This window comes from Lepisma saccharinum, chromosome 13 (assembly GCF_977018435.1).
Source record: "Lepisma saccharinum chromosome 13, izLepSacc3.1, whole genome shotgun sequence".
Lineage (NCBI taxonomy): Eukaryota > Metazoa > Arthropoda > Insecta > Zygentoma > Lepismatidae > Lepisma > Lepisma saccharinum.
In genome coordinates this window covers 35,608,538-35,896,895 of record NC_139241.1, presented here as the reverse complement: position 1 = coordinate 35,896,895, position 288,358 = coordinate 35,608,538, and the positions used below count along the sequence as shown (strand labels likewise).

Genomic DNA, 288,358 nt, shown 5'->3' with positions numbered 1-288,358 from the left:
TGACCTCAAGACTGCAAAGACAAGGTTGGCTTCAGAGAAAAGCATATTACCTGTCTCGTTCTCGACGAGAAGATCGGAAGAGGCTCCAAGTTAAACTCTCACTCACTCGCTGACGTTAGTCTCTTAAATTGTCTCTTAACATCTCAGCACTTCACTCCCAAACAACTTTGAAACTGACGTTCACTTTCCATAACAAAGATTGACTCTCTTTCAAAATCAAACTCCCTGACGTCTCCCGAATCCAAACTTAACTCTCGTCTCTTCTCTCCCCAAAACTCAAACTCCTCGCTTTAATATTCCCGACCACTGTCTAGACTCTCCCTTTTCCATGCCAAACTTCGACTGACTGTTCAAGATTCAACTTGCATCCTTCCATCTAAGCTCCGCCTCCTTTTCTTCTCTCTTTCTCCCCCACTTTGCCTCTGCAATAACTACAAAATGTTTTGTCTTGAAGCTGTGCTGAAGTTAACACATTCCTTACAGTTTCCTGCCTGTTACCCAGCTAAGCTTAACTCGAACTTCAAAACAAGGGATACATTACGGTAGCATACATCGTTTGAAAGGTTTTCAATCAAGGATTACAGAAATGTATGATTTAAGGTGAGGAAGCAATGGAAAGTGTATAAAAACGTATTATTAAGTTTCGGAAACCTCCATTATAAATTAAACATAATGAGCGTAATTTACGTGATGATGTAGCCTAAGTTAAATGCTTAATTTGTGATGTTAGGCTTAATGGGTTTAGTTATTTTAGCGTAAATAATACATTTACAGTGTATTTATGCAAAGGGAACCAAACCTAACGGACCCAACCTAACCTACGTTGCAACGTAGGCATTCCTCGAGTAATGTGCCATAAGGAAGTCAGGAGAAGTAAGTGTCTTCCTTATCGCACAACGCTAGGACAACCTTGAACAACAAAGTAACAAAGAACATATGGGTCCCTCGATTTCGGTAGGGATTTTTTTTTAGGAAGATTGTGTGTTTCAAATTGTGAAAAACAAAATTCTGGAGCGCGGAAACAAATATTTACGAGTGTACAGCCGTTTAAAGTGGAGATAAAGCCGTTTAAGTTGCGAGGTTGAAGTCTACTTGCGGCCATGTCAGTTTCGTAGCACCCGTACCGATGGATATATAACAGTCGTAAACCCGATTCCGGGCTCCGCCCCTGGGGTAATTGACCTACCGCAACCTACCGCTACCGCGGCCCCGCCTTTTTCTATAGAGTTCCCTTAAAGGCATGTTAGAACCTGCCCAACACTATTTTTACGAATGAAAACATGATTTAAAAAAGTTGAATCCTAGTGAAAATTCGTATATATATCCACGTTGAAAACCAAAGTTTGACCTGGCAATACTGTGCGTTTACAACATGGATTAGGTAAAATGAAACCAGATATGGTAAGTAATGTAGTAGTATTTTTTATTGTTATTTCATAGAAATGTAACTTCAACTTGAGAAATGCACAGTGACAATTCGAAGTGTTAAATATGTACTATTAGCGAACAATATTTTTTTTACTTTCAAACGGTAAAACTCAAGGGTTGATTGTGCAGTCTAGCCGAAACAATCACAAACCTTATGTAGGTCATATTGGGTTCAGGTACCTTACGAACAGTGAAACAGGACATGGCAAATATAAATTTTACACTAATGGCTTAACACCAAATACAGACGACATAATTAGATATAGCAATTTTCATCTCTTGAGCGCAACAATATTCAAAAGTTCAACAATAAGCGACAGTATCTATGGAACTACAATATATTCACGACTGAACGCGATGAAGTTGAAAGAGTTCCATTCTGTTTTCAGGTAAAGTATCTACAATTGATTTAATTTTTATTCCAGGCCAGTGAGTGACATTTCTTGAAGAAAAGCGAACGTGTGATATTACCAAACTTCGACCGGTGTATAGGATAATTTGAATTTTGAATTTGAATTTAAAATTTTGGGTGCGTCAGCACTAAGGCTATTTTGCACCCGTCACATTATACGGGGTCCAGCCCCTTATCGCTACACAGAACAACTCTAACGTTGCAAAACTAAAATGATAAAATATTAAAATCTTCTGACTTTCGTTAAAAGCTGATGCTGTAAAGGAGCACTCAGCACAAATAAGGACAAAACACAGGACAACACAAACAAAATTATACTGGCTATGGGGCCAGTCGCCAGAGCCTCGTTAGTCTGCAGTCCAGGGTGTACTACGTGGAAGTGAGGTTGACTATTGGGTGCACTACGTGGAAGGAGCACCCCTTACACCCCGTGTATAGGATAAGTTTATGATTGTATTGTTTATTGTAGTTGATATTTGTGTCCATTCAATTTGCAGCAGAAGAAGCGGAGAGGCCTACGAAAATTAGAGTTTTGAGGTAAAGTTTCCGTGCTACCTGATTACGATGAAATTTTTTCATAGTGTAGAACCCAAACTCCACCACAGCTATTTTTTTTTCAGTTGTATTTTACGTCGATTTCTGTTTTAAGCTAACCGTGAAGGTCAGAATGCCATGATAATTACATGATATTGATAAAGTTACACAAAGAAACACCAGGACTCGAACCTGGGACTAAAGATATTGAGTAAAATACTAAACGCACCCGGCCACCGAGACACATACAACTTTATTTTTCTTTTAGAAGAATGAAGATATTAACAAGATAGCATGAAATTTTATTCTAATTCTTATCTCATAATTCTGTAAGGGAGAATCGTTCAAAATGGGAACACTAACATATTTTGGGCTACCAAAAGTAAATTTGTGAATGAAAAAAATATTTCAAACCTTTTCTTTTCACAGGAGGTCCTAGACTATCAGGAAACAAGGTTGTTTGAGTAAAAATAACATTAGGGAAGGTGGAAGAAACATTTTTCTGGAAAATATCCAATGACCTCGTTTTGGACAACCGGTTGGGTAAAATCGGGTACTCATAAATATGAAACAATGTAAATTGGAGGTGTAATGCAAAATTTTGTTACGAAAACTTTTTTGAAAGAACAAAAGACAAGTAAAGCAGGATAAATACAATAAAATTATAAAGCAGGCAGTATTATTGTAATTTTTTTTAACATCTACACTAACAAATAATCTCATACTAAATTTAAACACTTAATAAACAACATCAGAGATTTGTATGAGAATTAAAGCACAGGCCTAGTAGTAAAACATAGTTTAATATTGGTCAGTGGCATTCAAAACGGGGACCCCGTTTTAGCAGTCAGGAACAGACGTTAGAAAACATGGCGTCTCTTCACACAGATGAAAGATAACTTTATCAAGCATTATGTCGAAATCTAACTTAAAACTGAAAGAATCAATGCTGTACTTATCAAAATTGAATGTTCAAATATGGTTTGATAAGATCAAACACAGTATAGAGGCAAAATCGAAAACTTTTTTCACGTAAGCTTGAAAGCTTTGGAGACAAAAGAAAGTCGGGCTTCAACGTCCACGACTTGTTCCAAATTGACATATGGACTTACAGGAATAGCAGTACCGCGTTGGGTCCCAGGTAGCAGTATTAATCAGTGAGAAACCGAACGTCCCCGTTTTGAACGACTCTCCCCCATTTATTTTAATGTATAATTTGGGTTTGATGTTTTTGATTAATTGAGTGATAACAGGTTTAGTCTCTTAGTTGAGGACTAGGCGTAAACTTGGCTCTCGCGGCTGTGGCCTTGTAGATTGCAGTTCGTGAGTTCGATACCCGATTGCGAGGTGATTCGAAGAACAAAGGTAACATTGTAGAAACACTTTCGAAAAGCATGTGTGCCTAAAAGTAAACAAAAAAGGCCATTCATTTGTAGGGCATGTAACATCTACTTCCTGAATCCACGAGCTCTCTAATTCCCAGTCCAAATGGAGAAGGGAAAGGGTGCTGTTCGAGTAGCCACCCCTTTCTCGTTTGCGCGGGGCCCTCGTGGGAAGTTCCACCACCCTCCCCTCCGCGGTGTGATAGTACCCGAGCGGCTGTCCTAAGGCTGGTACAATTAGTGGGCTCTTCAATACGACCCTCCGCGAACTTAATTTAACTGTGCAGTGCCATATTGCATTGCATTTTTTAAAACTTTGTAGTTCGAAGTTTCTTGTTTTTTTTCATTTATGCACACTTATGCTGATCAGAAGTGGACCTGTAGTTCTAAGTGAGATCAGAAGCAGTAGTTTTATTAGAAGCCCGAAGGAAGTTTTTTTTAATTAATAAATAAATAATAATAAAATGACACTTTCTTTGTTTAAGAAATGTTCTTCTTCGTTCCCCATGTCTTCCATTGCCTACTTCTACACATCCATGCAAGTGTTGCTACTAGGAAGTGAACCCTGAGCATTTAATTTTAATGATTGCAAATTAGATATACTTGGTGCTAAGAATAAGCTAACGTTGCGAAGTAATTTATATCTTTTGGTTCCAAATTTGTACTGAATCGGTATCCCAAAGTTCGTGGCGTGCCCAGGATATTTAAAAGGGGTCTTACATATACCTTTTTAGTAGTCAGTCCTCATATTACCATCTTTTTCTGCCTTTGACATCCTATTTTTTTAGAAATACTGGACCGAAAGGGGATTATGACCCCCCGCCTTTGGGCACGCCACTGGTTCCTAGGTTCAATCTCCGCAGCTAACCGTCGTTGTGGCTAAGGTTACCCCTATTTTTTACACTTTAGGTGGCTGTAGAGATGATACATTTAACAAAGACTATTGTTCCGTGGAATTCAACAACAATTACTATCTTCATTCATTACCAGTCTGTCGGTAGACAATAATGTAAGTTATTAACGTTAACTCTATGCATACTGTTACTACAGTCTTGATCATAGGCTTGCGCAGACCCTCTGATTAGGTGGGAGGGGGCAAGAGCCTTGATGAAAGTTCAGTCGGGAAAGAAAAACCTCATTTTATATCACTGCTTTAATTGCATTGCATTGATGGGTATATGTAGCCTATATACATACATATACTACCGTCGCCTCCTAGTTACGGCTCTAAACTTGGCAAGCTGGATGAAAAGCTGATAAAGCGAGAAAGAAAATTTTACCAAATGTATTTTTATTTGTATAAAATTTTATATCCCCTTTGTGCCCCCTGCAGGTGCTCTTGGCTGTCTGGAAGAAATAATGCAAGACGAAAACTAATTCCATCTTGAGTATCCTTTTGTCCTGCTTCTCTTTGATTCTACTAGTCTTGCTTGCTCTTACCTCAATGTTTGCCCCCCATGCTCCTCTGGAATTGATTTCCGTCCAAGGTTTGGAAGGGGCAATGCCCATTGCCCCTTGTCGTTGCTCCACTGCACCCCGTTGCCCCGTAGTTGATTTGAACTTTAATCGGCTTGAAAATACTTGATTTTCTTTAAGAGTATAATATCGTTTAATAACGATATTATACTCTTACATTGACGTCTGGAAGGGAGGGGGCAAGGATGGCCACACCTCCCCCTTAGAAATCGAATGTCAACCTAAAGGTATATATTTCACACGTATAATTTGATTTCACTCATGGTAATTTACATTAATGCAATAATTTCAAATTCAAGTGGTGTTTTTGGTAACAGTTCCGTATATCGGAAACAAATTTCTTAATTTTTACAGAAGAAATACTTACGGAAATGAGTTTCTGCAAGCTTTCCAACGTTCGTGGAAGTATTGTCTGTCATCGTGGAATCTATTTGACCGGCAAATCATGTATTTTTCAAGAGAAATATCTCACCGACGCACAAGTGCCATTGCTTTCGCTAGGTGAACCAGATGCTACATACGTTTGATGACGCAATGCCCTGTCAGTGTTTCCAACCCCTTTTTTTTACTATGCTTGCCTAACCTAATCTTATCGGAAATGGTTCGTGGGGCTATCTGTGAATGGTTCGTGGGGCTATCCGTCAGCTACCCGTGCATAATGTACAATTTCCACCGGTGACGAACACGATAGTAGGTATTTTCCGGTGAAGAAGGTTGGAAACACTGCACACCTATAATGTGAGTCAAGATGTGGCCGCCATATTGTGTGTTAAGGAAGCGAAGAAAGAAATCAAAAAATCACTCTCTATGTGAAAAATTGTGTTTGTTTTCGTGTAAAAAGCATAATGGCACCTTGAACTATGTTCCGCAATACACAATTGGTAAGTATGAACCATGCGAAACAAAAAATATCCGATTTTAATGTGTTTCCGATATACGGAACTGGTACTGTGTTTTTGCCCCCCCCCCCCCCCCCCCACCGTGCGTACGCCTATGGTCTTGATGTATGAGATGGTTTGGATGCGTTTAAATCTAAGATAAAACTTAGGTTGTTTTATAGTTACTTCTCTTTACAGTTACGATTATTCTTACCGTATTGAGCCATTCTTTGTTGTTATCCTCCATTTCGAAGTAACCTGTACCCTTTCGGCCTTTGTATTCTTTTCTCTTTAAGTTTGTTTTTGTCGTATCGAAATTCTATTGTACATACCTTCCACACCAAACGCTTATCGATACACTTTCAATGCAATGAGATAACAGTGCATATGTGAAGGTAACTGAAAGTTGCTTTTTGTTTCTTTCATACTAGCAAATATGCTATCAGGATCATCTCTCCCTACATAGAATGTAGATATATGCACGGGTGAGCCGCCCCCCCCCCTAAAAATAAAAGTTTGATTCGCACGCTGTTGCATTGTTGAAGAGCAACAGTATTGACATGTTTAACAATACGTCACAGTATCTATGGAACTACAATGAATTCACTGTAATCGCGCTAGGATGAAAGAATATGCTCCCAGGTAAATTAACCATATATATATATATATTTTTGGCATATAGACTCTAAGCTTTTGTTTTTTTATTATTCATGAGCACGACAGTTGACATTTTTGTCTATTCCACTTTGCAAGAAATGTAACAAATCTCGTGTTTTGAGATAAATAGCCGAAAAGTTTCCATGTTATTAGATTGGGATGTCATCGGGACTATGGGAATGTGATGATGATGATGATGAAGTGGCACTCAAAGGAACAACTAAGCTTAACCAGGACTCGAACCTGGAACAGTCGGTGGTGAAATAGTGAGTCCAAAACACTCGGCCATCGGGTTACGTACCATGACAACTAACAGAAGATATAGATATGATAACATGATACTTTTTTTTCAATTCTTGTCTCATAACCCTACATTTGTTATTTGTCAGGTTAAATTTCAGTTTGGACTTTCGTTTACTGCTATTTGAGTGATATAATTTATGAGGTTTATTTTCTACGTTGCTATGTTGAGGAGTAGGCGTTATGGTCTTGTATGTACAATCATGAACACTTCTGGGTTGTAGCATCACCATTGACTTTCAATGGGAACTTTAGAAATTCTGGTGGTTCGAACAGCAAGCAAAAACTGTAGGATCAGTCACGAGCAGCATGTGTACGTAAAAATAGACAAATTTGGTCAATCATTTCTGGGCCACAAAAATTCCACTCCCTGCATCCACGAGCTCTCTAATTCCCAGTCCAAATGGGGAAGGGAAAGGGTGCTGTTCGAGTAGGCACCCCCTTCTCGTTTGCGTGGGGCCCTCGTGGGAAGTTCCACCACCCTCCTCTCCGCGGTGTGATAGTACCCGAGCGGCTGTCCTAAGGCTGGTACAATTAGTGAGCTCTCTAATACTACCCTTCGCGAATGTTCTATTTTTACTAATCAAGATATACTTGTTTAAATTTGTACTTCGTAATTGAAAGTTGTACCCTTGCTAGTTTTTGTGCACAAGTATGCTAATCTGAATTAGACCTAAAGTTTAAAATAAGATCCGAACCTCTTGTGCCCCCACAAGGAATTGAGCTTCGAACCTTAATTTCAATGTTAATCATACATCATTGTGGACGAACTGTACAGGGTGGTCCGAATGTCCTGCTACCACCAGGTTATCATCACAGTGGAACAAATTAAAGTTGTTCTCTTGCCTTCAGATGGCTGGCGTAAGTAACTATAGTGTGGATGAGTGGTGAGCAGCATGTGTATGGACACATGAACGTCCACAGACCAGTAAAACAATAAGGGAAGTGCAATATGACTTCACTGCAAGATGTAATAAAGAGGCCCAACCGAGACGGACAGTAATCTCACACAGAACATGCAGACAAATAATTGTGTAGGGCAAATGAAGGACGTCATACTGACCTTGTGGATCTGTCTGTAAATTGTTCTGCAGGATAGAAGACATTCGGACCACACGCACTGTTGTAAATTACATGCTTGGTCTTTATTCGAGATGTCATTGGTTCAAATTCCACAGTCCATCATCCTAATTGAAACCAGACCTTTGTTTCCATACAGCATTTGAGGCGAATGTATGGATTGGGCCACCATTTTTCTATTCGTTGTTCGTTTAATATTCACATTTAGTCGTGACGAGTGTAGATTTGTCACCGTAAACACATACCTAAAGCTGTTCGGTTTGCCGTGATATAGTCCATAAGTATAGGCTACTATTGTATTGTCTGTCATTGCATTATCCAACACAATTAGCTTAAATGTTGGATTTTTCATATGTGGGACATTCTATGAAAAATGGTCCTACTCCATGTAAATAACAAATTGGAAAAAAAACTAAAAAATATTAATGTTATTAATTGCATTAAGCTTGAAATATTTGTGAATGCATATACAAAGTGTAATTTTCATATTTAAACAACAAAAAATATTAACATCTATAGCCTATATGCTTCACAGACAAGTGAACTAACGATGTTGCTACATTTTTAAAGCGTCAGATAAGTAACACATTTCGTTAATGTTTTTTATTCATTCAGGCTATGTCATCACAATCAAGTTTGTATTTAATTAGTTAAGAGACACCACAAAATACTTAATAATTCTATGAAATCAGTTCATTATGAATATTTTAATCCAATCTCATGTCTAGGCAAACCTTACCTTTTGTGTGTGAAATGTCAGACAGGCAACGCTGGAATTCCCCATATTCATATTCGAGAGGTAATTTACGAGAGTATGGTAAATTTTTAGTTTCAGCAACTTCTGTGAAGCGGTTTGATACAAAGGTTCTCGAGTTCCATACCCACGGATGTGAGAAAATTGGTGTGATTAGAATAGAAAGAAAAACTGTAGAGTAGGAGTACTTCCGAAAAACATATGTGCATAAAAGTGGACAAATTTGGCCAATCATTTGTGGCCATGTAACTTCTACTTCCTGAACCACGAGCTCTCTAATTCCCAGTCCAAATGGGGAGAGGAAAGGGTGCTGATAGAGTACCCAAGCCCTTCTCGTTTGCGCGGGGTCCTCGTGGGAAGTTCCACCACCCTCCCTTCAGCGGTGTGATAGTACCCGAGCGGCTGTCCTAAGGCTGGTAGAATTAGTGGGCTCTCCGATAATACCCTTCGCGAACCGAGCTATGTCACTGGATGGCAAGAGGTTTTTTTTGTTTGTTTTTTTATCATTTTGTACTCCGTAATTGCAAGTGGGATTTTTGTTTCTTTTATGCACGAACATGTTAATCGAAATTAGACCTACGGTTTAAAGTGTGATCTGAAGCGGTAGTTTCCATACATACTTTTCTCATAGAAGGGAAACGTCTCTTTTTATTTAACAGAAAACTTCTTCCACGTTCCCCACAGTAGTAATGCACCCCTTTTGAAGTCGATAAATCAATTGATTGGAAAAGATCGATCAAAGATCAATTGATGATGTAGTTGTGTGGGCAAGCAAGGGTTATTGTTGTTCGCGATGACGTCATAAAATGGGCGTGGCTTAATTTTGCGAGGAGCGTTTTGATTGGTTGGAAAAGTATTCGGGTTTTTCCCGTTTTGCCGGCGTCTGAAAACAGATGGCGTTGATGATTCTGAAATTCTGGGAATTAGGGTTGGGGAGATTCTCGGAATTTCCGGTGTCTGAAAACAGATGGCGTTGATGAGGCTTTTTAAGTGGTGCGGTGAATGTTAAGTGCCTTTTCTTGGAAAATGGGGTTTGTTGAGTGTTGTTTCGAGGAAATTTTGTGAGAATTCATGGATGTGGTTTGGGTAATGGGTTTGGAATGGTAATTGCTTTTGCATTCCTGAAATTCTGAGAATTTGGGTACGTGTTTTTGTTGTCTGAAGACAGATGGCGTTGATGATTCTGAAATTCTGGGAAATGGGGTACGTGTTTTTGTTGTTTGAAGAGAGATGGTGCTGATGAGTCATTCCGGGGAAGGTGGTGTTTTTCTCGGGCGACCGTTGATGAGTTTGAAATTCCAGGAATTGGGTGTGGTCTGAAAAACATGTTCTGTCATGTTTTAGGTTTAACCTTCCAGGGTGACTGTTTGAAGTATGTTTAACTGAAATCGTGACGTAGAAAAAAGAAGGTATAAATAGAAGGGATACAGGATAATAGTATCATGTGAGGATGGATGTGTGCGGTACAAGACTGTCTGATAATGGTGTGAATTTTACGAGGTTAGCTACGAGGAGTTCTGGGAACTTGTTCGATCTTGCGGCGACCTGGACAACGATCCAACGGCCCTGCATCGGGTGTTGAGTTATTTCCCGTTTATGTATGTAGCGATACCTGAATCTCCCTGGTGTGGATGTTACCTTTTCGACGGATTAGGAAAAGGAGTCCATCATCACTGCGAGACGTTCAAGGAGATAGAAGAGAGGAAAAGAAGAGCGGACGAGAGAACAGGATTTCCAGGTCACAGGTGTATGTGCGAACTACGTCGCAGGAAGGAAGAGGACAAGATCGGTGAAGCTTTGAAGCAGAGAGTGAAAGAGTGGCTTTCATTGCTGGCAGACAGAAATTCCTTGTGGTGTTCTGGCTGTGATCGTCCTTTGTTACGTAAATTAGAAGGACATCCCTGTTTCCCTGTGGTTCCTGCAGAAGGTTTCGGCGTCCGCACACGTCTGTTCCCCGACGATCTTCAGGTTGTTCCTTTATCACCGATACCTGGGACGCCGTCACCTACAGTATCCGATTACTTTACCTTTTATGACGTATGAGAGTGTTTACTCACCACGTCTGCTGGACTCACGCCGAGCCGTATGTTATCAATTACGTATCAGTGAATTCGAGATACAGAACATACAGAAAGTGGTCTATAGGATTACGTCAGACTCCGGAAGAATTAGTGACTGCAGGATTTTACTATTCAGGCTTTAGCGACAGAGTATTATGTTTTCATTGTTCGTACGGACTTTGCGATTGGACATCCAAAGATTGTCCGATTCTAGGACATTACATGTTGGTACCCCAGTGTCCTTTTATACAGAGTGTTGCGGCGTTACATCGTAACTCCAAGAGCTGCAAGTATTGCGACAGTATAGAGACTCCTGAGAAAACGTCCGATAAACCTAGTGGGGATTCTGTGTGCAAAATATGTTTTCAGAATCCTAGCAGTGTTGTAATTCTCCCGTGTCGACATTTTGTTTCCTGCGGATCCTGTGCTTCCCAATTGGACAAGTGCGCCGTATGCCGGGGTAGCATTGAAGATACGTTGACAGTTTTCACCTGAAGCCCAAAATGGATGTCTGTTTTTTGGACGTTCAAGGTCTTCGAGGAGCAGGAGGAGAATTTGTGTGGAAATAAGTCGGAATTTTAAAATTTCCTTTTGACAATGCATTTGACTGTTTAGTGAAATCTCCATATGGTTTACGCTTTTTGAGTGAAAAGTATCACCGAGTGAATTACTGGCTCCGTGCCAACAAACACGGTCTCAACTGGGGAGATGGATGGCTGCCGTATGAGAAATTAGGAGATCTGTTATACGTCGTGCTTGTGAATCAAACAGTGTACGTCAAAGGTACGGAGAAAGTGAAATGGTTTGAAAAATTACTTGGAGAAAAAGGTATGGGTAAAATATCCGTACGTAACATCGAAGAACTTGAATGTCCAAAATTGAATAGTGTGAAAAACACTTCAGGAAGATGCAAAGAACATAGCAAATGTAAAAATGTAAAAAAAACCTGTGCAGTTGAAAATGTCTGGAAGATGTACAGTTTCTATTGTAATAAGTACAAGAAATAAAAGAGTTTTTTAAAATATACAAATGTTTTATTTACAATCGATAATATGGATATAGGTTTACAATACATAGAATAACACAAATGTTGTATTTACAATTGAATATGAAAGGTTTACAATACCTGAAGGGTTATATTACAATACATAAATAACAATACACAGAAAGAACAATGGTTCATTTACAACATCAGATACATGAAAGTAACAGAACTTATTTACAATGTCAATGTCTGTCCATGATTGTTCTCAAGATATATTTCAATCATCAGTTCGTTGTACCAAAGAATATAAAAATAGTTCATTAAATTGGGCACTTCTTTTTTTTCTGAAACCATATTGTTCTTGATACAATATACAAAAGCCTCCATTTCGGGTTGCAATTTATGATAACGTTCGTTCTTTAATTTCTGCAGAGGCCAAAAAAGGTTACACAAAAATAAGTGTAGTTCAGAGGCTGTGAAAATAAAAGCATCGGATGAATGATGCTGATACATCGAGATACAACGTTTCCCGAAAAAATTTACACCACTGACTGTGATATTTCCCGTAACCAAGTAATTGAATCGACGACCTGTTTCGACGTAATTCAGTAAGTCAGATTTCAAAGCCCACAGTTCTCTAATCTGCTTAGAATCGATGCGTACGGGTGATCTCCCCTGTTGCGAAAACTCCCACACCAAATTGAAAGGGGATCGCTTTTCGAATCCTATTGCTACGAACTTGTTTTTTTCCTTGCTCAGAAAATATGTGTTAGCAAGATAGAGATCTAAACATGCCTCTACGTTGTGTAGTCCAGGACATTCGATTGTATCTGGAGAAAAGCCGATCTCCCTACGCCGTTTTATGAAATCACAGTCTGTAGTCAAATCTATTCCCTCGTCCATTGGTTCGTTCTTGATAGGGACAGTTTCGATTTTGAGGGGTTGCACACGTTTGCGAGTTTTACGTTTGGAAGCATCATCCTGACGAGTCATGCGTTTCACTAGTTTGTCGTGTTTTTCCATTGTAGAATCCCTAACAGCCTCCATGATGTTTTCACTGGAGCTGTCTCGACGGCACTGAGAGAAAGATGCAGCAGCACACATTTATATAGCTTTTTGCATAACACGACACCGGATCGCGTGGATAGAGCAACACGATTGATCCCCTCTCGGGCACTTGCAATGGGGTAAACATTTGAAGATCTGACGAAAACGGTGTAGGATATATCCATCTTTACTGACACCGGGCGGAAATGCTTGAATGAAATCCTTGGTCGTAACATGGCATGCTTTGTAATAAGCATACACGCAACAGTAATGTCCGCACGTCGTGGCCAACACCCCCTGTAAGGGAATGTTGTTGTAAGTCCAGACCGAGGAATGACGGTTCAGGAAAGTTACGAATTCTGGATAGAATGGATGAAATCCGTATGAATCGAAATATTCAGCCATATTGTTTTTGCCAAAATAGAAGGCCACCCAATGTGTACCCTGGAAGTTGGAAGTGTCGGTGTTTGCGATTATCAAGGCAGGGGTAGGAAACGTCCGAGGTAAAAGATCTCTCGAGTAAACACCGTAGAAAATGTTCTTGGTGGAACAGTTTCGAGATAGAATCTCCTTGATCTGCGACGTGTTCATGCTGCCTATGTTTTCGAAAACGGAAAATGAGAGTACAGCGTTCTGTTATCTCTATACTCTCAAGATGATATTCTTCTAATATTTGGGGGGACGGTTGCGTGTCAACAGGTTTGGCAGACAGTACTTCCAAAGAATCACTATTATAAATATCATCACAGGTTATCAGTTCGATAAGTTTTCCCATCTCACGTTACATATGTTTTCATATGTTTATAATAATATTTCTGTCTTCGGTCATTTCTATGCTCCCAGGGCTGCTGTCAAGTAGTTCGGGAAACGATTGTATGTTCACAGGTTTTGAAGTTGTCACTTTCGAAGAAACACTACTATGCTTAATAGTACGAGTTATTACTTTGGTAGGTTTTTCCATCACAGGTAGTATAATGTCTACATCAGAACTCTCTCGATAACACTGCGAGCCAGAAACACGAGCACACATATTTATAGACTAGTCGGTCTCACTGATGGAGGATAACACTTCTGTCTTTTGTTATATCTACTGCACATTCGAATTCAGCATACAGAAGGCATGTTATATTTTCCGACAGCTGGGGAGAAAACTGCATCTCGGCTCCGATGATACCTTGTTCCTGGAGACTGGTGTGCGTGTCGTTTCCTGAAGAGTCAGGCGTTATGTCGAAAATCAGGAAAAAGGATCCGTTCTCGAACATTTTCCTTGTGATCTGGTGTCCGTAATTGGCGTGGTGAATGCCTGTACCGGAAAATAGAGTTTGATAGGCACGTGTTATCAATCCGCCGTTCCCTCCTGTGGTGACCCGCAAGGGTTCGTAAGGTACGAGTTCTCCATTTTTCACAAGATGGAAAGAAGATAGATTGAAACTTCTAAAGTCGAACGGATTTTTCTTAGAGTCTCCGAGAAAGCTGGCGGTGGATACCATAGCAAAAAGAACAACATTCGGAAAAGGACCTTGAAAAGCATTATCGATCGAAATCTGCTGCGTTCCGGCAACGTAAGAATAAGCTTTGATGACGCTTCTGGTGAACGGATAATGGGCTGGAGCGTAAGAGAGTGCTCTGTCTATGGCCAAACTGGTGGTAGGAGTAGGAATGATGTGATTTATTTCGAGAACAGCCTTTAAAATTTTTATTCTGGTGGTTGGTGAAGTCTGATCTCCCCAGATGTAAAAAGCATCACGTGACCTGGCTAGATCGATACGTACTTCAACGCCGTTGACCAGGTATTTAGGCTGGTGGAAAAATCTATGTGCAGTTTTCCCATAAGTTCGACTACGGCAGACACTTCCGTAGGATTTCCGGTTGTCGGAACGTGCTGGAAAAAGTCTTTTCTGGCGGTATAACCTTTGTTGTCGGCGGTGATTTCATGTTGATGTCCAGGTGTGTCCAAGTACCACAAGGCATTTGTGAGATGCGTGTTCGCAGCATCGCTGCCGTAATTGATTTCTGCTTCGAAGATTGATTTATATGCGTAATTGTTATCGGCAACTGTTACAGCGATACCGTTGAGAGCCACTGTAACTTGTGAAAAAAGTGAATGGAGAGGATAATTTACGACCCCGCAGTTTTTTGTGAGGGCGTTGGAAGGTTCGGAAGCACTCATGGGAGACCCATCTTGATTGACCATCTGCGTTAGCAGACGAAGATAGGCAGATGAAAGATCTAGAAAATCTGTTCCTGCCGGCGGAACGGCAAACTGAAGTATGTTCTGATTATCGATGGAAGCAATAGGCTTGTAGGCGACCGTGTAAGTTTTTTCGACATTTTGCTGAATAGGTTTTTTACTGAAAAGATCGAACTGCGAGATCATGCAAGTGTTATTCTCCATTATTATCCAAAAATATCTTTTCCTGCAGCCTTCTGTTTAATTTTCCTTTTGCGTGTCGTCCTAGATTTTGTGGATGTTTTTCTCCGCTTTTTGGATGCGCTTTTTTTACGGATCGTAGATGTTCTAATACGGGTGGCTGAACGTTTTAACATCGACTGAGCAATTTTTGTTGCAGGTTTTGTTCTTATACCGGAACCTACCAGAGAGTCGATTTTGCGTTGTGCGTTACTCTGAAGATTTTGACCCGCTTCACGTACACGTTGACGAACGATAGTTCTCGGAGTTTGCTGACTTGTTGCAATGTCGGTGATAATGTTAGCGCCTGTTTTCAAAGCTTCTTTTCCGATCGCTTTTGCACCACTCCAGAGTAGAGGTTTCACCATTCTAAAGAGTCCTGCAAAGAGAGACCCCAATCCTCTCCCTTTTTGAATTCTAGTTGAACGATAGATGGGTCCAATTCCCCCACGGATCTGATTACTGTAATATTCGGTCTGCGAATTCATGGTGATTCATCAGCTTTTCGACATAGACTGAGCAAAATGATTCCTTACTGTTTTTTAAAAGGACTTTGCTTTCCTACGAAAATGTAAAACAGCTATTGTAGGTACGGAGCCGTTTCTCAAAGGCAGGAAATATCCTTGTCTATCATATATCGCAATTTCTATTGTTTCGAAATAACCTTTATCCAGAGAAACGTAATGAATCGGATTAAATGTATGATGGGCTACGGGTACTGTGCAAGATGATTCTGTTTCCGAATACTGTTTTCGGGCAAGACGTAAAAGACGTAGCATTTCTCCTCCGACCAATTGCTGTTTCACGAGATCGGAATAAATGAATATGTAAGGGTTTTTATCCACGACGTTATTGGACACTGCGTGCGTAGAATAAATAGATTTCAATATGTCATATCGAAATTTAGCGTAGTCATCAGTTTCGTCTATGGGTGTAACAGTATTTGTTGGAACACCTTCCGATTCAGGTTCGGGAACCCCTATCACGGACAGATGTTTGTTCACAGCCTCTTTAAAGAAAAATCTGAGATGAGTAGGAACAACGGCGTTAGCAGGGTTTGTTTTCAGGAACTGAATGAACTCCTCTATTGTATATGTTGCTGCAGGAAAATAAAATGGCTGCTCGTTAATATAGAGTGTATTATCCGTAGAAACAGAAGATCCCGACGCGTCCCATTGCGCTTCCAACAGAAAATGCCAGAATTGCTTAAGAACGTTTATCCGTATTTCCAGGTCGTTGGGGAGGGATTCGTCGATGGTAGAGATCAGGTCCTCAGCATTTGCATACGTCCGAACAGGAAAGGTCACCGTTCCGTAATCTGTTTCCAAAACATTGTCGTATAGAGTTGAATAATGCAGTTCTCCTAATGCGACTTCCCACAATTCTGGAGACAGATCGATCCGTTTTGCAAGTTTTACGTTGAAATGGGTCAACGTGTTGTTCGGAAAATATTTCTCCGATGCAGATGACGGAAGGTAAACATAGAAATTATCGTCCATTCTCGCCGAACACAAAGAATTCACTGGATCGTGGTGACGATATATTTTGATATAAATATGTTTTGGAAATTATTTTTCTGATAACTGTTTTACGGAAAATGCCTTGATCCACGAATCGAAACTAGGTGGATATCCGAGCCAGCGAACCAGGTATTCCAAATTTTTACCTTTTCCCCGGCTGTTCAAAATCTTATCAATTTTATACTCTTCGTCAGGATCCGAATAAACTTTTTGCAGTTCATGTTTGTAAAATGTGCCTTTTACAGGTTCTTCGTTTAAATCGTCTAATATGTATACAGGTACAGGTGATCGCTGAACAAGGGAGTGGATTTTGAAAAGTTCTCGTGACCACGATTGTTCGTATCCCTTCTCAAAATGTCCTTTGACGACAGAGATTCGTACGAAATCACCAACATTCAGATCTGAAGACGGTTGTGAAATATGTTTGTCAGGTTTGTTGAGACGTTTCCACACGATGTAAACGTTAGACTCGTTCACATCTCGAGGTGCCATTCCTATGGAACTGTGGATAGTTGTATTGTAACCTTCGAGACGTTGCGGTAAAATGTCTACGTAACGTCTTGTTTGTTTCGATGTGAAATATTTCCACATTCGTTCTTTCAATGTTCTGTTGAAACGTTCCACTACACTTGCTTTCACAGGATAATTTGAAGCGATCGAAAAATTTACATTTTCATTTTTTAAAAACTTCTGGAATGTAGAATTTGTGAACTCCGTTCCTTGGTCGGTCTGTAGTGTGACAGGTTTTCGTCTGCTTTGTCCGAAAATATTTTTGAAAGCTTCGGTTACCGAATTGCTTGTTTTATTTCTTAGTGGTAATGCAAAGGCATATTTTGAGAATACATCGATCACTGTCAGAAGATATCTGTATCCATCGTTATGTTTTTGTATCGATGTCATGTCGTTGAGATCGGCTTCCCAAAGCATGTCTATGTTCCACACATTGTAATGATTTCGGGGGAACCTTTTCCTTGCAGGTTTGTGGAGTGTGTACGTTTCCTGGTGCATCAATCATTTTTTCACCGTATTGCGGGATATATTTTTATCCCGCACCGCGTTCCATAAACGATCTACAGATGAGAATGAAGCACGGTGTCGGGGATCGTAATATATTTTGGTGAGGATTTTATCGTGTTTTAACTTAGGGACTCCCATGACTGATCTCTCTGTCTACGGCTTTTTCTCAGAGGAACCAGCTTGTATGCGTCAGGTGTTCTCAGAAACGGTGTAGTTTTTCTGGAAACACGGACAGCCGCTTTCTTCTTCTTTTTCTGTTTCTGTCGATGAGACGGTCCAGGGCTTTCCGTTGACGACGCTGAGAAGTTCAACGTCTTCGGATCAGGAAGTGTTTTTTCCTGACGTTCGTCTATCAAATGTTGAGCCGTAGATTGGTACTCGTCGATGATATTTTGTAACTGATGACGTGTATTACGGGGTAACGTCTCTGCTAGGTTCGGAGGAAAATACGTTGATCCTGGCGAAATAGTAGAAGAACCGCCGTTATCTTGAACAATAGGAATTTGTAATGGTTCTTTGGATTTTCGACTCAGCCATAAATACTCGTCCAGTTCCTTTCTGTAAAGACGCCATTTCTGATCGTCTGATATATTTTTCATTTTCAGAATATCATTCATTTTTTTATCCAGAACGGATAATTTCTGAGTTACAGACGAGTCGGACCCACGAATACGTGCTAGCTGTTTCGGTGAAAGGACGATCATCTTTTTGTAGGAAGATGTCATTTCTCAATGAGGAATGAGAGTACCTAGAAGACCCGATAACAAAGAACCTAGAAGTAAGGGTAGAAATCCACCTTTTTGCACAAGTAGTTTTCTTCGTTTTTCGATGTTCACTTTCGGTTTCACGAGATTGCGTAAGACCGACTTGTAAGGTGTCAGACGACGTTTTGTGGACGGTTTAATTTTCACGTTTCCTTTTAAAACGTTCAGGCAGCATTCGCTGATGAAACGAATTGTCTTTTTCGGAGCACTTTTCAATAATGATTTACGGATTTTGGTCGGCGAATTTTTCAACACGTGCAAGAAAGGTGAATGTTTCTTGAAAGAAGACGAATGTCTATTCCTGTTAGAACGTGATTTGGTACGTGTCTTCCTCGTTCTCCTCATCTCGATGTTTTAAACATTCCTGAGGAAGATATGCAGTTGAGTAATTCTGGTTAAAAATGTCTGTCTGATAACGTAAAGGATCCGGTGTTGACTGTGAAAGATCAATATACAAATAACTGAAAGGTTGAGTGGTAGCATCTATATATACTTTTTCGAGTTCCTTCATGCGGTGAGGATGAAGTTGTCGTGCAAACACAGTGAATTGGTTCATATCTCGAGGATTTTTAAAAATAACGAAATGCTTCACGTTCAACGAAATGTCTCTGCAATTTTTCCCTTGATGAAAAAGATTCTGTGTTATGAACACCACCGAAATGTTTTTGTGATGACTGCCTTTTGTGAAAAGGTCGGCGACTTTTTCTCCTTGAGCAACCATCATAAGATCATCCAGGATTATGAGAGTAGGGGTTTTTCCGTTCCACGACTGCCAATGACGATCCCTTTATGATATTGCACATCTCGAAGATTTTGCGGAATACTGTTTTCCTGATCGTAACACCATACAATTTTCTTGACGGGTCCTTCGACAAGATGAACGATGGAGTCAACCATATTTGTCACAAAAGTAGTTTTTCCACTTCCTGATGCTCCGCAGACCATCATGGTGAAAGGATGGGAAAGTTTAGGAAACATGTTTTATACTGGAGATTTGAAGAAAAATGAAGATCTGGCACATTGTAAACACATTTTATACACTGACTGGCCGAAGAAGGGTTCAAACTCTGGACCGCTACAGACATATTTTAGTCAGCACAGTATCCGAAGGGATACGATAAATGTTCATCGTCGAAACGTCGTTTCAACAGTACCGGCTGAAACAGCTTTTTTCATATGTACTGATTACTTGGAACTGTTTTGTTCTTCTGATCCTGAAAATATTTTCGACCATAACTTCAGGTTGCTCACTGTTTATCATGTCGCACATGGTGTCAAAATTGACCAATTCCGATGTGGAGGTATTCAATGTGATTCCTTTCACTTTACAGATATACTGCGGTTCGGAGAACGGTTTTGTTATTTTCATGCTGTAACTTTTCGGTCCCGTTGAAACAAACTGTTCACAAACTGCACCGGGTCCGAAATCTGCCAATTCATCGGTGAGTTCTCCTAGTGCGTCACCTGTCTGGGGATGATATTCCATTTCAGGACTATCTACGTAAATTACAGAATCTGTATCACAATAACATATCCTGTCCCCCAATTTTTCGAGAAGTTCGTACAGTTTCAGACGAGCATGGCATGTTGTGAAGGCTCCGATAGGAACATTTACTTTCCTGTTCAGACTGACAGCCTCTTCAACATATTTCCAGTTCACTAAAACGGTGTCCTGATTGATGAATACGACTCCTCCAATCATTATATTTGGATCAGTCATTTTATCGAGAAAATCTTTCGATTCCTTGATGATGGACGTCTGGGAAAGGTTGTCCCGTTGACAGAACTTGCCCCATAAAGAATTAAGGCAAAGTTTAGCCAGAGTACGTTTACCAGGATTGACTTCGATACTGTTTTCTTCCAATAGAATACCCTCCTTATCGAAATATTTCTGTATGTACTTCTTCTTATCCTCGTCGTTCTGACACCATGAAGGCCAACCGCTCGCTTCCTGTTTTATTTTCAAGAAGGTGTTGACATAACCAGCAAAAAGTCCTCCAGTTTTTGTGACAGGGTCGTACATCGATGTTTCATACTTCCACACTTCCGATACCGACTACACTTTGTAGCCTAAACTACAAGCTTTACGCACTTCGGCGATGACCCAAGTCCCCGAAAGTGCGCGTTGTTCATCGGAATGACTGCATGTACCTTCACATTTTAATCTGATAGCACATTCGTTACACAAGACAAACATCAGTTTTCCATGCATTTTTGTAGGTAAAACAGGATGTAAAAGGGCTTTTGGTGGCAGAACAGTACATTTTATGAGCCCCTCCATGTTCAAAACCTCATTTACCGAAGGAATAGAAGTTCCTAGAAATATGGTAGGATGTCCGACAGGATAGGCACAGTATTTGTTCACATAAGGGTACAAACTTGTAAAATCATAGTACTGTAATTTTTCATTTTCCTTGATTTTGTAATACGTCCTGACTGTTTCAACTCTTCCTCCATATAAGGCGTCTCGTGGATTTAAAGGAATGCAGCAAACGATAGGATGTGTCGATAGATGTCTATCGAGTTCAGGATCTGCTTGCAATATTTTTTTCAAATCGCATTCCCACATTGTGACGACACGGTATCCTTCAGAACGCAATGCCTCAAGTTTACGGCATGTTGTCTTTTATCTAAAGGCTGCTGTGTTCAACATGTCGTTATATCTCTGACTGTTACTATCCTGATCTGTTTTTTCTTCTTCTTCGTCGTCTTTCGGATACATATCTCTGTTAATTGATATGCAGCGTTGACAACCATGCCAGTAGCATCCAAGCGCCTCGTACACTGTCTGCGTCTCCTCGTGATAGCCGTCCACTTTGTAACGTCCTCCTATGACATATTTTTCACGAGTACGTCCACCGTGAAGAAGTATTACATGATTCTGTTCTTCAACGTAGGTTAACCATTTCAATGCGAACTTGGACATCTGATCTGCATGATGGTAACCTCCTTTAGGGATTATTCCAATAGTGTTAGACGGCATAAATTTCTGTCTGTAAATTAATGAACAGGCAGATGCTATTGTGATGCAGTCCCTGAAAATGTCTATTTTGCATATGTCTAGAAAATTCTGTCTCAACTTTAGACATCCTTGTCTCAACAGGGTCACATCCTTGATGCAATATTGGAGAAGATCGTTTTTGTTGTTAAAAGGTATATTTCTTTCACATTCATTGTTGTACCAGAACATGAAACGGTGTTGATCTGCAACCGTTTTCATATATTCATATCCGTATGCAGAAGGAGGAGGTGGCGGTCCTATGTAATTTCTATTCTTGTAAGTGTTCCACAAATGCGGATAATATCCTTTCTGCACAGGTAAACCAAACAGTTTTGAAAATCCTGCAAGATTTGACTGAACATAGTTGAGACTGTCCACAAAATGGAGATTTTGGTATGTCATGCAGACAATTTTGGTTCCATCTAAGATAACACGAGGTTTCATTTCTCTTTCCAGCATTCTCCGTAATAAAAATGTACAATCGTAACCTCGTGCATTGTGTGCACAGATGGTTATATTGCTAAACTTATGTTGCAATTCGAGATACGACAGAAATGTATCTACAGGGTCATCCCAGAATATAAACTGCCTTGTTCCACAAACAGAACACGAAGCTGTTAAATCCTCTCTTTTGTGACATGCGTGACAGGCTGTCTGCACCACGATAAGATTCGGAACATGAAGAAAAGTTTTTTCTTTGTCAGAATAAGGAATATCAGTGTAGCATTCGAAATCGTAAAACACAAATAGAAATTTTGAGTTCTGTTTAGATTTCGGTATAGGCATGTAGCAGAAATGATTTATAGGTTTCACACAATTACACACAGTACAATATTTCATGTTGCATCTATGTACTTTCTCATATCTATTGTTTGTGAGAATAATTCTGAAACATCGGGAACACTGTTGGATTTCGCTACATACAGTACCGTTCCGGAATGGTGTAGAAACATGATTTGTGAAACACTGTTCATTTCTGAAATTTCTGTGACATGTCTGACATGTTCTACGGACACCCGGTTCAGGTACACACGGTGGAGTTGCACGGCACATACAACATAATTGCTTACACATGTGACTATGAGGTTTACCAAATATGAGCTGGTTACACCCATGACATTCTTGTTTTGCTGCAAATGCTCCAACACGGTTCACTATCACATCATAATGTTGTCTGGTATTATCATACAGAAGGTATATAAATTTTGAAACATGTTCAACCTGTCCTTCAAACAGAACATCTTTAGCATCACGAAGATTGTTGTATACAATAATTTTATGATCTGTGAGAACTTGCTGAAATTTTCTCAGTTCAGGAATTCCACTTCCGGCACACGCATTGTCTGTCAGATCTACATCTGCTTTCCGCATAAGTTCGAAAACAGGTTTAAGAAGATTTCTATTTCTTCGATACTGTGAATAGGACGGATCATTATCAGCATGGGCTTTTCCTATTACCAAAGCTTCAGCTAAACAGAGTGGTTTTTTCCTATTCGGCACACCGAAGATACTCCTTTTTTGCGTGCTTAACATGTAATTAGGTAAACAATATGTTCGCTTACCCCCACCTCCGACAGGTATGTTGACATGATCAGCACGCAAAATTAAGCGATCTGTAGCAGTGAAGGTTTTCGCACTTTGCAATATTTTGTACATGATATTCCACACCATATCACTTTGTAACTGGTCACACCTATGCCACCCGATATAAATATCTTTCACGGTGGGGTCAGATATGTTAGATAGAGTTAAACCTATCTTGTCTTCATCCTTGGTGTCTTTCTTAACGTAGGTGAGAAGATTTTCGACACCTTCACGGATCCATGTGTGAGGATCGACATTTTCTGGAGAGTGCGAGAAACTGAATTCCACACGACGTCCTTTGGAACGGAATTTGGGATATTCGCGTTCTTGAATGTTATGTAATATTATGTTTCCTATTTGTTCACGAGGCACTGTATCACGTTTTCTTTTCTTACCTCTTCTATCTGATACAGAAGCACTTTGGGATGACAGTTCTGCTGAGGGTAAGGGATCCGGTCTCCATGACGGTCCTGGTAAAGGTTCCGGGTTTGATCCGGATGCGGTGTTTCTGGAAGTTCCTGGTGATGTGACGGCTATCTGCTTCTCCTCGGCAACTCTGGATACAGGATCGGGTGTCGGTGACGGGCCTGGCGACTCTTCGGAAATATCTCTCCATCCTTCTCCGGTAAGGTTGGGTACGAATGATGTCACGGTCTGTAGTAGATGGTCATACTCCTCTACTAGGGAGATACTTTCTCCCGCGATGATTTTTTGCGCGATGATAGTCAACACTTCCCGCAACTGTCTATGTGTTGTGAAATATCCATCACGATAACGTGCTAACAGATCGTCAGCGGATAACTGTACATCCATGATCGTACAATGACTGTTTCACGAACACTGTGTTGTGGAGAGAACGCTTTTCTTTATATGCTTTATATATATATACAAAGCAGTTATTACCGTTCCTAACGGTTCAGCTGTCTGATCTGTCAACTCTCCGGAAATCTGTAACAGTCCTCTGGTAACCGTCTACGCCTTTTCTGGCTGTTATGAATGCTCATGTTAAATTCTCGGAAAAAGCTAACTGTCTTCACCTGATGTTTTCCTGGCTGATATCAAACTCATGTAAAATTCTCGGAAATAGCTAACTGTCCTCACCAGATGTTTTCCTGACTGCTATGAAACCATCTAAAATTCTCGGAACTACTTAACACTCCTTTTCTGGCTGATATGAATGCTCATGTTAAATTCTCGGAAAAAGCTAACTGTCTTCACCTGATGTTTTCCTGGCTGATATCAAACTCATGTAAAATTCTCGGAAATAGCTAACTGTCCTCACCAGATGTTTTAATGACTGCTATGAAACCATCTAAAATTCTCGAAACTACTTAACACTCTTTTCCTACCGAGCCTAATTGGACTAGAGTGAAGGCAATTGTAGATTCGGAATCTGTACGTCAACACCTTTAAATAGAGTATATGGACGGAGGTCTACGGTCAAAATAACAAAAACCAAGATGGCGGCCCCCATTGTCATGACGAGCTGAGATGACAATTAATTGTATAATATTACGTAGTAACCGTCGGCGATGTTTACCGGCACCTATCTGTTGTAGGTAAATTGAAAAACTCGAAAAACATGTCCGGAAAGTTTCGAAGGACCGTCCAGCCGTCCCTAATTGGACTAGAGTGAAGGCAATTGTAGATTCGGAATCTGTACGTCAACACCTTTAAATAGAGTATATGGACGGAGGTCTACGGTCAAAATAACAAAAACCAAGATGGCGGCCCCCATTGTCATGACGAGGTGAGATGACAATTAATTGTATAATATTACGTAGTAACCGTCGGTAATGTTTACTGGCACCTACCTGTTGTAGGTAAATTGAAAAACTCGAAAAACATGTCCGGAAAATTTCGAAGGGCCGTCCAGCCGACCCTAATTGGACTAGAGTGAAGGCATTTGTAGATTCGGAATCTGTACGTCTACACCTTTAAATAGAGTATATGGACGGAGGTCTACGGTCAAAATAACAAAAACCAAGATGGCGGCCCCCATTGTCATGACGAGGTGAGATGACAATTAATAGTATAATATTACGTAGTAACCGTCGGTAATGTTTACTGGCACCTACCTGAGTAGTGTAATTGGGCCGGTTCAAAATAGTACTTGGTACGAGTGCTTTTCTAGCCTCTTTTTTTATCGACTGAAAATCAGTTTTTGACATATTTTGACAATTTATTGTCGATGTTTTAGCGTTTAGCGATGTTTTAGTAAAATTTCCCTTTTTTCCCACTCGTACTTGGTACGAATGCCACGATCTTACGTGATATAACTTAACCTATTCATTTTTTTTCGTGCTAAACTACACGAGAGCCTCTACGTGCTTTGACCTACTTTAGAGTAGGACCATAAAGACAGTTCTGCAACCGAAAGTGAGGCTCGGTGAGGCTCGACTTAATGGTTTGCTCTTGTAAGACATAAGCCTCATTTTCTCGCAGTGTTGCCAACACCTTACTCGAAATAAAATCACCAAGGTTTTTTCTTGGTCTAACCTATGTTATTGAACTGCGTCGTCACGTCCAAACCCGCATGAATTCCGGACACTATTGGTTCTATTCATATTTTTTCTTACGTATAGGTGTACATGATGAATCCCCAAACAGATTTTTCCTAAGTCTTACAGTTTCCAAGATAATCCCACTTCCGGTTGCCATTTTGGATTTCCAAGCATAGGTTCTATTCATACTTTTTCTCACGTATAGATGTACATGATGAATCTGCAAACAGATTTTTTCTAAGTCTTACAGTTTCCAAGATAACCCCACTTCCGGTCGCCATTTTGGATTTCCGAGCATAGGTTCTATCCATACTTTTTCTCACGTATAGGTGTACATGGCGAATCCGCAAACAGATTCCTCCTAAGTCTTACCGTTTCCAAGATAACCCCACCTCCGGTCGCCATTTTGGATTTGCGAGCATATGTTCTATTCATATTTTACTTACATATAGGTGTACATGATGAATCACCAAACAGATTTTTTCTAAGTCTTACCGTTTCCAAGATAACCCCACTTCCGGTCGCCATTTTGGATTTCCGAGCATAGGTTCTATTGATATTTTACTTACATATAGGCGTACGTGATGAATCCGCAAACAGATTTTTCCTAAGTCTTACCGTTTCCAAGATAATCCCACTTCCGGTCGCCATTTTGGATTTCCGAGCATAGGTTCTATTCATATTTTACTTACATATAGGCGTACGTGATGAATTCGCAAACAGATTTCTCCTAAGTCTTACCGTTTCCAAGATAAACCCACTTCCGGTCGCCATTTTGGATTTCCGAACATAAGTTCTATTCATACTTTTTCTCACGTATAGGTGTACATGACGAATCCGCAAACAGATTTTTTCTAAGTCTTACCGTTTCCAAGATAACCCCACTTCCGGTCGCTATTTTCGATTTCCGAACATAGGTTAGTAGTGTCACAAATATGCCTTTGACAACAATTCTGATTTCTTGACCAAACGACCACAAAAACCTCAAAAACTCACTTTCTCTCCCCGTTCCGCGCCTCATTTATTGCGCTGACGATGTTTCACGGCGCAGAAAAGCAGTGATGAGTAAATGCACTTTCTCATCCTTGAAGGATGAGTGCACCTTATCGTAATTTTCCAAGTCCGGGACTAATGTTTATATATCGTGACCTTTGTAAATCTCTCTCGGGGGAACGATGTGCCACACACGCGCGCGCGTGCCTCTCATTATTTCCGTATTGTGACGCAAGCAAACAAATAATAATTGTTTTTTTTTAGGATCCCTGGCCCCTATAACCCCGCCAGGAGTACGTGGTGCCCAACCCCCCCCAAAAAAAGGTTCTAACGGCTGCGGTTAGATAACCACACCTCTGTAGAGTTTCACGTGTTTTATTTTCTCAAAGGTCCTATGGGACACCTCTGTTTGTCAAAAATTCGAGATATTTGCAATTTAACGCAGGACTTAGAAAATTTTCGATTGATGAAAAAAAATTGGTTCTATGACGACCTATGTTTATTTTGGTATGGGTGGACAGAGGACACCGAGACTCGACCGACGCACTAAACCCGACCTCTCTACGACTATTCGTTCAAAAGTTACGAGTGAACAAAATTTTTGGGAGGGGGTGGGCTAACTTCTTAACCCTTGACCCCAGGACCACCAAAACTTGGTACACGTATCCTACACCTCCAAAATCGACAGGGGGCATCTAACGATGCCGTATGGGGGTGTTTTCCGATATATTTTTTCGATAACTCTTACCATTTTCGAGATATTTGCAATTTAAGATTTTTTTTTAACGCTGGACTTAGAAAATTTTCGGTACATTTTTTTTTGTTCCATGACGACCTATGTTTATTTTGGTATGGGAGGACAGAGGACACCGAGACTCGACCGACACACTAAACCCGACCTCTCTACGCGTACTCTACGTCACCAAAAAAGGTTAAAGGTTCCAAATAACAATAGTTAGTGTTTCTCCAATCTAGTAAAGTGGATTGGTTGAAATCTCCAAGGCGTATTTTGCATTTTATTTTTCGAATATGAACACGTTAAAACTGAACTGTCTCGGATTTTTTAGTTTTGTATTCGCCCTGAGAAAATTCTATATAAAATAACATACCTGAAAATTATATTCGCAGTAGATTGATTTTTTTGAGTTTTGTAATCACCTCAAGAAATTCTATATAAAATAACATACCTGAAAATTGTATTCACAGTAGATTGAATTTTTGAGTTTTTGTATTCGCACACAAGAAATTCTATATAAATAACATACCTGAAATTCTATTTACAGTAGATTGAATTTTTGAGTTTTGTAATCACTCCAAGAAATTCTATATAAAATAACATACCTGAAAATTGTATCGCTATATACTAGATTTTTTTGATTTCTGTGATTTTGGAGAAAGCAATGGCATCCACCACCAGTTTCAATCATAAAAATGATAAAACTGAATGTGTTACTTGCGAAAAATTAATATCTAAAACTAATATTAGCAAACACAGGGCAAGATGTAGCGGAACAGGTTCGAGAATTAATCGTTCCTTACCTTCTAAGTCTTGTGCTCGATGTGGAAAGATGATTAGCATTACAAATTTAAGTAAACACCTCAAAATTTGCAAACCATCGACCGGACAAGCATCGAAAAGGAAAATCGATAATGCAGATACGGAAGCTTCCACTTTCAAGCAAATTAAATTATCCAATGAACGCAAACCAATTAGATCTGCATTCAACGACCAACTCCAGGATTTTTCAATTAAGTCAGAAGCAGGCCGTGACATCCTTAGTTTCTTGCATGAAACGAAAACATCTGTACTAAATATTTTGAAAGATAAACTTGAAAACAACTCTATAAAAGTATACGTTGTTCTGTTTTCCGTATACGAGAAAGTTGATGGCACAACGAGTATTTTTTATCATCGTACAAAAAACCAGACTCTTTATTTTGCTGACGTCGAAAATTTGGACAACTTCTATTATAAAGTTTCCAACGAGCTGGTTAAGAAACATGACGGTTTCGAGGCTAAAGGGTCGGGATGGTCTCTGTGTGGAAGTCCTCACACGTTAACCGTTTACGTGAACCGATTCTCGCCTCTTCGCGCTTCCAGCTACGTTCCTCTTCCACCGAACATTCAACACAAGAGGGCTGTGTTAAATATACAGAACAGCGATAACAAGTGTTTCCTTTGGTGTATATTGGCTGCACTGCATCCTGTTTATTGCAAAAATAATCCACAGTGGGTTGGACATTACAAACAATACGAGTCCGAGTTTGAAAGTGTAATGTCTGACATTGAATACCCGGTGACATTGTCGGATATAACAAAGTTCGAAAATCGTGCAGGAAAACGCATCGCTATTAATGTATATTCCTTCACGTCAGATAAATATCTCGTGCATCCCGTCAGGATAAGCGATATCGACGATGACGATGCTTGTGTAATAAATCTTCTTCTCATTTCCAACGAGGATGTCTATCATTACACGCTAATTCGTTCAATGTCTCGATTACTAGGAAGCCAAACAACCAAGCATGAACATTGCATCGAAGTTTGTCCGAGATGTCTAACCACGTTCGACGATCGTGACCGACGTGATCATCAAAATCTTCATAGTCGTCAAATTGCTATCGATAAACTTGCCGAACATAAAATTTATTGCGGTGACAACAGACCGGCTAGAATGTTGATGCCCGAAACGAACGAAGTCGAAGAATTCAAAATGCACAAGGCATTGTTTGAACATCCCGCAATCATCGTCGCAGATTTCGAGTCTTTCCTGAAACCACTCTCCTACTGCGAACCGAATCCTGATATTTCCTCCACAACGCCGTACCAGCTTCATCAACCTAATAGTTTCGGCTATGTTGTTGTGCGACGTGATAAAATAAATGAAGCATATATATACCGCGGGCCAAATGTAATCGAACACTTCCTGGAAAAAATGGTGGAGGAGGTTGAGGTAATTGGTAGCGTACTGCTTACATCAAAACCGATGGCACCTTTAACTGAAAATGAACTTCAAAATTACAATTCCACTGAGGTGTGTCCGGTATGTGATCAAAGTTTCACTGATGAGAACAAAAAAATATTCCACCACGATCATTTCAGCGGAAACTACATAGGTGGAATTTGCAACACGTTCAATCTTAAAATCCAGAAACCTAAATTCATCCCCATATTCTTTCACAACGGAAGCGGATATGATTTTCACCACCTGGTGAGACATCTTGGCTACGATCCGAAACGTATAGGTGTCTTGGCCGAGAATGAAGAACGCTACATTAGTCTCAGCAAGCAAGTGTCGATTCCGGGAACGAAAAATACAATCGAGATGCGCTTCCTGGATTCGTATAGATTTCTCTCTGCAAGTCTGGATGCTTTAGCGAACAAACTCACCAACGATCAATTTAAAATAACTAGAGCTAGTTTTCCCAACGTAGACATAGAACTCGTTAGACGTAAAGGGATTTATCCTTACGAATATGTTAGTGATGGTTCTAAATTTAACGACGACGCTCTTCCACTTCCAAGACAATTTTACAGCAGACTCAGAGAGAAAGGAATCACGGACGAAGAATACCAACACGCGCAACTCATGTGGGAGAAATTAGAATGTAGGACAATCGGAGACTACCACGACGCATACTTAAAATTAGACGTGACGATACTCGCGGATGTTTTTCAAGCGTTCAGGAAAACGGCAACGAATATTTATAAATTAGATCCAGCGTATTTCTACAGTCTACCGGGATTAGCGTGGTCGGCAATGTTATTCCAGACAAAGGTCAAGCTGGAACTGATATCGGACGTTGACATGTTGCTATTTATCGAAAGAGGGATACGAGGTGGAATGGTGCAATGCGTACAGAGACATGCAAAAGCTAATAACGTACACATGAAAGAAGATTACGACTCAAATCGAGCATCGAATTACATCTTCTACGCCGACGTTAATAATCTCTACGGACATGCCATGGTTCAGAAACTTCCTTACGGGGGATTCGAATGGTTAGATCCCACTTCGATAGACATTATTCATTTCGACGATAGCGAGTGTGGTTTCTTCGCAGAGGTAGATCTCCAATTCTCCGACCACCTGCACGACACGTTTTTGGATTTGCCTCCGACTCCCGAAATCAAATGTCCACCCGACTCGGTTCAAGACAAGCTTTTGTTAACATTGGACCCTAAACAGAGATACGTCGTCCACTACAAGAATCTCCGGTTTTTGATTGGGAAGGGTGTTCAGATAGTAAATGTTAGAAGAATACTAAAGTTTAAACATTCCACGTGGTTAAGACCTTACATAGAAACTAACACACAACATAGAACAGCTGCCACTTCCGATTTAGACAAGGACTTCTTTAAATTAATGAACAATGCGGTGTACGGAAAGACCATGGAGAATGTTAGAAAGCACGTAGACGTGAAATTAATTTCCGATAAGAATAAATGTCGGAAGTGGATAGCCGATCCTAGATTCAAGTCGAGAAAAATTTACAACGAGAATTTGGCACTTTTCAATCTAGATATAAAATTGATGAAATTCAGAAAACCAATTTACGTTGGCGCAACGGTTCTCGACTTGTCCAAACTTTACATGTTCGAATTTCATTATGACGTGATGAAACCCTTCTACAATGACAAAATATCACTTTTGTACACGGACACCGACAGCTTTATTTACAGCATACAAACACCTAACCTATACGAAGACATAAAAAATCCTTCCATGCTTGAGTATTTCGATACTTCTGCGTATCCTCAACCCAACAGATTTGGAATTCCATCTCGTAACAAAAAAGTCCTAGGTAAACTGAAAGATGAATGTAACGGTGATATTATTGTCGAGTTCGCGGGTTTGCGTTCGAAGATGTATGCCATGAGAACAGAGAGTAGCGTCACGAAGAAAGCAAAAGGTGTGGGCAAAAATACGGTGGAGAACAAACTCACCTTCCACGATTACATCGATTGCCTTTACTCACAATCAACGATACTAAGTATAGAACAAAGAATCCAAAGTGTAGACCACGTGATTACAACAAACAAAGTTAGGAAAGTAGCATTAGATCCGCATGACGATAAAAGATGTATTTTGTCTTGTGGAATCCACACGTTGCCTTGGGGACACTATCGTTTGGGGACAGAAACGTTTCTCACAACGTTGCAACGTTTAGAAAGTCGTTGATTTTGTTTCTGTATTTTCCGTCGTTGGGTTTCCTCGTCATGTCGATCGTCGCGAATCCGAAATCGTCACTGTTCCAGCAAGAAGAGCAGCGTTCCGAAAATTGATTGATCAACAGGCCGTTGAGTTTAGATAACATGGAAGGTAGAAATTCATGATCTGCCGTGCGGTGTACAGTCTCCATTGTTTGCTCTCGGAAACCAAAGAGATTCATTGTTCTTGCTAGTTATTTATTGTGTATGTGATAATTTGAGACAGTTAAAGTTTTTTTATTTTAGTTATAGTTATTTAAGTTTATTTTTTTTTCATTTTGCATTGCCTACAATTTTTACTAATTTCTAAACGATAGTGTCCCCAAGGCAACGTGTGGATTCCACAAGACAAAATACATCTTTTATCGTCATGCGGATCTAATGCTACTTTCCTAACTTTGTTTGTTGTAATCACGTGGTCTACACTTTGGATTCTTTGTTCTATACTTAGTATCGTCGATTGTGAGTAAAGGCAATCGATGTAATCGTGGAAGGTGAGTTTGTTCTCCACCGTATTTTTGCCCACACCTTTTGCTTTCTTCGTGACGCTACTCTCTGTTCTCATGGCATACATCTTCGAACGCAAACCCGCGAACTCGACAATAATATCACCGTTACATTCATCTTTCAGTTTACCTAGGACTTTTTTGTTACGAGATGGAATTCCAAATCTGTTGGGTTGAGGATACGCAGAAGTATCGAAATACTCAAGCATGGAAGGATTTTTTATGTCTTCGTATAGGTTAGGTGTTTGTATGCTGTAAATAAAGCTGTCGGTGTCCGTGTACAAAAGTGATATTTTGTCATTGTAGAAGGGTTTCATCACGTCATAATGAAATTCGAACATGTAAAGTTTGGACAAGTCGAGAACCGTTGCGCCAACGTAAATTGGTTTTCTGAATTTCATCAATTTTATATCTAGATTGAAAAGTGCCAAATTCTCGTTGTAAATTTTTCTCGACTTGAATCTAGGATCGGCTATCCACTTCCGACATTTATTCTTATCGGAAATTAATTTCACGTCTACGTGCTTTCTAACATTCTCCATGGTCTTTCCGTACACCGCATTGTTCATTAATTTAAAGAAGTCCTTGTCTAAATCGGAAGTGGCAGCTGTTCTATGTTGTGTGTTAGTTTCTATGTAAGGTCTTAACCACGTGGAATGTTTAAACTTTAGTATTCTTCTAACATTTACTATCTGAACACCCTTCCCAATCAAAAACCGGAGATTCTTGTAGTGGACGACGTATCTCTGTTTAGGGTCCAATGTTAACAAAAGCTTGTCTTGAACCGAGTCGGGTGGACATTTGATTTCGGGAGTCGGAGGCAAATCCAAAAACGTGTCGTGCAGGTGGTCGGAGAATTGGAGATCTACCTCTGCGAAGAAACCACACTCGCTATCGTCGAAATGAATAATGTCTATCGAAGTGGGATCTAACCATTCGAATCCCCCGTAAGGAAGTTTCTGAACCATGGCATGTCCGTAGAGATTATTAACGTCGGCGTAGAAGATGTAATTCGATGCTCGATTTGAGTCGTAATCTTCTTTCATGTGTACGTTATTAGCTTTTGCATGTCTCTGTACGCATTGCACCATTCCACCTCGTATCCCTCTTTCGATAAATAGCAACATGTCAACGTCCGATATCAGTTCCAGCTTGACCTTTGTCTGGAATAACATTGCCGACCACGCTAATCCCGGTAGACTGTAGAAATACGCTGGATCTAATTTATAAATATTCGTTGCCGTTTTCCTGAACGCTTGAAAAACATCCGCGAGTATCGTCACGTCTAATTTTAAGTATGCGTCGTGGTAGTCTCCGATTGTCCTACATTCTAATTTCTCCCACATGAGTTGCGCGTGTTGGTATTCTTCGTCCGTGATTCCTTTCTCTCTGAGTCTGCTGTAAAATTGTCTTGGAAGTGGAAGAGCGTCGTCGTTAAATTTTGAACCTTCACTAACATATTCGTAAGGATAAATCCCTTTACGTCTAACGAGTTCTATGTCTACGTTGGGAAAACTAGCTCTAGTTATTTTAAATTGATCGTTGGTGAGTTTGTTCGCTAAAGCATCCAGACTTGCAGAGAGAAATCTATACGAATCCAGGAAGCGCATCTCGATTGTATTTTTCGTTCCCGGAATCGACACTTGCTTGCTGAGACTAATGTAGCGTTCTTCATTCTCGGCCAAGACACCTATACGTTTCGAATCGTAGCCAAGATGTCTCACCAGGTGGTGAAAATCATATCCGCTTCCGTTGTGAAAGAATATGGGGATGAATTTAGGTTTCTGGATTTTAAGATTGAACGTGTTGCAAATTCCACCTATGTAGTTTCCGCTGAAATGATCGTGGTGGAATATTTTTTTGTTCTCATCAGTGAAACTTTGATCACATACCGGACACACCTCAGTGGAATTGTAATTTTGAAGTTCATTTTCAGTTAAAGGTGCCATCGGTTTTGATGTAAGCAGTACGCTACCAATTACCTCAACCTCCTCCACCATTTTTTCCAGGAAGTGTTCGATTACATTTGGCCCGCGGTATATATATGCTTCATTTATTTTATCACGTCGCACAACAACATAGCCGAAACTATTAGGTTGATGAAGCTGGTACGGCGTTGTGGAGGAAATATCAGGATTCGGTTCGCAGTAGGAGAGTGGTTTCAGGAAAGACTCGAAATCTGCGACGATGATTGCGGGATGTTCAAACAATGCCTTGTGCATTTTGAATTCTTCGACTTCGTTCGTTTCGGGCATCAACATTCTAGCCGGTCTGTTGTCACCGCAATAAATTTTATGTTCGGCAAGTTTATCGATAGCAATTTGACGACTATGAAGATTTTGATGATCACGTCGGTCACGATCGTCGAACGTGGTTAGACATCTCGGACAAACTTCGATGCAATGTTCATGCTTGGTTGTTTGGCTTCCTAGTAATCGAGACATTGAACGAATTAGCGTGTAATGATAGACATCCTCGTTGGAAATGAGAAGAAGATTTATTACACAAGCATCGTCATCGTCGATATCGCTTATCCTGACGGGATGCACGAGATATTTATCTGACGTGAAGGAATATACATTAATAGCGATGCGTTTTCCTGCACGATTTTCGAACTTTGTTATATCCGACAATGTCACCGGGTATTCAATGTCAGACATTACACTTTCAAACTCGGACTCGTATTGTTTGTAATGTCCAACCCACTGTGGATTATTTTTGCAATAAACAGGATGCAGTGCAGCCAATATACACCAAAGGAAACACTTGTTATCACTGTTCTGTATATTTAACACAGCCCTCTTGTGTTGAATGTTCGGTGGAAGAGGAACGTAGCTGGAAGCGCGAAGAGGCGAGAATCGGTTCACGTAAACGGTTAACGTGTGAGGACTTCCACACAGAGACCACCCCGACCCTTTAGCCTCGAAACCGTCATGTTTCTTAACCAGCTCGTTGGAAACTTTATAATAGAAGTTGTCCAAATTTTCGACGTCAGCAAAATAAAGAGTCTGGTTTTTTGTACGATGATAAAAAATACTCGTTGTGCCATCAACTCTCTCGTATTCGGAAAACAGAACAACGTATACTTTTATAGAGTTGTTTTCAAGTTTATCTTTCAAAATATTTAGTACAGATGTTTTCGTTTCATGCAAGAAACTAAGGATGTCACGGCCTGCTTCTGACTTAATTGAAAAATCCTGGAGTTGGTCGTTGAATGCAGATCTAATTGGTTTGCGTTCATTGGATAATTTAATTTGCTTGAAAGTGGAAGCTTCCGTATCTGCATTATCGATTTTCCTTTTCGATGCTTGTCCGGTCGATGGTTTGCAAATTTTGAGGTGTTTACTTAAATTTGTAATGCTAATCATCTTTCCACATCGAGCACAAGACTTAGAAGGTAAGGAACGATTAATTCTCGAACCTGTTCCGCTACATCTTGCCCTGTGTTTGCTAATATTAGTTTTAGATATTAATTTTTCGCAAGTAACACATTCAGTTTTATCATTATTATGATTGAAACTGGTGGTGGATGCCATTGCTTTCTCCAAAATCACAGAAATCAAAAAAATCTAGTATATAGCGATACAATTTTCAGGTATGTTATTTTATATAGAATTTCTTGGAGTGATTACAAAACTCAAAAATTCAATCTACTGTAAATAGAATTTCAGGTATGTTATTTATATAGAATTTCTTGTGTGCGAATACAAAAACTCAAAAATTCAATCTACTGTGAATACAATTTTCAGGTATGTTATTTTATATAGAATTTCTTGAGGTGATTACAAAACTCAAAAAAATCAATCTACTGCGAATATAATTTTCAGGTATGTTATTTTATATAGAATTTTCTCAGGGCGAATACAAAACTAAAAAATCCGAGACAGTTCAGTTTTAACGTGTTCATATTCGAAAAATAAAATGCAAAATACGCCTTGGAGATTTCAACCAATCCACTTTACTAGATTGGAGAAACACTAACTATTGTTATTTGGAACCTTTAACCTTTTTTGGTGACGTAGAGTACGCGTAGAGAGGTCGGGTTTAGTGTGTCGGTCGAGTCTCGGTGTCCTCTGTCCTCCCATACCAAAATAAACATAGGTCGTCATGGAACAAAAAAAAATGTACCGAAAATTTTCTAAGTCCAGCGTTAAAAAAAAATCTTAAATTGCAAATATCTCGAAAATGGTAAGAGTTATCGAAAAAATATATCGAAAAACACCCCCATACGGCATCGTTAGATGCCCCCTGTCGATTTTGGAGGTGTAGGATACGTGTACCAAGTTTTGGTGGTCCTGGGGTCAAGGGTTAAGAAGTTAGCCCACCCCCTCCCAAAAATTTTGTTCACTCGTAACTTTTGAACGAATAGTCGTAGAGAGGTCGGGTTTAGTGCGTCGGTCGAGTCTCGGTGTCCTCTGTCCACCCATACCAAAATAAACATAGGTCGTCATAGAACCAATTTTTTTAATCAATCGAAAATTTTCTAAGTCCTGCGTTAAATTGCAAATATCTCGAATTTTTGACAAACAGAGGTGTCCCATAGGACCTTTGAGAAAATAAAACACGTGAAACTCTACAGAGGTGTGGTTATCTAACCGCAGCCGTTAGAACCTTTTTTTGGGGGGGTTGGGCACCACGCACTCCTGGCGGGGTTATAGGGGCCAGGGATCCTAAAAAAAACAATTATTATTTGTTTGCTTGCGTCACAATACGGAAATAATGAGAGGCACGCGCGCGCGTGTGTGGCACATCGTTCCCCCGAGAGAGATTTACAAAGGTCACGATATATAAACATTAGTCCCGGACTTGGAAAATTACGATAAGGTGCACTCATCCTTCAAGGATGAGAAAGTGCATTTACTCATCACTGCTTTTCTGCGCCGTGAAACATCGTCAGCGCAATAAATGAGGCGCGGAACGGGGAGAGAAAGTGAGTTTTTGAGGTTTTTGTGGTCGTTTGGTCAAGAAATCAGAATTGTTGTCAAAGGCATATTTGTGACACTACTAACCTATGTTCGGAAATCGAAAATAGCGACCGGAAGTGGGATTATCTTGGAAACGGTAAGAATTAGAAAAAATCTGTTTGCGGATTCGTCATGTACACCTATACGTGAGAAAAAGTATGAATAGAACTTATGTTCGGAAATCCAAAATGGCGACCGGAAGTGGGTTTATCTTGGAAACGGTAAGACTTAGGAGAAATCTGTTTGCGAATTCATCACGTACGCCTATATGTAAGTAAAATATGAATAGAACCTATGCTCGGAAATCCAAAATGGCGACCGGAAGTGGGATTATCTTGGAAACGGTAAGACTTAGGAAAAATCTGTTTGCGGATTCATCACGTACGCCTATATGTAAGTAAAATATCAATAGAACCTATGCTCGGAAATCCAAAATGGCGACCGGAAGTGGGGTTATCTTGGAAACGGTAAGACTTAGAAAAAATCTGTTTGGTGATTCATCATGTACACCTATATGTAAGTAAAATATGAATAGAACATATGCTCGGAAATCCAAAATGGCAGATTCATCATGTACATCTATGCGTTAAATTGCAAATATCTCGAATTTTTGACAAACAGAGGTGTCCCATAGGACCTTTGAGAAAATAAAACACGTGAAACTCTACAGAGGTGTGGTTATCTAACCGCAGCCGTTAGAACCTTTTTTTGGGGGGTTGGGCACCACGCACTCCTGGCGGGGTTATAGGGGCCAGGGATCCTAAAAAAAACAATTATTATTTGTTTGCTTGCGTCACAATACGGAAATAATGAGAGGCACGCGCGCACGTGTGTGGCACATCGTTCCCCCGAGAGAGATTTACAAAGGTCACGATATATAAACATTAGTCCCGGACTTGGAAAATTACGATAAGGTGCACTCATCCTTCAAGGATGAGAAAGTGAATTTACTCATCACTGCTTTTCTGCGCCGTGAAACATCGTCAGCGCAATAAATGAGGCGCGGAACGTCGAGAGAAAGTGAGTTTTTGAGGTTTCGATGCGATTTTCTGAGGGGTCGAAAAATCAGGGTAGTGCTCAAACATACAATTACTATCTACTAACCTATGTTCGGAAATCGAAAATAGCGACCGGAAGTGGGGTTATCTTGGAAACGGTAAGACTTAGAAAAAATCTGTTTGTGGATTCGTCATGTACACCTATACGTGAGAAAAAGTATGAATAGAACTTATGTTCGGAAATCCAAAATGGCGACCGGAAGTGGGTTTATCTTGGAAACGGTAAGACTTAGGAAAAATCTGTTTGCGAATTCGTCACGTACGCCTATATGTAAGTAAAATATCAATAGAACCTATGATCGGAAATCCAAAATGGCGACCGGAAGTGGGGTTATCTTGGAAACGGTAAGACTTAGCAAGAATCTGTTTGCGGATTCATCATGTACACCTATACGTGAGAAAAAGTATGAATAGAACCTATGATCGGAAATCCAAAATGGCGACCGATAGTGGGTTTATCTTGGAAACAGTAAGACTTAGGAGAAATCTGTTTGCGGATTCATCACGTACACCTATACGTGAGAAAAAGTATGAATAGAACCTATGTTCGGAAATCCAAAATGGCGACCGGAAGTGGGGTTATCTTGGAAACGGTAAGACTTAGGAGAAATCTGTTTGCGGATTCATCACGTACGTCTATATGTAAGTAAAATATGAATAGAACCTATGTTCGGAAATCCAAAATGGCGACCGGAAACGGAGTTATCTTATCACTTTCGCGTTTGCCTTTACGATATTTTAAGTTAAGGTTGCAAAAAACGCATCATTTTCTGGCGTAGAACTGTCTTTTTACCCCTATCAACGATCGAACCAACATCAAGATCGTTTGCGAGTTCCACGACGCGCTGCCCGATGATACCGTGTGCAGCGTCATCCTGATTGCAGAGAAGTCCTTCGCGTACGACGTGAAGAACGAGAGGGTGACGGAACAGTTTTAAAATTTCGTAAAAAAAAAAATTGCCACATACTAAAAAAATCTACAGATTTTTAGGGTATATAAAAAATATGTGAAAAAACTTTAAAATACTGAAATAAATAAAACAAACGGAGTCCCTTGTAGGTTAGTTCGGTGCGTAAATAAAAAAAAATAATAGGTTAAGTTATATCACTTAGGATCGTAAAAAATTTAAAAATCGTAAGAAAAAAAAGATAGGTTAAGTTGTATCACGTAAGATCGTGATATATCTACCAAGTACGAGTGGGAAAAAAGTTTTGCAGTGAAAATTTGTACTAAAACATCGCTGAACGCTAAAACATCAACAAAAAATTGTCAAAATATGTCAAAAACTGATATTCAATTGATAAAAAAAAGAGATACCTACAAAGTACTATTTTGAACCGGCCCAATTACACTACTTACCTGTTGTAGGTAAATTGAAAAACTCGAAAAACATGTCCGGAGAATTTCGAAGGACCGTCCAGCCGACCCTAATTGGACTAGAGTGAAGGCATTTGTAGATTCGGAATCTGTACGTCTACACCTTTAAATAGAGTATATGGACGAAGGTCTACGGTCAAAATAACAAAAACCAAGATGGCGGCCCTATTGTCCGGCCCTGTGTGATCTAACATAAAATTGATTTGCCATATCTGTGCATTTTAAAGGGGCGACTCCGACTTTGTTTGGCCCCGGGAAGAAATAATAGAAATAACTTTGCATTTTCAAAGGGGTTCGACTCCCCCCTGTGTGTCCTAAAAACAGAAAAAACAAAAAAAACTGATTGCTTAAATTTTGTATTTTGCAACGAGTCCACTCAAACCCTGTAAAAACGGATTTGCCATATGTGTAGGTCGACTCTGATTCTGTTTATTTAAGAAACAGACGCAATTACAATAACGCTACATTTTTAACATCATCTATTTCACAATGTTCTTTCTCAGACGTTCTGTGAGGACTTAACAAGGAAGTTGGTTTTGCAATTATATCTCCATACGTTTATTATCTATCTGGATGGAACAAGGAAGTACTATGTACATAACGTTATCAGAGTCGACCAGATGCAACAAGGAAGTGCTGTGAAACTCATCTCAGAACTGCAGGCCTCAGTCCCGCAATTTCCTCCTTGTAAATCTGTCATGATGTAATAAAGAACTCCAGTCACCGCACTTTAATCTCTTCTACAGATTTCCGTGTAACACGCTTGCTAATGACTTAAGCGTGTAAGGAAGTCTGCAGACCTTCTAAAACAGATTTTCCTCCACTCATTCTGTTCCTTCGTGTTGGATCAAGCAGAACGTGCGATGGCTGATGGAAATTTGGTAAGTACCTATTTCATATTCATATTAGAAATAACATATTTTCTGTATACACCATATATTTTTATTACAAGAAACTATTATACATATTTTATTACACCCATTAAAAGCAATACCTCTCAATGTAGACGTTATATGTACAATCTCGGGTTCGATTCCCGATGGAAATCTATGGTTCACTGCATAAAGTAAATTTAAAATCAGCTAGAGTGTTTAATTATCCCACAACTGAACGAAACGTGTTAGTTTATTAGTAATATTAGTAATGTTTATTCGTTCAGTTTTCTTTTTTTTAACATCTCCACCATCCGTTCCTCTAGCTCTTTCCCCGTCCCCCCTGTTTTTTTATTTTCTGCTGTTTCCTTCCTCACACTTTTAAATAGTTCCATTAACTCGAAACATATTCTTAACGATAAATGCGAGGGTACGTATTGGGCTCTCTGTATGTTTTCTACAAAATCACCAAACACTGCCGCGTTTCTTTTTTTTTCAATAATGAAGCTGAATATTTTCACCAATGTGTCCACCTTCACTTCAAAATCTTTACACGTTTCTTCTAGTCGGCGCAATAAATCTTCGGCCAACCCGTTTTCTTCGCAGAAATTGACGTAGCTGCCTACATGCTTTTCTATTTGCCGTGCGTGAACTTTGCTCCACAAATTTCTTCTCTCTTCTGTTGTAGTCCCCGTCTCCTCTTTTACGTCTCCATACAGCAGACTGAACCCTAGCGGAAGTGTAGTCATCTGAAAATAGACAGAAAATATATTAGTTCTATATATATATATATATATATATATATATATATATATATATATTTCGGCCTCCCCGATGGCGCAGTGGTAGCGTCGTCGCCTTGTAATCAAGGGGTCCCGGGTTCGATAACCGGTGGAGGCACAAGTGGTTCGGATCCCACTTTAAACTGTAGGTCCAGTCCCAATTAGCCTTACTGTGCATAAAGTGGACTTAAAACAACTAATCAATCAATCAATATATATATATTTTTACACAAACTGTAATCACTGTTATATATTAATTCACACATATTTTCAGGAACGTAACATGCAGCAGGGGGAGGCTCTGCGAAATGCTTTTCACGAATACGAGATAGGGGCAGAAGAAGAAGAGCACTTCGCAGAGCTCACCAGGGATGCTAGGAGGTGTCTGGAGGAGCAGGTTGAAATCAATCGGCAATACGAAGAGACGTTGGCCGTATTCGCTGTTAGGCGTCGCCTCAATCGGCAGAGAATGGAAGACACTTTCCGTTATTATCGCCAAAGGTAATTATTTTAATTTACTTCTTATAACATTGTATATTTTGAGTCCGACAACCTATCGACTATCCTTGTAGCTCAATTAGGGACAGATATATCGATTTGAAATCGAACATTAAAATCGGAAAAATAAAATCGAAAATATAAAATCGCAAAAATAAATTCGAAAATATAAAATCGAAAAAATGAAATGAAAAAATCGAAAAAAGTTTAAAATGTTTTAAACACGTTTAAAACGTTTTTGAACAAAATTGAAATAAAAGAAAGAACGCCCTGTTGCGGCCCTGTTAGGTCTCAGTAAAACTTACTGCAAATAAGCCCCGGTTAGTTAAACCGGTTTCACATGCATGTTCACCATTTTTCCGATTATATATGTCACATACCACTTTTTCTTTTATAGCCAATATCTACATGGAACCGAATATATTTTTTAATTATTATATATTGTTTTTCAGAATGGCTAGACGGAATGTTCGTAGGGCCGACAACCTGCTCCTACTGCTACCTTCTGCGGTCCTCAGAGGCTATGTTCGTCCTCCTTCTCCTGCTCTGGAAGGGGAGGAAGATCCGCCGCTCATTAATTTGGTGCAGCGGGAGGAGGAGGAGGAGGGACATCTTACGCCTCCATTACCTCCACCAGAGGACCGGTAACAGCCAACCCCCCACCATAGGCTGTATATTTCCAAAATAAACCTCTGCTGCCACAGGTAATGTATTTTATTTTCTCACCTTTCAAGTTGTATCGTTTCTGCTTCCGACGTGTCGGCCTCCTCTATGATATCCGGGAATTCACGCTGCTCCAGGTGAAAGGCGACTCTGCTGATACTACAATGGAGATGGTGATTCTGGTAACAACACAATCCGATAGCCCCTTATATACCTTCCTTCCGATCTATGTTATCAATACATTCCGTGCGTATTCGTTCGCGCAGAGCGTCCAACGCCCACGTGCCTCTCCTATCTTCTTTCTGTCCTGGTACACTGTACACACTCAACTCTTCCGAGAATCGTACTTTTTTTACTCTGTATAATTTATCTACATCCGTCTTCTCCGGCACTTTTTTCTCCTTATGCTCTTTCTCCATCACGTGCTATCCCACATGCTTTGCAGAGAATCCTCCTTCCAGCACAGCATTCAACCATTCCGCACATCATTCATCCAGTCCATGCATATCACTCTCAACCGTCCACACAAACATCGCTCACCAATTCCTGGAACCACTTAACGATAATCTTTCTCGCAACACCAAACCAATTAACACCAGACATCAAACATTACTCATTCCCCGAAACCCTACTCTCATCCCACACAATTCCTAGAACTCGAACACTCAACACTTCAACGTCATCTGCTCGAACATTCACCAGACCCTGAAATAATCTCCCGACAAAATTCCTTGTAAAACAGACCTTAAAACACTTGACTCAAACACGCAAAAGCAATTACCATTCCAGACCCATTACCCAAACCACATCCATTAATTCTCACAACATTTCCTCGAAACAACACTCGACAAACCCCATTTTCCAAGAAAAGGCACTTAACATTCACCGCACGCCTTAAAAGCCTCATCAACGCCATCTGCTTTCAGACGCCGGAAATTCCGAGAAAACCAACCGTCACCGGAAAATCGTCGATACTTTTCCTCCTCCCCAACCCACATTCCCAGAATTTCAGAATCATCAACGCCATCTGTTTTCAGACGTCGGCAAAACGGGAAAAACCCGAATACTTTTCCTCCTCCCCAACAACCAATCAAAACGCTTCTCACAAAATTAAGCCCCGCCCATTTTAAAACAGCCCACCAATCAGAATCATCCTCACAATTAAGCCACGCCCATTTTATGACGTCATCGCGAACAACAATAACCCTTGCTTGCCCACACAACTACATCATCAATTGATCTTTGATCGATCTTTTCCAATCAATTGATTTATCGACTTCAAAAGGGGTGCATTACTACTCCCACTTGCCTTTCTCTGCCTCTCTCTTCTAGATATATACATTTACATTTAACTTTTGTAAAATTAGTTAAAATTGATGTTAAGAATAAGGTGAACATTGCGAACTAATTTACATTTTCTAATTCCTAATTTGTAGTGGGGCGATGTTCGAAAGTTCGTAGGTTGTCTCGCAGCTTTTTCTCTCCCAGTTGTGATAATCTTCACAGTCTTGAATGTCAATGTTCATTTGAAAATATCTTGCCATTTCTTCACTGGCATTTGTTCCCCTCCCAGGTTCGCTTCTGCCGTATCGAAATTCCATTTGCCTTCCACACCAAATGCTGTTTAAAACAATATGAATGCACGTGCGAAGGTGAACCGACGTAGCCTACCCCTAATAATCCCAAGAATACTTTAACCTACTAACAAGCACCATGAATCGCATTCACGACAGAACAAGAGCTGATTGGTCGAATCAGGTTTTCTGTATTCCCACATCATCCGCCTGTATGCACTGTTTCTTGTAAGTGGACAATTCTTCATTTTGGATTAGTCAAGTAAATTGGTTTATAGGGTAGGTTAAGTGCTATTACAGTTGTATTATTAGTTTAGAATTACATATTGAAGACTCAAAATAATGATGCAATCGGCATTTATATCGAATGCCTCTGCAATCGATATAATAAGTCGATTGCAGTTGGTTCTCCGGCGCAAGGCTGTAAGGTACTAACGGCCTTGCGTCCCTCTTCCAACTGAAAAAAAAAGGCCCTCACAGATGGTAGAGACTTTGACGCAGTTGTGAGGCTTTAAACTGGCATCTACCTGTACCGAGTAACTATTTTTATCTGCAGGCGAAATTCTCTTTTCTGTCTTAAAGTCTATTTCAATGGGACCTTTGGGTGCAAGGACAAACCTCATGACTTTCTTTGATGCGAAGCAGAAGTGGATATCAACCGTATTACCTGCTAACTATGACTACCTCAACGTGCTGGTTTTCGACTTTTGGTAAGTGCAAAATTTCTGCATATGTACGATTTGCACCAAGAAGAACAAATCAAACTGCAGGATTGAATTAAAGAGCACATTTTATTTGAGCATTACTGTGTTTCCATTATAGACTTTAAAATCCCTCTGATTATTTTCACATTGAAACAAAAATATAATCTTGTATGAAAATCCATCACAGGTTTTAAGAAAATTCGCATTCAAAGTCAAAGTAGCTTTCTAGGAAATGGGGAGAAAACAGGGAAGACATGTCCACATTACGAAAGCGACGAAGCAATACCGTTCTAACTTCCAAAGGTAAGAATTTGGAAACAATATGGAAAGCTCATTGTATGACCATTGAGACCAGGATCTAAATATTTGAATGGTAATGACACTGGTTCTACATTAGTATGCATTAGATCCACTGCCTAGTGCTTTTATAACTTTTCCCTATTCTAACACTACATTTCGAGAGAACACTTCTCTGGTCTTCACATAGGCGTAACTCTCATGGGGACAATTCTAAATTTTAGGTTTTTAAAATTTGCAAGTTAAGGGTAATTTTTTTGACCTCCAGGGACCTGAGAAAGCAATAAAGAGTTATGATTTTGCAAATGAATGGAATGGACAACTTTTCGATTCTGCCCCCCTCCCTCCCCAAGTTAGGCCCCAATTAGATTATGCACTCCGTGGTCGCTTTGACATCAAGGGGTCCCGGGTTCGATACAAAGTGGAGGCACGTAGTTGTTCGGTTCCCCATTTAAACCGTAGGTCCAGTCCGATTAACCTCCCTGTGCATAAAGTGGACTTAATTCAAAGAAAGTAAACGTGAAGTGGACTTAAAACAATTTTTTGCCTGTACCAATATAAGCATTAGTTGCTGAAAGCGAAAATCTTTTGCCTTCTTAAAAGCATATCGCGATGGAATGTTTTGATGCAAGGGCAAAGTTTCTGAATCTCTTTATAAAAAATTACGTACTGATCGTACTAATCAAGTTTGTAATTCTATTGCATTGTATTACATGAATTATTACGAATTCTATATAAATGCATTTACTGTAACATATGTTTAAGTTTGCTTACATGATCCATAATATTGAAGTTCCCTAAACTGTAACAGGATGTCAGTAGTTAACATTTTGGTTTTAGTAATTTAATTATCATGATTTATTATTTCCCCTCATTATGTTATTGAAAGTTTTAATAAATATTGTCAGAAGGTTTTCAATGAACTGACAATATGCTGCGAGATAGTATAATATCACAATATAATCAATATAATACGTTTTAGATCCATGAATATGTTATACGCACAATGATGGATGTAGGAAATATAACTTGAGGCTACTGAAGTTTGGCAGCCAACTTCGGAGAGGATACGCCGCTAAAGACAAGGCAATCTACTCCGCATCAAACCTTGAGATATTAGAACATCTATGTTGTCTGCGAATCGCCTTGTTTTAACCGCCAGGATTTTACCCACACATAATCGAAGAAAATAAAAAGCTACAGCCATTCTTAATTCTTATTCCGCCCTGGTTCCCTTTGTTACAAAAGAATAACTGCTTGGAATGAAGAAGCACTGGCCTTCCCTACACATTCCGGTTCAATATCAGCGAATACCGCCATCGAAGTATGGTGAGTGATCTCTGGAAGGAGGCACCAATCACAAACAAACACCAAGAGTCCAAAGCTATTTAGACATATTTTAGTGCAACTTCTTTATTTTAAAAATATTCATTTAACTGTGCGGTATTTGAAAAGTTGTGAAAATATAGAAATAAAAATATAGTATCCAATTTTCGTTACAATTGTCTTCATTGTAATATTTTATAGCCGTAAAGTGTGATTGTTTGTGTTTTGTTTTATCCACTGTTTATGCACAGACAGACTAATTGGGACTGGTCCTTCAATTTGATGTGAGATTGAAACCACTATGTGCCTTCACCAAGTAGTGTTTGATTGTTCAAGCCTTGCTATTGGATACTTTCTTTTTAATAATAAAAATCAGCCTATGTAGTGTTTACCTCCAACACCATACAAGGAAACATAGAGGTTAAGTCCGGAACATCTATTAACTTTAAATACTGACTTCCTTGTGTGTACAGTTGTTCTCTTTAATGGGATTTCTGTTACTTGTATCCTGTACTAGCAGAAAAAGTAATAGCATGTGGATTTTCCCTTGCAGGATAAAATATAAATGTTGTAATGTTATTCCACTGGTCAGGGCCGTCGTGGCCTCGCGTGCCACCGCAAAAGGCCTCGCGCTTCCGAAATTATTATATAGCATTATTATTGTTGCATCTTTTATTCACATTCATTTGCTGTGCAACTGATAACATTAGAATTTAAAAGAAATAAAAGGAAATCTACGAGAGCAGAGCGTGCTGAAAAGTAATGCCTCCTAGCAGTGGCGGCGATTGGGTTCCGAAACCGCGTGGGCAAGGTGTCAAAACTGGGGGGGGGGGCAAAGACAGTATATTTCCCTTTGTAGATAAGGTTTATATGAGTGCGGGGGCAAAAGTGGCGAAAAATGAAAGGGAGGAAACAACAAAATTCAGGGTATGTCGCTTCCGGCTCTCAGCCCGGGTTCGATACCCGGTGGAGGCACACAGTGGTTCGGATCCCACTTTAAACTGTAGGGCCAGTCCTGATTAGCTTTACTATGCATAAAGTGAACTTAAAACACAAAATTAATCAATCAATCAAAGCTTCCGGCTCTCAGGGAAAGACTTAGAAAGAGGATAGGCCATGGCAGGGTAAGTGTCTCGGTAGGCATATTCCAGTTTGTCTGCAGCTGAAATATAAATAAAAAACTGGTGACTTACTTTTTCTTCTTCCTGACCCTTCCCATAGAAGGTACGTTTAAGGATTTTGCCAAAAGTTTCAAGTCAATCCTTCATCGATTGAAACAGTATTCCGACTTTCATCCAAGTGTAAGCTATATATGCAGTGCAAGTAAAAATCTGCTAAGAAGCGCCGATTACAACCGAGAGTGATGAAAGGAGCTTGTCTTGTGTAAAATGAATCAAGACGTGTTTGATTGATTTGATTTTGAGTCTTAAGTCAACTTTATGCACAGAAGGCTAATCGGGACTGCACCTACAGTTTAAAGTGGAATCCGAACCACTTTGCCGCCACAGGGTTTAAAGATGGAATTGAGGATTGCAGCCGCTATGGTCCACTTGGTGTAACGTCTGAGGCCAGACTTACACGCGGACGACGATGATTCACTTCCTGGGATAGGGCACGGCATTTCTAGGGTCGAAATGCTTTCGACCTTTTCCCTGCATAAATCAGCTCTGGAGTTCGCCCAGCTTCAAAGAAATGATTACTTGGGTTAACCCTGAAGGGTAATGATGGCCGGGCATGGTGTTGATCACATCACTTGCAAAAATGACTGCGATCAAGATTGTATTTAGCCCTACCTCACATCCCCCCCCCCCCCCCATGTACACATGGAACGCCAAAACGTACAGAGGGAACTTTGCCTTCAACTATTTGAGAACTAAGTGCCTTTCTAAAAGAAAATACACGTACCTTACTCAATACATTATGGAAAGAAAGTGCTGTGGTGTCAAAATTCGACTTCGATGACGTGATTGAAGACTTGGCTACAATAAAGGTGATAGATAAACATTATAAGAAATGATTAGTTTTTTCTATATTGCATTTATCTTATGTGCTCCCGAGAGAGAATTACTACCATCCACACCATCTGAAATGTTCAAGCTTTCATTATACAAGTGTGCAAATTTTTTTATACGTACATGGACATATTAGACACATTTAAGGGTCGATGTAAACCACAGACAAACATTCACAGGGTATAGAGAACATCAATGTGAACGACTTTTCTTCAGAACAGTTTGTTCATTGAGGTCTCATCTCGATATTGTGAGCCCTCAGAAAACAACATTCTTGTTCCGTATGCTTGCAGCCATTTATCACATCCATGTTTGTCACCAACATTCGCTTCTGTTGCTAAACGGCATGCATTCTTTAGTACGCCACAGACAGACAAGAAAGAGTCCCTACATAATATGAATATCGCTGAACAAAACTTAACGAGTCTTTACTGAAAAGGTATTAAATACGATAAGCTACACGAATTGAGCGAAAGCGTTAATCGCAGGGGTGTCATCCTGTCGGCTTCTCTGCTAACTTGACTCAATTCTCATAGAGCCCTATTATCCCCGATGACGTAGTGGTAATGTAGTTTCCTTGTAATCAAGGTGTATCAGGTTCGATACCCGGTGGAGGCACGTAGTGGCTCGGATAAAGTGGACATAAAACAAGAAATCAAAACGTAAACTAAAGTCAACATCAACGATGAATCTGTAGTGCACAGAGAGGCTAATCGGGACTGAACCTATAGTTTAAAGTGGGGTCTGAACACTGTGAGTAGTGTGTTTGACTGTATTACCAGGACGAGAAAGTATGAACCCCCCTCTGGCAGATTTGGCTACACTTAAAACAAGCTCAACATGCCCATATGAGCTTTTTGCTCAAGTGTGGAACCCCGTCTAATCCAAGATTTTTGTAAAAATGCCCTCGGGAATTTCCTGAGAAAGTATGAGCCCCCTCAGATTGATTTGCCTACACTTATAAAAGGCACTTCTGTGAGATTGTTGTCCATAATCCTGTCAAAAATATGCCCCTCTTGATATTTTTTTTGGCCACACCTAAAACTACGCCAAACGTATTAACACACACACACACACACACACACACACACACACACACACACACACACACACACACACATATATTTACTTCCGGTTTAAGTTCAATTGGGCACCAGCCTCAACTTGCATATCTAGTATTAAGATAATATATTTCTTCTAGAATTGTTCCGTGACTCTCTCATTTCTTACATCATAAAGATAAGATTTTTCCCCTATGAGAATAACACTACATATGGTGTCATCAGGTAATGCCTCATGGAATTCACAGATAATTTTAATGTTTGTCCTGTCATTAACCACAACTTGTTTCCTTTTTGAAGTGTTGATTACAAACATGGGTCTCTGTGCTTTGAATTCATCTGGTGTGTAATACATGTCAGTATTGCCAGTAGTGACCCTTTTGTATGCTGTAAATGCCTCATATAATTTGAGGAAATCATCCTTGGACATGTCTAAATTATAATTTTCTCTAGGAAATACCTCATTTCTGCCATTTTTAAGATATATGTTCTTGATGTTGCAGTTATCAAATTTACTTGAATTTTTTTCCTGATTATTGTGTCTTCCAGTCTGAAACAATACCACCACAAAATCCGGCATGTCATATTGTATACTGGAGAATGAATTTGTAGCATCAAACTCATAATAAGTACCAGTTGCGGGCTTCTGTACACATTGATATGTATAAAATTGTAAAGGAACCTGTGGATTTTTTATTATATCAGCTTTGTATTTAAGAGCATAACTGGCCTCATATTCAACAACTGGGATTCTTAACTCCATAGTCTGAATAATGCATTTGCCCTCATCAGGTAGGGTATTGGGCAGAGCTTCCCCTGTAGAGTTTAATGTGCTGTACCTCATCAAAGCATTATTATCATTGGCAGCTCTTCTAAATGTGATTCTTAAACCACCCTTCCACATAATATCTTTGTAATCTGAGAAGAATCCTGGCAACAGGCGCATAGGGAACAGCACTGTGTGGCTTTTAGATAATATTTTATCACCAGCCTCAAATCCACCTATTTTGTAGTAAGAAGCCTCGGTTTTGGATAATTTTAGTGTGGCCAAAGCTGTGGAGGTAATGCCGGGATAATCCACTCTGTTTATAACAACACCATGCTTTCTGATCTCAATTTCAGAGAACAGATGCAGCACAAAATTGTTGACCAATCTTATATTTGAATTTGCCGGATAATCTGTTCCATCGAGCTTTACATCAAATTTGATGTATAGATCTGCTCTGTGGGGGTGTATAAAGCCATCCCCTACATCAAGATCAACCTCAATCTCTGTGTTGGGTTGATTTAAATTTGCAAATGTCCTCCTGTTTGGAGGGAATGATTGTAGCTCATAACTCTCAATATTTTCCATTTTTTTTGTATGTATTTTTATTTAAATATTAATCTCTATGATTGCAGTTGTTGTGGCTCCAGCAAAATCAACTAATTCTTCTTTTTCATTAGTGACCATCAATTCAATATTATCTATTCTGTTATGACACACAGGAAAATATAATGTTGGGGATGGAGTGTAGATGATTGGCTCCATAAATTCAGAATTAGGTTTGAATGTTGCAATGATGCCAGTTTGTTTGTGAGTGCCTATGCCATTTGATTTGGTGATCTTACCCTCAGCCACATTACAGTGAATATTCAGAGTCTCTATGGCTAAGAATTTAGGTATATTAATAGCAGTGTGTTTGATGGCTGGTTCAAGTTTTGTGTTGTTCTCAAAGCCTAACAGCTCTCCTATAGTACCCAGATCCACTGTTTCTGTAGCAGATACAATCTCTACTCTGTGAGTGACAGAATTTTGACTTAACACTATACCTCTGGGTAATTGAGCATTTAGAGTGGACAGATTATACTGCCCTGGAGTGATGACAATTTTTTGATCCCCTACTGCAATTTTGTTGTTGTGGTGAGTAATATTAGGGATCAAGTACATGCCGTAAAATGCTCTGAGAGCTATTGTTTTGGGATACACTATGTCATCATGTAATTTGAGTTTCAATATTGAATTTTGGCTGGTGAGATGGAATACCCCCATGATGTTTTAGATACCACAAGGCTTTTTGAAAATTTTCAATTGATGGTTTATTTATTTGAGACATATATCTAAGAACAGATAAACACAAATGTCCACAATTAACATCTTTGAAGTTTTGAAAACGGGCATTATTGTAATAAAGATTAGCTGATTTTAGATATTTTATTAAATTTTCAGGTGGAACACCTCCAAATGAATCAAACACAAATGCCTCATTGTTTAAATATTTAAGATAACAGATCCAGTGAGTGCCCTGATTTTTGTACTTATCCAAATTAACAATGCCACACTCTTTGTTGAGTGGTTGTTCTGGTAAAGAATCAGACATGTACACACCTCTAAAATTTTTGATGCCCAGTGGCTTGATTAAAGCTTCAATATCTTGGTTTGTAAGCGGCTCTTGTTTTTTTTAAACTTATTCATGGCTCTCTTAACACCTTTGCCTTGTTTCTCCATGGCCAGGTTATGGCGCTTCAATTCATCTAATTCTGCCCTATTTTTCTTGGCATCTATTACTGTTTTTGCTATGGCAGCTGATCCCCCAGCCAAGCTCCCAACAGCCCCAAGTGCTGCTAAGATGGCCGGGATAGTAAATATGAAACCCCCCACATGTGATTTTTTTCTAGATTGTTGTAATTTTTTTAATTGGGGGGTACTAAGCAACAATTTCATACCATGACCCTTGGCAATACAAGAATTTTTTTTCTTGCGCTGCTTTTTGGTTAAAAGACTATCAATAGGCCCAAGAGATTTAAGACCTGCATAAGGTATTTGATACATAACACCCTTGGCCTTCATTGTAGGTTTATTATATACATATTTACAGCCCCCACCCCAGTTTTTGTTTGGTGTTCATAGCTATGGTGGTCCCCAATGCTGCTATTTTTTCACTTAAAGAAGCATCTTTGCTTACAAATCTACCAAATGCAGCCTCTTCTAATTTCTTGTCTGCAACATGTCTCTTGTCAAGATCAGAATGTGTGTTGTATGCTATGTCATGGTCTCTACAAGCAGCATCTAGGGGATTAACACCAGGATCCCCTCTGTTTAATCTATGGTCCAATTTTGTGCCTGGACCACAATACTGATAGCCTGGAATGTGTAGTTCAAATGGCAGCTTGTTTATAATGTCATTAACCAACCCCCGGCCCTCAGAAATATTCCAAAATTTAGGTGGTAGAGTATTAATAATTTTTATAAGATATCCAATCCCCTTAGTGTCATTCACTATAAAATTAGACAATTTTGTGCTTGTCATGTCCATAATTCCAACATTTTCATTGTAAAAATTGTGGTTGCCAGCATTTTCCTCCCCAGCTATCACCAATAACCTATCTACAAGTTTCCTGACATCATCAACCCACACAAATTCTTTGGGCAGGGTGTTGTATTGTTTGATTCCACTGCCTGTCTTAATTTGTGACCATATGGGCTTGATTAAATTGTTGTATTTTGCTCCACTGCTAGACTTGACCCTTTTTTGTGTGGGATCATTGTTCTGGTATAGAGCATCTGATTTTATTAATATTTCTTTGTAATGTTCATAGTCTTGATCTGTATAGCTGCCAGGCCTTTTCCGAGTCATCAGTTCCCACAATCCAGGTGTGCCGGGATATTTAACAAAACCACCTCTTTGTCCAAGATGAGATTCTGAATATACAATTATATCATCTCCCATAAATGTTACTCTGAAATTGCCAATTCTATGTATGATGCTACCATCACGCTCTGTGTCAGCATATAAGCCAAAAACCTCATCTTTGTTGTCTTTAGGTGTGCTTAAATATTTTTGAGCAAGAAGACCCAATTCAATAGGATCCAGAGTAGCTTCAATTCTTCGAGGAGCAATAGGACTAGGTGTATGAATACTGGAAAGTGGGGTGATTGGATAATCTAATATGTTCCTAGCAGCTACAGGTACAAGCTCTGTGATCAAATTTTGATTTTGCTCTGTAACAGTTTTGATATTTTTACCTAATTCACTAATAGCATCAATAATAGGCTGTTCTGTTTGTTTGTGTTGTTCATAAATTCCTCGGTTCTGTGATTTCCATCCCTTAAATCTTTTTACAAGATAATCTCTTAATTTAAGATCATCAATGATTGTCCTTTTCATGGTTATTTATATATGTTTCAATGTCTAGAAAATTGTTGATTTTATTTCTGTATTTGCCACTATTGGGTTTTCTTGTCATATCAATTGTGACAAACCCATAACTGTCCTGGTTCCAGCACCTACTGCAAAACTTGGAAAAATCATTGTAGCTCAAGTCCCCACCTACATATTCATCATGTATGTGTTTGAGGTTGGTATGATCTTGATGAAACACACATATAAAATTGCTGTTGTCTCGGATCAGGTGCTTCGGTATTTTTGAAAAAGTCTGTGCCAGGTAGAAGCAATCAATGTTTTTGTGTCGGCCCTGTGTAAATAAATTTCTAACCTTGTTTTGATTATCCAGTATAATGTCATCAAACACAACAACAGAATTATCGAGACATTCATGAAGTGGCTTAACATCTGGTTCAAAAGTGGCAATATCCAATCCATCATATAGTTTCATCAGCTGTTGATATTTTAATTGTTCCAAGCTCTTAGAGAAAACATACAAGTGCCTGTTTTTCCAGTCTAACCAGTTGGGTGCCAATAAAAAATTATCAATGATTAGTGTAGTTTTACCACAAGCCGATGGCCCAACAATAAGACATCTAATATTTTCAGGCAGCAACTTGCCATTTCTCTTAATCTGCTGTTCAGGTTCTGGCAGCCTCTTTATAACATCCCAGGTGCTCATATTATCACTTTGTCTGCATCGATCCAGCTGTGTTCTGGAAGTCCTAGCCATTTGACAAATAACTTGTTGCCTTTTCTGCGGATGATTTTTTCTATGAGATATGTGTCAGGCTGTTTAGTTTTGCTGAGTTCTTCTTCATAGAATCTGCCTTTGAGAATTTCTCCTCGGTGGTCTTTTATTATATATGTGTTAAGGGTCCCAGGTTTAATTTGAACCACTGTAAATAATTCAGAGCTCCAGTTTCTTGTAAAGCCTCTTTTGAATAAGTGCTTATATTTGCTGATTCTTACTTGATCACCCACAATGTATTTGGCCTTTCTTGTTGTTGGCTGGTATCTAGGATAATAAACAGTCCTGATCAATTTTTGCTCATCAGATGGAGTTACTTCAGAGGGTTTCATGTTGATTGTAGAATGGACCGAGTTGTTATATTTATGTAGAAGTTCTGGAAGAATATTAATCCATTTATAATTACCTTGAAGTGTAAATTGTTTATACATAAGATTTTTTAGGGTTTTGTTGAATCTCTCTACAATTGAGGCTTTGAGATCACTGTAACTCGAGTAATGTTTTATTGACTGGCTTTTAATAAATTGTTGGAACACAGAATTATAAAATTCTTTGCCATTATCTGTTTGCAAATTGCGCGGTGATCTTCCACTCTGATTGATGATTGTCCTGATGGCTTCTGTAACACATTTTCCAGTCTTGGATTTGAGTGGCACAGCCCAGGCAAATTTTGAAAATGTGTCTATTACAGTGAGTAGATACTTGTAGCCCTTGTTGACTTTGTCTAAGTTTTTCTGCTGTCCACTTGCCATTTCAATCAAGTCGCTCTGCCATAAATCATTTATGCCTTTTGTGACTACTGGGAGTCTCTTAAAATTATGTCTAGCTTGTCTGTGTAATTCATCAACAATAATTTCTCTAGACATAATATGAAAACAAGAATATTGCAACTATGGGGTGTTCAGCAGCTGATACTACAGGATTTTCTAAATATAATTTGTCCCCTTTTTGTATTTTAAATTCCAGAGAGCCATCATCTTCAGCATAGGCTGTTTCTAATGTATTGGGGTCTGTAAAATCCTCTAACTCTACACTGGTGATTTTTGCTTTGTTATCAGCATTTGTTATTGATAAGGTGGGGTAGTGGTGTGCCTGTGGTTGAAGCCAATATTTGATCTTGATTGGTCTCAATGTGCCCCCAACAAAAAACTGGTAATAAAATTGTGCAGGGGACAGCATATATATTTTGCCACCTGGTGTAAATGGAGAATCATATTCTTTGTTGGGGATGCTGTACAATTCAAGAATTACTGTATGTTTTGGATTCTCGATTATGCCTGTTATTTCCTTTTCTGCTGTAAGCAATCTGCTTGTTACAGATTCAAGGTGCTCATTGATGGTCCTAACAACATCATCATGGCCTGGCTTGATTTTTATGTCCACAACAAGTTTCTTGTATTGTTGCACAATTTCTTGTAGCTGGGTGGCAAAAACAGACAGAGCATTTGCTTGATTGGATTCCATGGTCCCTAGCTGTTGCTTGATATTAGCTACAATTTGTTGCAAATTTTCAATAACTGCCAATTTTGAATTTTGAGCAGTAAGATCATGGACCTGTCTTCTGATATCCTCAAACAAGGCATGCAGTTCATTAATATGTTGATTCGTTGGTAGAGTGGCCACTGTCTGAGTAAGTTGTTTGATCCCTGCTTGGATATTCTTGATATCTTCTGATTTCAATATGCGATTCACTGCTCTCTTAATATTTTTAAGTTCCTGTGATGTAGGCAGATTTGTTACAGTATTTTGCAAAGATTCAACTGCCAATTTTACATTGTTTAATTCAGAAGCATCAGCCACATTTTGCATAGCATTTTGGAGCAGGGCTATATCTGCCTGAGTGGGTGTTGATTGTTGTAAAATTTCAAGTTTTGTTTGGATATCATCTATCAAGTGATGAAAATGAGATAGCTCAGATTCAGTGTTGAGGTTTTCAAGCTTTGTGATCTGTTCTTGGACACTGACAAGTGTGTCTACAATACCGGGCAGGCGGGATTCTAGAGATTCTTGTATATTTGTCAAATCACTTTGCACTGCTGCTATTGTACCCTCAAGATGGGTTATGGTACTTTGAATTTTTCCAAAATCTTCATATGTTTCAAGTTGCAGCTTAATATTGGCAACACTCCGAGTTATTGCACTCAAAGCATCAGAAGATGGCAAGTTGTTCATAAAATTTTCAAGTGTCTCAATTTTTTCTTTAACCTCGGCTATGGCATTGTTCAGAGTGTCCAGATTAGGTATCTGGAGTGACTGAATCTGTTCCTTTAGAGTGGAAATCACTAGATCAAAATCTTCTTGTGATTTTATGCTTTTAACAATTGTTTGGAGCTGTGTCTGGACATTATTTATCTGTTCCTCTAATTGTTGTTTCAATTGCTCAGAGTTGGTGGCCTGGCTGTTAAATTTGGCTTGAAGAGCTGCTACAGCTTCTTCTAAACTTTGAAAATTATCCAATGTGGCCAGATCAGTATATTTCTGAAGCAGCACTTTGAGTTCTGAGTCAATTTTAAGAAGAGGGTCCATGCATTGTGATTGCAAATTTGTAATTTCTAATTGAAGACTGGCATTGAGTGTGGTTTGTAAAGCTTGTAAATCACTTCTTAATTTCTTGACTCTGACATCAAGCATCAGAATCTCATCACTGTGATCTTCATGCCTTGTATGGCCAAATATATCATTAGGCATTTTTGTTTTAATGGTTATTTATTATTGAATATCTGATTCTTAATTCTATAAAAAAGGGTATAAGCTTGTCATAGGATCCAGGGACCTCAATATATAAGCAGTCACCAGCAGAAACAGTATATACAGTGCCAGAAATCATGTTTGAGTGCTTAATTCTATAAATATTTCTCCCTACTGAAATTTTAACATCACCCTCAGGAGTTGTAATAAATTGCAATTGCCCACCTACAGGTAATTGGTAATGATTTAAATTATTATTAAATATGTACAATGTTTTGCCTGTTTCATCATCAACATCTGTAAGTATGCTGTTCAGATGAATAATTAACAAAGCACTTAGTTTAGATATTATATCAGAAGAGGCTTGTGGTGTTGGCAGGTCCATAATAGCCCGTTTTTTGAACCCAAATAAGTTCATAGGCATGTTTATTTATTTCAAATCATGCTCTGTAATTGGGCATTGATTGCCATTTTTCAAATCACAATGACCCCATGGTAGAGTATGTATGCCACATGATAAAATGCATCTCTTATCATCATGTGGGTCCAGAGCCACTTTTCTTACAATATTGCTAGTCAATAAGTGATCCACACTCTGAATTCTGGATTCTGATGTTCTGATTGTGCCACATGATTTGAGACAATTTTTGTAATCTTCAAATTCAAGCTCTTTTTCAACAGTTACTCTGCCAATGCCCTTGGCCTTTTTGGCAACAACACCACTACATGTTTCAAAACTATACATCTTGGCCCTTAACCCAGCAAATGCCACAATAACATCACCAAGTGTCTCATCTTTTAACTTGCCAGGCACCTTTTTGTTGTGGGGTTTAATTTTTGAATGTTCAGTAGTATCAAAATATTTAAACAATTCAGGCTGTGCAATATCTTGATAAACATCTTCTGTTTGAATATCAAGAACAAAACTATCTGTAACCATGTACATCAATTTTACACGATCCTGATAAAAAGGTTTCAACACATCATAATACAATTTTAACATGTGTAATTTGGCCAATTCCAATATCACAGCCCCTACATAAATAGGCTTATCAAACTTAATTTTTGTTCTTTTCATGTTGAAAAGTGCCATATTTTCATCATAAATTCTTCTGTAATTGAAGTTGGGCTTTGCAACCAATTTTTTGCTCAGGCTGGGGTCAGTAATTATTTTAACATCGGTATGTTTTCTGACATTTTCAATAGTTTTGCCATACACAGAATTGACCATCAATTTAAACAAGGTCTTATCAAATTGGCTCATTGCAGATGTTCGAAGCTCCGTGTTTGTATCAATATATGGTTTCAACCATCTTGAGTGCCTGAACCTCAAAACTTTGCCAACTTTGCTCACTTGGACACCATGATGCATCAGGAACTGGAGGTTTTTGTAATATATGACATACCCCTGTTTTGGCTCCAGAGTCATCATCAATTTCTTCTGTTTAGAGCCAGGTGAACACTTAACCTCGGGAATTGGGGGCAGATCAGAAAATGTGTTGTGTAAATTATCAGGAATTGTCAGATCAACCTCTAAGAAGAGGCCATAGTCACTGTCATCAAAGTCCTTAAGATCTTCAATATTGAAATTTTCAACCCACTCAAGCCCTGAATATGGCAATTTATCCATCATGGAATAACCATACAGGCTGTTTGCATCTACATACAGTATATAATTTGATGGCAGTGCTGGATCATAATCGGGCATATATTTGTTATTTGCTCTGGCATATCTCTGAGAGCATTGCACCATCCCCCCTCTTATACATTGTTCCATAAACAAGTACATATCTTGATCTTGGATCAGATCCAATTGCATTTTAGTATTTAAAAACATTGCAGACCATGCTAGGCCCGGAGCACTGTAAAAATACATTGGATCCAGTCTATAATTTTGCATAGAAGATTTTCTGAATGCCTGCAATATATCAGCTAAGAGGGTCACATCAAGTTTTAAATATGCCATGTGATAATCACCAAATGTCTGGCATTTTAAATTGTTCCACATCAACTGGGCATGGTGATAATCTTCATCAGTGATTCCAGATCTTCTGATTTTGCTGTAAAACTGTTGTTTTGGTGGCAGAGAACACTCATCAAATTTAGAAAAATCTGTAACATAATCATATGGATATACACCCTTCCGCCTAATTAATTTCAGGTCCTGATTTGGAAACAAGGCACATGTGATTTTGAATTGATCATCAGATAATTGAGTGGCCAGTGTAGCCAGGCTAGCCGATAAAATTCTGTATGAATCAAGAAATCTTAAGTGAATAGAAACACCATTAACTTCAATTTTCTTGCTAATAGCAATATATTTCTCATCATTTTCAGCTAAAATAATTAAATTCTGCTTGTCAAACCCCTCGTACCTGATCAGATGATGAAAATCATAATTGGATGCTCCATGGCAAAATATGGGGACAAATTTTGGTCTCTGGATCTGAAATTTGCAGCTATTACACAGGGCCATTAAGAATTTACCATCTGTATGAGAATGGTGATGAACCTTGATATTTGTATCTGAAAATTCAGAATCACATACCGGGCATTTTCTGCATTGTTGAAATCTTCAATCTGTTTCTCTGTTAAAGGCAACATGGGTTTTGATTTTAATAAGACATTAGATGCTATGTCACGGCACTCATTTTCTATTCTATGTGCAAATTTTTTGATGGCATCTGCTCCCATGTATGAATCTTTTTTACTAACTACACCATCCTGTACAATCACATAATAAAAGCTGGAAGGTTCATGTAGCTGGTATGGTGTAATTGAAGATTCTTCAGGATCTGGGCTACAGAATGCAAAAGGTTTGAGATTTGATTCAAAATCACAGACTATATATGCTGGGTGTTCCAACAAGGCTTCAAACTTATTGAATTTTGCATTTTTACTTGGCATTGGCATCACCATATGAACAGGTTTATGATTTTTACAGTATTTTAAATGTTCAATTAACTTGTTTTTAGCAATTTCTGCACTCTCTTCACGAACCCCATTCACCATTTTTTGACCATAAAATACAGTTAAACATCTTCTGCACAACTTGAATATTGTATTGGATTTGTTTATTTGCTTTCTTACTAAAGCTTCAAGATTATGTATCAGAGTGTAATGATATGTACCATCCCCTTCAATTAAGAGCAAATCAATCGGAACAGCAGAATCATCATCAATTGTACTGATTCTGAGAGGTTCTATCAAGCAATTATCACGACCAGTGGAACAAATAAATACATTAATAGATAATTGTTTGCCATTGATGTGCCTGGCCTTTTTTTTTCAAATTTATCAATATTCTGAACAAGCATTGGATATTCTAAACCCTCCATTGCCTCATCAAAATCATTTTCATGTTGTTTATAATAAGTTATTCTCTCAGGATGCCTTGAAACTGGATACAAAGCAGCTAAAATACACCACAAAAAGCATTTCTCGTCATTATTTTTTATATTAACCACAGCTGTTCTGTTTTTAATATTGGCAGGTAATGGCACATAAGTGGAACCTTGTAATGGGCTGAATTCAGAAATATTAACATATAACTTGTGTGGAGAACCGCATAGGCTCCATCCAGACTCTTTTGCAGCAAATTCAGAGTGTTTAATATTCAATTGATCTATCAAACTGCTTATTATTTTGTCTGAATTTGCATTTGAATATACCGGTACAGTTTCTGTTATATGGGGCTGTGTAAATTTTGTGCCATTTGGCTTCTTATATTGTGTAAACAATTTGAGGGACAGCTTATAAGACCCATTTTGTGCATTTAGAATTGCCTGCACATCTGGATTTATACTCTTCAAAAAATTCTTAATGTCACATCTTGGCTCTGATACAAACCGGTGATCCCTTAATTGGCCGTTAAAACTGCTATGGATAGGCTCATAGCGTGGCTGCTTTGCAGGTCCAGCATTAACAGGTGCTTCATGCTTTCTTTTCAGACCAGATGTAGATGGTTGTGGGGGCAATGTTGATGACTGTGCGGAGCAAGTACCTTTATGTTTATATGTGAAATATTCCATGCTATATTTTCTATGGCATTTAGGGCATATTTTAGTGGGGGTTCTGCATTTGTCTGGATTACAAATCCTTTGATGCTTAGCCCAATTGGGGCTGGATATATTTTTTTTGCATTGATTACAATGTTTTTGATTTGGCATTTTTATTATTAGTTTATTATATAAAATTTCTTGGGTTTCAAATCAAAATTCTATGCTTAATAAAAAATATCAGTTGGGTTCAGCAGTGTGATTTGTATGTGTGTGTGTATATATATGTGTGTGTATGTGTGTTAATATTTTTGGCTTTGGTATTTATATAAAATTTCTTGGGGTTCAAATCAAAACTCTATACTTAATAAACCTATGACAGGTTGTCAAAATTCTGTATATTAAATCAAATAGATTTGTAATTCAATTTATACAAATCTGCAATATTTTTGTGTTTAAAAAATATGAGCAGCACTGCAACAACACAACCTTTCTCTTCAACAGCTCTCACAATACTGGCTGATATGCAATGCAAAATCTCTTTATATACCCTAAGCACGGACCGCATTGAAAATATCTGAAACAATAAGCCAATCAGAATATAACACATCATCACATTATGTCATAAGCAACCAATCAGAAAACAACACGTGTCTAATAATTTGTTGCAAAACATGATGCAATATAAATAAACCAGAAATAGGCCACAAGTGGACCGGAAGTAAATATGTGTGGGTGTGTGTGGGTGTGTGTGGGTGTGTATGAGGGTGGGTGTGGGTGGGTGTAGGTGTGTATGTGGGTGGGTGTGGGTGTGTATGTGGGTGGGTGTGGATGGGTGTAGGTGTGTATGTGGGTGGGTGTGGGTGGGTGTAGGTGTGTATGTGGGTGGGTGTGGTCAACGTCAACGTCAACGTCAGCATCAAGGTCAAGGTCAGGGTCAAGGTCAAGGTCGGGGTCAAGGTCAAGGTCAAGGTCGGTGTCAAGGTCGATACGGGTATGTGTGTGTGTGTGTGTGTGTGTTAATACGTTTGGCGTAGTTTTAGGTGTGGCCAAAAAAAATATCAAGAGGGGCATATTTTTGACAGGTTTATGGACAACAATCTCACAGAAGTGCCTTTTATAAGTGTAGGCAAATCAATCTGAGGGGGCTCATACTTTCTCAGGAAATTCCCGAGGGCATTTTTACAAAAATCTTGGATTAGACGGGGTTCCACACTTGAGCAAAAAGCTCATATGGGCATGTTGAGCTTGTTTTAAGTGTAGCCAAATCTGCCAGAGGGGGGTTCATACTTTCTCGTCCTGGTAATACAGTCAAACACACTACTACTGTGCATTGTGCAATGTGTCTTCACCGGGTATTGACCCCTTGACTACAACGCGACGACGTTACCACTACACCATCGAGGAGGCCCGCAGTATTTGTTCAAACGTAATTGCAATATGTTTTCAATTATTTAAATTACTGTTCTTACTTGGTCCTCTTCTTGTTTTCATTAACTATACTTAACCCTATATTTTCTTATCTGCTTTCGAAATACACAGTGATCCATTTGATATGATCCATATTTTTAAGTGATGTCACAACTTTAAAATATGTTACTTATATATTATACTTTTATGAAAGGACACGTAAATGTTGTGTTTATATGTAATATTGCACCTTGTTTGTAATGTATATCTTTTGTTTAATGTTTATTGTATTTTATGCTCTATTATGAGTAGTTTGATGTATCTTCATGTTTGCGAGAGTGCACTATATGAATTTGTATTCCTAAACATGTGTAGATGTCAGTTTTGTTGACAGTATCCTTTTGTAGATAGTGAGTGATTCATCTGTACTTGAATCTGTGTTCTCGAAAATAGTATAAAAGCTAGGATATCGAGTAAGAAATAACACACTTTCGACACGGATCGACGAAGCTTCTAAATTTAAAAAGAACTCCTCGGGTGTTGTGCATACATCTTGGTATGGTAGTTCGGGGCGCAAGCTAGGCCTATGTGACCATAGGTACGCCGATAGCCATGCATTGATGTTATGCACGATACTGAAACCATTCTCCGTTAAATAATAAAGCTAGCCTAAGGATTAATTTGGAAATAAAAGGCTAAAGAGCAAATATTGGCTCAGTTATCATTGCATATCTCTTGGTGTGGTAGTTCGGGGCGCAAGCTGGGCCTATGTGATCATAGGCTTGCCGATAGCCACGCATTGAGTTTGTGCGTTTTAGTTGATTCAATTCATCGACAAAGCGAAATCCTCGCCTTCGTCTCAAGTATATTCGCATTATAATTGCCATAAATAAAGAATAAAACCTTTTAGTTTATCTACTGCAGCAATGTGGTTTTATTTCTCTGTGTTGTGAATATTGTCTTTGCCTAACACTATCCCTGTACCTGAGAGGAGTCTGTGTACTTCACCGAATCTCATCGTTCACCGCTGATTATTATTAAGTTATTATTAATAAATATAATAATACGTTTAATAGTATAATGATACAGGTTTGAACGTATCACATTGAAGTGTAGACCGCCGCGTCGGGGTTTGCGCTATCAGCAAGTGAGGCTCTCGCACTCGTATTTCGAAACTGTAGACTGGCCCTGAATCAAGGACGCAAGTTTCCGAAACTAGTTTAGAGTGTGACAATACCAGTTTATGAAAGAAGGTGTTGATACTGGCCGCCTTCCATGTCTACACAATTTTGACACCTCTTGATGAAGTTACCCATAACTCGCTGCAGTTCTCGTTGATTAATGTTGGTAATTACTTCCCGTCTCCTGAAATTAGTATACAGAGAGTGGATTGTTTGACGACATGGAGCTTTTACACCCGGGAATCTTGTTTCAAATCGGCTTTGAACTTTCAAATTGAACTTCACGTGCCGATCATAAATAAATTTACGTTCTGCAGCAGAAAAAACTGTGAAGTGATAGGGTGCTTGTTACATATTTTCTCTTTTTCTAGTGTATTGAACCGCAAAGTGTGTTGTGGCAAGTGATTTGCGTCTACGCGTAAACAACGATAGTCTACATTCTACACGTAGACTATTTTATACAAGTAGATGACGTAATCTATGTAAACAACATGGCGAAAGGTGATAACTTAGCCTAGGGCGCCGTGGAAGTAAAACAAAATTATACTGTGTATCAGTTGCTGATGTGTGAGGAGAACTTTTCATACGCTTCCTTCCAAATTCGAACAATTTCTCACCTAAGAAAAACCTAACATAGGAAATATTCTAGTGTTTTATGGGAAAAAGACCAGTGATCAGAACGCTACATTTTAAAAGTAGCTTCGCTACAGCTACCGCTACTTGTCCAAAAATGTAGCTTCGCTACAGCTACAACATTTACCAAAAGTAGCTCGCTACGCTACTCATGTGCGCTACTCGCTACTTCGCTACTTTTGCGCTACTTCTGCATAAGAAAAAAAACTTGAAACAAGCACATGGATATTCAAAAGAAGCCCCTAGTATGATAGTTGTACTTACTGGAAAATACGATCGTAGATCGTTATACGAGCGTAATTCGTTAGATGTTTGCTCTAACTTTGCGGATAGCTGGAGGGTGCTTCTTTGGTATAGTTAAATGAGCGACAGGTGGAGATATGCTTTATGTAAGTTTCCTGTTGGGAATGTTTCCCTGAAGGCACAGTGGAAACTTTGTCACCTTGTAATCAAAGGGCCCCAGGTTAGATACCTGGCGGAGGCACCAGTCTGGATTAGCTTGTCTCTGTGCATAAAGTGGACTCAAAGCAAAAACTACGAAAGACACCTAGTTGGGAGGATAGATCCTCCTGCTCCTCCATTCCCCACACTGCTCATCATTCAACATTCTTCCTCATTCTCACAATTAGCCAAAAGTGGCAGAAAGCGACTCTAGATAAGATAACAAAATAAACCATTCATCCTCATTGCCATGATTAGCAAAAGGTACAGAAAAGCGACGTAAAAGTAGAAGAATTACATACATTTGGAAACTGTATATTAACTAAAGAAAATTATCGTTTCTGCAGAAAAGTCAATATCTCGTACATACTTTTTACAATATCATAAAAAATATTGAGGAAAGTGGTGTGTAAACTCGAGTGTTCTAAACGTATTGCAATTTTAAAATTTCTGAACAAATATTATATCGAAAATAATTGTAATTCCAGAAACTGTACGTCTATCATTCTTGTAACAATAATTTCTTGCTGGTGACATCCTATAGCCTATGCTAACAATGATTAATGCTGAACCATTGATTGCTGGCACTATTGCTTTGTCATTGTACTGGAGACGGATCGCTCGTTTTTGCACTGCAAGTTCTGTTTTACACAGAGATTAATGACATTTACCTCCCTCTTACACCATGGATATCAACAGGATTTGTTCCTGGGCTGGCGCAAATGAGGCCTCTTTTTTAGGGCTGCCGCAAACGAGGAATGTTTCTCCCCAAAATAGCGATGCAGCTGAAAATCGTAGCCGTTAGCCAGAATATATTCATATATGCCAGTTCAGTTTAGTTATCTGGATATTAGATTTATTCTATACTAATGAAATATATTACGCAGATACCTATAATCTGCGATATCAAGATGTTTATAATCTAGAATCTAGATTATACGTATTTCCATGTAATAGACTGTCTCCAAAAGTAAGGGTTAGTGTTGATTTTTTTTAACGCTGTGGTCACTTTCAAAAGTTTCCTCATAATGCAGAGAAGAAATGTAGCTGTAGCGCTACAACTACAGGAATTTTGTAGCTTCGCTACAGCTACAGCTACAATTTTCAAAATGTAGCGCCGCTACAGCAACCGCTACAAATTTTATAGCTAGCTACAGTAGCGCGCTACTTCCGACCACTGAAGAAGACTAATTTTGCCTAACGACTGCCATCTGTTTTGTTTTTTTGTTGTTTTTTTGCATACTATTTATCTTCTTCCATAGTTGATGAGAGAAGAGAAGAGAAATTTTGTAGTAAATAGGATTCTTTTCAGTTCGTTAGGAACTAATATAGTTGAAAATGTCACTTTCCTTTCATGAAACCCTTGAAAATTAATTTTAATGCACTTTAGAATGTCTACGTAGTCTATGTAAACTACAACCCAATGTAATCTACGCGTAGATTACGTGTAGACAACGCATGTATACGTAAACTTAAAATGTTCGGCACATCACTGGTTGTGGCTCAGCAAATGTTTTTTTATAAACTTTACCTTGCATCAGTTTTTTTTAAAGGAAAACAAATTTAACAGAACATAAACTTTGTTGTCCATGTGGATTCTTAATTTTTTTATTAGACATCAATTTAATTAAAACAGGCAAATTGTCCATCACCATGCTTTTTTTGATACTCTGAACGGAGAATTAGAAAAATTCTTGTCATTTAATTGCAAGATGATTATACATAGAGAAGAAAAGACCGAATCACACGGAACTGGATTTCCAGTAGGAATGTCCAAGTTGGCGCTGAAAATCATGGGCTACCTGGGTGAAAATCATGGCCGCCGGGCTGGCTGCTTGACTGGTTTTGAGGAATGGGCTACGTTCTAATTGCAACTGACTTTTCTGGACTGGATTCTGTGGAACAGCCAATCAGAGCGAAGTTTGGCAATGTGAAGATAATCTGGGAGTTTGCCAAAGGAAAGTTTTTGTCTGTAGTTTCCGACTCTTGATTGTTTTAGTTCGCTTCTCGATAAAATAAAAAAGTAACAGAGATGACGTGCATTCGTGTTCAGTTCATTAATATTTAGGTATTTATGCAAAGCGATGAGATTTGTACGTGACAAATATGATTAATCGATAATGAAAGTCATTATTATTACAAGTGTATTAAATGTTTGACATATTTAGTTGAACAAAATATTTTTTTTATGAATGAATCCTGCGAATCTCATGTATGAATATGCATACCCGAGTTCATGAAAAGCCTGTCCAGTAAGCATTGATTGCCATATTTTCTTTCGAGTCAATACTTCTCCTTTTTAAATTATAATAACAGCAGTAATTTTCCTACAACGTTCTTCCAATCGTTCGTCCATGTTTTTAGCAGGGGTGCCCACAGGGGGTTTCATGACGAGGCTGCGTCATGGGAATTTTTTTGGGGGGGACAAAATTTTATGGGGGCGGATCGTATCGTTTGATTGACTTGTTATTATTATGATATTTAGTTTTGGTTATTATGTTTAGTTTTTCTACCTACCTGTGAGTGATCGCGGAGATAGGGTTGAAATGAAACACCACCTCTTACGCCTTTAGAATCGGTTTTATTCGCATTAACACAAGGTTAGTCGAGCAGACAAACTGAGCAGAAAAAGGTTGACTAACAATGACAGTGAGCCTAAAGTATCTAAAGTAAACGTCGGCATTATACAGTGACGCAACCACAGGGTGGAGGGCGTAATCCCCCCCCCCCCACCAAACCTTCGACGGAAGTCAATTCTAGGGTAGCAAGGGGGACAAACATTGACGGCCAAGGGCATTTGCAGAGGGGCCACAGATTGACATTCACAATTATTATGAACTGATTGTAAAAAAATTAAGGTGTTTGCAACACTGATACATATTTCATTTGTTTAAAAAGTTGTTGATAAAATTTGAACATCAAAAAAAGAATGGCTGTGAATACTATCTATCATTGTGATTGTACAAGTGTGTTAATATAGATATATATTCGAAATTATGATGTGTCTACATTTTTATTTGTGCAATCCTAGAACTTAACTAAATGGTAATTTGGGATTAGGCAAAGGGCCACGTATCAACCCTCTTAAATGAACGCATCTTCTGTTGTGATGAAATGACACGTTTCCTGTGAGTTCTTTCTGTATATTTTGTTCTCCAACGGCATAACGTTGTCGCCTTATAACGAAGAGGTTCTGGCTTCTACTGCCCCCTCCCCTGGTGGAAGCAAAATGCACACTGGTTTGGACTCCACTTTAAACTGTAGATTTATTCCCGATTAGCATATCTGAGCATAAAAATGGATTTAAAAACAAACAAACAAAATTTTCTAATGGATACTTTGTGACACCTTTTTTTCTTTACTTCATCTGCATCTATACAGATTCTGTTGACCTTTTCGGCTGAACCTCTGATGCTTCTAAAGTTTAAACTATTCTCATCGTGATTGATTAGTTCCAGTGACGTGCGGTGACGTCGACAGTTGGGGTAGTAATCAGTGACGTACTCAAGGGGGGGTTGAAAGGGGTCACCCCCCCTTTAGGGCCCAGTATTCCTAACAAAAAAAAATACGTCAAAGTCGGGAAAAGATTGCAAATTGAGGAATGACTATTAAAAAACGATACATGCAATTCCTATTTCGAAAATAAAAAAAATGATTTGACTACTAAGCCAGAAATTCCGGGTTTGAATCGCAGCCTGTCCATGGGTGTTCTTTGTGTGTGTCCCTTCATCAGTTTTATCGTATCATCTTCGCGATTAGCCAAAAGTGGCAGAACAGCGAAGTTAAATAAACCAAATCAAACAATCAATGGTTTGATTTGATATGTCGCGATGGTGATACGATAAAATTGGTGAAGGGACACACACAAAGAAGAACACCCATTTCGGAATTCGAACCCGGAACCCGTACTGTCGTACGTCTGCCGACAACAATGACGAGAAAAAAGCGCTAACCATTCGGATACGTGGGCATCAGTAAAGCAAACTGCATTTTTCCTCAGTGGTATTTTTCAATTGGATTTTCTTCGTACATGATTAATGTTCTTTGAAAAAAATGCATTGCTTGATTTCCCTAATTCCTCCATCGCCATGTCGTTACTGAAGGATCCGGGTTCGATCCCTGGCCTGTGCATGAGTATTTCTCTTGTATCCACCCTTCATCCGTTTAATTGAATCTACGTTCATCGTCAAAAAATTAAAAAAATTAAAATAATTTCTTCCCCGTGCATCTGCAGGACACTGCACAATCAGGAGTCCAGAGTTGTCTGTTCACGATTGACAATTGTCCCTCATGGCATCCATGAGCTTATTAAGCTACTTATTGCGATTAAATCTATTCCGCTAGAATAAAAAGTGATGGCAGGTGACAAAAATTCAATATATTAAAGGAGGATAAATTGGTAACAAAATACACTTCTTTGTAGTTTCTTCAATAATATTCATTTGGTTTCTTAAGTTCTGGGATACATTTGTCATTCCAAATTATTTCATTATTCAGTTGACAGTACAACATATAGGAACAAGAATTCGCGCTCGTCATGGGTTCGAATACCGGCCTGGATATGGATGTTCTTTGTGAGGTCCCTTCATCAATTTCATCATGTCATCACTCATCCTCATTTCCGCGATAACCAAATGTGTCAGAAAAGCGAAGTAAAATAAACCAAACCAACAACAAAAATATTAACGCACGTTCTCTTGCTCAAATAAATACATCCGTATTTATGACCGTTTAGCTAACCCGTTTTTTTTTTTATTGGAGGCCAAGAGATTAGTATATTTAAATGAAACACTAGTAAGACGAGAGCGAGAGAAAGCGTGAGCAAATATTTGTTGTATCTTCCGTATTTAAAAAAAAATGAAGGAAAGCATAACATTTTCAAATATTTTTGTCTGCACATAATACGTTCCTATTTCATAAACAATAAAACTATATTTTTACATCCTACATTATATACATATTATAAAACGTATATAAATTGTGGTGTAAATACAGAGAACATAAGTACTACAGAAATTTCTCCCCTGAGTTCGTCAGAGGATTTATAAACGAATCGAAGAGAAGCCAATCCCCTATCTGTTCCTATAGGAGATAAACCGGTGTACCATAAACCACGACCTTTCAACCATTGCAGTGGGGGACGAGGAGGCAACGGAGGTAGAGGCAGAAATCTTCCCATTCCGTTCTGACGGCCGTTTCTACCTGAAACTGGTGAGGCGGAGGAAAATCCCCTTCCAGTCTTTCCCGCAGATCTCACCGAGGGACGAGAAGCGCGCGAAAAAAGAAGTGTTGTATGTGAACTGTGGCTTCAACACAAGACAATAAATATTGTGATTTGAAAATAATTAGAGATGTGAGATTGATTGATCTATCTCTGCTAGACTAGGTACTCCTCAGTGCACGTCACTGCAAAATGGCAACAATGCAGAAAAGAGTTTGAAATATCTGAGGTGTACACTTGTTACTGCAGTGAAGCGTGCATTCTGAAGAGTATACAGAAAAGAGCCACCAGGTCACCAGAGCATTCTGCGGTATTATCAGCAGTTCAAGGACACTGGCTGTGTATGTAAACAGAAAAGCAAGGAGCGATCAAGAATGTCTAACGAAACGGTAGAGAGAGTGAGACAGAGTTTTGGGGCACACACAGAACACTTGCAGTCAGTGGCGACTAGTGGATTTTTTGGGGGGTGTAGGAAGTTATGGTAAACAGGCCGAGAAAAGTTTTCTAAAATGCATTCAACTATAGATCGACCACAAGGAAAAAACCTTGAACGAAAAGTCCCCGCGCAGCTTTCCCTTCTTCCGTTCAGCTCGGGCCATAAGGAAGCATGGTCCACTCTCCCCCTCCCCTACTCGCGGGGGTACGGTGCACAGGAGTCGCGGATCTGCAAAGGTTGTTTTGCTCGTGGTTCCACTATACATTCACACGTATTGCTTGTACATTGTACTAGAAATTGCATTTATAATGTTAGCTGCAGGCCCTCCCTGCCTGCTGACGTGGGTGGATTGACGACAACTTTGCCAATACAAACTTCCTGAAAGAAAAAGTGCTGTTTCAACACTTAAATTACGCTAAATGCGATAAAATTATGCTAGTGTCTATTATTTATTTATTTACATTAATGAACTCAACAGGCTGGCGACCAGTTAGAGAGTTCAGAGATACAGGTTTTCAAACATGCTTTAATGGCCGTAATTTGATTTTGTTTTCATTACACTGTTTTTAAATTGTATATATGGCATAGAGAACAAATCAATATTTTTGTTACGCTTTTCTAAGGCATTGTAGAGAACACTCATTCTCCAGATAGGGGATTTCTTGACAATGTTTGTTCGCGCTCTATTCACAAAAAAAGGTTTGATGATTGGGTTTCGTCTTAATGTTAGGAACGCGTAATTTAAATTGTGAGATCCAAAGAGGAGAGCGAAGTTTTCCATTATATATTTTCCAGAGCAGCAGCAGGTCGCGCACTGTCCTTCGATCGTCAAGCCTGTGCATTCGGAGCTCCTCTGTTAGATTACTGTACGAATCAAATCTGGGATAAGTACCTTCAAGTTTATACTTCACATAACGTAACATTTTTGATCGTACTCGCTCTATTTTTGTAATCTGTACTATACTGTCGGTGTTCCATACAACAGACCCGAATTCAAGTTTTGAACGTACTAATGAGTAATATAATATCTTAAGTGTTTGGGTGTCTCGAAAGTCTCTGCCCATTCTAATAATGAACCCGATAAGTTTGTAAGCGTTGCCTATTACTTTGTTAATATGGTGAGTGAAAGTTAGCTTAGAGTCAAAATATATTCCTAGGTCCTTTGCCGTTTCAGATTTTTAAGATTGGTATTATTAAGTTTATATTGGAAATTTAAGATCGTTCTTTGTTTAGAATATGTAACGGAATAGCATTTTGCTCCATTCAGAGAAAGACCGTTGCACAAGCACCACGCACTCAATCTATTTATGTCTTGTTGTAGACAAACGCAGTCTACAATATTTTTTTATTCTCTGAAAGAATTTCAGGTCGTCTGCAAGTAACAGTTTCCTAGAATTAATCAAATGTTCTGGTAAGTCGTTGATTAATAGAAGAAAGAGAAGAGGTCCTATGTTGGACCCTTGAGGTACTCCGGAACGTACTAGAAATTCGCTGGATGTGTGGCCTTTATACGAAACATATTGTTTTCTATTCATTAAATATGACGCCATAAGTTTCCTGAGGGGAAGGGAAAAGTTAAAAGTGCCCAATTTACTCAGTAGTACATCATGATTTACAGTGTCAAAGGCTTTGGAAAAATCAGTGTATATTACATCCACCTGCCCCCAATCATCTAGCACCGTGCTTATATAATGCAGTTTCTCGCCAAGGTTTGTTTCTATTGGCAGAAAGCCATGCTGGAATTCATAAAAAGTTTCTTTGACATGGTTGTATACATGGCAATATAAGATTTGCTCAAATATTTTAGCAGGGGCAGATAAAAGAGCTATAAGACGATGGTTTTGTATGTTTCTGTTCTCCGAGGATTTCGGTACTGGACACACAGCAGTAACTTTCCACCGTTCGGGAAACTGCATAGGAGATAATATCGCATTGTAGATAATAAAGAGTGGAATTTTAAAAATGTCTACACATCCTTTGAAGATGTAGGGTGGGATTTTGTCTGGCCCCGCCGACTTCTTTGGCTTTAATTTTTTTTACAGCTGCTTCAATTTCACACACACTGATCACCTGAATGTTGAGTGAATCTAACGTTTTGCACTCTGTGTGCCCCGCCATGATTTCGAGGTTGTACTTTGCCGTATTGTTTGCGTACACAGATTGAAAGTATTTCGCAAATTCATCAACGACGGTATTCAGGTTTAGTATGGGTTCATTGTTTGAAGAAACTGTTTATGTTGCCTGTTGCGATTTATGTACGACCAGAAATGTGACGGGTCACTTTGAATATTGCTTTCGATGTCGAAGAAGTAATTATTATAGGCGGCTGATATTTCTTTTTTGATTGCTTTTGCGAGTTCTTTAAATTTGTTGGCATGGTGAACTGGGTTACCTACGTTTTGTTTCCATTTTTGGTGGTGGTGAGCCTTTGCTTTTATTTTTTTAATTATATTGGCGGTAAACCAGCATGGATATTTAGGAGGGGTTAGGCGTCTTGAGGGGATGCACGCGTCAAATGCTTTGTATATTATATTGTAAAACATATCTGTCACTTCGTTTACGTTATTACAGACTTTTAGTGTATCCCAGTTAACGACCGATAGTTTGTTGTATAGTTTGTTAAAGTCAGCTTTTTTAAAACTGTACGAGAGGTGGTTTGGTGGAAGGTTACTCTGTGTCCTTTTTGTGTGCTTTATTTCAATTACGAGACAAGGATGATGGTTATCCTCAGACACGAGTGGCCGAGTTTCTCGTGTCAATTGCATACCAAAAACGTTACTTAGCACAAGATCGAGAGTTTTGCCGTTTCTATTTTGAATGATATTTAAGCTGCGTAACTGAAAAAAGCACATATGATTGTACAAGTCGCGACATACAGGCGTTAACGAGGTTGTATTCGTTGCTTGTTATGCAAGGGATATTGAAATCCCCTATGAGGAGAATGTTATGTGCGGGTCTACAATACCTTTCATGAAAATTATAAAATAAGTTGTAGGACTTGTCATTACAGCATGGAGTAAAGTAAACAATACAGATGTAAAAGGTAGGCAGTCCATGAATTACAATTTTCACAAGCAATGAGTTAACGTTAGGGTCGTCGTTAAATTTGCCTATGAGCGTCGCTGCGTATTTGTTATGAATTGCCAGACGAGCACCCCCGCCCAGATTTTTCCCAGAGTCAGTCGCGTTCCTGTCAGATCTGAACACGTTATAGCGATCATCAAAAAGTTCCGTGCTTAGATGGTTTTCATTAAGCCAAGTCTCTGTAATTGCTACGATGCTGTAATTGTTAGATAATATGTTCTGAGAGAACACTTGCATTTTGGTACGCAACCAGGGGCGGCGCCAGAAATATACGGCAGAAGCTGTATATTTATAGATTAGGGTGGGCAGGTATAAATGTAAGGTCATATACATATATGTATCCCCTCCCCTCTTACACTCCCGATTTCCCTTTTCTTTCTTACTCTTTAATGCCTTGTTATATCTTTCTCAGCTTGTTAACTCTTTCTCCGTTTCACCTTCTCTCGTTCCATTCTTCAAATGTTTCTCTTAACTGGCACACACACACGCGTATGTGTGTTTGGTGTCTTTCATCTTTCTTTTCTAATATATTCTCGCATCTTGTACCACTTCTTTATCTCCGATGGATACAATTATTTCAAGGAAGTGTTTGTGTGTGCGCAGCCATTAGTTCTAATCACATTCTTTCATTCACGTCAATGTAGTGAAATAAATGTGAATCGGTTGCATCACATTTTGTCCTTCAAGTGTAAAAAATACATGGCACATACTCAATTTTATATAGTTATCCGGCCACAGTGATGGAAAGTGTGATTGTAGACAATGGTGAAGAATTCAATTACTTTCTAGTAATTTAAATGCATGTTCCTGATCATTTAATTTTCATCATATTAGTTTTTGACTGAAACTTGGGGGTTAATGATCACTTTTCTTGGCTTACAAGGTTATTGCAACTGACAAATGTCTGAATGTATGTTTGCAGTAACGGCGATCGTGTGCCAAAACTTGGGGGCAAGGACAGTTTACTTTTTTTGGTAGAAAAGTCTTAGCATTAAGAGGCCATAGTGTGAATGCAACGAGTGGCATAATGTGGCGGGGGGGGGGGCTTTCCCGCCTTGTTCCTCCTAATTGCCGCCACTTGATATTTGGATTAAAATGAATGTCTTATTGGGAATGTGCACACACACTCGAAAAAAAAAATCTTTCTTCATTCTGCATAAAGTATCCCAAGGCTTACGAAAGGCTATTTTGACAAGACATCGCCCAAAAGTAATAATCAAGTAACACTGAAAAATCTGTTAAGAATTGAAGAGATTATTTCCTTGCTAAGTTGCTATTCTGAAGTTAGTCTTCGTTACTCATGCGGGAGAAGTGATGCACGTGTGGTTAGATAAACACATGCACTGAGGTAACAAATAGTTTACATTTTGTAGAATGTGATTTTGGACACAAGGAATTCATCGAAATTGATCACTATAACCGGTAATTCATCTCTTTTTCACAGATAATTTGGGTTGTATTGCGCGACCTTTTCGAAAGCGCTCAAATGTCAACCTCTATCCTGCCAAGCATACCCTGGAAATCTTGCAGGTGAACAGTAGCGTACGCAGGATTTCATCAAGGGGGGTGTTATTTCGAAAACTTTCTACAAATTCACATTACCATTGTTTTATTATACTTTAATTAATAATAATAATTAATTAATTAATTAGTTTAATTACTACTAATAATTACTACTAATGCAGCTACTATTTATGAAAGAAATAGAACAAAATTACATTTCTTTTGTTTCTTTGTTACAAAATAATTCTCTAGTCAACGGTTATTTGTATATGATAAGTGAGACATTTTAAGTGTGAAGAAAATCCATAAAAACAAGCAAATATATTAAATTTATTGAAATAATCGAAATATGAAACTCATTCAAGGAGCCACGCTGGTCTAGTCTGACAACTTCGTGGGATATCCGGGTTCGATTCCCGGAATTGGTTGGAATTTATCCATCCTTGTCTCCGCACCCAGCCTCATAGGAATGGGTACCTGAGAGAAAAACCCTGGGGGATGAAGGCTGCCGGAGCATGGTGCTGATCACATCACCTGCAAAATAGTTCGAGATCGAGAATCTTTGGGGCCCACCACACCACTACGTGTGCCTTCATGGCACAGTGCTATATGCACGGGGGAATTTACATTATCTTTACATATGGAACTCGCCCAGGATGATGAAGCACGAGAATACATGTTGCTAAATTCCACTGAGTCTATGTTTTCGTTGAAAAGTAAGTTTATAGACATTCCAACACATTTATCACTTCTAGGTAATTCACAAAGCACTTCTTCAGCATTATTTAATGATGTGGATATAGACTCAGCATCACTTGAGAGTTCACAAGGGGATGTGAAATCAGTACCGGGAAGAACGTTTACAATAAGGACGAAGCAAGGAATTTTCACAATTCTCGCGAAAGTCACTGCGCGAGTTTTTGCAAAAAAAATTGCAAAATTGAACTTTGCGGCCGCTTAGATTGTGTTTGGAATGTTGTGCTTTTCTTCATGCTGCATGGAAATAATCATTCAAATTATTATTATTATTATTATTATTATTACTGTCGCAGATCTTTGACTGTGACAAATTAGCCATTTTTAATTTTTTTACAGCATTTTCCATAATATTTCAAAAGCTCAAGGGGGGGTTTAAACCCGGTAACCCCCCCCCTTGCGTACGCCACTGCAGGTGAACGAATCTCTGGCGCCTGGAACCACAGTCAAATTAATAATTTGTGGTGGGTTGTATTTTCAGTGTCTGCGTGCATTTGTTTTCGACCTTCGTCACTTTCACCTAATCACCATTGAACCTCATCGTCGCCATTAGCCAAATTAGCAGAAAAGTGACTTCACATAGAACAAATCAGTCGAATCAGCAACAACTTACTCTTTCAAAAGTGGAGTTTCATTAGTTCATATCCTTCGAAAGTTGAGATGGTAGTTACAATTTCATATTGTTTCATTCTTGGATCAAGGCAGCTAATTCAGTGAACAATAACGTTGTTTTCCGAAAGTCTCAAATATTTGTCTCTGGCAATACACCCTCTTAAATGTGGTGATAAAATGACACGTTTCCTGTAAGTTCTTTCTGAATATTTTTTTCTCCAATGGCATAACGTTGCCTCCTTATAATGAAGAGGTTCTGGCTTCTACTGCCACCTCCCGATTAGCCTATCTGAGCATAAAAGTGGATTTAAATACAAGCAAACAAAATTTCCGAATTGATACTTCGTGATACCTTTCTTCTTTACTTCATCTACATCTCCAGATTCTGTCGACCTTTTAGGCTGAATCTCTGATGCTTCTAAAGTTTAAACCATTCTCATCGTGATTGATTAGTTCTCTGATGCCCTCAAAACAAAGCTTTCCTACCAACCCCTTTCTTCTTCTAATTCTACGAAAGTTAATCACAAGATAAATGGCATCATTACGTAACTGATAGGCTATTATCAATTCAATAATTCTGTAGCTTTTTCCAAACCCACATAACTGTTACATCACAATTTATACACCTCGGTATTGTAGTGATTATTGTGATTACTTCTTATTAGTATTTATTAGCAGAACGAATACAAAGTTGTTGTTTGTATATCACGTAGACATTTGAAGATGACATGTATGTAAAAATTGTAATGAAATAAAGACAGAGACACTTCTGGAATTTCAATGTAGACCTAATTAAAAAGTCGAAATACTTTATTGTGTTGCTAGAGGAAGCAACGCTAAGTTGGGGTTTTTATTTGTTAAAGATTATTTTAATCATGCGCAGGCCAGGATTTATATATGTGAAGGCCCGGAGCTTACAACACGAAGACCCCTCTCCAATCCCCTCCACAGTTTCAGTTATAACTTTTCGCTAAGCTACATGAGGTGGTTAGTTATACGTATTTCTACATTTTTTCATCACATCCGAAGTACCTCATTTTTTTATTTATGCTGTACTTTTCCAAGCAGTTTTCCCCAGTGAAGGCCCAGAACTGCAGCCCTTAAGATCACCCTAAATCCTGATCTCATCTTGACCATACCCTGCATAATTTTGCACCTCCTAAGTATACTAGCTGCTTCTAATTATAGAAGTATTCAATTGATGACAGTTTATTTTGTTTCAAGTTCTCTAGTAATTCTCTTTTTGCATTCTAATGACAAAGTTAAGACAGCTTTTTATGGGTGAACATTTCTAGTATACATAATCTTAATGAGTAAAATATACAAGTAATGAATACGAGAATATACTTATTTATTGAAACATTCACATATCCCCAAGTGTATGTACTTAGTGAATTTGATTGGGTGGGCAATCGGGTGGGCACAGGATTTTTTGGGTGGGCGCTTGCCCACCCGTACCCACCCCTGTCGCCGTCCCTGTACGCAACCCGCAAACATTTTGGTATACTATGCTAAATATTTTAGTCTGAGAACTTACGTGTTTATGTTTGTGGGAGTTGCCCCCGGGCTGACATTCTTCCTCCCTTGCTCTCACTGCTACCACGTCACTTGGGGGAGGGTGGGAATTTGGAGGGGTGGGGATTTCCAACTTGCTTCCGATATTCGGCCATCGTCTTCATCCTTCCATAGAAGCTGCACGTACCTTCCGAAACTCATGGCCTGGAGGTTTTGGACCTCCACCTTCTATCAGATGCAGTTCCAGATGCTGGCAATTGTCCACTGTGTGAAGGGGTGGGGGGAGTTCTGCGGTTTCCGCCGAGGTCGACTACTTCCTTCTTTCCTGGAGATGATTGGGGTCCTTTGTTCAAAGTTGTTGCCAAATTTACTTGTTTCTTTTATTTCTGGAACTTGCTGGAAGTGGTTTTCACGAGACGTTGTTAGGGGATTTCAGTTCTTCCAAAGTATATGGTTTTCCATTTATGAGTAAATTGTTATATTGCAATTTAGCATGTTGACCAAGAGCCTTTATAACGTACGGTTTGAGTTCGGAATGTACCATCCGTGTTCGGCAATTTTTATTATCATTATCATTTTTTTATGACTGTTGTAGTTTCAAGTTCAATTTATGCAGCTATTTTGGAGTTGTGAACTGCATTATTGATGATTTATTATAGTTAAGCAACATTAGGAATTTCAACCAGTGAATAAAATGGGTTCAGTATAGTTCTTGAAAAAAGTTGAAGGAAACTCGACGACTGGTAACGCTGTCCGTTCATTTCTGACTCCCAACTTTCTACCGATTTCCTTTTATAAAATGTCCCTCACTTGTTAAATCGGGCAGGATAATGAAAAGAAGAAAACAAGAGGATAGACAAAGGCCTAGTACTTGGTGCCTCTAGTGTGTACGAGGCCTAATCTAATTTTTCTTAAATGACTCAACAGATATCTGATACATCCGGTGTTATGTTACATCAGGTAACCTTGACGACATCAGGTGTAATTGAACTTCTTTGACCTTGATGACTTCCGGTGATGAGCGGAAGTATCAATGGAAAATTTTGACTTACCTGCTGACGTTGAAGACATCCGCCGAAGTGGAAGGGGGAGATGTTAATAGTTACACATTTCCTAGGGTTACCAGATCGCTGTAAGGGAAAAGTAGGACATGCTGTCCCAAAATGTAGGACACAACACATTCTCAATAAATAATACATATTTCAGTTTTTAAAAAATGAATTCTCAATGAATTTTTAAATGCAAGATTTCAAAACTTGTAATCATACTAATCAATGCACTTCTTACTACTTGATTTATGTGGTAGTTCTCAGAGGAGACAATTTTTATCAAAATTTCAGGTTTAGTCAAACTATATATTTATGTTAGAGTGGACAGTCAAACTCTTTGAAATTATAGGGACCAATACCAAACATTTTACAGACTTTATGAAAAAATAATTTCTCTCGTGAGTGTTGCGGGTGATGGTAATGAAAGTACTCTCTCAACATTTGAATTATGACCTGTAATGGCAAACAAATATTCAGCAATTACCGAAATTTAAAATGCTTTCTTGACTTACTTGTTGATTTTTACTTTTTCCCGACTTCCATGACTTTCTTGACTGGCAGACACCCTGAATAACTTTGTTCTCTATACCCCTGCTTTACAATCAAATTATATTGAATAAGAATGGGCAACACCTTGTTCCATCAGTATAAACCCTAAGGCAAGAAATTCTGCTCAGGCATTGCACAGTGACGTTATCAGAAAGTGGTCCCAAAACTTTGTTAATTAATTGCTTCCGTTTTACCATTTGTTTAATAGCAGGACAGACTTTTTTCTTTTTGGGCAATGACTGAATCAAAATAAATTTCACTTGAGTTTGGAAGCGCAGATCATAGACTTGTAACTTGCATGATTTTTTTCTGTTACGTATTTTCCTAATTAATATTTTTTGACGCTCAAAATGTAGGCCATTTATGATATTTGTCAAATTCCTCCCGGATGCCGGACATAAGGCTAAAATGTAGGACATGTCCGGGAAAAACCGGACGTCTGGTAACCCTAGTTAGCATACACCAAGAAACAACATCAAAGGACTGCATGTCCTAATTTTCCCTTACAGCGATCTGGTAACCCTAGGAAATGTGTAACTATTAACATCTATAGATTTTCTAGCTCAATATTTTTCTCTCTGCATCTGAAGGGATGCCAACAAATAACACCCATGTCCAGGGTTGAATTTGAAAAGAACTGGGAACTTTTGTGGCAAGATCGAAAGTCAAAATACTGAACATGATTGGTCACCCAGACGACTTGTTAAAATAAAAGACCAGAGATCCTGGGTTTGAATCATGGGTCGGTGTTCTTAAGAGAAGAAAACAAGAACAATGCTCTTTCATTGTGAGAGAAGGTCGCCGAATAACATTACTATCAGAAGTACAGAAAATTTCACTGGGTGCCACCCACACGTTGGTAACAGAAACACTTCGCATGAGTTTGGGACGTTCGCTTGCAGGTTTGTTCGTAGTTGAAGATGATGACAAGTTTCTTTCTGTAGTCTACACCTAGCCCCATGCTACTTTTTCTTTTCACCAATTTGAAGAGAAACCTTTGCAGGAAGCATTTCCCATCATCAGAAGCAGTGGTGAAGGCTGCAAACATGATTCTGAAGGATCTATATATAACAATAATAATAATAATAATAAAACGCTTCCAGCATGTCTTTGTTGGGACAAATGCATCACATCCAATAGGGACTACTTTGGAAAAAACATCAAAATTATGAGCATGTTGTCACAAGAAAAGAATAATTATCATTCTTTACTGAACATCCTTCGTACATTCAATCATTTATGTGGAGAGTTTTTGTGGAAATGAGGGTAACAATGTTTTTAGACATTAACATCAATATTTGTATCTTGTATATTTATGTTTATTTGCAATTTTTCTCTATGCTAGTTTTCATTCCATATATTTCACACAAGCCTAGAATAAGATCTACAGCTCTCATCTGTTCCAAAATTGAAAAAAGTATTTCCAATAATGTTCCAAAAGGGGAAAAAACTCAAAAAAAGTATCACAGTTCAATTAAAAAATAGGGTGCTATGGGAAACAATTGTGTGCTGTTTAGTTATGCATAGGCTATTCAGAATTCAACCTCCGGTTGCCTGGTATGAGCACATGGCTTACTGCAGCGCCGCTGTGCATGCACAGAAATAAGCCATCATATGTTGGCTCACATCAACCCAAGTAGTCACTCACTGTGTTAAATGCTTGGTGTGTACTGAGAAGAGAATGATGGCTAGTACAATAGAAGCTTCTGCGAAATGTGAGGTTCATGGTGTAAATAACTTTTTGTAGGCAGATGGCCATAGAGCAACCGAAATCCATCGAAGAGTGAGTGTATGAATTGCATGGAGAGAACGTCATGAATGAAGGTTGTGTGAAGCAATGCTACTGAAAATTTCAGAGGGAGGAACTGGTGTACATGATGAAGGTGGACAAGGAAGACTGACTGTTGTGACAGATGACCTTGTCGAACAAGTGGATACATGGTTTGTGAGCACTGTCACTACAATATCAGAACTGTCTCAAGGATTTGCTGAAACTGGGCGAAAGAAATTGCTTACTGTAGAGCTGGGTTATCACAAGTTTTGTGAAAGGTGGGTACCAAAATGAGGAGCTGATGGACAGTGTTTGGGAGTGGTCGAGTTCCCTGGCGGCAACCTTCTTCTACGAGGGTATACAGAAAATGGTACAACACTATGACAAATACCCGAATTCAGGTGGCAATTATGTAGAAAGATACTTCAAAGCTGTGTGTGCAACTTTCGTATGTAATAAATATGGGTTTTCATTATTTCTGTCTTATTTCATGACTCTCGGAGGTTGATTTTTGAACAGCCCTCATAGAATGATCCGTCTAATACGACCATGATGTGTGTTTCTGTTCCTCTCCCTCTCTCTGTGTATATATGGAAGGTGAAATTTGTACCCTCCTCAAATCAGAAATATTCCTGCAGTACCTCACTCATATATGAACTCTTACTTATATAATGATTTGCTTATAGTTGTTAGAAATTATGACACATGGTTGTTAATATTTTTCTTTGTACAAATGTAAATTTATTGAAACTTAACTGTAAGTAAACTCAATCAAATGCTTATATACAATTGTTATCTGAATATTGTAGCCAGCAACACCTTTTGCTTACTTTGGCATGAATATGTGTGTTACGAAACACTAAAACTCCTCAATTGCCACATTTCCCTGGTAGATTTCATTTTTTCATAAAATAATGAGAACACAAGTCCTCCTCCGTAGTCGAGCGGGTTAAGGCGTTCACTCGTCTTGAGATCGTTCGCTGCGGGACGGCGTAGGTTCGAATCCAGCTCTGGTCAGAATTTATTCGGCCTACGTATAGGGCCGGTGGCAACCCACCATCGTGAGGAAATTGGGGAGCTCCGAATGAGTGAGCGTAATCCGGTCGAGACGACCTACTATAACGGCTGGGGATACGTCGGGCCGACCCCCCGACTATTCCAATACTGGTTGCAGATCTCCACGCTTAGAGGTGACGAAGGAAAGTGTAGGAGGGAGACCGGCAGTCGGTAGGTATGCCAAGGCCCTTCATGGGCTGTCGCGCAAAGGATTATTATTATTATTAATGAGAACACAAGAACATTTTAACAACATGTGACAATTAGGAGTTCAGGGACAAAGTTCCAATTTTGAAAATTTTCTAAAAATTAAGACACTCAAATATTTTGCATTTTTTTAAAAAAAAATTTGGGGATGGGCATTACATATGATCAAAGAGTGGTCTATTTTCAAGCTCCATCCAAATTTGGTCCATCCAGCATCAATAGAGCTGATGCCAGAACTGAAATTCTGGAAATTATTTCTGTAAGCTGGCAACACTGCCACTATTATACATTGTTATCCCTCCCCAAAGAAGTGTTAGCCTATTTTCAAGGAAACTTTGATTGTTGTAGGAATGTACTACTGCTACATAATACATTCACTTTGGTCTATTGTACTGGATACAGGGGCGTGCCAAATACCAACTTCCTTGTTAAATGTTGATTTTCTTCTTCTTCCTCCTTTAACACTCATTATTAGGATGCGAAATGTACAAATTTCACCTCCGCTAAAAGCCCTGTCATTCTGAGAAAAAGAAAATCATCTCTCCAGAATAATAATTAGTTCTTCAGCTATATGCATTTTATTTTTATTTTTACTTCACGCCATATTTGACAAGTATGTGCTTGAAAAATTCCTGTCCAGAGAGGGTTTACTGGCATGCGAGGATTTGTTCACTAAACGTTAAGATACAAATTATACATGGTTGTAGCTCATTCACTTACATATAACCTATGCAGTTTGTATATTTGGCTATTATTGTTTTTCACTGCTTTATGATAGGAGTTAAAATTACAAAACTCTAATACATTCTGAAATATCTGCATAAACAACGAACACCATCTACACCCTCCCTATACTTTAACAGCAAACATCAGAAAATGATGTTAACATTATTGTGTCACCAAGGCATGTTCTTCAAAAGCCAGTTTACATCTCCATCAAGGTTCCGTTTTAAGATCCAATAGACTCTCAGTGCTACTATCCTGGACCGAAAGTTGATGCGGTCTTCGCTTATCTGAGAAGTAAACATGTGACGACCATCCATCTGGAGACAGAGAATTAAAAAAAAAAAAATGAATTTGCGGAGAATGGTAAAACAAAAAGAAGAATCACCACCTTCACTTTAAAGGAAAGCGAGTGTAGAGCAGCAAGAGAGCATCAACATTCGAGCAGGACAGCACCACATGCTTTTGAACTAACCATGCGTAACATGCAGAAACTATTCTACAATGCTATCACCATTAGTTTTTCAGCTTCAGATGCGTTCAAGCTTAAGCATGCACCTTTTAAAAATTTGTTCATCCGTATTCAACGACTGTGTCCATTTCAGATAAATTAAAGTTCAGACATGCAGAATATATTATATTAAACATGTAGTGTCACAATAGGAGCAGAATGACTCATTAGTACATTCATGGCAACCAGTGAATCTCTCCCGATAAATATACACTATGAAATATACACTATGTGCTAAAATTACTATCACCATAGTTAGAGTGCAGTTTACTTCTGTCAAGATATAACAATTGTTCAACCATTTTCAATACTGATACACTGTACTGAATACTGTTATTAATAGTCTTATGGTTTATATTATGTACAATGTTACATAATAAAAATCACCTGCATAAGCTATTAAATATTGATTATAGCAATGCAAAAATGGATTTCTGCATTTTAAAAAATTTCCCTCTGGAATGAACGAGTTAAATTTTTTGGGTACATCAGCACATAATGCCATTTTGCACCCTCACAGTGCATGAGGAAAATCCCTTTGTCTAAAAACCTTACCTTAAAAGTTAAAGAAAGAAGAGGCATTTGAGAAATTTAAAAGTGCAAGTTTATAAAGGGACCTGCACAGGACATACATAACACAAAAGGTAAGGTGAGACTAAAGACTTACTCAGAAATCATGTAAGATTTCTGTTCTCGAGAAGATAAAAACAGTCATCTCCTCCCAATATGGATGACAAACAGTTGGGGAGATTAAAAGTATCTCTGCGGAAAGTAAAATTGGCACATTTTAAGTGTTCAGAATATTCTTATCGAATAACATTACAGACACGACAAAGGGTCCAGTGTTTGCAACAAGAGACCATGTGTTCAATATGAAGCAGAGTTAAAATACCTGCTTCTTGATGGGAGGGACGGTACGAGTAATGCCATGCACAAACTGTGGGTTTCATAGTCTGAAGCTTGTTCTCTGTTACTTCATCTCACTCTTCGTAGAAAGTGTCAAAAAGGAAGCAACAAAAGCAGGTACCTGCTGGCAGGTGAACAAGAACATGGAAAACTGGATTTTTAAATAAACGAGTTCTTAGTGTACTTTGTAAGGAAGATCAAACATTTGCCAGTCTTGGACAGATGCTACATGTGGCACTTTCTTTCCCAATATACAGTTTCTCAAATTACATCACATTCCTCTTCATTTTGAAAATATTGGTCTCTACATCAGTCATACGTAGCAGCTGTGCAAATGCTTCTATCATTAGTTCAAAGAGTATTCAGCTGTATTTTTCCAAATTAAAAAAATAGTTTAAGAGAGAGGTACTGTTGTGGGGAACAATGATTAATCCACACACCTACAATACCTTTCCATTTTTATTTTTTTTATGTACTCTACAAAGTTTCACAAAGGTGTAACTTATGGTCAGTGTGAAGCTCAATTTACTTCAACATTCCCAGTTTGACCTTTCAAATAAACAACTAGTGGTGACAAGCATCCATGGCTTTGCAGACAAATGTGTTTCTTTCAAACTGTGGTTAGCAATACTCCAAAAACTATTTATGGAGAAGTGAAGCTACATGATGAATTAGCACATTTACTGTGCTGTGTTTAAACTGTATGGTAGGGACATTATTGCATTCAAGTGTGTTTGTCATACTTCAACAATTTGATTTGATTTAGTTTAATTTACATTGCATTTTGTGCCTCTTGGATAATTTGCGAAGATGGGGATGAGTGATGAAATGATGAAATTGATGAATCGACATTCACAAACAACCAAGGCCGAGCAGGATTTGAACCCGGGACCCTTGGCATCGCAGCGCGATGTGCTAACCACTCGGCCACAGATAAGTCAAGAATTAAACAATATACGTATTTATATATTTCTATTAGAATTATAGAAAAAAAATACAGTATTAATCACACTGCATAACTATCATAACGAAGACTTCTCACCAAAATATTTCTATTTTTAAAGGAGCAGTACACTATTCTAACCAAACACATTATTTCATACAAACTGTACTGTTTTGTAATGTTCTTTCAAATAGTGATTCCGACAGCAAAATTAAAACATTAAACAGTTAGACAAATAATTTATTAATCAGGTAGCGCCACAATATCTACTAATTTTGCTAACAGTAATATAATTACAATCAAATTAGGTAATAGCAATTAGCAGTTACATATCTGTATTACAATATCAAGAACTTAAAGAAAAAAATACATATTTCAGACCAACACAAAAGAGTATTAAAAAATTAAAACTGACCTATATAAAATATAACTATTTTTCTCTCTCATCATAAATAAAGGTTACTTTTTACTAACAAAAATGTTAAATAAAATACAAAATGCACACAAAAAAAATAATTACAAAACTTTGTTTAACGAATCATAGAAGATTGTTTGTTTAAATTAATGACTCATAGAAACATCCGATATATTTTTCTCTAATGCTTTAACATCCGTATCACTTTCTCTGTCAGAATCACTGCTTTGATCAAGTAACTTTTGTTTTTCTTCAAATTTGTCCTCCGAAATGGATCCATCTTCAGTGGCTGCAAATATAAAACCAGCCATCATTCCTTGTGAAAGAACTAAAACATTTACAGAATACATTATTGTTTCTTTAGCCAAAATTGTAAAAAATATAAGGTCGAAGTTAACAAGAGATTTGGAAGTGTTTCGTAGTCATAATATATATGTAATACTGTATGAAACAATGTGTGAGGTTTACAAAAACTGCCACGATGACTATGTACCGAAGTTACTACATTTATTTTTTATGCTTTACGTGCTTATATTTTATGTTTTTTATTATTAAGTAATTTAAATTTTAAATTTAACAAGTATTCTTGAAGATGCAGTACAATTTCCTTAAGTTGATGTCACACTGAAAAGGCAAGTGCTTGAAGATGAACCAGTCAAATTCAGGCTTACGTAGTACATCATGCTACTACAGTCTGATATGTTGCAATTGGTTTATTCATTCTAAATCATCATGTGTCACGTGAGTCAATCATATGCACACATGCCAGATTTTTAAAGGCTGCAATTTACTGCCCCCCCCCCCCCAAACTGCATGCAGTCGCTGATGTGGAAGTAATCTCAGTTTCCTGTGACCAATACTACAAATAAAAGTTCTTTTCCTGCTTTTATACAAAGGGCTCGAGTGTAAAACATGGTAATTGACATTTTGGTCATTTCTGAGTTCATTAAGAAAAAAGGTTATTAGAAGATATACTGTAGATAAATTGTTTTCATGTTGTGTTTACCAATTTTAGAAGGCTTCACCAAGTCCAATGCAAATTGTATGATATGGCAATATCACTTAAAAATTGAAGGATGGCACATTTTACTATGTAAGTAAAAAATGACCAAAATGTCACTTACCATGTTTTACACTCAAGACCTTCATATGGAAATTGCCATTTGACTCGCAACAAATTGAAATTACTATGTTTTCCTGTCTCTCATGAACTAACTTGACATCTTGTACATGAACTCAACGTCAAACCACCATTGTAATATGCTTCAATATCAGTGAGAACAATTGTTATTGCATTTATTAAATCGAATACTGCGTAGATTTGAATTAAACATATATTTCCCCCACTCCTTTTTTAATGCAATGTACAAGAACAGTCTAAAAACTGTGGGATCATTCCAAAATTCCATAAGGTTCAAATTGTATACAATAAAACTTGGATCACTTGCACATTTTTTTTTAAAAAAAATGCACTATTAATGTAATTTACTTCCGAGAATGATGTAGTTTTCAAATTACCACTGTTCTGTTTCCATAAATATTGCCACTACCTAATTTGCATATTAGCACAAAAAGGGAGGTTATTAAGCTTACCAACAAATAGACAAGAAGAATACTATCTCGACCAGTGTACAAACTGTGTAAAACAGTGGCACTCTTGTATTTTATTTGGTTATTTAAAGTCATTTTCTGCCTGTTATGGTTAATAATTGTGATAGCACGGACATCCCATGCCCTGGTTGTGGCTCAAATCCAGAACCTTCAGAAGTGAGAGAGCGAGTTCAATGCTCTACATGCTTCATTATGAACACTGTAGCTCTTTTGATACCCACTGAATTGCAGACTATAACTTTATTGTCATGGGTTACAGTGCTTACAACACAGGTACTTGTCCCTTGTTAAATGGTCTTAGTCCACTCATATAGCTTCTATGTGAGAAATTTTCAGATTCATTCACAGCTGAGGAAAATCATAAACACACCCACACAGGGAGTTAAAAGAGAGATATAAAGAAAATTAATAAGGGACAGAAATTGATAGAATGTTATGTAAGAAATCAGAGCAAGGAACATGAACGAAAATGCTAGAGAAACACATGAAGACTAAAAAAGTGGATGGAGATGGGAAGAAGACGATAATGTTTGTTGACAGTTTCTTGAAAAATGTAATAGAAAACTAAAAACAGAAGATATATCAATATCCATTTGTGATAAACTACACAGACACAGAAATAGCACCAGGGAAATTTGTTGCTAGTACAAATAAAAAAGTGATAATATGGAGAAGTCATACTGTACACCCAACAACAAATTACACAGCATGCAAATTTTCAATCACGATTTTCATTCACATTTGATCATCATGAATTGAAATAAAACATCCACAGAATTCCATTCCTTATAATAACACATTAACACAGGGGGTAGAATAAGAAAGAACGAAACGAGTCATGGACAATTTGCCATTCGTTGTACAATCTCAGGCAACCAAGTGTCAATCTTACCATTGTATTGTTAATGACAAATAAGTAATATATTGACTGTTAGTAAACATATATTTTAAACTCACAGTGTTAGTGATAGTACAGTAAAAAAGCAGTTGGCTCCTGACCAGCCAGGCTCGTAACGTGCGACGGCATTGGTTAGATTGATTTGCTTCATTTTACTTTGCTTCTTGTGCCACTTTTGGCTAATTTGCGAAGATGAGTATGAAAGGATGATATGGATGAACAGGAAATCACAAACATATATGGACAACACAACACAAGCCCAATACTGACTGAGAGTTCAGATGTCAGCCTTGATAAAGGTCAAGTTGGAATCATTAGAAATAAGTGCTATTCTTGTCACTGTCCCAAAAACAAGCACACAGTTGTTCCCAAAGACTCCTTCAATTCGGCAAAACAGAGAACCATGTCCTATTCCTGTCCCCCAGCACAGATTTCACATTAACAAAGCAAAAACTGAGTTTTTTAGTATTCTTATGCATATATCTTAAAACTCATATAATCTGTTATTTCAACAGTAGAATCCAAAATTTAATTATTATACAATTAGCTGTTTAAAGGCCATTGAAAGTATAATTCACCCTGAGGAAAAAAATGTAGCACTTGTCACTTTTTTCGTGAAGTAATGAAGATTTTCACTTAATTTATGCTTCATTTTACACAATGAAAGTGGCAACACTGTCAAGTTGTCTGTACACACACACATTAAAACTATAAACAAAGAACTTAATCTGCCAAGGTGTGTTAATTTGTTTAATTCCACTTTACGCTCAGATATGCTAATTGGCATTGGGCCTACAGTTTAAGGTAGGATTCAAATCTCTGTGTCCATCCACTAGGATTGACCTATTGATTATGAGGGCAGCAAGTCATGCCAAATGATTATGTTTAACTGGAAAGCAGTTTTGGTTGATCTACTATTGTGCATTTTGTTATAAACAATAATTTAGTATTCCACTTTCTATAGCTTTATCCTTTCCTTTTTACAGTATAATGATAAACTAAAGTACTTTTTTTTGTAATATTTCCCACTACCAGCAATATTTAACATAGCAACAAAAAGTTTCTCTCTTAAAACAACTGGTGGTATGTTTTTCATGTAACAGTTCAAGAATTGTGGATTTTATGAAACAACAAATGCAAAATGACAGTGAAATTAGACAAACAGCAGATAACATAAAATAAAATTTAAAAAAAAATGAAAACAACTCCAATTTTTCGAGTCCTCAATGGAAACTTGCCTATTCAGACACCAACTTAAAGCCAGGTGCTGCAAATGTCCTTCAACCTACATGCTAGTTTCTTTCTGAAACCCACATTTTTATTGATGATGTTATAATTATCAGCAATAAAACTGTTGTTATAATTAACAACAATTTTCTTAGCAGTATTATTTGAAGAATTTTGGATTCGAATATTAAACTTGAAATTACGGACGGGCAGATTCAGATCCTGAAAATTTCAGGTTATGTACATTTTGGCTCTGCATCCAGGTACTAAAATTTCTGTATTGAACCAAAGTAATCAAATTTTGATTTTGAATCCTGGTACTGAATGGATCTGAATATTTTTAGTACACGGAAACCCAAATCCAAAAATATTTGGCATTTCTAATGAAAGAGATGTAACAGTGAGATTCTAACACTTTGATGTTCTAGGCATTCATGACCTTCGCAACACCAAAAAACCAAATTAAATGAGTCGAAATGTTGATACAAAAGTGTCACTGGTGCACGACACAAATGAGCTCTTTTCAGTATTTCAAAGTTGCTCTGTTTGATTCTGTGGTATGGAGAGGGGAAAAGGTTGAAGAAAAGCACGTGCCGAAAATTAGTCTGCTAGCCTGAAAAATTCAGAATTCTAAAGTACTTATAGTGGATTGGTTTTACTGACGTAAAGTTAATCACTCAATTGTGATCAAAAATATAAATAGGAGATAGGTTATGCAAATAAAATGAGGTTTGGGTATTTGTTTTGAGGAGACTACAAGTTTCATTGTCTCCTTGTGTATGAAACTGAACAAGTGCAACCCTCCTACTTGTTACACAGTTACAGATCATTCACAAAACACTCTCCTGTATGAGAAAAACCTAGGCATGACTAAGCAGAGTCGAAGCCAACATTGTCGCTTGAGGAACAATTGAAATGGAGTAGCAGAGGCAAGGGTGTACCCAAGGTAGCACTTGATTGCCCTGAGATATATGAGAAAAGTTCATATGACTAGAATACTGTAATTGTAGCATGAAAACATGGTAAAGTGTTCAATGGAAGCCAGCAAATTAAGTGTCCTCTGATATGTGCATCATAAAAAAGTACAAAAAAGACACAGAACTGTTCATCAGCAAATTGATATACCTTTATGGAAAGGAAGCAAGTCGAATCCAGTTTATTTAAGTAGTGGGCTCAAATCTCAACTTGTCAACAACGCCACAGTATTGTCGATTCAATTTCAAGATTTGCAAAACAATAATAAAAAGTAAAATATGAGTTTTTATGGCTGAAGGGGCAATATATGAAGTTACTCTGCCCCAGTGCTGAGGAAATTCCTAGCTGAGGAAGAATGCATGCCCAGTTGGGAGAAAGGTGGCGGAGGATGCTTCTATGGATCAACATGGAGAAAATGCAGTGGGTGGGTGATGTTTAAGCAAATTATCCTAGTGGGGGATGCTTTTTGTAACAAGTTATAAGAAACAACACACACACAGACACACAAATAAATCAGTGTTACAAACACAAGCAAGAAACTTCTGAAATGTCATTGGATCAAACTGGATATAAATTATAAGCACATACATGTAGATTAGCATGAACATTGAAATTAAATTTTCAACATTAAGCATTGAATGAACAGTGTTTCGAAAAGCACATTTTTGTATTTTTTAAAAAAAACTAAAAATCATAGTTTCTTAGATTTGACAATCATGATGTACATGCATTCCACATTTGTGCACTAGCTAACTTACCATATTTACACATAAACTGCTCTGAAAATAGTTTCCACGTAAGATTTATCTAACAGAGAGAAAGCTAGAAAGAGAATAAAAAGGAACTACAAAATACTAGCTTTAACATAACTTACTTTCCTCATTTAACTGGTAATTGATAGCCACTATGCACAAGCAAAGAAAAGAAGAAAAGAGAAAGAAACAAGAGTTTTCATCTTACTACTACAAATATATGTACAAGTGCATTAATATACATATAACATAGTGCATTACAGGTTCACAATTATTTCTTCTGAACTCTATTTTCTTTCAATAACAGATCACACATTGCAATGAGAATGAGATATGCAGAATTTGCTTACTCTACACTTGTAAAAAATATTGGAATTCACATTCATTCATTGTTTCCAACAGATATTTATTAATATTACTATTATGTGTCAATTCTTGTAATTTAGCCTTTCATATTCTATTCCTCTTGTCTCCAAGTAGAGTATGAGCCAACAATATATCTATCACCTTTATGTTACGTGAACATAATTTTACCAAAGTCTAATCAAATGTAGTCAATATACACTAGATAACTGGTAGCAGGTGTGTCTTGTGCATGCTGTGTGAAGATGCTGGACAGTTTAAGTTTCCACTAGTGAGCTAAAGCAGCAATCTTGGCCACAATTTTTCTCATTAACCACAGCCAATAGCTACAGTTATCCAGCAGTACTTGACATTCAAGTAGGTAACCCTTTCTGGGAGAGAGAGGGGGAAATGCCTTCAGATGGGTACCTAAGAGTAAATGGAGGAGTTAGGTCCTAATCACACAACTTCTATCTAGAGCCAAGTTTGGTTCCTTACTGCAATATTCCCTTCATAGCATGATGTATGTCTTGAAATTTTGATATTTTAGTTTCTACCTTTTTAACTAAATAGAAAAAATTAGACTGAAGGAACAAACAAAATAAATGACCATGCCTTATTGCAGACTTAGTCGTGTATTATGGTAAGCATTACACCTTGAAATTTGGCTCCTGGTGAAGTAGAGGCAAGTTTCTCCACCTTACATTTTTTCTTACAAAAACACATGAAAAGTTGGATATGGTGCCCAACAAAATATCACTGTGATTAAAGACTACATTACTCCAGAAAAGTAGCGTTTATATTAGTGGTCATAAAATAACTAACACAAGTTATTTTCCATCTCATTTTGTATATTTTAAGTCGCCTTTCTATCTCTTGGGTAAATTGTGACACTGAGGATAAATGATGAAGTAGTGAAATAGATGATGGGGGAAGCCCAATTAGTGTGCCTTACCTAGGATTTGAACACAAGAACTCTGGCATTGCAGCTCCCCTTAGTCCAGCATAGCGACTTTCATTATGTGACATATAGTCAAAATCCACCAACTCTACAGAAAGCGCTGTTTTAAGTACCTCACCAATACTGATTCAAAACGTTTACTCGGGCTTAGCCGATATCACTTTGAACCGATACCGATACTCTTACTGATTCCCACCGATATACCGATAACGATACTTGAAAATTACAATAATTAAAATTTGTTCAAAATATTGATCAATATTGGTGTGTCAATATTCTTCTCCAATTATATGCATCAATTTACCAAGAAATTTGCTTTAGAATATTCAAGAATTGCATCAGAATATTACGACAGATATCATGCAATTGCAAAATATAGTTTTTCGTGCAAAATTGATAAAAATTTTAAAAAAAGTTTTAATTTTGCATAATATCCAGGATAATTAAACTCCGCGAAAGTGTCGCCTGACATTTTTGGGACCTGGTGATAGACGAATATGCCAGAAAAATATCGTCTGGTATCGGTAGATGAATCCCAACTGATACTTTCCAATACCAATACACTGGCATCGATATTGGCTCAGCCCTAACGTTTACACAATTCTGTAATTAACACTTTTAAAATCGCACACTGCTGAAAGTGTGGGAATATGAAGCTAACAAGGTACTCCAAAATAAGTGGACAGACAAGGATGAGTTAAACAGACCCAGAAAAAATATTACAATATTTATTATATTAAATAAACAGATAGCACCCATTATCAGATATACAAACAACTCCGTGTGCTTCTACAGTTATGTTGGTGGGAAATTATATAGTGTTAAGTTACAGAGCAAGAAATTACACAACATATACAAATTGCATGTGCTCCTTATACTAGAACCAGCTACACTAATCACCAAACCAAACAATGCCACACACCACCAAAACTATATTAATTTCTGCACACAACAATCTACAAGTAAATATTTAGAGACCATAGATAAACGAACATATTAGCAACAAAAATAAAACATCGAATTCCACTATACTTTGATTTTGTGCTTGTTATAAAGGAGTTGGACCATTTAAAAAAAATATATATATGTGGCTGTCTATTCGCACAACCATCAGAACATTTGTCTCACGAAACACACAGTTTTTTACTTCCTAAATGTAATCAGCTACTTACATCGGCATGGGTTTGGCAAGTCAAATTTACTCTTAAAACTAAAATCAGATACAGCACTATTGTTTTTTGCTGTGGAGGTTAACCAGAAATCAATATTTTGAGTGGAAATCTTGACAGCCTATAAAATGTGAAGAAAAAAGTAATAATACCCTATCATTTGGCACTTGTTACATCTGGGAACTTAAATTAGCTTCCATTGTTAACTACACTGTAACAACATATTTTGTAACTATATGCTTAACTACAACATAAACCAACAATATACATAGTTGCACTTGGAAGTGTACTTATCTACAATGGTTTGCTATCCCATTTCTTGTTCCACTGTTCTAAATTTAGTTTTAAAAATAAAATATAAAACTATGTAAAATGAAAATAAAAACACTTTTTTAAGGCATTGTTTCAGCACATTTGTTCGTACTTATCTTCAGGCCAAGTGTTGCATTTCAAGTGTAGTAATATTTATCAAACAATTGTAATTATGCTTGTTACATGTCAATTCCACTCTTTCATATTTACTCCTCCAATTGCCTATAAATTCACTGCTAAGACATCTGTACTTTTACGTAACAAGTAATTTGCCTTCGCACAGGCAAGAAATTGGGAGTTGTGGGATGTGATAAAAATTTTTGTTAGCCTGGATGCAGACTTTTAGACTAAACCAAGCTTGTCAGACAGAACTTCCACATTTCTTAATGCCATACATTTTAAAATATTTCACTGCTACAGATTAGGAAGAAGAAATACTAAAGAAAAAAAAGCATTTGGTTTAGCACAAGTAAAAGCAACTCTAACCATTTTGCAAGATGCAACCACTTGTTCCAGTAATTGTTTGCATTGTTGTTTTAGGTCCAATTTATGCACAGATAGGCTAATTGGGACAGGATCTACAGTTTAAAGTGGGATCCAAACCACTATGCAATCTACCTCTAACAGGTATTGAACCCAGGATTATAAGGTGACACTGTGCCATCAGGGAGGGCCCTGTTCCAGTAATTGCTGCATTTTTTAGTGAACCATTACTACAAAGGAAGTACAATGTTCGAACTGAAGGAGATAGAGGAGGGAAGGGTTAGGAGATTCCCCTCCTCTTATCCTGAAAAACATTTTGCATCCTGCATTGTATAGGATTTTTACTAAGGCTGAGTTGATTCTGATACTGACCACCTACACCGATACTGATGATTGAAAACTGTAACAGTTAAAAAGTTGTTTGAAATATTTATTAATATTAGTGAGTAAGTATTTCACTTCAATTATAAGGACAAATTTATCAGAGTTTTGCTTCAAAATATTCAACAATTACATTACAATACACATTTTTCACATAATATTCAAGCAAAACGAAAGGACACTTCAAAATTTTGCACATCTTGCAGGTTAATTAGACTCCGCAAAAGGTTCGCATAACATTTTTGCAGGCCCCATGATCCATCAAAATGCTGGAAAAGTATTGATCATTAGAGGTTTTAAAAAAAAAATCCAACCCCTGTTTTCTGATACCGAAACTACAGGTATCAGCCTATACAGATACATTGGTATCGATATCAGCCCAGTAATATTTTTTACCATTACCTGGTCTGCAAAAAATATGGGTTATAGGAATTTTTGAATGTTTCAGTAACAACAAATTTTTTGTCACAAAAAAAACCTGTGATTGTATTTCAAAATGCACTTGAAATTCACACATTCATGTAATTCAGATTGAAAGATTAATTTTCTGTCCGAGTTTGTTTTTAAGTCACTTTATGCACATGGACTAATCAATTCTGAACTTACAGTGAAGTGGGATCCGAACCACCATATGCCTACACAAGGTATCAAACAAGAGACCCCCTGAATACAAGGTAATGACATTACAGCTATGACATTGGAATTCTTTGTCCTTGAAGATAAATGATAGGCACATACTATAATTCCATACTAGTTTCAAAAGAGACATGTGGTGGTATATTATTGAACACTTATTTCAACAATAGCAATCTTATGCTATAGTTGTATATTTTTCACTTCTAGACTACACAGTTGTATACATTGTGTTCAATGTAATCCATTTATGGTTCATTTTTCCATGTAGTTTTTCGTACATAGTCCCCTCCCAAGACATTCCTCCCTTCTGCCAAGTTGCAAAAAACAAATGTGAAACTTAAACACCTGCGAAAAAGTTTGCCAGCATACACAAATGAAAACAAAGATTCTCCTACGGATGCAGAACACAAGACTGGGAACCTGTCCACCCAGTGCGCCAGAATCCCAACATGTGGCCGAAAAAGAAACTATCACACCAGCACTAAAGAAACGAGAAAAAATATCCTCATCAGCATTCCAAGGTAACCACTCACCATGATAAAATTCAAGTATAATTCCCAGTTTTCAAGGTGAACTTTCCAAAAATTCAAGGGTAATCAGCATCAAGATTTCTTATCCTGCAACAATTTTCCGTCTGTCAAATATATTATTCTGTAAAGGGCACTAACAAAGCAAACGAATTGAGAGAATTCTGTTATTTTCCATGCAGCTTTCTTTTCCTTTCTCGAGAAAAATGAAAGTTGAACTGTGAGAAACTTGCATCAAGGCATCATTAAGCATGTATAAATTAAATGGAATTTGGATTTTAAAAAGTTGCAATTTTTCACGTATACAGAGAAAAATTCACGCAGAATTCACGTATAATTCCTGGAGCCAATAATTCACATATAATTCCCGGTGAGTAGAACCACACAACCTGCAACAAGCCTGATCAGCCAATAACAAAAATTATGCAGAAAAATGAACAGTAAGTGGATTAGCAACTGCCAAATGGATATCTTTAGATATAATGCATACACTGTTGTTCACAACTGCTGTGCATTCATGTTCTCATTCCTTCCTATCCAATGGGCTTTTGATTTGTTGGCGTTTGTTTTAAGTTCACTTTATGCTCTTATAGCGTAACCGTGACTTAACAGGCAGTGTAAAGTGAGATCTGAATCACTACTAAGCAAAGTGCCTCCACTGGTAATCAAGCCTGCGATACCTTGACTACAAGGTGATGGCACTAACATTACATCATCGACTAATTCTTCAACTGCAGACTGAAATATCGAAGATGAAAAACATCATCATCTCAACCCTTAATGAGGGATCTAAAATACTGCACTACATCTCCCATATTCATATTTAGTGCTCGTGCGACTTACTCAAGTTGAATAAGTTAGTATACAATAAAATGTAGATACTTAAAGGTACTTATGTTACGTGTTCCTCAACTTTTTTTTTATAAGGGGCATAAGATTATGCAACCAAAAGGATGAAAAGAAAAAGGAAGAGGAATTGAGTTATAAAGTGGGAAAAAAGAACGGATATAAGGAGAATGACTTAAATAGGATTCGTAGAGAAGCCCATAAAATATGTGGAAAAGACAGGGAAATAAAGATAAGGATCGGAAGGGGGACAGGAAAGAGAAAGGAATTGATGGATAAGAAAAGAAGTACATAGGTATCCCTTATTTCAACGGAGTATCCGAAAAGATAGAAAAAAGTAGTCAAAGAACATGGTATCAAATATGGGATGAGGGCTCCGTGCAACGTAGAGAAGTATTTCACGGAATATAAGAAAGACGGTAAGGAAAAAAAGAATGAAGAAGTTGATAAAAAAGGTGTTTATAGCATAAAGTGTGTTTGTAATAAAGAATACATAGGGCAAACCGGGAGAAGCATGAAAACCCGATGGGGTGAACATGATAAAGATATTCAGGAAGAGATACCAAGAACTGGGTTATCGGAACATATAATTGAAGAAGAACACGAAATTAAGAAATGAGAGATCGTCAAGATTGATAACAAACCGATAAGTCAGAATGCTTACGAAGCAGCATCTAGCTGCAAAAATAGGAGTAATAAGCTAAACAGAGAAGATGGGAACGTCTACGACCTGTGGATCAAGTTGTTCAAGCGATGGGGATCAAATAAAGAAAAGATCAGTTTCCGGGTCACTCCAACCGTGATTAGTGCAGCCCAAGAGATTAAAGAATTCAAACTTGATATGACGTAGCTCACTGAATACTGAAGAGGAAAGGTTAGGGGGTGGGGACATCAACCGAAGGACTTCCGGCATTCTACGAGAGACCACGCCAGTTTGTTACACAACTCTCCAACGTGTGCATCTAAGTGGGGCTTTTAACGTGTTTGTGTGTCAAGCCCTGTGTTCACACGGCCCTTTAGATAAGTCTTTTAACATGTTTGTGTGTTAAGCCTTGTGCTCAAATGGCTTTTTAGATCAGTGTTTTACAGTTGGGAACATGGCAGTTTTACGTATATGGGGTCAGATGACTAAATGTTCTTTTTTATTCCTTTCCACCCACTATAAATTCCCAAGTCCTTGTCATATCTGACGTGGCTAAGGTGTAGTTACGCTGGCGTAGGTAACCTGATGAAGGGATCAGTGGAATCTTCCATAGTGTTCACAAATCTTCTTCCAAATCTGCATATTAAAGATGTTTAATCCACAGCTGAATCCACACTGAATCCACTTTGAATCAATTCTCTTTACCCTAATCAATACCTTGACTCCAAAAAGGCACTGACTAGTATAGGTGATTAAATTTGAACCAATACTTTACGATATCAATACTGATCCATCGATACTGGTCTGCCTTAAATTATTTCCAAAATATCATCATAAGTTGCTCGTGTGAATAAATGATAATCCTTATTACATTAAGCATTGCCAGTGTGTGCAAAATACAATAAAAAAGTAAGTATACAAAACTATTTTCAATAATGTAGACAATAAAACACTCATTGTTTGGAAATTGCCAGATGCATAAAAATCTATGCACTTCTTTTTTTATGTGTACGTGTGTGTGTGTCCAATGTCAGCATGAACATTGGTATCAAAACATTGCAAGCTTGCACTGTGACACAGAGAACTGGTACACACATGATTTCAAAGTCTCTGCAAATGTAAAATAGAGAGAAACTAAATTGAGAATCTTTGATTACGGATACAATCCTAGCAATCAACTACAATGAGTGAGGGGAAAAAATTGTATTTATGCCAAGTGACCCAGGATTTCAACCTATCATTGAAACACAAGTATAGCATTGTTATCCAGTCAAGAACAGGACCAGCACAGCAGATTGAGTTGTAATGTAACAACATGTTTGTAGTTTCAAGAGCTAAGCTACAGTTCAGAGTTATGTACATATAAATACACACACCATTTGTTTCTACATTGTGCACTAACTTTCTACTTTGTTAATTATGCATTCAGGATATCAGGGGAGAAAAGTGACATTGAAGTTTTTAACTTAAGTGGAAGCACATCACTAAAAACAGAATACAAACTATTGCCTATGGCATTATTTCCAGCACAATGAATAGGCAAAAGTAGGCATTTGATTAAAGAGGATGGATGATTGTGCCAACATATACACCATTTTGCTTTGAAACATGATATGGAGGAAAGATCTTTGCCAAACAGCAGTGCAAAGAAATGCTTGGTTGACATGAAAATTCTACAAAGAACATTAACCAACATACTGATCCGATATAAAATGAAATACATTTAAGGTGGACCTTAATTAGTGTATTTTGCACAAATTAAGACAAAATATATGTTTGAAAATTATATGTTTGCACTATTTGTTTGCATTTTAAAACTGGTTAAAATAGAAAGAACTATTTTGTCATGAATATATCAAAACTTAATGTACTTTAAAATCATTCACGCTAACAGAGAAAAGTTATTACAGTATACACGTAAAAAAATGTAAAAAAAAATCTTAATATGATGAAGAAACTTTGTCTTGAAAGGTTTGTGAATAACTTAATTGTCAACAAATAAAAATTAAAGCTGCTTTTCCACAAATGTATACTTATTTATAAGCAATTCAATCTGACATACAACTGTTGTGATTTGCTTTCAAGATTAGACTTCTACGCAAACTTGTGGTTTGTTGCTATTAACTGAAATGAACTAAGTATATTCAAGAGGAAAATGCTTAACATTAATTGAGTGTATGAAAAGGAAGGATTCTCTTTCAGGTGAATGAACCATAATTTTATTCTAATAAAATACACTATATTGCAATTAGGGCTGAGCCGATACCGATACTCTCACATTCCGATACTGATGCTTGAAAATTGTAATAACTAAAATGTGTTCAAAATATTGATTAATATTAGTGCTTAAGTATTCCACTCTAACTATATACATCAATTTACCACAGTTTTTGCTTTAAAATATTGAAGAATGACATCAGAATATTAAATAGCATTTTATGCTATCACAAAATTAATTTTTTTCACACAAAACTGGTGCAAAGTAAAAAGAAACTTTGAATTTTGCACAATTTCCATTACAATTACGCTCCATGAAAATGTCGGCTGGCCCATGAAAGAACAAAATGCCGTGAAAGTATATGTCGGTATCAGTGTGTAAATTCCAACCGATACTTTCCGATACCGGTGGTATCGGATGATATTGATACATCGGCATCAGTATCGGCCAGCCCTAATTACAATATGGCTGTTGATTTATAGTGTATTTAAATAATATTGAAAGAACGACTGAAACAAACAAATCTGTTTCGTGAGAGAGAGAGATTTGTAATTTCTAATTAATCAATAGGTGATTATAAGAATGATTAGAATATACTTTCAGTCAAATGCTAAACATGATCAGCCATCATGACAGAAAATTGCTGCATAGCATTTAAAGGGAACAGCAGGTGACAGGATATTTCCAAAAGGTATCAGAACTGTAAAGTCGCAGATAAACTGATGTGATATCATTATGCGGAATTGTTATCATCATCCCTACCAAAAGTAATACATGTTATCCACTCGGCGATCACAGACGTTAACAACTAAAATATTTTATGTGGTTCTAATGTTGTTCAATGAATAATTTACTCTGTAAGATATGAAAGAGGAAAAGAGGTATAGGTTCCACAAATCATTATATTATTACTGATCCAACATTAATATTTAAAAGAATGGTCACTATAGTTTCTCTATCAAATATTTACTTCCTAAATACAATTTCATTTCATCACCATACGTACAGCAAATTACAAAACTATAACTTATTATTATATTGCTGACAAAAATTGCAACTCTCTGAAAAAAACATTAGTAAAAAAAGTCCAATAAACTTCTGCAATAAGTTAGCAAGGTTATAACAACACTACTTTGGTGTCAACCAGATGAAGATTTTGAACAAAAAGACTCCCCTTTGAACTAAGGACACTATTATTGCAAATGTGCTTTGTTAGTAACTGTGCTAAAAAATAGAACATAGCATAAAGCACTGTCAAGACTCTGGAAGCAGTAGCAATAGTTAAAAAAAATGACAAGCACTATTATTAGCTCACAGAATACTTAACGCCAATCTCAAGGCCTACAACACTACAAAGGAAGATATTTACAGGGAATGTATTTAAACATTGAAAGAAAATAGAAGAAAAATGTTCTCATCTGACATGACAAATTCAAACATGAATAGTTCTGTTGAAAGAAAAACTGTTCGTAACAGACATCTAGTTGGAAACCATAATCACTTTAATGTGTGTATAGTAAATGGCATTCACTAACTTGAGTGGAAATGTTCTTTCACACATAATAGCAAAACTATCCCCATACAAAGTTTACCAAATGCTATCCCACAGCAAAATGAGACAAATAATATGCTAGTTTCTCTCTAAAAAAGTAAAAATATATATTTACAAACTTATATACCCACGTATACTTAAATTCTTACACTGTATGTGCTCCAATAGCACGAGAGACTTGGTTATTTACTATTGCAACTTATGTAAAAACATGTCACTTTCTTCAATAAATGCCTTCAACTGAATCCATTTTAGTTCTATTACTATTGTAAGTAAATAGTTCCTCACTTCTTGAGAACATGCTCATACCATTAATAAAAAAAAGATTGAACTATTCTGACGAAACTAAGAAAATGAAGAAGTGATTACTTTCTTCTAATATAAAGCATCAAAGAAACCCTAGCGTCTTATCATTTAAAAAATGTTCACATGTATCACCAATATACAGCAAAGAACATTCCACAAATAAAATTACCAAGAACAAAGAAATTATGCCACTTTTTTTTCTTTTAACACTAGTGATATTTTTTTTCATCCCTTGCCTTACTACGAGTGATCCTACTAGTAGAGTTCGTACCATTCTTTGCACTGGCCGACTTCTCCACATGTGTTGCAATCGCAGGAACAATTTTGAAGAGGTATATTTTCAGATGATCACAGATTTCCAAGCACACTTGACTGCAATACCTCACCAAGTCGAATGTGGCCAAAATCTATAAACACAAGGAGAGCAACATTAACCTCTGTACGCCTGAAGGGAGATATACTCCTGCCAAGTGTATTGCGCTACGGACAAGCAGGAGATATATCTCCAATACCACATGGTAGCAATTAACAGGTCATTACTTGAAAACTACACATGATATTTCAATTATCTTTTTTGATTATTATTATTACACATATAAAGGTATGACATTCAAATTACAAAACAATACAGTTGATACTGCTTTATACAGAACTCAGTTCTGCGTAATTCTGTTTTGTAGGTAAATTACTGTAGGTCCTGACAAAATATGATTTAAAACTGTGTTACATAAACCTTATTTGTACGTAACACATTTATACGGAACTCAGTTCTGCATAATTCTGTTTCGTACGTAAATACTGCAAGTCCTTGCAAAATATAATTTAAAACCGTGGTAATTAAACCTTATTTGAACGCAACACATTATACATAATTCGGTGTTCTACGTACCAATTTTCACAAGATACAGTTTATTTGTACATAACCAAGCTACAACAATGTGACAGAAGTATACATTTCTTGTTACAAAACCCCAAGGTAAATTTCCTACATGAAACAGGATAGGCGAGCATGGCGGTGGTCGGTCTCCAGTTGTGAGAAAGTTGAGATGCAATGTGGTGGTGTCACAGAGAAGGCAAGGAGAGGCATGAAATCAGAAGAGAAAGATTTGTCGCATTTTTTCAGAAGATGAGATGCATTTCCTTTGGTACATAATCGCCATATAAAAGTACATATGTTAAAAAAGATACCAATAGCTGATGTTTACAGTCTTCCATAATAAAAACAGAACAGCAGTTCCTTCAGTGAATGTTTTCAGTTGCTAGTGGTCGGCCAAGGAGAACAGAAAGAGGAAAAGTTACAAGCTTGACCAGAAAGTAAAATTTATTTGGATAGTGGAAGCTAATCCACATAAATTCAATAATTAACGAATTTGTGAATTCTCTTACAGTGGAAATAATAACTAGGTATCATGTGAGATTCCTTCTTAACATTAAAAGTGAAAAGATGTTTAAGTTCAGTACAAAAGATTCTAGTTCACTAAAACTACAGGAACTATCACACTATACTATAGCATTTCATAATCAAATTGTTCACTAACAAAGTGGAAAACGTAATGTATTTAAGAATCAAACTTTTTGAATCGTTAATTTACCGCTTTATGACAGAACTAACCTGTATTATACTTCAACTTGTGCCTTAAAATAGATACAATTACAGTATTTTAATAATGATATGATGTAGTATCTAAATCTGATTTGTAATTCACAGTTATATGTATTATTCTCTTTTCACCTTGACATACGTATAACTCAGGTTCAACTGTATAGACATTGTTACTATTAAAATTCCAGAAATTGTTTCTGTAAGCTGGCAGCACTGCCAATCCATTGTTATTTTTTTTCCATAAAAAGTATCAGCCTGTTTTCAACAAAACTTTTCTTGGTTGTAGGAATGCACCACAGCTCATTACTATAATTTCTTCATTCACTTCGGTCTATGTGGGGGCCACAAGGATAGTTTAAATTTCATTTTCTTCTTCTTCCTTTAACACACATTTGGTAATAAGTTTTACCTCTGCTAAAATCCCAGTGTTTAAGAAACAAAAAAACAAAGCGATTTCATCTCTCTACAACAAACCAGTTCTCGAGCTAAGATTTTCTTTGTACTTCTTGACAAGGTTGAAAAGCATGTGCTTGAAATGTTCCCATCTGTAGAGGGGTTAGCACATCGTGCTGCGACGCCAAGGGTCCCGGGTTCGAATCCCGGTCGGGCTTGGCTGTTTGTGAATGTCCATTCATCAATTTCATCATTTCATCACTCATCCCCATCTTTGCAAATTAGCCAAGAGGCACAAAACGCGAAGTAAAATAAACTAAATCAATCAATCAATCAATCAACCATCTGTAGAGGTTTACACACGGAGGCTTTATTACCTTAATGTTAAATTACATAGCTCTTCCCTTCATCATATTTATAATGCTAAAAATTTAGTGGGTGTGAAGTTTCCAGGCATGGACTTTTCAAATGTTCAGTAATGTGCAAAAACATAAGTGTTGAGGGAAAACACTTGTCCTAGACAGTTTAAATTGGTTTTGTTTTTCTGGAGGAAGTGAAATATTGTTATCCTCCCTCCCAGCAAGCATAGTTAGAAGAAAAATAGAAATTTTACCTGAATATATTTATTTGGCAAGTCATTATAATCCAACCAAACCTAATCACATTTGTATGAAGGTGGGATGTCAAAATTTTACTTCCTGTGAAAGTCCTTCCCATTCAACACAGAATAAATTCAACATACTCGTAAATCCTCTATGAAGAACGATTCTCTTTCAGTGATGTTTTTGTATATATCATAATATTTCAAAAGGGATCTATGTTCTTCTGAAAGACTTGCATAACCACTCTTTGGAAATGCAAAATTTCCCTCATGTTTCAGGTGGTAACGTCATATCCATTGGCATTCCGCACTACCATTTGCTGACAAGTGCCAGGTAATGATGGAGGGTCGACTAGAGCAATGGTCCAAGCAGGAAATGCATGCTGTAATTAGATTTCTGAATGCGAAGAACGTGTCAGCTGCGGAGATTCATCATCAGTTGGTGGATGTCTATGGGGAAAGCGTGATGAGTCGTAAGTGTGGCAAAATGGTGCACCCAATTTCGAACCAGGAGGGTGACAACAGTGGACTGTGCGCTGTGGCACGGCAGACAACAAAACACGCGTTGAGCATGCGATCCTGGAGAACAGGATGACGCATGACTTGGGTTTGTCATGTGGATCAGTTAGCCACAGTATTGAACAGTTGGGATTTCACAAAGTGTGTGCCCGATGGGTTCCACAAAACCTTACAGAAGACTTCAAAGACAGAGAATGGCTTGTGCCCTGTCATTATGGCAGCAGTAATCCATTGACAGCCAAGATTTTCTTGAGCGCATTGTCACTGGTGACGAGACCTGGGTTCACCACCATACCCCAGAAAGAAGAAAGGGGCAAGCATGGAATGGAAGCATCCAGGTTCCCCACAAAGCATGAAATTCAAGATCGTGAAGTCAAATGGCAAAGTTCTGGCTACTGTCTTTTGGGATCACAAGAGTGTGTTACTGGTTGATTTCTTGGAAAAGGGAGCAACGATTAATGCAGCTGTATACGGTGCAACATTGGAACCTTTATGAGTTGCTATTTGACGTAAATGTCCTGCACTCCTGTCACAAGGTGTGCTACTCCTGCACGATAATTAATGCTCAGCCACACACTGCCAATGCCACATTGCGAAATTTTTGGTGAGAGTGTGTGCAACATCCACCATACAGCCCTGATCTAGCACCCAGTGATTATCATCTCTTCCTGGCCTTGAAAGAACACTTGGAGGGCACAGATTCCAAAGTGACGAAGATGTGAAAACAGGGGTGCAACGCTGGCTGAACAGGCAGGATACCACATTTTGCGAACGTGGCATCAACAAACTTGTCCCACGATTAGACAAATGCCTAAATCGTTATGGTGACCAAGTTGAAAAATAAAGTGTTGCATGTAGCACACCATGTGCATTGGTTCATCGTCCAAATAAAATATGATTATTGACAAATAGGCCTTGTAAACTTACTTTTGGGATGCCCCTCATATTTAAATATATCAGGACAGTAAAATTAACGGTAATTTAACTGATATGTCTATACCAGCAGATACAAATACAATACTGATTAATCTGCCACATTCCTATTACAAAGTTTAACAACACTAAGGTACACACATTGCCAATTTATTTGACAATGAAATTTTCTGACCTGTCAATGAGTTATTCAAAATTTTCAGTATTTCCTAAGGTATTAACATAATGTGTAAAGAGGTTATAAGAGGCTGGAAATACATTTTAAAGAGGGGTCAAAATAACAAAAATGTGCTTACACCAGGAATAAAACACTTGTACCTTTGGTTATAAGCAGGGGCGATTCCTCCATGTAGGAAGTGAGGAACTTCCTACAGTTCATTTATACTTGTTTTGAGTTATGTACTTTTTTTAAATTTAATGAGCGTTATAAAATTATGACTAGGTTCGCTACTGTCAAGAGTCAGCTGTTATCACTCGATCCAGCTGCTGGCCAAAAACGAAGGACCGATGCCGAAGCCAGAAACCTTACTCCTAGTCCTACATCCAGATGGGCGAGGAGTGTGGAAAGTGGGAAGTTGGGGGTGAGGTTGCACAGTGAGGAAGCGGCCGCAAGTTCCTCAATCCTCATGATGTTGGACCAATCAGCTTTGTCAATTGCCCCCTGGTGCGAAATTTCTTGTAGTACACTGTGTTGACAAACATATTACTGACCGCGAAAGTTTGGGGTTGTTTCTGAGGCAGGTGGCGTGGCCAAGCTGCCGCTTAGCAATGACTGGGTCTCCCATTCTCTGCTTCCCCTGAAGTGCAGACGAAGGGTGGTGTTGACAGAGGAGAGGTGTCATACAGGACCGAGAAAAATTTGAGCATACAGCAACACGGCTTTGTCCACTTCACATTTCCACATCTGGAACAGTGATGTTCCCAGCATTAAATTTTCCCAGGAAAGAGGAATTTTGGAGCCGAAAATTAAGAAAAATGGGAAAAAAAGAAGAAACACCCCAAAAGTGCAAGAAACAGGGATATCAAGCATCATGCATTAATGCACTTAACAACTGATTGTTTCAGAATCTCTTATTTCTCTTCTAGTGAAGTAAAGCGTCTGCTGAATATGAATCAATCCAAGCTCAGCTCAGCTGTGACTGTTGGCCACACAGGCCGTGTGAGGGACTGGAATTTTATAGTTTTAACTACTTTTATACATTTTAGTGGGTTTTTTTAAAAAAGTAAGATGGTAAGGGATGAGGTAAATATATTTGACGAAGACAAGTTTTATCAAAATTTGCTTAAGCACTTCAACCCGCACCCTTTTCCTTCTTTGACACAACTTGACGCAACATGGTGGTGATTCGTGCCTAAGGAAAGCCTGAAGAAGAGGGCAGTAAGACTCCCGAAACATCGCATTTTTCGACGGATGATACTCACTGGTTGCAAGTAATTTAGGTTTTTATATACAGGGTTATTTCAAAATTATGGATACACTTTCATTCATGTATATTTCCTTGAATATACATTACATATTAATAATATACATACAAGAGAGAGAGGAAAGTCTAAAGTTTACAATCTTACAATAGAGGTTAGAGATGTTCAATATATGGCCGCCTCCTGCTGCTCAGCAAACATGTAAGCGGTAGTCGAACTCATTCCACACACGAAGAAGCATCTCTTGTGTAACTGAGTTCACTGCAGCTGTGAATACAGTTCTGCAGGTTGCCAAGAGTTTGTGGTAGAGGTGGTACGTACACGGCTTGTTTGACATACCCCCACAGGAAAAAGTCACATGGTGTGAGATCAGGAGATCTAGGGGGCCATGACAGAAGAGCCAGGTCTTCATTTCCTATGCGACCTAGCCATCGGTGAGGAAGGGCTTCATTGAGAAACAGCGTCTCAAAACTCACCATACAGTTGCTTGAGGTATTCCAAGTTCTCTGCTAGCTGCATTAGTTGACTTTCTAGGACTGCGCACAAAACTGCCTTCAATTCATCTCACATCCTCCTCTGACATACGCGGTCGGCCCATGCTTTTTCCTTTGCAGAGACATCCAGTTTGCTGAAATTGGTTAAACCAACGGTATATGCGTCTCCTAATTGGTGGTTCTATGCCGAATCGAAGACTGAATGCTCGCTGCACTGTTGTTGCCGATCTCAAGAATGCAGAAAATCTTCTGCTGTACGATGCCCATCTTACTCGGAACTGAACTGAAGGGTCCTTGGTGGCGCGAGCATGCACACTCGAGTGGTTGTTTACGCAACTGCGCTCTAGCGGTAGTATTAGAAACTTTAGACCTTCCCCTCATTCTTGTATGTATATTATTCATATTCAATGTATATTCAAGGAAATATACATGAATGAAAGTGTATCCATCATTTTGAATAACCCTGTATTTTTATATTTATATTAATATAAAAATATTTTAACATTTGATTAATTGTGACAAGAAGTGTAAGAACTTACAAGTTGTAAGTTTAATTAATATTGAAATTTCAAGATATAATGTCTAATAAAATAGAAAAAATAAAATACATAGTACAAGATATATCTATCCCAATTATCATCCTAATCATTTTCTTGTGACACACGCCCATAAAAGGATCCACAGGGGCCTAATTTGAAGCTAATTTTGCTCCCACATGCCTTAAAAAAAGTTCATACACCTTTCTAGATGAAAGTCTATGGATAAACCCTTAATAGGTTTTTTGTAATTATTGTTTGCGAAAGAGGGAATTTTAAGATCGAAAAGGGAAATTTCTGGAATATGACAGGGAAATTTACTTCTGGTCCAGGAACATCACTGATCTGGAGACGAAAAGTTGTTACGGCCTTCTGGTAGTGGAGCGTGTGATTTCTCTTACTGAGACATCAATCTCATTTTTGTGGAAGTTTGTGTAGTGTGTCCAGTGTTTTTACTTGAGAAGTTCAATAGCTAGTACAAGTGATACGTGTGACTGTGTAATTGAATGTATTTTTCAAAAACTTCTCTGGAGCTTCTGTTTCAGTGAAAAAAAGAACCTTGTAACATGTGGGCATCCAACTCCCTCTCTCCCAAATTTGCTTCAACAAAGTAAAGCCATGAAGACTGCAGTGAGGTGGGTTGTCATTAATTAATATTTATTATGTTTCATTATTACTTGGATTTAACTGCATTGTTTTTAAATCACATATATTTTTATTATTTTGCTCTTGTAACTTGCCCCCTAACTTGTAAATTTTTATAAAACAGATTTTTTTTTGGGGGGGGGGAAGTTCCTACCCCTTTGCCCCCGTCTAGTTACTCCTATAGGCATCACAAAATTAGCAATTTAACCCAATGGTTAAATAGCATATTGCATATATGTTCAGTACTTCCTAACCAAAAAAAAAAAAAAAAAAAAAAAAAAACACAAGTTGCCGCTGGTTACAAGGTAATAATGTTACCCTGTAACAGAGTGTTTAGCACAGGGAGTTGCAATGATAGGGGTACCAGGATTGAATTACAGCCTGGGAATGGATGTTCTTTTTGAGTGTCCCTTTATCAATTTCATCATATCATCAATCATTCTCATCTTTGATATCAGGTGAAAGTGAGAAATATGAGGTAAAATATACAAAATCAATCAATTAAAGGAATAATGTTAACCATATTCTATCAAGGTTGTCTAATATCGACTGTAAAACTATGTTGAAGAACAAAACATATTCAAATCCTGTTTCTATCCACATAATAGAAGTTTATGATAATTGGGAATAGATATAAAAATTAATGAGTACTTTATTGGTACCAACAAATGGAGGCATATCAGAATCAATATAATTACCAATAACTTTATAATATTTCTAAACATCACATGTAATTTAAAACACAATTTTCATATACCCTGTTTCTTCAAAATAATTTTTTAAATATTTCTATTTTTATGTTAGAACCCTTTGGTTACCTAATTCATATATTAATTAAGGAGATCCTTGGTGGGATTTCATAACAGTTATTGGTTTTTGGTATTGGTACGTTATTAGTTCAAATAAAATTTCTTATCAATCTATCCCTAGAGTACATTACTATGCAAGATGCGAAGCACTTAACCTATAATTTATGTACCTGTTGCAAATTAGTTGTTAATCCTAACATAATAGAATCATAGCTGCCTCAGTGGCAGGGTGCTTTGAGTACTAGACCCATGACCTTGCCACAGACTCTCCTAGGTTCGAAACCCAGCATTATGCATCTAAAAGGCTGCCATAAGCTGAGACAAAAAGACAATGTTAAATAATAAAAATGCATAATATATATATAGTAAACACAGTAACAAATTGAAAAATTGTATTGTACTTACCAGACACAGCCAGAGGACATAATATTCTTTTATAAAAAAATTGAAATATTGATTTAAAAAGAGCATAAGTGGACCCAAAAGTGCTGAGTCCAAATATTCCATTTCACTTTTTGTCATGTGGGCAACCTGTAAATAGACAAGAATCCAATTTTACCAAATACCAAAACTGACAGTGTACAGTAAAGTGAAGAAATGGTTGAAATTGTACCCACACAAAATTCGAAAACACGAGAAATCAGGCTGGACATGATCTACATCATGTGTAATGAATTTCTTGAGAGAGACTTCAGTTTGAGCCAATGAATGTAATTCCATAACTTTTCATTCTAAAAACATTTTATGGTGAAGTTATTTTGATCTGTTATTCAGTGAATAATTGCTGGACATCCTTTATTTACTTAATTATTCATTGGAACATGCTAATGAATAGGCTAATAAAAAATATAATGCACGAGTTTAGTAATTTATACATCTTTGAGTCCTGTAAATTATTGAATGAATGTTATTGCATTTTAACTGAATATTGTTTGGCTCTAATAGAAAGAGGAAAGTATCAATCACTATTACTTATGTGGTGTTAAGATAGTAAGTCTTTCAAGCTATCAAATTATATATAGTAATTACTGAGTAATTGATAGATATCAATTGGTTTTGACACTTGGCTGAAATCAAGAATATGTACACGGTAATGCACAGGGCATGAAAAATTCCAGTCACCAGGGTAACTAAAAATTTTAGCCTAGCGACTGTGATCTTTTGCTGTAAAATTGCCGTTTTATAAGTTTGCATGTACGAAATTTTGAAGATTCTAAGTTCAAATTGCTTGAAGATTCGAAGTTCAAATTGCTAAGTTAGCATATTATTTTTTTATCAACGTTGTGAACATTCCATAAAATCAGTAAAAAAATGTTACTCTTTGTTCCCAACCCACCCACCTCTTCCCCGCTTTCTCACATGTTTTAGCGACGTTTTGAATATGGTGATGCTCAGCTTCTTATAGATTGATTGATTGATTTGCTATATTTTACTTTGTTTTTTGTGCTAGCACAATTCCTAATAGGCGATTTCCTGGCACCTGATTTTCAGAGCTGGGAAGATTTTTCGAGCACTGGTAACGCATTTAAAACTCATGATTTTTCCTAATTTTATTTCAACAGAAACACATTGTAATGCTCCGTATTATTGACACTTGACTGGAATCAAGAATATGTACAGGGTAATGCATATAAAACTCATGCTTTTTCCTCATTTTATTTCAACACGAACACATTGTAATGCTCCATATTAGCTGTATTAGTTTTACATGTCGTGGAACATCTGGGAAATTTATATATTCTGAAGAGAGTGCAGAATTTTGTAGCTCTAGTCGACATATTGCCTCAGTTGTTGTGAAGATGTAATACACACTACCAACATTTATGATGTTTATTGAGCAACTGAATGACATAGAGCTGCAGACAGGGTATTTTCAACAGAATAGCACCACATGCCATACAACAAACAAGTCCTTGGTGCTGATCTAAAGTTTCTGAGTACCGGATAATTTTCTGAAACTTATGGCCACCAAGATATGCTGATTTGACACCACCAGAGTTCTTTCTGTGGAAGTATCTTAAGAAAAAAAGTGAGCCCTACATGCCATCAGACATCGTACAAATTGAAGGAGAACATTACAAATGAAATAACCAGAATTAACAACAGCATACTCCAACAAAGGGCCAGGAACATCGAACAACATTTTCAGATGTACCTTCAGAGTGGGGGAGGAATTTTCAGCGTAATTTTGTGCTACCAGGATGTCAAAAGTTAACTCGTTTTTGCACATGGACATTGAGACTGGAGACACGAGGTGTGACATCTGACATATTCGTCAAAGTATAGGCCATTTTGTTGTATGGTCTTCTGCCAGTGTTTCATGAGAGCCACGATTCGGCTGGTTTTGAGGCTAAAAACTTGTGTACCCCTGTTTCCATAGCATCCAATGTGTCGAACTGTCATCCTGAAAAAAAAATTGCATGAGAGAGAAAAACAAATGGTAATAGGATGGTGCGACATCAGCCTGTATGGGGGATGAGGCAACACTTCAATTCCTCCAAGTCCTGCAGTTTCTGGGTAACAATTCGTAACCGGTGACATTGGGGTGTTATCGACCTGCAAAAATACTGTCTTCCGAACACTTCAATGTTGGGTACTTCTGGAGCAAAGCATCATGGATCTGCTGCAGTTGAACAGCGTAAAGGTTCCCATAAACAGCACAGCCGTCTGGTACAAGTTCCCAGAACACTGGATCATCGATATTCCATCATATGCACAACATGGCCTGATTTTCAAACTGTCCCCTTTCAACAAGTGGCATTGCTTCTCGCCGAGGCCGCAACCACTGATTACTACCAGCGGCATATCATAGAAATATCAAATTTTTGTCACTTGTGACAATTCAACGCCATAACATGTTGTCCCATGAATTTTGAAGCAATTGTTGACAGATGGAGACTAGTCATTCAGCCTGTTGTGGTGTCGATTTGTGGGGAACAAGTCAAGGCCGTCAAGAGACAAAATACATTTTGCGAAGAGAGTGAACCTTGGTTCTATGGGACGATCCAACCTGTGGAGTCAGTTGTCCTGTAACAACGCTTGCATCAGCTGTCACGTGCTGTAGCAGGGCATCAGCATCAATGGGACCCGGTCTCCCACATCGGGGCTTGTCCTCCACACTCATGTCTCCAGACGAGAACCGCTTGAACCATTTCTGTGCTGTCCAATTTTCACTGTGCCCTCAACTTCCACCACACAAATTTCCCTAGCAGCACTTGCAGCTTTCACCGCTTTATTCCAGTAATGTCATAACAAGATATGCACGGCCAATTTGTCAACCTCCATGATGGACAGCCATAATTTCACTGTGCCTTGTCGAAATGCATGGTGCCTGTGTGAATGTATGTAGCAGGTGGCATGCACGTCATGTGTCCACTACGAGGTGCCGCTTAGCTTCCCAGGCTTTTTCTCAGGCTTCACTGTTTCCCACGTGAAAAAACGAATGAACTTTTCACTCAACCTGGTAGCTTTATTCTTGTTCACATGCATTGATAATGAAATGTATCCATTTTATTTGAGTCAACCTGTATATTACACAAAGCTGATATGTCACAACAAATTATATCACAAACTACACAAATTTCAAGTTTGTAGCTTCAATAACTTTTAATGTGTCCTTGATTATTGATTTTCAAATATTTTTATCACACACAAATGGGCAGGCCAATCAAAATAATTATGTTAAACTAGCATCTGCTCGGTCGTCAATTTTCACAAAATCCCATGCTTGTTACTTTCAAAGATATATCATTTTTGCTGATTACTTTCCTCGTGGCCAGACATGTGCTCACTGTGTGAAATTATGTGACACTGGGCTATTATGTAGTAGATCTATCAGTCTGCCATCCTGCACCGTGGCCATGCAGTCTAAGGCAGCTTTGAGCTCCAGCTAAGAGACACAAGCAGGTTTGGGTCTCCTGGTGAAAGCGTAACAACTTTATCCTGAGATTTCGGCCTGTGTATGGGACCGTTGACCAGTGGCGCAGGAACGGGGGGGTACAGGGGTACATTGTACCCCCCCAAATTTTTGAAGGAGGGTACTGTACCCCCTAAATCCGTAAATCGAGTTGTACCCCCTGTACCCCCCTTTGGTAATTTGACAGCAGACGCAAGGTGCTACTGTTAAAATAACCTATTTTCAGTTCGCCCAATAAAAAAGTGTAGCTATATTGTTTATAACTTATAAACATTATCTTCCTTACCACAGAAATTCAAACCATTCTAAACTTACTCTACTATTGAGCGACAAGGAAAAAACATTGGACGAAAAGTCCCAGCGCAGCTTTCCCTTCTTTCGTTCAGCTCGGACCATAAGCAAGCATGGTCCACTCTCCCCCTCCCCTCCTCGCGGGAGTACGGTGCACAGGAGTCGCGGGTGTGCGCAGATTATTTTGCTTGTGGTTCCACTATACATTGTGGTTGCTACTAGTTAGTTCATTGACCTAATGGAAACCTCTTTAAGGAGATGAAAATTGTTTAAAATGTGTGTGAAACGATGGAATCAGATTTGCTCTCAGAAAATCACGCTGCAGACGAATGCTCCTTTGCGTAAGGGGGGGGGGGGGGGTACACTTTTCTAAAGAAATGGTCGCGTTGATTCGAAGATAAGATACAAATCTTCATCAAAAGGGTATATGACTGATCCCATTTTCTTTTGAATATTTAAAATGGAATTTTCCAAAACGAAATACTTACACGAATGAGACGAGACACTACAGACCAACTTAGGGGGGTACAATGTACTGCTGTACCTCACCCATATTTTTCATAACTTTGTAAGGGGGTGTTCGGAAAACTGTACTTAAACCTATATATTAAGAGATTTTGAAAATAGAGTCCCGATTAACCTATCTGAGCATGAAGTGAATCTAGAATAAGTTTTAATGACTTCCGAGTGGAAACCGAAACAAAAATTAACACAAACAAGAACGAGAAGGATCTCGCCACACAAGAGACGAAATAAGGCTGTGACAAATTTCGACTCATCGCATCGCGATATCATTCCTAGGTGAAATGAATTTTTTCCTAGACATTTAAACAAGGTGCAATTTGCGTTATTATCAGAAGGAAGGGGGGGATTATTTTTAGCTATGTATTAGATATACTTATAATTGGACATTAATTGTTTAAAATCTAATTTTGGTATTGAATGCAACACAAACACAACGCCATTTTAAGTTAAACCCTAAAGTCAATATGTAAGAAAATTACATTAGTCAGATGAATGCACGAGATAAATGAAATTCACTGCAGGTTCTATTGGTAGATTTTGGATTGGATTCGCAAGGTCTTTGAGTGAGATGAGAATGTTTGATTGATTTACTTGGTTTATTTTACTTCGCATTTCTGCCACTTTTGGCTAATCGCAAAGATGAGGATGGGCGATGATATCATAAAATTGATGAACACTCACATGCCCTACCTCTGGCGTCAAAGCGCGTTATGCCAACCCCTCCGCCACGGAGGCTGGCGAGGTGGGAATGTGTTTTGGATTTTCTTTGTAGATGCGAAAATCTTTAACTGTGATGCGCACATGCTTATGCTTAAAGTTTACCTTTTCACATAAACGAGAAATTGACATGTCACCCTAAAACACACGCATGTATCTGCATTTAATACAACTACATACGAAAAGAGACCTTGGGCGGTTCTTCATATTGTCCACCAATGATTGAAACGAAAAAAAAAAAACAATTTTGAGCGTATGCCTTTCCTTGCTTCCTCTGACATCTGAAGGATTTCGGTTTTGCATATGTAATCATAGTACTTTCAGTGCTTGAAGAGTGTCATTAGGTACAGCTAATTATATAACAAATAAATGATTTGTCAAATGTTTCACAAATATTTCAAAGTTAGACTTCTTACGAGTTGGTCGGGAACCATCTCAACTCATTTCTTTTCCTTTTTTCAATACAACTCCCTACAGATGTCTGAGTAAATACCAAATACATCTTCTAAAATACATTGGATGTGGTACACATCTGCCATAAATTGTTTAAATATATTTTTATGCGTAGCTATGGGAATTTAAAATTAGAATGAACTGAACTGAAGTGGAACTCTATAAGTATGATATATTCATAATGTGGTTTCTATATTCAGTGGGTGGGAGATGATTATTCCTGGTTGGGGTGGCTCAAGATCCTCCTCACCCCCTTTAATCTCAACCTGCATTAAAATGAATACATGTATCTTTGTTCGCAATTTTCACATTTCGAACTCCTGATTTTCCGTTCCGTTAAATTCAAATAAGGCCATAACGAAGTCCAGAGCTTTATATGTTTCAGAATTGTTATCTGGTTTTAAAATCTGTTTAAAAAAACAAATTCTAAGAAAAACAAAGAAAAAATAGTTATGCAAATTTTGCATTAAATAACATTACATTTGTGTGTGCTGTTCTAAAATAGAATATTTCCCATGGTTTAACATTATACCTAAGTATCAAAGACGTATTTAGGAGGGGGTCTGGACACTCCCCTGAAAGACTTACCAAGAAGTAAAAGTAAATAATCAAAATATAATTATTTAGCATTTATTATAGAGCATTCCCTGACATTCGCTACGAGACTCGGCGGAAAGCGGCCCGGCATCAGCGCTTGTCTTTCCCGGTGAACGGGTCCGCAACAGTTGCACGCTACAGTCTGTTTTTTTAGCTCTCCCTGCCTTCGCTCTCTTTCCCATTCTGTTGACGTTGCAGACTGACGCCAGTATAATCTTCCCTCGGAAGTTATGTTGTGTCGTGTCCATGTGTTGAAGATTGTGGCTTAATATGGCACCACAAAAGTTTACATTACAACAAAGGATTTATCTTGTCGAGTGTTACTTCGGAAAGAGGAATTGTGGTGAATTGAGACGACGTTTTGCAACGAAATTTCCTAGTGTTCCCGTTCCACATAGGACCACTATATTAAACCTCGTAAAAAAGTTTAGAGTAATAGGGCCAGTTCTGAATAAAAGTGGAAAGAAAAATGGGGAAATCTAAAAAATAAAGTATACAAAGACAATTCGCACACAATCCATGAGTTAAAAGAGAGTATTGTACGAGAAATCGGGAGAATTACAGTAGACGAACTGCACATGTAAATGCCAATTTCCTTGGGAGATGCCAGGAATGTGTTGCAGCAGAGGGACATCATTTTCAACACCTTCTGTAGTCGAGGTTAGCACACAATATGAGAACTATAATTTTAATAGCCGACTCTACCGACTGTCACGGACCCGTTCACCGGGAAAGACAAGTGCTGATGCGGGCCGCTTGCTACCAAGTCTCGTAGCGAATGTCAGGGAATGCTCTGTATAATCGATACTTATTTCCGCTGAACTTATTGGAAGGCAAGGAATTTGGCTCATACGGCTTTGAAGGGTTCCAAAAATTTATGCACAAAACTAATGATAATATCCATAAAATATTAATCAGAAACTTTACTTTTCGTTAATTGGATCTAACTCCTTATTTGTTATTCAATAAATATTCAATTATTTATTCTATTTGACATTAAATTCCTTGCCAGGGCAGTTGTTTTTATGAAAATCTTGGCGATCTTAACTACACGTAAGCTAGATAATGAATATATGCTTTTATATCTCTATTATTTTACTTTTACCTATTCATGTAATAACAACAATACAATATTAATTAACTTACATATTTAATTAATATTTTAATTTAATTAAGTATAATTATTATAAATATAATTATTTATAATTATTATTGTTATTATTATTGCAACACTTGGTTGGACCCCCGAAATGTATTTGTAGGTGCAGTAGTATGTGTGTTTATATATATGGGAGGCTGAATTTTGTACCCCCCCCAAATGAAAAACGTTCCTACGCCACTGCCGTTGACCATCCACCATCCTGAGGAAGTTGGGGAGCTACAAATGAGTAGTGTAACCTGGTCATGGAAACTTACAATGACTCGGGGTTTGTCATATTGACCACACATCAGCCTGTAACTGGTTGGTCTTATCTTCCATGTCGGATGAGTGAGTAGAATCAGGTGAGAGTGAAGCCGGCAGTTGGTAGGTAGGCTCGGGCCCTCAATGGGCTGTTGCACCGAAGTTGCGAGACCCTGAAGGGTCAAGTCCACTTGGTTGGGAGCCAATATATCGGGTCGACCATTTACGTTCTTAACTCAAAATATCTTACAAAAGAAGAGTTTCAAAAGAAATGTTTCAAATAAAAGTTAATTGACTTTAAGGGGGAAAGAGAATTCCATTATGTATGTTTTAGTAGGCAGCCATTCTGAAGGTCACTCAATTATATTAAAAAGAAAACATAATTATGTTTTGTTTAATATATTCCTCATTCAAAAATAAACAACTTTTGTAGAAACTATTTTTCTATTCATCGCATAGTTTCACAGATATTTGACAAGTGAAAAGTATTAACAGACTGTTTCATAAGGATTGAAATTTTTATTCCAAAAAAAAAAAATAATAAAATAAACCTCAATATGCTACTGTATGTTACAATGAGTGTAGTGGCTTTCGCTGTAGCTTGAAAGCAAAGGTTAGGACACTGATGGAGGCACATTGCACAGTGGTTCGGATTCCACTTTTAATTCTAGGTCCAGTCCTGATAAGTCTACATGAGGAAAAAGTTGACGTAAAACACAGTTTAATCCAAAGTATTTTTCGCATTTTAACCAACATTGAGAGTGTAAATACAGGTGACCAATAGAACAACGGAAGTACTTGGAGAAGGACTGCACACACAAAGGTACGCTGTGCATGTGATTGGTTGATGACGTAAGTCACATGTTTGGAATCACTATCAAGATTAACTTAAATAGTGTACATGATAAAGAGGCAGGATTTCACGCTACAATCATCCATTGTCTTTTCTACTTCCAGCCGCCTTTGAGTACAGTTTTCATTTACTATTGTATAGGCCCCACAGATCCTCACAATATGATAATATTTTATACAATTATCAATTTATGTTATAAAATTCACTTTCTGTAAAAAAGTAAAAACCTATATATAAAACTACTTTTGTACAATGTTGATAATGTTGCAAAACAATTTATTCCATTTTTTGGAATAAAAATTTTCATGCTTATGAAATAGTACGATTTTCTGTCACCATATTTCACTTGTCAAATATCTGTGAAACTACGCAATGTATGAAAAAATGGCTTCTATGAAAGTTGTTTATTTTTGTTCTATGAAAGTTGTTTATTTTTGTAAGAGGAATAAAAATATTAAACTAAAAAACAGGTCTCCATTTAAAAAAAATTGAGTGACCTTCAAATAACCTTTACAATAGGTGCCTACTAAAACATGCATAATGGAATTCTCTTTTTCCCTTAAAGTCAATTAACTTTTATTTGAAACATTTCTTTCGCAAATGCTTCTTTTGTAAGAATCCAAACAAATTTGGTTCTTCACACTGAGGCATTCATGCCAATGACAGTGAATTACTGAAAAAAAAAAAAAATCTCGGAAATGACAGCCTGGGTTAATTTGCAGATACCAGGGCAAAAGTGCATACCTGCGAAAGTATGTGGGTGGAGAAGGGCATATTTTGGGGTCCCCCCACCCTATATATTTTTTATATTTTGATATTTCGAGTTATCAACTTAAATGGTCCACCCTGTATATGACCCAAATTGATATGGGATTGATAAGAAAAATTATAGATTGCATACATGTACAAATAGACCGGTTATTGAAGATTTCAGTCAAGTTTCAGATGCCATGTGGGCTGGATTACCACAGCAATCCAAAGCAGTGGTTTGCAGTACATACAAAATTACATGGAAAGGACAAGTGGACAGGTAAACGAACTTTGGACAGTGGTGAAACTTCTTCATCTACATCACCAAAATATATTTTGACATCACAACAAGAAACATTACCCTTGGGGGGGGGGGGGACAATAAAACACCCACAGCAGTGGAAACTTCAGGTCAGTAGCATGTCTCATTTTTTTTTTATCAAACAACACATGTTACATGACCTACAAAAATTTCCAGATCTTGCTGTGATGAAATTGGCAAAGTTGGCTCAACATTCAGTGACAAAAGAACCAGTTCTGATATAGACGCATATGAGGACCTTGTGTAAAAATATCACTGTACCTCACCAACTTGGCAGTCTGTGGAACAATCTCAATGTGATTCAGTTGCAGGGCATGACAACGGCTCTAGAAGCACAAATTCAGTACATGAATCTGTTAGAACAATATGCTGGACAGTGACCAATAACGAAATCAAATTACATAATTACTGGAGACTTCTCAGAGGACCTGATGGAGCCATACGGATTAGAAAATCACAGTACTGCAATCTTCAATAACAGGGAACAGTAGGACTGCAACAAAAAAAAACAATGGATAGCCGGCATATTTTGTCTGCTGCAAGAATCAGACGACATACGCACGTGGCATAAAAGGAGACATGACATAGCATTTAAAGTTCGATCATACAACTTTTCATGTGTGTTCTAAAAAAATATTCCAGTATGGGACAACATTATCAACAACTGCTTCAAACAGCCAGCCATCTACGTTTCATTTCCAAAAAAATCAGTACACATAGCAAGTGATAACCCTCAAATATTGGGACCTAGCTATACGGCTATCGACAAAGAAGATATCAAATGGGAGAACATCGAAATAAAACCTATTGTGTTAGAAATAGTGCAGATCATGACCCCTTAGTGTATGACATTGTACAATACGAGGAGTAGGGTGGGCCAAGACCTCCTAGCCACCATGCAGAATCAACAGCTCTCTTTGATAACAGATGCTGCCACAAGTGTGTGTGTAAGCAGATGCTACAGCCACAGCTAGAGCCAAGTGTTGGGAACAGGAGAAGTGTTCTTCGTTATACAACTTGAGGACACACACCGAATACTCTTCACAGATATTTTGGCAACATTACCTGTCCTAATTATATTAGCAAATTATGTAGTTTTGTTGAAGGTAGTCAACCAGGGAGTTACATACTGTTTAAAAAGCCAGCTGTATCATGAGAAATCTTATTGTATTTATTATTAGAGCATGGAAAGTTATGCACTTCAAATGCCTAAAATATGCACTAAAAAGGTGCAAAACATGCAAATAAATATGCACTTAACTTTTTAAAGTGTTTTCTTTCAGTTACAGAAAAAAAAACTTACCTATATTTGTTCTTTTTCAGCTCATGCAATTTAGCATCTAATAAATGTAAAGTTGCAGCTCTGAATACTTCCACACACTTTGATTACCTTACACTGGCTGTTTTATAAATGCAAGAAAAATTACATTACTTACATCCTTGATTACGAGGGTCGTTTGAAATGTTCTAAGAATGACCGACAGATGGCTGCAGTAGTTTGTAACTATGCATGTCAGTGGAATCCACTACCCTTCAACGGAACACATTCACAGTATAACCAAAGTACCTTCCCTTGTTTTGTGTTGAAAGGCAGGAATAGCAGAGCAAGTGGGAGTGTAGTGCAAAAATGGAGAAGATTGGGCATTGTGCAGTGATAAAATATTTCCTGAAAAAGGGAATGAAAGAGACCGAAATTCATGCCGATATGAAGGGCACTTTAGGGGACTTTGCTCTTTCATTTGCCACTGTGTCAAAGTAGACTACCGAGTTTAAACATGGTTGAGAGTTTAGAAGGTGGCTCATGTAACGGAAGGCCAAGGTCAGCAAGGATGGCAGAAATTATTGAAGAAGTCCACGATATGGTGTGGAGAATGGTCGTCTGAAAGTGCGCGAAATTGCTGAAGCTATGGGCATCTCAGGTGAATGGGTGTTTCGTATTTTGACGAAACAGTTGGGGGTGAGAAAAATATCTGCAAGATGAGTGCTGCATCAGTTGACAATCAATCAGAAGTGAATGCAGATTCGAGTGTCCAATGAATGTCTGGCCTGTTTAAAGAAGTAGACAACTGATTTTGTGTACAGATTCATCACTACAGATACACTACTAGACGCCAGAGACAAAAGAACAATCAAGAAGTGGAAGCATCATGATTCACCACTACCAAAGAAGGCGAAGGAAGTCAAATCAGCAGGAAAAATCATGACGTTGATTTTTGGGGATGCAAAGAACATCAATTTGATAGATTATCTCCAAACTGGATCCACTATCAATGCACAGTACTATGTTAACCTTCTCAACCAACTGGATACAAATATTCATGCAAAAGGATCAGGATTGAAGAAGAATATCATCTTGCATCAGGACAATGCCAGGCCACACACGTGTGTTGTTGCAATGGCAAAAACTCAACAAATTGAAGTACGATTTGCTGTCACACACCCTTATTTACGTGAATTGGCACCCTCAGACTTCCATGTGTTCCCGAAGCTTAAAAAAATTCTCTGTGGAAAGAGACATTCATCAGACGATGACGAGATAGTGGCAGTGGAGGACTATTTTGCAATCCTTGAGAAATCTGCATTGGGTCATGATGCTGGAACATCGCTGGATGATGTGAATTGCTCTCATGGAAGACTATGTAGAAGAAAAAAAACCAAATTCAATAGGTAACTGTGTTTTTCTATGTCATTCTTAGAACTTTTCAAACTACCCTCGTACAACATGAAATCTCAAATTTTCAACCTTGAAACTCCTGTTTTCAGCAAGGATATTTTGTAAACAGAAAAAACTCACTCCACTTCACAAGATTCAATTGGACAATATTTTAAGGCAACAGTATGTAAGAGTACCAGGTTCAAGATCATCTATAGACTGCCCATTGCATTGTTGTAGTATCTCTCTCAAATAAGAGTAGTTGTTGAGTTTTCCCATGTGGCCAATGACAGAAGTCTTACCACCTTGTTTCATAAAAGAAAGTGGTGGAAGGAAATAGAAAGTTATTTTATTAAGAAGACAATACGACCAACTCACGGACATAAAACACAATTTTAGTAGTGTTTAGAATTTAGAATTTTAGAATTTAGAATTTCTTTATTCATGGGCGAAGTTCAGCCTGTGGCTGCTCTACCACTTAACCCGCAAAATCTACTACAATAAAACAGACAAAATACAATTACTACTATAACATACGAATTCCATTACATTTTCACTTCTAAATATTTCAGTAATTAACACACTAAAAAGATAAAAAAAAACAATTTTTCTCATTCACACACATCAAAATGTTCATCTTGGGTTCGAATCTGCTCATTTTTTGTTTTGATTTGATTTCAACGTAAGCATGCTGAATCTAGTCATGTGTACTGATGATTTGTCCTTGCTCATGTAGAAGTACTTTTGTTACTGCCCTTTTAAAGCTGTTATATGTCGCACACGAGGTAACATCTGGTGGCAGCGCATTCCAACAATATGCAGAAGCAGCTTTGAAGGATGACAGGAATATGGATTTTAAGAATCTGTCCAGATTAAGTTTCTTAGAGTGTCGAGTCGTGTAGTTGTGTATGTCGTGTCTAAATTGGAGTCTGTCGTATAAGTATGTGGGTGTTTTTGTTTGCAGAATTTTGAATATTGTGCAGGCCAGATGTAGTTTTCTGCGTCGTGTCATATTCAGCCAATTAACGTCATTTAAGTAAGGCAGTATTTGATCCCTTCGTTTCAAGCTAAATGCAAAACGTATACAAGAATTCTGTACTTTTTGTGCAATTTTAGCATTCTTTTTTGTTAAATTAACACCGTAAACAACGTCACAGTAATCGAAAATTGGAAGAACTAGAGCTTGAATAAGGTGCAATTTAACATCAGTCGAAAGTAAGTGCGATGATTTATAGAGTGATCTAAGTATACCATAAGCTTTTGAACTCTGAGACGTTACGTGGTTTTGCCAGTCAAGTTTCTCATTAAATATCACACCTAAGTTCTTAACAGTTGTGCAGTGTGGGACCCTCTCATCATTAATATTAATTGATAACCCATTTATTTGAATTTTATTTAAGGCAGCGCTAGATCCAATTAATGTAAAGCAGCATTTACAGGGGTTAATTACAAGACCATTATGTTTACACCATTTATAAATAGCATGAAGGTCACGGTTCAGGAGACCAATTGCTGGTTTTGCATTTTTGGGGTCTACTGGCATCATCAGCTGCGTGTCATCTGCATAACAATGAGGTACACTGTGTCGTACATTTAGGGGTAGGTCGGCGGTGAAGAGGGAATATAGAAAAGGGCCTAGAATACTTCCTTGTGCAACCCCTGAGGGTATCGTAAGGGGAGTCGATGTAGCTCCTGAGGGAAGCGTCACCGATTGCACTCGCCCAGTAAGGTAAGACTGGAACCATTTTATTGCTCCCGGCGAAAAACCGTAGTAACTCATTTTCGAAAGGAGTAGCTGATGAGATACAAGATTAAACGCCTCGGACAAGTCAAGCAACACCAAGACTGCAGCCTTACTTTCGTTTAGTGTTTGTAAAATGTCGTCTGTTACTTTCATGAGCGCCGTTGCGGTGCTGTGGGAAGGTCGGAAACCAGACTGTACTGCAGGCAATATTTGATTTTTGGTAACAAAACTTTCTATCTGCTTGTACACTGCTTTCTCGATAACTTTTGATAAGACAGGTAATATACTAATTGGTCGTAAGTCGTTCATGTCGGTCACGTGTCGTTTCTTCGGTAAGGGTAGCATTCTAGCCTCCTTCCATGCAAGGGGAAAGGTGTTCTTATGTAACGAGAAATTTATCAAGTGAGTAAGAGGTGAAAGAATGTGTGGAAGAATTAGCTTTATCATTTTTAGGTTTATGCCGTCTGTGCCACAGGAAGTGGAACGGATTTTGGAAACGAGTTGTGCAATTTCTACTTCTTTGACGGGTCGAAAGAAGAAGGTGTCGCCGTTTTCAGTAAATGTAGTTGTAAGGAAGCGTTCGCACTCTTCGAGGATGAGATCAGTTACTTGGTTAGAGGGACTGGCGCTGTCAATAAAGTGGGTGTTTAACAGATGCGGATCATTTAAAAAGTGTGGGACACTCGGCTCCACCTTTCCGTAAATACCACATTTCTTTATCTCTTTCCACATTAATTTTGAATCATGGACGTTTTTATTGATGTGGAACGAGAGGTAGGCTTTCTTCTCCTGTCTTATAACCGACGTGGTGAAATTCCGCAGTTCTTTATAATAATCCCAATGTGACGGATTGTTCGTCATTTTATATTTTCTGAGAGCATTATCTCTAAGTTTCATTAATAGTTTGGTATTGTCGGTTATCCACGGTACTTTTTTCTTGGCTATTCGTGCAGTACGTATAGGGGCATGCTTATCGAAAATAGTCTTAATACCATTATTAAGAAAGTTTACTTTTTTGTCAATACTCTCTAAGTGCTTAATATTGTCCCAGTGAAAATGTTTAGCGTCCGTTTCAAAACTCTCCATATCGAACGATGAGTAGTTTCTGTACGAAATTATTTTGAAACGTTTGTCGGGTTTCTCAAGAAGGACCGTGATGTAAGTCAAACAATGGTCTGAATTGCTGATCGGCACCGTTACGTCAGCGGAGTGTACAATGGATGGATCATCTACAATGATGACGTCCACTAATGTTTTAGAGGTTCTTGTGATTCTAGTGGGTTTACGAATGACTTGCGTCATGCCGAAAGTATCTACTATTGATTTGAGGAAAACTGTTTCTGGTTTATTAGGTGATAAATAATCGCTATTCATGTCACCGGCTACAATTAAATTATCCACAGTAGGAAACACGTGCGCAATGTAATCTTCAAGAACTGACAACCTAGTATAGGGGATATTTGGGGGTCTATATGCGGCAATTATGCCAAGTGATTTGTTATTTACTTTCAATGACGCACATAGTATTTCTATGTCCTCGCCGGGAGCAACATTTTCGCAGTCAAGCATCTGGGCAGGAATATCAGCACGACAGTAAACAACGATGCCACCGGCGCGTTTGTGGTCTCGATCCTTTCGAAGTACCGTGTAGCCTTCGACGTGGAAACTGGAAGCGTCATCGTTGTCTTTCAGCCAACTTTCTGTGACGATTACTACATCATATTCGCTTTCGAGAACAATGTGTCTGAACTCATCTATTTTCCCCGAGATGGACCTCATGTTTACTGACGCGATTGTGAGGCACTGGAGGGGAGGGGTCCGGTTGGGAAGTGTCGGGGGCGACGGGCAGCCTGTGAAACCGTTACCTCTTTTCCTAGGGGTCCGAGGGAAGGGGCGAGTTCCAGATGCGCCGTGCGCGGGCAGGTTTACCAACTGCTTAGTTTGAGACATTGTTTACTAGTGAGTGAAGGAACAGAGCAGATACGTATATTAATGATATGAAACAGCATACTTACGTTGAGAGAAATCCTTGTGGGTGTCCAACTGAGCAGCTCAAGCATAATTACATATAATGAAAGATGAACACTACACAACACACACACACACACGCACATACACGAATACAAAAGGTTAATTTTCAATGGCTGTTTCTTTAACATGGTTAAAAAGATATGAAAAAGTTTCACATAGAACACTAAAAACACACTCATAGTTTCGTCTTCGGCGATGCTCACATTACGACCGCTTGCACGTGAGGGATTTCAATTCACGCTCAGTTTCTATAAAATGTTTCCCTTCCGGCGTAACTACCACAATCTTTCCATCGATCGTGTAGCACTTGTTGTTGCCGAACGTTGCCTTGGCGTCTTGGAGAAGCCTTTGCCTCTTTGGAGTCAGCGACTCCGTTAGTAGGTATTGGCTCCCCTTGAAGTTCTTCTTCGCTCGCCACAAAGCATCGCGATGTTTATACGAGATGAATTTTATAATCAAAGGTCGATGACCTTGTCTGACGACGTCGGCCGCCGACCTTCTCTTCCTCGGTGCTCCCAGGCGATGGCATCTGCTCACGAAGTCAGAAGAAACTTCAACGCCAAGTTTTGTGGAGAATATCTGTAGAGCAACTTCCGTGGGGACCTCCTCCCGCGTTTCCGGTACTCCATGCAGCAGCAAGCACTCCCTCCGGCTGTATTGTTGCAGCTTATCTAATTCCTCTTCCTGGTGAGTCAATTGGGATTGAATACTTTCCATGTCTTCCCGGAAGACGACCAGCTCGCCTCTGATGTCCTGCAATTCCCTCCGTAACTCCTCAAGTCCAGAAGGGGCATCAGCCACCCTTGCCCCGGGATCCAACTGCGCCCCGCCGCAAAGAGCCGCTTCCACCTTGTCCTCCATGGTCTTGAGTTTCGCCTCCAGCGCGTTGAATCGTTGGCCGAGGTGCTTGTTCGCCATGGCTCTTGTGGTAGCACTGTCTCCGCGTCGCTATTCACTCACAAGCACGAGAATTGAGAACTGAGAACTTTTTTGTAAAAAGTGGAATTTTAGTACGTTGTGGGATATGGAGCGAAATCTATAGTATTACAAGCCATGGGTTGACTACTTATACATGCCGTAAGAACATTTGGTGGCGTGATAATGCTCTATGTTAATAAAAAGCGAACGTTATTTTCGGAGCCGACTTTACACGCGTCTAGTACTATCCGCCATTAGTGCCTCTAACATATGCAAGATGTTTATTAAAACACAAAAAAAGCTGAACAAGGCAGTCTTTATTATACAGTGTGTCCAACTTAAAAGTATAATAAAATAACAATGAATAACTTTTTAATTTATTAAGATATTTCCGTACAGTTTTCCTCTACCTATAGAGTAACTCAAAAAGTTTTTTACATACCTAATACACTTCGATATGTGCACCATTAGTAGCATGACAGATGTCCAACCTATATTCAAGCTCCGCGCATGTGTTGTACAGCATTACTGGTGTCACATTCCGAATTGCAGCACAACTGAGACATTGTAGAACAAAAGGTTATATTCTCGTGTTTGGTACACTTGAGACTACGAAACCCCACAGAACAAAAAATCGAGCAGAGTAATGTCCGTAGTAGTCTCAAGTGTATCAAACACGGGTTCGTAATATTCCTGATCTACGACGCCGCATCCTGAATGTGATGCCAGTAATGCTGTACAACACATACATGGAGCTTCAATATGGGCTGGACATCTGTCGTGCTACTAATGGTGCACATATTGAAGGGAATTAGGAATGTAAAAAACTATTTGAGTTACTCCACAGGTAGAGGAAAAGGAAAACAGTATGGAAATATGTTAATAAACTTAAAAGTTATTAATTTTTATTTTATCGTACTCATAAGCAGGACACACTGTATAGGTGTGTTTCACCTGTCACAAAACTGTTGCATTGTGGGATCAAGGCCACCAAGATTGAGGCTGGATCTTGTAAACATTCCGAATTCAAGTGGGCAGGCAGGAGATTTCAACCTTGTTTACTGTGCAGTATTCATTTGTTTAACACAGGGTTTGAAAAAACCCAGGATTTTTTTTAAAAACCCAACCCACCTGGGGCCAGGTGGGTTTCATCAGGTTTTTTGGGTGTAATTGGTTTTTGGGGGTTTAATTGTTTTTTTTTGGGGGGGGTTTAATTAGGTTTGTTGAGCTTTTATAAATAAAATATGTGAAAACATATAATATAATTCATTGCCGCTCAACCTACTCACTACACTTCTCCGCCCACACCAACTAGCAGACCACAACAAACTGCTAAACCATAGTAATGTTTATTTTTTATCCTTTATTCTCTTACGATTTCCTGGTTACCTCTGTGGATAGCAAGTTTGTATGTTTGAATTGATATTAGCAGATGTTGTATCAATAATGGATACATTATGACTTTTGTCATCAGAAGCAGGTGTGTACTATTATCTTCAGTCACAAGCATAATAAAATAGCGATAGTATAGGTAGTATACATAGTATTCCCCAATAGTAGATTGAAAGAAACTGACTTCAGATCTGAGTTCAGTGACTTTTATTTATTAGAATATATTTCATATGGCGACTGAAAGCAACATATTTTCATTTGTTTAGCTTTATTCATTTAACAATTCACGCTAGCGCCTCAACGATAGTAGTTACAGAAAAACTGACTTCAGATCTGAGTTCAGTGACTTTTATTTGCAACTTCACTTACAGCTTAATATAGGCCTATGTAATTTCTTAATAAAGATTAAACGTTTGTATTGGTGTACTGAGCTCTGATATTTGGTTCTACTTCATATCAATATTACAAGTGTTTTAGATAGAAAAAGTCATCTAGAGTTATAATGACAGTCGTGATCGTATTCTAAGAATGTAAAATGCAATCTTCATTAGTATACACCTCTATGACATTCCTTCATTTCAGAAATCATTGAAATACCAAAGTTAATGAAAAACCCACTGGGTTTTAAAATGTTTCTTTTCAAGTGGGCGGAACCCAGGATTAACAGAAACTCACGTTTATCCTCAAATTTTCTGAGAAAGAACAGAAGGTGCATTTCACGGCACGGGACTCGATAACTGTTGATCAGAAGATACCATGTTGTCTGGTTGGCGAAAGTAGACCGTGCCAACATTAATCAACAAAGCAAACATTACAGTGTGTGTAGTGAACATTTCCTCTCAAGTAAGTTCATATGCCATCTTTCTCTGAGACTTTTAGTACAAATGGATCAAACTGGTGTGTTTAATCATACTTGCAATAGTGTTTCCTTGTTTTTTGGTAGAAAGGTGCTGATACTTCCGATAAATTAGTTTGACAATACAAATGATAATATTGAAAGTTTGATTAATCTTGATAATTGTACTTGATTATTTATTACATTTTGTTCATTAACACAAACTGTTATTAATTGTTATTCAATCCAAGAGAAAATGTGCCGGTAGTAGGCTTTGCGTACTGTCAGAAAAAAAAATACTGCTATCAATTGATTGATTTATTTGGTTTATTTTAATTCGCTTTTGTGCCAGTTTTGGCTAATAGTGAAGACGAGGCTGAGTGTTATGTTGAAACTGATAAAACAAAACTCACAAAAAACATCCATGCTCAGGCTGGGATTCGAACCCGGGACCTGGCATCGTAGCACACTGTGGTAACCACTCTGCCACGAAGGCCGGTATATCCGATATTGTTAAAGCAAGAGGTGAAATTACAGTTTTCGAACACCTCAACATTTTAAATTACAGCGTTTGAACCAACCTTAAAAGGAAACAAGAGATGATAATGGCAGAACCTTGGAATTTACAGTTAATCTGTAATGGATGTACATACTTCAAGCAGAATCCGAACCACTAATAAACATGAAAACAAATTGATTAAAGGTAGATGGGTCAAGTAAATAAACACATGTGAACTACAGTTGACCAAAGGTTTCGGCCCCTTTTCATCATTATTTTCCAGTTCATATGGATCTACACTGCAAAACTGCTTTTTCTCCATATCTTCTTCTGTCGACTGTGCAAAGAGTTTGAACATATGAAAAATTACCACTATTTCCAGATGGCACGACATTGTCATTAATTTTGTGCAATGTTACCGTCATTAATTTTGTGCAATGTTACCAACATTTTACACAGTACTACAGCACCTTGAATAACGTAGTGTGGAAAACGACCCAAGAAACTGGTTCCCCAGATGGATGAGAAACATAGATGGCAGTGCAATCAATGTCGGTGCTAATTTTCTTATGAAATTAATGCGGCTTTGTTAGTTTTTGGAATATTATTATGTAGATTTGTTTGTCTTGAAAGGCGGTACGTGAATTGATTAAAACATTTATATTTGTGGAGTGATTTGCAGTCACGAAATGGCATTAATTTGGAAAGAAAAGTAAAATAAAATTAATAAATAAATAGCATGCGTGCATAACACAAGAAGAAACATCGCAAAGTGATTCCGGACGTCAGGTCTTGGACTGTGTATTAGAGTTTATTTTTCTATGTTATTAGAATATAAATACTATCCTGAGAGATATTTCATACAAAGGCAACAAACCACAAGTGTCGCTTGAAAGCGAGCAGTCGGTAATCAATGCAGCCTTTTGAACCGTAGGGACACAAGCTCTGACTGCACCGTTTCCTCAAGGAGATTTTAGACCACCCGACAAAAACGATACGAGGATTTTACACCAAAGCGACACAGGTCCTTTGGTCCAAGGCCACTTTCATACCGAAGTGAGACGTGACACATGTCACTTGGAAACGAGCCAATCAAGAGCAACATTTCACATTGTAAAGGCATGACGAGCAGCACAGGCCAGCGTTCGCTTGGTGAAATCCTCAAGCGATAAGTGTCGCATGCCGCTTTGGAGCGCAATATCCCTAAAGCAAGACACTCCTTGTATCGTGCACGCGAACAACAAACCACAGCAACACGTTGCAAGCTATTGAGGAAATACACAATTGAGCGACACACAAGCGACAAAGTGACACGTGTGGCTTATTGTGTCGCCTAGATCTGTTGTTCGCACAATTAGCAGCAAACGCTTGCTAATACACTGAAGTGTCGCTTCAAGGCTGTCGCTTGTCACTTAGTTGGGAACTCCCACTGTAGCACGTCGCTTCGGTATGAGCACCCTTCCTTTAAGGAGCATTCCGACCGAAGTAACAAGTAGCATGCGAATACAACATGAATGTGTCGTTTGCTGTTTGGACCCTCATGCCCAATGAATGCTATTTTACAGTCTGGAAGTGTCTGTGTCACTAGTCACATCAGTGTAAACATCCTGTGTCGCTTGTCCCATTGGTCTGAAAGTTTCCTTACTCTCATGTCGATGGCATTAAGGACGTTTTGTGGGTTTCCCCTTGTCGTTTCATGCAATCATCATTATCATCATTGCCGCGATTAGTTTAAAGTGGAAGAAAACAGACAGTAAATATAAAAAATATTAATGCTTCAGTGTGTATATCTTTAAAAGAAATGATGATGATGATCATAATGATGAACCTAATTCATACACAAAAATTTGGTTACCAAGAGCATTACACACATATTTTTTCTCCCGTATTATTAATGAAAGTTTAACAATAACAGGATGTGGTCTACTGTATATAATGTTCGTTAATATCTACACGACCACTGTACTAAATATCATATCAATTATCACATTTATAGAAATGATTTATGTAAAAGAATCAGACGTTGCAGCGAAAAATCCATTTACTTCCATTATAAGCAGATGAATACCATGCACCGAGACCAACACCAGTGCCTCTAGCACTATCATATTCGAGTGGAACCAGCCAGAGCACCCAGAACCGTGCCGTTTTCCACACTATGTTATTCAAGGCATTGTAACAGTACTAACAAATGTACAGTTGGCGCAGGTGTAACTAACGCTACGTGGTGGGTATTTCCTTGCAGACGACAAACACGTTGGCCACAAACATGGTGGTGGTGCGAATCCTGACATCACATGAAACCCACCTACAATAACATACTATAAACATAATGCTTCCACTCTCTAACAGGGTCTTCTTCAGACAAAGATTCAAACAGTCTGACATCCAACCAATTAAATCACCAAATTCGTTTTGGTTTTGTCATTTGTAATTATTTAATTATTTTTAGGGGTTCTTGTGATAGTCTAGTAATTTCTACAATTGCAATTAGTGTAATAAATAAATATGTTACTGCTATAATAGTTATTAATATAATAGATTCATTACACAACTTTATTCCTAATAAAGGGGTTATATTACTTCATGTTGTATTAGTATCTATATCTTGTAGTATAGTTGGGGCTCATCTCTCTTATTCATATAGTGAAGGATACATTACCTTATACACGAACTACTAACTGGAAACAAAAAGAATACACTTACCACTAGCCTGTTTGTGACTTTCGCCGCCACCATTCCAAATGCCAGGATATATAGGGCAGGATGAGTTTCATAAACTTGTTCTATACTTTTTCTGTATATTATATATGCTGGCACTACCACCATACTGAATGGAATGACAGGTGACAATACACTTGTGCCCTAAAATCAGAAGCATTGAATTATTTCCACAAAATAGGCAATATTTCACAAAGGTTTTCTAAGCCAATTTACTGCATGCAACATTTGAATATAACTAGATCTATTTCCTTCACTGCCTGAAGAATCAAACAGGAAGTAGCAAATCGTTAACCCTTTAATAGTGTTTCATTTGTATTGCTTTGGATTTGAAGATAAGGTACAATAAATACAGCATGGTATCAGAATATATCAAAATTATCTTGCAATTATGCAAACTCCACACTTTTAATCAAATACCAGGTCAACATTGTGAAACAAAATTTAATTTTGTGATGAAGTGGTAGCTATTTGTATATCCTGATTATCTTATAGGTAACAATGGCTCTATACTACTTTGAACCAATGCCACTATCCCTGGCAATACTCCTAGTAATTCACAGATAACAAAACTTGAAAATTTTAATGATTGAAAGTAATTCACAATATTTATAAATTTTAATATACAAATTTTACACTGCAACTATACCATATTAAGCTACCACAGTTTCACTTTAAAATATTCATAACATCATATGAAGCTAATCATTGAATCACAAAATCAATTTCTCCCCCACAACAAAACTTAATTCAAATGGCAGTATGCAAGTTGTGCCACTGAGCTTGAGTGTTTCGATGCTGTCCTTTCTATTTTTATTTTCTTGCTACCACTCAACTAAATTATCATGTCCAGAATTTTTTTAAAAAAAATTATTTATGCTTTTGTACGAGAAAATCATACATTGCAAGTCCAAATCATTCCATATGGGAGCAAATGGATAGATTACACTAAATTCATCATCTTACAAATGATATGGAATTTTATTTTATTCTTATCATTTCCTCTAGAAAAAGCATTTTGATCTGTAAAACTACTATATATGGCATGTAACACAAAGTTGTGTCTACATAACAGTATGCACTTAAAGGAAAAATATGTAATAATACTTCAAAAATATATAACATGAAATTCATGTATATCACTCCCAATATTATAATTTGTCAACATCTGCCAAATATTTCTTGCTACATATTTTTTCCTCTTAATGTAATTACATACAAATCTGGACTCTTAATCATAGCAATGAGGATAATGGGATGAATCCATGTCTGTGCCTTGCGCACAATAAAGCTGCACCTATTGTACTAGTACCATGCAAATACACTGAAAATGATTGATAACGGAACATTTTACTACAAGGTTAATGGAACATTTTGCAACAGTAGTACAACCATAATCTTCTCATTTACTTGGAATGACAAGAGTAAAAATGAAAAAAGATAACATTTTTTGTATATCTTTGTATATCATGTTAAATGTGACCATTGATAAGGGTTCATTCATGTTAATGATTTAAAAAATGTTATGAAATGAAATTTGTGCAACTGTGTTTTAGAAAACCAAAATTATATAGCATTACCAAATATTTAGTGGGTGGTCTTACATTTCTGGAATTCTGTTGCCTTCGATGGCTAGCAGCTATTGTTGTATGCTTCTTTCGTACTGATTGATAAATGCTACAGGATGAATCTCTTGCTAGGAAACGCACACATTCCTCAATAACGTTTAATTTTTGTATGGATCCCTATGAAAATTGATACATACTTACATTATAATAGATGGATTGCGTAGTGCACATACTGAATCCAAACACTTTTGAATGAGAGTCTGGAAACTGGAGAAAAAAAAATGCTAATGCAGAATTTTGATGGTACACTGCCTTTGCCATGCATATTTTGAAATGCACTTGACATTGCTTAAATGAATTCATTCACCAGCATTCATGAACAATAAACACCCGCTGATCCACTGTTTGTCTGTGGCGCACACAATCACTCGATACAGAGTTGGGTCTCAAGGTCATGGGTACAGTCCATCTCGTTGAGAGTTGTAATGTTTCTGCTTTCATAGATGAGGGCTTTGTCCATGTTAATTTTCATGAGGAACCATACAAAAATCACAAAGCTGTTGAGGAATCTTTGCATTTCCTAGTGAGAGAATAGTTCTGTATTTTAAGTGCCTAACATTCTTTGTGACTCTCAGCCAACAGTTAACATCAACTGATTACAGGGGAATCCTGATTTTATGTTCTCATTTTAAGTTTTCCTGCTTTATACATTCAAGCTTTATGGTCCCAACAGAGCAAAATGTTACAAAACTTTCCCACATTTTAAGTTACTTCAGCTTGAAGCCCTGAAATACTAAAATCGAGGTTTCACTGTATTTAGTTCACTATCTATTCTCAAAGTATCCATTTGTAACAAATCTGAGATTAAACAGACAGAGGTATATAGTAATACAGTTCTCAAAATGAAAATGCTATTAATTTTCTTTAACAAGTAACACAGAATTATAATTTTAAAAAGAACTAAACTTAACAACACTTTGGTCATGAATAAAATATGTATGGTACAGCCATTTGCAAAGATAAGAGTGTCCTTCACCACAATCATGCAGTTGGTTTTACGCAGTGTGAGGTTGCAGACAAGATTTGCATTAACATTAATATAATTAGCCCTTAATAAACATATTGCTGTAAAAGAAAAAATGAATATAGCAATAATAATTTGCCTATTTTTGCAAGTGCTTGGACAGTCACCAACACTTCTGGGTTGTAATGATCTCATTGAAAGTCAATAGAGTTGGTACAACACATAAATGTCTGTGGCTGTGTATGAGGAGTTTCTGTGTTTTAAGAGAACTAAATACTTACAAGGCAAAATGCTACACACAACTTGGAAGGGAACATTTTTACATCAACTGAATTGTTCAACAAAAAAGAAAAAATAATACATAACTTCTGTAAAAACAAATAAAAACACTATAAATTAAGTGTCAATATGTAATAAATATTGTATGCAACAAGCTAACTAAACTTTAAAAAATGAAAACCAAACAGAGGTTTGCCTTACAAACACCGCATTCACAAACAAAAGCACATCGCAACTAAAATGTAAAGACAACAAAAGTGTCAAGCACAAACAAATTGAGAATCCCCTCAATGCATGCTACTGTATGCATGCTCAACAATTACACCCACAACTTACAGCAACGGTAGACCCATTCTTCCCAACACCACCAGTAAATATGACAGTAAGATTCGAATGAGCAAGAACAACAGCTACGACTGAGGCTACACACAAGGGCATTAGTTTCATTTCCATTTTAATAATTGGGAGCTGTTTTAAATAGAAAAAAAAATACATTCAAGTTATTACCTACACAACACACTCTGGAAAGAAGATACACGCGAATGCATAGCAAAATATGGAAATGGTTAGTAGCATTCAACTTGCTGTAGCAAGGAAAACGTACAAAAAAGGTTAGTGTTAGAACAAATTGTTAAGAGATGGAAAATTAACACATGCTGTTGCATAGCACTGTATGCGAGAGGAAAATTCTGAAAATTAAAGACAAAAAACAGGCTTAGTACACAGGAAACAAACAATACCGATTGTTGTTCAAACCTACAAAGTAATTACAGTGGTTGGGGTCAACTGTAAGACTACATGTTCACAATATATAGGAAAATATTGAAAGTTCCTAAAAATTAAAACACACAAACAACATATTCAACAGAATTAGGAAGTCAGATCCTAAACGTCGAAGATTAGTTTTTAATCCTTAAATCCGGGGTTTGAAATAAGAATTTTGAATATATTGAAGATATCACTAATACTGTGCATTCTAGGCCTGTAGAAAGCAAAGGTATATTTCAGGGACAATGCTTCATGAAAATTCATAGGAGAGGTATTTAAGCCTTTCGGCACGGAGAACGTATATATACATGTTCTCCTTTTGCGCTGAAATCGCACATAACATATATATACGTTCTTCGCTTTTGAGTGCTTATGAAAATTCTTGCTTGTTTCTATGTGGTTTGGCAATTCTTTCGCTGCAAAGGCTGGATATGTTAGTAGATAACTTGTCCGGTAGGTGCAGCACAAGTGTGGTTTCTTAGTTTTTCTTACATGTTTAAGAGTGACGCCCCAGTTCTATGCTTTTTGTTGAGTTTGTACAATGGTCGACAATCCTGTCCCAGGTTGTTCCCGGCGAATACTCTCCCCTGATGATATTCAGCGGTGTCTCGATGAGATTGTGAATGATTCAGGGTCCGAACATGAGGAAGAGGATGCGGAAAGTGATGGTAATGATGAGACTGTAGCGGCAGGCCCATTGAGAGAAAAGGTTAAGAACAAGGGGTGGTTACAGACATGATATTCAGGTGCGAACCAGAGGTGGAGGGCAGACAATGATAAAACGAAGTAGGCAAGTTCCAGATGTAGAATTAGGATGGACTAATGTTGACATTCGTCCAAATGTTCCTAATTTTGTTGGTCAACCTGGTATAAAAGGGAACTTGTGTGGAATAGAAACGCCGTACCAGGTTTTTTGTAAATTCCGGGGAGAAAACCTGACGAACAGAGTGAAGCATGAAACAAATGTTTATGCTAGACAGCAGATAGAAAAGGTGAAGAGGGCAGGAAATGTGTCCCCATTGGAAATCAGTTACATTTTTTTTTTAAATGAGAATAACGTTTGCAATTATCATTCACATGTCCCTTGTTAGAAAAGACAATATTGAAGATTACTTGAGTGTGAAAGACATTTTGAAAACAAATTACTGCAGAACATTGGGCATGCCTCGGGACAGGTTTAGATCAATATTTGCATTTTTGCATGTGAATGATAACACCATCTACTGACCAAATCAAAGTGCATCCTGTTGCCGACAAATTGTTGGAATATTTCCGTACTATTTATGAACGAGAAGAACTAACAGTTGATAAAGATATGTGCCCTATTTGTGGAAGAGTTCGATTTAGGGTATATATAAAAAACGAACCAGAGAAATATGGCATAAAACTTTATGAACTTCGTGAGGCAGGTAGTGGTTATGTTTGCAATTTTGAAGTGTACACCCGTGCTTCTAGTGATAAGAACAACACACGTAAGAAAGAGAATATGGTGTTACCAATGATGAACCGTTTGCTACAAGATGTTTTTGGCAAAGGTCATACAATATACATGGATCGGTTTTACACTTCCCCAGAACTTGTTGACATGATTTGGTCGAAACAAACGAAAGCTGTTGGAACAGTTATTGCGGGGCTACCAAAGGAAGCGTTCAGCGAGCAGCTACATAAAGGTAGTATGATGTTCAGGTTCAAAGATCATCTTTTGGCTATCAAATGGAAAGATGTCAGAGATGTTTATGTTCTAAGCAGTGTTCATAAAGCAGAAATGGTGGAGACAGCAGCTGCAAGAGATAGGGTCATTCCATGTCAAATGAACAAATTTTAAAATAATTGGTTGCATGACCATTTTAGAAAAAAATCATTTTTAGTACATACATGTTTCTAGATATCAAAACTAATGTTCAAAACAAATATTGTCTTTAGTTCTCCAGGGACAGCAATTTTTTCAACATGGTGCATGGCTTTTTTTGCTCATGTAGCAGTATACAGAAACCTTAATATCTCAAAAAGCAATATTGCTAGAGACCTGAAACAAAATTCATTTTGTAGATAATGAAGTATACTTTCTATGATATTCAAGTATGTTCCGCTTAAAATTGCATTGTAAGTACGAAAATTATGGTGAAAATTGGGGTAACAATAGTTAAAAATTGGATTTTTAAGCCCGATTTTTTCAATGAGGGGGTTTAGTGTAAGGCTTGCTTTAATTTTTATGTGTAGACCTGCCTGTAGGGTATCTGTAAATAAAATATCAGTTCTTAAAAATGCAACTCTTTTTTTACAGCATGGATTCAAACATGGCCGTTCATTGAATTTTGACTGTTTTCGGGTTAAATATCTCAGATGGGTTCTCTTGAAAAATTCTGAAATTTTCACAAAGGAAGTCCTGCACGAACCTAACTCACAGTAAAAATCTCAACTTTTAGATTCAATTCGTTTTGGTCAATATTGCAAAGTAAGGTTAAACTACATCCCATACTTAGAATAATGAAGTTTTTTCGAAAAATTTGGGTTAAATAAAGCATCAGAAAATATAGTAACACAAGGTTTTAATACTTGAATTACCAGAAATTGAAATTACAAGGTATGACAATTGAAAATCTGTGAAATCTCATTAGGTACTCATGATCAGTTGGTGTTGTCAGCTCCAGTTTCCTATTCATTCTCTTTGTCAAATCAGGCAGAATTCTTTGTTCTTTCACTAAGTTCCAAAGTAAATTATCACAAACCTTCAGTTCATCACACATATACTTTTTTATTGATCAAGTGGTAGCAATCAAACTGATGATTTTGACCTTTTCAACATTAGTTTTCGCTAATTTACATTTTTTTCTTATAATTTCAATTATAAGATCGTACTGGCCATGCAAAGGATTGTCACACTTGCCTTGTACTTTGTGAAAAGCAACTTTCGAGTTTCCTTTGCACTTCTTGTATGATGTGAATAGTTTTTCGAGCAAGAGCACTTTATTGTTTTCTGCAATCAGCCTCCTCAGTTTTGAAACAGGAGATACATCAAAAACAGAACAGACTTCATGGATTTCCTTTAGTTTGTCTTGGGTTGGTACTAAGACATCATTTCCATTCTGGCATTTAAGTGAGTCACTTTCTCCAGACATGAAAATTTTACTCCTACATGTCAGGCATATTGATTTACCTGGTATAAGGCTTACTTAACACTTTTATGCCTTACCATACGATGCAAATTGATTTTAAAAATTCCCTTACTTAACTTTTTCTTTAAGTGGAACGTCTGAAGATCACAACATACTTTACCATATAAAAAACTATTTTCAATGGTATTTGCATATTGTCTCTAAGCCATCCATCCACCTGTAGTCTTGACCTAAGAAGTGTTTTATCATTTTCACTGAGTTCGTTAAGATTAATTAGGTCTTTGGGAACCTTACCAAAAGTGTATTTATGACAGTCCTCTCCAGCTAAAAATTCTACAGAACACTCCATTTCAAGTCACAGATAACAAACATTCATAAATCACTACTCTCGGCACATTAGGCAAAGGAAGAATGACAGCAGAGATTGTCCATGTACATATCAACTCCAGGCTTGCCTCACATCCTATCTCTGAATCTTCTGCTGTGCATGACTCACATCTACTTCAACGTACGTCTTTTCTTGAAAGGAAAAAAAAAACGTGGAAAATAAAGGAAACAAAAATAATATATTCTACAAGCATTGACTCTCCAAAATAAATAGCCTATTTTCAGCAGAGTGCCCAAGGAGGGGTTGGTGGGAGTCATAACCCAATACCTTTGGCCTAGTATTCCATAAACAATTATGTCAAAGGCAGGATAATGTGGCAAACACACGGCTGTATACTAAAAAAGTATATGTAACCCCCTGCGCCTCCCTTTCAAAATTCCTTGGCATGCCACTGCCTATGGCCACGGTGGCTAAGTCGGTAACGCGTCTGACTACCATGCTAAAGGTACCGGGTTCGATCCCCAGCCGGTTCAAATCCGGGAACTTTTCTAACGTTGGAAGTGGCCCTGGTGCCCACCCAGCGTCGAATAACATGGGTACCTGGGGGAAACCCTGGGGGGTAAAGGCGGTCAGGGGCATGGTGCTGATCACATCATCAACACTCACGACTGGATCAAGAAAGTGTGGGGCGTTACCCCCGCACCCCCTATATGCCTTCATGGTGTGGTGCTAAACACAGGGGAACACTTTACCTTTTTTTTATATGCCACTGCTTATCTTGTACTGCTGCATTTAAAAAATGTGGGGGAAGCTCAGTTTTGGAGCTGACAATACCAACTGGTCGTGTGTACTTAATAAATCAAACCTTTTTCAATGAGATTTCACAGATTTTCAATTGTCATAGCTTATAATTTCAATTTCTGGTAAGTTAAGTATTAAAAACTTATGTTACAATATTTTCTGAGGCTTTATTTACCCCAAATTTAAAAAACAAAAAGAAAATACTTAAATATTCTAAGTATGGATGTAGTTTAACCTTACTTTGCAATGTCAGAAATTAGGTGACATACATTACCTCATATTGACCAAAATGAGTTGAATCTCAAAGTTGAGATTTTTTACTGTGAGTTAGCTTCATGCAGGGCTTCCTTGTGCCAAATTTCAGAATATTTCAAGAGGACCCATCTGAGATATTTAACCCCGAAAACTGTCAAAATTCAATGAACGGCCATGTTTGTGTCCATGCTGTAAAAAAGGGTTGCATTTCTAAGAACTGATATTTTATTTACAGACACCCTGCAGGCAGGTCTACACATGAAAGAAAAAGCAAGCCTTAGACTAAACCACTTCATTGAAAAATATCGGGCTTAAAAATCCAATTTTTAACTATTGTTACACCAAAATTTTTACTTACTTATGATGTAATTTTAAACTAAACATACTTGAATATCATAGAAAGTATACTTCATTAGCTACAAAATGAATTTTGTTTCAGGTCTCTAGCTCTAATGGTTTTCAAGATATTAAGGTTTCTGTATACTGCTACACGAGCAAAAAAAGGCATGCACCATGTTGGAAGAATGGCTGTCCCAGGAGAACCAAAGACAATATATATTTTTTTTTTTTTTTTGAACATTGGTTTTGATATCTAGAAACATGTACAAACGTATATACTAAAAATGATTTTTTTCTAAAATGCTCATACAACCGCCATTGGATAGTTTGGCATGGAATGAACCGGTAGGCATGTGAAGATGAAACCATCTGCTGTCTTGGACTACAACAAGCATAAAGTTGGCGTGAATCGTAATGATCAAAGCCTCTCATATTATGCATTTAGAAGGAAGAATGTCAAATGGTGGAAGAATTTATTCTTTCATTTTTTTTTGATATGGCAATTGTAAATTCCTGGATCGTATGCAGGAAGTTTGTAGTTAATCAACAAAAAATGTCACAGGAAACTTTCTATGCTGAGGTGGCCAAAGGTTTTATTGAAAGTGCTGGATTGGAATTGCAAGATGAACAGGTTCTAGATGCCCAACAGGAAAGACCGATTGGCCGTGGACATTTTGGGATGGCAACACTGACGTTTGAAGAAATATACAAAACGTTTCTGTACGATAACTTCTATCCCTTCGTATTTTGAATCAGTGTGCAAAATTTCATGTCTATATAGTAAATAGTAACAGAGCAATTAATTTTCACAAAAGGGTCAAAATCATATGTCGACTGTGAACTATCCAATTATATCCATATGCGCTGACAGAACTATATAAAAAAGTGCAGATTCACGTTTGGCCTACAATACATAGGCTATTTGAAATTCAACTTCCAGTTGGCTCGTATGAGCAAATGGCTTACTGTAGAGGCACAGTGCATGTGCAGAAATAAGCTGTTACATGTTGACTCACGACATGCCAAGTGTCGGTCACTGTTCAGGATGTGGTATGTAATGAGCGGAGAACGATGGCTGGTACAATAGGAGCTCCTGCCAAATGCAATGTTCATGACGTAATTTGCTTTTTGCAGGTGGAAGGCCACAGAACAGTTGAAATCCATCCAAGAATGAGTGCTGTGTATGGAGAGAAGGTCATGAGTGAAGGTTGTGTGAGGGAATGGTGCTGGGAATTTCAAAAGGGACGAACTGGTGTACATGATGAAGATGGGCAAGGAAGACAGTCAATCGTAATGGTTGACCTTGTCGAACAAGTGGATAAAGTGGTTCACAAGCACCACCATTTCAGAATATCAGAACAGTCTCAAGAATTTCCTGAAATAGGACAAACCCATTCTCTATAAGATATTGACTGTGAAGCTGGGTTATTACAAGTTTTGTGCAAGGTGGGTACCAAAATGAGGAGCTGATGGACAGTGTTCGGGAGTGGCTGAGTTCCCTGGCAGCAACTTTCTTCAACGAGGGTATAACAGAAGATGGTGCAACACTATGACAAATACCTGAATTCAGGTTGAAAAATAGTTCAGGTGTGTGTGTGCAACTTTCATGTTTAATAAATATGGGTTTTCCTTATTTCTGATTTATTTAATCTCTCTCGGAGGTTGATTTCCAAATGGGCCTCATATTGTGCACAGAAAACTGTATAAAAGTAGCAGTACTGCTTGGCATGCTTGAGACTTGTATTAGTGTCCTGGTAGTAATATTTTTTCACTCTATTTCTAGAATTGAGAATTTGCCTTTTTTAAGCCTGATCATTTCTTCAACAATACTTCTGGACTTTCAAAAAATTACTTTCTGATAAAAATATATTTCAACGTTCATATCTTTTTATCAAGAACTTGATGCTTGCTTCTGCGTGGTATCAAACGGTCAAGAAAATTCGAATTAGCCAAGAGCCAATTGAGGGCAAAGGCCTCCAAAGTGGTTTTCTAAATTAGGTGACATGCAGTCATAATAATAAAGTAAGTATTTTCTCAATTCTCAACTTTTTGGAGTGCATACTCAATTTTGTACGAATAAAAAGGATGAAAACCTGCTCACATGGTGAGCACTTACTTCTGCAGTGGCTACATGTTCCAGTGCTCCACTTTTGTTATGAATAAAAATAATGCTTGTTCTCAGAAATTGACCACGTGCTTATACAGGGTGTTGCAAATACCTGTTACAATGCTTGGGAGGTGATTCGACAAGTAAAAACAAGGAAAAAATGCCATTTCAAAAAATGTGACAGGTGTGCGAAAATCGCCTCTCACCATGTTTAAAGCACAACAACTCAAGAAGGAAGAAAGATATCAATGTCGGATTGAAAGAATACAAAGAAAGTCATACCTCACGAATACAATGGTGCAGCAATTGAGGCCCAGTGTAAATTGCGCAAGGGGACTCTCAAAGAAAATGGGGAATTCCCTGATGGAAAATACAGTACTACTTCGAGATAAACAAGCCAGTGTGTTCCTGCAATAAACTCTGATATCCATCCAGTCCACATCCAGGCTCACTGTCACAATCAATTCAAGTTCAGCGTGATGGTTGAAATTTAGAGATGCAGATAATCACGGAACTTCAGGCATTTTAAAATTTAAAACCCCCGAGACTCGCCCTCGTCCCGAACAAGGACCCTCTGTTCTCAGGGGAGTGAGCGGCTGGTCAGGCCCGGAATCAAAACAATCGTCCTACACATAACAGGCCCTCGCAGACGGACATAATTTCTACGAGCGTGCCCGCCAGTCTGGCTCAGTGACAGTGAAGTGACAAGGGTAAATAGTACGGAATCTTGAACTACAACCCTGCCCAAAAATATCTGTTCGCCTCAGTGAAGTTTCGACAGCCACAGAACGCATAACTTTAACGAAGTGTCGAGCTGTGAGCAATAAAAATTAATTAGAACATACTATTCGTCCTCGAAATCAGCTCTCAAACAAGGTGTTATTGTGTTTTTGTGCTAGCGATTATCACCCTTCAGTGTAAACATGACCACGTGTGGGCGGAGTTAAAAGTTTGACGACCAATAGAGAAAAAGGACAATTGCTCCCGGAGCGGAGGAACTCTAAGGAAAAAGAGGAAGTAGGAACTTGAGATTTGACATTCACACTCGCATTCAGACTCTCGCTTCAGCACCTTAACGTGTCGGAGAGGAAAGTATTTTCTCCTCACCTGACAAAGTTTAGACTTTTGGTTTTGGACTCAGTTTTCAACTTTAACTTTTTTAACTTGTTAGGAAATGGTGCGTATGTAAAGACTAGTGCTTTAATGCAACGCTAGCCATCAATGGTCTGCGCTGCTAAATTGTTTTAACCCAGTGCATCACTGTTAAGTGATCGTGTATTGTCTGCATGGTGCATGTGGAGATGGGTGGCAAGGTGTTGTAAGTATGTCAACTACAATGCATTAAATACTATGTCATAATATGTTTCAGTGTTCTGATTTCTTCTTGTAATAATAATTTTGTCATGAACTTGGCTCGTGAATGAAGACCAACGAATAAGGAACCTGTGCATCCTAATCCGTTGGCCGAACTTATTGGACCGTTGACACGATGCACCATCCCGTGTCTTAATTATTTTGGTACATTTATTTCTTTTACATAAGTGAACATCTATGCCTAATAACTAAGACAAGATTCGAACCTAAACACTCTTAATTTTCTAATATACACCACAGCAACGTGCTCGCGTTCTTCAGGAGGAGGGATTGCACCCATACAAATTGCATAAGGTGCACCACATCCTGCCCAGAGACGTTCCCCTATGCATGGATTTCTGCCAATGGTACGTGCAACAAACTGTTGCCATTCCAGATTTCCCAACAATAGTTTTGTGGACCGATGAGGCAATGTTTACCAGGGACGGCATGTTCAATAGCCACAACAGGCACGTTTGGGATATGGACAATCTGCAAGCAATCATTGTGTGCCATCACCAACATAGGTTCGCAGTGAATGGTGTGGCGTAGTAGGTGACCACTTTATAGGCCCGTACATTCTGCCCTCTACTTTGTGTCGTGGGAATTATGGGGTGTTTCTACATGACGTATTACCTGAACTTTTGGAAAACGTGCCACTGGTAGGTAGAAAACGTATCTGGATTCAACACAACGGCGCCCCCGTGCATTTCGACCAGGGAGCTAGGGCGTTACTCAACGATATTTTCGGTGATCATTGGATTGGCAGGAATGGACCTTTACCGTGGCCACCTCACACCACAGGATTTCTTTGTGTGAGGAGAAATGAAAAGGCTCGTGTATGACACCCCTGTGGAAAGTGCTAAGGACCTCGTTGCTCGTGTTAGTGCCACTGCTGTGACAATTGGTGACATGCCAGAGGTATTTGCGCATACAAGACAATCAGTGTTTTGCCGATGCCATCTGTCTTTAAGTCAATGGCGGACATTTTCAACAACGTGTCCGAGTATACCGGTGTTTGTGAGACCCTATCAGCACCGCATAGTGTCCTTTAGTGAAAGGTGCGAGTGAAGATGCTGGAGATCGCTGTACTACATACCGTCGATCTGCATGAGCGGAAGTTGCGCTTCTCAGGGGAATCCCTTCAAGACGTGCTGTGCCTGAAAATGTTACACGCCATTGTGTGCATTTTCTTGCCATTCTCAGTCTTCATTCCTTCGAGGATTACACACTTTCTTTAGGGAGCTCTCTTGTAGTATGTACAGCCTGACTACATGTGGGATGGTGTCCCAGGAATGGGACATGCGAAAAATTGGTTTCTTTTCTTCTTCGTACCACAATGTGAACCGTGTGCAACAGGAGATTTGCAGTTAATTTCCTATTTCCCGAGTGTGGGACAGTGTCCCAGCAGTAGTGGGACATGTGGACATACATAGTCATTTTTTACTGGCTACATTCCAATCTCAACATTATGTAGAAAATAGTAGTAAATTTCCTGTATTTTCCATCAGGGGATTCCCCACTTTCTTTGAGAGTTCCCTTGCGCAATTTACACTGCACCATTGTATTCGTGAGGTACAACTTTCTTTGTATTCTTTTAATCCGGCATTGATATCTTTCTTCCTTCTTGAGTTATTGTGCTTTAAACATGGTGTGAGGCGATTTTCGCACGCCTGTCACTCAAAAATGGTGCCGTTTCGACATTCTTTCACATGGCATTTTTTCCTTGTTTTTACTTGTCGAATCACCTCCCAAGCATTTTAACAGGTATTTTGTAACACCCTGTATATACCGCACACAGTATGTCTGTGTATCGCCAGGTCATAAAGATGATACTACAATGTACGAAAGGTTCTAGGTTGGAAACTGGAGCACATGCTCACAAGCCACTACTCTGTGGCATTTCGAGCATGTGTTCATGAGAATCTACTCATTTTTATTAATGCAATGCATGTTCAACACATTGAGTAACATCACAAATGTTAGTTTTTCTTGTATGTATGCATTGCTTGCATTGTAGAATTATTTTCTTGTAGTTTACTGTTATTACAAGCATAAGAAAACAGTTTTTCATGTTTTTGTGAAAACAATGATGACTTTGAATTACCTGACGATATTTGGGATTCATAATTTTTAATAAAAAATAATGTGAAAAAAAATATCTTCAATTGCCCTAATGATAATGGCTCAATAATGAAACTTTTCAGGTGCTGGCACTGGGGGATTTTACTCAGGACTATTCACACCTAAGGCAAGAGTGCCAACTATTGAGCTTCTAGAAAGCTAGTTTTTTCCTCTAAAGATTGAAATGACAAAAATGAATAATGAACTTGAAGTTTGAAAAAAAAAAGGAAACATGACATCAATCTTGCACCAAGTTACTCTTACATATAAGCCAATGGAGCATTACTCTGAGGCATTAGTCAAAACTTGAATAGTAGATTTACATAAGCAAACCATTTTTTTAATGGGGCCTCACGACTACCTAATAAATGTAATCTCATAATATAAATAAGAGTCAGTTTATTTTGCTTAACAAAAAAAAAAAAAAACTAAAGTAAGCTCCATGTTGCAACAAGCTTTTTGATTTGATTTCTTGTTTCAAGTCCACTTATATGCACAGACAGATTAATCGGGACTGGATCTACAGTGTAAAGTGCAACTGGACCACTGTGTCTCTCCACCGGGTATCAAACCAGGACCCTTTCATTACAAGGTAATGACATTATCACTACACCACCAGAAAGGCCCAACAGCCTTTTGAGAATCAAAGTTTGCAAACTATGGTCGGGCATCCAGGTCTATCACTGCTGTATTCTGGCTTTCGAGATCAGAGTTGGCTACTATATTTTTTTAAGTAGCTCACCAATTATCCTCACTATGCTGGGTCAAAGCTGAAATTTTGGAACACCCATCAGTGATCAAACCCAGGATTGCTTAAAAGATGTGTGTTCACAACCATGAAAAACGTGTGTCATATTAACCATCAATTTTAAGTCCAATGCTTGTCAGTCTATCTCATAAACATATTCTTTCACAATATTATAAAATAGATTTGAAAGGAAGCCAGAACTGGTAAAGGTTAATTTCACATAAATGCTCACTTACTGTTATGCCAACACACACACACACATACGTACACATATATTCTCTTGAAACCATTACACTTAGTGGCTAATAGTCTTGGATACAAAACGGAAATATGCTACAAAATTTTGAGTAATTAACTGTGTGTCGGATTTAAATATATGGCTAAGAAAATATTTTCACAAAATTTGAATGCCAATCCTGACTTGGCAAAATAATTTTAGATCTTCAAAATTTCTTAACAGCCAGGAACAGCCAGAAATCTGGCAATTCAAGAATTCCAACTGTTGTGAACCCTCAACAGTCTGCAATGCTGAAAGATCCAAGTTTTCACGATGAGATGAACTGGTAGCAAATTCACACTTTTCTGAGGTATCAAGAAATGCAGAGTCTGGAAATCCTGAATGCTTCTTTTGACCAGTCTTGCATATCTCTGAATTTCAGTTTTGAAGAATGATGCATTACTGGTGTTTTAAAAATGGTATCGGCAAAGCCCTACAAATTCTATTACAGATATTCCAGGAAGATCAAATTCTATTACAGATATTCCAGGAAGATCAAATTCTATTACAGATATTCCAGGAAGATGTTCACACTAGAGTACTGCATGGAACCACTTTCATTAGTTCGTACTCATTCAAGTCTCCCATTATCAAGCATGCTACGCTCTAGCATCTGTAGAATTAAATATCATTTTAATGTGACAATAATCACAGGCACATGTATGCAAAATATCTGCCTTGGTAGTTTAATTTGTCATTGTGTTTTGGTAAGATAAACTAAACTACATTTTAAGATGAAGATGGTGATTATGTGAAGTTCCAATTCAACTGCATCTTTCAGTTCAGGATCAATATTTGAAGGCCCACTACCACAGACAAATTCTTCATGTTACTCTAAGATGACCTCAAATCAGATTCAATTTTTTTCAATTGAAATAAGGCATAATTGTTTTTCCTATAAGGAATTTCCACTGTACTACACGGAAGAAGAAAACAAGTGAATGGAAATTTATCTAGAGAAAAAAAGACACATTTACATTTCAAACAAAATGCAACGGATAAAACAAGAACCACCATTTTGTTATTCTGCATGACCAACAAACAAAACCTACTTGAGGAGTCAAGCCAGTTAAAAACTAGCAAGCTTCAACATGAACAATATAATTATTCCATGATAACTTACAGCAACTGTCGAACCATTCTTGCCCACGCCACCTCCCAGGATCACTTGGCAAAACATAATAAAGTTCACAGTGAAACTGACTAGAAATATCATCGAAGCTAAATGTGCCAGTTCAATGCCTACAATTGGTATCTGGCAAAGAATAAGACAAAATCTTATTAACAATGTTGCACATGTTAACTTTTATGTTAATCAAGCATACTTTTCCTTGGACGACGTCTGAAAAGGAATTGTATTGATCAATACACAGCAATATGAATTACACTCTTTTTTATGTGCAAGGAGCTAACCAAGAAATAGTTGGATAATGAAAAATAAAAAGACAATTTCTGAAGCTGAAATGTTACATCATACATTTCTCAATAGTTCTATCAATATTTATTTAAATTAAATTTCTGTTAATTTTGTTTTGCTTTTCTAAATCTCTAGATAGAAAAGCAATATGGCAATGAGAACCAGAACAAACTTATGAATCAAATCAATGCCTTAACCAATATTCGGACTTTTTATCACTTGTTTCATTGTATGTTGTGCTAACCACTCCCAGCAGTTGCTGGAAATAGAGACTATAAGATCATAGAGATGGATATAATGGGAGTAAATTTATATAGCTCCAAACCAGGGTTGCCCAACTATTTTTACAGCAGGGTCAGAGACTACCGGAATAACCTCATAATAGGTTCTAAAATCAATAACTTTGGATTAGAAATTGTAACTAAAAACTTCATTTCATCTCTATTTTACCTATGATATACTAGCTGATTGCCCTGCGTTGCCCGGGTATTTATTTATACCAGTCTTCTATTAGACAGGAAAATAATGAATTCTAACTATAGTGTAAAATGAACTTGGGAGTTGAACGGCATTGGGAGTGTCACTATTCATTGTAGCGACCCCGTAAACTATGGATTCCACACTAATATTGGTAGTTTTCGATGATTTTTACATATCACTCCCTTCCCACCACCAACCCTAGGGGTGCAGGGGTGCTTTGGAGTTGAACTGTATTGGGAGTGTCAATATTCATCTTACCGACCCCGTAAACTATGGATTCCACACTAATATCGGTCGTTTTCGACAATTTTATACATGTCACTTCCTTCCCACCCCCAACCCTAGGGGTGCCAGGGATGTATTGCTGATGAACGGAATTGGGAGTGTCACTATTCATCTTAGCGACCCCAAAAACTATGGATTCCACACTAATATCGGTCATTTTACATGTCACCCCCTTCCCACCCTCACGAGTGCCAGAGGTGTCTTGAGAGTTGAACGGCATTGGGAGTGTCACTATTCATCTTAGTGACCCCGAGAACTATGAATTCCCTACTAATATCGGTCATTTTACATGAAACCTCCTTCCCACCCCCACCCGGAGGGGTGCCAGGGGTGTCTTGGAGTTGAATGGCATTGGGAGTGTCACTATTCATCTTAGCAACCCTGAAAACTATGGATTCCACACTAATATCGGTCGTTTTACATGTCACCACTTTCCCATCCCCTCCCCTAGGGGTGCCAGAGGTGTATTGAAGTTGAACGGCATTGGGAGTGTCACTATTCATCTTAGCGACCCTGAAAACTATGGATTCCATGCTAATATCGGTCGTTTTACATGACACCTCCTTCCCACCCCCACCCCTAAGGGTGACAGGGGTGTCTTGGAGTTGATTGGCATGGGGAGTGTCACTATTCATCTTATTGACCCCAAAAACTATGGATTTCACACTAATATCGGTCATTTTCGATTAATTTTACATCACCCCTTCCCACCCCCACCCCTAGGGGTGACAGGGGTGTCTTACCCCCAGAGTATTTCTTTCCAGATTGTAAGTCATGTGTGTACCAAGTTTGGTTATCATGAACGTCACAATTAGCTTAGCGACTCTGAAAACTATGGATTCGACACTAATCTACGTCATTTTTGACATTTTATTTTTCACCCACCATGCCAATAGGTGATGAACTTGGGAGTTGAAAGGTATTCGGAGTGTCACTATTCATCTTATCGACCCCAAAAACTATGGATTCCACACTAATATTGGGGTCGTTTTCAATTATTTTTACATGTCACCCCCTTCCCAGCCCTCCCCTAGGGTGGCTTACTCACACACTATTTCCTTCCAGATTGCAAGTGATATGTGTACCAAGTTTGGTTGAAATCGCTCCACGCATTCGAGTTATGCCGGAACAAACACACACACACACATGCATATTTATATATAAAAAAAAATAATAAAAATATATAAAATAAGAATAAATATTTCCCAGAATGTTCCAATAGCCCATTTACAAAGCCCAGAAATGTATACAGGAGTGTTTCCCCTCATCTTGTATTTAAAGTGATATGAACAGTCAAGTTGAGTATCTGTTCAAACAATGAGTATTTTGAAATCAATTTATTGTTGACAGTGAAAGGTAAACAAATTTGAATATTAAGACCAATTTACACAGAGATAGACTAATCAGGACTGGGTCTAGTTTAATCTAGGACCTGTACACTATGTGCCTCCACTGGGTATTGAACCTTGGATCCCGTAATGACAAGGTGATGGTGTTACCACTATGTTGTCTGGAGTCTAGATATATAAAATGAAACATTCTTCTTGATGGTATGAATTTCTCCTTAACTTCACTAGATATACTCATCCATCTTTCATATTTGCTATTTGGTTATTTTCTATAAACCTTCTACTTCTTGACGAGAGCTCCAATGATGAGGGTATTTAGATGAGACTGTATGAAACAACTGAAGGAACAACTATAAAGTAACTTCTACACTTTGGTTGAAACTCAAACAAATAACTTTTGGGGTTGAGACTGACAAAAAGTTTGCATCAACAAAGATGAACATATTTGCTTGCATTTATTTCAAACCCTGAGATATGGAATTTTAGATCTAAAAATGCAAAATATGACAATTCAATTGGAAAAATTGTGTCTTTTGTAATGGGACAAGAAAGTATATTTTCCAAAAAGGTTTCCACATCCTCGATTACATTGAACAACAAAAAAGAAACATCCTTATTCCATATTGTACTGTATTTTAGCATTCCTTGGATACTATCTACCTATATATACATACATGTATTTTGTATTTTTTATATTTAGCATAGTTTTTCTGCCACTTTTAGCTAATCACATTGATGAGCATAATTAATGATTAGATGGAACTGATGAAGAGAGACTCAGAAAGAACACCCATATAAAGCTGGTTGGATCACATGAACTTCAGTGGAGAGTCTGAAAGTCGACCAATTAATACACTCGGCCAAAGAGCCAACACATTAATCTCTATGAAGAGGACAAATGGGGAATTGATAAAGTAGATGATAGAACAACCGAACTGAAATGGCGATGATTCGAACTCAAAATACCCAACTTAGGAGGGCATTATGATAACCACTCTGCCATGTGATTTACGTCATGTACTAGAAATCTACTTGCGTGAACAAATCTTCAATAACCACAATTGCTTGTGTAGCTCCTTGCTCTTACAGTACCTGCAAAATAAATTACATTATTCATATACATTTTTAAGAGATGTTAGTAAGTTTGTCGAAGGAGGAAATATTACGTGCAGGAACCTTGAACCTTTTCTAGAACTCCCCATAATCCCACTTCTTGGAAGAAAACATGCTCCAGGTTGAAAGCCAGAAGGAATAGGGCATCATGCACAGTGTTGTCCGTAAAGATTGTTTTCGTTGCGACATAAAACTTACTGCAACTGTAGAGCCATTTTTGCCAACACCTCCGGTGAATATAACTGTAAACTCACTGTAAAATGCAAAACTTGCACACGTGAGTGTTGCAAACCCTGTCAAAACTTTATACTCTATATCAAAATAGGGCATCTGCAAAAGAGGTTAAAGATTAGATTGTGGACAAAAGAAAAAATAAGTAAATGGTAATGTTAATGCCTCAAGAAATATAAGAACTTGTAGCATGATACAGAGAAACTAATACAAATTTTAAAAAGGTAACTTGAATCACACAAAAGTATTTCAGTGAAGTAAAAATTTATGTTTTCTTACTAATTACATGCATACATACATTTTTCTCCCAGTATATTAAACATATATATGTGTGATATTTTATATATACTAGAAAAAAAAATCAGATCAGGAGACAATGTGGCCAGTGCTACATAGTCTATAAATAAGAAAGGCTAAAAAAATTGTGTTAAGCTGATACTAAAGTTATTACTAATTCCCACTGATAGCAATGCAGATACATTGAAATTTCAAAATATTTAACATTGTAAAATGGATTTCAATTGAAATTATAAAATACCAATCTGCCCCAGTTTTACTTAGAAATTCATAATTTCACCTAAACTAATCACAAAATCAATTTCTCCCAACAATGCTGCTGCCAATTTAATGAAAATGATTCATTTTGCATAATTTTCAGGATATTTAGACTTTGCAAAAGTGTTGTGCACCCTGCACCATAAGACATCAGGCCTTGGGCTCGGGCTACAGGACATGTGCTAGTTCGAGTCTCCTGGGAGAATTGTAACAACTTTTCTCCTAAGATTTCAGAGAGTGTATGGAACCGTTGGACACCCCCTTCGTGAGGAAATTGGGGAGCTACAAATGAGTAGCTTAACCAGTCACAGGGGTTTGTCATGCTGACCACACATCACCCTGCAAAAGGTTGGATCGTAGCGTTCCTCTGACTCGGGATCTTAAATAGGGATGTAGCTATTAGTACTAGTTGATGGTAGAGACAGCCCTGAACGGGCAGGTACAAATATCTGACTATTCATTCAAATAGACTCATGATTCGTTTCTAGACTGAAGTGAGCAATGCAAATGGCAGAATGGGTGTAGACTAGCTTACCCTGTTCGGTTTAGAAATAAGACCAGTAGCTCCTGCTTCTCCGATGATTCCAGATTAAAAGACCTCGTGTCGCTCTCAAGCGCACGTATTTAAACACTCGCTTGGCCTCTCGTCACCTCTTGCCAAAGGCCAGTGTTCTTACCATTTCCTGTAGAAAGCTTATTCTACACATTTCTGAGCAGGAGCTGACAAGGTCTGCCAGGGTCAATATTTCTTAACCGAACAGGGCATGGTACGACACTCCCTCTTGCGAAACAATTTCCAAAATTGAAATTGTAATAATTAAAGTTTAAATTGAACCTTCTGCCATTCACCAAAATTTAAAAGGTTTTTGTTTATTACATGAAAAAAAAAGGTTACATAAAATAAAATAATAAAAAAATGTCGGAGACCCTTCACCGAAAATTAAATGAAACAGAATTAAGCTCAAGCTTGAATGCTGAAATAAAGTCCTATGTTTACTTTAGCCACACGCTGGAAGAGTCTTTCGTAATCAACAATGCTGACGGTTGGTCAACATGCGATATAAAGTGTTGTTTGCAGGTCCGTGGAGTCAGCGGAAAGTTCAACACACTGCATCGTAACGCGATACATGCGACTTGCTTCTGAACAAGTGCTAAATAAGCACAGAACGTAATCCGTAAGAAACCTTAAGGCCGCATGCTCGCAATCTTCCGCCTCATCAGGATGACAGTTCGAGGCGAGAGCAAAAAGACCGTGGTAAACACCAAGCTCTACTGGACTGAGCACAACCACACGAAGATTAAAAAAAATAGTTGAAGATTATGTTTTCACTGACGTTCGTAGCACACTATGTGTGCGCACTATGACCTGAGAAATCAAAAGGCAGGGCAATCCAAATACACTCAAACCCCGGAGTCCTGGGGTACGAAGCACTGTTCCGGGACATACACGGTCCTTGACCGATCACAATTGCACTGGGGGACCGGATTCGAATCCCGGTGTGGAAAGTTCTGAAATACTGTCCAGCAAAGGTCAGATGAAAAGACGTTGGCCGTGGGGCGGGCGAACACAGGGTAGTCCATGGGAAGCCATTCCAAGTAGCGTTTCGAAGCCCCAAAATATGCGTTGTCCAATGGCGAACACTGGGGGGTATTTATGATAGGCCCCCGAAAGTTCACAGCAGACGCCATTGCATATTTCCGGCACACATCGAATGGCGACACATTTCGTACGCTGGTTCCATGTGAAAACGGAAGGTGTACCGTGCTGCTATCACTCCAAGAGGGAAACAGTAAATATGGCCACTGGTAGGATTAAACTGTTCACAGGTGGCCTGGCAGGTTGCTGATCCACAGGGGTGGGTCTCAACACATTTGGGTCGTTGACTGTGCCCGGAAAGTTCCAATATGTGGTGAAATACACTGCCTGGCCTTACAGAGCAAAAGGGGACGATGTACATGAAAGATGTTCATGCTTCTTCTTAAGGGGGGTTAGAGTCGTGGGGGGGGGGTTTGCTCTGTAAGATGACATTTCTTCTGATGTTTCTGACGCTGTTCCGATCCTGGGATGTCACTGGGAATAGGATTTTCGGTGCTGCTACGTGACATACACCGCTGAAAACCAAAGGAGGCTGGTGAGCTCCAAAGCTTTCAGGAATGCGTTCTTCTTCCGGCCTCAAAAAATCACTGGACTTTTCGAAATTCCTTGAACTCTTGGAATTCCCGAACAGGGGAGGAAACAGGTTGGACATAGGAATAAACTACATTGCTCACAGTCATTCAATATTGAAAAATATATAAAAAATGTGTAAAGGAATCGTCTTCTATAGGCAAGTGAAAATCATGAGTAAAGATAAGTAAACTAAAATAAAATAAACTGCCCAATAAGTGATATAAATTATAAAACAAAGTTTGAATGAAGGCTAAATAAAATAAAAGGCGGAAAATGTCATTTGACGCCTTAACACTGGAACACCATTAAAATGAAAATCTGACTTCATCAAAAGTAATATATGTATATATTGACTAAATTATATATATAGCCCCTGGCTTCTCCCAAAAATAATGTGCAATATAAAACTAAAGTTATGACATGGCACTATAAAATAAACGAAAATATGTAGGATTAAATATTGATATATATATAAAAGTAGTATGTAGATGGTATCAAATATATCCCCTGGTATCAGAAAATTAACCCGACGAAATCCATTAATATCATGTCAGAAGTGTCAAAGCATTGTAAAAAATGAGGAACTGACGAGAAAAAAAAATTAACCCAAAATTTGGTAACGTCACAGCTGTTAAAACGGACCTAACCACAAGTAAAATAAAAGAGTAAATGACATGGCTCCAATGACCTTAAAATCATTAATTACGAAAGGTACATAATAGAATGGATGAATAAATCAAGGCGACATAGTGACGCACTGTTAGCGCTCACTAGTCAAGGTTTGTTTGCGCTTGCATACGCCTGACGTATAGCATAAATAAACAGTTAAAATGAAGTTCCAAATTAGTAATAGGATAATAGTAACGGGAAAATGGGACAAAAATATTTCATGAAATTTGGGTTCGTTCGCGATTGACTGATTTAATTTCTCCATGGCCAGTCGAAAGTCAGTCCAATCAGGAAGAATTACATTTGAAAAATTTTCAGAGGTATTAAAAAGTGGAGAAATTGCTCGAATAGCTATTTCTGTATCTAAAACTCTACGAGTGTGGATGATTTCATCATCAAAAATCAATTGATCAAAATTCTTATAATTACAGAAAAAGGATGTTCCTTCAGACACTGTTATTGTTTTGTGTGTATTTAAATTGCCGTTTAAAGTTTGTGATTGGAGGAATTTGCCTGTGCCGGAAACTATCACTCCTGTTCGAGTGCGAACTTTCGTGAGGTGGCCCCCGACGTGGGATTTTATTTCTGTGGAGCAGGAAATAGTGGAATTATGAAAGAGAATATTTGTTAAGCATTTTATATTATCGTGAATTGAAAGTTCCGTATGAATACAAACGTAAATGAAGGAATTAAATTTACAATGACTATCAAGAATTTCCACGATTTGGGTTTGACCATTATGTTCCATTTTATATGATAATTGGGGAACCTTAACCCGGAACCATTTATTATCAACAAAAGTGTCAACATTTATAGTCCGATAAACGGGAGAAATGGCGTTACGTAGTAAATTGGGAGTTTCTAACAAAATATGAAAAGAATGAGTGGATAAGTCATAATTGACAAGGTAGACATTGGTTAAAGCGTAGAAGAGACCGAGATCCGTCATATACAGGGTGTCCTTAAAGTCAGAATGAAGACTGAGAAAAACACGGAGCCAATCGGGAGAAATCATATGATAAGACAGTTTATTCATCGATAGATCGGTTACCATAAAATCAATACGGGTAAATAATTCTGAAGCGTGCAAAAGTGCCATTAGGTGCCTTTCTTCCGTATAGATGTCACAAAATTTCGAAACTAAATCCGCTTTAAGAGCGATAAGAGAACGTTTGAAGATTACCAAAATGTTATTAACAACTCGGAAAGTCTGGATTTCGTCTTTCTTCATTTCCTGTAATTCTGCCTGAATCTGATCTTGATTATGTTTTAGAGCTTGAACAGAAGAGCTAAGGTGATGAATTGAAAAGGAGTTATAAATTGAAAGACCCGCCGAAAATAAATTCATTAAATTAAAGAAAATCGATCTTTTCCCTCGAGTGCTCCCAGATACATTTTTCCACACCCCATGGCAATTCGGCCGGCTATCGCTGGTTTTAAAACGACAAGGGAGGTAAAGTGAAATTTCGCGTAAGTATTGTTGAATACGATCATGGGTATCATTTTGAATAGCTGACCACTTAACACAGCCTGAGTGGTTATCAGTCCGAATGTTAATATCAATGTGAATATTGGCAGTTGTATATATGTAATCGGAACTGTGAACCATAAGACCTTGTTGTTCGTAAAATAAGCCCACCCACTTACAAAAATATCCTCATTTTCATTTGCAACTGTATATTGAAAAGTGGGAAGGGTTGTCAGGAATAGAAAAAGACACCTCCAATAAAATTGCGCGATGTCAGCCATGCTTGGTATCTGGAAGGGAGAGAAAAAAATGTTTGTGACGTGAACAAAGTGATCTAAATAAACTAAAAAAATGAAAAAAAACGGTATAGAATACTAACAAAAAAAAATCAAATTAAAATTGCTCAAAGCAAACCATAAACATCCCGGGTGTGACCCTAGGAGGTTGCCTGGGTTGGTCTTAAAACCGTTGGCAAAATAGGGGGGGCGCATTTGTCTCTCTTAGGTAAAAAATGTAAATTTAAAACTGAAACTAATCTGGGTTATTGATTTAGAAAACATTTCTTGGCTATCTGTGAAGTAAATTTACGGTTCTGAGAATAAAGGAAAAAAAAATATAAGGCATTGCGTTAAACAGAAAAGAGGAAAACTACTCTACGTCATGCTATAGCCCGCCGTGTATTTTCTTTGTCACTTAGCATAAATGCTCGCCGCGTAAGAAATTACACTTGACCCATGACAACTGTAAGCGTCTAAATCCACTCTTTTGAGGTTTTAGCCTAATAAGGTAAACAAAAACTACTTTTTATGGTCGCCTTAGGAAAAAAAAATTGAAACGGAACCGTAAATGAACATCATGACGCCGGGCCGGGAGAAAAGTATAGAATTTCGTATGATATTACTTCAACTAAAGTCTATGACGTGTGGGAGAGTAAAATATAAGCACAATTACTCGCTATTACCTACTTTACGAAGATTAACATGAAATTAATCTGTAAGAGGTAATTAAAGTTCATTTGGGAAACTTTGAGAATTCTGATGTGACGAGAAAAAATCGCATAAATAAGCGCCCTTGAAAAGGCTACTATTCGCACCTCGGTTGGAGGCTACTAAGCCACCTGAGTGTAAAGTTCATCTACAACAAATTCCGCATCCATCCCGACACTAGACGAAAGGAAAGGTGTCATCAGATTCTCTCTCTCCGAGACTGAAATAAGATATGTGTCTTCCGCTAACTCGAATGTGGAGTAGAAACTGCGCACCGAAGTGGTAACTGCGAGGGAAATGCAATTCAGCATAAAGCAGGAACTCGAAGAGTCTAGCTAAAGACATCGTTCATCTCTGCTGGATGTGTGATCTGAGTCGGGAGGGGGGGGGGAAGGGGGAAAAGTATATGGCGGCCGTTCTGGATGGGCGGAGCCCCCCGTGAGTGATGACCAATAACAGGAACGTGTTCTTTCTCTGCGAGGAACACGACGATAGAAACTTAGGACTGGTAACGAGGGAGGCGGTGCCAAGGAGCAAATAGGAAGAGGAAGAGAGTACCTTTCATGAACTTTTGGTTCTTGATGTACCTGGATTTCATCGAGACAGAGCCGGAGGAAAATAAAAAAAAGGAGATGTTTGCTCGGCGCCCCAGGCTAGTACGAACTCGGTTGCATAACGGCTAGGGGAGTGCGTGGAAAGGCACCTTGATTATATGTCGTCGTAAAACATGTTTTGAATGAAAGGGACAATTGGTTCAGAGTGGGGCTGGGGGTCGTCGGTTCGAGACACATCTACGTTTTGTGTTTTCACCGTAACTCCTTTAACTCTTTTTACTTTAACAGGATTAGTTTGAACAGAGCGAGATGAGGTGTTAACATCATCTAACTTTAATGGATTAAGAGTTTGACATGCAACATTAAATGTATCTAGACGGACGGGAGGAATTTCAAGTGGGATAATTACGTTTGAAGTATCTGCTTGGTCATAAAAGGGGTCTGGAAAGGTAAAAACAGACTCAAGATTTCGACATGTAACGGGTTGGGTGGGACCACTGTGCCAAGAGTCGCTATCCGACTGGGATATATTTAAAAATTGTACACTTGAAGACATATTTACTCGTTCCATTTCCCTTGGGCAATTATTTTCCAAAACTTTTAACTTTTTACATCTTCGCTGACAACAAATGAAAGCAATAATTAACATACAAATAAAAACTAGTGTTAACGTAATTACTGAAGAAATGATGTACGGGTATTGGAAAGATCTGATGACCACTTCCTTGAAGGATAGGGAATTGACATGCGAGATAAATGCAATTAAAATTAATAAATATAGGAAAAACTGCATCTTGTTGAAATATGTAGCAATTATTGAACCTAAACTTGCTAAAATGACCACAACTGTTATTTTTAGTTATTATTGAAAATAAATGAATTACTTTTCGGCCAATAAATATCAAATCAATAAATTTGATAAATCACATATTTTTACACAAAATAAATTTAACTTAAAATTTTCTCGGGTATTTTAATTAGTTTTTAGAAACAATGCAATTAGTGCAATGTAAATAGGAATTATTCAAGGAGGGGTCAAGAAGATAAAGTCAAACTGTCGGCCAGGAATAATTTTAACTGAAAATAGATAAAAAAAAATATCTCGTCAAACGTATGAAACTTCACACCTTGCTTATTATTAGCACAAATTACATGGTCTAAATGAGAACTTGGTTCTCTGCTTCATTTTAGTCGGCTTACGCAGACTTCTTTCTTTATTTAAGGCTAAATGTCATGGGGACATTAACATTTCTTACGTTATTAACTATAATAACGGGTCTTTTCACATACTACCGGTAGGTTTAATATACACAATAGAAAAGACAAATATACACTAGATAACGCTCGTGCCGCACTTTCGTTGCTTTAATTAACTAAATGAGCTCACTGACAACATATTTAAATCTTTTTATAACTCATGCATGGATGGAAAAAATGCACATATATTTCAGAGCGTGTTTATAAATAACTTCATATATAAAACATGCAACTGCCTAACAAAATAGTTTTACTTCTACGAGAAAACAACAATGGTGCGTACATTAGGTTTTATACGTTTGGCGAGAAAACGAATTGACATATTGATACTTTTAGGGAAATGGAACGAAAAATAAAATTAAAATAAAATATAAAAATTATAAAAATAAGGTCCACACAGAAGGTAAACAATTACGACATGTGCTTTGGGCTACGTATAGGCGGTTACTGGTTCGAAATCTTCTTCTTGAAGAGATACGATATTCGTTTCTTCCTCACCCCCTGAAGGGCGGTGATAGCGTTTTAACCTCTGTACAGCCACTAAATCGGACACAATCTTGCCGCGTTTGTTTTCATATTCCACTAAATAGGCATTGTTATTTTCCTTTCTTACTATTACCGCGGGCCCAAAATAAACACCTGAAAAGCACTTAGCCGTTTTTGCCTTCTGAGTGGGGTTATATAATAATACCAATTCACCAGGAGCGTAACTTGTTGCTTGATGACGTCTGTCATAATACTTCTTTTGGGACTCAAATCGTTTGCGTAAATTTTCTTGAGCTGCGTCTCGTGCCTTGTTTAGTCTTTCAAGTTTGTCTGTGTTCGCACTATTTTCGCAGGGATCTGCGTGAAGCATACTTTCCCAGGGCAGACGGGCTTCGAACCCATGCATGAGGTAAAACGGACTAAAACGAGTGGAATCGCCGCGCGTAACATTATACGTAAACACCGCTGGTTGTAGATAGGTAATCCAGTCATCATGTTTCGGGGTTACAAAATGCTTAATTATACTTTGCAAAATACCGATACCTCGTTCCTCTAAACCGGAAGTATTATGGTGATACGCAGTAACAAATTTTAACTGAATACCGAGTTTAGCACTAAGTTCTTTAAATACAGAGGAATTAAATGAACCCCCCCTGTCAGAGTTGATAATTTTTGGACAACCAAATCTTAATATTATGTGCTCGTAGAGAAAGTTAGCAGCTGTTTGAGCAGTGGTATCGACCACAGGAGCAGCAATCATATATCGGGTACCAAAATCCATGCATGATAAAATGTATTTACATTTATTTGGGCCACTGGGAGGGAACGGTCCCGCGAAATCTATAGCTAGGCGTTCAAAAGGGCGACAGCTTGGAAAGGTCTGGAGTTCACCTTGTGGCAGCCCTGTAGGGCGCTTGTTTGTTTGACAAGATAGGCACTGGCGACATTTGTCCTGTATAAAACGTTTCATATAGGGAAAATATATGCGATTGAGCGCATTGTAATATGTTTTAGTAAACCCTAAATGACCACCACCACACGGGTGAGAATGTAATTGTTCAACTACAGTATGACGTAAGGACTTAGGTATACAAAGTAATTTCTTACTTCCCCCACCCATCTTATGGTTCCTGTATAAAAGACCATTTTCCAGCACATAATAAAAAGCCTGTCTTTCGAAGGGGGATGGGGCGTCATCTGCCCCCTCCAAAACTTTTATGATTTCTGAAAAAAATGAGTCGTCGCGCTGGTGTTTTCCCACATCTATTGATTCATCCTGGAGGAGAAATATACGAGGTTCGCCCAATTCTGGCGATTCGTCGTCCGGGGGATTGGTTGATTCCCTGCTAATAGCGTCGGAAATATTTTGTGTAGATTTACAATGAACGACCGTGAAGTCGTATGAATCAAGCTCTGCACTCCACCGCGAGAGCTTCGAACTCAAATTACGGGTGGTACGCAAATAACTGACTGCTTTATTATCTGTTACAATTTCGAAATGTTTCCCAATTAAATAAAACCTAAAGGTTTTGAGGGCATACAGAACCGCTGATAGTTCTAGTTCCATGATGGACAATTTTCCTTCCCCTTTTTTGAGTGTTCGACTTGCATATGCTACAGGAAGGAAATCATTATTTGCATTTGGCTGTGTTAAAATAGCACCAAGGCCTTTCAGACTTGCATCACAGTAGACGCGTGTTTCTTTAGAAGGGTCATAGGGTAGCAAAACTGGTGCAGTTATTAAAGCGTGTTTTAAGTTTGTAAAAGCTGTTTCTTGGTCCTCCCCCCATACAAATTTTTTGCCTTTGCCCAAAAGGGACTGGAGAGGTTGGGCCTTCTCTGAAAAGGATGGAACGTATCTACGGACATATGAACATAAACCTAAAAATCGTTTAACTTGTTTTGTGGTGGAGGGGGTGCGGTAAGTCTTAATGGAAGAAATAATACGGTCACTCAAGCGTAGGCCATAACGACCCACCAAATGTCCAAGGGCGAGTATCTCAAAATAACCAAATTTACATTTGTGTGGAGAAATTTTCAAGCCAGCGTTTTGTAGACACTGAAACAATTTTTCCAGTGTTGTCAACATTTCATTAAAGGTATGGCCCCAGGTAAATAGATCATCCATATAGAAGGCGAAGTTATCACTTTGCATTCCGCTACAAGCCAATTGAAGTGTTCGATTCATCGCTGCTGGCGAGGTAATATGACCTTGACTTAAAACATTAAATTCAAAATGACCTAGGTTGGGAATAGAGAAGGCTGTGTACTGTTTACTGTCTTCTGTGAGTGGTATTTGAAAAAATCCTGAACGTAAATCGCAACTAGAATAGTACTGCTTTCCCCCCATATCGTGCAAGATAGACTGAATGGAAGGCATGGCCATCGCATCGAACACAGAGCGTTTATTCAAAAAGCGACCGTCTTGAATAAAACGGTAACTTCCGTCACGCTTTTTCACAAGAATAACTGGTGAGTTATAAGGACTTGTACTATCCCGGATTATTCCCTGTTTTTTCAAATTCTCAATTTGTTTCTTTATCTCTGTTCGCAAATGTACCGGGATCGGATATTGCTGCTTATGGAACGGCGTAGGATCAGAAAGCTTTATCCTATGTTTGTAATTGGTGGCAAGGCCCATGTCATTCTCGGACCAACTGAAAACATTTTTGTATTTTAACAAAAGCTCTAAAAGTTGATTTTTCTCATGTTCCTCCAATTGAGGATTAATGTCAAATTTGGATATATCCACTTGTGGGATATCGTCGTTTTCTGATTCTTCCTTTGTTAAATTAACTGTTACAGAACTATTTTCCTGATCCACCGTTGCCAACTCACAAGATTCTGCGCCACCGATCCGAGTACCTTTGCGAATTACAATTCTATAATTCAAAGGGTTGGATACCCAAACAAGTTGTGTGGCAGGGTTGAGTATCGACCTTGGTACCATTATGCCAGATTTAGCCTGAAAATTTGCATCCGGCTCAAGTAAAGTTAAATTTTGATTTGCTGTATTGACTAATTTTAAAGGGATGCACAAATGTGATCTTGGTTTCACAACAATTCGTTTAGAAGCCACATATTCAGGTTCAACAGTATGTACCAGCAAACCTGCCAATTTAACGGAAATATCAAAAGCTTTCTTCGATTCAAACCGAATGCGGTTGCGTGGGGGAGTGCCAAATCTGCTCAAAGCCAATTTATTGCTTTCAAAATCTAAAGTTGCATTTTGGGCTTTTAGAAAATCATTACCAAGGATGGTATTATGACCAAAATCTTGTATCACCCTGAAGGGGTGCCTAAATGTAAATCCATTTAGAGAAAAATCTAAAAGTACAATTTCTTTAATTGTTAAACAATTATTCGTGACACCTTTAACTAGAGTGTTGATTTTAAACCTCTTAGCATGGGCAGGAATACCCTTATCACTTGTTACACTTATTTGGCTCCCACAATCGACAATAAACTTTTGACGTTCCCCATTTACGTTAGCATGTACATAAATGAGGTCTTCAGACGGGAAAGTAGAGACTAAAATCTTTTTACTGCCCGCAGGTATGTCTCCATTACTTGCGGTTAATTGGCGTTTAAATCGTCTGGATTCTGAAGACAAAATTCTTGGTGGTGATTAGGAAAACCACATTTATAACAAAGTTGTTGGCCACGCCGGTCACCTTGATCGGGACGACCGCGGGGGGCTGGTGAACCTCGCCCCCGGCCACGCTGAAAATTGGAACGATTCTGAAACCGGCCGTTGTTTGAACGGTAGCCTCTATTTCCCCTGCCCTGAAAGCCTCGTCTGTTGTTTGAACCACGATTGTGATTAAAATTACCCCTTTGATAATTTTGGCCTACAGTTTGAAAATTTTCGTGATCGTGTGACTGTATAACTTCCTCGACTTTTAACGCTAGGTTGCTAACCTGCTTAGCCAAAGCTTCTACAGCGGACGGTTCTGAAGTTGGGAGAGACGTTTGTTGTCTTTTGACAAGGTCCAATTCAGCTTGCAAGGCTTGCAGCTGATTAGTCATGTCTTGATTAGCCCGAGGTGCTGATTCCGGAGCAACCGCCGTAGTGCTAACTACGGGGTTCTGGTGAGGAATGCGCAACTCAGCAGGAGACGGAAAAAGAGTTTCCTTTTGAGCCGAATGCAAGAGCTCTTGCACCGTTCTACGGCGCATAAGGAACTTTGCTTTTTCATATTCCTTGAGGTCTTTCAAAAGCTCCGGAACTGAATTATATTGTTTTTTGTATATCTCCCTGATAAATTCCGGTTGAAGACCTGCGTTTATGTATTTAAGCTGCTTATTAACAGCCATGTTAGGGTCCATCTTAAACAAGAGGGTCTGCTTGTCCCTAACATAAGATGATACCGGTTCATCGTCCCTGTGGAACCGATATCTGATCTGCTCCTCGATCTGCAGCTGATCAAGGGAGCCTGTGAATTCTTCAATAAGTTTTTTCTTGACGTCCTCATAGCTGACTAAATTGACGCCTGGTTGCTGGCTAATTGCATTAAACCAGCGGAGGGCTGGGCCACATAACAACGCCGGGAAAAGTTGCCGTTTTTTCGTCTCGTCCCAATTGTTCAGAATCGCCGCACTTTCGAAACGGTCTATGAATTTAGAAACATCCTCCCCCGAGGCACCCTGAAACTGAATGCTCTCGAACAAGAAGGGGTGAACAAAAGGTAGTTGAGCCATGGTGGGTGGTTCCACAAGAACTGTGGGACGATTATCAATTTGAAAGTGAGCCTGCGCGCCTGCGCGACTTCTAGTTAATGGAGGACTTCTGATTGGGGTGGATGAGGCACAAGGTAGGCCCTCCACATCAAAAGACGGACCAACAGCATTATTGGCGAGAATGATGAGCCTATCCAATGTGGTATCAAGCTCGTCCTCCAACTCAGTAAATGACATAAGGCATTACTAACAATGGTGACGTACCTTATTTAAAAAAAAAAATAACCCCCCGTTAGTAAAAAATTCCGCGAAGAAACAAGTCTAACATGATATTAATGCATTTCGATTTGCATTTATTTCAGAGTGAAATAAATGAAAAATTCCGCAGCCTACCCTTTCAATTTTCATGTCTGTTTAGGAAAACAAGGCATGACGCTTTTCATTTCCAAAAGAAAATGAAAAGGCCCGCATCAATCCACCACGTAGCGTTCCTCTGACTCGGGATCTTAAATAGGGATGTAGCTATTAGTACTAGTTGATGGTAGAGACAGCCCTGAACGGGCAGGTACAAATATCTGACTATTCATTCAAATAGACTCATGATTCGTTTCTAGACTGAAGTGAGCAATGCAAATGGCAGAATGGGTGTAGACTAGCTTACCCTGTTCGGTTTAGAAATAAGACCAGTAGCTCCTGCTTCTCCGATGATTCCAGATTAAAAGACCTCGTGTCGCTCTCAAGCGCACGTATTTAAACACTCGCTTGGCCTCTCGTCACCTCTTGCCAAAGGCCAGTGTTCTTACCATTTCCTGTAGAAAGCTTATTCTACACATTTCTGAGCAGGAGCTGACAAGGTCTGCCAGGGTCAATATTTCTTAACCGAACAGGGCATGGTACGGGATGATCACCCACCTCTGCTGAGGCATGTGGGAGTGTGGCTGGCGGGCAGTAGGTAGACACTGGCCCTCAGGACTGTTGTGCCAGGGTCATGCTAAAAGTGTTGTGCAGCATTTTTGCAGACCATGGAAATTTCTGGACTCTGGAAATTATAGACTGGCATCAGTGAGTAAATTTAAACCAATGCTTTCCAATCTCTATACCAATGGTATCAGCAGATACTGATATTTTTACATTGGTATTAACTCACCCTTAGTAAAAATAAAAATAAAATTTAAAACTTTTCAGACAACCAAAGATACCAATGAAGAGTGTCAGAGCAGATGGTGGCTTAGGAAAGAATACAAAAAGAAGTATCTTAACAGTAAGAAAACATTAATTATTACCTCACTGAAAGAATATTTCAAATAAAAGAAACAGCTAAAGACTGCAGCACACACATGTATCCATTTATAAAAAAAAAATACCTTACCATATTTAAAATGAAAAATGTACACAAATATTACTTTCAGACACAGCTGTGAGAAGCTCGATGCAGGCATGCAAGTGTCCAGTGCCTAGTTGGAAAGTTAAGTATCTAAACATGTGCCTTTTCTATCTCCTTTCAAATGTAAAACTAAGACATGATGAGAATCATCAAACTGACCCCTATGAATTAAGAGGATACAAATACCTCTTGTGTACTTTGGAAATGAAAGAAGACTGCAATGAGGAAAGATTAGAAAAGAAAAAAAAAATATGGATAACAAATTCAGAAGAGAGCAATCAGAATTTAAAGAAGAGCAATCATACATTGATCTCATCAATTTGCTTAGAATTATAATAGAACAGAAGAGACTTTGAAAAAGCATTTTATTCAATTAATAGGAAAGCAATCTAGAAAGCCCTCAAAATCTTTGGCTAATGAAAACATGAATCAACGTCATCAAAGAGGATATGATGGATGAATGTTAAGTGGTCGAAATTCTTTAAGGAGGAGACAGTAATAAAGCATGGTTATTACTGTAATTATCTGCTTTTTATAGTTCTGGAAGAAGTCATGATACAAGTGACAGAGAGAAATAGTGTAACATGACATGTAGACTAGAGGACATTTACTTTGCGAATGACTTGTTACGGATTGCGAAACAGTCTATCACAAGCTACCAGTAGCACTGGTCAAAATATTGAGACGTAATAACAACAATAACCCTCAATATACTAGAATCACTCACAGCCTCACATGCAACTACACCTTAACAGTGATTATCACTAATGCACCAATAAAAATAACAAATTTTAGGGTGATAACGAGCAAAGCTGTAAAAGGGACCCTTGTGCACTAGTCATGTCTGGCTGCCTCTATCAACACCAGTATCACAGTAACCAGCCTCGCTCTGAAGATAAATTTTGGTGCTTATAAACCATCAGAAAGTAACTCATGGTAACATAAAATGCACTGAATCAGCTTGTCTTGTCAGTGAGAGACAAGAATGAGTGATTTTTCTACATTTCAGTGAATAGTGAATGTGAAGATTTAACTTACTGCAACGTATTTTTTAATGCCCCATCCATCTATCTACTCAAAAGAATAGTTTCATTACATGTTAATATTTTTATGAACCAAGAAATTATGAAAAAAATTCAATCCACCCTTGATTGCTTGCTACGTATTTTCAAATGTGCGAAGTAGCTCTATGGCTCAGGAAGTTTGGCAATCTCTGACAGGGTGGCTACAAACAAGCAGAAATGAAATTCCCTGACTTTTCCAGGTTTTCCAGGACAAAATTTACATTTTTCCCTGACAATTACAAACTAAACTAAATCGATGTTATTGCAAATGGAAATAATAAACTCATACAGATCCACGTATGGTTTTGTTAAGTACCAATATTATCTTCTATGAAATTGACTTAATTTCTCTATTCTCTATGATTTGAATTCAAACTGCAAAATAGTGAATTTGGAAAATTATTACAATTCACAAGCTAGGGAAGGATTACAGAATTTTGTCAAACGCAGTAACTTTAAAATAAAATACTTGATTATTTTTAAAGTTACGACTAAATGAGATAAGAGTGATGAGTGATTGATTAAGAAATACAATTTGTAATTCATCAGTCTCCTTATACATTCTCGGTATTATATGTTGATATTTCCACTGAGGTTTAGAACCCTCCGCTTGTAAGAACCATGTGTGAAGACTCATTTTTCGATGCATAAAGATACTTATCTCTTCTCTGTAAAGCAAACAACTTAACTCTTTCATATAAGTGAAACAATTGAATCGAACAAATATTTCCTTACATTATCAATGGGATTTCTGCTTCAGTACAGTATATCCAAGTTCAGTACAGTATATCCAAGTGAAGTACTGTGAAACTGACAACATGCAGTTATACCATTAATACTGACGAAAAGGGTATGTAGGTATTAGAAATTTAACGCAAGGAATTTAGCTAACCACACATTAAAACAGGAACACTCTAATATTAAAAGCTTCTGAAAGTTCATATACGAGGGGCATCCTGAAAAAAGCTCCAATGGTGCCTATACGCAGCACTAGTGGTCGGAGAGCGACACACACACACACACATGCAGGCAGGAAGAAGTGGCATGTAGCTGTAATCTGGTACAGTTGCAATGCAGCCGTTTTAGGACAGTTATAGGTTAAAGATTGCAGCTCTCATACAGTCTCCCACCGTCTGCGATGTAGCCTACATTGCACGCTCAGGATTTGGCACAGAGCCACCAGCAATCGTGTAAGGTGTGCAGACCGGACGTCGTGAGTGATAGTATGGTCAGACAATGGTGCAGACAATTCACGGAACACCAATCGAATGTGCACAACCCCATACAGCTGAGTACACACAGGCCCTTTACATTACTTCAGGTGAGAGATCTTCGACCACTCCCTGTACAGCCACGGCCTTGAATGTACCGACTTTCATCTCTTTGTTTAACTGAAGAGGTTTCTGGCGGGGCAAGGATTTGACAGCTACAATGCGGTAGAGATAGTTCCAGTCTTTGCTGTCAGACACATATACCATGGGCATACCGTGCGCACTTAGCTTGGTAATTCAAAACATATCTCGTGCGACAAATACGAAGATGTAGCTCCCGTGTGACAGTAGATGCGCACTCTATCTCCTGTTAGAACCCTGCCACTTTGCTCTGTAATGCAAATGGTTTTGATAGAAGTTGAAAAAAATCGTGGGAAATACATGATTTAATGTGGGATCGGAATTATTCCATGTACGTATAACTCTATAGTTTCCTATTGAGTAAAATGTTGGAAAACTTGCATGTTCTATGTACACAAACATGGCCTAGAAAAGACAAGAATGTTAGATTTCATGGAATTTTTCGTTGTTTTAGGACATTTCTTTAAAAAAAAATCGCTAAAAATGCCAACAATTCGCATTTTATGCCAAATTCGAGTTATTATGATATTTCGAACGGGCGAAAAATGTGTCCAGACATCACAGAACATTCCTAAATATAACTTTGCAGCAATTACCATTTTTCACGGTTTTGGCGTTTGCGAAAATTCAATGTCCCTACTAATTGGAAATTACTTTCTGGCCACCCCTCGTATAAATCAGTAGATGGAAAGTGAAAATTTAGCAGGGCTGCCAGAGAAAAGTCAATTCTTGAAGAAAGTGATTTGCTTTTATGATTGAATGATTCGAGTAAATATGATATTAAAATATTTACGTATTTATTATTAGTATTTTATTTCATAATATTGGACATTAACCTTACTCAGTGAGAGATTAATGATCATCTCTCACGAGTTTAAACAGACAGAACAGAGAGTGGCGTTAATTTCATTGCAATACCAGTGTTGCAGTAAATTCGAGGTTGGGAGCATGCACTTGCCAATTTTTATAACGTTCACCAATGCAGATTTATGTTTCACTTTTTCGTGATAGTATTCAATATATATATATATCCCATTTGGTTGGATTCTTCTTGATAACTAAGAATAGTGCAATGTCATTGTAAACGTATGTTAACTTGTGTGAAACCAGTAATAAGTCAGGATGATGATAAAAACCTTCGTAAGCACTGCTACATTAAATAAGGTGAAGTGAGCCAGAAGAGTAACAAAATTCGAGCAGCATATTTGCAGTCTAAAGCTCTTCTTGTTTATGCATGCGATTTTTGTTGGATGTTGCAGTCCATGCAATTTCTGTCGCATGGTGTAGTGATATACTTTGTCCGGTGGTGATATTCGAGAAAAATCGTATGTATCAATGGAACCTATTTGTTTCCATGTTCCTTCAGTTTGCCCAACAAAATGCCTTACTACGACGTCCGACAACTATCGGATGGCGCCACCCGCTCTTATCCCCTCCATCTCTTGACAAGTCCCCTTACTACTTCAATACGGGCAAGAAAAAATCATAATTCAATGCATTTTTCACGTGATATTTAGAAGCTTAACCTTTACACCCCCGATGATACCATATGGTATCATCAGAGTAAGGTCGTACTGGCCCGATGATACCATATGGTATCATGGTGCTGATTACGAAATGGATGTGCTTTTTGGACCTTCATACTCTTATGTTTGCGTGGAAACTGACACAGGTCTGGAGCAAGCCTGGGAAATTCATATTGATGAATATCCCCCATCCCCACTCCACCCTCTCCGCAACATATCCATGCCACATTTCCGAACAGTTTCACATTTTGGCTCATTATTCAACTTGTATGGCACCCAGGAACATGTTACAATCTCTTTGGAAACGTCCATTCTTTGAAGAGAATACTAAGGTTTGTGCCTTCTCCCTAAAATAGCAGGAAAAGAGGGGCAAACTCCAGATCTTTATGTTGTTTTTTTAAATTGAAATTCAGTGGTCGCGCCCCCAAATCCCCCTTCCTCGGTTCGGCATTCTGAATTGTACTTAGTTGCATGCTATGATGTTTTAGCTGCAAAACAAAGCTTATCCGAAGTAGACTGTTTCCATACCGCCCGAGTTATAACAATTTTCCTCGAAAAATGCAAATTACCTATTTTTCATAAAAAAATCACATTTTGGCTTATTATTCAACTTGCATGGCACCCAAGAACATGAAACATGTTTCATTCTCTTGAGAAATGTCCATTCTTTGAAAAGAATACTAAAGTTTGCGCCTCCTTCCATGGACGTCCGCAGGATTTTTTTCCAGGGAGGGGCAAGGATGGTATTTTTTCCAGGGGAGCAAAAAGCCACATTTTCCCCAATAATAATGTTGTTCCCTCAAAAAAACATTGCTTAAATTTGAATTTATCATGTTCGTTCATTAACACATATTATTGTGGCTGAAATGAAATTATGTGTGTCAAATATATAATTTTAGTTGACTTTCATTTCCCGTGCCTTCCCCCTTCCGGACGCCCATGCCTCCTTCCAAATAGCGGGAGAAAAGGGGGTAAACTCCAGATTTTTATGTTTTTTTTTCATTGAAATTCGGGGGTCGCGTCCCCCCAAACCCCCTTCCTCGGTTTGGCGTTCTGAATTGTACACAGTTGCATGCTAGGATGTTCTATCTGAAAAACAAAAGTTATCCGAAGTAGATTGTTCCCATAGTGACAGAGTTATAACAATTTTCTGAGCAATATGCAAATTGCCTATTTTTAGTAAAAAACAGTTTCACATTTTGGCATATTATTCAACTTGTATGGCACCCAACAACATGAAACATGTTTCATTCTCTTTGGAAACGTCCATTCTTTGAAAAGAATACTAAGGTTTACGTCTTCTCCCCAAAATAGGGGGAGAAGAGGGGCAAACTACAGACTTTTATGTATTTTTTTTCATTGAAATTCGGGGGTCATGCCCCCAAGCCCCCTTCCTCGGTCCAGCGTTCTGAATTGTACACGGTTGCATGCTCTGATGTTCTATCTGAAAAACAAAAGTTATCCGAAGTAGATTGCTCCCATAGTGCCCGAGGTATAACAATTTACCTTGAAAAATGCAAATTACCTATTTTTCGTAAAAAAAAAATCACATTTTGGCTTATTATTAAACTTTTATGGCTCCCAAGAACATGAAACATGTTACGTTCTCTTGAGAAATGTCCATTCTTTGAAAAGAATACTAAGGTTTGCACCTTCTCCCCAAAATAGTGGGAGAAGAGGGGGAAAACTCCAAATTTTTATGTTTTCCCATTGAAATTCGGGGGACGTGCCCCCAAGCCCCCCTTCCCGGTCCGGTGTTCTAAATTGTACACGGTTGCATGCGCTGATCTTTTAGCTGCAAAACAAAAGTTATCCGAAATAGATTGCTCCCATAGTGCCAGAGTTATAACAATTTTCCTCCAAAGAGTGTTTGATGTCAATGAAGACGAAATTCCCTGACATTTCCCTGACTTTTTTTGACACCTCAAATTCCCTGACTTTTCCCGGTTTTCCAGGTTTTCCAGGTCTGTCGCCACCCTGTCTGACCATTATTTTTTTTATCCAATAAGTAAAAAAAATATAAAAGAGAAGTTCAGGATAAGGTAAGAAGAAAGATCAAAGGTAAGTCTAAAGGTAAATGAATAAAGTCTAAGAAAATAACACATGCTGCAGTAGATGTTTAGAGTGGAGGTTGTTGAGAGAGCATAGACAAACAAACCATGTTTACTGCACTATATCATCATGGCAGGGTGTGATACAAGTCATGCAAATAACAAAAATGATACCGACAGCATGATAATACTACTACACTCATAGAAACAAGTGAACATCGTTGAAATTTGTATGGGGTCAATATGTTGTGACATTACTTTTACAGACTGCTATTTATGTTTTCTTATGAAGACCCACCAAATGCATCTCACTGCTTCAAGTCTGAAAGGAAATACTTGTGGACTTTCTTCTATTTGAATTCATATACAAAGAGCAGATTCATTTAGTATACAACTACTATAAGTAAGAGAAACTTACATAGAAATCTGCACTACAATCAATTACACAATTTAATCAAAATTATGCACTGTACATCATTTTGAATTTCTAAAATGTTTTTAAACTGTTTTGAGTTGTAATAGAATCAATGAATTACTAAGAAATTATATTTAGTTCTGCAGCAGCAGTAAAACAAACAGCATTCTTCAAAATGGTCTTCCCATGCAATATAATTAATACTATTGACAAAACAAAGCCACACCCCCCCCCCCCTTTTTCACAGTCTAATATGAATTTGCAGCTGCTACTACTGGGAATCAGGTACCCTCAAGGCAAGAATTAAAACCATACTGCATTTTTTAACAATTATACGTTAGAACAAAGACATCAAGTTCCAAGTTTTCTTAAATAAAACACTTCTTCTGAAGCAATAAATTGAAACAGAAGGAATGTGAAATAAATTTGGAAACTACCAACAAAAACTCTCTCACTATATAGCCTTTTTCCCCAATCATCATCATGGAAATAAATCAGAATTTAATTAGGATTAATTGAACATGGAAATAAATAAATAAAGAGTAATTGAGCATTTTTGCACAATGCATTCGTTCATTACCAACGATACCTCCAAGACTCTCTAAAGATTGGTTTCAATGCAAAATTACTTCTTTGAGACCGCTTTAGTAATAAAGGTATTTAACACAACTTACCCTTGTCATCCAAATATTTGAACCAAATATTGCAGACACTAAGTGAATCAACATTATGCTTATCTGGGCTTCCGTTACATCTACTTTCCCAAACCTAAGAGTACCTGGATGAAAAAAAAAAAGGTTATTAGTAACTTTTTATGCAAGCACATAGCAAACACATTTCATATTCACAGTCAGACTTGCATTTAGGAACTACTTAACTTGGTAAGAAAAGAATGAGAGAGTGACCGTGTGAATGGAACATGTTGCAAGTTAGGAAAATAGTGACTGTGGTTCACGTAACTAGTGACCTTGGCCTGTAGCCAGTTGGGAGTGTAGAGTTTTCCCGCAAGTTGGTGCCATGGGGTGTGTTATATTTCCCAGTAATTCGAGGAGTAACATGGACAAGTGAGGTACTCTCATGCTGTTGTGTCATCATGGAACGTGACAGGGACTGTGACCAGCTCTCATTTTTGGTGAAGAATTCAACAAAGACGGCATGGATAATGGACAGACACCAAAACGTTAGGAAGAATTTCCAATAATGCAGCTTCCACATGTACTAAATATTGACAAAGAACAGGCATAACTGCATCCAATTACAACACCAGTTCCCAAAAGTTGCAGGTAACACGGCAGCACACCTGGCCAACTTGTAGCACTCAACATGAAGCAGAAGCCTGCTAAGCAGTAGAGCTATGAATTTCCAAGTGCCCAGAACAATAGAAATCAAGTTTCATGGAAAAAGTAAGTAAGTACCTCCTTGCAGCATGTATGTATGGATAATATCATTTTTCAATCCTCCAAAATTTGAGCACATTAATATGTAGAAATGATAAGAAAACAAATTTTTAATTCACATATATTTTATGGGACTACATATCTCCGAAAATAGTAAATTGAAAACTTATGATAGTTTCATTCTTTAATCTGCACAAATTGTGTTATGTTTTACTTTACCCTCACCATCAGTAGATGACACCATCTACTAGCCGACAGCATAACATTCTGCATGATATTTTCTGTTCATGCCATGGCCATATTTTGATAATTGGCTTTCAAGTCAATGAACAGGAAATCAATTGAGAAACACATGTTTAAACTGAGATCACTGACCGTATCTCAGACGGTGGACCACTCAATCATCTTAAACATTGCAATCGCACGGTACGTAGTGCAGCACACACTGACAATGTGGTGTCTGCATCTGTGCAATGGATGCCGGTAGTCCGTGCGCATCTCAGTACTACGCCTGCATGAGATATAACAAGTAATTGTTAAATGGGCCATACTTAAGAAATATGCCTCTTACTTGACATAAGAAGTAGGGAGCTCTGATCTCAAAAGCTACAAAGCAGCAGTGATGGGGGTCAATGAGCTGACCATGCATCACTCAATGAAAAAGTTGCTCGATAGACCCTGGCGTAACATTGAATTAAGTTTTCGCTTAGTCTGTACTGACTTACATGTGTTGTTCACAAATTGATAGTTCGTTTTATACCTCTCTAGGACAAGTACACATCATCAGGAAGGTCTAATAAGCCGATCCTAAAGATTACCGACTAATCTGCCCGATTCCTAGAACATATTCACACACAAAGACATGATGATCACAAGGCCAAGGCTCTGCAGCTATAGAAAGAACTGGAAGACTGAGGCTTAATTAACTTTCAGCAGATGGAGCATCACATGCAGGTAAAGCCTCTTCAGATGGGACCTTTTCAAGCACATGCTTCTCACACAAAAAATCACAGTGTAAGAACTAATTGTTGTAGAGGTATGAAATATTTTTTTAGGACGACAGGGCTTTTAACAGAAGTGAAATTTATACACAGTGACAATAATGACAGTTAACCTTGATCCACCTCACGGTCGAAATTTCGACCACCGCATGTATACCCCTTAACACCAGATGGTCGCTATTTCAACCAGCAGCGCATAGCAGCAATTAACATGCTATTTCTTGAAAACTGCACACTATATTTCAGTTCTGTCTTCCTTTATCTTTAGAACACATATGCAGGTATGACATACTCGAATTACAAAACAATATATCCATTGTTACTACTATTAACAAGCAAAGTTTGAAAGAGTCCTTTGTTTGCATTTGTTACCACCATATTATTATGGGATATATTTCTAAAAGTGTCTGTCTGTATGTTCAAAACTACTGCATCTTTTTAAAAGAATAAAATTCTACAAGCAACAATGAGAAAAAAGCAACATTCGACAATAAGGATTTAGGGGGGAGGGTGGGGGGGCAAAGGTCAGACTGTCGAAATTTGCCCCAACCATGTGTTAGCAAACATCAGCAATTGACGCACGATTTCTAGAAATCTATACACTATACTTCAGAACTGTCTCTTTTGTTCATAAGTTTACAACTAAAGGTATCATATACTTGAATTATAACACAATACATCCATTGTTAGTATTATTAACAAGCGCTGTTAGGAAAAGCCTCTTTGTTTCCCTTCTGTTACTATGGGATAAATTGAAGATAAAAGGCTGTAACTCCTCAAGCACTGCATCTTTTTGAACAATTAAAATTCTAAAATGTAAGTATAAGTAAAAAGCAACATTTTAAGTAACATCCTACAATTAAGGACCCTGGGAGAAGCGGGGCCTAACGTGCGAAACTTTTTGTAATTATGGAAAAGTTTCGAAACCCATAAATTCAGGTTGTTTTTTTTTCCAAGTTGCAGTACTTGCATTACATATCCTCATAGTGTGTTATTTTGCCATGCTTCCCTCTAAATTTTAGTCCATCCAGCATCCATAGGGCCAACGCTAGAAACAAAAGTCCAGACATTGTCACAAAGGTGGCAACACTGCCACTTTATAGAATGTTATTATTTTTACTTGAGAAGTATCAGTCTGATTTCAAAGAAACTTTGCACGGTTGTAGAAATGTAACACCGCTACATACTACATTTTTTCATTCACTACGGTCTACATTTTTTAATTGAACTTTCTTCTCCTTCCTCTAACACTAAATATTGGGAGGCACAATGTATAAATTTTACCTCTGCTAAAAACCCTGTCCTTAAGAAAGAAAACAAAACCAATTACATCTGTCTACGTCAAATATAGAGCACCCAGAATGACGTGAATTGTGGGAAATATGTGAACTAAATGACACACTTCCGTGCCTACTTAATAGAATCGACACAACGCCAGCGTACGTCTTTGCAAAAATTCTTCTACTGTTTGCCCGCCAGAAATCAAGTAGGAGCAACAAACAGCATTTTTCTTTCTCTTTTGAGCGCGCTCTTTTCCGTGTGTTTGTTGTTTTGATTGAAGTTTGATTGTGTTGTATTTCATTGTGTGCGTGGTGTGGTGTATATTTGTTTCATAATATCTCATAGACTCCTGTAGTACACAGTGAGGCTAGAAATATAATCAGGAGCATCATCAAGTTTTGTGATGAAGAGAAAAGATTGAAATCATGGCCGTTTCCAATGGAATCAGCGCACATGCGAGCTGCCGCTGCCACAGGGAAATCAGTTTCAACAATCTCCCGGATAAGAAGAGAAGCTAAGGTTACAGCACAAAAATTTGTCTATCCCTGGTAAGGCAACGCGTGGTAGCCCAAAAAAGATCATGATTGATTGATTGATGGATTTAGTTTATTTTACTTCGCGTTTTGTGCCTCTTGGCTAATTTGCGAAGATGGGGATGAGTGATGAAATGATTAAATTGATGAATGGACATTCACAAACAACCAAGCCCGAGCGGGATTCGAACCCGGGACCCTTGGCATCGCAGCACGATATGCTAACCACTCGGCCACAGGGTCCAGCTGATGGCTGATATGGAACAATGCATTTTACGTCGAAAGGTCCTGGAAATTTACACAATAAAAAAGACTCTGCCTACTTTAAAGAAAGTGCTGTTGGTTGTCAACCATGAAATGGGTTTTATTGAGGGAAGAGAAATGCTTAGAAAGTTTTTGAAAGAGATTGGTTTTCGTTTTGCAAAATGCAAAAACAGAAGACACTTGTTGATAGAGAGGAATGATATTGTTGCTAAACCTGCCCAGTTTCTGCGAAAATTGAGGAAAAATGACATGAATGAGAAAAGATCAGTTGTTTATTTTGATGAAACGTACATTCACCCTACATATGTTGTGGGTAAATGTTGGCAGGTAGAAGGTGAGGGTGGGATTTACTCAAGTGGAAGTGTTGGGCAAAGGTTTATTATAGTACATGCAAGGGGGAAAGTGGTTTTATCCCAGGTGCTCTCCTAATTTTTAAAGCAAAGTCCACAACGGGAGATTATCACAATGAAATCAATGAAGATATTATTTTTAAAGTGGATAACGAACATCTGTTGGCTGGTTTACCTCCCAGCAGCATTGTTTGTTTCGATAATGCATCGTACCACATGATGCAAGTGAATAAACCACCAACAAGCGTATCTCGTAAGGCTGAAGTACAGTAATGGCTAAGAGCAAATAATATTAGTTTTGAGGAGGACATGACAAAAAGTGAATTACTGTGTACTGAAAAAAAAACACCAACATGAACCGCAGTATGTGGTAGATGATACATTAAAAGAACATGGTCACACCCCACCGAGATTGCCTCCTTATCACTGTGATTTGTCACCAACAGAACTAATCTGAGGTATTGTTAAGAAGCGATTGGCAGAAGCAAATATTGATCAATCAGCTGCAAAGATTGAAGAACTAACAAGGCAAGCTTTTTCGTTTGTTACACCGTTAGAGTGGAAAAATTGTTGTGATCATGTGAAAAGGCTGGAGCGTGAGTACTGGGACACGGACAGGGATTATGGAACAGGAGGTGGAATGGCTAGTCGTGGAGCTTGGCATGAACAGTGATGATGAAGATGACAACACATCACAGAGTGAGGAAAACACCGGTGAAGAACAAGATGATAATCCTCATATGACTGGCATCGCTCCGTTAGCCTCTTCCCCAACTGCACACATGTAACAGTGAGGTAAGTTATTCCATTTACTTGCTTCATTCTATTTTATTCTTTGCATATATTGTGTTTTCATTTCACATTACAAATTTCCGCTACATTTTATTGCTACCGCAAGATATAACATTCCTTTATTTAATCAACATCTTACAGTTTGTGCATCGCATTCTGTGACGGTCCTGTGAATCCGCACAATATAATTATATGTTTATTGAAATTATTAATTTCATATTATAAAAAACACTTTATATTAACGTTTAAAAAAATGTATAATTATTACTTTGTACAACGTTAATTATGTTTTATGTTATTTATTGCACTATACGCTGTATAAACGAGATATTTGGAATTCTAACGTTCCTATAGCAACAAGAATCAATAGTCATTATGTGGTAGTGTGTCTGACAAAAATGGAAATATAGGTAATAGTGAACTGCATATTGCTTAGTTATTTCACTAATATATAGACCTATAGAAGTTGTATCTTCACCTTCGCGTTTTATTTCAAATATTTATGAACTAAATGTGATCGTGCAAATTATTGACTTGTGAACGTCACAGTATAATTGGTGGTCCAGTATTGTGGAACGTTATCAGCACGATCTTGAGTGATGTGTTTTGCGTAAGTGTTAACTTACACCATTGTTCTCGTGAGTCTAGTTTGTACATAAATTTATATTATGTACGCATCAAGTAATCCTTATAATCTGAGATCCAAAACAAGTCTTACAGCTAGATCTATCAATTGTGGTGATGAACCTGATGAATCACAAAATAAGAATGGTGCCATGAATATGGTGAAGTGCTGCAAAGACCCCGATAAGGAAAGGTTGGTAGCTTGTGAAAATTGTGGCCATTGGTATCATTTACAATGTTTGGGTTTGTCCGATAAGCATTGGGAATTATACCAGTTAAATGAAAATTATTTCTGTACAGATTGTGATCCTTCTTATGATCCGTTCAGTATTGAAGCTTTCGTGGAATGGAAAAGAAGTCAAGAAAATGTTCAAGAAATTGACATTCGTCCTTCTGTGTTGGCAGAGACGTCAACGGGGCAAAGTAATGTTCCTTTTCAAATGTTTGATCTACTTGCAGAGTTAAGGAAAATCAGCGAGTCACAACAGGTGGAATTTACAAAAATTAGGGAAACTCAAGATTCTATGAGGCAAACTCAAGAGTCTCAACAGCTTGAGTTTACAAAAATGAGGCAAACTCAAGATTCTATGAGGCAAACTCAAGAGTCTCAACAGCTTGAGTTTACAAAAATGAGGCAAACTCAAGAGTCTCAACAGCTTGAGTTTACAAAAATCAGGGAATCTCAACAGGAAATTCACACTTCACAGCAACTACTCAAGCTTGACTTCCACGAATTGAGTACATCATTACGAAAGGAATTAGCTGAAGTTGCCGAGTCCTGCAAATTAGCAACACGTTCATTACATCAGGAAATGGAAAGAGAAGTGCAAGGACTAACAGAGAAAATCGAGGAAGTCAACACTACTTGTACAGAGAATTCTGATAAACTTTCTGGATTGAATGATCAGATTACAGAATGCCAGAACAATGTTTCAGGGTTGTCTCGGCAAGTTCAAAGACTTGAAGCCGTTGTGAGCAAGGACGAAATAACTAAGCGCGTGGAAGCATGTGAGGAAAATATTACTAAGTTAACATCTAATATTTCGACTAATGTTGAATCAAGTAATCCTGTACAAGTTTACAGTTCTCATGTGAATAGTAACTGTCAACCTGGTATTCCTGCACGGAACCTAACCTCTCCTAAATCATCTGATTCTTCAGCGTGTGATGTTTCTGATGATGAACACAATCGCATTGCTTCAGAAAGACACAAACGTTCTAGAAATAATCGAGTGAGAACCAGTAATACTAACAAGTTATGTCAACCAACCCGTTATTTATATTCTGATGGTTCAGGTCAGGAAAGAAAGAGGCAAGTAAACCAAAAGTCAGCAAATCCGCAGAATCATCGATGTGATTATCCTGACAATTGTATGCGTTCGCTTACTCAAGAACCTCGACGGTTGATAAGATTGAATGAACTTACTGTTCTTCCTAAATATTCTGGAGATCCTGAAAAATCAAGCCCACGTAAGTTTATTAAAACTTTAACGTCCTACTTAGACTTACTGCAAGTTCCTGACATGCAAAGGCTTGAATGTATTACTAATTGTTTTCAAGGACCTGCAGAAGGTTGGTATAATACTCATGTCGATTCGTTTTCATCATACAAACAGTTTGTTGACGAATTTCTGAATCACTACACGACTTATTCGTTAACTCAGGCTCAATTATCTGAACTTAGAAGTCGTAAATATGATCCTAAATCGACAAGTAGTATGGAAGTTTTTGCTATTCGTACGCATTCAGCATATTATAATTTAGTTGATCGTCCGAATGATGCAGAAGTTATTGATATTTTAATCAATCAGTTGCCCACATCTATTGCACAAACAATATTAGCTGCTAGATTAGTTAAAATGGATGATGTAATTGCGTTACTAAAGAGGTTGGATTTAGTGAATTCAAGATCAAACAAGAGTTTTAATGTTCATGATAATGTACGTGAAAAAAATTTCCGACATGATGGGAATAATTCTAAAAGTTTTACCGACAATAATAGTGCAAGGACAAAACTGAGAGTTCAAAGTGTTGCTAAAAGTTCATCGTTTGTGAACGATGATGAACCTAATGGAAATCAAGGTTCAAGACGTAACGTAAGACCTAATGATAGTGTTCATTTTGTTTCTTCTAGCGATGAAAATAAAAGAATTAAGATTCCACGTACAGATGTTCCGTTTGTTGCTGAAAACCAACAATCAAACTCCAGCCAGAAGACAATGATATTTAATAGAAATAATAATTTTGGGAAACCTAACCTAACTAACAGACCATATAATCGTTACAGACGTAATGGTGCAGGAACTCAAAATTTCCGGCAAAATAGAAGTCCACAAAGCTCACGATACTTCAACAATAATGGTAGACTTATGAGCAACCGTTTCAATGCCAGAAACGAGCAAGAACAACAGCAATTTACACTGCGTCCTAACTCTCAGTTCTCTAACAATAATTTCCACTCATTCCAACCATGCAGTGTATGTGCCAATTGCGGATATTCGTCTTCTCAGTTGTCAACGGGAAACAGTTGCAATGCAACTGCAGTGGCGAATACTCCATTAAATGAAAATGCTCCATCTTTCGATCCAAGAGAAACTTCTTGTAAACAGTTCATTTCTTCTGTCCCTGAAGCAACATTAAACGAACGTCGCGGGTGAACGTGGACCAGTTTGCTCGCACTAACATAATGGAGGGTCCGTCTAAATCATATCGTAGTGATAATATAGGCACAACTTGTCAGTATGCTGTATTAAGTAATTCCGTTTTATCTGAAGTTGATCATTGTTATCCACTTTCAATATTTTTTCAATTAGATTGGTACGAAGATGAACCTACTTGGATTTTAAATGATACTGGTATACCTACTCCTATTACTGATCAACCTCTGATCACAGGAACAGTTTGCGGTATTACCATACAGTGTGTCATCGACAGTGGAAGCCAGTGTAATTTAGTCAGTTATGAATTATGGTGCAGTATAAAATCAATTATTCCGAGTGCCAAACTGGATACAGTGGATCAACTTAAGTTATTGCCGTTTGCAGGACATCAGAAGTTTCGTGTTGCTGGTCGGAAGATTATAAGTATTTCAATTAACTCGGAAGTTTTTTCTTTGGAGATGTTTGTATTGAAGCAACTGCATGCTGAATTAATTCTCGGAATACCATTTTTAAGGCAATACAACGCTGTACTCGATTTTAGAAGAAATGAAATTAGTTTGATGGCGTCTACTGGTTCCGAATTGGTTCAACCATTAAATTCTAGCAAAAGTACAACTGATAGGGATTGCTGGCAGATGCAGGAAGTTACTATAGTGAAAGAAGTAGAAAATTTACTTGTCGTTTCTCTAGATCAGATCACAACGAAGGTGCGGTCGTGTGAATCACTCAACACGGAACAGCAGTCTCAGCTTGAGAATATAATAATAGAATATCATAGTTTGTTTTCTGATCGACCCCGATCTGCATTCGTAGAACCTTATCAAATTGAACTAGACACAAAGGAACCAATTAAGGCACCTATATACCCAGTACCGTTCGCCAAAAGAGCAGCGTTAGAAAAGGAACTAGAAAAATGGAAAGCCTGGGGAATAATTAGAGAGATGTCTTCGCCTTATTTAAACCCAGTACATATCGTCCCAAAATCTAATGGTGAGTGGCGTCCAGTGGTGGATTTTCGTCGCCTAAACCAACATGTAATTTCACCACTTACCCATGTTGAACCGATAAACGAGCTACTTCAACATTTTAAGGGTGCAAGATATTTTTCTTCGATTGATCTCTCCTGTGGATATTTTCAAATACCACTTACGCCCGACTCATATAAGTACACAGCTTTTTCGTATCGAGGACGACAGCACGTGTTTTGTTACTTGCCATTTGGTATCAAATCAGCTGTTTCTGTTTTTGTTGAAAGAATGAATAAGGTGTTTGGACCAGAGACTCATTCATTTCTGATGATATATGTGGATGACATTTTAATATTTAGCCCAACAATAGAGAAACATTTTGAACATCTTGATTATGTCCTACAGACATTGCAGAAGACGAACATGTCCATAAAATTTGCCAAATGCAAATTTTTCCAAACGGAAATTAAGTTTTTGGGTCATGTGGTGTCTGGTTCCGAGATTAAGGTCGATCATGATAAGGACTCAGCTATTCTACAGTTTCCTGTTCCTCAAAACAAAAGGTCACTTCGCAAATTTTTAGGACTGGCAAATTGGAGGAATCGTTTTATACAGGGATTTTCAGATATCGCTAGTCCGTTATATCATCTTTTACGCAAGAATGTGCCATTTTATTGGACACCTCAGTGTCAAGAAGCTTTCTTGTTATTAAAGAATGCTCGAATTTCAGCACCAGCATTGAGTCAACCCGACTTTGAGTTGAGGTTTTGTGTTTCTGTTGATGCAAGCCAGAAAGGATTGGGTTGTGTACTTTGGCAAGTTGATAATGATGAAATTCGTGTCATACAATATGGCAGTCGTGCTCTTAGAGGAGCAGAGATTACATATAGTACACACGAATTGGAATGTTTAGCTATATTATTTGCTCTGGAGAAATTTGCTATATATCTTAAAGGAACTGATTTCAACTTATATTCAGATCATAAGTCGTTGTCTTGGCTTAAAACTGCACAATCACTTAATTCTCGTCTTACGAGATGGGCTCTCAAATTGCAGTGTTTTGATTTCACGTTATATCATGTCCCAGGAGTTTCGAATAATATTGCTGATACGTTGAGCAGATTTCCGCCTTGTACTACTTATTCTGCACTTGATGATAAATTATATATCAATCAAGTAATTGTGGAAGATTCACAAGATGATACTTCGTCTATTTGGTTAAAAGCTCAACGAGCAGATGAAAAATGCAATAATGTAATTTCTCACCTGGAAGATAGTACAACTGATAAAAACTTTTCAAAGTATCTTCTTCACAACAAAATGCTTTTTTATAAACCCAATTCAGATGAAATTTGTAAACTTGTAGTGCCACGTGAGCTTATACCTTTGGTATTGCACAAAATGCATGATTTAAATGGACATTTTGGTTATCAGAAGGTTTTAGCAGCTTGTAGAAGGGCATATTTTTGGCCGTACATGAGAAAATCAATTAGAAATTACCTGAAAGATTGCTTAGAATGTGCACGAACAAAGATTGTAGGTCGGCCGTTGCGTAGAGATGAATATCACGTCGTTTCTCACCAACCTCACGATTTCCTCTCTATTGATTTAATCGGAAAATTACCAAGATCACGTACATATGAATATCTCCTCACAATTGTAGACGTTATGTCAAAGTTTGTTATGATTTACCCGTTAAGAAAAGCGACTGCCAGGGAAATTATCAATCGTTTTGAAGAACAATATTTTAAACATTACCCTGTATGTAATGTATTATTATCAGATTGTGGAAGCCAATTTACATCAAATGAGTGGAAAGCCTACATGGATTCAAGGAAAATTAAGCATATTACTACCACTACATACAATCCGAAATCTAATCCTATTGAGAGGTACAATAAGGAGATTGTTAGATTACTGCGATTATTCTGCAATGATAATCACACCAGTTGGTATCCAAGAATAAATTATATTATTCAGTTATTAAATCATTCATGCTCTGCAGTTACCGGATTATCTCCTAGTGAACTTTTCTTACATGAAGATATGAAGGACTCAATATTTGAAGAAATCAGCTGGCCAGAACAAATTAAATCTTTGCCATGGAAACGCAAATTGTTTTTAGCAGAAATCAGGACTAGACAATCTAGAAGAAGTAGGAAGATTAAGAATGCATTGAACTCGATCAAACTTCAAACAGGAGATTTGGTTATGATAAAAAATAGGCAAGTTAGTTCCAAAATTAACAGCCAGATTCATAAATTGTTCAACTTGTATATTGGGCCATTTCTTGTCAAGGAAATTAAGGACAATAATGCAATTCTTTACACAATGAACCAGCAATATTATGACAAGGTGAACTTTTCAAATCTTCGCGTGTTTAACTGTTCGGAAGAAAAGAGGAATCAACTCTTGTCTGAGAATTAAATTTATGAGAGTAGATACTTGAAAAATGAAACCATTCTGTTCATTATTTTGTACAATTGAATGTTGTATTATGTTTTGATTTGTTATTACCAGTTAGGCACAAATCTGTTTATGTGCACGTTGTTGTCGAATGTCAGATAATACTGTCCATTTGTAACTTTGTTGTAGTTATGTTGATACACATCTGACTGATTTATAAATGAAAACTCCTCCTCCTTGTTTCGTAGTTTTCATTTTCCCGGAGGAGGGGAATGTTGTGACGGTCCTGTGAATCCGCACAATATAATTATATGTTTATTGAAATTATTAATTTCATATTATAAAAAACACTTTATATTAACGTTTAAAAAAATGTATAATTATTACTTTGTACAACGTTAATTATGTTTTATGTTATTTATTGCACTATACGCTGTATAAACGAGATATTTGGAATTCTAACGTTCCTATAGCAACAAGAATCAATAGTCATTATGTGTAGTGTGTCTGACAAAAATGGAAATATAGGTAATAGTGAACTGCATATTGCTTAGTTATTTCACTAATATATAGACCTATAGAAGTTGTATCTTCACCTTCGCGTTTTATTTCAAATATTTATGAACTAAATGTGATCGTGCAAATTATTGACTTGTGAACGTCACAATTCTTAAGTGTTTATATTATGTTGGCCAGTGCTGAACACGCTGCCTACGTGTGGCAACACAGCAGTGCGGGAAGTCCAGCTACACTTTTGTGATTGCAGTGCATGGCACATCTTGTTATATTGGTTGATCTATAGTTCTAGAGTTAAGATTTTTTGTACTTCGCGGCAAGTTTGAAAAGACTCCACTCGAAATGGCTCCGGCGTAAATGAAAATACAGGTGCACCTCGAGAGGTCCGGTGAATAAAGGTTAAAGGAAGAAGAAATGGAAATTTAACAATGAAATTGGTATTTGGCATGCTCCTGTGACCACTTCAATAGACTGATGTGAATGGGAAAAAATGTAGTGTGTGCCAGTGGTACATTACTACAACCATGCAATGTTTAGTTGAAAATAGGCTGATACTTCTTGGTGCAAAAAATAAAAAGAATATACAAGAGTGGCAATGTTGCCTGCTCAATTTCCAGAATTTCACTTCTAGTGTCATTCTTATGGATGCCGAATGAACCAAATTTGGAGAGAAGTGTGACAAAAGGCAACTCTTGGAGGATATGTAATGCCAGTCCTTCAATTAAAAAAATATTTTTAAAAAACTGAACTTATGTAACATTACTGAAAGACGTAAATTCAGGAGATTTCGAAAATGGAGGTTTATCCTGGGTCTACATCTGGACCCCTAATTGTCGCTCATTGTTAAAGTGTTCTGTTCTCAATATTACATGTAAAAGTGAAATATACACAAAAAAATGGGGAGTTATAGCCCTTCTTACAAAATCTATTTCACAGTACTCGAAGGGAAACAATTCAAACTCTGCTTGTTATTAATAGTAACAATGGATATACTGTTTTGCAATTTGTGTATGTCATACCTTCATAAGTATACTACTGAACAAAAGACAAAACCAAAATCTCGTGTGCAGTTTTCAAGAAATGCATGTTAATTGTTGCTCATGCTCAATCGGTTTATCTTCCATGGGATATATATGAGCGCCTCGGGAGTGAAACTTGATAGCCTAAACTCCACTAAAAATTGAGTTACCATTGGATGAAGTTGCTGCACAGTCTCCAGTTGCTGTACAATAGTGAAGGACGTTTCTTCAGTAATCACTGACATCCAGAAACACATGGTAACATCTGGGTATCCCATAAGCGACAATGTAATGAACGAACTTTCACCTATGTTCTTTGCGGTTTCATACTTTTGTGGTTTATCAAGTTTTATTCCCAATCCGCTCATATATCCCATCAATCCGCTAAAGATTAAATCAACAATCAGGAAATTGAAAATGTGGCTATGGATAAACTGAACACCACTTTCTCTCTCTATTCATATTTTGGTTATTTTACACTGTCTTGTTTACCTCGTTATGTTAATTATGATAATGTAGATAAATAAATGAAGAACCAAATTACTATACCTTACCAAGGATTCGAACCTAGAACCCGTGACATCATAGCATGCTTATACTAACCACACTGCCACAGAAGCTGACATAATTTTCACCAGCAGGTTTCATTTGTGCAACATTTATAACCACAGCACAGCTTAAGTGTACAAAATTTGAAAGAAACGAATATCAACAACCCTTACCTGAGACATATGTCTGCCAATGTGCACAGTAGAAAAGCGTCATTGCACAAAAGCACTGGAAAAACATCCACGATGGATAAGTACCCAATTGAACTGATATACATGCTGATAATGCGACAAACACTGCAAGAGGAAACAAAAGTTGGATTAGTGTTTCACAAATTATGCAACAATTATTTAATAAGTAAACATTAAAGTACATTGGTACAAATCATAATAAATAAAGTCAACAACTGAACAGAGGAAATTTGTACATAAACCAAGCAAAGTGCAAGCTTTGCATCCTTATAATTTACATGTTAAAAACATTAGCAACCAAATCTAAAAATTACTTTTGATTTCAGTTAATTATTACAACTGACTTCATATAATTAATAAATTATCAATACATATCAAGGAACAATACAGCTTGAAAGTTAAATTTTCCTAATGAGAAGAGTGTTGTGCCCAGGGGATTGGTTACACACTCTTCACAAAAAAATATTAGTAAACATATTTTCCCTCTTAAAAAATATCTGGTCACAACTTCAAATTTGCCTACAAATACAATACAGTGGCGATGAATGAAGTGATGCTTGAGAAAGGTATCAAAGCATAGGTCACAACAAATAGGATGTGTAAATCATTTTCACTGGACTACTACTCAAAAGTATGGCTCTACCCCTGGCCTGATTCTCTCCCACCTTCAAATGTTGCCAGTAACATTGCAACGCCAATGGTCCAGTTGTCAGTACTTTCATTTTTCCCGAAAATACAGATGACATTCACAAAATAAGTTTATGCTTGTAAGTATTGCTGTTGTTGCAATGGTGCACATGTCCAGTATGTCTGTTGATATTTGGCAAGGCACAGATACCATTTGCAGACCTTCACAGTATTTATGTAACATGCTGCAACTGGGGGAAAAATTGTTGAATTGTTGTACGTATCAATTTGGGCAAGTGAAAGATATTTCCATAACATCCATAACATGATGATCAGGGATTGGATGTATTGCTCGCCTGACAAGAATTTTAACTGTTGAGTTAATATTCAAGAACAATCTAATACACAAGACATGACAAATAATAATCGGGTTCGACACCTGCTGGAGCCACATTGCACACTAGTTCAGATCCCACTTTAAACTATAGGCCCAGTCCCGGCTATCTGTGCATAAAGTGGATTTAAAACAAATTTAGAGAATTCAAATTCAGTGACAAATAATAATAATTAACAAATAAAAAAGTGAAAACAAAAACCACAAGCCACAAAAAGATGAAGGCAACACAGACTCTGCTAAGCACCATCACAGCAAAAATGCATCTCCACATAGAGGGGAAGCTTATATGAATGCAACAATTTGTATTATTACAGAGTATTAACAATTTAACTCACACTGAAAAGGAAAATGTAGAGAAATATCTAAAAAATTAAACAAACCGGAATAGTCCGTTGGGATTTCTAACGAGACGGAATGGAAAAATTCCAGATGAACCGGAATGCCGGGTTCATTCTGAGCACTGAAGAGACATTTATCCACACACACCCTCTAAATGTTCTTATAAAGACCCTTTTTATGGTCATTTAGGCTCTAAACATACCCTCACAATCATCTCACCTCATTACACTCACTCTATTGGCTCAAAAGATTCCTTCCTGAACACATTAAAATTAAACTGGTTCAGTCTTTTGTCTTTCCTATTATTGACTATTGTGGTATTGTTTATTTGGACGTGAATCATGATAAAGCTAGATTTTCAGAACACTTGAGACAACGTACTTTTCGAAACACAGTGGCTTAAATTAAATGATAAACGTAATTTTCACAACATCTTTCCGACTTTCACAGGCACAACACCAGATCATGCAAAAGGTCTTTGCTGTCCATTCCTCTCCACAAATCTAACTTTTATGCAAATTATTTTACTGTTTCCTCGGCAGACCTTTAAAACAAGTTGCCACCTGAAGGTTGTGCCTCTTCCTCAATTGTGACGTTCAAAAAACTGTTAAAATTATTCTATTAAATAATGAAAATTAAAAGTTTGACTTTCAAAACTAAGTAGGAGATGTAGAAGAAAGTAAGGCACAGGAACAAAAAATGATTATATGTAATATTTAAGGTGAATTATACCATTGTGGACTATGTTTAAGCATAATGTTATGTGTTTGCTTGTATTCATGTGTGTATGAGTAAGAACGAGAGTGTGTGTGTAATATAAACTGTATTGCCTTTTTGCTTGTGTGAAATACTGAGCATGTGTCTGCGTTTGTATTTATAAACTGTATATTTTTGTTGTATTCTATTTTTTTCTTCTATACTTAATTACTAAATAGATGTAAGATAATGTCGAAATAGATGGTTAGGTGGAAGAAAAGGCATTAATAAAAACATTTAACTTCGCCATGTATACAAAGCTGAAATAAATAAATAAATATATGGTTTACGAAAATTGAGAAGCATGTGAACTGCAGTCTGTAATCCATTTCTTTTAATGTAAAGAACATCAAGTGGCTAAAATTTATAGTCAACTTTCTGAGGTACATGGAGAACTTGTCATGAATGATTAAATCAGGGTGTTTACCAAAATAACAAATCCAAAATTCTTGACTTTTTCTTGGCCTTTCTTTCATTTTTCTTGACCTTCTTCTCCCTTTCTCTTAACATGTATTCTACTTAGTTATAGTCAGGGTGATATTCATAGGGGGGATGGGGGATTTTCCCCTCTCTGGGTACTTGTGTCCTCCCCTCTGCTTGATAAATTTTATTCATGGGGAGAAATGTTACATGGCATAAAGTCATTATCTCATGCTGTCCCTAGACAGTCAGTGGAAATTTCTTAAATACCCCCCTGCGTATAGTTGGATATTAACAAAATAGATATCTTTATTCAATGAAAACCTCTACCACAAGGCTGGTTAAGATGAAAACTGAAGCTGTACTTTAACAAGAGATTTAGATTTGTTTTAATTATTAATGCTACAGACTTCATCCTGGATGGGAAATGGTCACATTACTTTAATATTTTTACAAAACTTGATGCATATAAGAAAGTAATTCTCAAGAAAAAAAGCGAAAAACCATTAACCTTAACTGAATACAATTAATTTCCAAATATTCAATTTTAACAAATCCAAGTACAGGTATATAACAATATAAATTCACTATTGTGTTAAAAAAAATAGCAAAAATTCTTGACCACAAGCATAATTTCTTGACTTTCTCTTGACATTCTTGATTGGTAGACACCCTGTTAAATGGTATGTGTGTGATGATTTGCAGAGCAGCCAACCGCAGTTGAAGAGCAGATTCGATCACCCTCCCCCAATCCCCACCTACAGACCAGACTTTGCATGAAGTGATTTTCAAGTGTTCCTGCATCAAGGAGCGATTACCAACAATGAAGGGTTACTAAAAGTCAAAATGGTCATAACTATGTAGAAAAGCAGCACACAGTATGTACTTCATATAACAATTATAACACCATTCCATGCCAAACTGATTGCCTTGGCAGCTACATTAAAGGGTGAATTATGCACATGCATTAAGACAAAGTTAGCAATTGTTGCCAACTAACACTTACCTGTGGAGATAGAATCGCACCCATGATCAAAAAGTTCACCAAGGGGTGACGAAGTTCCTGTTTTCCGAGCTTGTTTACCATCAATTGCATCCAGACTTTGGTAGATAAACAGCCCAAGGCCACACAGGAAACAAGCCCACCTTGGAGCCTGCAAGAAAAAACACACTTTTCAGGTCAAACTTCTATCAACACTAATTAGCATGTGTATGAAAAACAATAAATACAGCCAAATCTTTCACTTACCTAAAATGAAGAAATTTTAATATTCATAATCAGGGAATGGATTTATATGTAAATACATATTTATGTATGAAGCTGAAATCAGTTATATTTTGTATTACAACCTTGGTGACAATGAAGTTCGACCAGAAAGGAATACGTGATTAAATGCACAGAGGCATAGGTTGTGGAATGGGTGACCCGCAGAAGTGACGCATGTGTGTAAGAGGAGGCGTGTGAGCAGGCAAGAATCGTGATCCCAGCATGTTGCACCCAAGGTCACGTAAAGAACGAAAATGGGGAACTATACGCGTGACATTGAACTTCGACCAGGCACCAGACCCATACGGAAAATTCCAGATAGAGGCCCATTCGACGGAAGCATGACATCACGGACACGATAAGGGAGTCCGCCGTATATAAGCGCGTGCTGTGCACCGAGGAACCGCAGTGCATCATCACCATGGCCAGGGGCAAACCTATTGAACACCGTGAGGAGAAGAGTGGTGGAGTTGCAACGGGATGGACTCAGTGAACAGGAAATAGGGCGCCAACTGAACTTACCCAAGTCAACCGTCCACTGCATCATCAAACACCACCAAAATACGGGTACTACAGAGCCAGGTAAAGCCCCCGGTCGAAAAAGCCTGCTGAGCGTGCGTGACCTACGGATATTTAGGCACTATATCCAGACCAACAATCATGTTTCTGTGGCCGAATTACGACTGTGGACTCGAGAACGCTTTCACATTGAAGTGTCAACCAGAACCATTCGCCGTTACCTACAGCAATGCGGTTACCGAGTGTACAAGGCGAAACGTAAACCCTTCCTTTCCATGTAGAACAAAGGCAATCGACTACGGTGGGCACGAATGTACCGGGGATGGACATTTCGGCAGGGGAACAGGGTTTTGTGGACGGACGAATCCATTTTCAATGTTGTGTACGGGAAAATACGGAAAACAGCCATTTGTCGGAAGGAGGAACAGAATGAAGCAAAATGTTATGCACGTCGGTTACAGAAACCTGAGTCAGTGATGGTATGGGGATGCATGACGGCATCTGGGGTTGGCCCACTACACGTCTGAGAGGGCATTGTGAATGCACACGCCTATACATGCATACTGGAGAGGTATCTTCCCACAGTGCGAAGGCACCTGTTCCACAGGCGGCGTCTCATCTTTCAACACGACAATGCCAGGCCTCGTACAGCGCGGTTGACAAGAGAATGGTTGACTCGCCATCACGTGCGAACTCTGCCATGGCCACCATCGAGTCCCGACCTCTCGCCCATTGAGAATGTGTGGCATGTTCTTAAGCGACGTGTGCAACAGAGGGGACCCACGACAGTGGCTGCTCTTAACGCCTGCCTGCAGGAGGAATGGCACCGCATCGATGTGGAATACCTGGAACGACTCGTCCGCAGCATGCCCCGACGCATTGCCACAGTTATTCGCCGACGGGGCGGCGTCACACCATGGTAAACAGGATCCCCTCTAACAGTGGTTGAACTTCAATGTCACGTGCAGATGGACGAAAATGTTTTACTTTGTGTGGACACCATACATTGCTGCGTTGCAGCGGAAATTTATGTTTCCCTTTGTTCCATGTAGCCTGCTGAATAAAATATGTTCAGCATATGCATGTGTTCTCCTTCTTTCACAACGCACTCCTATATTTGTGACTGGTCGAACTTCATTGTCACTAAGGTTGTATATTTGTGCATCATGGCATGTAGACCCGAAAATTCAGTTTCTATTTTCCATATTTGTACATATATTAGGTTTTGGCTCGTATTTTACATATATTAGTTATTTTTACATATCATTTCCATATTTCAGAACATTTTGCTCTTTAATTTTTATTTATTTATTTATTGCATCTTGTTTATCATGGCGAAGTTAAGGCTTTGTAGCCTTTTCTACCACTTAACCATGTTTACAACAACATTTAAACCATTACATAGAAAGGTAAATATTAAAATATAAAAAGAGAAATATAAAATTACAAAGAAAAAAATTACAGAAAAAAATTATAAGAAAAAAAATACATACGGGAATAAAAACCTAACCTATACTCACGAGCATACAACAAAACACACACATACACAATCAGATATTCATGACAGTAGTCAGGGATTTGAAATATTAAGGTGAATAAGGGTTTTCAGTGTTTTTCTGCACTTAACTGTATTCAATTTATCACTAAAATATAATGTGCTAACTATTTGTGCCCAATAAAAAATGTTTTAATTGTGTCTTAAAGACATATGCTGAAGATGAGTTCCGGATTTCGAGGGGTAGTGAGTAGAATATGCTGTAAGGAAGGTAAAAGAAACTAAAGAAGGACTAAAATTAAATGGTGTGACTCAGTTGTTAGCGTATGCAGATGATGTAGACTTATTAGGGGATGATATAAATGCAATTAAGAATAATGCTAAAATATTTTTCAAAACTGCTAATGAGATAGGTTTGGAAGTTAACAAAGAGAAAACTAAATATATGCTTACAGGCCGAAACCAAGTGTTAGGTAATAATCAAAATCTAATTATTGATAACAACTCGTTTGAACCAGTTTCCAAATTCAAATACTTAGGAGTAATATTAACAAATGAAAATTATATTAAAGAGGAAATAAAAAGTAGGCTTAATTCAGGAAATGCATGTTACTTCTCTCTTCATAAACTTTTGTCTTCTCGTTTAATATCTAAGAAACTAAAAGTTAAAATATACAAAACAGTAATTTTGCCTGTAGTATTATATGGGTGTGAAACTTGGTCCCTTACATTGAAAGAGGAACATAAATTGAGAGTATTTGAAAATAAGATCCTTAGGAAAATATTTGGACCTAAAAGGGATGAGGAGAGAGGTGAGTGGAGAAGGTTACATAATTTGTACTCATGTCCAGATATTATTAGAATAATTAAATCAAGAAGACTTAGGTGGGCTGGCCATGTGGCACGAATGGGAGAGGAAAGAGGAGTTTACAGGATTCTTGTTGGGAAACCTAACCAGGGACAACGTTGAGATGGACCTAAGGGAAATCGGTAGGGATGGAAAAGAGTATATAGATCTTGCTCAAGATAGGGACAGATGGAAGGCCTGTGTCGCTGCTGCCATGAACCTTCGGGTTTAAGAAGGCTAGAGAGTTAGTTAGTTAGTTATTTCAGAACATTTCTCAACATATACTCCATATTCGCTCAATAGGTACATGTCCCCGTGTGGTCGAAAGAGTTGGATTAATTTCTTCCGAAAAACTGACAAACCTGAAATACACTCAGAGTACTTCTTGCAATATTGAATGCAGTTTTAGTCAGTAAAAATCCATCTTAGGAGACAACTGAAGGAAATTCACGTTTGAACACTTACAACAAAATGTTGTTCGTTGTTTGGAAACAGAAAATGAAAACATATTTTGTGTTGTATTACAAGTAATGTCAATTTAAAGCGTACTGTATTTTAAGAAGCTCGTGTAGTGTCTTATATTATTAAAAATTTAAATTTTTACAATTTTCAGTCCATATTTAACTCTATACTTTGGTGAAAATAACTAAATATGTATTTACATATTTAGCACATTTTTACTACATATAAATAAATCCAATCCCTGTTCATAATAATATTTAAAAATCTAATTCAGACACATAAGTATACACAAACATTTTCTACATGAATGAAATCCTTAAGAGCTCAGTTTGCCTTACAGTGTCTCTCGTGCAGAACCATTTTTACCATCACAGATACTTCTATATATGACATAATATCTATACTTTTTTGGACTGGTACTGCAATCTGATTGACTGAATGATTGAGTTTGTGTTCTAAGTCCACTTTCTGCACAGTAAGGCTAATTGGGACTGGAACTACAATTTAAAGTGGGATCCAAACCACTATATGCCTCCACCGGGAATCGAACCCGACCCCTTGATTACAAGACTAGTACTGAAATCTGGACAGCAGTTGTAGTAGCATAATGCAACAGTAGTACTAGCATATCTTGGGAGTCGGTGTACTAAATTTTACACACGTAAGTGAACATGCTGACAATTTGCATCTTTATTTTGAAGTCATGTATGCGGTGGATTTCGTGATGGATCCGAGAAAGAAAACAGTGAGTATGCATAAAATTCTGTGCAATTCTCATAAAAGCATGACGGAGTCCCTGCCAATAATTACACAAGTGTTTCTGGAAGGAAAAAAACATGAGATGTACACAGATGTTATAATTACGTATGATGTCATGCACAGATTAGGGCTGGTTGGACATACGAGGTACATGTAAAAAAAAAAAAAAAAAAAAGCCAATAATTTTTTACTTGGGACTGGCAACATTGACGAAGCTGCGCCTGCACGGAAGCATGCTTTAGTATTCTGTGCCTGCAACAGAGGTATATTTCTCAGTGTGGAGGTGCGTACGTGCGAGCAGCAGGAAGTTGAAATGGCTGCTGTAATAGAAAATCCCGCCAAATGCGAGGTGAGGTCAGTGATCAGATTTCTCAACGCACAAGGACTGAGTGCAGCTGAAGGACGTTCAAATGTTCATGATGACGAGCGGAGTGGCAGGCCTACTGTTCAGACAGACGACCTTGTGCAACATGTTGATGAGAAAGTGCGATTCAATCGCCGTTTCACCATTACTGACCTAGGCAAGGAGTTTCCTGAAGTGTCTGATAAAACATTGCACCTAATTGTAATGGACAATCTGGGTTATCACAAACTATGTGCAAGGTGCTGGCCCGTAGCACGTAGACCCCCCCCCCTGGAACTGCCATCAGCCTCCCCTGGCACTGCCACCAGCCCCCCTTTGGACATTAGGTCAAACTATTTTGTATAATTTGTTTGCAGTGAAGAGTGAAAATGTAGACAGTTCACAACTTTAAGGATAAATCCACAGAACATGAACAGCAGCTACGTATTACATTGGCTTATGTTCTTTATGAGCTGAAGTCTAAGTAGCTGCTAGTATTTAGAAGATTATCTTGACTTTGTAAGTTATTTCATAGGGGAGCTTCTTCATCTGTACCTTCACTGTCCCTGTTGCGACCTCCCGTTTAGACAGAAATCTGACTTTGATGTCATCATGCAAATTCCCTTCTTATCTGCATCAAAGGTCAACAGCTTCCAAGTTTTGGGAACGTAAGGGAGTTTCGTTGATTCAGCCGGGGGTGGAATGTACCGTAGGCCAGGGCATGAAATTTCCGGTCGCCAGGTCGCCATTGACGACCAAAAGTTTGGGGCTGGCGACTAAAATTTTGTTGTTTCAAATGTGTGTCAAACACGCCCGAACATCTCAATCCAACATTCATACATGGTTTTGGAAAGCGAGCCAATTGAAAACCCCATGTCCACTCAATGCCTACCCCAAATTTATTTAATGTAGCATACTATGTAGCTAAACATGAGAAGCCATTTAAATACTTTGCAGATCTGCTGTGTTTGGCAGGAAAATTAAGTGTGAGTGTTCTACCTAAGTATGGCAATAAAAAGCAATGCAGAGAATTTATTCATTTCATAGCTGAAACTTTGAAGTTAGATCTAGTGGAGAAAATAAAGAAAAGTACGTACATTAGCCTTCTGATTGATGGATCCACAGATAGATTGTCAGTCGAGCATGCAAATATGTATGTTCGATACATGGATGCAATTGATGGTCACATCAAAGAGGACATTTTAGGAGTAATAGAGCTCCCAAACGCTACTTCTGCTGGTCACTTCACAGCCATAACTGATTATTTAGATTGGGCAATAGGTTAAAATAAATACAGAAACAAGTATTACATTGTAGGCTTGGGTACTGATGGTGCAGCAAATATGGTCGGGCACAAATCAGTATTGGGTGTGCAAATGAAAAATATTTGTAATAAAATTATAAATATTCACTGCCTTGCACACCGTTTGCAGTTAGCTGTGTTGGAGTTAAATATCTTAGAGCATTTGATTCCGTGATTAGGAATATTTTTCAGTTTTATCATGGCTCTGCTAAAGACTTCACCTCTTGAGAGAAACGGCAGAAGTTATAGGAGTTATATTGTGTAAAACATATATAGAAATTCTAAAACTGAGTGATATCTACACTATTAGGTGGTTAGCCAGCAAAGAAAGTGCTGTAAGAGATCTCTTGCAATCATGGAAAGCTGTTGTGAACCATCTTGAACAGGTGACCCATGGAAAAGACAATGATGGCACTAAAGATAAGGGTTTGCTGAAAAGTTTGAAGCAATTTAAATTTGTTAAGCTTCTGTACTTCCTTTTGGATTTCTACAGGAAACTGAACCCTTTAAGTGTGGCACTGCAAAATAAGAGTCTTTTGATTTCATCTCTGAAAATAAGAATTGAACACTGTATTTCAGTTTTGGCTGACCTGGAATCTAATGTTGGACCAAGCAATCAAGATTTCTTGGACCATGTATCAATTTCAGGGAAGATCAGGGATGTGCAGCTCACATACATTCAAGATGGAGAGAGAGAGTTTCAGACTGTTAGAGGAAACTTAATTAACAATGCGAAGGTGCACATCACAGAAAGATTGCAATCTATATCAACAGATGTGATTGCATCTCTGCATGTTTTCGACACCTTGGGTTGGCCTCCCAAAGAAAATATTCTTCAGTTTGGGATAGAAGAAATAAAGAAGCTCTACATGTACTTGAACCCGAGCCTTTATAATGAGAAAATGGATGTTCTGTTAGCAGAGTGGGCAGAATACAAACTTTTGTTTCCTTCTCTGACTTTGAATCAGATGCTGGAGAAGATTCACAGTGAGGAGTGTTCAGCAAGATTCCCCAATTTACTCCAGATTTTGACATTTTGTGCTGTTTACCAGTGAGCACAGCTTCATGTGAGAGAGGTTTCAGCTGTCACAACAGACTCGAAGACTATTTACAGGAACTCTCTAAAGACTGAGACACTGGATGATTTCTACGCAGAGGGTCTACGTAAACTTGTTCCACGGTACCACAAATGCTTGGAGTGTCACGGTGACTATGTAGGGTATGCACTTGTATAGCATAAAAAAAAAATTCTCGCTTGATTTTATTCTCTGTATAATAACCAATCGGCCCTTTTTTTTATTGATTGATTGATTTGTTGTTTTAAGCCCATTTTATGCACAGAAAGGCTAATCAGGACTGGACCTACAGTTTAAAGTGGATCCGAACCACTATGTCCCTCCACCGGGCATCGAACCTGGGACCCTTGATTACAAGGCGATGATGCTACCACTGCGCCATCGAGGCAGCCTCCTTTATTTTTTACATGATCCTCGTATGTTGAGGATAATGAACACAGAGGGAGACACATCAACTGGACAATGCCCAACATGGTTACCCTAGTTCAACGGTTCATTCATGAGAAAAAACATCGAACTACTCAACACCTTGCTGATGAGTTGAAAATTGGTTACAGGGCATGCCAATGGATTCTGACTGCTGTATTTGGAATGCAACATGTCAGCACCAAATTTGTGCCAATGATCCTCAGAGCTGATCAGAAGAAGCAGAATGTTCAATTTTAAATTTAACTCTGTAATAATATTATACTAATTAAGGCTTTACAGTTAATTGTGCAATCAGTGCATTAAGGCTCGGCTGGACCTTTGGCAAGCAAATGTGCAATTTTTTTCAAATTTTCCTCTCCATACGAAAAACTTCTTGGATATTTCAAAATATGAAAAATTACATTCGCTTAGAATTGCTTCTAGAGTATTGACGTGAATTCTTGTGTAGTTTTCCTCCACTGTTGTCTAGATAGTATCAAGAGTTTAATAGACTTACGTAATCACGAAACTATTGATAATATCTAGACAACAGTGGAAGAAAACTACACGAAAATTCATGTCAATGCTCAAGAAGCAATTCTAAGTGTATGTATTTTTTTCATATTTTGAAATATCCAAGAAGTTTTTCATATGGAGAGGAAAATTTGAAAAAATTTGCACATTTGCATGCCAAAGGTCCAGCCGAGCCTCAACAGTTCATATTTATAACTATATACAGTGTGTTTCTAAAGTTAGTTTCCAACTCGTAGGAGGTGATTCTACAAGTGAAAATAAACACAGAAGTTCATGTTACAAAATGCCGAAAACGGCAACCATTCGGATTTAATGAAGTGGGAAAAAGTGTGAAAATTATGTTTAGAGGGAAATAGTAGCACAACAGCCAACCATATGACTGCAGCAAAGGGCGTTCCACAAAGAAATGTGGCATGATCTATTCAAAAAAGCACATGGCAGATGTGTAAAGTTGATGTGCAAGGGATTCCCCACTGGAAGCGAATGGGTCTGTTGAAGTCATGGGGGTAAGGGAACGGTTTAGCGAGATGTGTTATCCAAAAGTGTGATGGTAACCTGATGTGCGGTGATGCTGATATTGCAGTACGTGAAGCAAAAATGGCTGCAACTCGTTCTTTCCTGCCGAAAGAAAACTACTGTGTTAACACCCCAGGTGAGAAACGCCTAAGTGAAGGTCACACTTCGGCCTTTCTGCATGTGGGTACATACAAATATCGACAACACAACATTGCGACCAAAAACATCACCCACGCTAATCACTCCATAAAACCCTTCCCTAACCCCATGACCTCAACAGACCCATTCGCTTCCACTGGGGAATCCCTTGTGCATCAACTTCACACATCTGCCATGTGTTTTTTTGAATAGCGCATGCGGCATTTGTGGAAACCCCTTTGCTGCAGTCATATGGTTCTAAACATAATTTTCGCAATTTTTCCCACTTCAATAAATCCGAATGGGTGCACAAATCCTATGCACACCACTGGCAAGGACAGCAAAAAAAACATGACTGTCATGTGAAAGTGGTAACTAATAGAAATAGTGGCCAATCCAAGATGGTTGATGTTGGCTCTTTACAAAAGCAACTATATCTCTGAAAGCAATGTTCTGATTTCAATGTAGTTGTATTTTTTTAATGAAAGCTTAAATCATAGCTTATATTTAAGGCTGCCTTTGGTTTGTTGATAAGCACAATTGTTAATTAGTAAATCATGCTTTTGTAGCATGGTATGACTGAAGCACTACTCAGAAAAACTGAATTTATAATGGTTGATATTTAAACTGTGGTAATTTTTTGTAAACATGGAAATTAAAGAAAAAACGCACTCCTCATACATGTAGTGACTTCATAATTCAGAAACTTTTGCATGTTGTAGGTTAGGTCACATTTTACATATAAACGGTGGGGAATGATTGAAATTGCACAGAAAATACCACACCTGTTCAAACAAAAATGTTCTTTACCAATTCAGTACTTTGGTACACCACCATGGGCAGCTTTTAAACCTACTAGCCTATGGGGCATACTGTAATATGTCTCATTAAATGTTTTATTGTAAATTTCTATTTGTCCCTCTCCCTTTGAGATGAAGCATCCCCACATAATGATGCTCTCAGCCAATTTTCTGGTTGGGAAAACCTCTGGCTTCAGACTTTCTTTCCATAATGTCACTCCACTGTCATTTTCAACAATTAAAAACTTATTTTCATCTGAAAAAAAAAATATCACATGCTGCCTCTATTCTTCACTCCCCACTATCACCACCCAATTTCATAGCTGTATGATTTGGCAACACATCACATGGTATGATGTCACGCTACGTAATTTCGAGACCTCGAGTCAGGACCAGGAGAATCGCTCGCCCACTTGGTCCTTGGTAGCGAAGCTACTACACACATACACTGGGGGAAACTCCATTGCAGTTAAGTATTTCAAATAAACCATGAATTAATTAATAACGTAAACCGCTTTAGTCAGCTTATCAACCATTAGGGCTAAAACCAACTTAACTAATTTGGGGGGTTTATTTTTTTGGAAAACTAAACTTTCGGAGGTTTGCATGGTTGATAACAGTATGGGTATTAATGCAAGACTTAATATTGATCTACTTTAACATATACAGGGGGAACACTAAATCTAGGTTCCAATTGTTCAAGGTTATTTACTGGATATGTATATATACATGACTGATGTTAGAATTGTTGTTATTAGTTACTCTATTTACTGTTGATACGTTGATTGTAATAAACCTAAAGAATGAAAAGATAGCTTTGGTTATAATTTATGCTTTATTGATGAGGTCTGTTGCTCTCACTACCAAGTACGTAGTTATATGGCTCAAGGAAAATGGGGGCCCAGTAGAACTTTCCATTGCGTGGTAAGACTTTCGCTCGTAAGTTGCTTCATCTGTAGAGGTAAATTACGTGGGGAGGTCATAACACACTGTACCTCCTTACAAATTGTCTTCTGAATCGGAAATACTTATTACTTAAAAATATTTTTTTTCTTGGACTTTTCTTCGTAAACCCTTTTCCATTTAACCATCTAACAACAATCCTATGACTGCAGGTGGAATGTGATAAGATTATTGATGGGGAATTATTTGTGATATTATTTCTAATTATAATTTAGTTTAATATAATTCATTTTATCTAATAATAACCCTAAATGTTTTTGAGATTAGGTTAGGTGGGTCAGTTTGGTACTCTTTGCTTTCTGAAAAAAGTTGTAAATTACTTCTACAATCATCCCTACTAGTCTACTAGTGACATGAATAAAGCAATTATAAAATAAATTCCTTTTCGTTTTTGTGAATTAATAGATCAGAACTAGAACCTGTAAAGCTTGCAGATCAACACAATGAGTATAAAATGAATTTTGTCTCAGGCAGTAACCTGGATTTTTAAATTTTAGTTCATAGCCTGTAATGTGAGTTCACAAATTCTGTGACATCCGTGACTGAACATTTTTTTTTCAGTTTCCGGAATTGTAATACATTTTACTCAACATAGTTTCTTCTGTAGGGAGGTCATCACCATTTACTGTTTTTCATGTTAAAAAAAGTTCACAAAATACATTTTAATTTTAATGTTAAGAGCTTTAAATTAGTAAAACTGTAACGTCCGTGACAACTGGAATGGCTGATTGACAATATAGAGAAAGTCTCCAATTTCGTTAATTTTCGGTATAAGTACTAACTAATTTTGGCCTCCTAATCACGAATCTGTTGTAAAAAACCAGGGGTCACGTCTGGAAATTAGAAAAAAGCCGATTGATTTTTTTTATATAGGGGGAGACCGGGGTAATTAGAACAGGAAACAGCCTGTAGAAGTTCCACTGTAAATTACTCAGAAAGTTACTGATGGATTTTTTAAAAAATTTTACCATTTAAAAGGACATCTTTTGCATATTTTTGAAAAAAATAATGACCATACCTGCATTGCAAATACTCGTCCAAAAAAAAAATTGTCATGACACCATAAAATTGTTCCAATTACCCCATTTGGGGTTAATGGAACATAAGTTAGAAATTTCAACTGAATAGCTTTAGATTGCTGTTGGGGTAATACGAACATCATATATAAATGTCCCATTTACCCTGCAAATTTGAACACAATAGCTCTACTTCTTCTGGAGTTATCAATGCTTGTTTAAATAAAATCCCAAGTTAACGTCTTTTTTTCATAAAGTTCAATTTCCCAGCTGTGAAGCAAATATGTGTGAATGAAAATCAGTGTTCTATGATTTATTTGAAAGGTTACAGGCCATTCTACAATGTAGTAAAGAAAAAACTTCTAATAGTTACATGTACAATCTAGTATACCCAAGCGAAATCAAGCAAATTACGCAATGTTCTAATAACCCATTTGCAGAAATTTTTGGGGTAATAAGAACTTTGCTTATAAAAACCAGGCAAATTGCCCATAGACAACCAAACTCACATGAAATGATGTGTGCCCTTATGTTTTATTATAGGGGTGAAGAAAATTTTGAAAGGGTTCTTTCATTCACATCCAGTATATGCAGAAGCAGAGAAACACCAAGCATGCGTCACATCATTTTTGCAGGTGTATAATAAAAGTCAAATAAAACTTACTTTTGTGTAGTTATTCCAATAACAAATTTTCTGCATGTAGGTTTAGTGTAGGTACATAGGTATGAAATGTTATTACACCAGTCTCTTAGTTTTAAATTATTCTACATTAACATGTTCCAATAACCCCATGTTCTAATTACCCCGGTCTCCCCCTATAGGTGTAGAACGAACCAAAAGTTATAACTATGCTTTCATAACCTAACTGAACCTAACCTAACCTTCCGAGAATGGTTTGTGGGCCAATGATCACTTTCAATAAGGAATTCCTAGTTTTGTAGCACGTAACCGACGAACAATGTTTCACGGAACATGCCATTTCTCCTGAAATTAGCGGCGGAGTATATGCGTAGTTTTACGAACAAAATATTATAACTATGCTTGCCTAACCTAACCTTACCTGAAATGGTTATCCGTGAATTATTTGTGAGCCAATGATCACTTTCAATAAGCAATTCCTAGTTTTGTAGCATGTAACCGACAAACCATGTTTCATGAGTACGTAACATGCCATATGGATAATCATCGCAGTAAATAACAACATTATTTTACAACTTCTACACGTAAATGTACAACTTTAACATGCGACCCCCACATCGTAACTCCAGATACGTCACTAGGAGTGCATAAGAAGTGAGTATAAGAAGTAGGAAGTGAATTACAGACTTTCTCTATATTGTCAATTCTTACCGTAGTTCCTTCTGTAAAAATGAAAAAATGTGTATCCGATATAATGAACTGTTTACCTTTTTTTTTTTTTTTTAATGCCAACCAAAATGAATTACCCCACCGGGAATGCAACTGCATGTAGTACACACAATGGCAAAAGAAACAGTAAGAATTGTCAACCATTTTCATTCAGTTTGTTTTCCACGGCTAGACTCTACTTCCTTATTACCTTTTGGTGGTAACCGATGGGAGTTAACAACACTGCAGGCTCGTCCTTGTGTCCGCGTTATGAATGCGTGTGCTTTGCTTCTTTGCGTTCTCGGTGTGTTGTGCGTGTGTATGGTGCATGAAAAAGAACAGGTTCCAAAAACTTGTAGATAGTGTAAAATATGTATATCCCCAGTAATAATTTAGTCCATCGTTAAAAACTGTGCTTGCAGACAGCCGGCATCTCTTCAGGTAAGTACCTTTTTTCTTTTTACACTTTCTGTTCACGATAGCCCCACAAATCATTCACGTTAGCTCCAAAAACCATGCACGGGTAGCCCCACGAACCATTCACGAGGACGAGGTATGCCTACGAGGTTAGGTTCCATTAGCACTCATTTCACCCTTAAATATGTGCTTCATCATCGAAAAATTTCCTCAGTACGTTCAATTACGCATATCCGGACAACATCGGTTTTTATCGATTTTCTCCTCCAGGTAATTTTCTCTCGCTTTGGGATTTACGTTGTTGAATTCCTTATACAATAACCTTTCCAACGATATATGACACGTATTCCTTAGGAAAAGGACGTAAAGTAGAGTCTTTCCTTTTCCACACTGTGATATTAAGGAATTGGAATAAAAACATTAAGTAGTCCGACATGTGCTTCAAAACAACCGAATTCTATTTCTTTAAACAACACAGGGTGTGAAATAAAAAATAATGAAAATAACGATGAACAATTTACCTACTACCATCTTTGACGTTGGCTGTACCACTGTGATATTGAAATATCTCAAGACATCGTTAACGTAACCTGCCGAACTTGACCTACCCATGTTCAAGGTGCGCGCTGGTAAACTGTATTCAATTTTGTTTGTGTAAATGGAACGGGCAATAACAGACCTACCTAAGTTTTTGTCAACATGCACTCCACAGAAAAATGTTAATGTTTCAAATGGGTAATATTCTAACTACAGGTCATTCAAGTGTGATATGCGATTCTTTGAATATGATAGAACATGCAACTAATATACAACACTCGAAAAGAAGTAAACAGCCTCACAACTGCAATAGGAGTAACAACCATACACAATTCTCATTAAATTAGTACTTTGTTATGTAAACATTCATCTCTGGATTCATCACATCGCTAGAACAGAGATTAGGACAAGAAACACTCGTTTAGTAACCAGTAAGAATATAGAAAAGACAAACGTTCTTACCTCTTGTTGTGCATCTGGACTATAATAAGCAAGAATAAGAGATGTCACAATATTGACAATGAGGCCGGATACAGTTATGAGATTTGGTGCAAGCCAAAGTGGTAACTTGCTCGTCAACCAGTTCCACCATGGTTGTAACAGAAAGTCCAATAAACTAGAGCTCGTATAGCTATATTTGTGCTCTCCCAAACGCTTTAATTGTCCAGGAGATAGTATCTTCTCCTTAGTGAAAATCATTTCCTACCTATAAGGTACACATGAAAAAAATTGTATCCGTGTTTGACACACTATACACAGCACATAAACACACAACATTCACCACCAGATGTCAAGTACACTCATAACATGGCAGACGGATTCTCCCCGATTTCGATTTTCGCGACATCTGTTGAGTGTTGAAGGAATTAACCTGTGACATTTCTCCAGCCAGCAAGGACGAAGTGTTGCCAACTGTACAGAATTAGCTTCTCCGTGAATTTCAATCACTACAACTTGGAGGTTCGAGTTTCGTAGTCGAAGATACGCACACATTTTTTTTTTAATTACGTATTCCGAAAGACAGGAAGAAATGGAGGAATACAACAAGGTAAGAGGAACATAACATAAAAAAAAAATCTCAGGTAAGTAAAACCTATCCCACACTCACCTGTCTGTTTGAATAACACATTCCAGCCAGGGATAATTTATTTCCCACTTACTTAGGGTTACCAGACGTCCGGTTTTTTCCGGACATGTCCTACATTTTAACCTTTTGTCCGGCGTCCGGGAGGAATTTTAAAAATATCATAAATGTCCTACATTTTGAGCGTCAGATAATATTAATTAGGAAAATACGTGTTTCAGTTGAACAAAGAGAATCATGCATGTTACAAAACAAGTCTATAGACTGCGCTCCCAAACTCAATAGTGAAATTATTTTGAATCGGAGATTGCCCAAATATAAAAGAAAAGCTTGTGCTGCTAGAAAAAACCGGAAGCAATTTATGAACAATTTTTTGGGTCCAGTGGCGCAGGAACGGGGGGTACAGGGGTACATTGTACCCCCGCAAATTTTTGAAGGGGGGTACTGTACCCCCCTAAATCCGTAAATTGAGTTGTACCCCCTGTACCCCCCTTTGGTAATTTGACAGCAGACGGAAGGTGCTACTGTTAAAATTACCTATTATCAATTCGCCCAATAAAAAAATGTATTATTGTTTATAAATGTTAAGCATTATAGTCCTTACCACAGAAATTCAAAACATTTAATTGTAAACTTATTATACTACATTGTGCTTGCTACTATAGTTAGTTCATTGACCTAAGTTCTTGGAAACCTCTTTAAGGAGATGAAAATTGTTTAAAATGTGTGTGGAACGATGGAATCAGATTGACTCTCAGACAATTACGCTGCAGACGATTGCTGCTTTGCGTAAGGGGGGGGGGGGTACACATTTCTAAAGCAGTGGTCGCGTCGATTCGAAGATATGATACAAATCTTCATCAGAAGAGTATATGACTGACCCCATTTTCTTTTGAATATTTATAATGGAATTTTCCGAAACGAAACACTTACACGAACGAGACGAGACGAGACACGACAGACCAACTTGGTGGGGGGGGGTACAATACATTCCTGTACCTGACCTATATTTTTCATGAATTTGTAAGAGGGTGTTGGGAAAACAATACTTAAACCTATAGCTATATTAAGATATATATTTTTTAAAAAATAGAGTGCCGATTAGCCTATCTGAGAATGAGGTGAATTTGGAATAAGTTTTCATAACTTCAGAGTGGAAACCGAAAGAAAAATAAGCACAAACAAGAACGAGAAGGACCTCACCACACAGGAGACGAGATGAGGCTGTGACAATTCTAGACTCATCGCATCGCTATATCATTCCTAGGTGAAATGAAATATTTCCTAGACATTTAAACAGGGTGCAATGTTCGATTTTATCAGAGGGGGGACTATTTTTTACCTATGTATTAAGTATAGCCTACTTATAATTGGACATAAATTGCTTAAAATCCAATTGTGATATCGAATGCAACACAAACACAACGCCATTTTATGTTAAACTCTAAAGTCAAATTGTAAGAAAATTACATTAGTCAGATGAATGCACGAGATAAATGAGACTCACTGCAGGTTCTATTGGTAGATTTTGGATTGGATTTACAAGGTCTCTGGGAGTAAGATGGGAAAATTTGATTGATTGATTTGGTTTACTTTACTTCGCCTTTCTGCCACTTTTGGCTAATCGCGAAGATGAGGATGAGTGATGATGATATGATGAAATTGATGGACACTCAAAAATAACACCCATGTGCAGGCCAGGATTCGAACCTGGGACCTCAGGCGTCATAGCGCGCTATGCTAACCCCTCCGCCACGGAGTCCGGCGAGGTGGGAATGTGTTTTGGATTTTCTTTGTAGATGCGAAAATATTTAACTGTGACGTGCACATGCTTCTGCTTACATTAAAGTTTACCTTTTCACATAAAAGATAAATTGACATGTCTTCCTAAAACACACGCATGTATCTGCATTTAATACCACTACTTACGAAAATAAGCATTGGCCGGCTCTTCACATTGTCCACCAAAAATTGAAAAGAAAGAATAAACGGCTTTCCTTGCTACTTATGAGAGCTGAAGGATTTCGGTTTTGTAAATGTACCGAATGATATTACTTTCAGTACTTGAAGAGCGTCATTAGGTACAGCTAATTATATTACAAATAAATGATTTGTCAAATTGTTCACAAATATTTCAAAGTTAGACTTCTTACGAATTGATTGGGAACCATCTGAACTCATTTTTTTTTTCATTTTTAATACAACAGCTTATAGATGTCTGAGAAAATACCAAATGCATGGCGGCTTCTAAAAGGCATTGGATGTGGTACACATCTGCCATAAATTGTTTAAAGACATTTTATGCGCAGCTAATTAGAATGAACGGAACTGAAGTGGAACTCTATATAATGTAGTTTCTATATCCAGTGGGTGGGAGATAATTATTGCTGGTTGGGGTGGCTCAAGATCCCCCTCACTCCTGATTTTCCGTTCCGTGAAATCCAAATAAGGCCAGAATGAGGTCCAGAGCTTTGCCTTATATGTTTCAGAATTGTTATCTGATTTTAAAATCTGTTTTTTTTTTTTTAACTTAAGTTCTACCAAAAACAATGAAAAATATTTATGCATATTTTGCATTAAATAACAGGACATTCGTGTGTGTTGTTCTAAAAGAGAATATTTCTCATGGCTTCACATTATAACTAGGTATCAAGGACGTTTTTGTGGGGTCCAGGGGGTCCGGACCCCTTCCCCCCGAAAGACTTACCAAGTAGTGAAAGTAATTTATCAAAATATAATTGTTTAGCATTTGTTATACTCAATTTCCATCAATGCCAATACCATGCTTGAACAGCGTAACAATTAAAAATTAGGGTGCGGCAGAAATATCTCCCGGATTTCATTTGTGAATAACAAAGCAACGATAGATGTTATGCAAAACTTTATTGCACAGTTGGAAAGAACAGGGTTTACCATTTTATTGCACATTTGCAAAGAACAAAATGTTCCAATTATTTTTTGTCAAAATTGCCACAAGTCACCATTTTGTGTGACATAGTTGACTGTTTAAAATGATATCGTCCAAATGCCGATCTGCACAGTGTACGCATTTCTGAAGTCTCGCCCTGAAGTTCTGCATTACCCTCCTAGTCATGTCTGGTCGGTATTGCCGCTCTTTCCTGTCTGATACCATCTTTCAGATCATTGGCTGTCCTCGGCCTTCCTTGGTAAACTTTAGCCTGCAGGTACTTCCACAGAAAGAAGTCGCAGGGTGTGAGCTCGGGGGAACGAGTTGGCAATGGAAGGTGACTTCGAAGTGAGATCAGACGCCCTGGAAACATTTCACGTAGCAAGTTCATCGATACGCGTGCTGTGGCACCATCCTGTTGAAACCACACAGCCAATTTGCCACGTTCGTTCGATTGCGGCTGCAGGAAGTTGCGTAACATCCATACATAACGGTCAGACGTTACATTAACTGCGTGCCGTCTTCCTCAAAAAAGTAGGGGCGTTCATGTAGTTGTCTCGTCACATATGGGAAACAAAATGGTAATCCTTGTTCTTCGCAACTGTGAAATAAAATTTTGCATAACATCGATCGTTGCTTTGTTATTGACGAATGAAATCTGCTGCACCCTGTATACTCGATGGTTTTCTCCGCTGAACTTATTGGAAGGCAAGGAATTTGCCGCATACGGCTTTGAAGGATTCCAAAGATTTATGCACACTACTAATGATAATATCCATAAAATATTAATCAGGAACTTTACTTTTCGTTAATTGAATCTAACTCCTTTTTTTGTTATTCAATAAATATTCAATTCTTTTTCTATCTGACATTAATTTCCTTGCCAGGGCAGTTGTTTTTGTGCAAATCTTGGCGATCTTAACTACACGTACGCTAGATAATGAATACTTGCTGTTATATTTCTATTCTTTTTCTATCTTTTACCTATTCATGTAATAATAACAATACAATATTAATTAATGTACATATTTAATTAATTAATATATTAATTTAATTAAATATAATTATCCTAATTATTATTATTGCTACACTTGATTGGACATATATATATATATATATATATATGTGTGTGTGTGTGTGTGTGTGTGTGTGAGGCTGAATTTTGTACCCCCCCAAATGAAAAACGTTCCTGCACCATTGTTTGGGTCTATGTTCTGATGATGTCGCTATTCAGTGCCTGATCAAAATTTATTGGCTTGGGGTTTATACTGATGGAGCAAGGTGTTTCTCATTCTTATTCAGTAGAAATATTTTTTTTTTCGTAAAGTCTGTAAAAAGTTACGTGCTGGTTCAGTGTAATTTGAAGGCCTCCCCGATGGCGCAGTGGTAGCGCCGCCTTGTAATCAAAGGGTCCCGGGTTCGATACCCGGTGAAGGCACAAGTGGTTCGGATCCCACTTTAAACTGTAGGTCCAGTCCCGATTAGCCTTACTGTGCATAAAGTGGACTTAAAACACCAACTCAACAACAACAACAACAGTGTAATTTGAAAGAGTTTGACTGTTCAGTCTCTCATAAATACGTGACCTCAAATTTTGAGAAAATTTGGCTCCTCTGAGAAGTACCATTTAAAACATGTGGCAAGAAGTGTATTGTTTAGTATTGATTATAAGCAGTGGCGATTTCTCTGGGTGTGTAAGTCGTGTGTCAACGGCCAAAGTAAAATGAAATAAAGAAGAAAGTATCTGCACTTTTATAAATTACGATTTTGATCGTTTTTCTTCAATTGTCAGTTTCGAGCGGCCGGTAGTTTTCGAACGCGACGCAGCTCGCAGTGGTTGTCAGGCAGGCAGATCGGTCCCGCACTGCCAGGACGTTGGAGTGGAATACAACGTCTTACCGCTGCCGAAACATAGGATGACTGCGCATGCGCACCCTGCCACCCACCAGCATGGTTAGCTTTTCAAGGCGTTGTATTTGTTCCCAACGATTTGGCTTTCATTCATCCCACGTTCCGCGTTGTTTTGCTCCTGATTGTTGTGCATTATTTTTTAAACGTGTGGTGTGAAGTGATGTGATTATTTTAAGATGGAGAATAGTGAAAGTGTTGTGCAAAAATATTTAAATAATTCCTTTTCTTCGCTTTCGTATTCAGAGAAGAAACAAGTGATTGACAATGGTCGACCGTGTCCGAATATCACGATGTCAACATATGTTAATGGGAAAAGTGGTGCTGGAAAAGGTTTTGAGAGACATTTTCGAAAAGAACTCTATGACATTTCAGACTGGCTTTGCGAGTGTGATGTGGTGAATAAATTTTACTGTTGAACATGTTTATTATTCTTAGGGGAGTGCGGGATCCCGAAAAGTCGGGACCGGGAGCGGGAAAAAAATTCCCGTCCCGATCCCGACTTCTGGAAATGACTTCCCGACTTTTTCGGGATCCCGAGCAGTCGGGAAATACCGAATGTCTGGAACTTAACGGAAATTCTTAGTTTTTGTATCAGAAATGAAAAAACAATCACTTAAGGTGAAAATGACGTGTATAATTCGATTTTTCAAGAGCTTCGGAAAATTTCTAACATTTCCCGTCCCGAAAATTTCCCGTCTTTGTCGGGAAATTGAGAATTTTTTCCGTCCCGAATGTCGGGATTTAAAAAATATCATGTCCCGACTCTCGACTAAAAATGGTATTTGGAATTATCAAGGGTATGCGGATTTGAATCATCTCAATACTGCAGTGAAAAAACACAGTGAGTCTGAATTGCATCTTTCTAGTTTCTTTAAATTTAGTAGTTTAAGTTTAGTAGTCTTTAAATTTGCCACCCCTACTAGAATTGATATTTTTTTGGATACTCAACGAAAATCTGAAACAGAGTCACACAATGAAAAAGTAAAAAAGAACAGGGAAATATTAAAGAGGTCGATTAACGCCGTCTACTATTTAACAAAGCAAGAACTGCCATTCCGAGGCCTTGAGGAAAATGCAGCATCTCTAAATAAGGGCAATTACATGGAATTCCTTACTGCAAGTGCCGAGTTTGATTACTCATTAAAAGAACATTTATTAAATTCTACAGTTTTTCGCGGTACTTCGGCAGGCAATCTAAATGATTTAATAAATTCAGTTTCGATGTTCTGAGAGATGATGGGAGTTCCACGAATCCCTCTGGTTGCAAACTCGTGCTTTAAAAAATAATTGTATGGCGAAGTATTGAACATTAATTTTCTCGTTTAAAAGTCCTTGCTTGTCCTTACCCTTCAAAAATATTAATATTTTAAATGAAGTATTTACTTCATTTAAAATAATTTATGTAATTTAATGTTTTTCTAAATATTTCTAAATTTACACCAAAAATGTTCGGAGAAAATTAGTAATATTGGGTCACAGAAATGAGAGGGGGGGGGTTAACATTCCTTCTTTGCCAACGCCTTAAGTTCAGGGTCAGGAGACGCCACTGATTATAAGTTTAGAAATTTTGCAATTAAGGATTCATTATGAAATCATATTATTTTAAAACTGAAAAGTGTCAATTTTAAATTACTTTCTAACGTGTTATATAAATGTGTATTATTTATTGCGAATGTTCTGTGTCCTACATTTTGACCTAAAGTCCTACATTTTGGGACATTATGTCCTACTTTTCCCTTGTATCTGGTAACCCTACACTTACTGGATGAGTTTTTGTTTTAAGTCGAGGATGCTTTACACACATTCAGGGACGGCGCTACAGGGGAGCTAGGGGGGACTGAAGCCCCCTCAAAATAGGTCTCAGACTCCCTGTAGCCCCCTAGATTTTTGTAATACGGTAGATGCATTTCGATCTAAAACTTAAAAGTAGAAGTTCATTTTCCATTATAACACTTCCATTGGGGCAAGTACAATGTTCAAGTACATTTTATAGTTCGGTTAGATCGCAAGATTACTTTATTACGATGTGTTGTAAAATCAAAGGAGGGCAGCTGCAAATATACCTGGATAATAGTGGCCAGTGATCATTTATTTGATAGAGTCCAGCGCAGATAATTCTGCCGTGCAATGCGCGACAGAACTAAAGAAGCAGTGTTGCTAATGGAGCAGATAGAAAAATCGCTGCGGTGCGCCGATGCACAGCTGTTACGTACAACAATAAAATTAGAGAATTCAGGTCTATCTAACGTTGAGTTTTAAACGTCATGCATTATACCAGGACTAGGATTAATATGTACTAACAAGTGGCTTTGTATGTAGCTACATACATATGGACTAAAAATTCGCAAAATATGAACTAACACATAAGTACAATTACCAAAAATTCTGCAAAGAAGACTTCTTCATACGATTCCTTATTTGAGTGATTTCAAACAAAATAAAAAAAAATATATACGTATATATTATTTTTCATTGCATTAATGCACTGGTGGCGTTCTAACTTTTCACTCCCAAAACCCGTATACACTGGTATGGAACTGCAACGGCAGATAATAACATGCCAACGTGTTAAACCGCTACAATTGCACCATAACACTCCTCCTCAAACAGTATTATTATTTCCTCTCTGAGATCTGCGACAGTCGGTTGCCTTTGTTGTACATTTACAAAGGATGCCGGCTTCGACAACAATAACAAGTACATATACTGCCACTAGATGATAAGCTGCGCGGCTTTTTCTTTTGTTATGAACCAGGGCCGGCGCTAGTCATTTTGCCTCCCTGGGAGGTGGCAGTAGATGCCGCTCTATTTCGACCCCCCCCCCCCGGTCATTACGCAGCAACGGAAAATTGAAAATCAATATATTCCTAACTAAAACATCAAATATAAAATAAATAATGAGACTTCTTATGCTATTTCAATACTATTCAGCGCAAAAGAATATCTCGCTCGATCACAGTTTTCAATAGGCTTACTTTTTTCTTCTCTTCAAATTTTGCCGCTCGGTTCGCCCTCCCCTTCCGCCGGCCCTGCTATGAACTTGGTCACCCATCAAAGCATGGCAATTTTAACACAGAAAACAATATGTATCGCATTAAGCAGCAAAAATGACAGCCTCCTCTATGCAATTTCTACAAGAACACCTGCCGGAGCCAGAGTTGAATTGCTTAGAATTTCCCGAGCTTGGCTATGCAAGGTTTTTGATTTCAACTTCGACAGAACTGGAGGCATTATGGAATTTAACGTTCATTAGCAAACACACACTTTTACATACACACACGCAATACACGCACACAACGTCAAACCGGTCAAATACTTAGTATAAAATAAAAATATGGTGCTTCCAATCCAACAAAACTCACCGCCACTTTACCTGCTATCCCCTTCCGTGACAGAAATAGTGCTTCATTATTACAGTTGGCAACACTAGTTACTAGCTAGCCAATGAACATGCACTGCATAAAAGAAGCAACGACTACGCCGTGCTATATTGCCACATTGCCGTCCCTGCTGACCGGTGGGAACCGCGAGCTGGAGCGCTGTTCAATTGTTTTCAATGAAGTTTGCGCGAGTGTGTCCAGGAATGGAATGACAATATGGCAACAATAGCGAAGGTTTTCGAGCAGGGTAGAACACGTGATGCTAAGAGAGAGGGAGACGAAACGAAAATTCGTTTCTACGCAACGGCAAATTTACGTGTGTGGCACTCTACTAAGTAATTGGCCAATCGTGAGTCGCCCAACTTGATACGAAAGCTGCTGCCTATCTGGTAGGCAGATGTATTCAGTAGCTGTGAGATTGTTCTTTTATTGTTGGCATATACAGCTAAATGTGTACAATTATTAGCTTCTAGAAATCATATCACTATATTTCGGAAGCAGGTGTGGCAAATTAATTTTATATGAATAAGTGGGACGACGTTCAAAATCTACAGAAGCGTTATGTTTCTTTCCTGTTTGTAAGTTTCTTATCCGAGTACTGACAATTGCATGAGTGTTAGCGATGTTCTCTCATTAGTTTCATCGTTATATCTATCTTTATCTCTGCAAATATTCGAGAGAGAGAAGATGTTAAAGGATCAAGGAGTACACGAACTACCTAATTCTTAAATGCTAAGAATTGGAAATATTAAAATTGGGCTCCCAGCCCCTATAGTCTATCGAGGAGTCCCGGGTTCGATCCTCGGTGGAGGTAACATTTCATTAAGTGGTTCGGATTTGACTATAAACTGTCCCGATTAGCCTCTGTGCATGCAGTAGACATTAATACAAATTCCAATCAACTAATCATTGCATGCTCACAGTCCTACTACTACGTGTTAATTAATTATCATTTGTGAGGTAAGAAAATAATTTCTGCAGTACCGTCACAGTGATATCCGTGAAGGTGAATCAATCTTTGATACAATTCTGATCAGGATTTATGAATTATATATATTCTGAAATAAAATTAAAATCTTAAACAGTTATTTCCACTAATCAAAATGCCCTGTGCAAGAGTTGCAACTATATTCATTACTTTTATGTCAATGTAGTTGTCTCCTAGTGGAGGTAAATTTGTTAAATGTGTTTGTTCCTTGAGAGTGGCACTTCCTAAGTGTACGGTATTTCTCGCATCCTCCCCACTTTTAGTCCTAAGTTCTGAATTCCAGTCGCTGAACAAGAAAACGTAAGGTATTTCATCATGGCAGAGAAAATAGTATCATTAACACATTTTCTATTCAAGGGTTCTGTTGTTTATTTAGTGCCGCCTTCCTGAAACACGAAAAGCTACAATCTTTCGCAGCTTCATATAGCTACTGTTTCGATTTGGACAGCTTAGAGTTATGGCACAACCTACGCAGAAAGTAATTAAACATAAAAGACCTTCAACAACTCCTTGCAATGATTCAAACATTCAAAATTGCCCTTTACGAACTTTATAAGCTTTGTGTTATTGAAATGTCCAACGGCTGCTTGCGGCAAATCAAGTGTTACCTTCGGAATCGAATTGGTAATGAGAGGTTGAGTGTTCCATCTACGTATTCTCTTTTTGAGAAAGAGCTTGCAAAATCTTTGGATTTAAACAAGTGAAGGTTGTAGCTACTCATATAAACAGACGTATCTTATAGCCTAGTACTTTCTTGCTATAGTTCATTTTCTCTTTTTATCAAAAAAGTACTCAAACTCTTTACATAGAAATAGTGTTAACGTGTAACAATTATCCAGGGAGTTGATAAATTTTATGGTGTATTTTGTACTGTTCATGTGAATAGTAATTTAGTAAGTTTGTGATATTATTCCACTCAATAATGGCTTTGGAAGAGAAAACAATATAATTATTGCATTTTATTTCACATGAAAGATTCGTGACTAAAATTAATTTTGTGTATGATGGAACAAAATGTAGTGATTTGTCTTTGGATCTGACTGTAAATATGTCACTTGTAAATAAAATTATACCGTAGAAAAGTATTACGTAAACACTTTTAGCCAATATAAGTTAGCCCCCCGACAATTTGACTCCGAAATCTTTAGCCCCCCAACATATTTCAGACTGGCCCCGTCACTGCACACATTATAGGCTAATCGGAATAGTTTATAGAGGGATCCGAATCACTGTGTGCCTTCGTCAGGTATGAAACCACGAACTTCTTGATCTTGATTACAAGGCAATGAAATTAATACCACGGGGTCCCCCTTTATATTTTAACCTAATATTCAGTGTAGAGGGATTTTATAGCCGTTAATAAACAACGTTATACTCTTTAAAAAAAATGAAGCATTTTACAGCTGATGGTAGTTCTGAGTAACGAGAGGTTATTATTTATTTTGCGATAAGATGGATCAGTGACATAGTGGGGGGGTGTAAAACTCTTGTAACAACTGAATGAAGACTAACACTGTAGGATAGGTTATTTTTGTAGCACCACAAGTTCATTCTTGTGTTTCATATGCTATCGAATATTTGTAAATACACATACATGCATTCAGAGGCGCAAATTTAAGATAAATTTTGGGGGACAAAGTATTTTTTTTGGGGGGGGGCAAGGTTGGCATAAATATAGGGTGACCATGCGTCTAGTTTTGACAGGGAATGTCCCGTTTAGGAGACGTGTCCTGGCCGTTCTGTCCATATTTTAAAAATCCTAAATATATTCCGTTTTATAAAAACCTAGGAGTTAGCTCGAGAATAATTAAATCTAAGTTTGAGACATTTCATGCTAAAAAGAAGTCGATGGAAATTTTTTAACTAGAGTCAGTCATGCAAACACTGTTTCAAGTTATTCATGTAATTTTTTTTATTACTTTTTTTTTACGCGTCGCTTTTCTTCCGCTCTTGACTAATTGCGCATAACAATGCAAATGCTACAATTTCGTCGAGAAGATTCGAGTAGGTAGCAGTTTACTGTTTATGTTAGCTCGCGTTGCGGTTTTTATTGTTTTGTGTGTGTTCCCATATGCTTAACTTGGAGGGGGCAAGAGGAAGCAACAGCACTCTCCCCCCCAAAAAAATCAGGTGTTCAATAAAAGAGAGGTATATGCCACCCCTAAAATGTCACAGACAGAAGATACTTCAGATCTCAATGTGTTGTCATGAATGTGTGAGAATAAGAACACAATCATGAGTTTCAACCCAGAACTTTTTTGTGTATGCGTGTGAGAAACATTGTTCAAGAGAATATTTTCCAAATTTGGAATGAATTATTCAAAACATAGTTGACAACTTACGTGAGTTCAGGATGCTCTGAACATTCTTTTTGACCCTCAAAGGCTGTATACTCAACACTACAGGACATTATATAGTTCACCCTCTTGCTGTTTTGTATATTTACCTAACATATGATATTAATATTCCCAAAATTATACATTAATTTTACTCCGACGCAACTCTTCGAGAAAGGAGACTGAAACTTCATTAGAACCAGAAGCTTCACTCATACTTGTGTGCTACATGTGGTATAGGCTATGGTGGGGCGGATTTATATCCACCATAAAGATCAAAATATGCATTAATTTTTTTTTAAAAAAAACTTGGAAATTGTATTATGCTCCATGTTCACTTTATGGCCTCACGGATACTATTGGGGCATGTTACATCTCACATGATTCCAAATATTGAAGGAATTGCCGTCTAAAGCCCACATTACTTGCGTGGCTGGGTACTATCATTTCTCAAAATAGATAACGAGAAACTACTATATTTCTATCACTTGTATTTTTAGAATAGAGATCATTTACAGAGGAGAAATTGATGACCAGTCGCTAGGCTTATCTAAAGTTTTTTCTCAATTAACAGAACCATTATGCACTAGAGCTATATTAACTGCTCAACATCAGTGACAAAAGTTGCCGCAAACAAACTGTAAAATAAATTATTTCACAGGCTGCCACAACAATGTGCTTTACACGCTATAAAGATGTTTAACTATACTGTGCAAGATAAAACTAAATTCATGCCAACAATCTCAATCAGTACTGCATACTTTGCACATCATGACAAAGTTTTCAAAGGCCTAAAACTCTGGCCAAAACACAAGACCAGTTTTCTTGCGAAATATTAGTTTTAATGGGGATACAGTGACAAAAATGATGATAATTAAATAATTCAGAATACCCTGCCCCCCCCCCACCCCCACACCACGTGCACTTTGGACGTCATCGTAGATAAATGTTTGAGCTCTGATTCCGTTTCTTCAAAAAATGCCAGAAATGCAAATAACGAACTACCACCCTCTCTCACAGAAAAGACTACAAAATTTAGAAAAGAGAACTTCATGTACATTGGTTAAATGTCCAATTTATAAAGTAGGTATTGTCAAGGTTTTCAGGGCTTTGGAAATACTGTGTGGTCCTTACGGTATGGAGGGGCTCCTACTGTTCACGGCCACCGGTAAACCGTGGACAATGTATGCGTGTAAAAATCTCCATAAAAATCCGTAGTTCTTTCCAGCTCAAGTGCTGAGACGTGCACAGTGGATGGCGAAAAGTTAATGAATCTGAAAAGTTTCACGCATAAATTACCTTGTTGAGTTGTTAAGTCCAGTGTATGAACAGGTAGGCTAATCGGGACCCACTATGGGCCTCCACGGGTATCGAACTTGGGACCCCTTGATTACAGTTTTAAGAATAGTGACAACAATACAGTAGTATGTGTAAATTCCCAATACCTAAAATATTAAATTGAATACTTAAATACAGACAGTTTGCTATATATTAAATAATTCTGGCATCAGCGAATGTGCATGATCACCTTCTATTCACTGTTGAAACAGTTCGACCTTAACTCCTTCAATATTAAACGTTAAAATAAGTCCCCAAGGACTAATATTTGAAACCAGAAAGGAGAATGCTCTTTTATGTTCTAAGTTGAAACAAATTTTAAACACCAAAAATTTGCTGTTTGTTTAAAATTTCTATTCGGCTTGTTAATTTTCCAATAAATAATTAATGTTTTTAAAAGTTTAATTAAAATTAATTGTATATTAATATAACTTTATAATTTTGCAAATTTTGCAGTTATTTAGCAAAATTGTCCTGGACGCTATTCTTAATCGTAGCTATTGAAAATTTTCAGTCCTGCTCCCAAGTTACGCCCATGTGCGTTCCGTTATTTCTAGAACAGTGAATAAGTATGACCAAGAAGAGTACCTGTAGTTTCAATGCGGGCCTGCACCAAGAATTTAAATTCCTGCGCCTTGACACAAAATCAAATGACAATAATTGAATTATAGTGGATGCTAACATATTTCAGTGGCGGATTAAAGACGTTCTCTCAGAGGGGGCGGGCAGCCATTACGGTGCCCCCTCCCCCGAACTTTCGGTGCCCAGCAATAGCACACTTCCCTCACAAACTACAGTCTTACCATATGTCATAAAATCACTGTAGTAACTAAAATGTTGGAGACCCAGCCGCGTGTATTTTTTTTAAAGACATAAAATGCATGATAGCCTAAATGTATTTCGAATATAATTCTTTTTTACATGTAACATACACATAGCTACATATCGTGCGTCCAATTCCTTGCGATGCCGAGAGATAGGGAGAAGTGTTGAGGGCGGCGCTAGTGGAGATGCCAATGACTCCCTAACTACGGCTCGGAAGTTGGTAAGAGAAAGGAAAGGAGGTATTGCGAACGAAGCGAGCAAGAAAATTTTACAAAATGGGATATTGGGGGACACATTTAGGCTATCATGCATTCCACCGAATAACGCTGTATGGCACATTTTGGAATATTCTGAGTTACCAGTGGAATCGTGCTGTACCGAACATGACGGACATATACTAGAAGACTCGTTTCTCCATTGCCCAAGAGTTGGCACGAGTGTGCTTGCATACTTGTCACTGAGTAAAACACCGCTGTATGTGCAAGCAAGATGCCGGAACACAGAGAAGTAACGTTATCTGCTAGCGACGTGCATCGTATCAATAGAAGCAGAAAACGCAAAATAAACGTTTCTGAATGGAAGGACGTTAAGAGGAAGAAGTTAATGGATGCAGGGGAAGCATACACAAGTAGAAAGGCAAGGATGTGATGGCAAAGAGGCAGCCAACGAAGAAAAGTGAAACAACGCTGTATGGCCAAATGGAACTATAAAACGGTTGCAGTAAACGGTAAGGTACATGAAACCTTTGCCTTTTGGCAGCACAGCTTGTACAGTATTTGGATTGTTGTCATGTATTATACAATACTGGGTAATATGAATGTCTTATATGTAGTATGATACCGGTTTGTACGTAGTATGCAAAGACAAAAATAATGTTATGTCACATCAGCATGTAGCCATTCTTTCAGACAAAATACACACTGTTCCAGAAAACCTACCTGTCTTGCACCTTGGCCCGCTGCCACTCAAGAAGAAGAAGAAGACCTGATGCTGCAGTACATGAACGAGGAAAACAGACAGTTTTACATCGACCTGCTATGTGCAGATGAGTAAAATGTGTGTTTTGGTGTAACCGAACCTTTTCTTTTTTCTATTGGTTGAACCACTGGCATCAGAGTAACTTGCCATGTGACGATAAGTTCAGTGCATGTTTTGGTGTAACACATCCAGTTTTTTTTTTAATACAATTATATTTCGGTACTGTTATCGTACCTGCTGGTGTTCATTTTCCCCATAGTACTTCTGCACATACAGCGTTATTCCACTGAAGATATTTTTAGTGGCCTGCCATGCGGCTACAGGCTACAAACTGGCCACTCATAAGGTCGGATATTGCTCAAACATTGATACTGTGCTTGCATAATGTTTTATTTTTTTCCCTTGTAGATCAGTGACATACTGCAGGTTTTTTCCGTTTTTCTCGCATTCACTGAAATGTGCCATACAGCGTTATTCGGTGGAATGCTTTAATTGTTCATGCATTTTAGACAAAATCAATAAAGAGAAGTCTTACTTTTCTCTCTCTGGTAAATTACAACGCGTTGCAGGAAATTTTTAGATCCATTTTCTTGCAAACTGAAAACAATATTGATTTAATAGGGCGCAAATAATTCTACGGGGCGCCATGGCATTCTCTCTTTTTCAACTTTTTTCATTTAATAGTAGATTGTTCGGTACCCAGGGCTGACTCCCGCCGCCACCTAGCTACGGTTCTGAACTTGATGAGACTAAGAAACGTAGGTATTGTGAGTGAAGCGAGGAAGAAAATTTAACGAAATGTATTTTCATTTGCATAAAATTTGAAACCAGGAGGGTAATTGCCCCCTGCAGGCTGCAGGTGCCCTTGGCCGTCAATGTTTGCCCCCTAGAATTGATTTCCGTCCAAGGTTGGAGGTCAATGCCCTCTGCCTCCCCTGTGGTTACGCCACTGTGTAGCACACCAATCATTCTAAGTTGTTTAACTTCAATAAAATAAAGACTGTAATAGATTTCTCAAAAATTTAAATATATTGATTTTTTATTCCAATAGATATGACTGTCGTGAACAGTGGAGCAGTTTAACCTATGTCTTACCCCAAACAGGCATGAAGAGCACTGCTGTGTCATCTTCCATGGTTGCTAATTCTTAGCTCTTGGGTATCTCATAAACTGCCGCAATGTTTGATACATATCGTTTTAACCTTGTGAATTTATCAATACATAAAAAAAAAAAACTTCTTGTGAGAGGTACAGGAGAAGAATGATCGCCACCTCAAGCCTTTAATTCGCCCTTGCAGCAAGCTACTAATATTGGTAGTTGTAGTTTGCCTAAATTTTTTCCTTGTCACCCTAGTAGCGCTGGAGTATATGTCAGCTCTCCCTGGCCATGGCCTTTCCACAGTGACTGTGGATGAACGTATGACTGAGGAGGGAGAGGTGGCGGGAATATTTTCTAGATCCTCTGTGAAGGGTTGGTCACCTTACGACTCCATTGATCCATCCTAGTACCTTCACCTTAAGTTAATTTTCAGCTTGTCTTTCGTCGCCCCTCCCCCTTCGTCATCCTTACCTTTATTCGCCCCCTCTTCGCCTCTTATCTGTTGTCTCCCTCTAATCTTTCGTCGGCTGCCATCTTTCATCGCACCCATCCTTCTTAATTCTTATCTTTGTTCGCCCCCTGTCCCTCGTTGCCCCTTTATCATTCGTCGCCCCTATATTTCGTCATTCTTATCTTTGTTCGCCCCCTATCTCTCGCCGTCCCATCCTTCGCCGTTCTTATCTTTGTTCGCCCCCTGTCTCTCGTTGCCCCCTTATCATTCGTCACCCCTATCTTTCGTCATTCTTATCTTTGTTCGCCCCTTATCATTCGTCGCCACTATCTTTCGTCATTCTTATCTTTGTTCACCCCCCTTATCATTCGTCGCCTCCTATCTTTCGTAGCCTCCTATTTTTCGTCGCCCCTATCTTTCGTCATTCTTATCTTTGTTCACCCCCCTTATCATTCGTCGCCTCCTGTCTTTTGTCGCCCCTATCTTTCGTCATTCTTATCTTTGTTCGTCCCTTGTTTCTCGTCGTCCCCTTATCATTCGTCGCCCCTATTTTAGTCACTCGTTTCACTCGCCGTTAAGGCCCTTTCGTAGTACTAATTCACCAAGAGTAGGTTTTTGAAAAAGGAAAAGGACAAGCATTTAAAAGTTGTTCCGTGCAAACTCTACTTCATTTGACATTCTGAGTATAACTGGTAATTATACAGTAGAAAATTGTATATTAGCTAAATACTCTAGGAAATGGTAACGTTTCGACATTTCCCACTTTCTTTTACGTTGTGTTTGGTAGATACGAGTTATATTTGTTCTACGTAACATGTCTAGTAAACGTACTACTTACTATTTCAGAATTTTTCAAAGACTGCTACGAAGAGGCCCAAAGTTGGCGAAGTAACGTAACAGTTCGTTGTTAGTGCGACAGAAGGGATTTTAACGAAGACAAAGTTGCTGTGCACTTCACTTTTTGTCCTGACACCACAACATCTGTGGGGCAGACGGAAGATAAGCTATGTGTTATGTAAAATAAACGCATATGATCGAGGGGTAAGAAAGCAATTGAATTTTCAGAAAAGTGAAGCAGTCCAAAAATTGCCTTGATAATTAAATGAAAGTGACTTCATTATTTCGCATTTATTGCGTTTGAAGTTGTTGTCCCCTGTATAACGTATTTAACACTTGTTAATAACGGAATTTTATACCTTCATTGGTTCAAGGGGGCCACGGCCTTTCTTCGAATATTTAACTTCACAGTAATTTATGTTAATTATCAGAAGAGTGTTGCAGAAACACGATAACTTCAATCCGAAGGAACGCGTTTTTTTGATAGAGTAACACCATTACGGGGGGGATACGTTGTATACCCCCTCTTCCATGGAAAAATACTTTGCTTGTCTCGCCCTGGAAAAAGTCCAACGTTATCCATTGCCTCCCTTTAACAAGCTGTTCTTTTCAAATTTCCAAACATTCCGTTGTTGTGTTAAAGCAAGCAAAAATGAAGCAAGTCACTAGTATTCTTTCAGTTTCACTGGTGTTGTATTTTAGATACCTACTAAAAGTTGATTGGTATTTTATTTAGTGGCTAAAACATTCACGCATGTTTCATGTGTTCTTTATTTTCATCATCGCACCCCCCAAATTTCATTCCGCACCCACATGATAAATCCTGGCGCCGCCGATGTTTATGAAAAACTGTTTAGAAAAACTGAACACACAGATTTATTTAGTGAGAGGGAGTCAGCTGATATTACCTGTAAACATATAGCCTTGTATTGTGTTGCATTTGTTAGAGTTGGTTTCATTATTTAAATGATATAAATATCGTCCCAATGATAGGAAAACATGTGCTAAAGTGATGTTAATAATTCCTCGTCATATACCTAATAATTTCTGTGAAAAAACGCACATGAAGTTACGACAATTAGGCTAACATTTTCCAGAGAGGAAATTGTAATCAAATCTATTTGCCTACTCACGAAACCGTAAAACCTCTAGAAATAATTCGATAATTTATATTCATTCCCAAATATTATTAGATTGATGATTAAATCACGAAGACTTAGGTGGGCACGAATGAGAAACGAATAAAGAAGATTTTACAGGAATCTTGTTGGGAAACCTGATGGTAAAGGACCAAAAACGAAGATGGAGATGGACCTAAAAGAAATCTGTAAAGATGGAATAGAATATATATAAATCTTGCTCAGGATAAGGACAAATGGAAAACCTATATTGCTGCAGCCATGAACTTTCGGATTCAAGAAGGCTAGAGAGTTAGTTAGTTAATTAGTATTCAATGTAATATAATTTCACATATTTCAGAAACCAAAGGCGGCAACATGGTATTCATATTGACAAGGGAATTCCTACAAAACTCATTTTCCTCGTAAGTTTGCCAATAGCATTTACATCCTGTGTTATTTCATATTATGCGATGCAAGAAGGAGAAGAATTTCCGTGACTTGATAACGTGAATGTGTGTGTTGAAAGAAAAAATGGAAATGAGAATTAAAGAACTGCACTCAAAAACAAAGAAAGAAAAACGCTTGACTCTAACGAGCGGGAAACATATTAGAAATCAAGGACGGAAAATATGAACAGCGAATGCATGCTTCAGAGGAGAAGTGATATTCAAAAGGAGGTGGAACACGGAAAGGCTCTTCCATGATCATTTCTTCTTTCTGAATCCGAACAAGTTCATAAACACTGTTGTTATTATTATCATCATTGAATGGTTAATTAGGTGCTCGGTTTACGTTGTCCCTCCAGACGAGAGATGGAACACACACAAACCCGTGCCTCCTAAGTTCATCGTGGCTATGAAGATGAATTGCGAAATGAGACGAACATATATATCGAACCGGAAACTTCCAATAATTTTATTTTTTAGAACATGCTTCGTTAAGGATGTCAAATGACAAATTCCGTAATTGGATTGCTATCCTCTTTATAACTTGTTAATTTTATTACCAATGAAGAAAGAATACATGGCACTTTGTGCTGTAATATTGTTAAATCAGATCATCTTTTATCTTGTTCGCATGATACCTTCATTAGTTAATCTCCTTATATTCTTCTTCGTCTTATCATATTCGTCCAGAATCGCTATCATCTCTCCCGTTATCACAATCGGGACTTCTGGATTATCAATTATTCCCCCTACAATCTTATAAATGTAACTTTTCATGATTATCTACCGAACACCGGAGAAATTTCAGCAATGTCGATCATTCAATGGATGTTGTCATCTTCGTTCGATACAATTTTTGAAACTTTTATGTAGCATTCCGGAGACAGGTCGGTTAAACAACGCGACCCCGAAGGTTACATTTTTTTCGTTCTCTCTTATTTAACCGGTGTTCGTGTCACGTTTTGAAGATGAGGATGACAGTACTTTCCATCGTTCCTATATAAACGTTTCAACGTTCCGGTAAACGATTCATCGCAAATGTAGGAACTAACATGAAAACAATGAAAATACTATCCGTGTTTCAGAAAAAGTAAGAAATTCCGTTTAATTTTAGATCTCTCTCTCTCTCTCTCTCTCTCTCTCTCTCTCTCTTCGCACACCACAAAATATGACATTAATCAGAAATCACATAGTAAAGATATTTTTCACTTTATAAATCGTACAGAGCTCCCCCACCAATCTGTCCATACTTATCCCTTTACCGAACACAGCCTCAATTGCTAATGCAACCGGCTTGTTTGTTTATTTACATTTATACATAACAAGAAGATTGCAGTAGCAATAGAAACCTCGTCCACTAGGAAATTAAATGGAATCCGATATATTGAGGAGCTCTGGGCAATTTATAAAATTATGATAATACTTTTTTTAAAAACGGCAAAAAGTAAAACCACTGAAGTTCCAAGTGGATAAAAAAACAATCTGAAAATTGATATTTTAAATATTTTTTTGCCACTCTCAGTGGTATTATGTAACGTCTCAACAACGTAAACTAACTATCAAGCTATTGACTTTCAAGTGGTCAGGTACAGTCACGAACACTTCTAGGTTGTAACGATTCCACTGAAATCAAATGGATTGAGTCATAACAACCCAGATGTATTCTAGATGCACAGATAGGCTAATCGGGACTGGACCTACAGTTAATAAGATCCGAACCACTATGTGCCTCCACCGGGTATCAAACTCGGGACCACTTGATTACAAGGCGATATACACAATATGTATATATTATATTCTAATATGTATGCTTACAGTACATGTGTGCCTCCTATCAGAAGAAAATTCTGGTTGCGCCTATTGTAAAACATGTTCATCGTGATTGTTTTTATATCTATTTATTCTTACTGCTTCAATTAAAATAAGGCCCAAATCTGTAGGGGAGTGGTTATTTCAGCGCGCTACGACGCCAGGGGTCTCGGGTTCGAATTCCGACCTGGGCATGGATGTTCCTTGTGAGTGTCCTTTCATCAATGTCTTCATATCATCATCCTCGCCTTCGATAGTTAGCCAAAAGTGGCAGAAAAACAAAGTGAAATAAACCAAATCAAACAATTAAAATAGGTGGAAAAGCGAAGTAAAGTAATAAAAAATATACAAAATACAGTACCGAGATTGTGAATTATACACTCAAAGCCATTGCTACCAAGCCGGCAGAAATTATAATTAAATATTAAGCATTGTTTTGTCACAACGGCGATAATACAAAAGTAAAGACTTAACCTAACTAAAACGGCAGCTGTGATATTATGCACAATTCTCTTTTAAAACAATCATAATTAATGCTGTTTCTTTTTTTTTTAAAAAAAAAAGAAGCGCGTCTGGATTATCAAACAAGACTTGATATTGACAAGTTTTGCAAGACATTCTGAACAATAATGAGTGTACGTACATTAACCTTGATTTGTCACAGAAACTACAAAAAGAAAAGATTCAACTAATTACTAGTTGTGACGCTGTAAAAGATACCAGTGTTTCCTATCGCAATATGTTCCAGAACTCGAAAGTCTGCTGGTAGTTTGTTTATTGTTACGGGAATTTCAAAACCAGTTCGTTGCTACAAGCATGAAGACAAAACGCACTGTTTTCCAGCTTCGTACTGAAATCCAGCAGGAAAAGTACGTACGTACAAATCTAATTTGATCTGCACTTTCCTACAATGATAATACCCTTGCACGAGCAAAACTACGTTATAACTGGCAGAACGAAATTGTTCACAGAACTCGTACTTTGAACGTAGGAAATCTTAATAAGCAACAAGTTGATCAACTTTAACGCTGACGTTGAGATATACACGAAAATTTCTCTGAACTGAGCCCTCAGTAGCATTATGTGTTCTTGTAAGCACGGAACAATATCGGGTGGGAATCAGTGGCGTGTCCACAGACGCTTTTTGGAGTTCAAAACACAATTTAGCCTTGATTTCCTAAACAATAAAAGGACATCAAATGCAGGAGAAAGGGCAAAATATTGAACCGACTGCTAAAAAATAAGGTACAAGAGAAGATTCCGTATTCAAATTTTGGTATGGAAAATGTGAATGCCGATTCCTCAGTTCATGTAATCATTCCTCTCAGAAGCGGCGATTGGGCACAAAAAATGGGCAACTGAGAAAGGACAGCTTGCTTTTTCTTGGTAAATAAGGTTTAGCATTAAGAGGTCAAAGTGCTGTGCAAGAAGTGAGGAGGTAATTGCCCCTTAGCCCCTTAATTCCCGCCACTGATTCCTCTTCATCGTCAAGATTAACCTAAAGAGACAGAAAAAGCTAAGTAAGAGAAATGCTAATTCAAAATTAGCCAACGCTAGAAAATCAGGGAGTATCTATATTTTAATATATTTTTCCAATGAAATTTGTTTTTAAAAATAATTGGACGAAAACTTTCACAGAGACAAGAACTGAATTGCCTCACAATGAAGAATATAACTTTCTTGAATTGTCTTGTGAAAATTCATTAACAAAGACACTTATAAAACAGTTTAATTCTTGTGAAATATTACACTTTAAATGTCATTTTCAATATGTGTGTGTATGTATTTATATGTATATGAAGTGGATGAGGGGAAATTATAAAATACGTATGGACAAAGCAACACAAGCTCCACTCACTAGCTGTGAGTAAAGGCGGCAGAGCCTCGTTGGCCAGCAACAATGCAGCCCAGGGTGTCGTAGTATGTGTGTCTTCAGAAAGGATCACTTGTTGTAGCGTCTTTTTTTGTGATGTAATACATTTTATGGGTGGAGTTTCAGTTCCATGTGTGTGCCTCTCTCTATACTAAGGACGTGCCCAGGAAGCAAAACCGGGGAGAATTGACACGAATATAATTGTCATAAAATATTATTTTGGGGTTTGAAACCCCAAAGCTTCGTCTCGCATGCTTGGCACGTCCTTGCTTTATATAGCCGAATTCAATCTATGTAATTCTCTACAGGAAGCATTAGAATTTTCGTTCCTAGATAGCGCTGTGTCTGCGTAAGTACTTCAATTACTTCCATGTAGAAGAAACAAAAATTATCATTAATTCGTTGCTAGATATTATCGAACGAGTTACGCCATATCGTGTAAAAGCCAACATTGTCTTAATGGCAATCTGTGAAGAATAAACAATAATGATATTGTAAACTCTATTGTCAAACATGTTAATGATCTTAGCTGTTCCTAAGGATCGTACTGTTGTTTAATGTATTTAAAATGTACATTTTAATGCACTTCTAATGTATTTTGTATTGCTCTTGTACTTTTGTTATTACTAACTTGTCAAACATGTATTTCGAACTTGTAATATGCACATTCTTATATTAAGTGCTGTATCAAGGCTCTTTAGCTGTCCATCAGCTCCGTTTTCCTTTCAAACTTCTTAACAACAAATTTTATTCTTTCTCTCGGCTTTCAAAAATAGCTTTTCATGACCCATCCAAAATTGCGATCAAGAAAGCATCTCTTTGCGTTTATCCGCAGAAATGGCTCCCCTGCGAAGAATTTGTACCTTGTATAATGACTGCTTGGAGAAGGGCATACACATGGACATATTTTCCAAATTCCCTGAGTTCAAACGCAATTTAATGGACAACATTCTTCATTAATATTTTCTCATTTGTATTTTATGAGTGTGTGCGTGGAATTGTGCACAGTAGAGTGCTGAAATGAGCGTTTTTCGCTCGAGTGGCAAATAGTTCGCACGGGCGACGCTAGATGGCACACAGAATTGATAGTTGTTCCGCTTGAGCACAAAACGACCAAACGAGCGAAATACACTCGAACTCTCGAACCCTATTAGTAGACGTATTTCCTTAATTTGTCTATTGTAGTGGACCCTCAAATATGGATCATGAAGTAAAAGACTTAGTGAAATTTAAAAATAAGTGAACGTAGTCATCATCTCCATTTTAAAATGCACTTTTGTATATCTTACCGAGATATGTGAGAATAAAATAGATGATTATGGGCTGAAACTGTCTAGGCTGACATTTTATGTTTCTACGATTATTGTCACATTGAAATCAGGGGGTGCTCGTTGCTATGTGAAGTACGTATGCATTACGTCATCTGGGAGGATCGGGTTTGACGGTGCTCGTTGCTATGTGCAGTAAGTTTGGTGCGGGGTACATTTAGCTACTAACACGTCGCAAGAATCGGAACAAGCAAGTTGTTGTTTTTGTAGCGTTCGATTTATTTTTATTGTATTTTTGTACTTGTAGACTGCAATCATGTCTAATTGTGCTGTAGGAAGCTATTTAAACTATAACCAGAAAACTAAAGGAACTGACATAAAATATCATAGATTTCCAGTCGATAATTGCGTAAGTAAACAGTGGATTCATGCTTGTAGACGAAATGTAAAAAATGCAAGTGTGCAGTGCCAATTATTGAGATCTAAATGCAGAATTTATGTATTTTCCACCAAAGAACGTGCTGAAGCCAACTGCAGTGCCATCTCTAAAATTACACCCAATTACTTTAGTACCAAATAATCGAGGAAATGGTGTAGTTCTCCTAAACACTTATCTTCACAATATGATTCGCTTGTAGGACGTGTAACGTAATAAGGTTTGCAGAGATGTACGCTACGAAAGATATGCAATAAGGAGACGTGCCCTAAACAAGCTACAGACTATGCTGCCAGAAAAGAGAGAAATATATAGACGAAGGTATATGCACAAACTGCGAGCAATGGTTCGTTGTTGGAAAACATATTCAATCGTTTACAAAGGAGAAACACACGTCTGCATAATGAAGCAAATAAATTAAAGATTACAAACAACCTCTATCAACCTGCTATAACTGAATAACGAAGTTCAAAATCTACAACGTAACCTAACCGACAGTATCACAAGAAAAGTCATCAATATCTTGAAAATGAGTTCAACTAGTGCGAAGTACGTAGTGAGCCTAACTGATTTGTTATGTACATTTTATGTAAGTCGGATTTATAATTATTAACAAATTCATTTAACACAGACCGATGTTGATTGTGATTTGTATGTTCACATTATTGTGAAAAACGTTGTCGGAAATGGGCATTTCGAAGATCGCGTACTAACTTTCACGCTATTGGAAATGAAATTCACTTAGTACATCTTCAATTCGAGTTACATAGCGTTGTATGCACGATGGTAAATATTGCATGAGTGAATATTACACGCATCATTAAAATTTTTGCAACTTTGTTCAATTTTAGTATTTCACAAATATATTGTGAATACGTGCACTCATCAGGTCGAAGCTTGATTATGGATGTGTTGTGTATTCTTCTGCCCGCCCATCTAGACTTCGCATCCTAGACACCGTCCACCATGCTGGTATACGTTTGTGCTCTGGTGCGTTTCGTACGAGTCCAGTCGCTAGTTTGTACGTAGAGGCATCTGAGCCGTCGCTGTCTCTGCGAAGACAGCGGCTGGTAGTGAACTACTTCCTCCATCTTCGCTCGATGCCTTCACATCCTTCATTTGACACCATCTCCGACGAGAGTAGGCTGGCAAGGTATCGGCTCCACCCTAGTGCCACTAGACCATTTGGTGTTCGTGCAGACGAGATCCTGTCAGCACTTGGTGTTGACAGTGATCTTCCTGGCGTCTCTCCACTCATTCCGCCTCTCCCTACCTGGGAGTTTCTTGCACCTTCTATCGATTTTTCCCTGACTGCCCTTCCAAAGGCAGAAAAACCAATGGTTGTATACCAGCAACGGTTTTTAGAACTTCGTGCGAAGCACCCTAATTTTAATGTGTTTTACACGGATGGGTCCAAGACAGTCGAATCAGTTGGTTGCGCCTTCGTCCTACACTCTCAAAGTTCCAGTTTCGCGCTACATCCTGCCTGTTCCATCTTTACGGCAGAGTTGTACGCCATTCTAAAGGCACTGGACTTTGCAGACGTGAATGGGCTGAAGAAAGTCCTTGTGTGCTGCGATTCGACCAGCGTTTTGCAATCTCTGGATTCGCCGTATTCCCGGCATCCGGTAGCGCAACGCATATTCAGACGGCTTGTGTCCTTATCTGCCAGCACAGATGTACACTTCTGTTGGGTCCCTAGCCACGTGGGCATCCAGGGGAACGAAGCAGCTGATGCTGCCGCCAAGTCTGCTGATGCAGATGGCGACGTTCTCGTCCACCTTTTGCCAGCTAGCGACCTGCAAAATGTGTTCCGTTGTCGCCTTCTTGACACTTGGCAGACCGAGTGGTATATGGAAACGGGGAACAAGCTTCACTCTGTTAAGCCCACCATAGGTGCTTGGCGTTCCTCGTCTCGTCCCTCTCGGCGAGAAGACGTTATTCTTACCCGCATGCGTATAGGACACAGCCGTCTCACGCATGGTCACCTACTGCAAGGGCTGGACCCTCCGTTGTGTCGTGCTTGTAATGTTATTTTAAGCATCCGACACATTCTCGTTGAATGTGTCGATCTTGCTTACCTCCGGCAGACTTTTAACCTTTCCGGCTGTTTGTCATCCCTCTTGGGTGATGACAGCAGTATTTTATCACGTGTTTTTAGTTTTTTGCGAAGAGCTGGACTCTTCCACCGTCTGTAAGGAGGTTTTTAGTTTGTTCTGACTTTTTAATGTGTCGTGTTTGTCTCGTGCAGGTCTCTTTACAACCTTGCACTTTTAGTTTTTCCCAAGGGGCTATCTACACCCCTTTTTTTAATCTCAGTCAGAATTTTAGATAAGGGGACATTTCCCCGTATACACAGAAGGGTGCGAAATGGCCTTAAGTGCCGACGCACCCATAAATTTTAACTCAATCAATCAATCAATCAATATAAACCAATTGATGTTACATTATTTCTGTACATTTCTGTCAAAAAGAGCAAAATCTAAGATTAGTGTAATGCAAGTTACTTCGTTAATGTACAAATGTGTGTCACATATCAGCCTTGGAGTATATTTTCCAGTTATACAACTCAGACACACATGGAAATGGAAATGGAAAATCTGCGGACAAAGTCCTTTAACGAATAATGATTCGTACAGTTGCACGGTTAATCATTGTGAGTTCATGTAACTTTTCTCCTTTATTGTTTAATTACACTAAGATATTTTCATCGATATTCTCAAAGCGTTTCATTTACCGTGTGAGCAGAAATCTATTTCTATAGGCTTGAATTAGTAGGTTAAGACATTTAAGTTTGCTGTTCCTAGTACCCATCAAGTATTTCGAGTAGGTTAACTTAGTTAAATTAGTACTTGTACACTTTGGCTCGTCTTCTGCACGCGTTTGTATGTAAAGTTCTTAATACGAAAAAATACTTTTTAGAACTATGACAACGATAACTTGCAGCCAAATTTGAACCAGAGAAATTAAAAATATCTGCAAATTACAAACTGGAATTGCGTTTTCAAAGTCTGAAACTACTATCTTACAAACCATTTCGTCATTCTTCCTCCACATAAAACTATCCAAAAATTTTTTGCATGTGGAACTTTGATCCGTACGTAAATTATTGTACAGTAAATAAATATATGAAGAAGGTTGGGAATTCTTTCGGATTTAGAGTAAGTTTCAAATGCAGAGTAAAATTGTATCTAGATTGTATATTGCTTCTTTCACTTGATAATTTCAAAAATAAAGTTACATTATGGAGAATGGTAAACATTGGATTTTAAGTGTATCAGTATAATTTCAATACGTTCTGATGTTATGTAAAATTTGGAATGTTCCTGGAAATGATTGCAACGTTCTGAATGAATAAGAAGGAACTATTCAGTCAGAAAACTAAATATTAGGCTTTTGTACTGCGTTGTGTTAAATGTTGTAAATAGATTATACCGTACTACTATCGGATTAACAATTACGGATATTCAAGTTTGGACTCCAATTAAAAGTTAATCAGTAGAATCACATAGAAACGAGTTACATCAAAATTCAACTTATTCAATTCTGTATCAATCTATAGTTACCATTTTTTTTTACTTATGCCTTCTATTTTTATCATCGTGAGAACAAAATAGGATTATTTTTTAGTTTGGCAAACTATCGCTCTCTTTGAGATTCTATAAATAAAGAACGGATGTTTTTTTTATTTATAGATTATATATTATATAATTTATTTATTTATTATCCAAACTCTAATATCCATAATTTATAATCCGATAGTACTCCTGTGACGTTCTGTGAGGCCCGTAGTACCTTGGAGGCCTCTGTCGATCTCCTTGACGTAGTGGTTAACACATCGCGCTTCGACGCCAATGGTTCCGGATTCGAATCCAATCGGGTAAGACATTGATTTGTCCTTAATGAGAAAATTGAGAATTTAGTAAATGTGATAGTATATGTGAAAACAAATATTGATTGATTGATTTGCTTCATTTTACTTCGCTTCTTGTGCCACTTTTGGCTAATTTGCGATTATAGGGATGAGTGATGAAATTATGAATGAACACTCACAAACCTCCATGCCCAAGTCAGGATTCGAACCCAGACCTCTGGTGTTGAAGTGCAATGTGCTAACCACTACGCCAAGGAGGCCGGCTTGTGGAAACAAAGAAAGAGATCGAAGGGGGGGGGGGGTATACCTCTTATGGGTTTTCCTTTCATATTTAAAAAAAGACAGAAAAGCAAAAATAAACCAAATCTGTCAATCAATTCTTTCTTTGTAACTCTTTCACTATGCAATTCTTCTTAAGCATTCAACGTTTCTTATTAAAATCATAATACGATATATGGAATGATGAAATCTGAAATTCTAAGGAGAACACGGACAACCTTCTATGGAATGATGAAATCTGAAATTCTAAGGAGAACACGGACAACCTTCTTTGTAATATATCGATCAGGTTTCAGAAACATGAATTTTTACAATATGTTTGCATGTGCAATTTTCCCTCTTTTAAAAGTAGCATGTTTTAATTATGTTACTAATCATTAAAGGAATACCTCAATACCATCCCGAAGTATGATAATTAATATTTACCCCTCAAAGTAATGAAACACTTTCCCTCTCTGAAACTCGCATAGAAATGATAGCGGCCGTTTGCTTCGGCCAAGCACCGAACGAACATAACCGAAGGGGCACCGAGCATAACCGATCCTCCCACATGACGTCACGCGTTCGTGCATGATCGGCAATTTTCGGATGGCGCTACCTTATATATTAAGTTACCTTGATTGAAATGATGGTCGATTGAATGTTATAATTGCATTTTATTATTTCACAGAATGTGATTATCCTTTTCGGTAAGTGAACAATGATGTACACGTACGATATTTATAATTGCTTAGGTAGGTCTGTCGGTGTATTCATTTTACGTTTTGGTCTGTAGATATTGCATACTTTCATATGTGCTGTATTTGAGTCCCCCATAGGCTCCGGTACCCTTTTCTACACCCTCGATTTTTCGCACATTTCAAATATTCTCGTTACAAAAATTAGTTCTTCATAATAAACGATGTTTCTAAATAGCGCGGAAAGTAATTTTTTAGATCTACGTGCTACGAAACTTACGTTTTTTATGAAATTAAAATTCCTTGCGTAACGTCAAAAAGGTTTTTCAGAACTTTATGATGGCGAATGATGCATTCATGTCACAGGCGCAAGTCTGAAGATTTCGGATGATCGATTTATGTCACAGGCGCACGTCTGACTTTCTTCTTTTTCTTCTTATGATTGACTTGTGCAATAGGAATATTTGCGATTGCGATATGTTGTTTGTGTGATATATTGGCGGATTGGACATTTCAGCATTGGATTCCATTGGAAATAATTATTATTTTTTGGCAACTGCATGCCCTAAAGGGGAGGGTTGTTTTTTCCTAAATGACTTGTGGGATGGGATAATTTGCAACTTCTAATTTTTATGATGGGAAGGGAGTGGAGGTTGGTATACTGTGGAAAAGGACAACAAGGACTTTCAACGTAGGAGTTACTTCATTTTTGGAATTACAAATTGAACTTCGACTCACAATTCAATACCTGGCCTTGGTAAAAAGAGGTAAGTCACCTTCTTTGGTTTAATTTTAGCCTTCATTTTTTTGTATCTTCATGTGTCAATGCGGAAAACAGAGAGAAATAATGTTGGGGGCAGGTGACTTCGGCCAATTTCTAACATGGCTTTAAAAGAGACTCCATAGATAAAGGCGGGGCTGCGGTAGCGGAAGGGGTCGGTAAGTCAATTACCCCAGGGGCGGAGCCCGGAACCGGTGGGATATTTGGACTCAAGAATTTCAAACGACAAAATCGCAACTTTAAAAGGGTGTACAGTCGTAAATACGTCTTTCCGCGCTCTATTCTTTTTAAATTCACAAATAGGATCACATAATCTTCATAATGAAAAAAAATATTCAAAATTCGAGGGTGTAGAATAGGGTACCCGACCCCTTACATAATTTACGAAATTATTATTTAGCATTGTAATTGAATACAGTGGTTTCCTTCCATGTGTGGGTTGCTTATTAAGCTCTGAAATACGGGACGATGCCAATCATCCCACTATGACTGCTGTACGACCGAGAGTAGCACACTCGAGCGTGGGAGATTCGAACGAACGAGTTTGAGCGAGCGAAAGTGGTTTGGATTGATTTGTTGTTTTAAGTCCACTTTATGCACAGTAAGGCTAATAGGGACTGGACCTACAGTTTAAAGTGGGATCCGAACCACCGGGGATGCCTCCACCGGGGAGCGAAAGTGGTTGGATGCAGTACTCTAGTGCACAGCGATTCCCTACCTGGGCGCCACACAAGGGGGTAGGTTGGTGTCGACTCAATTTTTGCACATAGCAAGGGGGTCGAAGAATATGTCGTTTGAAAGGTCTTATCATAACAACAATAATACAGCAAATCCGGGGTCTGTACGTAGCTCCAATTGACAATGGCGTGAAATCAAATGTGGAACATGACCAGCATTGGGCAGGACTCCAACTCCTACAGTAGTAATCCTAGACAACAGTGGGAGCTGGAAAAATGTTCCTACACTGCAGCATGATTCGGAGATATCCTAGCAGTGTCTACAAATACGTACAGCCCGTCCCCCCAAGAGATGGCAAGCGTCTGTACACAAAACTGCATATCATCGTGCCCCCTGAGATTGCTACCAGAAGTACACGGACCGACATGTACAATCGCAACTCAAGGCAAATGGTGAAAGAGACACGTAGTTGCATGTACAATGTCAACTGAAGGCAAAGAGGGGAAGGATTACGAGATGTTACAACACGTACACCACTAAAAGTCAAATTGAGCTTACCTACTATTTACAGAAGATGTTCGAAATGAGCCCCATTCACTTCTTGGCAGTAGAACAGACGAATATGAAATGCACGTCGCACTTTGCTGAACGTGTTTGCTGCAATGTCTCTACAGGTTGCTATTATTCTTTGTTGCAGATCAGCAAGACTACTAGGTTCTGTTTTGTACACAACAGATTTAAGGTGTCCCCAAAGAAAAAAATCTGTCGGAGACAAATCAGGCGATCTCGCAGGCCATTCGATGGTACCTTGACGGCCTATCCAGCTATTGGGATAATGTTCGTTCAAGTACTCACGTACGTCTCGGCTGTAGTGTGCAGGACATCCATCTTGCTGAAAAACGATATTGTCCGCATCAAATTCAGGCACACCATTGATATCGACTGAGTTTTCTACAAGGTGCGTTACCAAGAGATCCACTGTGTCACGTAGAATTTCCAGGTACAGATTACCGTTTAAATTGCCATTAAGAAATAGGGGTCCAATTGTGGGGATTCCTAAAATACCTGCCCACACATTAACCTTCTCAGGTCTTTGCGTATGGCCTTCCCTCATAACATGGGGATTAACAACTGCCCATACTCGAACATTGTGTTTATTAACACAGCCATTTAGGAAAAAAGAACTTTCGTCACTGATACAGATGTTGTGTAAGAAGTTCTCGTTGTTAGCAATCCTGTCGCACATAATTTCGCAAAACTCAATTCGTCTATCGAAATCATCATCTTCTAGTTCTTGCTTTATCTGCAATTTGTAAGGATGACATTTGTGTAATTTTAACACCTTACTGATAGAACTCCGTGGAATGTTACTTGCTTCTTCAATTTGTCTGAGAGACGTTTCAGGGTTTACAGTCACGCGTCCTATGACTTCCAACACTGTTGCCTCATCGATGTGAGATCGTCCTGGACGTCGTCTGTCATTGACGATTTGCGTTTCACGGAATTTTTTCACAAGGTCTGAAACATACTTATCGTCAATACTAGGGCGTTGGGGATACAATTCGTTAAATCGTCTAGCAGTGGCACGGTAGTTTCTGCCACATTCACCGAAAAGAAAGAAAATTTCCACTTTGTCTGCGCCAGAACGCGTCCTTCCGGTACCGTTCATTTTTCTCGTCGTTGCAAACACTTTAACCACAAATACACACACACAAACAGAACCACGGTAGCGGAAGATACAGGAAACACGTTAGTAGAACACAGTGTGTACGACACTACAACTCTTCTACGTCCAGTATTTCAAAGCCACTTCGAACTTTTGCGGTCCGGTCTGTTTGCTTACGAGAACACAAGCAGAATGGTCCTGTTGAATCTTCATCGCGGTAGTAACACTGATAGCTTGGTCTGGTTCGATACTCCGTCTGCATTCTCCTTCAAACAAGTGAATGGGGCTCATTTCGAACATCTTCTGTAATTAGTAGGTAAGCTCAATTTGACTTTTAGTGGTGAACGTGTTGTAACATCTTGTAATACCCACCCATTTGCCTTCAGTTGACATTGTACGATGTAACTACGTGCCTCTTTCACCATTAGCCTTGAGTTGCGATTGCGCAATGTCGGTCCGTGTCCTCCTGGTAACAATCTCAGGGGGCACGATGATATACGGTTTTGCGTACGGACGCTTTCCATATATTGGGGGGGGGGGGTGTACGTATTTGTAGACACTGCTAGGAAATCTCCGAATCATGCTACAGTGTAGGAACATTTTTCCAGCTCCCACTGTTGTCTAGGATTACTACTGTAGGAGTTGGAGTCCTGTCCAATGCTGGTCATGTTCCACATTTGATTTCACGCCATTGTCAATTGGAGCTACGTACTGACCCCGGATTTGCTGTATTATTGTTGTTATGATAAGACCTTTCAAACGACATATTCTTCGACCCCCTTTGCTATTTGAGAAAAATTGAGTCGACCCCAGCCTACCCCCTTGTGGGGGGCCCGGGTAGGGAATGGTTGGCCTCAAAACGTTTCCCCCTGAACATCATGGAATACGTGTTTCGCCATTTCTTCCCATTTACAGCCGTTCTCACAATACCCAGGGTGGGGTGAGACTTTATGGACAGCCTGTATATGTGTGTTTGTTCCAGCATAACTCTCGAACGCCTGGAGCGATTTCAACCAAACTTGGAACACGTATCACTTGCAATCTCGAAGAGATACTGTGGGGTAAGACACCCCTGACACTCCTAGGGGTGGGGGGGAAGGGAGTGACATGGAAAAATAATCGAAAACGACGATATTAGTTTTCCTGTTCGCTAAGATGAATAGTGACACTCCCAATGCTGTTCAACTCCAAGACACCCCTGGTAACCCTAGGTGAGGGGGTGGGAAGGGGGTGACATGTAAAGCAACCGATATTAGTGTGGAATCCATAGTTTTCGGGGTCGATAAGATAAATAGTGTTCTGTACGACATGCAAACCAGTCTCAACGAAGGTTTGGTGCCAAGAGTATTGCAGACCTACTAGGAGGCGCCTTACGATACTCCATATGAAACACACGTTGCACTGCAGTTGCTGATTGCGTCTCGTGAAACCAAAACACACAATGAGCACGTTCGCCACCAGTAAAAGTAGCCATTTTCAAGAACAATGATGACAGCGCTACTGGTGGGTGAGTTCGGTACTAATGGACTACGTGGGTCAAAACGTGATATGTTTTGCTTTGCAATGGCACCTCAACCGACTCTGTAAATTATCTGAATAAATTTCTATATCCTTTCAAAGTTGTAAAGGCCTTTTTGAATCACCCTGTATCCTTCAAGTATCACATTGCAATTTTTTTTTAAACTACGAATGAAACAAATGATTAAATATTGAAAATCATCTTCCCCACCTAGAGAGTCTAAAGCTAGTACCAGCTGTTACTTACTGCAACCTACTGGACGAGCCGAAGGAAAAAAGTGAATGTAAAAAGACGATGATTGCGCACGAAATGAGTTTCATCCGTTGTACGAAAATGCACTAGTACATTTTGCCTTATCCTCATATTCATCCGATTTAGTATTAAGAGAGCTCTCCCTCTTCCCAAACTGAAGAAGTAATGGTTCGGACAAACAGGTTGGATCCTGTGTTGAAAACATGCCGAGTAAGCATTGTGCATGTGGTCTTTGCCGAAGTGATTCAGGGTACGTATGATTATCGTGATCATGTGAGGAATGTACTTATTACCTTTTCCGAACCCTTGCAGAAACTGTGAAAGGAGTGTAAAGTAATGAAATACAAATTTTCTCACTGGACGAAGGCTTCTCATACGTTTTCCTTAAAACATGGGAATCTGCCGTTTTTTACCAGAGTAAACTGTGTGATGACATCAAGTTGAACATTTTCCATTGTCGGTTAGGTGGTGTTTTTGACATTGGAAATGATGTCATTAATGAGGTAGAACACTGGTTTCTATTTCCTACAGTTGCAGAATCTGGGGACATGCTATTTGTACAGGCCAAGTCGCACCAAGGTTTTGTTTTGATCCTTCCACTTAAAATGAAGCTGAATATTTGTTCAACTAAAGAAATATTCTTAACATTATAATTTCCTTCGTCCGTCAGACAAATCCCTAAAAGCCAATGCCTTGTCACGAGGTCGAAGTTATCTTGGATGTTATGCAGCGTGTGCTTTGAGATCACGACAATGTTGTTAAAAACATAGCCGCGAAGATCAACGTCGCCTATGCTGATACAAAGAAAAAGGCTTGGCTCACTTATACAAGGGCAAAGTTCATTCGATTGCTGAAACTAAAAGAAAAAAAATGACACTCGGAAGCAAATTCCAAGAAGAGAGCGAGACCTGTTGCCACAAACGATAAGCGATTCCTGACGTTAAGAATATTTCGAGCTGTCAGATTTGTTCTTGCAATTTGAAGAACGTTATTGGCGATGAAGCTTCAAATGTGCAAAGGAATAATACCAGAAACTTTTTATTTACGACTGAATCTTTATAATTAGAATGATTTGTTGCGGATCTGTTCATTTTAATTTTATAGTTTAAGAATCCAAGAGCTTGAAATTATGTTCTCTCTATTAAATTGTGGAAAACAATGGTTGATTTTTATTCTTGCCTGGGTAAACTTTACATGTATTCCCATTTCGATAATGTAATGTTTATATTTGTGTACAAAATTTTCATTTTATATTTTCAGCTTTAAATGTACTGTACATCAAACTTATCCGATTTTAGATGTTTTTAATGCACACACACACACACACACACACGCACACTGAACTAATTCGCTTGATTTTTTCCCCAGGTATTCTATTTTTCTGAAGTGTAGTATGTAGGCACGTATCTAGAAATAAATTTCGCGGCGGGGGATGTATCTCAGAAATAATAATAATAATAATTATTATTATTTAAGTAATGAGCACGATTTGACAACCAGGTACATCACTATGTCAAAATAGGTGATACAAATTTACAAACGAATATGGGCTACTATAATTATAAAATAATACAATGGATCCTACAATCTTATACATTATCTCAAAATCATATTGTAGCTTTCCAGAAGTTCAGCTATTAAACCTTTTTTACTTTTAATAATAATAATAATAATAATAATATCAATACTAAGTAAGGTGAGGTTACTTTTGTTTCTTTCATTATGTCCAATTCTCGTTCTCGTTCTCGTTCTCGTTCTCGTCTCATTCCCACCTCGTCTTGAGACAAAAAGCCTTTCAAGTTAGTGCATTTTTCGTTTATTTTACAAATCTAAACTACAGGAATCTGAGTTTTTATTACAACGATTCTAAAACAATGCAAGAATTACAGAACCAGAAGTTTCAAATTCCTGTCTCTGGAGAGTGGTAAAAATATCCTAGTTACGTTATGGTGCAATGGACACGCCACGATTTTATGCAGTTCCCCTAGTGTTATCAAGTAAGATTTGTTGACCTTGCTTACCACAAGGTCAATATTGCCAGGCCTCGCTGATTCTTCTACGGAAGTGTAAATCATGAAGATCCTAAAGTACATTGCTCGAACAGGATGTGAACTACTTCCTCCTTCCTCCTGGTAGGAATTAAAGGCACATAAAATTACGTTTTGCAACACTTACTTCTGTTTATCTTATCAAAAGCGTGCATTTGGCATTCAACATGCGGTGGTGGCCTTATGGGGAGGTATGGAAAACAGAGGAGGAGACAAGGGCACCCACAGGATTTTTTCTCAGGATGGCAGAGTAAGATTTAATATATTTTCTTTCAGTTATAGAAACTTTTATTATTATTATTATTATTATTAGTGTTGTTGTTGTTACTATCATTATTATACTTTACCAATCCTGCAATTCAATTTGAATTGAGGATCCCACTTTAAACTGTAGGTCCAATCCCAATTAGCATTTCTGTGCATAAAGAGGACTTAAAATACCAACTCAATCAATCAATCAATCAAATTGATTTGAAAATACTTTGCCGTTGTTTACAAGTTTAGAGTCGAGTCTAGTATATAGATAGTACGAGAGAAATTGGATTCGCCTTGCTTCCTTTCCATAAAACATCTATCATTTTGTTGATGAACAGTTCTTTGAGTTTTTTTTTCGTGCTTTTTCACAATGCACAGATATCAAACAGAGACATTTAATCTACTGTTCTTCATGGTACCTCTGGTGCATGTTTTTACGTGTCGAAGGGTGCTGTAAAAAAGTAATCATTCAAGATCAGATCCCGGCAGTTCGTAATCCCAAACAGCCGAGAAATTCCAGAGGATCTAATTTAAAGGAGGTTAATTTATCATCTTTTCTGCACTATAAGTTCCTGAAATTTCTTGAAATTAGAAGTTTTTATTCGGTAATTGCAAAAATCACTTCAAGGATACATGGTGCAATTCGAGATTTGGACCGCATAGGTAAATTTCGAAAATTTCCCGTCCCGAAAATTTTCCAACCTGGTCTGGCAATGGAAAACTTTTTCAGTCCACAACGTACGGATTATTAATATTTCCTTTCCAAGAGTGTCCCGGCCAAACCTTTTTTCCGCCCCGCAGTCAACATGATTCTAATGTTTCTCTTGCGAAAACGTTCTCTCTTTATAAAGCTGGACATGACAGCCTATAAATTGCAGAAAACAATATTCTTTGTAATAAAATGTCTCTACAATTTCTTCATTCGAATTACATGATTTTTCCCGGACATCTCATGGAGGGCAAGTGCCATCCACTTGCCCTCTCCACCCCCGCAGGCACCCTTGAGGAGAGACAGATACATTAAGGCTCCTTCATACATTGACGAAAACGCGCAGTGCAGACGTTCCGTTTTAAACAGATTTTTCAGTTACGAGCAAAGATAGGACCTCGGGGTTTGTTTTCTATCCTTCAGAAAATATGGCTGCGTAATTCCTACAAAGCAGAAATTTAAAAAAAGACCCTGCTTAATAAGTAAATTGGGCATAAAAATGGGAAAAACCGTAATTTTCCCATGCAATTATCTCGTTAACCACACAAGCTTATGCAAAACTGTTTTGTTGGGGCCATGCAATGTTCATTGTACTTGACATTAACATCATCACTCTAGAAGTCAGTTTTCCTATTTTGAGACTGTTTGAGGAAAACGAAACCCTTGCAATACGTAAAAGTGTCCCTGCACTGTGGCGACATCTCGTGCAGGTTGGTAGAAGCGTTCTAAACCCCACCCACATTAGAACGCGGAGGGATACAACAAAATAGCTCGTGAAGACAAAACACGATCGCAAGAGACAGGAAAGTGTGCTTGCGTCAATTGGACGTGTTCAATTGCAAAATATGGGTGACGGTAGCAAGTGTGTTTGGCGTAAGATGTGGGCTCCGAGAAAATCGCCGGCAAAATAAGGGTTCAGAATGAAATATAAATAATACCTATCCGTTTACTACATCATCAAATGGGGAAGTATTTATCGGTTTCCATTAGACGTTTACATTGTACGTACGTAAACCAGTAACGTTATTTTGAGTAATTCAATTAAACCGGTCTCCTTGGCAAATATTACGCTATAATACGTAGAACAAGTTTGCTGGGGGTCCGGACCCCCCCCCCCCCCGAAAGGCTTATGAAGTACTAAAATTAAATAATGTAAATATACTCCTTTAGCAATTTTTGTATATTCGATGGATAATTTCCTCTGAACGCGTATTGGAGGGAAGGATTATAGCTATAAATATAATACCGCTTTGAAGTATAGCACCCGAAATACTTATCAAGTACTACTATTTTTACTCTGAATATTTTGGAAGGCAATGATTAGGATTGAGATCATAAGGCTTTGAAAGACATAAAGGATTTATTGAGGGCGTCTTGACCCACTCCCCCAAACGAAAAGATTACCAAGTAATAAAATAATAACAATACTCGTTTAGCATTTGTTGTATATGATGGTTGTTAGCTTTATCTGAAGAGACTGAACTTATTGGAAGGCAGGGATTATATTGGGATAGCACGGCTTTGAATGATATTACAAAGAAGGTTTATGCATACTACAACTCATAAATTTGGCCGCGGTGGCTCAGTCGGTAACGCGTCTGACTACCATGCTCAAGGTCCCGGGTTCGATCCCCGGCCGGTTCAAATCCGGGAACTTTTCTAACGATGGAAGCGGCCCCGGCGCCCACCCAGCGTCGAATAACATGGGTACCTGGGGGAAACCTGGGGGGTAAAGGCGGTCAGGGGCGTGATGCTGATCACATCACCCCCACTCACGACCGGATCAAGAAAGTGTGGGGCGTTACCCCCACACCCCCTATACGCCTTCATGGCGTGGTGCTAAGCACAGGGGAGCACTTTACCTTTTTTTTTTTTTACCTTTACAACTCATAACAATATGTATACAATATCTATCAGAAACTTCATTGTATCTAACATTTATTTCGTTATGCAATTATCGAAATTAAGTGTCCCTTTTCTGTCAAACATGTAACACCTGCACATGCCGTCAAGACGAAGAAAGTAACTTTCTGGAAATTTGACGAAGAGCTTAACGCCAAGATCGTGAACACCACACATAATTACTATTACCACGTGTAGGGTAATAGTAATTATTACACGGAGAAGGTACTGTATCTTTGGTCTGTGGACACAGAAAGGTGTTAAAATAGAATACATCCAGAGAGATGATCAATTCTGGAAGAAGAATATGGAAACGCAGCTACAACAATTCTATGTTGAGTGTCTACTACGAAAACTTGTCTATCCACGGCACACATGTTCAATGCAGATCCGAAATCCCACGAGAATAATCCAAGCCCAAAATAGAAGGGAAGAAAAAAAAACACCGGCAAACTGATCAAGAAGGAGAATCTTTCTAAACGAGGTAACCTTTGTAGGTAACGTATGCACTGTTTGTGGCATAATTGGAAGTAGTTATTTCTGGGAGGCCTACACATAACATACAGCAACAGATTTTACTATAGTAAGTATTTAGAGACTAATTTCTTCATGAATTTGATCTTATTTATGTATTGCAGTGCACAGGAGGCGTTTTGTATAGCAACAGAGAATATGTTTACCTTTGAGACTGATTTTGTCATATAAATTGTTCGCAAAGTATTATTAGCTTATGTAACGTAATGTACAGAAACACAGGGCGCTTTCCAATTATTGTGAGAATTTCGTTGTCATGTATGTATTTGTTCTTATTGTATTACATAGTGTATCTACGTGCACTGCTGTTCATGAATATTGAAGAAGCTCATTGTTTGTGTCCGTGTATGATTTTTTTATTTTTTGTAGCCCAGTAATTTTTTACCTGTTTGTCAGATTTTTTTTTCTTTCCTTGTTATTTGTACTTCAAATAAGCAAAAATTGGAATAGTATACAGGGTGGGCCAGATTCAATTGGGCAGTTTTCGAACATTAGTAACCAATAAATCCAACAGCATACGGAAAAATTGGAAAGTACATTTTGTTGTCGATAGATGGTTGCATCATACGGTATGCTGTGAACGAGGTTGATCGCTGGATTGGCCATCGAGGGCCTGTGGACTGGCCAGCCCGATCACCCGACATCAACCCACCAGACTTTTTCCATTGGGGTTACCTCAAACACAAGGTGTACGCTAATCCCATTGACAGTGAGCAACATATGCGTGAGGTAATTGTTCAGGAGTTCAAGAATGTTCAAGTTAACATGTGTAGGAAGGCGTGTGAAAATGTTGCTTTGCGTCTACAAGCCTGTGTTGACTTAGATGGTGCCCAGGTCGACCACTATCTTAAAAATCAATGACTTATGTGTGTGTGGTTCCATTTTTGTAACAATTTTGTAGCCGTTGGAATTGTTAACATTTGTCAATAAAAATAAAAATAACATCTAATCAAAAGCTGCCTAATTGAGTCTGGCCCACCCGGTATATCTACATAAGAAACTGTTACTTAAGCAAGAAAAATAAATGTACCTCGAGAAAAACCAGTCTACTCCGTTCCCTGCGATGTAGATGGCAATGTCTGTTCTTCTCATCATCCCATTCATTACTCTTCACCACGAAATAAACTTTATCTGCAGAAAATAATACAGAAAGACTACTAATTCAGTAACGCACAACTTTGCTCTTCCAGTGTGAGCGTTGTTCGTTGTAAAAGCAAAGTTGTAAAACTACAATTTTAGCATACGTGTAGTTAATTGTACATGATCAGAACGATATGTGTATATCTTATGGAACACTGTCCATTCAATGAACCTGTTGTGATCACTGACTGGGCAAACTGAAGAAATGTTTAATTCGTGCTCTGTTTTAAACTAACTAGTGTCAAACGAAAATATAAACAGTTCATATTATTAGATTACTATTGTTAATAAATGTTATAATAAAAAGAATGTATTGCCGGCTCCCGTGGCGGAGTGGTTAGCACATCGCGGTACGATGTCAGGGGTCCCGGGTTCGAATCCTAGCCTGGGCATCGTTGTATGTGAGCAGTGGCGCAGGAACGTTTTGCATTTGGGGGGTACAAAATTCACCCTCCCCAATATATATATATATATATATATATATATATATATATATATATATATATATATATATATATATATATATATATATATATATATATAGATAGATAGATAGATAGATAGATATACACACACACACACACACATACTACTTCAAACCAAGTGTCACAACAATAATTATTATTATTATATTTAATTAAATTAAAATATTAATTAAATATGTAAATTAATTAATAATGAATTATTATTATTACATGAATAGGTAAAATATAGTAAAATAATATAGATATAACAGCACGTATTCATTATCTAGCTTACGTGTAGTTAAGATCGCCAAGATTTGCATAAAAACAACTGCCCTGGCAAGGAATTTAATGTCAAATAGAAAAATAATTGAATATTTATTAAATAACAAAAAAGGAGTTGGATCCAATTAATGAAAAGTAAAGTTCCTGATTAATATTTTATGGATGATATTAGTAGTGTCCATAAATGTTTGGAACCCTTCAAAGCTGTATGCGTCAAATTCCTTGCGTTCCAATAAGTTCAGCGGAAATAATCATAGAACAAAAGCTAAACAATATTTTGATTATTTACTTTTACTACTTGGTAAGTCTTTCGGGGAGGGGGATCAGGAAGCCCCCCTTAAATACGTCCTTGATATCTAAGTATAATGTGAAATATTATATTTTAAAACAACACACACACGAATGTCCTGTTATTTAATTTATTTTTTTCTTGTTTTTTTTTTAAATTCTAAGAAAAACAAACAGATTTTAAAACCAGATAAAAATTCTGAAACATATAAAGCTCTGGACCTCGTTCGGGGTTTGTTTTAATTTAACGGAACGGAAAATCAGGAGTTTTAAATGTGAAAATTGCGAACAAAGATACATCTATTCATTTTAATGCAGGTTGAGATTAAAGGGGATGAGGAGGATCTTGGGCCACCCCAACCAGGAATAATCATCTCCCACCCAATGGATATAGAAATTACATTATTAAATATATAATACTTATGGAGTTCCACTTCAGTTCTTTTCATTCTAATTTTAAAGTGCCATAGCTACGCATAAAAATATCTTAAACAATTTATGGCAGATGTGTACCACATCCAATGCCTTTTAGAAGCCATGTATTTGGTATTTTCTCAGACACCTATAGGGCATTGTATTAAAAAAGAAAATAAAACTCGAGTTGAGATGGTTCCCGATCAACTCGTAAGAAGTCTAAGTTTGAAATATTTGTGAAACATTTGACAAAGCATTTATTTCTTATATAATTACAATTAGCTGTACCTAATGACACTCTACAAGCACTTTATCATTACATATACAAAACCGAAATCCTTCAGATCTCAGAGGAAACAAGGAAAGTTATATGCTCAAGACTTTTTTTCTTCTTTTCAATCGTTGGTGGGTATGAAGAGCCGGCCAAGGTTTATTTTCATATGTAATGGTATTAAATGCAGGTGCATGCGTGTGTTTTTGGGTGACATGTCAATTTCTCGTTTATGTGAAAAGATAAACTTTAATGTAAGCAAAAGCATGTGCGCGTCACAGTTAAAGATTTTCGCATCTACAGAGAAAATCCAAAACGCATTCCCACCTCGCCGGCCTCCGTGACGATGGGGGTTAGCATAGCGCGATATGACGTCAGAGGACCCAGGTTTGAATCCCAGCCTGGGCATGGGTGTTATTTGTGAGTGTATATCAATTTCATCATATCATCACTCATCCTCATCTTCGCGATTAGCCAAAAGTGGCAGAAATGCGAAGTAAAATAAATAAAATAAATGAATCAAACACCTTGTGAATCCACCCAATCCAAAATATACCAATAGAACCTGCAGTGAATCTCAATTATGTCGTTCATTCATCTGACTAATGTAATGTACAGTTTGACTTTAGGGTTTAACTTCAAATGGCGTTGTGTTTGTGTTGCATTCGATATCACAATTAGATTATAAGCAATTAATATCCAATTATAAGTATACCCTAATACATAGGTAAAAATAAGTCCCCCTGATAAAGTCGCAAATTGCATCCTGTTTAAATGTCTAGGAAAAATTTAATTTCACCTAGGAATGATATCGCTATGCGATGAGTCGAGAATTGTCACAGCCTCATCTCATCTCCTGTGTGGCGAGGTCCTTCTCGTTCTTGTTTGTGCTTATTTTTGTTTCGGTTTCCACTGTGAAGTTATTAAAACTTATTCTAGATTCACTTCATGCTCAAATTGGCTAATCGGGACTCTATTTCCAAAAAAATATCTTAAAATATAGGTTTAAGTATAGTTTTCCGTACACCATCTTACAAAGTTATGAAAAATATGGGTGAGGTACAGGAGTACATTGTACCCTCCAAGTTGGTCTGTCGTGTCTCGTCTCGTTTGTGTAAATATTTCGTTTCGAAAAATTACATTTTAAACATTCAAAAGAAAATGGAGTCAGTCATATACTCTTCTGATGAAGATTTGTATCTTATCTTCGAATCGACGAGACCACTTCTTTAGCATTCGTCTGCAGCATGATTTTCTGAGAGCAAATATGGTTCCATCGTTCCACACACATTTTAAACAATTTTCATCTCCTTAAGGAGGTTACCAAGAACACAGGTCAATGAACTAACTAGTAGCAAGCACAATGTAGTAGAATAAGTTTGCAATGGATTGAATTTCTGTGGTAAGAAAGATAATGCTCATAAATTATAAACAATATACACTTTTTTTATTGGGAGAATTGAAAATAGGTTCTTTTAACAGTAGCACCTTCCGTCTGCTGTAAAATTACCAAAGGGGGTTACAACTCGATTTACGGGGGTACAGTACCCCCCTTTAAAAATTTGTGGGTACAATGTACCCCTGTACCCCCCCCCCCCCCGTTCCTGCGCCACTGTATGTGAGTGTTCATTCATCATATCATCACCATCTTCGCAAATTAGCCAAAAGTGGCACAAAAGGCGAAGTAAAATAAAGCAAATCAATCAATCAATCAAAAAACAATGTATTGTTATTATTACTATAAATACTAAAATCTAAACAAACTTGAAACACCTCGCGACAAAATTCTGCGCAAGCCAATTATAGTTACAAAAATTGTAATTTCTATTTAGGAACTGTAGGTACAAAACAGGAACAGTTTTCGATTTTTCTTTCATTGCTCTTTATGGAAGATTAAAAAGAGAGAGAGAGAGAGAAAGTACCTTTTCCCCTTTCTGCCTCTCCCACATAATGATATATCCAAGATTCAAGACATGAAAGCGCGGCTGTGTTTACTATCTTCCATTTCATGAATGTTTGAGAATCTTTTGTCATCAAATTACGGATTTACTATCCATGAAAAATTCGTTACGTGTTAAAAGAACGATAATTCATGTTTGCTTTCTTTGCTCGCCTGCGCGCCAGATGGTCGGTCAACTGCTTCACAACAAACAAATTTTCGTCCTCCTCCCTTGCAAGCGATTGTGTTTGTTTCTCCTCAGTTACTCCCCCACCCCAACTGCCCTCCCGTCAGCCGTGAACAGTAAACAGCGAATGCCTACCTTCAACGATCTCATATGAAGATCTGTTTCCATGTGTAGGTGATCTTTTATACTTTTTTAAAATCATTTCGCTGTTTCTTTAACATAACTTGTGTAGGTTCGTTAGGGACTATTTACTGTGTCGGAGCTCTACGAGGAAGTAGAAGCTGAGACCCAAGCAAACTGTGAAGACTGCCAATCTCGTGACGTACTCGGTTACGTCCGAGATACGTTACAGAGTAAGCCACGCAAAAACCAACCCACATGACCCTCCTTTTTTCTTCTTCTTCCTCAGATTCGACTTTCGTCAAATGTATGAAGAGAGAGAGTTTGAAAGAGAGGAGCGTGAAGGTGGAAGAGAAAAACGAGGGATGACCCAGAAAATATTAAAAGAGAGACAGGACAATAACTGTTACCATGCAACATGGTTTTATATCGCATAGGTCGACAATCACAAACGTTGCCGAATTTACACATTTTGTAGCTTATGAATTAGACGGAAGGAGACAGATAGATGTATTCTATGCTGACCTGGCCAAGGCGTTCGATTCGGTAAATCATGACATTTTACTTCAGAAGCTATTGGATTTTAATATTTCTAAAAACGTAATTATGATGTTAAAATCTTACCTAATGAACCGAAAGCAATTTGTCATTTATAGAGGATACATATCTCCGGAATACCCTACGCCTTCTGGGGTGCCGCAGGGATCCAATTTGGGCCAACTTCTTTTCTTACTCTTTATTAACGACCTCCCAAAAATTATTACGAAATCGCGTTGCCTTATATTTGCTGACGATGTAAAAACATTTGAAACAATTTGCTCTGACGAAGACAGCCTTGACTTGCAGGCAGACGTAAATAGATTGCTACAATGGAGCGAAAATAATAGACTTTAATTTAATCTTGATAAATGTCAGGTAAGGTCTATAACAAATGCTCAAACAATAAGAAACTTCCAGTATCAGATGGGAGAAACAAATAACTAGGATCACTAAATTCACGGATCTTGGTGTCACATATGACGCAAATCTATGTTTTAACGAGCATATGCATCATATCGTCAACTAAGCGTACAATAAATTAGGATTCATAAAAAGATGTGGGGAAAATCTGAAAAGTACATCAATATTAATAACTTTGTATGTCTCCCTAGTACGCTCACTCGTAGAATATGCATCGGTAATATGGAAGCCTTTGGACAAAAAAACATGTGAGGGAAATAGAGATGATTCAGTCCAAATTCTTGAGTACAAAAAAGACAAAGTATACCCTAAATTCACTCCGTACTCTGAGCTTGTATCGCAGTTTAACATTGAAAAATTGAAGAAAGGTTTAATCTAAATTTGATGAGCACGCTATATAAAATTGCAAATAACAAAATAGATTGTATGGGGTTACATTACAATATCATGTACCTCAAATGAGAACCAGACCAAAACCCGGCTTGTTTCATTTACCAAAAGCTAAAACCAACTATGTAAAGATATCTCCGATGTGGAAAATGGGTAAAAATTATAATGAAGTGGTAGCAAATTATTCGAGCGTTGATAAAAACAATATTTCACTTCAATCATTCAAAAGAGCTCTATTGGCTCAGTGGAGAAAGGAGTGAGGGGTTCGTCTATATAGTAATAAGTGAAACATTTTGTGTTATGCACAAACATATGTAATGCACAAATATATGTAATGCACAAATATAGGTAATGCACAAAATGTATGTATGCCTCAATGGAACAATGTTCTGTGGCATCATTTGTTTAATAAATAAATATAATAAATAAATAAATAAATAAATACGGCAAAATAACGCTTGGTCGGCTGGTAATGAAACATGAAATCTTCTTCCTGCTAATATCAAAACATGCACCAAAAAGTCTAGATTTTCCCGTCTTTCCCATGCTTACAACCTCCAATAACAACTTACTAAACTTGCCAACTTAACCTGTTTCTTGCATTCTCCCAATTGAAATATCCTGGGATCATTTTGTGTGTATTGCTTGTTTTTCCTCTGTCTTTGTCAATCCCCACTAACTCATTTTCCCTTTCTCTGTATTGTTTGCTACTTGATTTGTATATGGATTATTTGCGCAAAACATTTACAAATGAATATTATTTGTTACTTGTACACGGTGGCACAGGGAAACGGGAAATTTTGAATCTAGGATTAGCAATACTGTAACGCCAGCATTTGTTCGGGATCGATTCGACAACAATGAGAAGGCTTTGCATTTAGTAATGATGGTGCATTGGAGTTGTGCAGAATGTGCGTTCAGTGTGAAAGCGTTTTAATAAGAACGTTGATAGTGTGACTGCAGCGCAAAGGGTATTTCGGCATCATTACCAGCTAGGACGTCATGGTCGTGTCCCAAGCTCACGCGATTACAACCTGGGTGCGTAATTTCGAAAGAACTGGTTTAAGAAGAAGCCCCCAGGTGGCGTTCGAACGGTACGTTCCCCGAGAATATGGAATCAGCTCGAGTTGCCATTGAGAGGAGCCCTGGTCGCTTCGTCGACAACATGCATCAGCGATACGGTTGAGTCGAAGAAGCGTACAAAGAATAATGCATGAATTACAGTTCCACCCCTGTAAGTTACAGATTGTGCAGCAATTACATCCTCAAGACCCTGTGTTGCGTAAGGGTTTTTGCGAACTGTTGTTGGCCAAAGTTAACGAGGACGCCAATTTCCTTAACAATTTGTGTATGTCAGACGAAGCCCATTTCCACCTTAGCGGCTACGTTAACAAGCAGAATTTCTATTACTGGGAAAAGGAAAATCCTTGTCAGCTTCACGTGCGTCCATCACCAAGGTTACAGTATGGCGTGCAGTGTCATATCATGGTGTCATCGGCCCTTATTTTTTTGAAAGTGAGGAGGGCATTGCAACGACAGTTACATCGGCTCGGTATGTTGCTATGCTTGAAACATACTTGGCACCGAAGATGCACGACGTACCTCTTGACATCGAAAACATGTGGTTTCAGCAGGACAGAGCTACATCAGATACTGCTTCTAATCTGTGACATACTGCTCGACAGTCGATGGAGGACATTCGCAAATTCTTTGCAACAAGGCGGGTCATTTCACATAACGGTGATATTCCATGGCCTCCGAGATCACCTGATCTCAGTATTTGCAATTACTGTGGAGATATCTCAAAAGCAAAGTGTACCTACAACCATCGCTGAACTGAAGCAGAAGATTGAATAAGAAATCACTGGCATTCCTCGAGACATGATACACCGAGTATTCCAGAGTTTCCATAGCAGACTTATGTACGTACGCCGAGATGGAACACATTTTTCCGATGTCATCTTCAAGACGTAAAGTGACATGTAAGTACCATAGTTAATGCCATTGTTAATACATTTCAATCATCCATACTCTGTATGTATTTCCATGCATTATATGCATTTCTTCCTGTGCTTATTCGTGCATTTACGTCAATTGAAGTTTTCCAGTTTCCCTGCGCCACCCTGCAATTTTATATTGTACATTTGGAATCCGTTCAAATTCATTCAGGGGTGTACAACATCAAAAGGAGGGGGGGTCTTAAAAATATATATATATCATTCAATCCGTATCATTTTTTTAAAATATATGGATAAATTTTACACCTTGGCACCATGCTGCAATATGTGCGATAAAGGAGGGAAGGAGGAATTGAAAATATTTCCTTAGCAATTCATTTACATTAGCTGATTTCAAGACACCTTCGCTACTAAGTGCACCATATTTTCTTGTTCGCCATATTTAATCCCTTACATTAAGAAATGGATTTATTGGGGGACAAATCAAGTAAAGTGCTCAGTAAAGCTTAGAAAAAGTTACTGAGTAATCGAATAGTACACGTTGTTGTCATTTAGTATTTTCGGACAGGCCCGTACCCAGAGTTTCTTTGAGGGAGGGGCCAGATCCGAAAATATGGAACAAACAGAAGATCCAAAGTGCTGTTCGATTGATTAAATTAGATTATTTTACGTCGCTTTTCTCCCACTTTTGGTTAATCGCAACGATGAGAATGAGTGATGAAATGATGAAATTGATGAAGGGAAAGTTACAGAGAATACCCATGCCGGGATTCGAACCCGGGACCACTAGTCATAGCGCGACCACTTCGTCACTGAGGTCGCCAAAATACTGTTCGAGTATTAGATGTGACAACCAATGCTATGGTAGTCTTGCAGGTAAAGTTAAACGTACAACTGTAGAGTTGCAATGTTATGGTCCAAAGTAACGGAAAAAAACAACTGACCGATAGATTTATTCCGTCCTGACAATCGGCAACGTGGTCGCTTACAGACAAAGGCTGTCACACGGCGTACAGCTTGTGCTTATTGCTTACATTTAGTTCTCAGAAGTTTTTGAAGACACTGGCGTACGTATGATTTTTTTCTGGAGGGGGAGGGGCTGGAAATGTAAACGTGCATAGTACGAGATGTTTCGTATATACATACTTGTTTTCTTTAGAGGCGGAATACACGACAAAATTTCGCATTTTTAGAACTTTCCACTCCCATAAATGGCAATCGAGGGCATTTGGCTTTGGTTTTCCCTCCGAGTTCTTCACTGCTTTTATTTCAAAATGTTGATTTTCTCAAAATTTAGGAGGGGCCTTTAGACCCATTAGCCCCCTCTACATACGTCAGTGTTCGAGAAGAGTAACAATGTTTTCAGATTTCCTTAATTTTGTTATAGCAGGACAACTGAACATTCATGTTTAAAAAATATATAGTTATAAATTAAATTATACGTGTTAGCAATGATTATTAAAATAAAGGACAAGTAAATTTGAATTAGCCAAAAAAAGAGACTTATTTGCATCACGACTACAGTTCGAAAAAAGTCGGGACAGGGATTAAAAAGAATTAACTGTTTGGACTAAATCGGAACGTCTGGTAGCTTTGCATCAATGGTTATAAAACTAAAATTATTCAATGTTGCAAACTACAGACTTCTGGACCTTGTTTCTCTCCATAACAAACCAATTCATTTAAAGAAGGACGAAATCGGAATTCTTGAAGAATTATCAAAACATTATTGTTAGTGTTATTTTTGTAGGTTTTTACTACTTTCTGCACCCCCAAAAAACTTTACGTAGAAGGACACAATTTTATGTATATTTACATATACAGTACGTTCGTTTTTGCGCGTGAACAATTTTTAACAACTCCTATAACACACGTTAGTAGGTCGTTATGCAATATAAATATAATTGTCTACATGCTAAAGATATGTGCGTAAATAAGCGAGACGTTACGGGACGAAAATGCCGGCATCTGCGCCCAGGGCCGGATTAAGGTGGGTGCTATTGATGCTGCAGCATTAGGCCCATTCCTGAAATAGGCGCAGATGAAAACAGACGAGAATTTTCCGAAAGCTGAACAGTTTTCTTTTGCTATATTAACCTGAAAATAAATCTTAGAATGAAATTTGGAGCCCTAATTTCGGACGCCTAGAAACAGGTAGTAAAATTTTCACCTTGAAAGTTAGTTGAATACAAAAAAAAATCGACGGTATTCACCATCAGGGCCAATTTCGTCTTAATCCGGTCCTGGAGGCATTTAAGCTATCGACTACAAAACCATGAAATATCAGAAAGTCAAATTCAATGCCTTAAAAAATGAACCGAATGTAAATTTAGACTGCAGAAAAACATAACTATTGATGAGCAACAGGGACTGTGAATTTCACAGGAAAAGCAGCATTAGCGTGAGGTCTTGAAACGAATACTAGGCCTATATGTCATTAAGTATTTGGCAGAGCATGATCTTGCATTACGGGGCCTGGGGCATAAAATATTCCCGGGACGTACGATATATATATTTCAATTTTTCTCCCTTAGTCTGAAGTACAGGTGTCCTACAAAATCATAATGTAAACACTATTACATTTTCATTTAGTTTTCATTCTGATGTACGTCGTTACCAGGTAGAGCCACATGCCACAGTCGTTTTGATCCCACTTTGAACTGTAGGTTCAGTACCGATTAGCCCCTCTGGGCATAAAGTGGACTTACAACAACAAATCAATCAATCTGACGTTCATTATATTTAAGTGCAAAAACGGGAATGGTTAATATCATATTGTTACTTTAACTAAAAAGTAGCAATATTTAATCACATCCAATAACATAATTGTTTTCTTTACTTTTCATTGAATTTTGACACTGTAGTGAATTTGCATTGCTTCCATAAAATAATATTTTCATATCATATTTCATTCTATAAGTAAGCAAACAATAGGCTATATGTTAAGTATTTTACAAATATTTGTAACACTATCTTTATGTCGTGGCCACTTTGTTTATGATTTCAGTAATTTTCGATACATTTAAGTATGTCAAAATAATACACGCATGCAGGCTATATCAGATTAGTTGCTTAATCGGAAGCACCAGCATCCTATAATCTCGTTAAAAAAACGCACACAAGTTGCCACCCCTGTCATAGCCCCCTTTCCGTATTTAGTGCGTTTTCTGGCAGAAAAAAATCATATCAACAAGAAGGGTAAATTTACAGTACATGCCTGCGAACACAAAAGAATAAGAAAAAAAAATTCTGGGGCTTGTATCGCTAAAATTAGGTATCAATCAGCCAAAGTCATTAAGAAAAGCTGGTTGCCAAATTTTAAATTTTATTGGTGCTAAACGGCGATACTGCGAACGCGCACTCGTGCTTAACAGTAGGTAATAATTGCACAATTCTAATAACCAGTTTGGCGTTAGAGAATAATTTTACAAGAAACGGATGTTATCGATATTTTAATATTACATAGTACAAGGACCTCGCGGATATAGTTCGCACAGAGCCTCGCGTTCCCTAACGGCGGCTAGCGTCGTTGCCTTGTAATCAAGGGGTCCCGGGTTCGATACCCGGTGGAGGCACATAGTGGTTCGGATCCCACTTTAAACTGTAGGTCCAGTCCCGATTAGCCTTACTGTGCACAAAGTGGACTTAAAACACCAAATCAAATCAAACCTAACGGCGACCTGGGTGGAAGAGCATTCAGGAAGTCCTGGATGAGCTTTCGGCAGATAAGGAGCAGAAGGCAGATACGAGAAACCAGAGCGCGGGATTTTCACGCAGGATGAACGAACTTGAGACAGCAGTTATGGCGACTGCCTGGAACGATATCCTTGGCCGTCTCAACAGTACGAGCATTAGCCTGCAAGATCCTGCAGTCAGAATGAATACGGCAATTGGCTTGATGGCATCACTGGTCGGCACGGTTCAGTTTGCACGGGATAGATTTGACGTGTATGAGCAGATCGCGACCGAAAAGGTTCAATACGGCGAATGCAAAGATGAGCAGCGTCGAGGCCGTAAGTACAGCGCCTTGAATAACGTAGTGTGGAAAACGACCCAAGAAATTGGTTCTAGACGATGACAAGTAGATGGCAGTGCGATCGACCAAGGTGCTAATTTTGTTATGAAAGTAATGCGGCTTAGTTAGTTTTTGGAATATATTGTGTAGATTTGTTTCTCTAGAAAGGCGGTAAGTGAATTGATGGAAACAGTTATATTTGTGGAGTGATTTGCAGTCACGAAATGGCATTAATTTGGAAAGAAAAGTAAAATAAAATTAATAAATAAATAGCATGCGTAACACAAGAAGAAACATCGCAATGTGATTCCGGACGTCAGGTCTTGGACTGTGTATTAGAGTTTATTTTTCTATGTTATTAGAATATAAATAGTATCCTGAGAGATATTTCATACCGAGGCGACAAACCACAAGTGTCGCTTGAAAGCGAGCAGTCGGAAATCAATGCAGCCTTTCGAACCGTAGGGACACAAGCTCTGACTGCACCGTTTCCTCAAGGAGATTTTAGACCAAAACGACACGCGACAAACGATACGAGGATTTCACACCAAAGTGACACGGGTCATTCGGTCCAAGGCAACTTTCATACCGAAGCGACACATGTTGCTTGGAAAGGAGCCAATCAAGAGCAATATTTCACATCGTAGCGGCATGACGGGAAGCACAGGCCAGCGTTCGGTTGGTGAAATCCTCAAGCGATAAGTGTCGCGTGCCGCTTGTCGCTTTGGTGAGCAATCTCTCTAAAGCAAGACACTCATTGCATCGCGTATGCGCGAACAACAAACCACGACAACATGTTGCAAGCTATTGAGGAAATTGTCCAGTTTGAGCGACGCAGAAGCGACAAAGCGACACGTGTGGCTTATCGTGTCGTCTAGATCTGTTGTTGTAATGTGCGGTTTATCGTGTCGCCTATCTGTTGTTCGCAAGCAACGCTTGCTAATAGACTGAAGGCACCATGTCACTTGTCACTTAGTTGGTAACTCCCCCTGTAGCGCGTCGCTTCGGTCTGAGCACCCTTCCTTTAAGGAGCTTTCCGACCGAAGTAACAAGTAGCACGCGAATACGCCATATGAACGTGTCGTTTGCTGTTTGGACCCTCATGTGCAATGAATGCTATTTTACAGTCTGGAAGTGTGTGTCACTAGCGTGACAGTGTGAACATCCCGTGTCGCTTGTCCCATTAGTTTGAAAGTTTCCTTACACTCATGTCGATGGCACTAAAACGTTTTGTGGGGTTCTCCTTGTCGTTTCATGGAATCATCATTATCATCATCACCGCGATTAGTTTAAAGCGGAAGAAAAGAGACAGTAAATATCCAAAATATAAATGCTTCAGTGTGTATATCTTTAAAAGAAATGATGATGATGATAATAATAATGAACCTAATTCATACACAAAAATTTAGTTGCCAAGAGCATTCCACGCGTATTTTTTCTCCCGTATTATTAACGAAAGTATGACGATAACAGGACGTGGTCAACTGTCTAGAATGTTCGTTAATATCTTCGCGACCACTGTACCAAATATCATAGCAATTATCACATTCATAGAAATGCTTCATGTAAAAGAATCAGACGTTGGAGCGAAAACTCCATTTACTTCCATTATAAGCAGTCGAACACCAAGCACCGGGGTCAACACCAGCGCCTCTAGCGGATCATTTTCGAGTGGAACCAGCCAGAGAGCGCAGAAGCATGCCGTTTTCCACACTACGTTATTCTAGGCGCTGTACCGTAAGCGAAAGCAAATGCCTGATGAAGGAGCTCGAAACGAAGCAGATCTCAGCCAAAAGGAAACATTCAAAACTCAGACGTATCTGGTCATGATCGACAGTCTGTTAGCTGAACTGGGAAAGCAGATGAAGACATATGACGATATTTGTAAAACATTCGGATTTCTCTCGGAGCTAACGTCATTGAGCATTGAGCAGATCGAGGACAAAGCAAAGAATCTCGTTTGCTCGTATCCAGATGACTTGGAAGACACACTGGCGGCTGAGCTGGTACAGTTTGCTACATTTATGCACACTCAGAAACCGGTGACTGTGAACGAATCAGCAGAGCTTACCATGTGCAGGCTTCTGTCATCGTGGAATCTTTCTCAGACATTTCCAAACGTCGAGATTGCGTTGCGCATCTATCTGTGCATGATGGTGTCCAATGCCTCCGGCGAACTGAGCTTCTCAAAGTTGGGAATAGTCAAAGGAGAGCTGCGCTCTGAATGGGGTAGGAAAGGTTAAGCATGCTGGCGCTTATGAGCATTGAGCATGAGCTGCTGCGTAGCCTTGACTTCACTGACACGATCGAAGAATTCGCGCTGCTAAGGCTCGAAAAACAGCAATATAAGTAAGCAGCACTAGCGCACCAATCATTTCATGGTACATTATCATAATCACAATAATAATCATAAAAAAACATAAAAACAAGGAAAACATTAATATATTAATATATATATTAATCACAGTATGTAAGTGAATCAGGCCCAATTTGCGCTGCAGCATCACGCCCAATTTCGTCTTAATCCAGCCCTGTTGCGCCATGTCACGCGCTATCTCGGCCCAGAGCCAAAACGAACGCATTGTACTGTTTATGCCGATTTTGGCCCCCCCCCCCCATACCTTGCCCCCCCATACCTTGCCCCCTTCCAAAATTTATCGTAAGTTGCCGCCTCTGAACACAATAACAAACCAAATTCAAGAGGTCCGGAACCTTTCTTCCCAGAAAAAATCATTTACACACAAGCACACACATTAGAGTTCTTAACTGTTGTTATTATAGAGCATGGCGTGTTTGTGAAGCGTGAAAATGCAGAATACATCGGTCTTGCCCAAGAATAGTCTTTGGGCCACTTGCAGAAGAGCCCGTACTGACGAAGTATTTCAGCTCAGAAAACAGAGCTGCAAGATAATGCGTTTAACAGGTTCTGCACGATCATTTTTACCGTCCTTCAAGCAGGCTTAAGACCACGCAGTTTGAGTTGGAGTGGAGGACGCTTGGTAAAGACTGCACGTCATCAGATGACGCAATTACGAAAGATAGATTATAGTAATTAGCGGTAAATAGGAAAGTTATGCATTTCCTTGTTGTTTTCGTTGTTGTTGATTTTGTTTTTAAGTTCACTTTATGCACAGGAAGATAAATCGGGACTGGACGTACAGTTTAAAGCAGGATTCGTAAGGGAGGGGTCAGGTTATTTGTAGCTAAAACTTGAATAGTAGAAATCACAATAAAAAAAACTTTGCTTATGTCTTGTCATGCTTATATTTATTTATTTACCTTTCTTGCTTTTACCTAAAACCATCTTGACTTGTTTTTGTTAATTTATTATTGTCTTCAGTGTAAAATGGTCATTACAAGTGCTGCTGTATCTGAAACTTGGAATAAATATATAAATAATAAATAAGGTAGGTGAGCCAAAGGTGTTCCCAAGATGACCCACGTTACGGAAATCATATAAGTATTTAACACAGTTAACAAATGGCACTACATTAATGTGCCCAGCAGGTGAACCATACAGAAAAAGAACTGTCTGGGGCTGCCAGCAGCCATTTTATTTAAGTTATTGTGGAGACCCTGGCTTCGTAGGGACAGTGTAGACCACTCCTCCATAGAGTTCGGCTATTCGTCGTTACTGTATATAATGCATGTCAACAATCAAAAGTTTTCACGCCAACAATTTTCTCCAATAAGATGAAGAATCGTGAATGAACATGAATCATATGTTTTCTTGAGGACAAGCATCATTTTCTAAGCCAACTATAACCGATTTTAATCAAAATATTATCATTATTATTTATTATTATCATTACCATTATTATTATTATTATTATTACCATCATCATCTTGGGGATACTTTTTACTTGATCCGCCAGGTGAGTAAATATCCAGCAAAACTGTGTTTCATTATTTTTTACATTTCATACAGTTTATGTACTGATATGCACAGTTAATCTAAATAGTTTACAATTAACTTTCACACGCCTGTTTCAAGAAAAGGCTTTGAAAGTTAAGGGAGAAAATTTACAGATAAAGTTTGTGTTGTTTGACCTACAGCATAAGACTAATTTTTGGATTGATTGTTTTTATAAGTCCACTTTATGCACAGTAAGGCTAATGGGAACTGGACCTACAGTTTAAAGTGTGATCCGAACCACTTTGTGCCTCCACCGGGTATCGAACCCGGGACACATTGATTACAAGACGACGACGCTACCACTGCGCCATCGGGCAGGCTTCTCTAATTTTTTGGAATTTTGAAAACTGTGGATACATTTATTATTTTCCATTAAGTGGTAGAGTATGAAAACGTAAAGTGGTTCCAGTAGTTTACAATCAATTATTTTCGATCTAACGCAGTTTTTACTTCTTCTATTATGTTCAAATTCTAACTGAACTCCATTTCTGTTATTAACCCGTAAGAACGTGCGTATGGGTAAAAATTACCCACTCGGTTTTGAAATACAGTAGAGACTCGTTTATCCGACCTTCGCTTATCCGACATTCCGTATTATCCGACATACCACCGGAAAAAGAAACCATCAATAACGACGGAGTTAAGGCTCTAGAATCTGCAATTAAATACATTGAGCAACAAGAAGAATCTACAGGAATCGACATAATGATGCTGCAAAGGTGGCGAGACTTGACAGCGAGGAAACGACAATCGTCAGGAAAACAGACTACGATCAAAAATTTATTTCAATCATCGCAGGACTGAACTTTTGAAGTACTGTAAGTACGTACTGTGTTTAACTTCAGACAATTCTGTAACTGTTAGTTCATTTTTCCAGTTATTTTTTTCTGTATTGTTGTAAAACATGATTACTGTATTAGGTTAGTAGGTTTTTTCTTAACACCTCCTTATTATCCGACATTTTTACTTATCCCACGTTCTGCCGGCCCGTTTATGCTGGATAAGCGAGACTTTAGTACTGTATATTTTTTGACCGCTTCCAATGATTGTCTGAGGCCACCCTTCGCAGCCTTCCCAGCGAACTCTTCCGAGCGTCAGGACTTACTTAGAAACACTGCATGGGTAAATTTCGCGCAACGCCCGCTCTGCATTTCAGTTTGGTACTTCAACATGTTCTTTTTTATCTCTTTTTTATCAATTGTGTGATTCAATTCAAATGTTCAAAATTAATAAAATGAGATAAAATTAATGGAGGTATTACTATATGGTTTAAAACAATCAAAATCTTCTGGGTCAGCGCAAGTTCTTACGTTATGGCAGAAAATACTTTTCTTGCCGTCTTTTCTTCCTCATCTTCTCTCAACTTTATCTGCGTAATGAAATAAAATTGTTCAAATTTAATATTGTTAATCATTGCCTCCTGTCCTTGCAGAATCAGGAAACGGCCTCGGTGGCTCAGTTGTTAACGTCTCAGGTTATGATAATCCATTCTTTTCAAACCATGCACTTGCTCGCAGAGTTTGCATGAAGGCATTATTATTTACATGCTTTGAAACAATTAAAATTCGAACTTAAGAAGCGGAGAGCGCGCGTCTTAAGCCATTCATTTCAAATTCAGGCAAAAAAAGTCATAAAAATTCTAACCCTGCTTATAACCATTCATTAGCTTAGAGATATTGAGCAGAACCTACTTCTTAGATTCATTTCATTAATTATACATATAAGCGCCTCATATACTGTTATATTATGTGCTTAGCATATGTCGGGACTGCCACAAAACCAGCCTATATTTCTTTAAGTAATTTTAGGCCAAATAGAGGTCTTATTCAGGCCCGTACCCAGGATTTTTTTTTCCTTTCTTGGAGAGAGCCAGATCCGAAATGCTGTTGGGTTGATTGCATTAGGTTATATTACGTCGGTCAAATTTATCTAATCATGACGATGAAGATGAGTGATGATATTGTGATATTGATGAAGGAACACTCACAAAGAACACCCATGCCCAGACTTAGACCAGGATTCGAGCCCGAGACCTCTGGCATCGTAGCGCCACGGTGGTCGGCGAAATTCTGTTGGAGTATTAGGTGTGAGAACTAATGCTATGGTAGTATTGCAGCTAGAGCTAATAGTACAATTGTAGAGTTACAATATAATGGTCCAAAGTAAAGGAAGAAACTCAACACACCGATACCCTTCTCCCCCAGACGCAACAACCAGCAACACGGTCGCTTACAGGCAAAGGTTGCAACACTGCGTACAGCTTAGTGCTTGTTGTTTACATTCAATCGTCAGAAGCAGTGGCGACGATTAGAGGGGCGAGGGGGGCAGTTGCTAGTGTTGGCCACGGGACGAGACGGGACAGGCTTTTAAAAATTCGAGACGAGACGAGATTGACCATGTGCCCCGAGACAATATAATATTTTCGAGACGAGACAGCATTTCCACGAGACTTCCACGGGTCGAGACAGGCCAAAGTCTCGTCTCGTGGGCAACACTAGCAGTTGCCCCCACTTTTCGCCACGTTTGCCCTTAAACTATGCTAAACATTATCTATAAAGGCAAATATACTGTCTTTGCCCCCCCCCCCCACCACCCATTTTGGAACCTTGCCCCCCGGTTTTGGAACCCAATGGCCGCCACTGGTCAGAAGCATTCGAATAGTATTCTGCAACTTAACAATATTTTCAAATTTCCTTTACTTGTCTTATACCAGCGTATATTTATAATTTAAATGACAGGTATTACCAATTATTATTATTATAACGAACATGTCTAAATGTGTGTTAACCAAAAAGAAAAAAAATACATTTTTGCATCACGACTACTTCCAAAAAGTCGGGACACGGATTAAAATTGAGACGTCTGGTAGCCTTGCATCAATAGTTCTAAAACTAAAACTACCCAATATTGCAAACTGCAGACTTCCGGAGCCTGCCTTTCTCCACAACAAACCCATTTATTTATGCAAGGACAAAATTATATTTTTTTACGAATTTGAAAAATCGTCGCTTTTATTTTCGTAGCTTTTTTAGGTTCACATGGCATGGCCTCCCATGGTCCCTCCCCTGGGTACGGGTCTGGTCTAATTCTCCGTAACCATCTATGGTTGTCCGTAATTTTAGGCGAAACAGACGGGGATGGCTCGTAATGGCTGCACCGCAGATGTCTGCCTATCTACTTTCCTTTGCCCCATTTTCCAGAAGCGCTTTCAGATCTCATTTCTCTACGTTCTTCATCGTCACTTTCCCTTTCTCCTCCTCCAACAGTCTCGTGTCTTTCTCCTTTCGCCACTTTTACCAGATCGAAATTCTGGCTGAGTTAACATTCCAGCAGAGGCCAAAGAACTATGCTGTCCAGAACCTGCCCTCCGGATGAATGCACGGTCTGGAAAACAAGTCCGTGATTGTCTCGTAAACGTCCATGTGGGAGGTTCTTCAAGAAGCATGTCACGAGCATTGTTGCATAATGTTGAGAAAAACTTACATAATTGTTGGTTCTGTCCAACGCTGTGCCAACAAAACAACATGTTTTCAGTATAGTCTCTGAAGCACTAGCGTATGTAGGATATTTCTCGGAGGGGCCACTGAAAGGAAGATTTCAGATTGAAGCGGCAAGTCGATAGCGGGATTTCACACCGAAGACATAAGCGACAAGCGTCACGGGCCGCTTCAGTCTATAAAACTCTATAACGGGAATCTCTGGATAAAGGCCGAGGTTAAAGCAGTACACGCTGCTGCAATAGCTGATAGCTGTAGTTAATTTCCCACTCCACGCAATCCCACTCCCTCTCACGTGTTCATTGGCCTAGCGCTCTCGCGTCACTGTTTGCGCAGAGACTTGGTTTCGTTCGCTAGCTCCAGATATTCCCCGGACAGAATATACAAGCAAGCATTCACCGCACCTGAAAATCAGCAGAAGAAACGAGACGCCACGATGCACGGTACTGAGACTGAGAGCTGAGTGACTGAGAGACTGAGAGCTGAACGATACGTGCAGCTTGTCGTGTCGCATCGGTTTGAAAGGTTGCATCGATTCCTGAGGCTTCGCTTCAAACCGACAAGTGCTGCTTGTCACTTATCGCTTGTGGCTTCAGTCTGAAAGCTGCCTAAAGGTGGGTATTACATTGCTTCTTTCTAGACGGGGGTGGGGGAGGGGGGACCAATAAAATATTTCGTAAATACTTCCCATTTTTTTTTAACCTTCGTTTAGAAAATCTTTCAAGACTTTCGTTTTCCCTGTTCTTTACTGTTCTCATTTCTCAAAATTTTATAGGAGGCTTCAGCCCTCCCCAGTGCCCTGAAGCATACACGTTGGCTTGAAGACTTCAAGATGAATTTCATAATTAATGGCAAATCCCCACAAGAAGTAGGGTTTAAATCGCACAATAGTGTTAATAAACTAACATAAAATAATATTACAGTTCAAAATCCCTCATTGTTTCAAAAGTTTTCCTAAATTTTACATGCGGTTTAGTAAGTTGCCCACCGATTATTCTGTTGAACTCCAATTTCGTATTTTCTTTTCTGTCTGCATAAATGTCAGAAATTAATAATAATAGCCCAGTAAATATGGGTTTGCGAGCTGAAATAATTTATATAAATCTAATTTTTTCAGGGTTTGCTCTTTGTTACTTCCCAAATGAAATACCAAAAGTCCCCTAAAATCCCATGGGCGCATCACCTCCAAAATGGAGGACAAAGATGGCGGCCGGGCTCGCAACACATGTTGTCCTTCTTTCTATCATAACTTTCGATAATTTAAAGCTAAGTCATTCCTGTTTTTGCTATTTTACACAAGAAATGTTGGAGAATCAAATTATGTATTAAAATATCCGAAAAATACGTATTAAACGATACTAACAACAAAAATGTTACTTTATTATTTCCATACAATTTCATTTCTCCGCCTTTAAATATAAATATCTATAAAATTGATAGAATAATGAAAAATATTCGAAATGGAATCCGTAGAGATTTTATCTGACTGCAAAACGATGCTCTTGAAAATAAAGTTTAGCTTACGATAAATCACCATACATGCATACTACATAAAAGTAACTTAATGTTTTTCATACTGAAATATTAAAACTTACATGTAATAATCTTGAGAATGATCCGCCTCTAGCTTTCCTTTGTTACAAAAAAGCTTCATCATCTTCAGAATCATCAGCAACTGGCATATTGGAACAAGAATTGCCTTGACAGTAGTAACAAAATTTCGAACACGCCAGTCCGACCTTTCTGCATTCACATCTATCATCACAGCCTTTCTGTGTTGTGATATTGCACTGGCACGATATCAGGTTGAGCAGGTTGTCAGGAACAGATGGTAAGTAAGTTGTAACTGGAAACAATTTACCTTCTCTTGAGTGTTACCCCTATTCTGTTGGTTCCAAATTATTCCCTAACCATTGCTGCACTTGAAGATAAACACGGAGATTGTGTTGGGAAGCAGCTGCACTTGTTGGAGGTAATATTGCTAAATTGAATGACGAGGATAGTTTCCTAGCCACTGTTTTGTTGTACAAATTATATCTGAGTTCATCTAAAGAAACATTGTTCTTTCCTCCATATAACTTCACAATAAATCTTTCTCTTACTTCAATTGCTGTTTGAGGATCTAGATCAGAGTTGTTGAACACTGTAACTACTTTAGAGTTCTGGGTCTTTCTGAAGAATCTTGAATGCAGTCTGCTTTCCTTTGTTGAATAAAGCAGATGTCGTGTCACATCCTGTGACGGCAGAACAGAAAACTGTCTTTAAGTGACTCTAGGCTTCTCTGAATATTGCAAATGTGGAAGCATTTGCCTTTACTTTTGTTCGTTTGTGGCCTCATAAAATACATTGTAGTGTTTGGATGTCCACGAGCAATTAAAATCGACAGCAAGTCAGAGTCACTTCCTACAACAGCAACAGAAATATTTTTGTCACCAATACTAATCGCAGTGGCAGCAATCAGAGCATCTGCATCTCCTTCAGCTTGGTACACTGTGATACCGACAGAGTGAAAGTGAATCTTAAGCATGTCAATCAAGCCGAGACTTATTTTAGGAGTTACGTAAAATGTGTGCTTGATCAGTTGTTACCTTCATATTTTCCTCGAATACAATCGTAGCAGACATCTTTGACCTCGTTCTCCTCTGCCGTTCAACATCTTGGTATTATTGCCTGTAGCATACCCATCAAAAACTACTTTTTGACAGGGTGAAAAATAATTCTCTATATATGTAACGCATTTGTTACAAATTTCCGCATATGTGTCAACCTCAGACCAAATGACAGTATGAAGTAGGAAGCCACCATCTACAATATAAGTTAATTCTGATGGTGGTTGTACACAGGGTTCGATAGCCTCTACAATATCCAAAACAACAGATTTTCTGGTTTTTCTCATTGATATGTCATCAAATAAAGATGGAGGGTAAGGCGCTAGTTCATATTTAAAATATTCCGGCAGTTCTTGATGTGCAATCCGACTGAATAGCTGAAGTGGGTTGATGCTAATAGCTTCATTCCGAATTTTAATTGTATTGTGTGTTGCAGATATTGGCACGACTTTATCTTTTCTCCTCAAAACTATACTTCCCAATGTTTTACCCATCATTTGAGACAATGATTTTGACCCAATCTCCTCTGCCCTATCACAATTCACTTAGACGCCAGCTACTACCCAGGTTGCAATATTGATGAGGTGCTCCTTTTGGTTGGTCTGTTTAAAGGGGTTGTGAAGACTGAACCAATCATAAAGCTTTCTGATGTCTTCATCATCTCTAGCTTGGCGTGAAGGTCAAAGTTCTACATGCTGTTTCGATGATGACAACCGTTTTCCACAGAAGTTTTCTAAGACTTCACTCACCTCCATGATTATAGGAAATGACAAAACCCAGCGAGCCAATGTGGAATCCGTAATACCTCGGCCATGACTCAAGCCTCCTGAAACATTCATCGGCCTCATAAAACTTTGCTCAATTGCCATATCTGCTGCAGTTCCACTCCAAAAACAGTTTTTCCTTCGAACAGTAAAATATCAGTGGTGAAAAAGTTTCCCAAGTTCTTCTGGTTTCATTTTAATTCCCAATTCCTCCATCTGTTGCAGATAAAATTGTACAGATTTCGCATAGTTCAGATGTCCAGCTGCGTGAAAGTATGGAAGCATGCACTTAAGAGTATAAACGTAAAGGTCCCAGTCTCCAGTACGCTCTGCTCGAATATACAGCATTATCAGTCTTACTTGTTCTAGGTACTGCAGCCAGAATTTTGCTCTTCGGCCTTTATCCTTAATTTGTGTCTTTATCTCGGCTAGATCTGCTACTAGTTTTTTCATGTCTGGATGATCCTTGATGTCATTTAAAGTCTTAATGCCTGATATCAAATCTTCACAACTAGAACGTATTCCACTTTCCTTATCTTCACCACCTAAATTACAATACTTTCATAGCTGCTGGTAGACTGCTATGTAAGTCAAAAAATGCGCTCTCTGTGCTCTTGCGTATGCAGTTCCATATAAAATGTAAACAACAGTATTTTGCGCATACAACAAAGCCCAAAGTTCTTCAATGCCACTACCTGACATAATGTGTCCAATGGTGCCTAAATATGACATTAATAGGTGAAATCCTCCCAGTTTGACTACTACTTTAGCTAAATCACTGTCTGGGTCAGCTGATGCGACAATTCCTACAGCCTTCCAATAAAGAATCTGGTCAAAGGTAACAATACAGGAACCCTGTCCCGTTTTTTTACTTTCTTCGCAAGCAAAGAGAAGAGAAGTATAAATCGTACTGAGCTTTGATGCTTCCATATGCTTCTATTTTTAGACACACCTTTCGAGAGAGTTTATGAGTTAATTTTTTCATGCACCAAGAATCCTAGTGTTTGTTTTCCGAATGTGATTACAACGAAAAATTTTCGTTACTTGCTCTTTAAGAGCTAATGCATGTTAATGAAAGCGAGTTATCTTGTAGTAGCATGAATGATGTGAATGATATGATACCATCAAACTACACATATTAAGCCTACCAAGCAATATTATTGGAGAGAATAATCTTTAAGAACTTCCTCCTACGTGATAAAAAAAGAAAATGAGTGGGCCTCTTAAGAAGTGCAATATGCTTAGCTGGGTGAACAACAAACAGCTTCACTCGTGTCTCGTTAAATAGTCCCTTAACACTTTATCGTAAGCTAAATTTTATTTTCAAGAGCATCGTTTTGCAGTCAGATAAAATCTCTACGGATTCCATTTCGAATATTTTTCATTATTCTATCAATTTTATAGATATTTATATTTAAAGGCGGAGAAATGAAATTGTATGGAAATAATAAAGTAACATTTTTGTTGTTAGTATCGTTTAATACGTATTTTTCGGATATTTTAATACATAATTTGATTCTCCAACATTTCTTGTGTAAAATAGCAAAAACAGGAATGACTTAGCTTTAAATTATCGAAAGTTATGATAGAAAGAAGGACAACATGTGTTGCGAGCCCGGCCGCCATCTTTGTCCTCCATTTTGGAGATGATGCGCACATGGAATTTTAGGGGACTTTTGGGATTTCATTTGGGAAGTAACAAAGAGCAAACCCTGAAAAAATTAGCTTTTTATAAATTATTTGAGGACTAAAAGTGGTAAACGTTGTAAGTGCGAAAAGCGAAAGTGTTGGAAAATCGCATCGTTCCGCACATCAGCCCGTAAGAACGTTCACACTAGTGACCTCTTTACACGCCCTTTGAACTACTTAGAGGGCTACCAGCCACTTTTCACGTTTACCACATTATAAAGCATGGCACATTTCACAGTTTAACGTAAAAAACGGTGTTTGAATTATTTTGCACTTACAGCATTTACCAATTTTAGTCTTAATTTCAGCTCGACACCATTTTCGGTTCTTCATTTACTGGACTATAAAAATCCTTGTAATAATAACAATTAACCAGATATTTTTTCAAAAATTGAAAACACGAAGTATTACAAATTTTGATACAATTCCTAAGATTTTAAAATAAAAGCTCAACTGTAACGTAAAATTGACTTAAATAAATTAATATTGTTATGTAAAATACATAAAGTTGTACATAAATATTGGAGGGAGAGGTAAAGTGGTCAAATTGGTTAAATTGGTCATCAGTATTTTCATCACATGTACATTGCTGCCATCTAACGTAAATAAATCCAACTAGTTCGGCTAATCGCCTTTGCATTTGAAGACGAGAGACGAATTTGTGTTCTCTCACAGTATTAATGTAAGAATAAGTGTTCTTTCAGAGATGAGTTATTTATAACTTGATGACTATGTATATTTTTATATTCGAACGTAATTTTTGTTGATAATTTTTCTGTTTGAAGTTTTGTAGTTCCAAATCAAGATAAAATTTATACTATGACGTTTACTGTGGGATTAAAAATTATAGATACTCGAGTTTGGAATTAACCAATAGCAACGAGTTACAACAAAATTTAGCTTATTTAATTCTGCGTTAATCTATGCTGTAATTGTCGAATTTACCATTACTGGTTTTGGTATATTGTATTAATTAAATGCTGGCCAGCTACAAGGTGTAGGGTTAAGTAATATGTTTTCATGAGTGTACTTTTATGTTATTACTGGATGTAAGTGTATCTGCTTATTGGATTGTGTTTTACTGGATATTAGATTCCCCTGTTTTTTATCTCCCCGGTTGGGGGAGCTAGCTGTATTTCAAAAGACCATTGCAGTGGAATTTTCCTGTGCTACGGGGTTCACGTTCACGGACGTTTACCCCGACTATAAAAAAGGCCAGTTGGCCTTTGGCAAAAAACAGTGTTTCCCCATCGATTCGACGACGAGGAACGTCTCCTCGACTTTAGTCCACTTTTGGTGTAAGCCAACCCCTGTTTGCTGTCCCAAGTCCCCTTTAAAAAAGCTTTGAATATGTGGATATTTCAGTATTGAATAATTGATGCCCAAACGAAAGAGTGAAGGCGTAAGGAAACGTATTTGTAATGAACAGAATATCATTTAAGCTGAGGGTAGGCCCGCAGAGAGAGTTTTGCTAACTCTGCGGTAAATGAAGTGTCGATGGTGTAAGCCATAGGTACGCAATTTTGGTGATTTATAGTTTTGTTAATTTGGTCTAGGCCAGACACACATGGAAACGCTATGTGTATATATATATATATATATATATATATATATATATATATATATATATATATATATATATCAACGTATAATAAACCAATATAATTCCACTAGAAATGTTATGATTTGCTGAATTAACTCCAAGAACTACAGTACTGTCAATTTTAATCCAAATATTCATTCACTTTCTGTACAAGTGTAACGAACCAGGGACTAAAATTATATATTGTTATGTGAAACCCCCGCTTCGTAATTCCGGCGCAAATATAATCTGCTCCCTTGGCACACAGGGTGAGGTGGAAGGAGAGATAGAAAGGATAATACAAGGGTTGTAATCCAGAGGGCCGGATTTAAACCAGGGACTGGGGGGCCGAACTTTCACAATGCTAAAAAAAAATTCTCGAATATGCCTTTTCTCTAATCGTCGTGAGAACAAAAAATTGCCTGTCTTTTAAGTTTTTGAAGTTCTAAAAATAAAAATATTAAAACGGCTGTTCCCATCGTGATGAAATTTTAGTATCGTGCAGGCAGAAAGGTTCTAAACACAATTCTAAATTTTTATAGTTTTTTTTAAATTTGTCAAAAAGAGGTTCTTCTCAATTTTGCGAAACAACTTCGAAATCTATTTTATGCAAATTTTTATTCAACGGAGTAATGATGCACGTGGAACGTGGCAACACTGCTTGGATTGACCCGCAGTTTCCACGGTTCAACTGAATAAAAATCTGTACAAAATCGGTTTCACAATGTGAATTGACAATGATAATGGATTTAAAAAACAGATGCATAGAACTTCAAAACAAGACCCTTCATCACTTTCATTGTATCTCATTCACCCTCATCTTCGCGATTAGCCAAAAGCAGCAGAAAAGCGAAGTAAAATAAACCAAATCAATCAATCAATGTGTGTGACTTTTGCCGTGACACGCATGGAATGAGAACGTGTGGACGATACAAGCAAACTGGGACATTTCGGCATATGAAAATGAGCCAAGATTGAAGCGATTCCTACCTCTCAATTTCAACCAGGTTTTTAACGTTGGCCAATTGTTGCCGAAAGGAAATCCTGTCCATTCATCCAATTTACCAGCGGATGTTGTTCTTGCACACATAACGCCTCTCCCTCTCTACAATTTATTTTCTCTTGTGCCATGTGCTCGAGTGTCTGTCATCTAAAAGCCTTACACTGTGTCTACCTTGTCATTTCACGGACCAGCGTTTCGATGTCAATCTCGTGTGTGCACATTCTCGTTGAATGTGCCGATTTTACTTTACTCAGACAAATTTTTAATTTTCCTACTGTTTATCATTCATGTTGGGAGATAATTACAGTGTTTTCAGCTTTTTAATGGGGAAGTAAAGCCGATTTTGCGGTAACTTTTCGATAACAGATGGCAGCACCGTTTGTCATGGTAACCGAGAGCCATGTTGCCATATCTCCGCGTAAATATAACCCAGGTAGATGCACATACAGATTGGTCGATTTAATACAATTATTTTAATTTAAATTATTATTATTATTATTATTATTATTATTATTATTATTATTATTATTATTATAATTACACACTTGGTTCAGACCCCATCGAAATATATTTCTAGATACATGCCTGGATATACTTATCGTGGCGGAATGGTTAGCACATTATGCTACGACGCCAGCAGTCCTGGGCTCGAATCCCGGCCTGGGCATGGATGTTTGTGAGTGTCCATTCATCAATTTCATCATGTCATCACTCGTCCCTATCTTCGCCTATTAGCCAAAATGGCACAAAAAGTGAAGTAAAGTAAAGCAATTCAATTAATCAATCAATCAACAAAAGTGAATTACTAAATATTTAAAAACACATTATTATTATTAAATACATATAAAATAATTAAATTATTTCTCCCACACACACACACACACACACACACACACACACAGACACACGGACAAGATATTCATAAAGTAACAAACTAATTCCTTTACTAACTGGTTAAAGTTTCAAATAAATTACAAAATAGTTGAAGTGGTTTTATTGTGTCTAAGTATTATTTTAGTGTTTGTTCTCTACTATAGCTCTTTTCAGTTCTTATGGCGGACGCTCTAGAAGCTGGCAGGGGAAGTGCAGAGCGGGAATTACGCAACAGACCAACCAGACAACAGCAGTGGCGCCGAGAGACACGACGCGGCCGGAAAAAGTACTACGAAACTCGTTCTACTGGCCTCTACGTTTCTTATCGTTCTGGATTGGTCGCTTCCCAGCTCCCCACTTCCCCTGCCAGCTTCTAGAGCGCCCGCCGTAAGAACTGAAAAAAAGCTATAGTGTAAATCAATTAGATCTGTTAATGATATTTTGAGGGGGAAGGAGAGAGCATGCAACACTCACAAAGACACTACTTTTTGTGTATTTTCAATGTTATCCTTAGTAAAGTATATTTGAAGTCAAAACTAATTCATCTTTTGTTGTTATAACAAAACTTTACCCCAAGGAAATTTTCGGTGGGGGGATTTATGAGGACAAGATTGTTGGGAGAGAATTCCCCCTGCCCACCTTCCCTTTCCCTAGGATTTGAAACACTCCCAATTTTAGGTTTTCCACGCCTCAAGGATGATATTAAACGAACAACCCCCCCCCCCCCCCATTTCACTGCGCGAAATCACGCCTGTCGTCAGATTTCCGGCAAACACATCAAATCCTGCGTTCAAGACATGCCGGGCAAGGATTGTGCGTATAGCCTTGCCGATGTGATTGAAGATATGATTATGATGATCATATGAAGAATGTGTACATTTAAATGTCGCAAATTTTCTTCCTGTAAGAAGGTTTCTCATATGCTTTCCTTAACACATGGCGAATCTGTTTGCCCGACTTCGTGCTGTTTCTTCCCAAAGTGCACTGCGTGATGACGTCAAGTTGATTATCATCCATTAATTGGTTAGATGATGAGTAACTTTATAAGAGCATTCAGTTTCACATTTGTAAAAGTGTCAAATTTATCATAAAATATCTTATCACAAAATATCGAAACTTTTAGGTCAATCAGAATATAATGCTTACTTCTTTCAGAATTATAATTCACTTCGTTACGGGCAAAATGAAATTGAAGATTTGAAATCGAAAAACTTGACCAAGGAAGGGTTAGACCTATAACCGCATTGAGAATTATGTCTCGGTACATCTATGCTAAATAATTATCTCATTGCTTTACTCAAGATATCAAACTTTAGATTTTTTCCTGTTGGCCTTTGTAAGTAAGTATTTGTATTTGTTTTACGCCACTTTTCTCTCTTACTTGGTTAGCCGCGACGATGAGGATGAATCGTGGAATGATAACATAGTACAGACAATGAAGCGTGCGTGCCTTATCCACGATATGCTGGATAATAAAGATATCTTTACCAAATTCACTTCAATGATGGTATGTGGAAATTGCGAAGCAGACATTTTTTATTGTGTAGGATCCTAATAACCTAAAAATACAAGCAGCAGCCTTTATATAGGATGAGAAAGTAATGTATACTACGGATAATAGCATTATAACAAATAATTAAAAAGTAAATTTTAATCTTTCATTAACAAAATACAAAACTGTAATTTAATCGATAACATGAACACAAATGTTCCCTTCACCAGGAATATCCTCCAAAGTTCACTGCGCATACTTTAGAACATAAATTTCCTTCTCTGTATACATAAATACATTGAATTACATACGTGTCGGGAGTGTATCTGCCCTATCTATAAATATGAGCATGTGTGTATATTTACATACATAAAAATGTCTACACACACGCGCGCGCGTGTATACGTGTTGATGACCTAAAAAATCTCAAAAACTGACCTTAAAATTATTAAAAAATGACGAAACATTTTTACAAAATTACTAAAAATACTTTTGATTCTTTCATAAATTACAACAGAGTAGTTGAACAATTAGACAAAACCCATTGCTTGGTGTTTTAAACTACTGAAGCAAATGGAAAAACAATTAAGTAGTTTTCTTTATTTTTGCCTGAAGATTTTGTACAAGTCATTCACCTCCTTTCAGATTGGGCCTTGCACCATACAGTAGTCTGTCAGCATCTGAAAATATAATTGTGTTTTGCATACATCAGATTATGTTTTTTTTATATTGTGACTAAAGCCACAGATTAAAGCGATTTAGTGGCCAACAAGGGAACCTCAATGTAGGCTTCACACAAAGTATTTTAAGTACTGGAGAGACATTCCTGAATGTACCACAATTAATTATTTATCTATTGCCAAACATTTAAGTTAAAAATTATATTGTGCGTTTCCATTAGCCGTATTTTTTATTAATGGCGAACTTGCTAAAACGACCATGTCGAGAAAGTATAAATACATAAATTATGCTAGCAAATGCATTTACAGTGGACGAAATAACAGGGGAGGAGAATAATAAACATAAAAATTGAAGAAAAAATGACTTAAAAAGCCTAAAAAAGGAAGAAAATTGCAAAAAAATTAAAACAAAACAATGTTTTCTGGTTGTAACTTTGAGAAACAACTGATATCAGGTTTAGCATTATTTTCAAGGCTCTGACAAAAAGATGGTATTTCATCAACTTGTTGAATGCAAATACATATAAAATAAATAAATTCATTACCCTGATTTCGTATTGGGCCCTCTAGTCTGATTTACAAAGTATTTAACCTCGATATCTGGTTCTGTCGACGTTTAACTTATTAACAATTCCCAGTATATTTTCTTTTAATTATAAATCTAAATTATTCAAGAGAGATAGCGTAAATTTCACCATAATCTGAAGATTTGACTAAAATATGATATGTAAGTGTAGAACTGAGAACACACTTATTTAGTTAGGGAACAAACGAAGTTAATAACAGATGTAGATAATATTGTTAGTTTATTTTACATTAAAAGTGATTTCTATTCAATTCTCCCTCTACAGTTGGAAATTTCTATTACTGGAACGCAAGTAATAAATGTAAATTATTATGAATTTGTTTTACCAGATAGGGGTATATATTTTACAGACGGTATCTCCAGAATTAGATATCACGATATATCGTCAATGACGATACATTCTCTGTCGTTATATAAGCGACATGGCGTCTGCATTATACTTATCGTTTGGGGATACGGTGTGCAATTTTATGATGCAATGTAGCGGTTGCCAGTATTTTATTCGTCATGATACAGCAAAACCTCGTTAATCCGGATCCCGATAAGCCGGAGTTCGCTTAATCCGGACAGGCAAAAGGCCAAAAATAAAAATAAAAGAAAGCAGAATGCAAGGTATTATATGTGGCTAGAAGTCAACAAGAGAAATTCCCAAAGAAAATCCAGTCAACCACTGATGAAATTCTGTTTCCTGCGGACTTTGTACTGTACTGTATAGTGTTTTTATGCCTATGCCATTTAAATACACCATAATAAAAGTGTTTTATTGCTATAAGCGGAGTTTTAATGCACTTTCTACTGTTCTTTTAGGTTATTTCAGTTAATACGGACTTTCGTTAAACATGTCAACTTATCCCCCCATTAGCCCGGATTAACGAGGTTTTACTGTATGTAGAAAAAAAGTATTTGTATTCATGTCCAGATATTATTAGAATAATTAAATCAAGAAGACTTAGGTGGGCAGGCCATGTGGCACGAATGGGAGAGGAAAGAGGAGTTTACAGGATTCTTGTTGGGAAACCTGATGGTAAGAGACCTGTAGGAAGGCCAAGACGAAGATGGAGGGACAACGTTGAGATGGACCTAAAGGAAATCGGTAGGGATGGAAAAGAGTATATAGATCTTGCTCAACATAGGGAAAGTTGGAAGGCCTGTGTTGCTGCAGCCATGAACCTTCGGGTTTAAGAAGACTAGAGAGTTAGTTAGTTAGAAATAAAGTAATAACGACAATCTTAAAACCGCGGGTGTCCAAATTAGGGATGGCCAAATCTGGATAAAATTTTATCCAGACATCGGATAATTTTCTATTCGGATTTCATTATCCTGACATTTTGATATCAGAATATGTAGATATCTACGGATTATCCGGATATTATTCGGTTATCCGAATTATCAGGATATGTGAAATAGGTAGACATCCGAAATATCAGAATGTGTGTATTATCCGGCCAGTTCTATCATCTTACGGTCTCTTTGCATTTTCTTTAATTCGTGATGTTCGTATTTCTACTGTACGGACTCTATGGATATTTTGAAATGTGTAGCTACATATTTTTTTTATTGCCTAAAACAGATCATTAAGTTTTAAGAGCTTTAAGCTCAGTAGAAATACAGAATTTTCCACCGTAACAGAAAAACGTATGAGATACAGTTTATAATAACATAATATTCTCAGCTTGGTGTCTCGATTCTTAATTTGATAATTACACGTATTTCCTTTATTTCAGACACCATTATTTTCAGAATAACTTACTGAACTTGAAAAAATAAATAGCGACCTGCATACACAGATTAAATGAACACTTGGGTGTCAGGAATAACGTTATTAGTCTGATATCCGTATTATCCGAATGTCCGTATTATCAAGATATTCTGATTTTATGAACATCCGTATTATTATCCGCTGCATTCAAAACGGATATCGGATAATTTGAAATCCGCATATCCGTTATCCGATTTTCTGGCTGTTCCTAGTCCATTTTTTTTCAGGGTTAACTTACTACTGAATCAATTTGTCGCGGGCCATATTACATTTTGCTTACACTAAATACGTGTATAATGTTTGTAAACAAAAATTAGTTTTATCATAGCAGTACTAACACGGGCCACATAAAAAACCTTGGCGGGCCGGATGTGGTCCGCGGGCTGTAGTTTGGGCAGCCCTAGGCTTAATCCACAAAGTGTGGGAAATTTGAAAAATTCATATTAAGTAGGTTTTCATGGAACTTCACGTTATTTTGATTTGGAGTTGTTACAGAAAATTATTTATTTTACTGACTCCATGTCCCTTCGAGATGATTGGAAGTGTTTTGTGCTAAAAAAAAGTGAAACAACTACAAATTTATTTTATTACAGCATTAAAGTTAATGATAAAGTGTGTGATGGGTGTCTCTCACAGCCGCCACATGGGTACATCCACTCCGAAACGAAACAAAAAAATACACTACCCGAAGTGCACACTGGCCCAATACAAAACGAAATTGCGTTCGCTTTTTTGCCGGGAAAACGTTAAGAACATTTGCTCCTTTCTGTACAACAACAAACATCCTGCGCTTTTGTGGACGTCAGCACTAAGCCATGAAGAATCGTCTTTGCTTACGCTTCCTCTGTGCATTGGAGTGTTTCGAAACATAGGTAAGTTTTTCAAGGCAAGTGAAACGTTACATAAGCTCCCCTATCAGTTACGGGACATTTGACAGTAATTACGAAGAATCCGTTTATCTTAGACGAAGCAGCGCGATAAGACATGTTTGGCTTAAAGAGAGATGCTAAGTAGAATACATGTGCAAACAGTGGGCGCGGATTTTTGTTTATTTGCCTTTTTTTCTTGCTTCGTTTTATATTAAAACATAGATTTTAATGTTCTACATTTGTTTCACGTTGTCTCTGTTGCACCTTGTTATACGTGTAAGAAAAGTGTGTTTATAAACAACACATGCTTGTATGTTCTATTTCGTAGCAACAGTGACGTATTCTCCATGATAGCGCGTTTAGCGACAGTAAGCCAACTTGACTTTAATATATGAGTAATTGCTCATGATATATTACACAAAGTACGAGGGACATCCAGAAAATAAGGAACGTTTTGATGTAAAACACAAACGAGAAATGATGTGTGGGGAAAAAATATGGTACAGAAACTACATACCTTACTCTACTTTTCCATATATTCACCATAAACATTCAGACACTTAGCATAACGTGATACCAGTTTGTTGATACCGCCATTGTACTCGATTGCCACCAATGTATTCAACCATGTAGTGACAGCGCATTTCAGTTCATCAGCGTGGCAAAGTGCCTTCCGGAAAGAAGGAACATTCGACTGTAGCACGCAGCACACTCCACCTACAGAGGCCTTAAACACAAACAAAGATCGATGAAGCAATTCAGGTTGGCTGACGTTTCACGTTAGACATTCTGTATGAATCTCCTCCTGCGATTTCACGATCTCTTCTTCACGAAATCGTTACAGGACACCTTCGGTACAGAAAATCTGTGCCACGTGGATCCCTTGACTGCTGATTGAGGAGCACACTGTCACCGGGCCCGTAGCCAGGATTTTATTTCGGGGAGGCTCATCCCTTATCAGCACAGGCGTCGCCAGAAATATTTGTACAGGAGGGCAGGCCACTGATAAAACTTGATTAGTAGAAATAATAATGACAATAATAATTATTACCACGGTTATAATTGTCATTTTACAATAATAAATATTACAAGTTATTAAAAATAAACCAATTTTAATCCAAATTTATTGTAATTATTATTATTATATTAGACTTTCTACTCGATCCATCGTATGAGTTATCCAACACAAGTGTTGTCCATTACTTTATACATTATATAGTTTATACAGTTAGTGTACTGAAATTCATAGTAATTGTATTTTGTTATTAACTTTTACACATTCCGTTCAAAAAAGGCTTTAAAAGTTAGGGCAAATTTTACTCATAAAGTTTTGTGTGACTTCTCACAAAGAAAGCTATACGTTTTGATAGCTGTGAATCCATTTAATCTTTGGATTGGCTGGTAGGATATAAAATATAATCTGGTTCCTCTATTATTCACTAAACTTTCTTCGATATGATGTTTAATCCTGCTAAGGAAGTGAAATAAATTACCAGTGTACACTACTTAAAATAGATATTTGTAGGATTTCGGGGGGGGGAGCTTCAGCTCCCTTAGCTCTCTGGCTACGTGCCTTGATGTCACTGTCACTACATGGTTGAATACATTGTCGGCAACCAGGTAGGCTACAATGACGGCATCAAGAAACCGGTATCACGCTATGATAAGTGCTTGAATGGTAAGGCGAATATGTGGAACAGAAGAGTAATGTATATAGCTTCTGTACCATAACTGTCTTGCTCACATACATTTGTCGTTTGTATTTTACACCAAAACGTTCCTTTTTATTCTGGATGACCTTCGAATTAAAAGAAGCTTCTAAACCAGAATTTAAGTAAGATATTTAAATAACTTAAAGACTGGTTTATGTACGTAACTGATCCCTCTCAATCACACCCTTCTGACGACCGAGTTTCCTCCTCAATTGTACGTGGGGAGGGCGAGGGAGCCGAAGCGAGTGCCCATTTAAAAGCACGCGGCCTGAGGGGTCAGTTCCATTGCTGGAAACTGCGTTGGCTTGATCCTTTTTTTCTGTGCTGCTCTCGGCAGAGGCAGTGTTGCTACATGAAGGGAAATTTTCCTTAGTGAAGACGAATCCAGGTCCAATTTCAGGTAAAAAGGGAAATTTTATGAAAAGTATAAATCTAGGGAAAATTTGAAGTCGTCGAACTTCTGTTTTTCTTGCACTTGCTGGCCTGCATTGGTGTTTTCTTTCTATTGTATCTAATTAATTGGGTGTACAATAAATATTATTTATTGATTGATATCTTATTTTACATGGCGGAGATAAACTTTCATGCCTTGTCTCCTGGGACCCTTCATTGAAAGTAAGAGAATGGTGTGCGAGTGTTCCCTTCATTAATTTCATCATCATCGTCTCGATTAGTAAAAACCCGAAAGTGGCAGAAATTCAACGCTAAATAACAAAAAACAACAAAGAAAGAAAGAAAGCTGAAATTTAAGGGAGAAAAGTGAGTGGATTGACGAATATCTACATTTCTACTTGCCATACCCAACCAGGAAAGAAAATATACATGGTGATTCCCTCGCTAGAGGCCCTAAACCTTTGTCTATTAAACTGCCATTTACTTAAAGTTTTTATTGAAAAATTGTATGGGCATACCTTCAACAATGTAAAACAGGATCTGCTCATATCCGATGCTGAAAATGGTCCCCATCCACATGCAAGCACAGTTGTACGTACGCGTCTCTCCAAATTCTGGAATACTTTTCTTAAAGTGGCGTCGGTAATGGCTTCAATCCAGTGGCGTAGCGGCCGCCCCCGCAACCCCCGCAATGCAGGGGAGCCCCCGAGGTGTAAGCGGCCCCAAATATGCTCCTGAAATTTTATATAATAGCAGAAATTCCACAGATAGTGTCGCTTATAAAAAAATATATATTTACGAAACAGGAATCTGGTTCCCAGTAACATTATATGACGTCGTCTGCGATAATAAGCAGTGACGCATTGTCTCAGCCATGGGGACATGTAACTTGTCACATGGGTCCCTTCCGAAATGTAGAATTAACTTGCTTACTCCACAGATGGCCATCGATAGGAAAATATCCCTCGTCTCATATCTTTATAGCTACGCAGTTTGTCGTAAAAGTAGGTTAGTGTGTCAATTGACTATAGCTGTGAATCCAGTAGAAATATTAAGTTGCTCAAGCAGTCGATGCCCTATTGTTATACAATAAACATCAAATTCGGTAATTCATGACCTTTTACCGTGATAATTAAAATATAACTTCAAAAGGGCCCTTTTCATATTAAAATATGAGCTGAAATGAATTTCCCACATTGTCTACACATGTTACGTTTTACTTCAAAGGGGCCCAAAAACTAAGTAGGAGGTGTAGTAAAGAGGCAATTATCCCCTTGCCCTAAGGGCCATTATGCCCTGCTCTGACACACAGGGTATATTGCGTATGAGTTAAATGTGACCATTTTTTGTGTAATTTTGTGAAGTTCATTTTTCTTATAAGTACATTGAAATTATTTAGACATTTACGGAACCAGTTCTTCTTTTCCAATGTTTTACGATTTTGTGATGTGCAGTGTTCAAAGTAAAAATTCCTAGCTGCGAATTTCCTTGTTCGAGTTTGGGGATAGAAGGAAGGATCCTTGCATGGATCAACTTGAAGACAAAGACAATACAGTACGTGAAGGAGGATGCTTATGCAAATTCGAGCACTGATGATCACACTATTAATACAACTGTTCTTGTTTCATGAAAAAGTGTTTTAAGAAATATATTGAAAGGCCGCTCTTCTAGAGAGAGACATTTCTTGAGGGCAATAGATCAGGGTAACATTAGAGACACTCACAATTCCAAACAATATTGATTTATTAACATGTAATTCGTCAACATTTAGCTACTAGTATCCTAATCCTAAACTATGTTCTAACCCAATCATATCAGTTGAGTTGTATAACAAAAGGGAGCATGTAAGTCTCCAGCAAACACTCAACTTAGTTGGTAACCTTACCCTTGAACTTCCAACATTGTAACAGCTCGGGCAGCGTTTCGACACAAACAACATAACTATCTCTCAAATCTTCAGTATTTATAATTTATTGTGGACCTTGCCTAATTACTCAGCCCGTCAATCAGAAGTATGCTGTTTCCGGTTTTGGTGGCTATCTTCGCAAACAGTTCTAATTCTAGGAGGAAGGCCTTGTCAGTCACAGATGCGTAACCTTCTATGTACATCTGCACGGGATGTTTGTCACACCTAGAGCGGTGACATAATATGATTGGCACTTCATGATTGACATATGGTGATATCACTTGATTGACATCAGATGATTGACACTTGATGACTGACACCTGATCATATGATTGACACTACACGATTGACAGCTGGTGATTGACATTATTGTCATATCATGGCCAAGGCCTTGCCTTTGAGTGATATGCTAAGCCACTGCCATCTCCGAGTTTCCGCCTTCACACGTGTAGGAAGGTTTCTAATCTTAACTCCCTGTGCTGAGTAACTGCCAATATTAATTTCTTTTAATGGCTGTTACTTCCTGCCAAACCTACAACCAAAATTGTAGTATGCATTAAATGCACGTTACAATTCTCCCCACCTTATCTTAGATGGTCCCCATCTAACTTTCTAACTAAATATGTACCCTCATGTATATATTGCGGAGCTCACATATACTGTACAACAGATAATATTCAGTTAACATTCACGATTAGAGCTCAAAGACTTGTTAATGACATTAGCTGAGGGTAACCATTAAAAATTAAAATACAAATTCATATGTAATGTTCATCTGGGTTCGAATCAGGTTAACCATTTTGTTATTATTCTTAATCTAGGGTGAGTTATCATCCATAAATTCGATAAATTCTACATGGTTATTTGAATATATCTCATAGTAGTTGTCTTCTCTGATAATCATATCATATCATTTTTGAAAGTCCATGAATATATATGGTATTTGAAATATCAATAATGTAGTGCGTGTCTATGCAATTCACAAGGCACTAGGTTAATTCCACAGCGTTCACATGTGACTTAGATTTTCACTAGATCGTAAGTCCATTTGAAGTGTATAGTATTTCTTGGGGAAGTGCACCTAGTATCGGGGTTCATGTCACAGGAATGGGGATTTCATATCACCCGTGCATCTTGGGAATAGAACATAGGGCTAGACGTCGTGGACATCAAGGCACACATGGAAATCTGGGACTCAAGATAAGAGGATGAATATCAAAGTTGAAGGGTTCATTAACTACTCAAGAATACTTTCGTAAGTAGGGAAACATTTAGGATTCTCGAGTGTACTGAATTACTACGACAGTCAGAATTTCGAAAATTATAATTCTATCAGTCCTGTAATGATAGACTATCAATTAGAATTAAATTGATGAAATTTGAATCACTGATCATCTCGATTCTCAAGACGTACGCAATAATTCAGCACTATCATTTGTTAATACACGTGATTATTTTAGAAATTCTGTGTTTCGCATTGCAGCTGCATAGGATTTCTAAATCAAGAATTTTGACTTCTTGCTTCCATGTTACTATTCAGAAGCAGAATATCCAAGAATTTGCCTTCTTGTTTCCATAGGCTTCATGAATGAAAATAAAATAAGATAAGGAAAATTTATCATACCATACTCAGTCCAGTGAAAATAAGATGAGAGAAATCCATCCATTACAAGAAGGTATAGAAGAAATTGACGTGACCATCCAGCAACGTACAACAGTGGGGAAGATCTACAAGTATATAACAAATGTTAGTTTACAGAAATATTATCTTAACGTTAACCCATGTGTCTCGATATCAATAATATTAAGAAGTGATTAAACATGTAAAATTTAAGCATTTCACTTATTCTGAATTTATCCTCTATTAATACATTCAACCTACTAGTTACTTGCAGGATTTGGCTAGCATATTACTAAGTTAATCCTATTAATGCCAATTACCTATAGTCTTAGTCTTGTAGACATCACTAGTTAATTTCTATAATCTACTACAATATTAATGCACTTATTCACGCATCACTTAAAATTCGCTTAAATATAAATTATTGACCTAATTTAAGGTATTGACCTAGGTTAAGATTGAAATGCTGTATAGGGGAAAAGGAAGAGCGAGTGTTCCTCTTACAACCTTGATAAGACCTCGTGGTCGTGATAAGACGTCAGACTAAACGTTACGTCACTAGATTTCCGAATATATCTCCTCCCTGCTCACTTCGTAATCTTCCCTTTTTCTCCCCAACCAAAAAACGCAATTGTCCCTAATTACATGCGGGACAGTAAAATTGAAGAAGAGAATTGCTACGGGAAAGGGATAGAAAACAAAGTACGCAGAAAGAACAACTAATCGAGCAAACCAAACACATCAATAGACCACAATGGAAACCATAAGAAATAACCATATTAAGATCTCCCAAAAGAAGAAAGAAAAAACTTAAAGGATACAACTATATATCAACCAAATTTATACAATTTAGTCCGAAATGCCACAAAGGAAAATACTTGTAAACTTCTTTACCATACCACGCCAATCGGGCATCGAACTAGGCAGTGGCGGCGATTGGGTTCCAAAACGAGAGGGGAGTGCAAGGTTCCAAAGACAGTATATTTCCTTTTGGAGATAAGGTTTAGCATGGTGCGGAGGCAAAAGTGGCGAAAAGTGGTGGGCAACTGCCCCCTCGACCCCCCCCCTTATTGCAGCCACTGGAACTAAGTAACCTAGCACTTTAGTTACCGACAGTTAACGTTGCGGTTGGACAATCTTTGTAACCGGACCTTCACTAGGCACTTGTAACAAGATTATTTTGCAGTGCATGCGATTATCATTGTAATACGCGAAATTTAGATGTGCATGGGAGTAATGGACCGTAAAATACTGAGACAATGAATCAGGAGTGTTTCATTCTTAAAAACATGAAATGCAAGCAAGCATCGCCTATGAGAATAACATGTACCGTGGCACAAGTTACCGCTTAGGCTGAGATCCTCTAAGCAGGCATACAGACGTACGTTGGTTGTATCTAACACTACTCCAAGTACTACACTGCACTAACAATTAGCACAGGAACACGGTATGTATTAACGATGCAAAATCGTGACCTTGTAACCATGCAAAACAATAAAATAAACGTGCTTATTCGTGTAAGCAACAATTACCCAGTTTCAAACTGGAACTATCGGGAATCGAACTGTCGCTCTCACATAGCGACCAAAGCAATATACCTCACTGTATATACACTGGTGAAAACAATTAAAGGGACAAATGGTTTTTAATGCAAAAACAAAAGATAACAACGAAATAACGCCAAACGTGGCCACAATATCATCCCAGAACAAAACAATAGATGAGAAAACAAACATGGGTACAACCGCCACCCATGAAAACCAAAAATGTCAAATGTCCAGCACAGCAGCTGACCGACGCTCTGTCAGTGAGGCCAAAAAAACATGTCTAATAGGGCGTATGATCGCCCCGTACAGCAATACAACTCTGGCATCGGCGATGCATACTGTGTACGAGGGTCCTTAGCAATTCCTGTGGCAACCGCACCCACTCTTGCACTAAGGCACACTTGAGCTCAGCGATGGTTGTTGGAGCTGGTTGGAGGGTTGCAATTGAGCGTCCAAGGGCGTCCCATACGTGTTCTATGGGATTAAGGTCAGGGGACATCGCACGCCACGGCAATCGTTGAATATCCTCTGATTGAAGGTATTCATCCACCAACTGCGACCTATGTGGACGGGCGTTGTCGTCCATAAACATGAACTGCGGTCCATATGCTCCGCGGAAAAGTCGCACGTAGGGTGCAACGATCTCGTCCCTGTATCGCTGACCTGTCAGAGAACCTCTATCGAACACATGAAGGTCCGTACGCCCGTCTGCCATGATGCCCGCCCACATCATCACACCCCCTCCGCCATAGTGGTCCTTTTCGACAATGTTTGAGGGCCGATATCGACTCCCCGTTTCTCGCCAGATGAGAACACGTCTTGAGTCGCTGTCCAGACTGAATCGCGACTCATCACTGAAGAGAATGCGCCCCCAATCATTATCCGTCCAATACAGGTGTTCTCTGCTCCATGATAACCGGGCCCTTTTGTGCTGCACAGACAAAGAGATGCACACTACAGGGCGCCTCGCATACAACCCACCTTCATGCAGTCTCTGGGCGACTGTTATGCGTGAAATTGATGTCCCTGTTGCATTATACAGGTTTCGAGACAGCTGTGTTGCTGTCGCGGACCTATCCCTCTTGGCGAGAAGTCGCAAATAACGGTCTTCGGCCGGCGTTGTAGCCCTTTTGCGGCCTTGACCACTTCGGCGGACCACTGTTCCTGTCTCTGTGAACTGTTTCCACAGCGTGGACACCACATTTCTCGGAACCCCGAGGTCACTACAACATGTTGCCTGTGATTGGCCTGACTCGAGTCTTCCAACTATCCTCCATCTTGTGGCATCATCTAAACGATGCCGACTCGCCATACTAACGATGGGTAAACACAGAAATTCAAAACACACGGATTGCCCAATGGTACGGTGTTTCACAACGTACTGCGGCTCCGATCCACGTCGAGCAACTGGGTACCTCTACACACACGCGATCACAGCGCCACCGCCGTACGACGTCATCGACAACTGCGTGGCACGGTTTGTGCGCAACACACGTAGCTATCGTCTGCTTCCTTCTTTGCTTCTCGCCGTTCCATATTTTTATTTTCTTTTAACAAATACCATTTGTCCCTTTAATTGTTTTCACCAGTGTAATAACAATATTCTCTGTGTCCATTCACACTGTGGAAATTTACTATAATGATTCATATCTGTGCACAATAATATAACAAGATAGGTACCTCTTTACATATTCCTTGTAAATCACTTAATTAATGCTGCAATATCACTATAAACGTAATTAATATACTTGTCGTTCTGAAACTAATACGAGGCCTTTCCGTTAGCTCTCAACGTATTCTGAGCTGCTCCTTCATGAGCACAACTTAAAACAACATGCATCCTGAGCATGTACTAAAGGTATCTACTACAATTGTTGCCTCTCTACAGGCAAAACAATAATAATAATAATAATAATAATAACAGGGCGAGTTTCCCTACTGTCGCCAATTCACGTCGTCTTGACGGATGAAACTTGGGCTCCCATGGCCATCAGATATTTATAAATATCTATTTCGAACTTCTTACTTATCGTGCGATAGAAACAAAATGCTCCAAATCATCTGCATCTCTGCATGCAGGAAAATACAGCCGATTCTACGGCGATACGTGCACTAATATTCCCAAAATTATTTCGTCGAA

At 38.0% G+C, this 288,358-nt stretch overlaps 1 protein-coding gene across 6 annotated transcripts; it reads right to left on the bottom strand.

The window, feature by feature from the left end:
* Positions 1-83,300: 83,300 nt before the first annotated feature.
* Positions 83,301-205,862, bottom strand: bbc (choline/ethanolaminephosphotransferase 1 bbc). 6 transcript variants are annotated; one of them, XM_083134055.1, is made up of 11 exons: positions 205,490-205,862; positions 191,286-191,433; positions 187,723-187,845; positions 173,864-173,967; positions 152,540-152,671; positions 148,821-148,952; positions 135,818-135,949; positions 132,596-132,754; positions 110,397-110,522; positions 102,308-102,443; positions 86,007-86,486 (listed from the first exon to the last, which is right to left on the bottom strand). In XM_083134055.1, exons 1-11 carry the CDS (start codon positions 205,724-205,726, stop codon positions 86,344-86,346), a joined length of 1,572 nt encoding a protein of 523 aa, XP_082990181.1. In that variant the 5' UTR covers positions 205,727-205,862; the 3' UTR covers positions 86,007-86,343. The 6 variants fall into 6 exon arrangements, with proteins under 6 accessions (XP_082990180.1, XP_082990181.1, XP_082990177.1 ...); XM_083134054.1 differs by lacking the exons at positions 86,007-86,486; positions 135,818-135,949; positions 148,821-148,952 and adding an exon at positions 83,301-83,742; XM_083134051.1 differs by lacking the exons at positions 135,818-135,949; positions 148,821-148,952 and having other exon boundaries at positions 102,273-102,443.
* Between the last annotated feature and the right edge of the window lie 82,496 nt (positions 205,863-288,358).

Bases quoted from the DNA above. Each gene is read 5' to 3' on its own strand.
- bbc (XM_083134055.1), bottom strand. From the start codon at position 205,726: ATGATTTTCACTAAGGAGAAGATACTATCTCCTGGACAATTAAAGCGT. The intron at 152,672-173,863 runs GTAAGTTGTGTT...CCTCTTTTGCAG, and splicing joins CAAATATTTGGATGACAAGG to ATGCCCTATTTTGATATAGA. The intron at 148,953-152,539 runs GTAAGTTTTATG...ATTCTTTGCCAG, and splicing joins AAAATGGCTCTACAGTTGCA to ATACCAATTGTAGGCATTGA.